Here is a 288,358-nt window from a genome sequence, read left to right on the forward strand (position 1 = left end):
TCCCAAGAACCCTCAGCTTCCTTCACAAACCACACTTCCCAGGATTCTTTGGAGAAAGCTATGACTGTTTAAAGTGGAATAAGACTACACACTATAAATGTATGGTGTGAGTGTGGCAAGGGTAGTGTAGTGTAGTGATATATTATATACAGAGCTTAATACAGTCTTTAATATTTTAAAATACTCATATCTAAGTAATAAAGTAAAGCTTGGTTACTGTCCAATATATAAATATCAGTTAGTGAGTTGTCAGAACAAATTGTATTAAATCTAATACACACAATATTCAGAGTCTCTTGGTACATACTTTAAAGGTGTATCATACTGAAACTGGTGGCAGCTTTATACCATAAGGCTAATCCTTGAAGGAAAGGTTTGCCTCACATACAACCCAGAAATAAATATAACCACAGTGGGTTGGGGGGCATCCAGAATCATGTAGAGGTAAGGGTGGGATACTGTGGAGTGCCCAGGCTGTAAGTGAAAACATTGCACATATTTTAGTTGGGTGGTATTGTTTGGCCTCTGTACATGTGTAGAGGATAAATTCTACAGTGTATAGGGACAGACATCTCCCTCATCTGCTGCAGGATGGCATGGATAGGTGGGAGGGGACATCACAGGTACCTAAAGTGTATCCTGCTTTGGTACTAGCCTATCTATACATAGAGATCACCTTTGGATGCTTTCTTACAGCTGTCCCTCTCACCTTAGTAGTAATGGGAGGAAAAGGCCTTCTTGGGCTACTGCTTGTGGAAAGCTCTCTTCACGGAAGTTTGCCTCATGTCTACTTTGATGTCTGTTCAGTGCCAGCTGAAGCCCTTTTTGCCCAGGCCTTTTAACTCTCATTCTTATGTGTGCTAATTACAATTTTATCTGCTGTCTTTAGCCTTCTTTGCTGGTTTATAATGCATTTTATTTCATAGTTTATTGTTTTACCTGAAAGCTGCCCTGAAAATATTTTTTTATTGACAGGCAGCATATAAATTTTACATATATAAACCAAGAAGAAGCACTTGCTTCATGCCCAAATCTTGCTTTTCCAACTTGAAAGAATGTTAATGTCTACATACTGGTTGTCAGGAGACATGCACACTAAACACAGAATTATGATAAACATTACCCCAACATTTGCAGAGCTTCAAGAATGGCTCATACTGTGAGCCTTTCCAGACCATTTAAGCCTTGCAAGAGTTGTATAATTCCAGCACTGCTTTGCTTAAGATATGTAACTAAGATGGCAAAAGAACATTGATGCTTTCTTTCTTTGATCCACTGCCACTGCTAGTTAACTGTAGTCTGTAAAACATCAGGCATACGAGCCCAAATTATTCATCTCTCCTACTTTTGCTTTAAAATCTGTTCCGCTAGAAAGTATGGCAAATAAAGGAAATGTGGATTAGAATGAAATATGAAGTGTGGACAGGTTTAAATCAGACAATAATTCCCACTAAAATGGAGATGGAAGTCAGAAAGAGAAAGAAGATTTTCAAAACTAGATGGAATTCCTTGTGCATTTTTAGCACACTGTTGAATCAGCCATGCAAAATTCACATCAGCAGAAGCCCCACAAATGAATAGTGCACAACTACTAGATAGCTTAACAGTTTCAGCCTAAACTGAGTTGACTAAAGACTAAATACACAAATAAAAGTAATAGTAACAGTCACAATAATAATATGGGGGAATTTGAAGGACCTGGATTTGATTCTAATGAATCGTGAAACAGAGGGTAACTAGCACAAACCAAGCACACATACACACACTGACCTGCTTGTGTGAGCAGTGTTACTCCCTCCTATGAACTGAAAACACAAGACAGAAAAGGAGTCCTATCTCGGCTGTACTGAAAGAACTCCACTTGCACTTGGCTGATTTTCTCTTCTCCTAAAGATACAGGATCAGTCTCAGGCCATGAACCTGGCAACCCTACACTGTACCATTCTTCAAAAACATATTCCACAATGTTTGTCATTGTTCTCAGGCCAAATTATTAATTACAGGCTGATTTATTAAACCAGCCTGTTCAAAAGTAAAACATTTCACACCATTTAAAAAGTTGTTTACCTATTAGCATGAATCAAAAGAATATACCATAAGAAACAAAACCAAAAGCTCCAATCCTACCGCTAGTTACCTGGGAGCAAGTCCCATTGAATTAAATAGGACTTACTTCTGAGGAGACATGGTTAGGATTGTGCTGTAAATTATAACATTCTCTACAGATTCTTCCAAATATGTTTTCCCCTACCTTTTTTCCTGGACTATTTATTAAGCTTACATATGTATGCATTCTTGAGACGTTAAGCTGATACAATGCTTCAAGGAGGTGAGAGAGAATAGCAAAGATTTATCACTCCCTAGTTAATTGCAATAGCTTTGAAGTTGTATTAATTCAAATGTAAACTTAAGAGTTGTAATAATGTAAACAAAGAAAACCCACCGTTTTTCTGTTGTTGCATTCAAACTACCCTCACCCTTGCAATTCAAGAATTCAGTAGCCCAGTTCCTTGCATGCAGCCTACTGCTCCTACTCCTGACTGTCAACAGAGTATCCTGCATGCAAAGGCATGGTAGTGACCCGATTTCTTTTTGTATCCCTAATCAACAGACATTTTAAAATAGTTTGGTTTTATTTGCTTTCTACTGTGCCCTACAGATCTTTTCCTTACCTAAAAATACTAGATTTTATTTAAACAAACCCATGGAATTCCAAAATAATCAGTACAATATCAGACTGATAACAATATTTGTGACATCCTTCTTCAGAAAAAGCAGGTAAAGTGTTCAGAAAACCATTAACAAGTCTTTTGTTTTCTTTAACATTTGTTTAGTGTGTTGGAATATGTGGTTCAACTCCAACTTGTGGGTTGAGGCTGCATGGGGTGAAAAAGGGTAGCTAGAGAGGAGACCACCTCATTGCTAGGATAATACCTATCCTTTGATCTCCTGCTGTCTCTCCCTTCCTGCTAGACTGATATGCAGAGGATGTTGACCACATCTCCTTCCTCCTTCCTTCTCTTTTCTCTTGAGAGGGAGAGCAGACATTTTCTCTTTGTCTCTCCCTCTCCTCCAAGCATGAGGGCAAACACTAGGCTTAGTGTTTGCATCTCCAACGTAGCTAGTTAGCTAGATGTAGAACTCTTTCCTATCAAGTATGCACTTCCAGAATAAAGGTTATTTCTTATTTTAAAAGTTTAAAGCCTCTGTCTGACTAATTTGCAGGGAAGGTGTAATCTTCAGCAAAGATTCAAAAACATAAAGGCTCACTCAGTCTCTCCATTCCCAATATTGCCACTCTGTGACATAGGGTGCCTCCATTACGAAATAATGCACATGGTATCTTACTAAATAGGATTTGTAAAATTAACCTGTCAGTTTCCTGAATTCACATTTATAAATATGCTCAGCTGCAAGGAATATAAAAGGTTCCATTTCCACAAACAGTTTTGTATGACAGGATATTTCTCTTGTTTGTTAACTAACCTTCTTTCCTTTGAGTTCCTGGAAAGGGCTGACTTGCCTTTTAGGAAGCAGACAGATTGTAGTAACATGACAATTTTTCAAAACATTAAAAGATACATAGCAACCTTTTCTAAAAATAAATGTGAGTTTGTACAACACTCATGAAGAATTATATGTGTGCAGTTTAAAAAAGACAGACATTTTGAAATGTAACTGCAAACGCCCAAGGGTTCACCCGCTTTGCTAGGAAAAGCTGCTTATGGCCTTCTAAGGGTCAGAGAAGGAGATTAGCTAATTAGATGGAATCCCAGGCCCTGAGTTAATTTACAAGTGAATTTACTAATAGGCAAAAAAAACCCTTGCAGTTTAAGAATGTACCTATAGCCAACAGATATTTCTATCAAAAGCAGGGAAATTGAGCAGCTATAGTGAATGCACCAGGGGAGCAGGAGACCTGACCTCCTCTCTGAGATATTGGACTGCCCTACAAATTGGTCAAAATGCAAACACAATTTGGGTTGGTCTTTCACAGTCCAATCCACTTCCTGTGTAGCTTGGAAGAATTTGGTAACATGTACCTCTGAGCATATGGTGAGTGATGGCAACACCTACCAACTCCAAAGTTGGAGAATTACATTTTTGTATGTTTGTTGGTGTTCTTCCTTTGCTTCTTTACTGTGGTACTGATGTTTCTACAGAGAATCTAATCTAGAAAATTTTATTTCTCTCATGACTCATCCTAGAAATCTGTGTCAATTTTTTTTAATTAATTTCAAATTCTTTTTACTGGTCAATGTCATATGATGGTGAAGACAGCCTTTTGTGTTTCAAACTGGAGGTTATGCTCTATTTCTATTTTGGGTGCATTAACAGTTGAATCTGAAACTGCAGTTTGATGTAAGATCAGACTGATTAAAATATATTGCTACCTGAGCAATGACTGTAGCTGTTGGAAAAAACACACTTAGCCTGCCCAGCATGCATATTTTCATCCTGCTATGCTTAAACCACTCCACTTATGGAAAGGTGGTCATGGTCAATTAAAAACATAGAGCACACCTAGAATTTTGCTAGAATATATTTCACCTCTCACTGGTTTTTCTTGTGCAAACTGTGACACTCCTGATGTCCAATGGAAACTATTCTGCAGAATAGTCAGTGCCATTATTCCACAATTGTTTCTGGACTTTTTTTTAGCGTTGCTGTACTTCACATATTCACAGAAACAGAAGCAAAAGAAAATGATTTCCTATAGGAAACTTCACTAAAATTGCAAAGTAAATCAGACATATTTAAAGTGACTATCTGAACTATATCAACTGTATATTAATGTTGTTGCTAAAACAAGATCAGCAGAGCACATCTCTTGTTTCTGTTATTTGGCCTGATTGCAGGTGTTGCAACCACTCCCCATATGCTCAGAGGCACATGTTACCAAATTCTTCCAAGCTACACAGGAAGTGGATTGGACTGTAAAAAACCAACCCAAATTGTGTTTGCATTTTGACAAATTTGTAGGGCAGTACAATATCTCAGAGAGGAGTTCAGGTCTCCTGCTCCCCTGGTGCACTCACTATAGCTGCCCAATTTCCCTGCTTTTTAAAGTTTGATAGAAATATCTGTTGGCTATAAGTACATTCTTAAACCGCAACGTTTTTTGCTTATTAGTGAATTTCTTTGCTTTTTAATCCAGGAGGTAAGATATGGGATCCTGTGCAAGTTTGCTGAGAATGGATTGATCATTTGAATGCTTATTGAGTTCAGTGGGACTTACTTCCCTGCAATCATGCTTAGGATAGGTGGAACTGACCACAGAGGATGTGGCGGGGAAGAAGGGCAGAGGGGGAGGGGGAGGGGGAGGAGGGCAGGCAGGAGGGGGAGAGGAGGGGGGGAGGAGGGCAGGTTTTAACGTTTGCATGTTTATTTATTTATTTTATTTTATTTATTGAATTTCTTAGTTGCCTGTCTGGCTGGCTATCCAGCCACTCTGGGTGACGTACAAAATAAGCATACAGATACAATAAACATTAAAAATCTGGACACAAGATAATAAAATCTAGCCCACCGCAAAAGCCTGCCTGAAGAGCCAGGTCTTCACGGCCCGGCAGAAACTCAGTATAGAGAGGGCATGGCGGAGATCATTTGGAAGGGAGTTCCACAGGGTGGGGGCCACAATTGAAAAAGCTTATTGAATTCAGTGGGATTTACTCCTGTGCAATCATGCTTAGGATAGGTAAAACTGACTGGGGGAAGGGACGGAGGGCTGGAGTGGGCAGGGGAGAAGGAAGGAGGAGGAAGGGAGGAGGAAGGGGTAGGTGAGGGGAAGAAGGGGAAAGGCAGGTCTGATTATTTGCATGCTTTTGGGTTAAATGGAATTTACTCCTATGCAATCATGCTTAGGACACGTAAAACTGACCTGGGGGAGGGGCAGGGAGGGGAAGAGGAGGACAGGAAGGGGGGAGGGAGAGAAAGTGGGGAGGAGATTGGGTGGGTGGGAACTGGGTAGAGGGGAAGCCCCTTTCCTTTCCAAAAGGAAAACATTGTGAACAGTATCATTTTTTTTCAGGGTTTCCCCCACCTTTTTTTCCTGCAGCAGGCACATGTTGGCTCACACCCAAATTTAAAGCAAAGCTGTCACTGGCCACATACACACCAGACCTTTATTTCACTTTAGACAGTCATGCCCCCTCTAGGATGCACACCTTAACGTGGTGAGGGGGTTTGAGAGTGTTGAAGAAGCTGAGAGCAATGCCATCAGGAGTCTAGACCAAGAGGCTAGACTCCTAGCAGGGGCACCCATGGCGTAATGGTCAAAGCTGAGACACCAGACTAAGCGGCATCCAAACTCAGAGGAAGGCAATGGTAAACCACCTCTGAAAACCTCTTACCACAGAAACCCTATGAACAGAGAATCAAAAATGCAACACGAGATAGTGCTGGAAGATGAGACCCCCTGAGCTACTGGGGAAGAACAAAGGACAAGTACGAGTAGCGCTGTGACTAATTACGCAGCTGGGTCAAAGCCAAAAGGAAGCCCAGAGGCTGATGTGCACAGATGTGAAAGGAGAGTCTGAAGTTGTACAATGCACACAATAGAAACATGGAATGTGAGAAGCGTGAACCAAGGAAAGTTAGAAATTATCAAGCAATAAACGTATCAACATTACAATACTTAGCATGAGTGGATTAAAATGGATGGGAATGGGACGTTTTCAATCAGGCAACTCCAAAATATTTTATTTATTTATTTATTTATTTAATTTGTATCCCTTCCTCTCAGCAGGAGCCCAGGGGGGCAAACAAAGCACTAAAACACTTCAAAACATCATAAAAACAGATCTTAAAATACATTAAAATAAAACAGCATTAGAAACATTTTTTAAAAAAGGAAAAAACTTTTTAAAAGGGTTAAAAACATTATTAAAAAACATATTAAACAATTCTGACACAGACGCAGGCTGGGATAGGTCTTAAATTAAAAGGCTTGTTGAAAGAGGAAATTTTAGGCAGGAAACGAGAAATAAGAAGAAATGGGGTTGCTTTAATAATGAGAAGTGATGTAGCAAAATCAATTAGGAGCTATCACGCAAGGTATAAGCGAGTGATATCAATGAGATTAAACAGGAAACCTATTGACATAACCATCATCCAAGTCTACACTCCAATGGCAAACACAGAAGAAGAGGAATTGGAGAGATTTTATGGAGGCGTACAGGAAGAAATTGATCACACACCAAAACACGATGTGCTGATAATCATGGGGGACTGGAATGCAAAAGTAGGGAACAGAGAAGAACTAGGAATTGTAGGAAAATGGGGCTTAGGAGATAGAAATGAAGCAGGAGAGAGACTTACTGAATTGTGTGAAGCCAATAATTTGTTTCTCACAAACACATTTTTTGAGCAACCAAAAAGACAACTGTTCACGTGGACATCACCAAACGGTCAATATAGGGATCAAATTGATTATATAATTGGAAACAGAAGATGAAGTTCCATACGTTCTGTGAAAGCAAGACCAGGAGCAGACTGTGGTACAGATCATGAACTGCTAATACTGAAAATCAGAGTAAAGCTAAAGAACAACAACAAAGCAATCATAATGCCAAAATACAATTTAAATAACATCTCAGAAGAATATAAAGAACGAATAAGGAACAGATTTGAGGCTTTAAACTTAGTTGACAGAGAACCAGAAGAACTATGGACTGAACTCAGAGACATTATCAGAGAGAATGCAAACAGACAATACCTCTAGTTAAAAAGAGAGAAAGACCTCAATGGATGACTGAAGAAACTCTTAAAATGGTTAAAGAGAAAAGGAAAGCAAAAGCAAAAGGAGACAGAAACACAGTTAAATGCAACAATACAGCGACTAGTACGTAGGGACAAAGAGAACTATTACAATATTGTACAGAAATAGAAAAGGACAACAACAAGGGTAGAACAAGAGCCCTATTCCAAAAGATTAGAGAAATTAAAGGGAAATTTAAAGCAAGAATAGCCATGCTCAATTCACTAGAAAACACAATAATGCTGGGAAAAACAGAAGGGAGTAGAAAAAGAGGAAGACCAAACAAAGAGTTGGATTGATTCCGTAAAGGAAGCCACAGATCTGAATTTACAAGATCTGAACAGGGTGGTTTATAACAGATACTATTGGAGGTTGCTGATTCATAGGGTCGCCATACGTCATAATCGATTTGAAGGCACATAACAACAACAAAGACAGTTATGGCTTCTCCCAAAGAATCCTGGGTAGTGTAGTTAGTGAAGGGTGCTGAGAATTGCTAGGGAATGCCCTCTTCCCCTCACAGAGCTTCAATCAGAGCGGTTGACTGTTAAACCACTCTGGCCACTGGAGTTCTGTCAGAGGAATATGAGTCTCCTCTCAGCACCCTTCACAAACTACACTTCCTAGGATTCTATGGGGGAAGCCATGACTGTCTCAAGTGAAATAAAGGCCTGGTGTGGGTGTGGCCCCTTGATTAGCCAAGCTAAGCAGCTGTGAGTCTGGCTTTTAGAACATTGACAGTTGGTTCTTACAGAGCATGGGGCTTATCATTGCCTGTAATGCTAAATTTCTTAAATTAATTAGAAAGCAGTCAGGCTTTTTTAAAACTTTCAAATAGCAGAATATGAAGGTCACAATATGGGGCAAGGTTGGTAATGGGATTACAGGTACTCTGTGAACATGGCTGTTTATTAAATAATTTAAACAAATTATGAGAACTCTGAGAGAAAAATGTCCAAAAGGGCTCTTTTTACACTTTGAACTGTCGATTCTCTCTGACTGGTTTGTGTATCACCATGAAAATTTAGAAGGTTGTTAAGCAAGCGATTCTGAGTTCAGGACTATAAGTTTTGTTTTGAAATTAGTTTATGGGTAACATCAGATTGGCATGGGGATTATTTTCGATTACACATTGCGGAATGCGAAAAATCTATGCTGGCTATAGTATATAGCTACTCTCATAGCCGTATAATAATACGCCAGCTAGTGACAGCTGTGAAAGAGGTGTGAAAAAATGCTACTGGAGGTCACTGATTCATATGGTCGCCATAAGTCGTAACCGACTTGAAGGCATATAACAACAACAACATAGTGGCATCTTTTAGACTTCACCATGATATTTCTTCATCACTGCCTATAGAGCATGGGTTGCTAATCTGTGGCCCTTCAGATGTTGCTGAAGTATATCTAATTTCTGCCCATTAGTCATGCAGGTTGAAGCTGATGAAGTTGGAGTCCAACATCATTTGGATGGCTACAGGTTAGTCACCCTTGCTATAGAGCTTGATATTGCTTTATGATGTCCAAAGAGTTTTTCCCAGCAGCTCAAAAGAATAAAAAGAGTATTTCCTTTCTTCATACTTCCCACACATTAATGTTTTATTTATTTTAGAGGAACAATGAACCCTTTTACCATGTTATGGTATCAATTGGTCATTCCTTAAGGGCCAGTCTTTATCTTCTTACTAGTATGAAATGCTGTAAAACCCTATCCTACATAGATTTACTTGCACTTAATTAAATTCCACTTTTTTCAGTGGGATCTGCGTCCAAGTAAATGTGGATACAACTGCAGCCACACCTAACCCAAAAACATGGCTTTGTTATATGTGATACGAAATATAGCCTCACATCATATCCAACTATATGTTGCATTTATTTATCTCCAATCATTCCAATTTACTTAGCAATTAAAGAGGAACTGCTATTGTGAATGTCCATAGAAATTAAAAGTACTCCTCAGTAGTTGTCACCCACAGTGCTAGAAATGTTTCATTAGTTCAAGCCTACTGATAAGGCAATATCTATGACACGCCAATCCAATGGCTCTCAATAGGTGGCACAGGGTGTCAGTGAAAACAATCATATTTCATGGATACCAATGCACTTGGTGAAAAAGTGACCAAAAATCTTGGGAAGGTTAATATTCTGTGATGCAAACAGAATCTCATTTCCTACCCAACATCTCCCCTCACTTGACATTTCATTACTGTTCCATTGTCAAGTGAATGGTACTGCTTCTGAAACAGTGGCAACAGTACACCTAAGAGCCCTGTTGAATCAGACCAAAGCATCCTGCTCTCACAGTGGCCAACCAAGTGCTTATGGGAAGCCCACAAGCAGGATCTGAAAGCAACAGTATTCTCCCAACTTGTATTCACCAGCAGCTGGTATTGAGGCAATATGCCTCTGCCAACTGAGGTGGTACACAGCCATTATTCCTAGTAGCCATTAACCGCCTTATCTCCTGTAAATTTGTGTAATCCTCTTTTAAACTCATTGAAGTTGGTGGACATCACTACATCTTATAATAGCGAATTCCATATATGTTGTGTGGAGAACTTTTGCTCTGAATTTCCTAACAGTCGGCTTCATTGGGTGACCCCAGGTCTAGTGTTTTGAGAGAGGAACAACCATGATAGTTTACTGGAAAAGCAGTCCTGGTACTTGAAATATGTACCACACAGCAGCTCAAGTCAAGGTTTGTCTGTTGTAGTAAAATGTCAAAATTTTCTTTGCTGTGTCAGCTTGAAGACTAGCTGGTTTATAAAATAATTCATTAAGTCGCAACATATAGCATGAACATCAGAAACGCTTCATAACCAGAAGAAAAGATGAGCAATGGAATAAGTTGTTTTTATTATCATTAGGAATTATCTGTCAAGTAAGGTTTCAGCCCAGTGCCATGATTCTGTGTAATGCAATACTTGGACACTCCTTACTATGAATGATAACACAAAATGAAATATATCTGATAGAAAGCATCAGCCAAAAATAGTAGACAGCTGACCGCTCAGCAGAGCCCATGAAGTGAGTCCAGCTTCCCAACTCTGCTGTACTCAAGTGGGGTGGCTGTTGGTAGAGGACAGTTGATAGGAAAGAGCCAAAGGAAGCTGGTCTTACTGAGCAGTTGGTGACAGATGGGCTTTGTACTACCATCATAAAGAAAATCTACCAACATAAAGTTATCAGACATTTTGTGTGTGGGGGGGGTAGTAACTATGCTCATCTGTGGTCTTAACAGCATCTTGAGTACAGCAACAATAAAAAGATACTCCAAACTGTACAGCAGAAAAGAGAGAACTGACACAGAAATTCAACAGATGAATCTTTTACTATCATTTTCCTCCATAACTGGCAAAGCTGTACTAATAAACCTTTCCAAGGTAAGATCAGAAACATGATCGCATTCGTACTGATTGTAAATAAAAGAAACCTCACCCTCATATTCTAGTCTCATATAATAGCATTCCAATGTAACTACCACACTTCATGAGCAGTCACCAAGTATTAATAATCTTAATATTGTGTTTTTACAGCCATGGTAGCTTACAGGCTCTATGCCTGGTTTAGTATGTTGTTCTGAGAAACATCCCTATTCTCCACGGGTATTTAATTACACATTAAAGTACCAGAAATGTGTTTACACCTGCACCTATACTCTAGGGGCAAGTCGTTTGCCCCAGGAGTGGTTTAAGGCAATTTAGGAGAAATACTACCTTTTCAAAACTGCTGTAGTTAAAACAATGGCTATCTACTGTTAACGTGATTTGAATGCTGTGGTTTCTTAAAACGAGCACCTATGGCCTTGTCGTGTGTCTGTCTTCATGTTTTTAAAACCACTATGTAAGGATTTGCTTCACGTGAAACAAAGAAAAGCTGAGCCTTTAAATAAACTGAGTGCAGGTAGAGTTTTCCTTCCTTCATCCTATACCGCAGTCAACCGCAGCCATCCTTCCGAAATTCGCGAGCGGCAAGCGCAGCCTCCTCCATTTTATAAATGCTCTTATCCCTCCGCTGCCGTCGTCTCTTTTCTCTCTATCCTCCCGGCCCCGCCGACGTCACACGCACGGTCCCTTTTTCGCTCCCTCGGCGTATGCAAATACGGCCCCTGGTTGGAGCGAGCGGTGAAGGAGGTGTTGCCCGGATGTTGGAAGTACCTCCTCTCTGCCGCCGATCGTTCGTTCGTGCTTCTCCCCCCCCTCCTCCTCCTCCTCCTCCTCCTGCCCCCTCCTCTTTCGCGAGGCTGCGGGTCAGCGCGAGCCACTGCAGTGGAACCGTCGGCAACCGTCGCGAGCTGTTCCGAGCCCCGCAGTAAATAACAGCCGAGCGTGGCTGCGCCGAGACAGCGCTTCGAAGGACCAAGCAAGCAAGGAGGGAAGCGGACGAGCAGCGGGGAGGCGCGCGCGCTGCGGAGGCGGCGGCGGCGGGAGGAGGAGGAGGAGAAGAAGAAGAAGAAGAAGAACGGGAGGCGGAGGCGGTGGATCCAGCTGCGGGCAGGCACTCGACACCCACCCGCCACCATGGTGAGGAACTGCTGTCCCCCCTGCCTTATCACCTGCAGGCCCCGACGGACCGCTTTAGACCCATTTTAGTGACAGCGGAAGGGTGCGAAGACGAGCTCTTTCTCTTCTCCCGCCCCGAGAGGAAGGAAATTAAGGTCCTTTTTGTTGGCTTTTAAAACGCCTGCAGAAATTGCAGGCGTAATTCTTGCCTGCCAGCCAGCCAGCCAGCCAGCCAGGCCTTCATAGAGCGCGGAGACTCTCCGCATAAGGCTCCCCCCTCCCAGCAGCCCCTTTCCCCACAGGCTTAGTGACGTCCTTTTCACAGGGGCTCGAGCGCTCCCCCCCCCCCGGTAATAGGACCGCGTGTATTTTCTCTAGCAGTGGCTTCCCAGCTTTTCCGGTGGTTGCCTTAACCCCGCGGTGACCTCTTCCCTGCAGTGCCCCACCCCTGGCAATGAATCGTCGTCTCAGTATTCCCTTTCCACGCCTTAGTTTGCTTCCTCCCCCACCTACATTCTTGAAAGTACCCCTCTTTCTATTCTGAACTCCTCCTCATCTCCATATGAAGAAAAATCCTGCAAATTCTCTTCCTCCCACGCAGCTGCACTTGCGTATTCACAATGCTTCCTACAGCACCCCCTGCAACCTTTTCTACCTTGTATAGTTCCCTGTCTCCTACTATGAGCTCTTTCTTCCCCCTCTCTCTTTCAACCTCCCCTCAGTTATTCTCACACAGAGATATACAATCTGGTATGTCGCATAACAAGATCACATCTCTGTGCCAACTAATCTGGAATAACTGCCACGCTTATGTGTGCCTGATGAAAACAGATGACATAACACTGCATTTTACCCATAAACATGCTTTGAAGCAGCTGGAAAAATTTGCTTTGTGTGTGTGTGCACATATGTCTTTTTAATCACTTTTCTTTTTTCACTTTTCTTTTTAATGACTTTTTAATCACTTGTCTTTTTAATGAGTGGTCCTAAAGAGGGTAGTTAACGGGTAATGAATTTCAGAGGGGTAGTCATATTAGTCTATTGCAATAAAAGTGAGCCTTGCAGCATCTTTAAACATTTATTATGGCATAAGCTTTCATGGACTAGAGTCCGGTTCATCAGATGGTTATTATGACTTTAGTCCTGTGAACATTTAGCTGGAGATAAGTCCCACTGAACACAGTGAGGCTTACTTCCTAATAATCATGCATCATAAGACTGCTCTGTAAATTTGTATTGTAATCTTAACTATGCATGTATAAAGCCTGATACTAAGCATGTTTACATGAAGTAAGTATCATTGTGTTTGATGGAACTTAAACCCAGATAAATATGTCTAGGATCTTGCATAGGATCCTGCCTTTCTCAGTAACTATCTTAACTATTTTACCCTGTAGGACTCAAGACTTCACAATATCCCTATAGCCATCAGTTTTCATTCCATTAGTCTGCCTATACTTACCCAAAGTGAAAACTGGAAGGCCATTCTAATTTCATCTAAAACCTTAGATCCTCTCCAGAAAAACTACTCAGCTGTCCTATTCAGTTCTCTTTTCAACATAACTTGGACAGTAATATTGTATTACTTTTCTTACCTTGTTTAAGCTACTCCTTCCCTTCAATAACCTAATGAGAATTGCCCTACACCAACACAAAACTTCCCTGCTCACTGACCTTTCTTTAATAGTCTCTAAACTATACAAAGAAACCTTCCCTTTCCTCTTTACTAATCTTGTGGTAGATGCTAATTATCAGCCATGGTCTCACCTTTAAATACATTATCCATCCTTTCCCAAAGGAATGTGTAGTCTACTTCTTTCCCCTCCCACTCCTTCACACTTGCTCTTTCCAAAAGCAGTCTCTTAAGTGAGATATACATTTGTTCATTGGTCTTATGCATCACCCTCCTCTGTACATAAAGGCAACATATGCTTGTTTGTAGTGTGCTGGTTTTGCAGGCTTGCAAGGTTCTGGTTTTTTTCCTGTGGTGCAGCAGCGCTTGATCTTCATATTTGAACTGAAATGCTTCAGTGCACAGAGACATTTGCATGAGACATGCCTAATGTTGTGTGTTTTAAATTAAGTAGCAGTAAACTCCAAATACAGGTTTTGGGAAATCCACGATTGATCATATTTCAGGGGATAACAAAGATGAAGTAGAAAGGAGCTGCCTACCTAAAAATCATGGCGATTAAAATTTGCTGTTTACTGCTATAACATTAATCCAATAATACTACTGTAGTATTTTATGTCAACGCTAGGGGTGTCTCCTGATTGCTGCTAGTGCCAAAAATCAACGCCCTTTTCTACAAACATTTGTTAACTTGCAATTATCTATTGCCTTTTCTTTTGTAACAGAACACGAGTTTCGGGAGACGGAGGGGAAAGGAAGTAGAAAAGGTGTATACGATAGGTTTTCTTGTCCTGGCCCCGTTTAAAGTCTTCCTCATTTGTATCTCATGTGTACTATATCTTTGAGGCTGAAATGGTAATATAATGCATATTAAAAATGTGTGTCACAGAAACTGGCTGTTTTAAGGCTAACTTTTGAAAAGTGATTTTAAATACAAAACATTATTTGAGCATAATTGAAAATAATTGTAAGCAACACTAACAAAGTACAGCAGTATGCACTGTTTTATTATTTAAAACAAAACTAAGGCTTCAATCCTGATTATGCATGCTTGAAAGTGATTGCAATCAGAGATTCCAACTAAGTGGTACTCATAGTAGACTCACTGAAATCAAGTTACTTCAGTAGGTCTACTCTGTGATTTCAGTGGGTCTGTTCTGAGTATGACTAACTCTGGATATCTGAATTAAATGTACTCAGATTTATTTATAAGTAAACCTGGTTAGGATAGGTTGCCTTTTAAAACCAAGCCTTGAAGTGAGCCTGCAGTGTAAGAATAGCATTTCATGTTCAAGTAAACTTAACAGTAGTTTACAATTATTTTAATAGTATTTTGGTTTGTAAAGTTCGCTTTTGTAAAATCTTTATTATCTCTTTGTTATAAGATTCTGACATACTAATGAAAACAACTATTCTGTTTTAGCTGTATTTCATTGATTTTGATTTTAATTCAATTGGTGATAAATCTGCGTAAGTGTTGAATCAATGAAGCCTTTAGTTTCCATGGGGTCCACCAGAATAATTCCACTTCTAAATCCTGATAGTTGCCTATCTATTCGATTCTTCAGACATGTAGGCCTTAATCCAGGGGTTAACCATGTCCAGGGGTTGTTCATGACTTTTCTATTGAAACAGCAGACCTTTTTGCCCATTCGCAAACTTCTTTCAGTTTATGAAATAAATTCAGTTTCTGAATTTCTTTAATAAATACTAACCACCCTTGGTGATGCAGAGTTGGCATTGTGGTTCCTTTGATTGTCAGAACTATTGCTATTATTCATGAGTGAATGGAGGCCTGGGAAAAAGGGATTCCATGGTATCATTGGACAAGTGCTGCACTAATACAAAAAGTATATTTTTGTAGGCTTGTTTTGTACACTTGCTAATTTTGGGCCTCTAGGCCTCATTTAGGGCCTTTCTAGCAAACAATTTTTATTTGTGTGGAGAAAACATGTGCATTTATTATGTAATCTCCTCTCAAAAGTTGTTTCTGTTGCTAGGATACATATGTTCCCATCATTCAAGCTGCAATATTTTTTTATGTGGCCAAACTTTCTTCTTTTACTGCATAACAGTCGTGGCTATTGCCTTGTGGGGCTGGAGTATTGTCTTCTGGATCTTTGTTGTGATGTTACTAGAAATGAGGGACAAAATCTTCCCTTATGCCAGTGATAGGTAGTTTGTTTGTTTTTTAGGGGAAAGCTGTTATCTGAATTAAGTTAGTTTTGAATGATTAGTGTAGAAAGATTTGACAGCTGTGTGTATGCATTGAAATCCATACTAGTTTATGGATTAGCTTTCATTTATACATTATTGTCTAAGAAAAGTTTGCATTTAGATATTAAGGTTCTTGTGATAATTTTCAAGGCCCTTCACTTTCGGTCCAGGATATTTTAAGTATTGCCTCATCCCTTATATCTTGACCTGATCATTGAGATCTTTGGGAAATCCCTGATGGTCCCCCATGGTTCAGATGCATGGCTTGTGACTGTGCATTCAGTGTTGTGTGCCCAAGCCTGTCGAACTGCCTCCCAATTTAAATTAGACAGGCATTCTCCTTGCTGAACTTCAGGCACATGACAAAGACTTTTATTTCAGTAGGCCTTTTAAGGTAGTGTTTGAGTTTATGATAATTGTTTTATTATTTTCTGTATGGTTTATTTTTATAAACCTGTTGGAAATACTAATGATTAAGCTGTATATAAATGTCTTAAATAAGGTTCATTTATGTTTAGTCAAGGTATGTCCCTTGTCTTTAATTCTGATATATTTGGCTATGGGTAAACTGTATGCAAAATCTAATTCCCTCTAATAGTGAATTTGGGCAACTGAGTGCCTATTAGTTTAGAAATGAAATGGGGCCACCTAAAATGAGAGTTGTTGTTGTTGTTATAATTAATTAATTAATTAAATTTATATCCCACCCTTCCTCCCAACAGAAGCCCAGGGCATCAGGAATGGTACATATTGAGGGAACACTCTAGGTACATCAAAGCTTACAAGTTTGTACATTAAGGGAAAAAACATTTTCAAAAAGACTAAAAATCAGTCTGACAAGCACCTGCGTGATCCAAGTCTGTCAACTGAATCTTTTGCTGAGAGCAGTTGAAACACGGAACTTTTAAGATATTTGGGGGGGGGGCACAAAGGAAAATAGAGGGCAGGAAGGGAGAAAGGAAGGTGATCTGCTCAAGTACCTGACAGCTTATAGTGAGTATACTGGAAAGGTAGGGGGACACAGATAATGTGCTCTGAGGTTAACTCCCCCCCACCCAACACACACTATACAAGGATGTTTCAGGAGGAAGGAAAAGATACTGCAAGGAGGAGATTGCAAACTACTATAATTTAGATTAACCACAGTTTAGCATTGCAACCTAACCTTAAACTGTAGTTAATTTTACCTACATTTAATCAAAACTAGCCACCTTCGTAAATTTTAGTTTGATGTTGGCTTGCTTTCCCTAACCATAGTCAAGCCTTAACTGCAGTTTGTCTGTCTTCGAACATCACAACAAGTTGTGGTTATTTAAAAAAATGGAAGCAAACACTTCTGAGCTGGTTGTGGCACTGGAGGAGAAAGGACGTGGTGTGGGAGCCTAAGGCTCATTGCAGCTTGTCCTCATTTACTCTGGAATACCAAACTAGTCCATGTGTGGAAAGAAGTATAAAATATTTGTAAAGTAATGCCTTGCACAAAGAATTTACAGGCCTCTGCAGTGTGTCACTTTCATCTTGTTTGGTTTTTCCAAATGTTGTTGCTTCATATTTTCTTTAATGGGTAAAAAAGCCGTATATTTCATAGCAGTGCCTGACTCATCACTTCGAATTTCAGTTGATCTTGTTAAAACCTCAAAGATGCATATGTTTTAGGATGTGAGGGAAGTAGGATGGATGCTTATAAGTTGAATAAAAAATATTCCTAAAATAAAATTTTGAGAGAATAGAGATTTTCAGTATTTTAATATTGTCTTTGGTGCAATAATGAAATTGGAGTATTTATCGGTTAAAAAATTTCTAGACTACTTTTCATCATATTGATACCGGCAAGGCCGGCCCCCTTGCCAGTGAATGCGCAGGGTTGAGGGTTATTGCCTTCTCTTTCCCTCCATATCTACATAGAGTCCTTGTATGTCGAATGTTAGTTCACCTAAGCTATCAGGTTATCAATAGCAGTCATCCGATGCAGGCGGAAAATAGAGGAGATACCACGCAAGAATTCTTGAGTCTTGGGAGGTACCAGACATTTTCTTTGGGAGTCAGACTTCAGATAGCAGAACAGTCTTTATAATATATGCTTTTTACTCATATTTTGCATGCTACAACTAATAAAATGCATTCTAGGTGGCCTTAGCCATCATTGCAGAAACAGAAAAACAGGAATACATATCAGCATGAAAGTAGGTGCTGGGTATCCATTTAACATCAAAGTATAAGACTTTGAAGGCTCATCTTATTTAAAATAAGTTACAATAGATGAAGGACTGAGTTAAACTCTTAAATCATATTACAGAGCCAAAGTTATAAATGGAAATGGACTGCCTTCAAGTTGATCTTGACTTATGGCGACCCTATGAATAGGGATTTCATGGTAAGCCGTATTCAGAAGGGGTTTACCATTGCCTCCCTCTGAGGCTAGTCCTCCCAAGCTGGCTAGGGCCTGCTCAGCTTGCCCCAGCTGCACAAGCCAGCCCCTTCCTTGTCCTCAACTGCCAGCTGGGGGGCAACTGACCTCTTTGGGACTATGCAGCCTGCTCACAGCTGAGCCACTCACTGTGGGGGTGATCTTTAGCTGGCCCTTTACACCCAGGAGACACGAGCGGGCAGGGCCGCTCCAGGCATGCCGGAGCGTTTGGGCACCAGCCTGCCCTGGGCCCCTTCGCTCCTGATCCGTGGCAGGAGCGCAGATCGCAGGACAGGAGCTTCTGAGTCGCCCGCTATCCCCCCGCTTCACCTATCTTTCTCTGCTGTTTTTTGCGGCTGCGTGCAGTGCGCGCACAGAGTTGCCATCAATCAAGATGGTGGCTGAGGTTTTCGTAAAGGGCTGAAGCCTCTGCCGCCATCTTGGTTGATGGAACGCGCGTGCATTGCTGCCATCAACCAAGATGGCGGCAGAGGCTTCAGCCCCTTACAGAAACCTCGGCTGCCATCTTGATTGATAGCAACCCTGTAAGCACTGCAAAAAACAGCAGAGAGAAGGGTAGGTGAAGTGGGGGGATGGTGGGCGGCTCAGAAGCTCCTCCTGCTGTGGATCGTGGGAGCGGAGGGCCCCCTCAGGGGCCTCTGTAGCTCCAGGGGCCCTCAGGCCAGTGCCCCACCTGGCCGCCCTTTAGAACCGGCCCTGCGACTCTGGACTCCCAGCCAGGCTGTCCTCCCCACTGTGCTATACCATGGAAATACATGTCATGATACATTACCCATCAGATGTCATGGATGGAATAGGTGGATGGTTCTGCTTTCTTCGCCACCCACTCCAAAAGAGCTAAGGGGTCATTAGTGCTATAAAACCTGGGCTTTTATATACTTGCTTATCTGAGGGAAGTCATATTCCTAGTGCTTTACCAATTGCTGCCTTTTCCTTGCCATCTCTTCATGTCTTCTGCTAGAGACGGCAAGTATGACCAGTATCATCAACTAGTTGGCTTAACATTACCACATAAGGAACTTCCTCTTAAACAGCAGGAGCGTTGGCTGACTGCCTAGACATCTTATCTTAAACTTTATGTCAACATTCTCATGCAAAACACTACTTTGTTCAGAAGGGAGGGCAAAGCCCATTTTCAAAAGAGAGCATGTTTCCTCTATGCCACTTATGTAGTATTAAGCTATATTTTATTATTTATTTATTTATTTATAGAATTTATTAGTCGCCCATCTGGCTGGCTGTCCAGCCACTCTGGGCGACATACAAGATAGGCATACAATACCTAGACATTAAAAATCTAAAAACAATGACTTCCGGGAAGGGTGACTTAGCCTGTGCCTGCTTTTGAGACGGGCTCCTGCCTCAAAAGAAGCTTATTCAGATATATCAGTCAGTTTTTTCTTTTTTTTTTGACTGATTAAACTTCTCCCGGGTAGGGAGAAACGAAGAGATTAACCTCAAAGCCTATTTTTGTTGGGACGACCAGATCTCATTAATTTATGGGACGAGGTCCAGCCGACGAAGGTGGGACGGATTTTCAACAGCAAGCTCTATCTGTTAAAGCGAACGTTCATCTTATCTTCTAAGAGAGAACGCACTAACAGGCAAGCACCCTTCTTTCTATATTTTTCTTTTACTTGACTTAAATTGTTGCTGTTTAAAAGAGATTTGCCAGATTGATCAGTTTTTGACATCTCACTGGGGAGCCATAACTTCTCTCTGCTACGCACTAATTAATAGCTTATCTCTGTTTTTGTTGCAAAAAGCTGTCCTGGATTTGCATTCTAAAGATATACACAGAAGAGGGATTTCTATTCCAGATTTTTATTTTGAAAAATATTATACTGTTTTGAGACTACTCTCTTTTTGGTCTATTTTATTTTGACGAATCTGTTTCTTGACGATTGCCATTAATTGTTTCGATCCTGGGAACTGCATTTTGTTTACTTAACTATTGGAGAGATAAGGCAGGCTGCTCTGTTTATACTGTGATGTCACCAAGTTTGGAGTATTAACCCAATTGTTGCTGAAATAAGAAGTGGTTTTCCTATATTTTTCTTTTAAAATGGCAATTAAGAAAGTGGCTGAAAATCTGGAAATAACTATGTTTCAGAAAATAATGGATGAGATTGAGATAACGAAAATTGAATTGAGTAAAATGAAGCAGGAGATTAAAGATATAAGGGTCCCTGTGAGAGAGGTGACCCTGGAAGGGGTCCCTGTGAGAGAGGAGACCCCGGAGATTGGAACAGGGGTCCCTGTGAGAGAGGAGACCCTGGAGACTGGAATAGGGGTCCCTGTGAGAGAGGAGATCCCGGAGATTGGAACCAATGTGGAACAGGAACAAGATTTGGAGTCTATGGACTTTAGAAATAAAATCTATTGTTTGGAACTCAATGTTATCTCTGAAGAAATTAATGAAGATTCTAGAGATAAAGTTATCAATGGCATGGATAATCTTCTGGACTGGAATGATGTGATGGAGCCCAATATAGAGAAAATCTATGGAATTAACTGCAGCCATGTGACAATGGAAAAACTTTTAAGAGATGACCCAGTGTATTTTGAAAAAAAGAACAGAGATATGATTTTACAGCAGTATTTCAGCAACCTATTCAGAATGGATGGCAAGAAAATATTTGGGATAGAGGTAATTCCCATCAGACTCTTACTATATGACTATGGCTTTGACAGCAAGATTATTATGGAATACTGATAATGGAAGATTGGATATTGAAATTACTGGACTTAACAAGACTACTGAAGATGGAAGATGGAAAATGGAACTAATAGAGATAATAGAACAATGGCTACTGAAATTATTGAACCTAACAGATTCTGATGTGATGGATTAATTGAAATGTTTATTTTGACTATGGTTATGACAATAAGATTATCATAATTAGTAATGAGATGGATTAATCGATATGCTTATCTGGAAAAAAAAATTGATAGATATATTTCTTAAAGAATTGAAACCTCTCTTTGACTTTTTGTGGAAAGAATAAAGTAATGTTTATGAGATTTGATGATTAAGTAAGATAACTACTGGAGGAAAGTGATTTTATAATATGACTTAAGAGACAGGATTGTTATATATTATAGACTTATAACTGATTTGATCTTTGACAAATGGGAAGTCAATATTTTACTCTTTATTTTTTATTTTTGTTTTTTTTTCTTTCTTTCTTTTTTTCTTTTTGTTTAACTATTTTTGATTTTGTTTTTTGTCTTTGAATGTTTTATGATTTTGTCTTGTATGTTTTATGAAAATCTGAATAAAAATTATTGGAAAAAAAAAAAAATCTAAAAACAATGAGGATAAAATCTAGCCCACCCCAAAAGCCTGCCTGAAGAGCCAGGTCTTCAAGGTCCGGCAGAAACTCAGTATAGAGGGGGCATGACGGAGATCATTTGGGAGGGAGTTCCACAGGGTGGGGGCCACAATTGAAAAAGCCCTCATTGTTTTTAGATTTTTAATGTCTAATGTATTTGTATGTCTATTTTGTACGTTGCCCAGAGTGGCTGGATAACCAGCCAGATGGGCGACTAATAAAATCAATCAATCAATTAAGCTATAAGTTAAACCATTATAAGCAAATATAAGCAAATGCAAACAATTTCAGCACACTTTATGCATATTTCAAGCCAATATCTGGGCTGGCCCATACGGTCGTCTCAGGGCAGGTTGCAGTCGATCACAACACATAAAACAATGCAAGGAAGTTTTTGGGCTGTGGGCGGTACATAAATCGAATTAAATAAATAAATAAATAAATAGTACCTCACTTAAAATACAGTATACAGGTCCCTTCTTCTGACAACATTCTGAAATATACATTACTACTATTCCTCCTGATGAAAGAGAAACTTCTGTATCTGATAAAGACATCCATTTGGTTTTTATGCCTGCCTGATCTCAGTGGGGAGACCATTACACACCTAGTGTGCTGCTGCCAAGAAGACCCTATTCTGAGCTCTGACCAACCAGATTTTAGCTGGTGATGGTACAGCCAGCAGGGCCTCCCCAGAAGTCTAAGCAGGTAACTTCTAAACCAGGAGTGGTTAACACCCTAACTGGGAGCTCAGTCAAAAGCCCCAAACAATTTTTTTTGCACTAAGCCCATTTTGGCAATGGCAAAAACAATAATAAAAAATAGACCTAACCCAACTTAGCTTCCTGATGGGGAAGCAAATTACCCCTTTGCTAGTTATCACCAGATTGATTATTTGTGTTGGAAGAGAACAATAACCCCACTCTTCAAATGCACAGATTAACTGTATATGTGCGCAAGAGTGTGGGGTGGACGCACCTACTTTGGCTGCCAACCATTGATGGCATGTGATATCTGGAAGGTTGATCAAGGATTGGATACGATGTTTGGCCCAAAAAAGGCTAGCCACCCCATTCTAAATCATTTTAAAAGTCCCAAGTGGCAGTTTAAACCAGAATTTGCATAGACTTCAGTTCTTCTGATTAAATCTCCATATTTGTCTCATACTTTTCTTGTGTTGTGACTTGAATGCTGTAAACTAAAGGCGGTCTGACCTCTGTTTTTTCCGTATGTTTTATTAAATCCTAGTACAGTAATACCTCAGTTAAAGAATCCTCCAGGAAGAAGCTCCTTTTTAAAAGGTGAAACTGAGTAGCTTTGCTTTGCTATGGAAAAACTTTCAAGCTTATGCCTTTGCTTTAAGGTGAAACTGACTAGCTTGGGGCTTTTGCTTTGATATCAAAAAAAGGATAATCCTGTGCCTTTGCTTTGCTAGGGTGAAATTGAGAAGCCTGTGTGTTTGCTTTGCATTGAAGATACCTTTTGTTTTCACCCAGGACTGGGGAGGGAAGGTTCCGATAAGATTTAGAGGAGGAGAAGGAAGGAAGGAAGGTGGAAGGAGGGGGAGTGTGTAGGTACCAGATAGGCACCCTTTAAAGCCCCTGTTGAAGCTGCCCCTACCAGCTATGAGCAGGTGTAGGAACCTATCCCTATTCTTTCTATGTTATTCCTACCTCTGGTGCCAAAGTTTCTATTAAAGAAATAATGTCCAGGAACGCATCTACTTTGTTAACTGAGGTATTACTGTATCTCAAGCGTAGTTCATCTGGCTTTTAGCATGGCTAGCTACATAATTTATTTCTGATTGTGTAAAAAGGTTGATGATGCAGTAAAAGAGAATAAATTGTTCATTTAAATGACTTTTGATATTTAAAAAGTTCATTATCATAGTGAATAAGTGTCACCTTGCTTATGAACTTTTCCTGTACCTCAGCTGAAGTTGCTGGAATCACTGAGTTTACAAAGAAATGGCAGAAATATAAGGATTTTTTAAAAACCAAATTGTATTTTCTCCCACAGTTAACTGAAGGGAGAAAGCATAAGTAAAACTCTGGCATGGTTTTTTTTAAAGGATATGTTTTCTTCTTTCCTTGTGATGCTTTCTTCAGGTGAGTGCCCCCAGAAGCAGAATAGGCGTTTGATGCCTTGGATGTCCTGTATACCTTTTGCAGAAAGATTGTTTCTGTGAAAGCATACTGTGTATGAAATAATTACTCTTCGGGGAGTAAGAATGCTGCAGTTAAACCTTTGTTTTAAAACACAGTAAAAGTTCAATTTGAAATATTTCAGTCTGTCAGAGAACACCTCACTTTATATTGTTTCCACACCAACTCTGGTAGATTAATTTGTGTAACATTGCAGGTGGAAGCAGGGCCTTTACATAAGTTGCTCCAAGGCTATGTTAGGACACATGGAGGCACAGAATTCTCCTTAATGGTTTATGGGAGGTGATGCAAGGCACATCCCTTCCATTTGACTTCCGTTTTGCAGGATAGGCTGTTGGTTCTTTTAACAAAATACTGTCTATTCTGTGTGTTTTAATAGTTATTGTAACTGTTTTGGTATGGAAAGCTGTCTCAGAAGTCTTTAAAGTTAATAAATTGAAAATCATTGTAAATAGTCCAAGTTCATTAAACAGTCACTATTTTTTTGGAAAAAAGATTGTACTAGTTACTGTTCATTAATTGGAGTGTGTCTTGGAAGATGTTAAGGGTAGTTAGCAGGCATGAATTCTCAGTCTGTATAGGGTTTGGTCTTTACATGAAAGCAGTGCTGATGTGAGAGTATTTGTTTAAAACACAGTTATCTCTTGGAGTGAATTCTTGAGAGAGGCTTAGCATGCTTTACCACTTTCCTATACTCCCTTGGCCAGAATTCTCCCCTGAACATTGTACTGTGAACATACATTTCTACACTATATATATTTGCACTAAATGTCATCAGAGTGTAGCTTGTGTGAAGAGAGGTGGTGGATGGGCAGCCTACGTGAGCTGTGGAGGGATAGCCAGTACAGGCAGTGACAGCTCTCCAGCTCCAGAATCCAGGTCCCGAGGCTGGCCGGAACTGCTACTGGCTGTCTTTTTCCTCCCTGGCCAGCATGGAGATCTGCAGCTACCGATTGGGATGAAAAGTTGGCTTGGGTGGGAAGAGGAGCAGCAGTGGGGAGGAAGAAGGTTACTAAAAGTGGCTGGCCTGGGGATCTGCTGCTGCCGCCAGTTAGGATGAAGAATAGGCCCAGGTAAAGTGATGACAGCAGCAGAGGCATGAGGAGGAAAGTGGAAGGTCTCAGCCTGAAACTCAGGAGCAAGGCATGCTCTCAATTGCCTATCAGCTGATGGGTGGTAGGAATGTACCTTGTTCAAGGAATGGAAAGTGATTTTCATTCAGTTGAAACCACTTCTGCCTCCCAGCATTTTTCTTGAAGCCACTCCACATGGCTTCTTGTGGGGAGACTTTCAAACCATAGGGATAGCAGAGCCTTTGCACTGTGGCTCCCAAGCTTGGGAACCCTGATTAAGGGATTTTGACAGGTGGCTGGAACAACCCACCTGTCCATCATGTGATGCCATAATGACATCATGTGACTGACAGGTGAGTTGCTCCACCCATGTGTCAAACATGGCCCACAGGGTGGGGGGTGGGGCCCTCCCCGCTCTCCCCTGGTCTAAGAAGTTAGCATGGTGGGAGTGGGAGAGAGCGAAGGTGAGTTGGCAAGTGGAGTGAGCTGGGGTGTAGCGTCCCCTGTTCATAATATACTGAGACTTTGTAATAGACCTTCTGAAGTAGATGGATCTCTTAAACCACTTTTAAGTTTTAAAATTGTTGGTATTGATTCTCTCCATAGTTGTCAATATCACAGATTAATATTTAAGAAATTGCTCCAGAGGAAATACTTGCAGGTGGGGTGAGTGGACAAAGACCAGAAATGTTCCTTTACTCTGAATTTAAAAACCTACAGAGAGGTAAGTGCATAGCTCTTGAATTAGTGTTTTTTTTAAAAAAAAAATTGCAACAATTCTGAAGGAGGCTAAGATAGGACAGAAAATTTGGATCAATTACCTTACATAGGTGTAAGCCAGGGATGAGGAACCTTTTTTCAACCCAAGTGCCACATTCCCTTCTGGACAATCTTCTGGGGGCCACATGTCATTGAGGGGCAGGGGCAAAAGTGGGCAGAGCAATGAGGATAAATGTCACTTGTGTATGGTAGGCTAACTACACACACTCGCACATCCCTTTCTCCTTCATCCAGGCAAACGAGTTCACAGACACATTCTGGCCAGGCAAGAACACTCAAGGAGAATATGAAGTAAGGCTGGTGGCCTGAGGAGAGTCCAAAGGGCCAGAATAATAATAACTATTAGTGGGGAAACATTGGGCTGTATGCAGTGAAATTGCCCCGTTTGCCAAAGGAGTTCCACCTGCGCAATGAAACTTCCCCTCCCCCTTTCCATGCCCCCTGATCTATTCTGGAGTTCCCTCAACACTCCAGGGCAGATTGGGGGACATGGGAAGAAGGAGGGGAAGTTCATTGCTCAGGCGGTGGTCCTTGTGCGAACAGGACAACTTCATTGGTTACAATCCTGTAGGATCAGGCTATTGGAAACTGCATATTTTATGAAGGAAAACAAAGTGCCTGGAAATTTATTTTTTAAATATCCAAACAAATGGAAGTTTATGCTTTCAGATTTCATTATCAGATATTTATTAACCAAGCCTAGTTTCCCAAATAATTGGATTATTCAGTGCTTAATATTTTGTACCATATTGAGTGAATTGTAAACAGAAACTCAGGGACTTAAAACTATTAGAATGTAATTACTGTTTGGATTTTTATACCAGCAGTCCAATGTCTTGTGGTGATGTGCAGAACACATTCCAGTACATCAGCATTGTAAAACAAATCATACAATATCATAATCAAACTGGTATGCCACTAAATTAGAAGCAAGAAAAAACTTCCCCATTAAAAGCAAGTCTAATTTTTTTAAAATATGTCTAGCTGACTTAAGTTGACTTACTGGGGGGAAAGTTCCATGACATGGGAACTACAACTGGGAAAGCCTCCTTGTGTGCCGTGGATGTTCTAATTTGGTGCACAAATGGTGCCTATAGAAAAACCTTCCCAGCTCATTTCAAAGCTATGGCAGGACGTTCAGAACTGAAGCCTGTAATTTGGATCAGATGTACATGCATAAATAGCTCCAGTAGGGGTCCATGTTCATTTTTTTGTTATGTCCACTGTTGGCAGTTCTGCAGATAAGTAATCAGTTACTGATTAGCTTTTGAAATTCCTCCTTTTCATGTTAGCCTGGAGGGTGGATTGAATTAAATCAAGGCAGCTGAAATCATAATTTAAATCAGCAAGAAAAAAGGCCAATTGAAATCATTGATTTTAATCAAGTTGCCTGCTGATTACTACTTCATATATTTTCTGAACAATGCTGCAAATTGAATACTAAGTCATGGTAATTTACAGCTAACTAGAGTATTATTTATATTGTTTCTTCCAACCCAGGCTTGTATGTCACATTTGCCACATTGTATGTTTTGTAGGCTTTCCTTTTAAAAAAATATATATATAGGGAATAGATAGAAAATAGTGTTGCATGAGTGAACTTCTGCTTGCACAACAGGATTTCACTTCTCCTGCGCACCTCAAAAATCTTCTGCAAAGGATTGGGGTCCCCCCCAGTCCTCCAGAGTAGATTTTGAATGCACGCATGGGGTTGCAGAAGGAGGAGAAGGCGAAATCCTGTTGTGCACGTAGAAATCTGTTAAGCTCGCTTGTGAATAGTGTTAGGTGCAACCCAGTGTCTTTAAAATATTCATTTTATAGGACGCTGTTTTGATTAGTAGCCTTGACAGTTTGAGAGATGGAAAGCATGGAAATAATAGGAACCTGAACCCTGGATGATTCTGTTTTCCAATATTTTTCCTTTCTACTTCACTCTGCCTTGACCTAGCCTCCAGAAACAACATAGCAAACAAGAAATAAAATGCCCATGACTGATGATTACTGGTCAGGCAGGTTATTTTCATCAGGTGAAAATGAAATCCTTATGTTCAGTAAGTTATAAATATTCATATCTGAAAAATAGTCTAATTGTTTCTGTTTTACATAGAAAAAATCCTTTACTTCAGTGTATCTGGTAGAGGCAGAGATTCAGTTTAAAGATGAACTGAAGGGCTAACATGCGTTTAGATGGATAGTGCAATGAGTTGAGTAGCCTGGGTGGTACTGAGAGGACGTTAGGGTGAAGCCAGAGCGAGAGAGAGAGAGAGCGAGCGAGAGAGCGAGCGAGCGAGCGAGAGCGCGAGAGAGAGAGAGAGAGAGAGAGAGCGAGCGCATATAAGCATTTCTTTTTGTAATTACCCATTTTCCCTGAAGCATTTATTTGTGTAAGTACCCATTTTCCCTGACATATATAATATGTAGTAGTTGATTCCGACGTATGGTGACCCTATGAATCAGCGACCACCAGTAACATTTGTTATAAACCACCCTGTTCAGATCTTGTAAGTTCAGGTCTGTGGCTTCCTTCATGGAATCAATCCATCTCTTGTTTGGTCTTCCTCTTTTTCTACTCCCTTCTGTTTTTCCCAGCATTATTGTCTTTTCTAGTGAATCATGACTTCTCATTATGTGTCCAAAGTATGATAACCTCAGTTTCATCGTTTTAGCTTCTAGTGATAGTTCTGGTTTAGTTTGTTCTAACACCCAATTATTTGTCTTTTTTGCAGTCCATGGTATCTCCAAAGCTCTTCTCTAACACCACATTTCAATTCAGTTTCATAGCTACCGTTCCGAGTCCTAGCCTCCTTCTGATTTCTTGACTATTGTCTCTATTTTGGTTAATGACTGCAAGGTATTGATAATCCTTGACAAGTTCAATGTCCTCATTGTTGACTTTAAAGTTAAATTGTTTAAATTTTAAATTATTGGTATTTCTCTGTCCAATTTTCACACCTCCTTCATCTTGGTCCAGCTTTCCGCGCAATATGTTCTACATATGAATTAAACAAATAGGGTGATAAAATACACCTCTGTCTCACCCCCTTTCCAATTGGGAACCAGTCGGATTCTCCATATTCTGTCCTTACAGTAGCCTCTTGTCCAGAGTATAAGTTGATATACTCAGAACAATCAGATGCTGTGGCACCCCCATTTCTTTTAAAGCATTCCATAGTTTTTTGTGATCTACACAATCAAAGACTTTCTTGTAATGTGATTTTCTTCTGAAATTCCTTGGTCCGTTCCATTATTGTATTTTGCTGCTATTTTGATTATTTTTGTTTGATTCCATTGTATTATTGTATTTATATATTCTCTGATTGTTTTATTATGTACACCGCCCAGAGAGCCCTTGGGCTTAGGGTGGTATATAAATAAAATAAAATAAATAAATAAATAAAATTATCCAACGTATGTTTGCGATACGATCTCTGTTGCCTCTCCCCTTTCTAAGTCCAGCTTGGACATCTGGCATTTCTCGCTCCATATATGGTAAGAGCCTTTGCTGTAGAATCTTGAGCATTACTTGTATAGGATATTATGGCAATAGTTTAGAGTTCTTCAGTGTATTGCTTCCATCTTCCTTTTATTTTATTTCAGCCAGTCAGTATGCTCCTCTGTTGAATATTCAACATCCCTCCTCCTGGTTTAAATTTCCCTTTAATTTCTCCAATCTTTTGGAATAGAGCCCTTGTTCTACCCTTGTTGTTGTCCTCTTCTATTTCTATACAATAACTGTTGTAGTACTCTTTGCCTCTACCTACTAGTCGCTGTATTATAGTATTTAGGGTTCTAACCATGTTTCTATCTCCATTTGCTTTTGCTTTCCTTCTCTTTAACCAGTTTAAGAGTTTTGTTAGTCATCCATTGAGGTCTTTCTCTCTTTTTAACTAGAGGTATTGTCTTTTTGCATTCTTTCCTGATAATGTCTCTGAGTTCAGTCCATAGTTCTTCTGGTTCTCTGTCAACTAAGTTTAAAGCCTAAAATCTGTTCCTTATTTGATCTTTTTATTCTTCTGGGATATTATTTAAATTGTATTTTGGCATTATGATTGCTTTGTTTTTCTTTAGCTTTCCTCGGGTTTTCGATATTACCAGGTCATGATCTGTCCCAGTCTATTCCTAGTCTTGTTTTTACAGTTAGTGTGGAACTTCTCCATCTTCTGCTACCAATTATATAACGAATTCGATTCCTATATTGACCGTTTGGTGATGTCCACATGTTCAGTCGTCTTTTTGGTTGCTCAAAAAATATATTTGTAAGAAACAAATTATTGGCTTCACAGAATTCAATAAGCCTTTCTCCCTTAATGTGATGAGGGGGTTTGAGAGTGTCGAAGAAGCTGAGAGCAATGCTGTCAGGAGTCTAGACCAAGAGGCTAGACTCCTAGCAGGGCCACCCAAGCCGGAATCGTCAAAGCTTGAGACAGCAGACTAAAATGTGTCCAGACTCAGAGGAAGGCAATGGTAAACCACCTCTGAATACCTCTTACCATGAAAACCCTATGAATAGACTACTTGGGAGACCAGGGTTCAAATTCCCACTTGGCCATGAAGCTCATTGGGTAACCTTGGGCCAGTCACTGCCTCTCAGCCCAACCTATCTCACAGGGTTCTTGTGAGGATAAAATGGGGGAGGGGAGAAACATGTACCCCTTCTTGAGCTCCTTGGAGGAAAGCCAAGATTTAAATTGAACAATAAAAATATTGCCCAGCCTATGCCCTGGAGATTGTTGTGTGTCTAGCCTAATTCTGGTTAAAGTAAGACAACTTGGCCTGGAATTTTGGTATTTTCTATGTTACCACCTTCAAAATCTTCCATGTTACCATTTTCAAAACTGTGTGCTTTGTGATATCCTAATGTGCTGCGTGCTGTATCTAATCATCATGAAAACCTGAGAAGTAGGATAGGCCAGAAGCGTTGAAGGAGCTAGATGTCTCTGGATCTAAATATCTACTTAAAAATAATGGGTGGGCTCGGTGATGGCAATGATACCTTCTTCTGAGCTCTAAGCTATGAATATTCAGAGATTTGTGATATTGTTTTGGAAAGATGTGGAGAGATCTCAGACTAGAAGTCTATTTTTTAATTAGACCACTGAGGTCCGCTAATTGGAGCCAGAAGCAAATCATGCCTTAGTAAAAGGCAAAAGATTTATACTATTGGAAGAGAAACCAGAGTATATTGGCTTAGGAGGAGGAGCCAGTTACCTATTGCACTCCATTAACATTACTGGGATGACCTGCGTGCACAAGAACACATCAGGAGTACTAATAGCCTAAATTTGGGGGGACCACTTTTTGTTGTTTGACAAGAGAGGCAAATGCTGATCTATAGCAAATAATCTGGTGACCTTCAAATAGATCCCAGTTCCCCTTCTACCCATCCCTAGTTTAGAAGATGAATTGAACAATGGCAGTATAACAACCTAAGCTGGCTTTTTATTAGTGTGATTGATTAAACGTTTGTGGGAAACGTTAAAGTATAAATGCCTTATTTGTTCTTAACCACTAAGCAAATGAAATCTTCAGGTATTTCTGCTCTACGAAAGTGGAATGAATCAACATGTATTCTTTTTAGATATCACTTATGCTTATGAAGTTAAGGATATTTTTGTTTTAGTTTAATGGCTTGATTTTGAGCATACTATTTAGAGAAGGGCCATAGCTCAGAGTATCTGCTTTGCATGCAGAGAGTCTCAGGTTCAGTCCCCAGTATCTCCAGTAGGACTGGGAATATCTCCTGCCTTAAACCCTTCAAAGCTGCTTACCAGTCAGTGTAGACAATATTGAGCTAGATCATCTTATTCAGTGTAAGGCAACTTTCTATGTTCCTATGAGGTTAGAGACTAGCATGCACATGCTTCTCCACCTGCTTTTTGTACCTTTTCATGTAATACCTGAAAAGAGAAGATACACTTCTCACTGCTATAATGTGCATGGACCTGTTGTGTTGAGGATCTAATCCTTCCTTGAGGGCACTTTTTAACAGCAAGTCTCATCATAAGCAAGGGACATTATAGTGAATAAATCTCACTTCAAGTATCTGGAGTTGCTCCTCTTTTTTGTTCCTTTTAAAAGTCAGCCGAAATTGGTATCTTTAATATAAATTAGCATATGCATATTTTATGCAGACTTGGGCCATGGGCTAGTTCCCAGACTACTTTGAAATTCTTAGCAATGCCCTTGTGTCAACTGATTTCAAACTATCTTCAATTTTCTATCTCTACCCTCTTGGAGGGAAACCTGTGGCTCTCTAGATGTTGTTGGACTACATCTCCCATGATTCCTGACCATCAGCCATTCTGGCTGGGGCTGAAGAGTGGGCAGCAATGTGTTTCCACCCCACATTCTCATACAGAAAGTAGCAGCAAAAACGAAAGTTCCTTTCTCTGGCATTGTGTGAACCAGGAAATTCCTTCTGAAGACAATTGGAGAAGTTACTCTAATATCTTCTTAACTCTTTGTCCTTGGTCTTGGAAGCTCACAGGTGACTGGGCCATTTTGGAGAAGCTTAACACTTTTCTGTTTTTATTTTGCATACTGATAGAGACTAAATCACCCACATTTGCTATTAGACTGCTAGTGGGGAATCTCTGGCCTGCAGGCTAAATTAGCATATCCCAAAACACACCCATTTACCCCATACCTGCTACTGTATGTGATGTCAGGTGTGGGACAGATACAGATGCAACTTCAAAGAAACTATTGGGATCCTTAAAGTCCATTTCCAGTTGTTCTGTGGCAGGCAAGGCTTCTGATTGGCGCTTAAAAGAAGCTTCACTTGTCAAGCAACAATTGGTAATGGGTCAACACCTGTTCTTTCTCACTGATGATCCCACCAAATGTAAACATTGGAGACCTGAGTTTATTAACGAATGTTACCTTGCATATTGTCTTTTGTAACTCTAAAATAAATAAAATATATTTATATAAGGGTGGGTGGGTGGGTGCCCACCTACCTGTCAAAATGGCTCACTTGGGGTTTTGTATAATCCCCTTTCTGACCTGTGAGGCACTTAGAGAAACTTCGTAACCCTGAGGTATAGGACAAGTTAAGCATTTTAAAGCATGAATAAGTAAACTACAATGTCTTCATGGTTCTACTCATTTTTTCCAAGGTTATAAAAGGAGGCAGCAGTAGTGAACTCTGATTTGACTCTATTAAGCCTAGGTTGAAAGAATTAGAAATTTGCTCCTAGTAAGCTGTAGTAGACCAGTGAAAGTATAACAATGGCTTTTAAGAACTTCCTAAATTTGACTTGTTAACTCAAATGATATGCTTCAAGTTTTTAATGTTTGTTTTCTGGAAATTCTTGCGGCGAAGTATGTTGTAAACTCTCTTAAATACCTGCTGCCCAATTAATCAAAGTCCCCTATATCAGAGCTTTAAATCTATTCAACTAATCAATCAACTAAATATTACAGCCTCACAAATAGGATTCTAAGATGTGTTTGCAGTACACAGATGCTACAGGTGTGTTTGGCATTTTGCACTGAAATACTTTGGGTGGTATCCAACATTCTCTGTTTGCTAGTGCAGAGGCTCTTGCTCTAGCAGACTGGTAAATGTTAATGTTGTACAACAGAGAAATTCAGTTTAACAGTTGCACTAGCAGAAACTCATTGTGCGACAGATTATAGAATCTGTTGTGCAACAAAGTTACCAGCAACCTATTTATGCATTCTATTGCACAACAGCATTCTGCTGGTGCAGAATATTTCACCAGTGGAACAGGTATCCCATTAACTGATCTTAACGCTGCTTTGGATACAACCCAGTCTGTTCCTTCTGGTCGGTTTGTTTTTTATTTTTATTAACTTTTTCTGTGGATTTCCAAACTATTGATTCTCCAGTTGAAAAATGATTGAAGGTAAAAATGTGAGGCTGCTATACAGCTACAGTTACTTAATATAAAGAGAGCACCATATGTCCTTGAAACTGTATTCACTGCAGAAGGGAAAACATGCAGTCTTAAGACTTCCAGTAAGAGTCGAATACAATAAAAATTTGTCTGTGTAAGGGTCATCTCCTCCGGGAAATGAGAATTCTAATTTTTTAAGTCTCAAACATGCTTTGTGCAGTGGACATGTGTGTAATTACTACTTAGGATACTGGAAAAGGCAGAGTGAATATGATATGTATATGGAGTGACCCTGCTCTGTAGTGCTTCCAGGCAAGCATGTCGCTGCTTGCAGCATGCTTAGAAACAGGTATGTATCTTCAAAAGTGCCAGATACTCCTGCTAAGAAGAGTGAGCTACATACTTGCCAGCAATTGTAACAGCCAGCTAAATCTGCGAATGGGATCAGATCAAGGTAGGCACAATTTGTAAAAGCGGATCTCTCTGTATTAATGTTGATAATCATTGTTTCAGTACAAGGATGAATTTTAAGTCGAGGCATATTTAGAAAACAATTTTATTATGCCTTTGTTTTATTGTGCATAACCTTACCCATAATAATGCTAAATGTGTACAGGGTGGTTATTGGTGAAGGAAAACTACTCTGTCCTTGTTTAGGGACACATACCTTTTATGGCTGAAGTTTTATTCTGAATGCAGGATTTGGAACTGAGCTCCCAAGCCTTCCAGTTCTTACAGGAATGACTAAGACTAATTATTTTAGAATAATCACATGAACTAGCCAAGGGCAGGTAATATAAATGTGTTTAACTAATGAAGAAATATTTTTGAAGGGCTAGTAAATTGTGAAATATTTACTAGCTTATGTGGACAGGTAGTTGGTTGTATATTCATTTTTAATTCTAAATGCCATTGAAAGATCTGATGAAGGATTCTTTAAGAAAGCTCATGCCACAGTAAATTATTAGCTAGACAACCTGATGGAAGGTTGGGCTTGTTAAACCACAGTAGTGAAGGAATGGAGAAGGAAGAACAGAGCTGTGTAAAAGGTTGGGGGGAAAGACACTTTCTGTATGAACACATGGCTCATATTTTATATAGAGGAAAAGAACTGTAACATCTCTATTATGTTACATCTGCAGCAGCAACGCCAGGCAGGTCCAACACCAGTACCAGGCAGGTCCAGCACCAGCAAGCAGCCGCACCATTCTTCTGTGAGTTTAATGAAATCAGAAGTAGTGTATTCCTTTTACCTTACTACATAGTATATCGTATCATGTTTGTCCTCTAAACAGTCCTGTGAAGTGGTAGATACCCTTATTCCCATTTTTCAAAAGTGTAACTAAGGCTAAAGGTTACATTTGTAGTCAGCCTGTGGCTGAGGTGGGACTTAATCTCCCAGATTAAAGTCCAGGTCTCTGTTCACTGGCTCTCAAACGGAAAATTAATACACAATCACAATGAAGTATAATTGGTGATTAAAATTGATGTTGAATATGGATTAAGAGTGACCATTTTTCATATGGAGCCAAATTTTGAAGTGAAGCACATGCCTTTGGTCACGTTTCTGCATTATCCTGAGGTAACCTCAGATATGACATAATTTCATTACCTTTTCATATTTTTGAATTATGAGATCTATTTTAGTCTTTTATTTATGTCTAATTATTTTAAACTGATCATTATGAATGATATAAAATTAGGAACTTTTAGCTCCTGGGAGTAGAAAGTAAAGTTTAGATGGGAGCAAAGTTCAGAAGTTTAGAAAACACCACTCTGGAAATGTAGTTAACTTTATTTTTGATGCATGAACATTGATCCAGGAGTTCTTAACTTCAATCACACTATTAATTCACCACTGAAGATCCTAACTAGGCATTAAACTTATCAGTGCTTCCAATATGAATTCAAAATATCACATTATCCTTTTACATTAAGACAAATGTATTTTGCACCTTATATCTGTATTCCTTTTGTAGAGCAATATTATACCAAATTTTATTTAAACATTTGGGGTTTACCCAATGCTAGCCCTATTCAGAGTAGACCCTTTAAAGGTCTGGTAATTTCAGTGGATCTACCCTGAGTAGAACTTAGTTGGATAAAGTCCTTAGAATTTAAACTTTTTTTCCTTGTCCTTAGGTATTTGATGTTATGGAGATCATTTGTTACTATCCTTTATCAAATTTATTTATTTATTACATTTCTGCCCTGCCCTTCCTTCTAAAGGAACCCAGGGCAGCAATTTTAGCTGTTTTTTCCCCAGTGTTTGGATTTGGTTAGCTTTGTATATATGATTATTCAAAGGGTCTATAAATGGCATGAAGCTAACTAAATATATATCGTATAGTAACAAGTTAGTAGCCTTCTGGGGACTGGCAGAAGAGGGATGCTTCATCTTGGAGCAGCCCACTACATTTTCTGTGCTAGGCACAGAGAAGGAATGGAGCGCTTCATGTCTCCTCCACTAATCTGCGCACTTGCTATGCATTTGCCTACAGTTACAGGCTAGTGTTTAAATATAAAGCTGTTCCAAATGCTTTTTAGCTACTTAGGTAAATTAACATCATTTATCAATCTTTTTTTTAAAATCGAGGAGTGTGGACCTCCAATTTGAGATAATTTATCTTTAGTCCTTTGTAACTTGCTCATTTTATTTACTTACCCTGCTCTTCCTGTAGAAAGTTCAGAGCAACTTTCATCCAGCATCCTAAAGGGTTAGTACTTTCAGATGAATCGATGTGTGCCTGTTTATAGAAAACAGAAGTGAAGATGAAGAGCAGAATGGTAGGTGTGTCCTGTTTACAGAGGTTGCTGAGTGGGCTTCAGGAATGTTTCTGGGCTTTGTTGGAACCACCAAATCCCATAGCTCAGCCAGGCATTTATTTCATCACATTTGCACCTTACCATTCCTCCAAGGAAACATGATAGCAAACGTGGTTACCCCATGTTATCCTCCAAGCTTACATAAGGTAAATTATCTGAAAAAGAAGAATGACTTGGTTCACATGTAACACCAAGTCATGGTTTGTTAAACAGTGTTTGATCATTTGAATCCTGTCAAGTAGCTTAACTAGGTTTGTTTACGGCCAGTAAACAATGATCTGAGCATGGTGTGTTGGCTTACAAACCTTGGTTTATTTTAACTATGGCTTGGCATTACCTGCAGCCCCTCCTCCCTTCCTTAACTATGGTTTGCTTGGCCACTCCGCCCCCCACTTATTAAGCTACAAAAGTGCAAGGCAAGAGGCAAAACAAAAAGAGGCTTTCACAAAACAAATTGTGGTTTGTTTGGCTGTCTGTGGGAAAACTTGTGGTCAACTTATGGTTTGTTAAACTGTGGCTTGGTGTATGTGAACTAGGCCAAGTCCACCTATAGTTTTCTGAGTGCGAACCATGAGGTCATCTTAATGCAAGTACAACATTCTATTCTTTATACCATCATTTGCTAATCAGGGCACTCTTCAAAATTGAAAAAGCTTGGGTAGGTTGAAGAACAGAGAGGAGAGAAGGCTTTTTCTTCCTTTTCATTGTTTTGTTGTATAGGGTGAAAAATGTTTCTCAGCACAGGGCTTATGATTTTATTTATTTATTTTGTTTGAAATATTTCTATCCCACCCTTCTACCCTATAATAGGGCACTCAGGGCAGCTTACAAAAATAAAATCAAACATGTACATAATAAAATTGTAAACAGTAAAATCACAAAAACAAAAAGTATGGATTAGCTTTTGCTCCCCGATCCAGAAACAGAAACCATCCTTTGAAACAAGTTTCCATTCTGGTTGAAAGGCAAATGCTGCTCATAATTTGATGTTTAGCTGTCGTGAAAAACTATGGTTAGCATTAAATAGGAAGCCATGGGGAAGGAGAAAGTATGTGAGCCCATGGATTGTTTTCCATTCCTTAAAACCATTGTACTGTGGTTCTGAGTGTTTATAAATTGGGATTTGAAAGGGAATGCCTCACTTCCGAAGCAGAGAAGAAGAATTTGCTAGATAGGGCTGGAGGAAATTCCTGATCAGGGATGATGACTCCTACCGGTCATGACAGGCAGGGTCTTCAACTCCTTTTGTCTCCTCTCCAACGGGAGGAGTCATCCTGCCCTCCAGACTAGCCCTGCCTGTGGTCTGTGAAGGTTGGGTCTTTTCACTCCAGTTCAAATCATTTTTATTTTCAATTATTTCTCCTCTCCTTGTCTGGTTTTCACTTACTTTTGACTTTCTATCTTTAGACTTTAGTTCCCTGCTTGATTGATTGTCCAGTTTCTTTTTTGTTCTGTCCCTCATGGATAGCCCAGACCTTTTTTCTGCTGTTGGTGTTTTTTCCTGCCTGCCTTTGCAACCACAGTTTTGGGTATGCTATGTGAGGGATCTCCTGCCCGGCTGGGCATTTGGCAGCACTTAGGTGCTCCTTAACTTCAGGTCTGGCAAGCTGCAACACTTCCCGGCTAGTGCGGCCACCACTTTTATTCGGCTAAGCCTGACAAGCTTCGTGGAACCGTGTTTTCCCAACACTCGTACCAAGCAGGATTGCAGTTTCTGGCTCCCCCCACCTGAAAGCCAGGGCTGCCTCATGGTGTCTAGCCCCTAATCTGGGCCATTTGCAGCAGTGAGGGGTTTGATCAGTGCTCACACAGAAGGCAACATGCCATTTCTGCAGCTTCTGCATTTTTCTCCATAGTGCAGGCCAGCCGCTACCGCCATTTCATGGCCTCTCCTGCTCTTCCGTGATTTCCTACCATGGCTCCTGTCATGTGGGAGACATGTCTGACATTGATGAGCTGCTAGCACAAGGCTCAGGGAGATTTGAGAAGTGCCTTCACCGGCCCCAAGCAGAGGCAGTGTGTGTGTGTGAGAGTACTCAGTTGTCTGGTGATGGTTTGGATGTTTTTCCCTCTCACTCCCAGTATCCCAAGTTTATGTCCTGGGGGGTGGGCTTATCTCTTTGGAGATCAATGATCCTGTGCACCATGCCCTCAAGTGCAAATGAAACAGGCACTCTAGCAGACATTCGCATAAGGGAAAATGGAGGTGGGGATCTCACTCATGCAACCGCAGAGAGGGGAGATCTGGCAGTTTGCGGTCCCGCCATAGCTCTGCCACATCCCCTCCCGCTTCTCCTTTTACCTCTAGGAGTGTTTCCCCTCCATCACACCCTTGCACATTGCATGGTGGTGGGGGTGATGCAGTGACCACAAGGGGAGAACAGGGTTCACAGCCCGCTCGCTGCAGTGCTCAGACACAGCACTTTTCTTCTCAGCAGGATGACACTTCATCTGCCCAGGCAGATGTCCATCCTACTCAGGAACAGACACTGCTCGAACAAGGACAATCTCTCCCAACTCAGATGCCTGTGCCTCAGGGGTTTTCTTCTGCCTTGGGTTCTATGCTCCCCGGTGTAGCGTCCACCTAAGCAGACCACTGTGGGACAGGGGACATTACCTGATTCTGAACTGGAAGCGAATCAGGCTCAACCCAGGGTTTTCTCTCCAGAGGTTTTTCAGCCATTTCTCATCAAGGCACATAGGGTGTTACTGTTGGCTGAGGCTGAGGGAGGGTGCGGTGCTCCCGCTCCCTCCAGATCAGTGGCGGCTAAAAAGGCACTTCTCTCCACTAATACTAAACTTGTTATAGTCCCTTTCCTTCAAGGTTTTGATGAAGCATAGGCTGCAGAATGGGCATCTCCTAGCAAATCGAAGCTGCCTACTAAATGGGCTAAGAAGCACTATGTTTTTGCTGAACAAATCATGGCATGTTGTCTTGCTGTAGACCTGCCCTTTTCGGCCCTTGCTAATTCTGCAGTAATTCCCACAGAAGGGGAGGGGGGCAAAAGACCTGTGCAATAAGAGGGTTGAGGGGGCCCTCCACAGGAGTTTTGAGGTGGATGCTTTGGCACTCAGTACTTCTGCTACCTCATTGCTTTCAAGGGAGGTTTTCATGTGGGCAGAAGACATGGGGGGCAAGGGAGGATGTGCCTAAGTTTGTAAAAGATGGATGAAAAAATGGTGTATGCCTCAGTTTTGTCAGTGGATGCCTCATTGGTTGTATTACAATTTGTGCCGCTTTCTGTGGCGGTTTCAACCGTGGCATGTCATAACATTTGGCTCAGGTAGTGGGCTGTGGATGCTGGGTCTCAGACTGTCTCGCAGCTCTCCCCTTTTCTGGCTCAAAGCTGTTCAGTGAACCTCTGGAAGCCCACCTCATGGAGATAAGAAGAAAGCCCTTCCTATGGCTAAGAAAGATGAATGGAAGGCTAGGCAGAACCAGCTTTTTCATTCAACTAGGCAGTTCCCCAGGTCCAGGGGTTTTTTGTCCTACAGGTCATGTTGGGACAGACTGGACCCAGGGGTGGCGGATGTGCTTCTTCAGATTGGGAGGCGCATCATTCACCTCAGGGAAGTTTCAGAAGGGTGCTCAGAAGGCTCCCACAGCCTGACTTGCATCCCCAGGTTCCTCACCCATGGTGGGAGCCAGGCTGCTAGCATTTGCCCACCGGTGGAAAGACATCACCTCGGACAAATGGGTGTTAGAGACAGTATCCAGGGGATACGCTTTGGAGTTTGCCCAAGTTCCGCCCAACTTCTTCCCATGCCCTGGTCCCAGAATCTGGAGAACCAACAAAGTTTTTTAGCTGCCATTCACCACATGCTGAGCATTCAGACGATCAAGCCAGTTGTTTCCTCAGAGAGGAAATCGGGGTCTACTAAATTTTTTTCATCGTGCTCAAAAAGAATGGCAATACCAGGGCCATTCTAGACCTACAATGGCTCAACAAGTGGATCTCCAAGAAACACTTCAAAATAGAGACCCTCAGGTCCATAATCATGGCACTAAAGAAGGGAGACTGTTGATCTCCATGGACCTCTCTGAGGCCTATCTGCATATTCCAATTCGACAGCACCATTGGCGGTTTCTCTGGTTGTCCTACGACAACTTGCACTACCAGTACTAGGTGTTGCCGTTTGGCCTCTCTTTGGTGCCAAGAGTCTTGGTGGTGGCCCTTGTTGCTTACCTATGGACAATGTAGATCTGTGCACATTTCTGCTTGGATGACACCCTGGTGAGGGCTCCATCAGAGGGACAGTCCCGGTTAGACATCAATCACACAGTGGTTTGTCTACAGTGGTTCGGCTTCGTGGTGAACCCAGAGAAGAGCGTTCTGTTTCCCTCTGTCGATTGTATGCCTCGGGGGTCCAGATGGATATGTGACTTTTTCGAATGAGTCTAATGGCGGAAAGAGTCTCAAAGGTCTCCCAACTGCTGCTTGAAGTTGCCTCAGCTTACCTGATGGATCTGATGGATCTGGTCTGCCTCCAAGGTCTCATGGTGTCAGCGTGCAATGTGGTTCTTTGGGCTCAATTTCACTCAAGGTCACTCCAACAACTTCTCCTGCCCTTCCAAGATGAAATCCTGCTTTGTCACAGGTGATTGTTGCCAGTTCCTCTACTATTAGAGCTCGTCTGGTGGCTGAACCCCCATTGGTTAACTGGGGGGGGTCAGTTTGGAGGATCCACCGCAGACTGTCATGATGTCGGATGCAAGTCTCTTCAGATGGGGGTCTCACCAGGGTCAGCACGTGGCACAGGGTGTTTGGTCAAAATGGGAATCGGAGCTCAGCCTAAATGTTATGGAGCTATGGGCCATCAGGCTTGGCATGAGGGCTTTTGCGTTGGAGATCAGAGGAGTGCATGTTCTAGTACGTACCGACAATACATCTGCAAAGGCGTATGTGAACAAACAAGGGGGCACATACTCAAGGGCTTTGATATCCAAAGCGGATCACCTGTTCAAGTGGGCAGAATAACACCTGAGCTCCTTGAAGGCCGAGCACCTGGTGGGCACAAACAATTTTGTGGCAGACTGGCTCAGTCAGATGGCAGTCAAGAAGGTGGAGTGGCAGTTGAACCCAGCAGCTTTTCATCAGTTGTCACAACTGAGGGGCAAACCAGCTGTGGACCTCTTCGCAACACAGGACAATGCAAAAGTGGGCGTATTCATCACCTGAGCCCCATATCCTCAGGCTCTGGGCACAAACGCTCTCGGGATGGATTGGCCACAAGGCTTCCTGTATGCTTTCCTCCTGCTTGGGCTGATACAGCACACACTTTGGCAAGTTCATGTTTTGAGAGCAGAACTTATTCTCGTGGCTACATATTGGCTGAGACAGCTTTGGTTCCTGGATCTGCTGAATCTGTCAGTCGGGGAACTGTGGCAGTTGCCAATTGAATTGGATCTTCTGATCCAGAGCCCAGTTTGCCACCCTCGACTGAAGCTCTTCCACTTAACAGCCTGGAGGCTGAGCAGCTGTAGTTAGTTGAGAGACATGGGTTTTGCAGGGAAGGTGCTAGAGACCTTGTTGGCATCCTGCAAGCAGTCCACAAATAAGGTCTACTCATCCACCTGGAGAGGGTTATTTTTGTCATGGTGCTCCTAAAATTCCATTGACCTATTTACCCAGGAGTGTTCAGGTTCTCCTGATGTTCCTTCAATCAGGCCTGGACAAGGGTTTAAGTGCAGCTACTCTCAGGCATCAAGCTGCTGTGCTCAGTAGCATATTTTCCAGTCTGGGGGGCGGTCCTTCACTGTCTTTCAATTCTTTGTTCAAGTGGTTTCTCAAGGGGGTTGCCCTTGTATCTCCATAGACAATTCACAGGTTCCCAACCTGGAATGTGAGCTGGGTTTTCTCAGCGTTGATAGGTCCACCCTTTGAACCTATGGCCACCTGTCCTCTGAACATTCTGACCTTTAAGACAGTGTTTTTGGTGTCCATTACATCAGCACACAGTTTCTGAGTTGGGGGCGCTTTCTTCTGATCCTCAACTCTGTGTGTTCCATCAGGACAAGGTGGTCCTGCAACCGGATCTGGTGTTTCTGCCTAAGGTTAATTTGGTTTTCCATAGGTCCCAGGAAGAGGTTCTTGGCGTCTTGTGCCCCGCACCCTCCTGTGCTCAAGAGCATAGGTGGGTACTGTTTAGACATTAGAAGAATACTTTGTTTTTATTTGGACCGTACATTAGGCGGTCTGAAGCCTTGTTTGTGTCCTTTTCTGGTATCTCGAAGAGGAAGAAGGTTTCCACTTTGTCTATTTTTCATTGATTAAGGGGTACTATAGCTCAAGTTCATGAAGCCTTGGGTAAGAATCCTCCACTGGGTATAGTGAATTCGATTAGAGGGGCAGCTGCTTCGGAAGCATGTAAGGGGGGGGTCCCGATCATGGACATTTGTAAGGTGGCCACTTCGGCCTCCCTGCATACCTTTTTGTTAGACAATATAAGATAGATTCATTTTCCTCAGCAGATGTGGCATTAGGTAGGAATGTGCTCCAGAAGGTGTTGTGTCATTAGATCAGGGCAAAGGAAGCCCACCCTGAGGATGTGTATACTGCTATGTTATATCCCTAATCAGGACTGTCCTCCAGCCCTATCTAGCAAAAATGGAAATTTTCCCTACCATCAATTTCTATTTGTAGATAAGGCTGGAGGACATTCCACCCACCTCTCCTTCCTCTGCTATGACCTTCTGGAGTGAGGGTTTGGGGGTTAGGGCTTCTGCTGGCGTCTTACGTCTTCACACAATGTTTAGATTTGTGTGTGTTCTGTAATGTTTGGTGTCTTTTCGCCTAGTGTGTCCTGTTTCTGTTTTCTTTCCCAGTTGTTTCCTTATACAGGGTTCCTGTTAATGGACATCTGGAGGGCATGTGTTGTCTTTGCTGTGTCAACTCGATCTGGAGGGCAGGATGACTCCTCCCCCTGGAGAGAAGACAAAATGAGTTGAAGACCCTGCCTGCCATGACCAGTAGGAGGAGTGATCCCTAATAAGGAATGTTCTCCAGACCTATCTATAAATAGAAATTCACTGTAAGGAAAATTTCCATTTTTCAGATGAGCTTCTTACAGTAAGAAGCTCTTGTAAGCAGTGAGAGCAGAGATTGAAAGGAATTTGAGTTGATCGTTAACTATCTGACCAAAACATGCATCTTAAGAATTGTAGCAAGTTCAGGAAATGGGCATTATTCATTTCTCTCTCTCCTCTTGGAGAAGCATGATTGCAGGATATCCTCCTGGCCAGTTCAGCACCATACCCAACTGGCCAGGCAGAGTTCCTCCAAAATATGTAGAAATTGAACAGTACAGTAAGGCCCCACTCATACAGCGGGCTACGTTCCGGACCCCCGCTGAAAAGTGAAAACCGGAACATTGAATAGAATGGTGCGCAATGCCCTAAAACCACTGTAAAAGCAGAACAAGCGGCGTATGAGTGGGGCTTTAGTCTAATTGCGTCTAATTGAGACCGCCGCATTAGCAAAGCGCCGTAAAGTGGAGCCCTACTGTGGAACCCTTTCCTGATGTGGATATGCAGTGATAGAAAAAGCAGTGCCTGCTGAAAACCTGCCTGTTATGTTGGCATAGCAGCTGTGCTTAGGAAAAAGAAAATTGGTAGCCTAAAATGTAGTCCCTAAAGCACTCCCAAGAAACACAGAAGATAAAAAAATCTGAAAGTAGTAGACAAAATCAGTCTTTTGTTCTAGTTATTTCATCACTGTTTTTAAAAGTATGATAATAAAGGTCTAAAATCAGGCCAGTGCATACAGCTTAACATATGAAACACATTGAAAAGGTTTTAAAGTACTGAGTTTGGTCTGTTATACTCTAAATAGAATTGGCTTGGTTTTGTGTTTCTGTGTTGCATTGTTATAGGTGCTGATAACTTTGTTATTTCCTTTTGGCATGTGAATAGAAATTTCAGTTGTATAGTCAATTGCCAAGTGTAAATCAAAGCAAATTATAGAAATAGTTCTAAGAATCTTGTGTGAATTAAAGCTACTAAAATGATCTTTTATTGATTGGAGACATCATCGTCATAATGCTTAAAATACATAAAACAAGAATAGAATTATTTTTTAAAAAAACTTCCATAGATTGAGCAAATCCACACAGGTAATAGCGTTCATGGATACAAATAACTTGCAGCATGGTTTTAGTGCACCTGCCTTTACTGTAGTAAAGCCCTGGGTCTGAACAGAAGCACTTGTTGCAGTGTGGGGAACCTTTGCCTTCTAGATGTTGCTGCACTACAACTCCCATCATCCCTGGCCATTGCCCATGCTAGCTGGGGCTGATGGAGTTGTAGTCCAACAACATCTGGAGGACCAAAGGTTCCCCACACCTGACTTTTAATAAAGAGATAATGGATTCTCTCCCTTTCTCTGTATTTGCCACAGACTTGCCCAGAGGATATGAGAAATAAATCCCCTCTTAATTATCATAAATGGCATTACAGGGGTGCTTGTAATGAAATCTGGATACAACTTCTGTCTTGCATCCTTCCTGTCTTCAGTGTTTTGGTCATAGTAGCCCTTCCTTCTCTCTGCCACATGATGGTTCTAGGTTTCTGTGTGGCAACAGTTGCAAGGAAAATAATGAGTTGCGTGCTGCATAGTCATCTGTCTAACGTTTAGAAGACACTGGGTTGGATTCAGACTTTTCTCCTGTTGGTAGGAAACATTCTGTGAGCAGAATTATGCTCATGAGACAGTCCAGCTGGTGGAGGGGTCACCCCCTGCAGTCCCCAGTTCCACTTCCCAAACTGTTTTAGAGAGTTAAAGGATCCTTTGGGACAATGTGGGAGGGATCCCTGGGAGTGGCAGGAGAAGGAAGAAATCAGTAAAAGTTGCTTCACCCCCTCCCCCAGCGGGATTCCTCCATTAGATCAAAAGCTTTCTGTGAATGGAAGGAGCCTTTTCATCTATGGAAGGCAAAGTCTGGATCAGTGTATTGTCTTTTCCATGAGGTCTTTAACTGAATTCTTTGGAGTGTCTAAAAGCAGCAAAGCCTGCTTCTTTCCATTTTAAGAAGCTGGAATTGCTAGATTGTATGTCTAGACTGAGGGTGGTGATTGTTTTTTCCTTATTAACCCATCAATCAATCTATTTGCAACTTTAGTTTGATGTTTACAGGATGTACAAACTAAAGTTAAAATTATTTTGAAGGTGAAATGAATGTAAACACAAAGTTTTCAAGTTCTCCGTTGCTGCAAAGATACTTGTTGAGCAAAACTTTCAAACTGTATCCTTCCTGTGTTTTGTTTTTGGCACTAGCATACCTTCCTTTCTCTTTGCCAAGTTTCTAGTCCAAGAAGAGATAAAGTGTAATTTTATTATAGCACTTCTTGAGGGTAGGGTGATGGTGGAAGGGAGAATGCTTCATCTTCGCTGAGAACATGTATATCAATACCGTACCCTACATGATATATCATTTTACTGTAATTTGTCCAGCAGTACTAGGAAACCAGGAGTCCAGTCCAGTACCTGATCAATTGCTTTTGCTTCCTTGGCTGTAATTTGAGTAGTTGGACCATGTCTTCCTAATTTCATTGAAACAGTGAAATAGTAAATAGCTGCTGTATCCATGTGTCATGTTTTCCACATATTTAACATTCCTCTCTGTTGGTTCATATACAGGGCTGGCTCCAAAGGGCAGCCAGGTGGGGCACTGACCAAGGGCCCCTGGGGCTACAGGGGCCTCTGAGGGGCCCCTCCGCTCCCCTTCCTATGCACGCTCCCCTTCCTATGCATCCCTGCCATGAGCAAAGATGATAGCAGAGGCTTCAGCCCCTTAGGGAAACCTTGGCTGCCATCTTGGTTAAGGGCTGAGCGTGCAACCGTACAACAGCTGAGAAAGGTAGGTTAAGTAAGGGAATGGTGGGGGCTCCAAAGCTCTCACTATGCGATCCGTGGCAGCAATCCTGTTGCGAATCGCAGAAAGGGAGCACTGGGGCTTGGGGCAGGCTTGTGCCCAAGGACCCCCTGGCATGTCTGGGGCCGGCCCTGTTCATATAGCTCCTTCATACCTAATAAAATGCTGAAGAGCACTGGGCCCAGGACCGAGCTCTGCTGTACCCTGCTGATTATCTTCCCCCATTTTGAAAAGAAACCACTGATGAGCACTCTTTGAGTATGATTCTGTATCCAACTGTGGATCCGCTTAATAGTTGTTCCATTTAGTCCACGTTAAGCTAGCTTGCCAATTAGAATATCATGAGGCACTTTGTCAAAAGCTTTGCTGAAGTCGAGATATATTATGCCCACAGCATTTCCACAATCTACCAAAGAGGTTATCCGATCAAAAAATGAAATAAGATTAGTCTGGCAGAATTTGTTCTTGATAAATCCATGTTAACTTCTAGTAATCGCTGCATAGTTTTCAAGGTGCTTACAGATTGACTGCTTTGTAATCTGCTCCAGAATTTTCCCTGGGTTGATGTCAGGCTGACTAGTCTGCAGTGCCCAGGTTCCTCCTTTTTGAAGATAGGGACAACATTAGTCCCCCTCCAGTCATTTGGCACTTCACCCATCCTCCACATTTTTGCAAATATAATAGATAGTGGTTTGAGAGTTCTTCAGCCAGTTTCTTCAATACTCTAGGATGCAGTTCATCAGGCCCTGAAGCTTTGAACTAATTCAAAGTGATTAGGTATTCTTTGTCCATTTGTCTATTAACCTCAAGCTGCAATCCTGCCCCTTCAACATTTGCCTGGAGGGTCATAGACCCTCTTTTGGGAGAAGACTAAGCCAAAGTAGGAATTGAACACTTCTGCCTTTTCTTTGTCATCTGTTATGATTTTGCCATCCTCATTGAGCAGCTGTACCACCATTTCTTTTCTCTGTTTTTTACTATGGATGCACCTGAAGAAAGCTTTCTTGTTGCTTTTAGCATCCCTCACCAACCTCGGCTCATTCTCAGTTTTAGCCTTCCTGACACCATCCCTGCAATTCCGTGCTACTTGTCTGTACTCTTTGAACCCAATGGAGCTGAGTGGACGTGTATTGGATTGCAGCCTTAGTCATCTCTTGGTTAGAATCAAGGCAAGAATAGCTGATCCTCTAGTTCCTTCTTCTACTTTCGGTACGACAAAGTTCTCTCCAACACAAGTCAGGAATTTCTTGGAGGAGCTGTGCTTGGTAGAGTTTGTCTTTCAACAGATATAGGGGTAATTGAAGTCCCCTATTATTACTACATCATGCCTCCTCGAAACACTGGCAGTTTGCTTTCCAAAAGTTTCATCCTCGTCTGCTACTCGATGGGGTGTTCAGTAGTAGACTCCAGCCACCATGTTCATTTTATTACTCTTCAATAAAATAAGAGTTCCTGCTGGGAGGAAGGGCGGGATATAAATCAAATAATAAATAAATAATGGGAACAGTATAATTGTGCCTTTCACTTTTAAGTAATCCTAATAAAATGGTGACCTAGGTTTTGAGTTTCACTTAACACTTCCTCAGAGCCAGTCTTTTAAAAAAGAGAGGGAAAGGGGGGGGAGATTGCTATTAAAGATGGTGGTGGAAGTTCTATAATATTAAGGTGGTGATTCACTTTGCAGACTAGTTAGGTTTGTGGGCTTCCCACACGCATATTGTTGGCCACTGTAAGAGCAGAATACTGGACTAGATGGGCCATAGGCCTGATCCAGCAGGCTCTTATGTTCAAGGCAATCACGTATCTCTTGGACTGCATTGGCCTAGTAATGTGTAGGCCTCAGCATGCATTGTTTTTGATAGTGGAGCAAAGTGGCTCAGAGGAATGTTAAGTTTTTGTGTTGAAAGTAAATATATTTTGATGCTTGAACATATTGTGTATATTTTAAAGACCTAAATGATTTAAACTTTGATGTCTCCATTCCTGAGATCTATTGCTATGTTAGATCTGTGCATTACAGCCAAGTCTTAAGTTGATTCCTCTCCGTGTCTATAAATAGTTAGTGAGTCATAGACAACTGCTCCCCAGGTTAAGTGTCTGTGTCAGCTGTAGACCTCTCTTTCTGTCCTGTGGTTTTCAGTGATCTTCATACCAACCTTTCAATATCAGGTTAGAAGAACTTCACTGCTTTGAAGTTGCCCTTTCCTTATTTATCTTGCATCAGAAGACGGACCAGAATCTCTATCGTTAAGGGGGGAAAACACCAACCACCTGATATTAGCTGTGCATTTTTCTGGGTTTGTAACCCAGACTGGTATTATATCAACTCTTTTGTTTTTCTGGGTTATAAAGACCTGGTTTCTACAAAATGACAGTTTATAAATAATGATGAAAAAAATTACTCAGCTAGAAAGCCAACAAGCAGTACTTCTAAAGTAATTGGCTCTGAAGAGGCTTGATAGTTCTGAAAGGCAAGAAACAAAAATTAAAAACTTTTGATGCATTATCAATTATTTTGAATTTAGGTACTGAAAGGCAAATCTGATTAAGCTGACGCTTGTAGGAATGTATTGCAAATATTCTAAAACTTCCACTGTCAGTCATGGTTGAAGAATTTTAAGAACCTTCATTGTATCTCAGTAGTAAAAGTGTGTGCAATCTGAAGAGAGATGGATTTGAATCCTGTCACAAGTAATTAAGTGGAGGACTGGGGGAGAGAGGAATAAAGAAAGAGGGGTTGAAGGATGTAAGCAAACCTTTTGAAGACTGATTAGTAATGGAAAGTTGTGTTCCTTCATGACTGCATAGGGGAACATAATGAATTGAACAAAAATGGTTGATTTCTAGACTTGTATGTACCTCACTTATAGTATGGGTTTCTCACATAACATGTAGTGTAATTCACTAATAGGCAAAAAAAACCCTTGCAGTTTAAGAATGTACCTACAGCCAACAGATATTTCTATCAAAAGCAGGGAAATTGAGCAGCTATAGTGAATGCACCAGGGGAGCAGGAGACCTGACCTCCTCTCTGAGATATTGGACTGCCCTACAAATTGGTCAAAATGCAAACACAATTTGGGTTGGTCTTTCACAGTCCAATCCACTTCCTGTGTAGCTTGGAAGAATTTGGTAACATGTACCTCTGAGCATATGGTGAGTGGTGGCAACACCTACCAACTCCAAAGATGGAGAATTACATTTTTGTATGTTTGTTGGTGTTCTTCTTTCTTGTGTTACTACTGTTTCTACAGAGAATCCAATCCAGAAAATTTTATTTCCTCATTATTCATCCTAGAAACCTGTGTCAAATTTATTTTTATTAATTCCAAAGCCTTTTTATTGGTCACTGTCATATGATGGTGAAGATGGTGTTTCAAACTGGAGGTTATGTTCTTTTTCTATTTTGGGTGCATTAACAATTGAATCTGAAACTTCAGTTTCATGTAAAATCAGACTGATTCCAATATGTTGCTACTTCAGCAATGACTCTAGCTGTTGGAAAAAACAAACTTGGCCTGCCCCAAGATGCATGTTTTCAGCCTGCTATGTTTAAACCACTTTGGTCGGTCCAGTTGTCCCGGAACTGATGGAACATGCTAAGGCCTCCTGTGATGAGTTTGCAAAGCACTTTACGGAGAAAATCGATCGTATTAAGAGTGCTATTCCGTGCGCTGTGGACACAGTGAGCGAGCCAGAGTCAGCCAGTGGTGCTCTGGTGGTGTGGGATTGGTTCCAGCTTCTTCCTTCTGATGAAGTGGACAAGGTGTTTTCAACCTTAAAGCCAACCACTTGCTTACTCGACCCTTGCCCATCGTGGCTCATTATGAGCTGCAAGGACAGACTGGACGAGGGGATCAAGATGGTGGTAAATACGTCCCTGGAAGAGGGAGTAATGCCATCAGCTCTCAAGGAGGCAGTAATAAAACCAATTCTAAAGAAGCCCTCCTTGGATCCCCAAGATCTGAACAACTTTTGCCCAGTCTCAAATCTGCCATTCCTGGGCAAGGCGGTTAAGTGGGTGGTGGCGAAACAGTTGCAAGTGCATTTGGAGGAAGCGGATTATCTGGATCCATTTCAATCAGGCTTCAGGCCTGGACATGGGACTGAAACGGCCTTGGTCGCCTTGCTGGATGATATGAGGAGGGTGTTGGATAGGGGCGAATGCACCTTCCTTGTCCTCCTTGATCTCTCAGCGGCTTTTGATACCATTGACCACCTGAAGAGGTTAGGCATAGGGGGCACTGTATTGCAGTGGTTCCGTTCCTTCCTCTCTGGTAGGTACCAGAGAGTGGCATTGGGGGATGAGGTTTCGGATCCTTGGCCTCTCACTTGTGGGGTGCCACAAGGCTCCATCCTCTCTCCGATGCTGTTCAACATCTATATAAAGCCAACGGGGGCTATCATCAGAAGATTTGGGCTGCAGTGTCACCAATATGCGGATGACATGCAGCTCTATCTCTCATTTAAATCTTCACCGAGGTTGGTTGTAGAAACCCTATCCCAGTCCCTGGAGTCGGTGAGTGGCTGGATGGGAAGGAATAAGCTGAAGCTGAACCCTGACAAAACTGAGGTACTATTTGTGGGAGACAAGGGAAGGTTGGGGGATGCTGACCTGGTGCTCAATGGGGTACAATCGCCCCTGAAAGACCAGGTCTGCAGCCTGGGGGTCATTCTTGACTCCCAGCTGTCCATGGAGGCTCAGGTCTTGGCTGTGAGCCGGGCGGCGCTGTATCAACTCCATCTGATACGGAGTCTGCGCCCCTACCTTCCCAACCATCTGCTCCCATCTGTGGTACACGCCCTGGTTTCCTCTCGTCTAGACTATTGTAATGCGCTCTACATGGGGTTACCCTTGAAAACGGTCTGGAAGCTGCAACTGGTACAGAATGCGGCGGCTCGCCTGATTAAAGGCAGCTGCTGGCGAGATTACATCACTCCAGTGCTGAAGGAGTTGCACTGGTTACCAGTTGTTTTCCGGGCCGTATTCAGACATACTTAAAGTGACTATCTGAACTATATCAACTGTCTTAATAATGTTTCTTCCTGCTAAAACAAGATCAGCACAGCACATGTCTGTCTTCTTTCTATTATTTGGGCTGATTTCAGGTGTTGCCATCACTCACCATGTGCTCAGAGGCACATGTTACCAAATTCTTCCAAGCTACACAGCAAGTGGATTGGACTGTGAAAGACCAACCCAAATTGTATTTGCTTTTTGACCAATTTGTAGGGCAGTCCAATATCTCGGAGAGGTGGTCAGGTCTCCAGCTGCCCTGGTGCATTCACTATAGCTGCCCAATTTCCCTGCTTTTTAAAGTTTGATAGAAATATCTGTGGGCTGTAGGTATGTTCTTAAACTGCAAGGTTTTTTGCGTATTAGTGAATTTCTCTACTTTTTAATCCAGGAGGTAAGAAACGGGATCCTGTGCAAGTTTGCTGAGAATGCATTGATCATTTGCATGCTTATTGAGTTCAGTGGGATTTACTCCCTTGCAATCATGCTTAGGATAGGTGGAACTGACCATGGGATGGGGAGGGGAGGGGAGGGGAGGAGGAGGAGGAGGATGGAGGGGAGGGAGGACAGAGGGGAAGAGGAGGAGGGGAGCAGGCAGAAGCGAGAGGGGAAGAGAAGGGCAAGTTTGATCATTTGCATGTTTATTGAGTTCAGTCGGATTTATTCCCATGCAGTCATGATTAGGGTAGGTAAAGGGGGGGAGGGAGAGCTGGAGTGGACAGGGAAGGAGAAAGAAGGAAGAGGGGAGGGGAGGAGGAAGGGAGAGGAGAGGGGGAGGAGGGGAAAGACAGGTCTGATGATTTGCATGCTTATTGAGTTAAATGGTATTTACTCCTATGCAGTCATGGTTAGGATAGGTAAAACTGACCATGGGGGTGGAGGAGGGGAGAGGAGAGGGAAGGAGAAAAGAAGGGGAGAGGGAAGCAGAAGGAGGGGGGAGGAGGAGATTGGAGGGGGAGGGGCAAAGAAAGGGGGAGGGGAGGCTTGATCATATGCATGCTTGAGTTCAGTGTTTCTCCCACCTTTTTATTCTACAGCACGCACATGAAGCCTCCCACCCAAATGTAAACAAAAGCTGTCCCTGGCCACATTCACATCAGACTGTTATTTCACTTCAGGCAGTCATGGCTTCTCCCAAAGAATCCTGGGAAGTGTAGTTAGTGAAGGGTGCTGAGAGTTACTAGGATATGCCCTGTTCCCCTTACAATCAGAGTGGCTAACTGTTAAACCACTCTGGCCACTGGAGCTCTGTGAGTAGAATAGGAGTCTCCTGTCAGCACCCTTCACAAACTACACTTCCCAGGATTCTCTGGGGAAGCCATGACTGCCTCTGGGGGAAGCCATGACTGATTTCATGTGAAGTCAAAGTCTGGTGTGGGTGTGGCCCCCTTATTAGGCAAGCCCAGCAGCTGTGGGTCTGGCTTTTAGAACACAGACAGTTGGCTCTTACTGAGCATGCCCGACATTATCATTGAGTTCAAGCCAAAATTTCTTAAATTAATTAAAAATCAGCCAGGCATTTTTTTAACTTTTAAACTGGAGAAGGTGAAGGTCAGAGTATGGGGCAAGGTCAGTATTGGGATTACAGGTACTCTGTGAACATGGCTGATTGTTAATGAATTTCAACAGATTATGAGAACTGTACAGAAAAAAGTTCAAAAGGGATCTGGTTTTTTCTCTTTTTAGACTTTGAACTCTCACTTCTCTCTGACTGTTTTGTGTTTCGGCATGAAAATTTAGAGGGTTGTTAAGCCAACGTTTTTGAGTTCAGGACTATAAGTTTTGTAAGGTTTTGTTGTCAATTGAGCTTATGGGAAGCATCAGAATGGCATGGGAGGTATTTTCAATTTAGCATTGCGGAACGTGAAAAATCCACAGTGACTATAGTATACAGCCACTGTTGTGGCTGTATAATGACTACTGTAGTGTAGTCTGATATAAGCATAAGGAGCAAACTCTAACCTACAGAAACATTCATCTTGTTTATACTTCTGATGAACTTTCTTATGACAAACAAAAGTGCCTTAATATATATTTTGTATATATTTAGTATATTTACTGTAAATACATGTTTTGTTTTTACGTTGCTTTATTAACAATGTCATGATACCCGGCTAAGCAAAGCTGTATTTGTGGAACTGACACAGAAATTACTCAGGCCAATTTAAGTTTATCCTTAAAGGGGCACAGTTAATTGTATCTGTTTTAAACAGCTGAATGATACTGTTAGGTCCAAACCCAACACGCAAGTCGCCCTGTCAACCCCAACTCGCTTATTACACCCGGGAAGAGTGCGGAGTTGAGTGCAAATGAACCCACTATCAGAGATCAAGTAACACGAGACAAAAACCTTTGCAAAGGGGACCCAATACTTACAAGCCGAAGCAGGCCAGCATGGGAACCTCGTTTATTGGTGTTCAATGGTTTATATAGGCTTACCCCGAAGTTTACAATATCGGGTTCACGTCATAAAATACAAAAGAAGCAATTGCTAACTGTCATAGCTTTGGGGCATATGTAAGGAGGTAAAGGGGTACAGGGGGAAGGACAAAGTAGAAACATCAAGACTATCTCTTAGACTCTATGTCTGCATATTTCGCATGTCCTTGAGATAAGCACTATGCAGGAACAGACAAAGGCAACTATTGAGGGGAGGCCCAGCTGCAACCGGGCGCCCCCTAAACTGGAGACAGACATGATATTACTCTGCTTACATATCAAAGGAGTATTACAAGTCAAGGATATGAGGGGCATTGGAATAGCATTTGACATTTCTATGCAAGGCGCGTTTGTAACAATAAGCAAGGCCATAAGCATAAATGTGATACAGAAATGCATAGTAGGGAAGTTTCCAGCTTAAACCGGCTTTTATTATGCGAGCCACTAGAATGTAGGTAAGGGTCAGGTCACCAGGAAATAAACCGACATTTTATATCAAAAGTCAAATAAAGGCCACTTTGGTTCTATTTCCCATAAAGCCCAAGCTGGTTTAGATAGGACAAGTGAACTATAGTTTTACAAGCACTGGGGATTTTAATTTAACCCCAACAATACCTAATTGAAATTTAAATATACCGTATATTCCGGCGTATAAGACGACTGGGCGTATAAGACGACCCCCAACTTTTCCAGTTAAAATATAGAGTTTGGGATATACTCACCGTAGTACCCCTGCTTATGACATGCAGGTACTTAGCAGGAAAACTGTCACTTATAAACATAAGGCTGTTTGTCATCAAACATAAAAGCCACCCCTTTGCCTCTTTTCGCCCTGTTCCACGTGCGGGCTTGTCGTAGCTGAAAAGCGTCAATGAGGCGCAATCCCCTCAACTTTTGTCCGGGCCCTTCCACGCGCCAGATCAGATCATCTCCGCCGCCAGGTCCTTTAACGAGCTCCCCGCCCCGCTTTCTCCTCTAAGCTATCCAGCCGGCTTTTGTTTTCCCCTCTTCTCCCATCCCCAATCCAACCTCTGCCCAAGCCACGCTCACGCAGCAAAAACCAACAGGGAAGGTCCAAGAGCACGTCTTTTCCCCCCCGAGAGAAAGCTCCGCTGCAGCTGTCCCGGACGAGGACAAATTGCCGCCATTCATCAAGCCCGGGAGGGCAAGCCCACGAGCATCATCCCCATGACAACTACAAGCAGAGGAAAGAAAGCGCCGCTGGCCGAGATCGAGAGAGCAGGCTGCACAGAAGAGCCCACATCCCCAAGGCTGGCGCTTCAAGTGGCGAGTTCAATTCTGATCGGCCGCTTTCCTGTTTACTACCGCGAAGACGGAGCGTTTTGTTCCTTGCCCGGATTTGCCGTGACCAAAAGTGACCCAAACTTTGCCCAAGTGTCTCCCCGCCACCTCCATCCCCTGTTGCAGCAGCACCTCATTCATGTCCCCGTCCCTGTCGGTTGTAACTGAAGGAGGCTCCTGAGTGCGCGCTTGCTCTTCCTCTCCCTCCACGCCGCGCATCATTTATGCGAGAGGAGCCGTAGAGGCCTTTTCATACAGCGGCTGGAATGCGAGACGTCAATAGTGACGCCATGGGAGCCTGACGCTACTGACCCCCGCCCCCTGCCCTCCCCGCTGGGTGTCTGTGTGTGTATACACACCAGCCCTAGCCTGCACGTTTGTTTGCGGAAAGGCACGCCAGCAATCGTCCGGCAATGCCCACTCTTGCGAAATAACTACAATACACTACTGGATCACAACCTGATTTAAAGGAAGCGTGTGTGCGCGCGTGTGTTGTGATGGTCTGAGAGGGAACGCGCCTTGTCAGACGGAGTGGAAGAAATCTGCCAGCTTAAGGAGGGCACAGCGCCCGTGCTGTCTCGGAGGGAGAGGGCCTTCTCCGCGCTCATCCCTCTCCTCCCGCCTCCTTGCCTCAGGCAGGCGGGTGCATGCTTGCGCTGGGCTCGTCCTTGTCAAAATAGGGAGGCGATAGACGCGGGAGCGTGCGCACTTGCCTTGCCTGAGTAAAAGCCGGCCGGGGGCGGGACGAATGCCCGCCGCCCAGCTGATCGGCGGAGAACGCAACAACGCAATGAAAAGGCTAATGCGTCCTTGTCAAAATAGGGAGGCGATAGATGCGGGAGCGTGCGCGCTTGCCTTGCCTGAGTAAAAGCCGCCCGGGGGCGGGACAAACGCCCGCCGCCCAGCTGATCGGCGGAGAACGCAACAACGCAATGAAAAGGCTAATGCAATAAAGGAAGGTAAACCAATCTATGAAATTTAGAATAATTCGAACGGCAGATAAATATATTCAAAAACCAATCCAACACAGAACAATCAATTTAATAAGAAAAACTGAGCGAGCCCTTCTCTACAAGCTTGCCGGACCTGGGGAGGACAGCGAACGACTCCCCCCCCCCCCCAGGAGACAGAGGTGCGCTCCCTACGGCACCCCGCCCTGCTGTCGGAGGCTGCGGCGACCGCAGATTTTCAGCACCCGCCCTATAAGACGACACCCGGCGTATAAGACGACCCCCGACTTTGGAGAAGATTTTCCTGGGTTAAAAAGTCGTCTTATACGCCGGAATATACGGTAATCTGCTCAGTTGGAGTGCTTTTTAACTACACTGTACTTAGCATTCACAGGACTGGTTCGTATAATAATTATTACAGTAATAGGTTGCCATAAGGAATGTCATGATAAACTACAGTTTAATGAATCCAAATACAGCCTTTCTGGTGAACAAGGGGGATGTGTGTGGTGATGTTGGAATAGTCCTGAAAATGCAAATACAGTGTATTTGAAAGACATGCCAACTGTGGTTTATCATGACAGGAATAGGCCTAGCCTTTTCCAGGCTCATATGCTTCTCCAGTTTCCATTAACCACAGTTTGGCATTACAATTAAGCTTTGGTTAAGGTTGAAACAAGCCAGATTTCTAAACCACGGCTTAAAGCTGTCTTGTCATAGTTAAAACTGACTACAAAGATTAACAATTTGTTGGGTTCAGACAACACACCGAGCCTTAGTTAAGCAGAAATGGATCTGAAAGTTTCCGAATTCCTTGTGGTTTCACCAACGGGGGAGGAAGGAGGACATGCTGACGGTAGGAGGTTAGACTCATTCTTATCACAATAAAACCATGTTTTCAATCTATCAAGAAACCTGTGTGCTTCACCTAAACATGGAGACAAACCTGGGTAACTGCCAGTTCTTGAGCCTTCAGAGGTGAAGAGTCTATCATGGTTTGCATCTTGTTCCCAGTTGGCCTTGGCACAACCTGATTACCTGTATAGCACCTAAAGAGCCTCATTTGAATATCTGTTACTTCCTCCCCCTTTCCATTTTGAGATTGTGTCTGGATTCAGATTCCATGCCTTCAACATCAGCTCAAAGATTTTTCGCTCACTCTCATTGCACTTCCTACTTGCACTGTTTACCATCTCACCCAGGGGTGGGGAATCTCAGGCCTGGGGACCAAATGCAGTCCTCCAGGCCTCTGTATCTGGCCCTTGTGTCTCTCACCTTCTCAAAGCCATGCGCACTGCTTCATAGCCTCCTCCAGCTTCCTGGCTGCAATGTGTCCTTGAACTGTAAGAATGCCTTTTGCTTGCCTGGATGGAGAGCTATATGCGTAGAAACGGCTGACTTTTGTGTTCTTGGACTGCAGCCTACTATGGAAAGATAAGTCACATCTGTTACTGCGCTTGCCACTGGCATGTGGCCCCTGGGAGGTTGCCCATGACAGAATGAAGCCCTCTGGCTGAAAAGGGTTCATTTGCCCTGATCTAGACTGATGGAGAGTTCTTGAGAACACAAAAGCTTGCATCATATTTTGTGATGTTTTCGTTGGCCTAATAATCGTATGCCCCAGTATGGATTTTGGAATAAAACCATATGTTTGATCACATCTACTGGCTTACACTGTAGCTAAGCAATGTACAAAGATTTGGTGGGCACACCTGCATTTGCTCGGTTTTGGCTGTTGCATTAATTGCGTTCACCTACAGAAAGCAGATCTGGCCATAATTACAGATGACAGCACATGCCTTACAGCACGCTACTCAGAAATTAGTCCTATTGAATTCAGGTAACTTTAGTTAGGATTGCAGCCTTAGTTACATTGAGATTGGATCACTGTGCTGTGTTCTATCAGGGGCTGCCTTTCCGCTAGTTCAGAATAGTGCAAAGACCTAAGTTGCTTAAGACCAGGATACCTAAAAGACGTCAGTCCAGTATTAACTAGCTGTGTATTTAAATCTGTTGGAGAGGGCTCTCTTCCATGTCCCAACATCAGAAGTATGGTTGATGGGGATTTGGATGAGAGGCTTCTTTCTCGTGTGCCTAGGATGTGGGACTCCACCCCTTTGTGTTTTTTTTGCTGACTAGACAAATTTATTATATAAGTTGATTTACATTTTCTGGAGAAAATGCAAGTTGTATGTATGTGTGTATACATATACCGTCTGTTGACCTGACTTGTGAAAATGTAGGAGCATATCCTTTTTGTTCAGCATTCCAAATGGCTTGAATACAGTTGCTAATTAGAAAGATTTTATGAATGTTACACATTTAATCTAGAAATTCTCCTGATAATATGAATAGTCTGTTGTTGTGATCTTATGAGGCTAGAAATTCATATTAGCTTATGTCCATTGGTTGCATGAACAGATGACACTTCACACAACTGGGTCCAAATAGGTCCTAGGCTATGGTCTGAAGGCACATGAGGCCAGCTCCCTGCTGAAGCTAAGCAGGGTCAGGTCTGGTCAGTGCCTGGATGGGAGACCGCCTGGGAACCATATGTAAGCTGCCTTGGGTTTTTATCATGAAAAGAAAGGCAGGGTATAAATGTAATAAATAAATATCTGAACTTTCCCTTCTCTGCAGCTTCAGAAAAGCTTCTGCAGAGGGGTGGCTGGACCTACTGAACAATGTCGACTGTGTCATATGGATTCTAGTGGAAAGGGGGAAATTGCCAGAAATGAGGCAGAGAAAGTTTGTACTAGTCATTTCTCCTTCCCACTAGAACTCCATGCAACCCATAGCCACAGTGTTCAGGAAGTGCCCTGACTCTTTGTAGAGGCTTTGGGCGGTCAGGAGAGGAAGGGAAGCCTTCCTTCCACTGTCAACCATTGAATACAGCTATTTGCATTTATCAAAAATGAGGGATACTTTTTTGCTTGAAATCTGTCTTGCAGTAGGACTCGTTTGTAATCTCACTATTTCTACATGTCTTTAATGTAGTTAATTCTCATTCCCATTAATGACCTATTCTAGGATGGTTGTACACTCAAAAGACTTCAGAAAACACTCAAGCAACATGACACTAATCTTGAAGAATTCCCCCCTTGATTTAGTAAAATTCCTAAGAAAGAACAATGTAAGTCAGCCTTGTAAATAAGTCCACAAAAGTTACTCACCTACAGAGTGTTTTTACTAGCCTGCTGGGGGAGCTGGCAGAAGAGGGAGAGAGAGGTCTGTCCTTCCTGTAGCTGCCTATGGTATTTTTAAAGAGCATTTTACAAAAATAGTTAATACATCTTGTGTTCATCATAATCCTTAACTATATTAGACACTTTTGTATAACTATTTTTACAAAAAAAATTCTTTCAGCCATTTATCATATTAATTGCTACATTTTACAATTTCAAAGTTTCCTCCTTATGTCCAAATTTAGCATATTCTTTACCACTGGAATCTGCCTGCTGCATTTGTGTGCTGGACACAGAGGAGGGACAGAGTATGCTGTCTCTCCTCCACCAACATGCTCACTTGCCTGTGTGCAATTCCTTTTTTCCTGTAGCTATTAGGCAAGTACTTAAATAGAAGGCTGGTATAACTTTTTGTAGTTGTGATATTTGTGCTATAGTATATTGCAATTACAAATTGTAGCATAGCTCAGAAAATATTTGCCTTTTGTAACTTGCCTATGTGTCTGTGCATTTCTTTTTCCCAGTTCTCGTGTGCTTGGCTATGTTGTTGTTTTATTATTATTATTTTATTTTAGTATTATTATTATTATTATTGGTAAAATTTTGAGTGTAGACCGTTTTGGATGGTGTAGATGTATAACATTGTAGTTCGATTTGAAACTCAGGCTTTTAGTTTGATTTGAGTTTTCTACAGATGTTACTGTGTGGTTAATTGGCTCAGGGTTTTCGTTCTTTCATTATCGTTATGTGTTGATTTATTTTTATTAGTGCACATATGAGTATGTACGCACATGAGAGAAATATAAATAAAAAGGAGGGTTCGGGAACACTGTGGAAGATGGCATAGAGGAGCTGCAGGGGCAAGGGGGTGATTGATTAAAATCCCCCCCTCCAGTGAGACCCCCTGGTAGACTGGAGGTCCTTTCGTGAATAGAAAGAGCTCTTCTATCTGCAAAAGGGCATGTCTGGATTCAAACTATTGACTTGGCTCTCACATGTATCATCCATATCTGCAGTCACAGTGTTGGAAGTCTTAAAGACAACTTAAGGGCACATGCTCATGGCAACTTTGTATACCCAGGTGCAGCACATAACTAGATTGTGGGAAGTGTATTTAGAAAAACAATGTTTTTCTTCTGAGATGTTGAGGATTATGCCTGATTTCAGATTTGATGAAGCAGCATATCCTGTTGCCCAATTTAGAGTTGTTTGTACACCTTTAAGAAGTTTTCAGAACAGGGCTATAGGATTTGGAGGACCAAATGATATTGCAATTGATCCTTACTGGTGATTAGAAAGATCTAAAACAGATCCAAGTGCATTCTAACAATGAATTAGGTTGTAAATTGTGTATGTGAAGACTCGTTAGCTAATGCAAAGCTGTATAATTACATTTCGAAGCAGGATTGGGCTCGGTCAGTTCTTTGAATAGGTATCTATTTGGAAAGAGAGAGAGGGGAGATGGTGACAGAGGAAGTAAGAAGCAAACATCTTACTTGCTGATAAATATTTTATTTACAGAATTATTTCATATAATTGAATTGGCAACATGTTTCAAGCATGCACTCTTTTTCAACAGCAGCACATGTAGTTAGTCCTACTCAGATTTTTTCCACCCACTAGCAACCCTGAGTAGCCAGGACCTCACAAGTAATCTAAATCTTTAGAACCTTAGAAAAAGATCACATGCTGAAAATACATCAGGCAATTGAATTAAATGGAATGATTCTGTAAATAAAATATTTTTCAGCTGCAAAGAGGTTTGCCTCTTTTCTTTTTTGTCACCATGTTATCAAGGAATTCTATGCAGTCCCTTGAAGAAAGAGTAGTATACAAATGGAACACATTATCTGTAACTGAACTATTGGATTTAACGGTAGTAATATCCAAGTAACGTAGACTGAGTACACACATTGAAATCAATGGACTTGTTACTTAAGTCCGTCAATTTTGATGAGTCTAAGTATGATTTAGCTGGATATTACTGATACTGTTTCAATGTGTTTTGTCTATAAATCTGTGTAAAATTTAGATATGTACTTCTCCTGAAAGTCAATAATGAGAGAGAGAGACACACCTCACCAGGGAGCGGATTACATAAACCAGGAGCTGCTACCAAGAAGCCCTTGTCATGGGTCAACACTAACCAGGCAACAGCCAGAGGTGACACTGCTGTCTGTGGAAATGAAAACAGAGGCACATGAAAGAGTGTTCTTAATGGTTCACCAAAAAATCTGCAAAGGTGCCCTTTCTAAACTGTTAATTTTTTCCTCTTTTCAGGGAAATGAGGCAAGCTACCCACTGGAAATGTGCTCACACTGTAAGTTCAAACATTCTATTAAATTATGTATTTAAAAGCTTTATATCAGATAATTGTAATATTGTCATCATTTATTTCATATTTGTAGAAAGTATGATTTAGTTTTTAATTCACGTATAAAACCTTGCTTTCTCACATACCTCTCCAGTAAATACTTGGGTTATATCCCTCAATGTCAATATGCAAGTGGAATGCACTTCCGCTTGCACCACGAGATTTGACCTTTCCTATGCAGTCCTCTATGCACCTCAAAACCTGCTCCAGAGGGTAGGAAATTGATCTTGGGGATGCAGGGAGAGGGCCTGCAAGACAATGAAAGGGGAGGAAAGGAAGGTGAAATCCCATTGTGCAAGTGGAATTACTCTTGCAAAACATTGGATTGTATTCTTAAGTATTTATGGTAGAGTGTAAGCCAGTGATTAAAAAGTACCCCTGATATTGTGCAAAACTTGCTTCAATTCCAGTATGTCATGCTATCTCCTGTAAAGTCAAGTCCTGAGACTGCATCTGCCCTCCTTGTAAAGAATGTGCATCGAAGTTTATTTGTTTGTTTGTTTATTTATTACATTTATATACCACCCCATAGCCGAAGCTCTCTGGGCGGTTTACAGCAATTAAAAACAATAAAAACAAATATACAAATTTTAAAACACAAAAAACAATTTAAAAACACATGCTAAAATGCCCGGGAGAGAGGAAAGTCTTGACCTGGTGCCGAAAAGATAACAGTGTTGGTGCCAGGTGCACCTCGTCATAAAGATCATTCCAAAATTTGGGGCCCACCATTGAGAAGGCCCCCTCCCTTTTTGCCACACTCCCAGCTTCCCTCCAAGTAGGCACCCGGAGGAGGGCCTTGGATGTTGAGCAAGTTGGTAGAAGGCACTCCGTGCCACTGAGGCTACCTGAGCCTCAGGTGACAGAGATGGTTGTAGGAGAACCCCCAAGCTACGAACCTACTCCTTCAGGGGAAGTGCAACCCTATCCAGGACAGGTTGAACATCCACCATCCGGTCAGAAGGACCACCCACTAGCATCAGTCTTGTCTGGATTGAGCCTCAGTTTATTAGCCCTCATCCAGTCCACTGTTGCAGCCAGGCACCGGTTCAGCACATTGACAGCCTCACCTGATGAAGATGAAAAGGAGAAATAGAGCTGCATGTCATCAGCATACTGATGACAATGCACTCCAAAGCTCCAGATGACTGCACCCAACGGTTTCATGTAGATGTTGAACAGCATGGGGGACAGAACTGACCCCTGTGGAACCCCATACTGGAGAGTCCAGGGTGCCGAGCAATGCTCCCCAAGCACCACCTTCTGGAGCCGACCTGCCAAGTAGGAGCGGAACCACCGCCATGCAGTCCCTCCCACTCCCAACTCAGCTAGTCTCCCCAGAAGGATACCATGGTCGATGGTATCAAAAACCACTGAGAGATCAAGGAGAATCAACAGAGTCACACTCCCCCTGTCTCTCTCCCAACAAAGGTCATCATACAGGGCGACCAAGGCTGTTTCCATGCCAAAGCCAGGCCTGAAACCTGACTGAAATGGATCCAGATAATCGGTCTCATCCAAGAGTGTCTGGAGCTGGCCTGCCACTATTCATTCAAGGACCTTGCCCAAGAATGGAACATTTGCTACCGGCCTATAGTTTTTAAGAGGGTCTCTTCAGGAGTGGTCTCACTACCGCCTCTTTCAGGCAGCCAGGGACGACCCTCTCTCACAGAGAGGCATTAATCACTTTCCTGGCCTGGCCGGCTGTTCCATCCCTGCTAGCTTTTATTAGCCAAGAAGGGCAAGGATCATGCACAGAAGTGGTTGCATGAACCTGTCCAAGCACCTTGTCAACGTCCTCAAGCTGTACCAACTGAAACTCATCCAAGAAATTGGGACAAGGCTGTGCTCTGGATAGCCCGCTTGATTCACCTGGTATAGCACTGGAGTCTTAAGTCCTGGCGGATGCTAAAGATTTTATCCTGGGAGTGCCTAGCAAATTCATTACAGCGGGCCTCAGATGGTTCTACCATGTCCTTGGGGCCAGAGTGTAATAACCCCTGGACAATTCTGAAGAGCTCTGCTGGGCGGCAGATTGATGATTTGATAGTGGCAGCAAAATATTGGTTTTTTGCTGCCCTCACTGCCCCTAAATATAGCTTACCATAGGCACTTACCAGTGTGTAATTGCATCCACCAGGAGTTTGTCTCCATCTAGTTGACTCTAGTAATAGGCTGGGCCGGACAATACTGTTCTTATTTTCTTCCTAAAGAGCAGGAATTAATTGCTTCTGGTTGTTGAGGATTAGGTGCTACCATGTAGACCCATTTCAGTCTGGGTTCAGGCCTGGTTGTGGACTGAATTGGCCTTGGTTACCCTGATGGATGTCTTTCATCGGCAGAGGGACAACTGCTTGATCCCTCTGTACCACTTTTGATACCATCAGCCATGGTATCCCCCTGAACTGACTGTTTTACTGTGGTTCCGGTCCTACCACAGGGTTGATTCCAGAGAGAGTAGCATTGGGGAATATTAAATAGCATTGGAGGCAAAATAGTGCCCTGAGGTATCCCAAACCCTGAGGGATGCCTCAGGGCACTGTTTTGTCTCTAGTGCTATTTAACATCTATATGAAGCAACTGGGAATGTTCTTCAATGGTTTTGGAATAAAGTGTCATCAGAATGCTGATGACATGCTGCTCTGTTTCTCCATAACATCTGAATTGGTAATGACCATGTAGGCTTGGCATCAGTGTCTGGGCAGAGTGGCGGGCTGGATGAGGGCCAAGATAGCTTGGCCACTGTGGTCTTGGCATTGGTAACCTCAAGACTGGATTACCATGTTGTGCTCTTAAGTGGTGCTTCCCTTGGGCTTAACTTGGAAGCTGCAGCTGGTGTAGAAGGCAGCAGCTAGGTTGTTGACTGAGGTATCCCGTTGCCACCATTCCTCTGCTAAGGGAGATGCACTGGCTGCCAATATGCAAGTGGACGCAGTTCAAGGTTTTGCTTTTAGTGTTTAAAGCCCTAAGTTATTTGGAACTAGTTTACCTAATGGACTACCTCCTTCCATATATCCCTGCCTGGCAACTGCACTCCTCACATGTATCACTAGAGGTGCGCTTAGTTTGTACTAGAAATCAGGCTTTTAGTGTTTCAACTCAGCCCTCTGGAATTAGTTACCAGCTGAAATTAGACAGGTGTCCCATTGTCAAAAAGTTTTTGTTTAAGAAAGCTTCCCTGAGGTTTGACCCAGTCATTTAGGAAATATTAATTGTATATCTGTAGGAATGCTTTTAGAGTTTAGAGTAATGGTTCTAATTGTTTTTAGGATTTGTATTTTTTGTATTTTGTTTTTATCTTGTATACCAATTTGATGGTCTCAAGCTGTGAAGTCGCTTATAAATTTGTTAAATATTGGCCTGCAGAATTATCATGTAGGCTCTGTTATCACTTTAATACTGATCCTTGAGACCAGAATGGAAAAAAGCAATTAAAATCCTTTCGCTTAGCGGGTTAAGGTTTCTGCAGATTCCCATATATGGGATTTGGGCAAAGAAGTATAGCGTTTTCCCTGAGCTCCAGTGGTCACTACATTTTAGAGAGAAAGAGAATGAAATACCAAGGGAAGTCAATTTCTATGTACTATTGTACTATTGCTTTGAAATGCCTGAAGCTTAATATATTCTGTACTTTAATTATGATTTTATAATACATTATGATGTAGCAGCTAGAGTGTTGGAATGTGTCAAAATCAAATGTCTGATAAACTGTAGCGCTCACAGAGTTGCCCTGGTTTTAACTAATAATTGCACTAGGTAGGTTTCAAGCATCTACTTTTTCTTGTATTCTTCTGGCCATGATTCAAGATACTGTTTGTGTTGAGATGAACAGTTTGTCTTCCTATATCCTGCTGTGAACTTTAAAATCAAGCAATTCTTTAATCCTTAATGAATTCTTAATTCTCAGTTCCTATATCATGGATCATTTCCTCCTCCTCCTCACGAATGGTGGTCTGCAAAAGATCACCAGTGAATTCATGGCTGTGCTTGGATTTGAACCAAGAATTAACAGCTTGATCTCATGTACTTAACCACAATGGTACTCTTGCACATGAATGCCAAACAGTTTGAATAACATAGTTGTACAAAGAGGAGTGGTGTTTGTTCCACAGCTCTGAATTACCTATAACTTGAGATTTCTCTGCAACTCATGCCTGAGTGCCTTCTGAAGACATGAGATCTTTTTATTACAGCAGAAATAACTGGCTACATTTAACAGCGCATTTAATTATTTGAGTGAACTAACCTATTGTTGCATTTAATCTTTTAAAACATATTATGTAGTTCTTAGTGAAAATTCAGGTTTTTATCATAGTTTTAATGTAAATTAGAACTAGTACTCATTCATACTCAGGCAGAGCAATCCTAACCCTGTCCATGGAACTATTGGAACAGCTATGCTACCACTTGAAAGACCTGCTGGCCACGGCAAAAGAATTCCTTGTTTACTCACAGATGTAATTGCAACTCTATTCAAGAGAGTTATAAAACTACAAATATTTATTTAACAAAATTTATATACTGCTTCTAAGTGGTTTCCATTAATTTAAAATTATAAAGTAAAAACCATTTAAAAACAAGTAATTAAAAATATTTAAAAGAAACAGTGAGCTAACAAGAGATGAAAACATGTCAGTATCTATGTGCCTGGATAGGCTTACCTAAACAAGAATGTACAGTGAAGGTACCTGCCTGATGTCATAGACAGGGAGTTCCAAATTGAAGGTGTTGCCACATTAAAAGATTGATTTCTTAGATGTGCAGAATGAGTATTATGTGGCACCTGCAACAGTGCCAGTTCTGCAATTTATATCAAGCACTTCCTGCAGCCTTGTTTGCAAAGTGATATATGTCAGGTTTTGGTTTCTCTTCCTATTAGATGTGTGTCTACCAGCAGTGCACAGCATGATGGAGCTGCACTGCTCACTGACCTCCATCCAACTGAGTCACCGCAACATACCAGGACAGGGGGGAGGGACATGGCAGTAGCAAGGTTAGTGCAGTGCAAATGTGCCAGTGGAGCCAATCCAGTGCTCCAGCTAGTGTTCTCGGTATGTTGCAGTGACTCAGCCGGATGGAGGTCAGGAAAGTGATGCACCCTACCACACGGTCTGCTGGTGGTGGCAAGTAAAGCTAAATTCTCTTTTTATTAACTGTGCCTTCCACTGTGACGGTACAACTTTCCAGGTGCTGATTCTTTGTAACAATTGTAGCTAATCAGATGTAGAAAACTTTTTGTGTTTTAACTTTGAGGAAATTTTTAGCCAGACTTAAATGTTTTTCAGTACTCATACAGGCACAAGGTCCTAGAATGAGACATCAGCATCAAGAAAGCAGATTTGATTCATTTCCTTCTCAGCTGGAAAAACAACAGCAGAGGTGAATTCAGTCCAAGCTAGTCCAAAATAATACCTGAGTGACACCTCTTTGATTTCTACCTGATCGCAAGGAATTGAAACTGATAACAGATTTAAATGAGTGAATTCCTTTTTGAATGGATTTTAGCTGACCCCTTTGTAAAGGTTCTTCACTGTGTTAAATCTTTGTGCCTTAACGGAGCGAGTCTGTGATAAAACATAATAGATGTCATTATAACTTGTCTATAGTTTAGCCTTGTATTGAAATGCTGATAATTTATTATACTGAACTTGTATGTAATGTATTGACTATATCTTATTTATTGTATTTTATCATATTTTACTGTAAGCCGCCTAGAGTGGCCATTGGCCAGATAGGCGGCCTATAAATTAAAGTTTATTATTATTATTATTATTATTATTATTATTATTATTATTATTATTATTATAGTTTAGCAGCCATGTGACCTTAGCTATGTACTACCAGTCCTTTGAATACTTGAGTCAACAGCATACAGTAGTTTATAGTAAGCTGTATACGGTTAAATGTGTCACGGCATGCTCTGTGAAAAAAGGCAAGCAATTTTAGTTGGAAATGTTCAGATCTAATCTTTGTGTATAAAATAAGGATATAGACCAAGGGTTCTTAACCTGGGGTCCATGGACCCCCAAGGGGTCTATGGGTAGATTTCAGGGGGTCCATGAACTTGGATGGGGAAAAAATCACATCTTTATTTTCACTAACCTCTAACTGAAATTTAGCATTTCCTTCAATTATGAATGTAGGCAACAAACCACAGTAGTATTAGCAGTACCTGTGACTTTGTCACCAATAGAAATCAGATATTTTCATATCACATTACAGTTGTTGCAGATATCTCAAAATATCATTTATGCTCATCACTACTTTGAAATTATGGTAGTTATTAGACCCGGCGCTAGATCGCACGTGATCACAGTCTTCCTGTCTACGGATGCTCGTGTGACGTAGCTGGCCAACTATGGGGCAACTCTGCGCCTAGTAGTTGTTAAGCCACCAAATGGTGAAGTCAAACAAAACTTTGACTGGAAAGAAAAACTTCATACACTTTGCACAGATGGAGCTCCTGCAATGCTTGGTAATAAATCTGGTTTTGCTACTTTAGTGAAAAAGGAAGCTTCCCACGTTGTTGTCACTCATTGCTTTTTACACAGACATGCACTGGCAACAAAGACTTCCAACAACCCTGAAAGAAGTTTTGTCAACAGCCGTAAAAGTCATCAACTTTATCAGAAGCAGGTCTCTGAATCATCACATTTTAAAAAGATTTTGTCAAGAAATGAGAGCAGAATATGAAGTGCTTCTCTACCACACAGAAGTTCACTGGCTTTCAAGAGGACAAATCTTGAAGCACTTGTTCGAACCAAGGGCAGAAGTTCCACTTTTTCTGAAAGAAAAAAAAAACACTTTTGGAACACTTTGAAAGAAAAGATTTTATCCATGGGTTGGTTTACCTTGCAGATATTTTTAACCACATGAATGAGGCTGAGAGGCAGTGACTGGCCCAAGGTCACCCAGTGAGCTTCATGGCTGTGTGGGGATTTGAACCCTGATGTCCCAGGTCATAGTCCAACACTCTAACCCAGACTTTTTCAACCAGTGTGCCTCCAGATGTTGTTGGACCACAACTCCCATCAGCCTCAGCCAGCATTGCCAATGGTCAGGAAAGATGGGAGTTGTGGTCCAACAACATCTGGAGGCACACTGGTTGAAAAAGGCTGCTCTAACCACTACACCACACTGGCTCATGAATGAGATAAATCTTTCAATTCAAGGTCCTGAAGTCACCATTATGGATGCTACTGAAAAATTACAAGCTTTCTTGGCTAAGCTGCTGATATCGAAGAAGAGAGTAGAGGCTAACATCCTTGCAAAGTTTCAAATGTTGGAGGAAGTGCTTTACCAAGGTGGAGTTGAGATGCAAAATTCTCTGTCAATTTCTTTGAAAAGAGAAATCTGTGAACACCTGAAAACACTTCAGAACTCTTTCAAAAGTTATTTCTATCTTGATGGCATTAAAGTTGAACCATGGATCCTCAATCCTTTTCTTTCTGATATAAACTGTATGGAAGATGTTGACCTAGACAAAGATGAACTCATTGATCTTAGGACAAAAAACTTACTACAATTGGAGTTTAACTCAAAAAGCCTTGGAGAATTCTAGTGTTCCTTGAGAGAGGCCTATGCTCACCTTGTAAAGCGAGCTATGGAAGCTTTAATTCCATTTGCAACAATATATCTTTGTGAATCGGATTTTCAACACTTGTAACCATCAAAACAAAAATTCAAAATTGATTGGATGTCCAACATGACATGCGTATTGCCTTGTCAAAGACCACCCCACAGTTTAATGTTCTTATTCAAGCTAAGCAACAACAGCCTTCACACTGATATGTCTTTAAAAAATAAAATTTAACTTTAACTTGCCTGTATTTTAAATGTATTGTCTTGTTGTTTAATGCATTAATAAAGAAGTACATATATTACTATATCACAAATATGTTTTTTTAGTATTTTGATAAATGTATTTCAATATAATTGGTTTCCTTTGTAATCCTATGTATTTTATTTTATGCATTTAAAAACATTCTGAGAAGGGGTCCATAGGCTTCACCAGACTACTAAAGGGGACCATGGCACAAAAAAGGTTAAGAACCCCTGATACAGACAAACCGGAACAGGTTCAGAGGAGGGCAACAGGGATGATTAGGAGATTGGAAACAAAGCCCTATAAGGAGAGACTGAAAGAACTTGGCTTGTTTAGCCTTGAGAAGAGTGAGGGAAGATACGGTAGCACTCTTCGTGTACTTGATAGGTTGTTACACACAAAAGGGCCAGGATCTCTTCTTTATCATCCCAGAGTGCAGGGCACAGAATAGTGGGCTCAAGTGACAGGAAGCCAGATTTTGCCTGAACATCAGGAAAAACCTCCTGTTAAAGCTGTATGACAATGGAACCAATTACCTAAGGAGGTGGTGGGTTCTTCAACTCTGGAGGCATTCAAGAGCCAGCTGGACAGCCAGCCACTTGTTAGGCATGCTTTAAATTGAACTGCTGCACTGAGCAGGGGGTTGGACTTGATGGCCTTATAGGCCCCTTCCAATTCTACTGTTGTAGGTAGAATTGCTATATACTTTAAAGCAATATGTAAATTATATATGTGAAAAAGAAATATCATTGTATTACAAGAAAGCATTTCACATAAAATAGTGTAATGAATTGTTTCTGAAAATATTTTTTCTCCCCCCCAGTTGATGCAGATGAGATTAAACGATTGGGAAAGAGGTTTAAAAAGCTTGATTTAGATAACTCTGGTTCTTTGAGTGTGGAAGAGTTCATGTCTTTGCCTGAGTTACAACAGAATCCACTGGTACAACGAGTAATAGATATATTTGATACTGATGGAAATGGAGAGGTGGACTTCAAAGGTAAGAAGCAGTTCTCTCTGGATGGATTAAATATCTTAAAACGTGAAAGCAGTGTGTTCTCACCTGGACTCTAATTGGAAAAATTATCCTGGAACTGGCTTTTGGGGAGTTTTTTTCAACTCTATCCTATGCACGCACTTTTAAGACCCATTGAGTTCAGTGGGACTTCCTAAATGTGTGTAGGATTGCGTTCTTGATATACAGTCATAATTGCAGTTATTATTTGAGCTAGTACATTCTCATTGTACAATTTAGAGTTTGGCTTCGTAAGTGGCTTATAAAATAGGAAGGAGCAGACAGTAAACCTGTTTATTACCCAATGATAACGCTTTTTATACTGAAATACACGCAAATAATAAGCGAGTTTTCAATTTGATGTAACTTCACTAGCTTTTTGTGCTATTTTGTGAAAGTTATATAGCTTCTCATTTGCTCGATGAAAGATGTCTAACGTTTCAAGTGTACAGAATTATTGTTGAAATATTATAAAGAAGAACTTACTATATATAAATAATGCTATTATGTAGGATCATTTCACTTAAGATCTAGCTTGTGGCCAAGCCTGCAGTCCTATCACTTACTTGGGAGTAGTCCCATTGAACTTGGAGGAGTTTACTTTTGAGTAGATATGTATAGGATTGTGAATGTTGACTAGTTATGTGAGGCTGTTAACTGCCAGGAACGCATTTAAAAACTAATTTTGGCTTCAACTTATTTAGGTTTGTTTGAGAATATTAAGGGCATGCTCCAGCAAAAGTTCAGCCATTTTTCTTCCCAGTAGTTTCAATGGGAAATATTTTAAGCATGTTCTTAATTCTCCCATTAAATCAGTTCTTAAATGTGCTTTACTTTGGCTGCATTGTATCCTGATTTGGGGAATGTATTACTAGAAAAAACCTTAGATCAAATATTTGTCTCTAGTAATCTCTGAGCACTACTTGTCACTACAAGGTTCAACATGCAAAATCCAGAATATGATTATTGGAATTCCTACACTAAATTTTCAATTGGTCATATACTTGACCTTTACCTTATGACCTTAACCTGACCTTATGAACTTCAAAAATATAAATAGATGGAAATGGACTGCCTTCAAGTCAATTCCGACTTATGGCGACCCTGTGAATAGGGTTTTCATGGTAAGCAGTATTCAGAGGGGGTTTATAATTGCCTTCCTCTGAGGCTGAGAGGCAGTGACTGGCCCATGATCACCCAGGGAGCTTCATGGCTATGTGGGGATTTGAACCCTGGTCGTAGTCCAGCACCTTAACCACCACACCACACTGGGTCTCCGCTATAGCTATTCCACAGTAATAGACAAAATTTCCCCAAATAATGCCTAAATCTCATGCATGTACACAAACATTGGTTTAGGTCTGTGAGTGGACAATATGTGTTTAATAACAACATAATATTTATCTATTTATTGAATTTATATCCCACCCTTCTTCCCAAAGAAGCCCAGTGCAGCAAACATAAACAAAACAATTTAACAAGAAAAAGAAAAATATACTAAAAACAGTTTAAAACATTCCAAAACACCATTGCAATTAAAAACATTCTAAAATGCAGTTTAAAATATTGTATAAAACAGCTTTAAAACATGCTTTCATCAGCAGTCTTCAGATTGTCGGGAACAGTCCTCTTCAGCCATCAAATGCCTTGGTAAACAGGAATGTTTTCAAATTCCTCCTGAAAGTTACTAGTGATGGTAACAAATGCAGCTTACTAGAGATTGGGGGGGGGGATTCCACAGATGCAGACCCACCATTGGAAAAAGCCCTGTCATGAGTCGTTGCCAACCAGGCAGTGCTCAGTAGCGGCACCACCACCAAGGTCTCGCCTGCGGATTGTAGAGTCTGAGATGGTTGATACTGAAGAAGGTGCTCTTTTAGATAGTAGGGTCCCAAGCGATTGAGGGCTTTATATGCAAGTACTAACATCTTGAATTGGGCCTGGTAGCTCACTAGTAGCCAGTGCAATGCTTTCAGGATCAGTGACACATAGTCACATCATCATTTTGTGCCCTTGTTTCCTTCCTCAAATCTTAACTGTAATTCTGTGTGCTGCATAGGTTAAAAGGGCAGGGTGTAGGGATAATCAGTTTTCTTTCGTATTTCTGGCTCAAGCTATTGTTCAGAGTATCTGGGTCTTGAATGTGGATATCTGGGTCCTGAACAGGATGATCCTTTCACCCATATGCACATCCAGACATTTTTTTCAAACAAGGCGAGAGAAACCATAATAACTTGGTGTGTTTATTTTAAGCATTTATATACCACTTTTCAGATATACCATTCCCAGTTTACAAAATTTTAAAAACTTAAAATTGATAAAAATTAATACAATAAAATTGAAGAAAATAAACTGAAAAGCATTTTAAAGAACCAGATATATCTGTCAGTCAACTTAAACATCTTAAAAAGCCTGGGTTAATTACCTGGCATAGTTGTGTCCCTCTTGCGTGTTCTTACATGACACCTTGGATACTGCAAGGACCTGCAGAATGGCCTTTGAAGGTCTTAATTCCCAGTCAGGTTAGTGTGGAAAGAGGCAGTCTGTTTTTCAGATATTCAGGTCCCAAGCCAATTCAAGGTTTTGAAAGTTAAAATCAGCACCTTAAACTGTAACTGGAAATGAACAAGGAGCCAGTGCAATTGTTTCAAAGCTGGCAAAGTACATTCTTCGTCCTCAGTCCCAGGTGGTAACTTAGCTGCCATATTCCATACTAACTGTAGTTTCTGGGTCCCTCGTTCCATAACAGTACATTGCTATGGTCCAAACAGGACGTTACCAAAGCATGAAATGTGCCTGGGCTATTGCTATCTAGGAGAGACTGCAGCTGACACATGAAGGTGAACTGGTGGAAGGTCCTTAGCACTACCAAGGCCACTTGGGGCTCCTAAGATAAGATTACATCTAATGGCACCTTCAAGCAGTGAACTTGATCCTTTAGATGGAGTGCAACGCTGTCCAGATCAGGCCACCTACCATCTTCCAAATGAGACAAACAGTATCTACATTATTGGGATGAGCTTCAGTTTATTGGTCCACCAAAAAGTTCAAGTGAAACTGGTAGCAACACAAGGCAAGGAGTTTTCCTTTTTCCTTTTTTAATTTGTATACCGCCTTTCTACATCACTGCGCTCAAGGTGGTTTACAACTGATAAGATGGTGTCCAACCCCTTATGGAGTTCAGGAAGTTTCTCCCCTTTGCAGCTCTAGAGGGAAAGGATGGCAGCTATGGTAGCTTAAAACAAGAGCTGTAAGACTAGCATTATATTTGAAGATAGGCCTGTCTGTCCTTATACTGTACAACTAGATCTCCCATTGAGTACAGTCCAGGTATGCTAATTATCTGAATTTGCTCTGTCTAGAGGTATTTTCTTCCATCTAAAAATCTGGCAGTGGCAAAAAGCATGTATAGTCATAAAAGCACTTTAGTTGTTACATTCTTGTTTTGCTGGACACTTACTCCTTGTATATTTTTAGGTCACCACTTTGTATTCAGCCTCAAGCTTTTAATATTGTTGACTTTTGCATTTAATATGTTTTTATATGCAGCTTTTAAATTAAAATAGCCACATTATTCCACATGAGGATGATGAGCTCAATGCTTAAAACTACATTGTAAACCAGTAAAAGTTAGGGGGCTGCTGCTAACATGCAGTTTTTGTATAAATGCTTTTAGTTTGGCTGATGCCAGTTAGTGACTGTGTAAGCATGTACTTGTCTCTCCTCCCTCCCCCTTTCTTAACATGAAACTGGTGGGAACTGGCATGCATATAGAAGTCAAAGGACCGGAAATAAAATCAACTTGGTTGGTTTAATACTTCCTTGCCATCTCTTTCAGTTCTTGTCGTAATAGCACATCTTTAACTGCAAGTGATAGACTGTGGGTGCCTTGTAGACAGGAGTGATCTTGAAACTGGTTGTTCAGATCCAGTTCTTCTGTGTGTGCAGTTGGTACCCAATCAGTCACACATTCCCAGTTTTTTTTCAGTCACTTGCTGCCCCCATATGTGGGCAAAGCTTGATGAAATGTATCCAGACTGTGCTTTCAGGTTTTCCCCTCAATCATTCCTCCCTTGCCCTTCACTACCCTTTTCTGTTCTGGGCATGCACACAGGTATTTCTGTGCACAAGAGCATAATTGGGAATATTATATTAGCATGTTTCACAGTGGGTTAAATGGGAATTGTGCTTTATGGGGGCAGGACCCATTTCCATTCGAGTTTTGTTTCTAAATTAATACTGAGTTCTTATGCAAGACTGATATTTACCTGACTAAGGCTTACACAAGAGTGATTAAGAGGTCTTGTACAAGACCCCTCTGTATTATTTTTTAAAGCATATGTATGAACTGCTCTTACAGTCTCTGAGGAGTAATCTTCCACATGTGCTGTGTGGAGATCATGAGAGAACAGCTGTTTGGAATCAAGTTATGCCTTCTGCAGGCAGCAGAATTAATAGAAATAGGTATGCTCCTATTGTTTGGTCCATTGGAAACAAAATGACTAGGATGTGATCGTGTAAGGACCCAGCAGAAGCAGGGGCATAATGATAAGAGGCCACCCACCAAAACACAGTCAAACATGTGGCGAAGCAAGAAATGCACTAAACTGCACATATGTAACATGTTTTTATTTACTGGGTTTTCCACAGAATGGGTAAATCTGGATTTAAAAAAACTACGTTGGCATTTTGATATGTGGAAAATGCAAATAATTTGTATGCATGAGAGCACCAGTTCCATAGTAAATTCCCATCTGGAAGCACCATACTTACTTCTTTTCAGTGAAAGCTGGGATATTCATGAGTCTTGTGAAGCTCATAGGACCTTGCCAAAGTGCCTCACAGGGCATTGTGGCACACAGAAGCATTGCCCAATCCAGACAGACCATATTAAGCATTGACCTGGTCCTGGAGAATGTTAGACTCACATTATTGAAGTCCACAGAGGGATACTTTTACTGACTACATTGCAGGTTATACAATATGTAAAATATAAATATTTTATAAATATTCTTCTTACCTATATTCTATAGAATTTATAGAAGGAGTCTCCCAGTTCAGTGTCAAAGGTGACAAGGAACAGAAGTTGAGGTGTAAGTATTTGATATTTTCTTAGCTTGCAAATAAAAAGTTTGCAGTTGGAAAAAAACAAAATCATTATTGAGAACTCTGTTCGGTGATAAAACAGCAACTACTCTGAAATAACTTGAATATCAATTGAAAATCCCTAATTATGTGAAGACTGGAAGACTGATGTACAAATTTTTCATACACTGCAAGATGAAGTATGCAAGCTTTGCAGCAATGCTTGCTGCCTTTGTGATTAAAACTAGCTTAATGAGTGTTTTGGATTTGTGGGCATTAAGGAAATCCTTCTCCAGCCCCCATTTGTTTGTTGTTTATAATGATGAAACACAGGATATTGAGTCTTTTGGCAAGAATAAAACATTTTTTGTTTTGCAATAAAGATGTATACACCACTAGAAAAATGGGGCTTAAAGCTGTCCTAGAGGAGAAGGTGCTGTGTTACTGGGCTGGTTCTAGTAGCTGAATGTTGACACGTCATGTGAAAACAATGTATTCCTACCTTGTGCATTATCGGATTGAATCCAGAGTTCCCATGAGCAGCACTCTGCTCATAGGACCATTTTGCAGGAGAAGGGAGGTAATTTTTGTTGATTTCTCCTTTCCTTTGCAAAGGTGTTCCATTGGATTGGGGGGACCCTCTGGAATAGTGTAGGAAGAGCTAAAAGGAGAATTGGCAAAAATGCCCTTCCTCCCTTGGGAGGCTGTTTAGCAAACTTTGAACAGGAAAACACCAAGCATTTTATAGCCAGGATATTACAATGACATTGTAGGCAAATTATGATAGTGTTTAGGATTGATTGAAATGGTACCCTAATAAAAGCTATTTTATCATATATTTGTGATGCCAGATAATATTAGGGCACTTGACAATGGTCATAGAAAGATGGGTAGCTGAAGCACACTAACAGATTTGCAGGTGAGACTGCTGGTAGAAAAGGGTATATAAGAGGGAGGAGAACTTATATTATAGCTGCGTGCAAGAGCAGGAAAACATGGAATGAACCAGAATTTATTACAAATAGTGAATATCTCCTCAGAAGTAATATTTGCTACTGAAGTTTTTTTACATATTTTTCTTGCAGTTGCTTTCCGTATCTATGACATGGACAAAGATGGCTATATCTCCAATGGGGAGCTCTTCCAGGTTCTGAAGATGATGGTTGGGAACAATCTCAAAGATACTCAGTTGCAGCAAATTGTAGACAAAACCATAATAAATGCAGATAAAGATGGTGATGGAAGAATATCCTTTGAGGAATTCTGTGCTGTAAGTGTGTTTTTAGTACAGTGTGCTTTTCACTTTGCCCTCACGGTCAGTTATTTCCTTGAAAGTATCCTGTCTAGCTTACTTTATTTCTTACTTTTCCTGTTCCTTCAACATTTTCTTTGACATTTGTCTAAGTTTTTTACAGGATATCATCTTGACTTTGCTTTAGTTCCTGTCCATTTTATGTCTCTCCTTACTGACTCCATTGTCCTCTGGCAGTTCCTTTCACTGCATATGGGCATCTTGGAGACTTAAATTAAACTTTTGCCACTAATGTGGCTTTATAAGCATTGCATTGTGACTGCATAGGATTACAAATGTTTTAGGTCTTCAAATTTGAAAAAAAAATCAGATTGGCTGGAAGAATCCATGGAAAAACTAAGTAATAATGTTATTTTCTATTAACCAGATTCTATAATAATTATGCCCACTCTGTTTAATTCAGGGATGGGCTGGATCCTGGGTTCCCCCAATCTCAGCAGGGCACTTTGACTGCTCACAGACTTTTTCATCACCTGATGCTCACTGTGAAATCCTTTGTAGCATGGTAAGCTGCACTACAAAAAAAAAATCCAAGCCAAGCAACACTTGAAGTTACTTCCTATCAACTGATAAGTGAAGACTCCAAACAGTCAGGAGTGCATTTTTAGAATCCTGATTATGCATTGGTAGCAATGTCTCTACTTGCCCACACTTGATGTTACATATGCCAGCAAGTAGGCTTAGTTTGGTGAAAATGGCCTTGTGGGCCAAACTGGGACCCATGCCAGGCCTAATTAGATCCATAAACCAGAGGCTCCCTACCCCTGGGTCAATGTCTTAAGTGTTTTTATACGATCCTTTACTAATTACTGAAGTTTGTATCCAGCAAAGTCATTGCTCCCATGGAACTTTTGCTCACGCAATGTGATTTCTCCTCCCCCACATCTGCTCCAGAGTGTATTGGAAGGGGTGCTGGGGGCAGGTGGGAAGAGAAGTTCCATTGGATGAGCAGACGTTTTTCCACAGATGCAATGACTTCATTGGATACACCCCTCAGTTTATGGAATTTGGCATCTTTTGAGGTAAGTGTATAATTCTGTGAAGAGCAACATCAGAATCGGTTATCAAGATTTAAATTACCAATTGATGTGATTTTCATATATTTTTACATCAACATTTCAGGTTGTAGGAGGCCTAGATATCCACAAAAAGATGGTGGTAGATGTGTGACTCTTTAGGACACCACCCAACACTTTTGCTTTCTTCTCCATCTCTGAAGATCTGCTCAAGACGTCCAGCAATGCTCTCTGTGTATTTAAATGGAAGTATTTTTCTCTGTGAAGCCACATTTTCCAACATGAGCCTCATGAAGCCAACTAAGTGTTATTGAACTTTTATTCTCTCAATAACTCAAGTGTAGCACTTTAAAGTCTGAAGGACAGCAAGATGGAAAGAGCATATCAGTGTGGTGGAGAAAGGGAAGGGGTTGGCTTTTTAATTTATTTTTCTCATCTTTTGTAACAGGAAAATATCTATCTATATATATATGTGTGTATTTATATATAGATATATATGTAGCTTTCTATACGTAGTAAAGTGGGCTTTAATTTAATATACTTGATTCAGAAACAAAACTAGACTACAAAGTGCCAAGCAGAACATTAACAGTTCGATATATGGATATTCATCTTTACTTTTATGTCACACAGTTTTTTATATATATAGTAGAAGAATGTAAAGTTTTAAATAGTTGTTAGGTCAACTCTTTCCTTTTTCCTGTGACTATTTCAGATGTTTATATATTGACTGGCTGAGAAAGCATTGCTTCCTGTTAATTTACCCTAATTACATTTTTGTAAGACAGGAAACTGGTTTGTTTATATACCTGTTGATATATTACCAGAGACTGCATCTTTGCTTGATAGTTTTCAGTACAATTCTACTTAATAGAATGAGAAAATGTAATTTAATGTTAATGCCAAGAACTAGTCGTTGTGTGCTAATAGGATTTACAAGATGCTTATGGCCATTTCATCATTTCACTTACTAAATGGATGCAGTTGCACATAATATGTCCTTAATACGCTTCAGCTGTGATCCACTAAGCATAGATAAAACAGTTGAAAACATTTGCATTTGTTTCTCAGCACTTAGCTTAATTAAGAATTTAGGATTTACAAGACAAGTGTATAGAATTCCCATTGCACAGTGAGACTATAAAACCTCTCTTACCATTAAGTTATGTCCCAACTATATAGTTTCCTTTATGCATTTAATGTAGTAGTACAAGTTGCATAAATAAACTGGTAATATTTTATATATGTGTATATAGGATTATTATGGATATTATGGGGGAGACATTAACAAACGCCATAGGGAAGGAGGAAAGCGTCACATTATCTAAATTTATACCTCTTGTTCTTCTCCAGCATTTGGAGAATTTTTTTCTAGATTTGTCCATATCATGACTTGTAATGGATAGTAACTTGATATGTGTGTGATATAAAAGTAGCGAGCCATGTTCTACAACTTTATATCATCCCTTTCCTTTTCTGCAATGGTACTATTGGCTGGAAGAAAAACATTCATTACATTTTTAGGATAGTACACCCTTTCCTGTATAGCAGTTTTTCTATTCAAAAGGTTTTATAATCAGCAATGGAAAGGGCAGGTTGTATGAACTTAAATCAGTTGCCTGCCTGCCATAGCTGTTCCTTCAACTGAGTGCTGCACATCATGGGCTCTGTCTGTGAGAGAGAAATCCAGGTGCTTGGTGTCCTTGCATGACATGAAGTTTTGCATGTAGATCGATTTGAAATGTTCCTCTTGTTTACATGATTTGCATAATTTAAAAAAGATAATGTTGCCAAACTTTGGTAAATGTTAAAACAGAGAATCTCCACTACATGTAACTTTCTTCCTCTGGATCAGTACGTGGCTTATAATCCCAGCCAGTGGTGGTATCTGTTCCAGTGTCAACTGCCATGTGCTCTGCTTCGAGGGGGAACTAGTCTTTTGTGAATTTTTTGTACATAAGTATTTGTTATAAACATTTTAGCAAATGCTTTCTATTTCTTAATTGCTTGTGCATATTCTGGCTGGCGTTATAGAAAATAGTGCTAACATTACTTTCTTATTGGGGATGAGCCTTATTAGTTTGTGTGTGGAAAATGTGTTAAGTTGAATGTTTAGATTTTTCTCTGCATGCTACATCATACATTGTTGGAACTATAGGAACCTTCATACTGTATGAATAAAAAATAAAATATTTGAACTTTACCAAAGTATGGTTTAAGCATCTGTAGAATAGGCAGGTATGCTCAAACCTAAAGCAGTCCCCTCTGATTTCAAGTTTGATTTTCACTTATATAAGCTGCTGGTTTATGCACAATTAAATAGAATACAACAGTATTTCACTATCTCGCCTGAAACTATTTAGCTACATCTGTTTATATTTTTGAGATAACTGATTTTGAAACTAGTTTTATTTATGTTTTGACCGTCTAGTAAAAAGGTGCAGACATATATAAAAGAATCAATCTGCTGATATGATAGTGGGATGAAAAAATTTAATCATAGTTTGAACTATAATTTGGATAATAATAATAATAATAATAAACTTTAATTTATAGGCCGCCTATCTGGCCAATGGCCACTCTAGGCGGCGTACAATAAAGCACGATAAAATACATGGTAAAATATGATACAATAAAAACAATATAACCAGTACAGCACAATGCAAAATTACAGTATTTAGTAGAGTTGTCAGTAATACAATTCTGAAGCTAGTTCACCTTAGAAGTCTCAAGTTCATAAAGGCCTGATGGAAAAGCCAAGTCTTCAGGCCTCGGCGAAATATATATAAGGAAGGGGCATGTCGAAGATCTATTGGGAGGGAGTTCCAAATCGTGGGGGCCGCCACAGAGAAGGCCCTCTCCCAAGTCCTCACCAACCCAATCACTTTAGTTGACGGGACTGAGAGGAGGCCCTTTGTGGCAGATCTTGTAGGGCGGCACAATTTATGACGTTGGAGGCGCTCCATCAGGTATACTGGGCCGAAACCATACAGGGATTTATAGGTTAATACCAACACCTTGAATTGAGCCCGGAAAATAACTGGAAGCCAGTGTAGATTGTACAGCACTGGGGTAATATGATCATAACGGCGGGTGTTCGTAAGTAGACGAGCCGCCGTATTTTGTACCAGCTGTAATTTCCGGACTGTTTTCAAGGGCAACCCCACGTAGAGCGCATTGCAGTAGTCTAAACGAGAGGTGACCAGAGCGTGTACTATGAATGGGAGCTGGTGGACAGGAAGGTAGGGTTGCAGTCTTCGTATGAGACGCAATTGACCCCAAGCTGCCCGGCACACCGATGAAACCTGAGCCTCCATGGACAGCTTGGAATCAAGGATCACCCCGAGGCTGCGGACCTGGTCCTTCAGGGGCAATTTTACCCCATTAAATACCAGGTCCATGTTTCCCAACCCCCCCTTGTCTCCCACGAGCAGTACCTCAGTTTTATCAGGATTCAGCTTTAGCCTGTTTCTTCCCATCCATCCACTCACGGATTCCAGACACTTGGACATGGTCTCCACAGCTGACTCTGGTGAGGACTTAAATGAGAGGTAGAGCTGAGTGCCAGTTTGATGTATGGTAGTAGAGTTCCTGTGCTGGGTTACCGAACACAAAATAGCCTAGAGCAGGAGACCAAGTCATCCACGCATGGAAAACCATCGTTTGCATGGTATGAGAATACCTCTATAGGAATGTGATCTGTATTCTCCCCATCCCTTGTTAATTTATATGAACACTTGGTTCCCCAGTACTTTATTTAAACTTTCCCATTCAATTCAAAACCTCTGGAGTTATGAGCAAAACACTGAACAGAGCTTTAGCTTAACTATTGCATAAATAATTAAGGTGATATAAAAATGAAAATTAGTGCATTGTGATTTAAAGCACAGTATCTTGGAAATTGAACAATTTGAGTCTATTTATACTACTCTTAGCAATTGCTCTAAACTCAGACTGGGGTAGGAGGAAAACTATTGTACAGGCATACTCCGCTTAACGTCGCTTCACTTAACGTCGCCTCGCTATAACATACATGCTCCATATGCCACCATACCCCACTTACCGTACACGCGCTTTGCAATTACAGACACTTAATGGCATGACGCCGCTGCCATCTAGTGGTGATTGTCGTGCAGTACATGCATAGATAATTGCTTCACTTTAAGTACATTTTCACTCTACATACACACTCCGGTCCCATTGCGTATGTTAAAGCGGGGTATGCCTGTATGTGTATATGGACTATATATGGATAAAAAAATTATGTCCCCCAAGGATCAGGTGACCTAATAGAATAAGAAGGTTATTTTTCTCAAAGGAAGTGATTTGTTGTACTATACACTTTTCCCCCAACACAGGATAAGCTCAGTGTTCTAATGTTTGGCTTCAAGACGCTAGTATGGTGCTTCCTCACTGTAGTTCAGTAGCTGTTCTGTTCCAACCAAGGCAGTTACCTCGCATCATTGTGGCAGCTCCTCTGGCCACAGCGATATACACACACTGTGGAAGTGTAGAATAAATAAATAGCACAACTCAGACTTCCAATCTGAGAACAAAGAAAGCCCTCACTCCAGTTTTGCTTAACATGCTTAAGAGTTCTGAAGAACTTAATTGTTTGCATTTTCTAAAGGCTGTTATGTGCCTTCAAGCTGACCACGACTTATGGCGACCCTATGAATCAGTGATCTCCAAGAGCATCTGTCATGAACCACCCTGTTCAGATCTTGTAAGTTCAGGTCTGTGGCTTCCTTCATGGAATCAGTCCATCTCTTGTTTGGCCTTCCTCTTTTTCTACTCCCTTCTGTTTTCCCCAGCATTATTGTATTTTCTAGTGAATCATGTCTTCTCATTATGTGTCCAAAGTATGATAACCTCGGTTTCATCATTTTAGCTTCTAGTGATAGTTCTGGTTTAGTTTGTTCTAACACCCAATTTATCTTTTTCAGTCCATGGTATCCACAAAGCCCTTCTCCAACACATTTCAAATGAGTTGGTTTTTTCTCTTATCCGCTTCTTTCACTGTCCCATCTTTCACATCCATGCAGAGATTGGGAATAAAATGGTCTGAATGATCCTGACTTCAGTGTTCAGTGATACATCTCTGCCTTTGAGGACCTTTTCGAGTGCTCTTTTAGCTACCTTCCCCAGTCCTAGCCTTCTTCTGATTTCTTGACTATAGTCTCCATTTTGGTTAATGACTGTGCCAAGGTATTGATAATCCTTGACAAGTTCAATGTCCTCATCAACTTTAAAGTTGCATTAATCTTCTGTTGTCATTACTTTAGTCTTTTTGTTCATATGTAATCCTTTTGTGCTTTCCTCTTTAACTTTCAACAGCATTCGTTTCAAATCATTACTGGTTTCTGCTAGTAGTATGATATCTGCATATCTATAATTGATATTTCTCCCTCCAATTTTCATACCTCCATCTTGGTCTCATCCTGCTTTCCACGTGGTATGTTCTGCATATAGTTTAAACAAATAGAGTGATAAAATACACCCGATGGGGAACCAATCACTTTCTCCAGTCTGTCCTTACAGTAGCCTCTTGTGCAGAATATAGGTTGTGCATCAGGATAACCAGATGCTGTGGCACCATTTCTTTTAAAGCATTCCATAGTTTTTCATGATCTACACAATCAAAGGCTTTGCTGTGAATTGATTGTGCAAAGGAAGGCTATAGGCCCCAGTTGTTGACCAATATGATGCAAAGGCTAGCATCCTTTTTTATCCTGTGCCCCAGAAGTAAATCTTTTTCTTCTGGCTTCCTTAACTATAGATGTTACAGAAGATACTCTGCTGCTACCTTCCTCTGAAAACCTATACAAGAAAAAGCATCAATAGGCTGGAGTTTGTTTTCTGATCAGCACAACTGTGGCATAAAACTGTTGCCTGCTAGAAAACTGACTCAAAAAGTGCTTCGCAGATAGCTTTACTATCTTGCACTGACAAATACGAGTCTATATAATAAGCAAAGCTTCTGAACTACCACTTATAGGAGAATGCCCTCTTGTTCCTTCCACACTTGATGTAAGCAGACTGCAGCAAACAGGAACTTAAGTTTATCTGATATCTTTTTACAAGTTCTATGTGTGTACTGTTAAAATTTTTGATGAGAGGACATATAAATTAACCATCTCATGCAGTGTTTAAAATACTTGCAGCCCAAAACAACCTGTGACTTGTTTCTCATTTGAAGGGCATCTCATTTGAGGTGAGTTTCCATGTCAGCAAACATTTAGGAAACATAGTATTCAATAGCAGATGTAGGGTAAGCGTTGGATCACTGCACAGAATTAGCAACTTTGCTGTGCAAGGTAAGAAAGGTATGCATTCAAGCTGAAACAGTGAAAATATAGCAAAACTTCTGATTGCCATCTTTATTATGTACATAAGTTCATTTGAGTATCATCAAAGATCAGACAGTATGTCTGGCTGAGAACACTCAGCTACAGCATCTCTTTCCTGCACCGATCACATGGGAATGGAGAACTACCAGGAGTCGCTGCTTCTGTATACAAGGCATTGTGTGGAATAACCTTATAGCTTCAAGTCATAATTGTTGATCTTAAAACCTTTCTGCTGCTCTACTGGCCACTGCTCTAATATTGCCATAAACCTTTGATGGAGGACTTCCTGTAGAAGAATACAAAATGTTAGTACTGCTCATGGTGAAATTCAAATATGTAATTGATAGGACTGTTTATCTTACTAGACAATAATCTTTAAGAGAAATATGCAGACAAAAGAAAAGCCATTAAAAAGTTAGGAATGGTAATAAAGTTCCTGCTGGGCGTCTCCTGGGAGGAAGGGCAGGATATAAATCAAATAATAAAGTTAGGTATAACCATCAATATCAACAGTTAAGAGGCGGCTCACAAGCGTTTAGAGATGCATCTCCCTGTAGTAAATAGCAAAAATTGCATCTAAGCCTATTTTTCCTCCTATTGTACAGGTACTATTATGCCTAACCTCTATTATAATTTCTAATTATCAAAGCCATAGGTGATGATTCCCGATAACAAGCCATCAGAAATATAGTAGTGTCAAGTCAGTAGAACTGAAGCCAGCTACAGCCATAAGACAAGGAAGACTTAATTCAGACTTTTTATTAGTGAGGCTTACCTAAAATGAGGTTGCAAATTGCTGTTCGTGCCATTTTAATATTCTGGAAAGACCCCAAAATATGTACTTTCCTATAATTAAAAGAGGTTTTATTTTACACATGAAACTTATATTTAAGAATATTTGACTAATATGTGAAAGGATTCCTTTTACTGACCCACAAGGACCCAACACTCTTGTTTAGAACTTCTTAATTTGTTAGATTAAGTACTTGGTTGAATTCTACTTTCACAAGAAGAGATTGCAGCCGTCAATAAAGATGCTTCACCTTTACAAATCCTAAGCATTAAAAGTAGCCGTGGCATTGTACCAACTTCATCTTCTTGATTTCAGATCCACTTTGCTGCATTGCACCATCTAACATAGTACACTGGGTAGTTCAAGAACACATATTAATTGGGGCTAATTCATTCTTCACTTATCTCCTGTGACTGCAACCTATTAGGTATAATTCCCACAAGACAACCTATACAGATACCGGAAATCACTGAGTCAATACAATATACCAAGGCGTCATCAATTGCCTTCTAAATGATGCAGGCATGCCTATTCACTGTCTAAAGCTGGAAGACATCTTACCATTGTTCTCCCAATATTTGTTGACCTAATAAAGCCACAATATTCTTTTTACAATACAGTGGTATGTACTGGATTCCATTGTTTTTGGCCTATCAGCCCATTTCTAATATTATAATTTGTACTTTTGGATATTACTTACAGAATTCATTCAAGTGCTCCTACATGGATCCATTTCAATCTACACAGCTCACAGATTTGAATTTGATCAAAAAATTCAACAATAGCTTTTTTGTTGCGTGTGTGTGGATGGGGGTCCCTCTACAATCACTTTTTAAAAGTCTATCCAGACATAATGCATTGAAAGCAGGTCTTTATTAAAAGCACACCAAATTACACTCAATATTCACACCACAGGGAAAAACACAGACTATATTATACTTACGAGTCTGCAAGAACTACTCGTGTTCTTGTTACATTTTCAATAGTGAATTTTGTTTTTCCACCTTTCCCAGCAATTCTTCCTATTGCTCTAGAAAGATGGTCTCCTTTTAATGGCTTGACTAAAGAGAAAAGTCAGTGTTACTTCATCATCATATTTCCAGCCTAATCCTAAATATGTTTATTTCGGGCCCATGAGAGAACCTGGTAATTGTACAACTCCTAATGCAGAGTAGGGGTGCACTTAGTTAATCTCTTTAATAAGAGGTTACCGAGAATCATTTTAAATGTTTATTCCAAAATGAATCATCAAGTTTAATGGGTCTTACAGGAACTTAAGAATACTGAGGACTGTAGATTTAAATGTTCATAGAGAAAACAGTAGTATTCATTGCTAGTCCTACTCAGAGTATTCCTGTTGAAGTTAATAGACATGACTAACAGGGTCATTAATTTCAGTTCGTCTATTCTGAATAGAACTTAGCTGGATACAACTCCATACGATCCTGCCATGCAGAAAAAGCTTGCACATCTTGGCTGAATTGTAATGAAAGCAGAAATTATCATAGCACCCCCCCTTTAGTTAACAAACCGTAATAACTTGTACAGCAGCAGAATGTAAATGCAGAAGTGCTTCAGTTTTTCTAGTTTGCTTTAAAGACGGTGTAAAAAGCTCAACAAATAAAGTTTGACAGTGTTGGAATCCATTACTAATACCTCCCTGTGGATTGTCTGCAAATCTAGTTTATGAAGTTAAATGACAAGGATGTTATTATCCTTTGGCAAAATTAAGACTGTATTTTGATTTTTATTTGATGTGCTTCAAAGCCCAGAAAGAGAATTATTAAAAATGTTTAATTGGAAGATCAGGCCACTAAATTTTGATAGGTCAGTCAACAAGTATTGGTTTACAGAAATACCCCGCATTAATGTATGCAATGGGTACAGAGCGAGTATGTAAACGAAAATGTACTTAAAGCACTACATTTTTTCACTTGTGCCGCCACTGTGCCACCTCTCCTTCACGCGGAGCCTCAAAGACCTGCGCTAAAGCCTTTGCTGTTGCGCGGTCACGCCTCCCAGCTGATTCGTGGTCATGCGATCGCATCTCTTTCCACCCCCCCACGCACCGAAAGAACAGGCCACAACCGAAGGTTAAGTGTCCGTTCTTGCAAAGCGAGCGTACGTAAATGGGACTGGTGCTACTGTAAGTATGTCTGTACTCGCGAGTGTCCGTAAAGTGAAGGTCCGTATAGCGGGGTATTCCTGTAATCTAAAAGGCAGATTTCAGACTGAAAGTTGTGGGCACACTGGTTTTGAGGTAATTTTGTTTATGGGTTTTGTAACAGGAAAGGAAAATCAATGTTAAAATAAAAGGCTGTTTTTAATAATGAGCAACAGCTTTTCTTAATTAAGTTTTTACACATCCCTCAACTGAAAAATGTACTTCTACTCAAGCTTTGATACTACAAGACCCTAAAAATGGAATACTCACCATCTGTTACTTCAAAGGATTCCAGAAAAAGGTCATCTAATCTGACGAGAGCAAGTGCATCCTAGAAGAGAGTCATGCAACTTAACTTTGCATTACAAACAAAAAATGCATATGAAAAGGATAGTAATCTTATAGACCAGGCATGGGAAGCTTCGTAGCCAGCTGGTCCCAGGAGAAAGTTGATCTGATCAGCAGTAACTTCAAGCCCCGCTTGGCCAGGCTTGACTTCTCCTTTGTAAAGCAGCTGCAGTGGGTCATCTGATGTCATAGTGATATTGATATAAGGTGATGAGTGGGTCACCTGCCTGCCTGTCAGTCTGTCAAAATGGATCATGAAGGTTGGAACCCAGGATATATATCGCAAGATCCTTTATCACAGCAGCATGTGAGACAGGACTTCCCCTTCCTGCAGCCCACACACCCAATCTGTTCCAGGGGTTCCTTAATCCTTAAGCAGCTTTGGGGGAGGGCACATTGATCTCACATTTTAATGAAGTAATCAAAAACAAATAAAACTCACCTCAACTTGAAATCCAAGTATAAAAGCTTTCACAAAATCAGCTGCTTTTGTCAAAGCAGTTATGTCTTTCGTTTCTTTACAAGTCTAGAAGAGAAAAAAAGTTGTAACTTTGGGTGGTCCAGCCTTGGAAGAGTCACCCAGAAGATTAAAGCCTGCAATCAGGCACATATCTATCACAAGCGGCTCTTCTATATCCTTGTTCTGCTTAGTTCTAAACATTAACTTTTGTGCTTCCATTAACACAAAGTGTTTATGCTGCTATCTGTTCCTACAGAAGCATATTCTGAATGGTCAAATTCAGGTCAAAATTTTATCTGTTCCTAAATCTGTTTTGTGTTCACTCTTACAAATACACTCCATGTGCCCATGCTGACCAGAAAAATGAATTAGTAAAGTAATTTTAGACAGTTTATGCAGTACTAAGACTCGGATCTAAATTGCAGTATCTTCATATTACTAAGAAATAAGTCGGTAGCAGTCAGGTCCTCCTCCTGAGATTAAATAGAACTACCAGAGCACTCTGGACAAGATTTATTTACCAGCCTCGATGACTACTCTGCCACAGTGGCAATGGCAATTCAAATAAAACAACAAATACATATTTGTATTAGTTTCAATTGTTTTTGCCTACCACCATGCAAGCTGTACTTGGGAATCTGGATGACTACTTGCCATCCAGGCCGAATGGATTGGGCTCGTGGGAGTTGTAGTTCAAAAAAGTAACTTTTCCAAGCTCTGGATTCACATGGTGGTGATGAAATGCCTTGTGCTACCATTTTACTACAGTAAATTTGTTATTACTAGTTAATATACATTTGCCATTTATGAAGGAGTCTGAGTCGGTACATTTCTACCGACTCTTGACTCCACCCAAAATTGCTCCTGACTCCGACTCCACAGCCCTGCTCACCACTCATGGATTATCTGGCGAAAACAAGCAACGATTGCTGGTTCTCACATAATGCTCAGCCAGTGCTCTAGTTCTTGTCCTTGTGTGACAAAAGGAAGGAGAGGGGGAGGCATGAATGAGCAATGTGCACCAGCACGCTCCCTATTCATGATGGCTTACTATTACATGTGACCTGGAACAACAGATCTTATAACTCACCTTTATCTCTACATTTCTTGTTTTTAAATTAAACCTAATTTGAAGCTGCAAGTGTTCTACAATAGGCGTAAAAATTTTCATCCAGTTCTCTTTCAAAGGTGTGTATCTGTTTGCCGGTACAGGAATTTTCCTCATATCTTTTCCACCCTATATAGAAATAAAATGCTGGTTTTAAATTTTATTATATTAACTATTTTTTTAAAAAAGGCATGTTTTAAAAGGCATCCTATGAATTCCTCCATAAATAAAGACAATTTCTTTGCATCAGAACCTGAACTGCTTGGCAAAGTATGATCTACCTTCAGTAACATTACAAAAATCATGGCAGGCATAAATACTAGTAAGCCCAATTTTCATATTTTTGCTAGAAAGTGTTACTTAAGTCAGAAAGATTTTTTGTTGTGTTTTTGCTCAGAATTTATATCTATGTACCTATGCTGGCCTAATTTAAAACATGAACGTTCAATTCTACCACACACATATATAGGAAAAGACATCCTACAAAAGTATATCCTGGAAGAAACAAAACTTCAGAAAAATCAGGCAGAGCAAGAAACTCAGCTGTGAAGCACAAATTTAAGAGTAAAGGTGGTAAATGCTTCCCCTGCTTCTAACTTGCAATCACCTTTCTGGAATACCTATACACTGCATGCTGAATTTTCAACCACTGGAAGGAAATTTTCAACCAAGATCGCTATTGCATGAGATTAATGCAGAAGAGAGAAGTTAGAATAATTGTATAAATCTACCCATGGATTTAAGCTGCGATCAAAAACCTGCACTGGGCATAGTGGAAGTGTTATCAGAATAGAGAACCAAACTACAGGTGATCGCAGATCCCCGACAAATACGCCGGTATGATACACGTGCCTGTAGGACTTCAAAACATAACGCGTGTAGTCCTCAAATGGCTGAGAAAAGATAAAAATGTGCTATGTAAGTTAGCAGCAGTAGGTACTGCCAGGGTCAGATTCTCTTTCGATACTTTCCCCATCTCACAGAGGTGTGCCAGAAGTAACCGGGATGACTCACCCCGAGAGCTTCCCCGCGAAGAGGTGGAAAATCAGGCCGCTTCCTGGGCAAAGGCCCCTCACCAGTCTCCATGGGACCCTCCCGTCGCTCGCCTGTTCGTCTCTTCCGCTTGCGGACGCTAGCGAAGCCCTCGCCGTCCCCACCTTCGCTGGCAGCCCGAGTTCCCATCGCCACAGGAGGCAACGGGAGCGCGCCCTCCCTCGTCCCCTCCATGCTTTACTCCTCCGCACGAGCCTTCCTACTTCACGCACACGCCGAAAGGAAGAGGCGGGGTCACCTAGCGGACGCCCTCATAAACTCATCGTTCCCGTGACGTCACTTCCAACAACAACGCTAGGCCTCTCTTCCCACTCTATGGTTATGCACCCTCTCTTTCCCTTATCTCCATAGACATAACAAAAGCTGTAGACTTAGTCCCTACGCCGATTCAATCGACGTGACTTGTAAAAGACGGGCTATACCGCGGTGGTTTATTTCAATATTATTTCAATATTATTTCACACAGAGCTTGGAAAACTTACTTTTTTAAAAACTACAACTCCCATCAGCCCCAGCCAGCATAGCTACTGGATTGGGCTGATGGGAGTTGTAGTTCAAAAAGTAACTTTTCCAAGCTCTGATTTCACGCAATGTTGGGGGAACCTGTGGCCCTTCCGCTGTTAATGTGCCACAATTCCCATCAGCCAGGGCTATTGATCACGCTCGCGATGGCTGATGGGTGTTGGAGTCCAACGATAGCTGGAGAGCTACTCCTGAGTGAAAGATTGGGACCGTCGAGCACTACTTTTCCTGATTCTGTTTAGCCAAGTTGGGACGGGGGCGCTGCGGGTGTAGAGGAGCTTCATCTCTATGGTTCGGCCCCTCGGATGTTTTGGTTGTAACAGCAGCAGCGCGTGCGCCCAGGAGGAGCCGTTGGGCTCGAGGCAGTGCCGTCGTCATGTCGGCGGCGAGAGGCTGCCTGGAGAAGCCGCAGATCATCGCGCACACGCAGCAGGGCTTGAGCCACACGGTCTTCGACTGCAAGTGGGTGCCCTGCAGCGCCCGCCTCGTCTGCCTGGGCAGCTTCCCGCGCGGCACCGGCGTCATCCAGCTGTATGAGCTGCAGGGCGGCAGCCTCAACCTTCTCCGCGAGGTGAGCGAGTCTCGGGCTGTGCCTTCCTCTCTTCGCTGCCCTCCGCTTGTCCCCAGGAGTTCGTGTGTTGGAGCGAGGGAGAGCGAGCGGAAAGGCACGCAGCTCTTTCAAAAGAATAAAGGGGCTGACAGCGCGCCTTTACTCGGGAGTAAGTCCCGTTGAGTTCAGCGAGACTTGTTCCCAGGCGAACTGCAGCCGTCCCGTCGGCTGGTGAAAAGGGATCAGAGGATGTAATTAGGCAGCCCGAGCTTCCACACTAAACTCTCCAGATTGCATCGCTTTGCGTATGGCGCTCCTATTTGCAGGACTCATAACTTGGAGCTGCTGCTGTATGGTTATGGCGAGGGGCTCCGCTGAAACTAGAGACAAAAGGGACAGAGGGATCCCTCCCTCAGACCCCACGCCGTGTTCCAGAGTCAGAATGCTTCCTGCTCAGTGTGTGAGGTTCCCGTTGTTTCCCTAGAATGTATGTCCCAAATCTATTCTTTAAAACTACAGAATTTAAGAACTATGCTGATTTCTGCTTGAGGAACAAAACTTAAGCCACCGTCCTGTTTCATAAAAATTATATTGACTTAACTTTTTAACTAGTGGGAAAGACAGCATATAATTTTCAACTCAGACTTTTAAAAACTGGGTGCAACGTTGGTTTCTCATTTCATCTTGTGTCTTTCAATAGTTTGTGGCTTTTCACTCATTTATATGGTATCTTTAATTTTAATTTTGTGCATTATCAGAAGGCTGTTGCTACTGCGGTACTCGTTGTGCCTTATTCTCTGAAATTGTACAAAATCTGACCAGTACAGTATTCATCACATGATGTTCAGTTTGCAGCTATAAGGTTTATATGGTGTTGTCTCTAGTTATAGGATAGGATTATCTGATTTTGAACTCGCAGTGCATTAGCCAGTTTTGAAACCATGGAAAATTGTGGACCTTTAATGTGCAAACGCTGCATGTTTGTGAGTAGTTATTCTGTGCCTTTCACACTTCAGCTATACAAAATTGTCTTGGTCATCTATCATGTGCCAAAAAGATACAATTTTTGTCATATCTTAAGTATAAGTGTGCAATAAATCTTCTTGAAAGTTGGAATGCCATCCTTCAGTTTTCCATTCTGTATGGGGGGATGTTATCTATTGGGTTGGGGAACAGTGGCTGACTATGTGTTATGTCAAGTAGCTTCTTCATAATCATAATCACTGTTGTATTTCTATAGTGCTTTTTGGCCAAGGCCCCCCAAAGCGGTGAACAGATTAATACAAGTTCTTCAGCTATCACAAAATACAGACACAGTTTGTGTACTCAAAGGCCAGCCCCTTTGGGACAGATTTCCATGGAAGATTTCAGTTTTAACATTTAGTGAGGAAGATTGCTTTTTAGTGAACTGAAGTCATGTAAGCATATCTCAGATCAGGATTAAATAACAGACACATGTAATGCATTCATGCCATGTAATGTTTGTTCTGCTCAGCATTTGGAAAGCTAACGTTCAAGAATCAAACACTGTTTAGAAACAAGCAATGATGAGAAGTGCCATGCGGATCACCATGGTGATAGCCGTTATCTTTCCTTGTACACACAGCACATGGCTTCCCACTGAGTGCCGGTTGCTGTGGTTGCAGAAGAATACAACACATTGGCCTTATCAAGCATTGAGGAGAATGGAGTGGAAGCCTTTCCTATCAGATAGATTGACTTCACATAACTGGCCAGCCGGTCATGAGATCTTCTTAATGAATAATTACTCCACTCCTTTCTACTGCTGTGAGAACAAAATTGTTTTGTTTTAGTATTGCTTTTTGGTGACTAGCAACTTATTTACAGTACTAGTATAAGCATAGGGTTTTATCCACTGAATTTGGCCTGTTAGTGCAAGGACTTTGGTCTGCAACAGGATTTCCTCTCTCTCTGCACCCCCCATCTGTTCTGTGATTTCCCCCAATCCACCAGAACAGATGGGGAGGGGGTGACGGGAGGAAGAGAAAGTCCAGTTGAGCAGCCTGAAGTCCTTGGACTAATGGGACAATTTCACTGGATTTTAAAATCATCTGATTTTAATTTTACAGTCCTCTCCCAAACCATATTATCAGATAAATAATGCTGGTTCTGATAGTTAACATATTAAAATTATGAAGAAGGGAAGGAGAAAATGGGAGGCAGTATTCAAGAAAGAATAGATAGGTGTATCACAATTTTTTGTCAGAAGTTTCTCGTTTACAACACAGCTTACACTTTTGGCTAATAGTGTTCTAGAAATAAAAAACTAATAGTGCATTGCAGCAATACTACCTGCTAACATACAAAAATTATTTCATTTATTTTCTGTTTATTTTCATATTGAGGACATTGTTAAATTTGGGATGTACCAAAACAAGTAGGAATGTCCACTGTAAACAGTGGAGGCTATCTGGAGGCCAATAGGACTTAGTGGAAACTGCATTCCCTTTTAGGATCCCTTGCATTTTTTCCAGCTTGCATTTCTTTTGGTGGAGCCCTGTCATGTCACGTGGCATTTACAGCTCCCATTATTTCCTATAGGCCTTTAAGGAGCTCCCATTCTTTGCAGTGGGCGTTTTTGTCATTCATTTTAGTACATCCCATGAAACTTACGTTACCAAACTTATTTTTTTCTGGTTGGGATAAATTTGAATATCAGTCATCTTTAATTAGGTGGCATCCTTCTTAGATGTGCAGATGTATGTGGCTGGTTAGCAAGACAGAAATAAATACAGTTATTTGGAAAGCAGCAGCATTGGAAAAGCATATTCTTGGTATCTCTTTTGTTCCAGTTGCTGCAACTGAGAAGATTTTTAGTTGCTATCTACTCTCAGTTTGCAAACAATACAAAGATTTATTTATTTATTTATTTATTACATTTATACCCCTCCTTTATTTTCATCATAGAAACCCAAGGAGGCTTACTGACTAGGCTAACAAATGATGGACATCTCTGAAGTAAAATGGAGAGAAGAAAGGAGAATGACAGTGTCATCTATGGATGTCCATCCAGGAATAAGCCCAACTGAGTTCAAGTGGGACTTACTCCCAGGCAAATGTATATAGCAAGTGTGGGGAACCTTTGGCTCTCCAGAGGTTCCTGAACTATAATTCCCATAATCCCTGGCTACTGGCCATGGTTGATAGGATTGATGGCAGTTGTAGTTCAGCAAACTCTGGAGGGCCAAAGGTTCCCCACCTCTGGTGTATAGGATTGCAGCCACAGTGACTTAAAATTGTCTTATTAAAGTCAAATCTCTGCCTTGTTCACTTGCAGATTAATGAAATTCCATAACCACAAATCAGACTAAAATGTGTGACGTTTCCTTGTTCCTATTAATATCATTGTTACATGGTAACTATTTTAATTTTGCTAAAACCTATCAGCAGCAAATCTTTAAAAAGTTTAAAGTCAAAAATTAAATTTCAAAAAGTCTGTTCCCCAGCACTTAACAGGACCAGTTGATTAGATTAGGCAAGACAATGGCTATAAATTTACTATGTCCTTCTCCTAAAATGTTTGGTTTTCTTCTTTTCCAGATTGAAAAATCAAAGCCTATTAAATGTGGAACCTTTGGTGCTTCTTCCATGCAGCAAAGATATCTAGCTACAGGAGATTTTGGTGGAAATCTAAACATATGGTAAGAGATTTGCTGATTGATGTCATTTAAAACTCTGTTTCATGCTTGGCCTTATTCTTTTCTCAGATAATTAAAAATTGTCAGTTCATTTAAGTCCAAAATAGTTTCCTAAGAACCATACTTGCGGTGCCTTCATGCATACATAGTTTCATTTTAAGATTAGAAGTAGGATTGCCTTCAATCGGATTTCGAATATGGAGCTACAGAATATGTGCCAGGTTAAAAATATTATTTAACCCGTTAGGACTGGCGCCCTACATCCTATTAGACAACTTCCAAGCTACCTGGAAGAGAATGTTACTAGATAAGATAACTAAATTAGGGTTCTCTATCCCAGTAATACTAGAAATGGGCTATAAAAAAGCTAAATCGAACATTTTGCTCCGCCTTAAAGATGTAGACTATCAGCAACATCTAATGCTTGTAACTAAGCAGAAGTACAATTCAAACCCTCATATGCCCATGCCATATCTAACGGACCTTACAATAGCTAAATATCGAAAAGCATTTACATTGGCTAGGTTTAACATCCTTCCGTCAGCTCTACTTGAAGGAAGATTTAAGAAAATCCCATATAATGACAGAAAGCGTCCATGTGGGGAAGGAACGGTAGAAACGGTGTCACATGTTCTTTTGCACTGTCCCTTTTATCGAGATCTCAGATCGCAAGTAATATCCCCTATCTTACAATCTATACCGGGCAGAAATGAAGTTTTTTATGTGGATTATCTTCTTGCTGATAAACAACCAGATGTTACTAAGAAAGTAGCAAAATATTGTGTGGCGGCCATTGTCTGTAGAAAACAAATGATAAACTAGATATATAATTAACTTGCAATTTTTTTAATCCTTTAGCTTTACTTGTTTTAAATCTTTTAAATGAATTTTACTGTATGAATTATGCCATATGTTTGAATTAGTCTGTTTTCCAGTCTAGTGTCTTTTACTTTTGTACGTTTTCCTCTTGTATTGGTCTTTGACCGTAATAAACAGTATTCATTCATTATTCATTTAAATCTTCTTAGTTTAGGATCATAAGGGTTTTAGGCAGTAGCAACCTAACGCAAAGGTTCAGTTTTATAGAAAGTTTAGTTAATTATGCCACCTCTACATGTTTTTCTGGTTGCTTACATTATAAGACATTAGCCATGATCCAATAACTGTACAACTAGTTTACACACCCCAGGAATTTGTGCATGTTTTTCCCCCTCAGACATCACTACCTCACACTCCACTGTAGCAGTATAAGAAGGTGCTTTGGAAACTGATGAGACATTTTTTAAAGAAATCTGATATGGAAACATAGGCTACTGTTTGTTGTTTAAAAAAAGAATTCACTGGGCAAAAGGCAAAGTAGCCTTTTCGATACTAACTGTTGTTTTTGCGTGTTCCCTTCATAGGTGGAAAACAACCAAAGATAATTATATATGGCTTTTTTGTCTTTTTTTCTACACGTTTACCTTTTTGGAGTATCTTGTCTCTTATTAATGATAGTTTTACCATAGGCCGGCAAATCCATGAATCAGTATACCTTGCTAACAACATGTTTTTAGTTTACTGCACCAGTTCTAATATGTTAAATAGATTATTATGCAGATTCTTCATCTGATTTAGTTTGCCCTGTTCTTGAATTATAGTAGAATTGACTAGCTGGAAATGGGCATAGTGTCAAGATAAAAGAAAGGAAAAGGAAAAGTAGATCTTACGGGGGGAAATGAAAACAAACCTGACAAAGAACAGCATTTGCAAATAATGCCTATATTTTTTTTAATATGGTAAGATTAGTATTGCACTCACAGTCCAAGAGACCCTATTGTGCAGTCTTCTGATTCTTCATGTCTCTTTCTGAAAGACCTAGAGTTGGTCTTAGAAGAACAAGTTCATTGTGTTCATTAATGGGAAAAGTTTAAAAACAAATGTAAGATATAGGCAGGGCTACAAAAATATTTTAGTTTTAGAGGAGCAAGCACCACATTTGGGATCAACAGTTCTGTGTAGAGCTGAACAGAAAATTTCAAACATTTCAGACATTCCTAGATGCCAGCAGCTAATATTCAGACAGTAGTTTTGTTTTTATGGGTTTTTTTAGGATTTTTCCCAATACTATACTAACCCATAGTTTGTAGTCATGAGAGCAGGGCCTTTGGAAGTCCAATTTATCATTTAAGAAGTTGAATTGTAATCTTGGATCTTTGTATTGTTACATTGTACTTTTGGAATTCCATCCATTTTTGGAGGAAAACAAAATAACATTTTTTTTAAAACTCTTTGCATCAATTTTTTCATTGTAACATATATTGGTGATAAAAAATCTGCTTAAGGCTTGAGTTAGTTCTGGTTTTGTTTACTGATCATGATCCCAAAAACATCTTTGTCAGTTTGGTTCTTGCATCAAAAATTTCATAAGTGGCATTGCATACGATTTTCTTGATCACTGCTATCTGTGAGTGAATTGAAAATAGTTTGTTTTAAGCATTGTGGTAGAACATGTTCCTAATTTGGTTTTTTGAGAACTATTAAGAAGCACAAAATAATTAAACCATAAGCTTTCATGGACTAGAGTCCATTTCATCAGGCACATCAGCATATAACATAATAATTGTATATGACTGTTTTTTGTTGCAACAGGCTAAATGATTTTCCCTTTGGAAATTGCCACAAAATAATTGTCCCTTTCTGCTATTTAGGAATTTGGAAGCTCCAGAAATTCCAGTATACTCCGTGAAGGGACATAAAGAAATCATAAATAGTATTGATGGTGTTGGTGGCTTAGGAATCGGGGAAGGAGCACCAGAAATTGTGACAGGAAGTCGCGATGGTGAGTTAGCCTTGTTGCAGTACCATTGGTTAGGAGGAAAAGGGAAGTGAGTTAGGATAAATCCAGCCAATAGCCCCTATGAAGGCCATTCTACCATCTTCTGATTGGGTAATTCATTATGAACCTATTTAGTCCTATGACCTAAACTTTAAAGGATGTTTCACAAATCCAGAGAAAAATTTGAATATAGTTTTCAAAAATTATTTGTTCATGCATGAATGCTTATCACATTTTGGAATTCTAACTTGAAATGGCTATTTTTTCCTCGAGAAATATTTGCATGCATTTTGCTAGAAAGTAGAAAACTGTAGGGAGATAATTCTAGCATTCAGCATGTTTGGTTTGTACACAACACCAGGCATAGGGTTCTCTCATACAAGTTATGCCCTGCCTGAATAATACATCGTATCTTACAGAGCAATCCTAACTATGTCTGCTCAGAAGTAAGTCCTGTTAAATTCTATGAGGCTTACTCCCAGGTAAGGGGTATTAGGCATGCTTTCCTGGGAGTAAGTCTCTTTGAACACAGTGGAACTTACAAGTAAATGTGCATGGAATTCTGCTACCTTAATTCAATAAATCGTTGAAAATAAATCATACTTTAGAACATTAAATGCTATGGAAATGTTTACAGGTCTTGCTAACTAAACTTCTGCCATTAAAAAGATGACTCCGCAATACTAAAATATTGATGTGTCTCTTTATAAACTAGGATGGCCAATTACCAACATTGAGGGTGAGAAAGTGAAGGGATTGAGCAAGATAGGCGATGGTCTGCTGAAAAACAGCAGGAGATCAAATTATTCTATATTTCCAAAACCTTCCATGGCCAAGGGTTGTACATGTGTGTTTTAGTTAGGCGACTGGTTATATACCCCAGCATCAAAGGATAGCATGCAGGCACTAACCTTGGCTCCACTGAAGAGGTGGGAATTGGCTCAGGTAACCCAAGACTCTGATTTTGGCACCAAGAGCAGCATCATGCATAGGCCCCTTTCAGCTCTACTATTATGTGGATCAGATCCTCCTGCCTGATGGTTCCAGAGCTGCTAGCTGGAGAATGTTGGGGGGCAGTGCTGTTGTCATATACTGGAAAACTGGGGGGAGAATGAGATGGGGGAGGGGTAAAGATTGATTTGTCAATGTGAGTGTGAGAGAACGTGGATATGTGTGAATTTTTGGAGGGAGGACACAATAATGAACATCTGCTTCCTCTCTTTGCCCCCACATCCCTGACAGTTTTCTCATGGATCTTCACTTGTTACTTTTATTTAATGCTAGGATTGTGGCCTGTTGCTTCTAGTGAGTCCAGTTGCAATATCCTTTGGATCACTTTGTAAGCATAGCAGCTTGTAAGACTGAGAAGTAGTAGATCTGTTCATAGCTGGTGATTGCAGCGGTGTTAAAGTAACACCTGTTGCTGATGTTTTGTCCTATGCCTATGTGCAGCAAAAAGATGGGCTTATGTTGCATTAGCAGGGGCTGACCAGGGAGATGAGTGGCAGCAGTGACAGGTCCTTAAAATCCTGCCAGATGTTGGAGATGCCCCAGAGGGCACTATACCTTAGTTTAGGCTTATAATGGATGCTGTGTGTTTTTTAAATACCAGCTGGAGCAAAATTGCATGGCTGTATCTCACTTAGCAAGCAGAAATGCCACTTTATCTACAGAAACACAAATCAGTATGGACATTGCTACAACTAAGAGGTCCCCTGAGGATCAATATGTACTGAATGTTTATGACTCTTTTACAGTATTTGCCCATGTTTTTGGCACATTAGCTACTGCATAAACTAGTAACTGATGATTTTTAAAAAGTTAGCTTCTTGTGTACAGTCCGTGCTTCAAAGAAGGAGTTGGCTTCTTGTGTACAATCCATGCCCTGTTGAAGTTAGTGGCACAACTTCTCTTGTTTTTAATAGATGTTTATTGCCACCAGATGTCAGAGCAAAGCGAGTTAACTATTTAGGCATTAGAAGAGTAAGTAAAATAATAATAAGAATAAAAGTATGTTGGGGTTTTATTAAAGCTTTCTGATTTATAAGCTTTATACTATAAAGAAGCTTTTTCTGGTATAATGTTTTCTGGAGTTATTGCTGGCAGCAATCTGTTTCAAAGGAATGTCAAAAAAAGGACCAGACTCCTTTTTTGGGGTGAAGTGGGTGTTATCTGATAAAAAGAAAAGAAGCATTTTTTAAAAATCTGGCAAGAGATTTTGAAGAATTGAAAGAGGACACTCTTTTCAGCTCTAATTAAAAAGACTACACCCACACATTAGTCCAGCCTCTCACTGCCACTTCGTAGATTTTTCCCCTTAGCTAGTATATACTTGGTAACAGCAATATTGGCCAGCCTTTTTCCATTCTAGGTTCCTCAGCTGCCATACGATATGGTTACAAGGATACTGCAATCAGATATACATATGCTGTATGTTCTATTTTGAGTCCCCTCATGGAACAGGGTTTTCGCATAAGTCATTAGAGGGCTCTTGCAAACTTATGTCTACATATATGAGTATGTAAAAAGAGGATAATATATATATGCATGTATAGTATTAGTAGCCCTGTCTTCTAAACAAAAACTACAACTATCAGGTAATGGAAGCTAGCATTTTAGCTGAGTGACATATTTCTTTGTGTATCGGTTATACTGTTCTTTGGATGAAGCTGAGACAGCATCCATCAAATTGTGAAAGCATGGGAACAAACTGTTCTCTCTCTTTTTTGGCAGTACACTTAATATAAATGTGAAGGAAGACATAAATGATGTTTTCTTAAGCAAGTTGGTGGGGCTGAAGTGAAAGGAATAAATGCTACTTGGTATTTTTTCAGTAAAATAATAACCTACATCAATTTTCTCAGGGACTGTGAAGGTATGGGACCCGAGACAAAAAGACATTCCAGTTGCCAGTATGGAACCAGCCCAAGGAGAGAGCAAGAGAGACTGCTGGACAGTTGCATTTGGTCAGTTCTCTGTTGAGCTTGTTGATTCTTAATGGTATACACAAATCTATCATGAAACTTTGCTCCCATCACTTTAGTACCATAACATTCAGTTTCCAGGTGTTCTGCTTAATGAACACAGGAAATAGAGGGGAATTATTAGGGTAATCAGAACACATGAAGTGGTTAAAAATTTGATCTGAAACGCAGTCTATAGATTCCTTGTTCTGGGAATCCAGCTTCCAGCTGTTTCCTTCTCTTCTATCTCAGCAAATGCAGTATTAACATTGTAAATAAAATAAATAATATAGAAAGATTGCAGTAGACACTAAAGTTTCTCAACTGTTGCCTTTTTCCTTGGTTCAGTGCCTTCATCTCTTCCTGAATCTGAGGAAGAGTCATAACTTGTCCTGGTATGTTATTTCCAAAATTGTTTTCTTCCACAAATGCACATCTTTTTATAACGAATAAGTGCGTAAATTTGGACTTCTTGTAAGAACGATTGGTGATATGTTTCTTTAAACAGTGGTTCTTTGTCCAAACCAGGCAATGCATATAATCAAGAGGAGCGTGTTGTATGTGCAGGCTATGATAATGGGGATATCAAGTTGTTTGACCTTAGGAACATGACATTGCGATGGGAGACCAACATTAAGAATGGGGTAATGTTTCACAAATATATATTTGAATGTTTTGTTTTGTTTCTTTGTAAGGTGAAAGCTACAGATACTTTCAGGCTGGAAATTATGCTCAGTCTGATTAAAATTATGCTGCATGTTTTGGTTTTGCCTTTGGTCTAAATTATCATCATGGATGGGTTTTGGTTTGACTTATGGATAATGATCACACTCCTTTTCTGTGAGAGTTCAGGGAGAGGGAGAGTTGTTCCATTCACGTTTTTGTCTTACAACATATATAATTATTTTCTGTATGGCAGAAGTCAATAATAGCTGCTATTTTTTAAATTAAATTTATATCCCACCCTTCCTCCCAGAAGAAGCCTAGGGTGGCAAACTAACAACAAAACAACTATAAAACATCTAACAATTCAAAATAAGTTTCCTGAATACTTTGTGCTTCAGGCTTTTGAAATTATATTGAAAGATACCTTTATCACAAGACATTGATCTATAAAATAATATAAATTTTTCCAGAGAGAATGAGTATGCTTCACTAAACTAAGGATATCGTTCTGCGCAGAGTTCAGGGTACCTAAGTTCATTGGCTTGGATTTCCCCATGTCTCTCTCAGGAAAAGTGAAACTAGTCCTGTATTTGCGAGGGGTTTTAGGCTTGTATTTTTTGAATGGCAGGCCACAATGCTACATGCTGAACCACTTTTGAAACCATAGGAGTTTTGAAGCCAGATTATAGTGTGGCAGAGGGTCTGCTGTTAAAAGGGGGAAAGTCAGAAATCCCACTAGGCATGCCTAAGCCTTTGAATTGCCCCTAAGGTCCATACAGGAATACCCTGCTATATGGACCACTTTACGGACACTTGCGAGTATGGACATACTTACAGTAGCACCATTCCCCTGTTTATGTACTTCGCTTCGCAAGAACGGACACTTAACCTTCGGTTGTGGCCTGTTCTTTCGGTGGGGGGTGGAAAGAGACGCAACCGTGCGACCGCAAATCAGCTGGGAGTTGCGATCAGCTGAGAGGTGCGGCAGCACAGCAGCAGAGGCTTTAGCGCAGGGCTTTGAGGCTCCGGTGAAGGAGAGGTGGCACAGTGGCAGCGCAAGTGAAAAAAGGCAGTGCTTCACTTTAAGTACATTTTCTGTTTACGTACTCGCTCTGGACCCATTGCGTACGTTAATGCGGGGTATTCCTGTAATTAGGTATACTTAACACTGCATAGGATTGGGCTGCATACCTTCAATCTTGAGTACCCTCTCATTGCTTCCAAATACACGCACTTAGGATTGCACTGTGATTGAGTGGACATCTTAATGCTTGCTTGCTTTATGTTCCTAGGTTTGCAGTGTTGAATTTGACAGGAAAGATATAAATATGAACAAATTGGTAGCTACATCACTTGAAGGAAAGTTTCATGTTTTTGACATGAGGACTCAGCATCCAACTAAAGGCTTTGCTTCAGTTTCAGAAAAGGTACAGTATAAAACTGTTCATTGTTATGGCAGCAAACGTTCTACTCTTGCCATCAGGAAAAGGCATAGTAAAAAATATTTGTAGAATAGATGCTCATAAGCGACTGTGACTGCGGCCCTAAACCTCTAGAAGACTTATCTTCTCCTTAGTACCCTATCACAGTCTTTAAGCTTGACCAAGAAAACTGTTGTGATGATGCTAGCATACTCCCAAGTTTAAATGGTGGCTTGATGCATATAAGTGTTTGGTATCTACTGCACAGTGGTATAGAGTTTCCTTTTTCTACGGGTTTGCAAAATCTAATCATTTTCTGGAAGCAGTACACATTCTTTCATGTCAATTCACCTTTGGTGGCCGAGAATGTAGGCTGGGCTTGGAGCTATTTTTGTGCTGGGAAGTGCTCAACTGATACAAGGACAAGGCCAGAGTTTGTGAGGCTCGGTGTATTTGCTCCCTCTCTGAGCTGGAGAGCTGGCAGCCCTTTCAGAATTTTCTGGGGGGTGGAATGAAACAACTTGTTTCAGCAGAGTGCACATCAAGCAGGAAAAGGAGGTTTGGGGAAGCATGCTGCACAGAGATAAGAAGACTTTCCTTGCCCAGCATAAGCCTGGCTTGAAACTTCATTTGCGTCCGCCTTACTCCTTGGAAGGTGTGGAATGAATGAGATAGAGGAATCCTTCCCAGGGTTGATATCTCTGTGAAGGAGGAAGTGAGCCATGTACTACACTGCCAAACTGTGTTTACACAGGACTTCATCATGTACCCTATGCGTGTGGGACCTTGTTTCTGTCCTTGGGTCAGTAGCCATGGTATCCAGCTATCCATTAACTCCACCCTGTCCTTGAGTTCTTTTGCATATGCAGAGGAATTGAAAGAAGGGAGGAATCAGTCTCTCAGAAGCAGTGTGATAGGTTCTTAACTACTTCCAGGTTCCTCCAAAGCCTGGCATGGTAAGAAACGGTTCCCTCCTTTGCACACAATCTAAGTTCTCTTCAAGTGTCAGAAAACTTCAAAGATCAGATGGGTCTATCTCTCCTACCCAATGTGATATGAGACACACACACCCATCTTCTCTGTGATAGAACTCGGGGAAGGTCTCTAACTCCATGTTGGGCTCCCACAAAAGTGATTGCAGAGGCAGTTGCCCTTTAATGATAGGAGAATGAGGCTACATAGGCATTCTCCTGTACACAGTGCTGTGTAAATGCAGAACAGAAGTGTGACAACTGTTCATATGACTCTGTCCCACTCATCTGATTGATTATACCTTGTCCCAGGCAACCAAGTGTGTGGCTAATGTGTTATATATATGTATACTATGCTTACATAATAGATAAAACAGCCCCTGTTTATTACATTAATGTATGTTTAATTTTTGCACAACTTTGCTCTTAGGCCCACAAGTCCACTATGTGGCAAGTTCGTCACCTTCCACAGAACAGAGATATCTTTGTAACTAGTGGAGGAGCTGGAAACCTTCATCTTTGGAAATAGTAAGTATTTACTATTCATCAAGGGGGGGGGAGTAGAAGCAGTCTTTTCTGAGTAGCCCCAATTCTGTACGTTAAGTTACAACAATGAGCTCATACAGTAGGTAGCTTTTCCTATCATAGGAGAGTTTGCTGTTAGACTGAATTATTAAAAGTGGGTTAACTTGCATCTACAACCTAACATTTATTTGGCACTGGATGTTTGTTGCAAGAAGCTTAAATAACTTTGCTATAGTTTTGTGTATAAACATGATATTGACTGCTATACATTTCTCTGCCACTCTGAAATGATATGGTGTATATTCCATAGGCAGATACTTTTTACTACCTTACTAGCATTCCTGACAGTGAAAGCTCTCTGGGCGGTGTACATCAAGTAAACACTTTACATTCAATTTAAAACCACCTGGTCATCAAATCAACAATTTAAACATACAGCAAAAACTAAGATTAACATAATTAAACCCATTAAATACAAGTCAAAAAGTAATTGGAAAAAGATGAACATATAACTATCTTTACAACATTAAATACAAAATACTAAAATATTAAAATACTAAAAATACTAAAATGCCTGGGTAAAGAGGAAGGTTTTCACCTGGCGCCGAAAAGATAGTAATGTAGGCGCCAGGCGAACCTCGTCAGGAAGGGTGTTCCATAGTAGGTCTATCAGACTTTGTTTCAGCAAACACCCTGCCTGATTGCTTAAACCTCTGTGCCTTCTCTGCCTAGCTCCTATAAACTGGCTGGCTCGTCATAGCTAGGGGAGTATTTGGGGGAAGGTTTTTGCTACTCCCATTCTGGCAATGAGCTAAATATGTATATGGGCCTCCTTATGCCAGCAGCTCCTGAGTGATTTTCTCCAGCACAGATGCCGTTTAAAAAGGCCTCATTTCCAAACAGAAGCTTATGCCCCTTCTGTGTTCTGGGCTTGGACAGACAGATGAAGATGTTTTGGCTCTTTCTGAATACTGCATATATTATATTACTGAATTTCATTATATATCCTATTTTCTAATGTCTGTCTTTATAATGACTGCTCTTAACTATTTTATGTAACCTGACTAGAGTTTTTTTTATTAAGCAATATATATATGTATAGCTTGCTAAATTAAAAAAAAATGTATGCTGAAATTTAACATTTTTACCCAAAGAGCTTTAAACTAGAAAGCTTCTGGACACAGCCTTCCTGTTCAGGTTCCTTTTTAGCTTTGGTTTGGCTAAGACTGCAATGTGCGCTTACCTGGGATTTCTAAGCAGACAAGCTTAGGACTGCACTGTGACTCACTATTCCTGAAATTCTGAAATCTTCATTCCCTTGGGGACATTAAGAACATAAGAACATCAGAAGAGCCTGCTGGATCAGGCCAGTGGCCCATCTAGTCCAGCATCCTGTTCTCACAGTGGCCAACCAGGTGCCTGGGGGAAGCCCGCAAGCAGGACCCGAGTGCAAGAACACTCTCCCCTCCTGAGGCTTCCGGCAACTGGTTTTCAGAAGCATGCTGCCTCTGACTAGGGTGGCACAGCACAGCCATCACGGCTAGTAGCCTTTGATAGCCCTGTCCTCCATGAATTTGTCTAATCTTCTTTTAAAGCCATCCAAGCTGGTGGCCATTACTGCATCTTGTGGGAGCAAATGCCATAGTTTAACTATGCGCTGAGTAAAGAAGTACTTCCTTTTGTCTGTCCTGAATCTTCCAACGTTCAGCTTCTTTGAATGTCCACAAGTTCTAGTATTATGAGAGAGGGAGAAGAACTTTTCTCTATCCACTTTCTCAATGCCATGCATAATTTTATACACTTCTATCATGTCTCCTCTGAGCCGCCTTTTCTCTAAACTAAAAAGCCCCAAATGCTGCAACTTTTCCTCGTAAGGGAGTCGCTCCATCCCCTTGATCATTCTGGTTGCCCTCTTCTGAACCTTTTCCAACTCTATAATATCCTTTTTGAGATGAGGCGACCAGAACTGTACACAGTATTCCAAATGCGGCCGCACCATAGATTTATACAACGGCATTATGATATCGGCTGTTTTATTTTCAATACCTTTCCTAATTATCGCTAGCATGGAATTTGCCTTTTTCACAGCTGCCGCACACTGGGTCGACATTTTCATCGTGCTGTCCACTACAACCCCGAGGTCTCTCTCCTGGTCGGTCACCGCCAGTTCAGACCCCATGAGCGTATATGTGAAATTAAGATTTTTTGCTCCAATATGCATAATTTTACACTTGTTTATATTGAATTGCATTTGCCATTTTTCTGCCCATTCACTCAGTTTGGAGAGGTCTTTTTGGAGCTCTTCGCAATCCCTTTTTGTTTTAACAACCCTGAACAATTTAGTGTCATCAGCAAACTTGGCCACTTCACTGCTCACTCCTAATTCTAGGTCATTAATGAACAAGTTGAAAAGTACAGGTCCCAATACCGATCCTTGAGGGACTCCACTTTCTACAGCCCTCCATTGGGAGAACTGTCCGTTGATTCCTACTCTCTGCTTTCTGCTTCTTAACCAATTCCTTATCCACAAGAGGACCTCTCCTCTTATTCCATGACTGCTAAGCTTCCTCAGAAGCCTTTGGTGAGGTACCTTGTCAAACGCTTTTTGAAAGTCTATGTACACTATGTCCACTGGATCACCTCTATCTGTATGCTTGTTGACACTCTCAAAGAATTCTAATAGGTTACTGAGACAGGACTTTCCCTTGCAGAAGCCATGCTGGCTCTGCTTCAGCAAGGCTTGTTCTTCTATGTGCTTAGTTAATCTAGCTTTAATAATACTTTCTACCAGTTTTCCAGGGACAGAAGTTAAGCTAACTGGCCTGTAATTTCCGGGATCCCCTCTGGATCCCTTTTTGAAGATTGGCGTTACATTTGCCACTTTCCAGTCCTCGGGCACGGAGGAGGACCCAAGGGACAAGTTACATATTTTAGGTAGCAGATCAGCAATTTCACCTTTGAGTTCTTTGAGAACTCTCGGGTGGATGCCATCCGGGCCCGGTGATTTGTCAGTTTTTATATTGTCCATTAAGCTTAGAACTTCCTCTCTCGTTACCACTATTTGTCTCAGTTCCTCAGAATCCCTTCCTGCAAATGTTAGTTCAGGTTCAGGGATCTGCCCTATATCTTCCACTGTGAAGACAGATGCAAAGAATTCATTTAGCTTCTCTGCAATCTCCTTATCGTTCTTTAGTACACCTTTGACTCCCTTATCATCCAAGGGTCCAATCGTCTCCCTAGATGGTCTCCTGCTTTGAATGTATTTATAGAATTTTTTGTTGTTGGTTTTTATGTTCTTAGCAATGTGCTCCTCAAATTCTTTTTTAGCATCCCTTATTGTCTTCTTGCATTTCTTTTGCCAGAGTTTGTGTTCTTTTTTATTTTCTTCATTCGGACAAGACTTCCATTTTTTGAAGGAAGACTTTTTGCCTCTAAGAGCTTCCTCGACTTTGCTCGTTAACCATGCTGGCATCTTCTTGGCCCTGGCGGTACCTTTTCTGATCTGCGGTATGCACTCCAGTTGAGCTTCTAATATAGTGTTTTTAAACAACTTCCAAGCATTTTCGAGTGATGTGACCCTCTGGACTTTGTTTTTCAGCTTTCTTTTTACCAATCCCCTCATTTTTGTGAAGTTTCCTCTTTTGAAGTCAAATGTGACCGTGTTGGATTTTCTTGGCAATTGGCCAGTTACATGTATGTTTAATTTAATAGCACTGTGGTCACTGCTCCCAATCGGTTCAACAACACTTACATCTCGCACCAGGTCCCGGTCCCCACTGAGGATTAAGTCCAGGGTTGCCGTCCCTCTGGTCGGTTCCATGACCAACTGGTCTAGGGAATAGTCATTTAGAATATCTAGAAACTTTGCTTCTTTGTCATGACTGGAACACATATGCAGCCAGTCTATGTCCGGGTAGTTGAAGTCACCCATTACTACCACATTTCCTAGTTTGGATGCTTCCTCAATTTCATATCTCATCTCAAGGTCTCCCTGAGCATTTTGATCAGGGGGATGATAGATCATTCCCAGTATTAAGTCCCTCCTGGGGCACGGTATCACCACCCACAACGATTCTGTGGAGGAGTCTGCCTCTTTTGGGGTTTCGAGCTTGCTAGATTCAATGCCTTCTTTCACGTATAGAGCGACTCCGCCACCAATACGTCCTTCCCTGTCCTTCCGATATAGTTTATATCCAGGGATAACCGTATCCCACTGGTTTTCTCCATTCCACCGGGTCTCCGTTATGCTCACTATATCAATGCTCTCCTCTAAGACCAAGCACTCCAGTTCTCCCATCTTGGTTCGCAGGCTCCTAGCATTACCGTACAGGCACTTGTAAGCAGTGTCTCTCTTCAAGTGTCTTTGGCACTTGTGGTTAGGCCTGTGGTAATTTTGCTCTTCTGAATTTATATCCTGTGCCCCTGCTCTCACAATGCCTACTTCTAGGCCTACCCCTTTTAAAATTTCATCATTTCTTTGGTTTTTATCCCAGGGGGGAGGTTTATTCCGAACCGGACCTTTCTCAGCTCCTGTCGGGTTTCCCCCCTCAGTCAGACATTCCCCCTCACACAACCCCCAGGTATGGTATGGATGCTGGGATTGGTTTTTAGTGTGAGAAAAATCAGCTTAAGAGATCGCCTATGAAATGCGCTGAGTGACCTTGGGCGAGTCACTCTCTCTTAGCATAACCCACCTCACATGATTGTCGTGAGGATAAAATAAGATGCACCTTGTAAGCCACCCTGAGCTATATAGAATATATAGAAGCAGATATAGAAAAATGCATGGTATATGTTTATAAAGTGGGCTTTTTACATTTTTTTTCCCAGTGAGTATCCTGCACAGCGGTCTAAGGAAGATTCAGAAGGAACTGAGATGGGAGTAGCAGGTTCAGTTAGCCTTTTTCAGAATGTGACACTGTCAACGCAGCCTATTTCAAGCCTTGACTGGAGCCCTGACAAAATTGGTCTCTGTGTCTGTGGTGCATTTGACCAGACCCTGAGAGTACTCATCATCACTAAACTGAACAAGATTTGACAATGGATTTCTAAGAAAAAAACAACGTAAGCATTTCTAAACAAGACCCTTTTCGAAACTTAATGGAATTTCTTTATGACCTCATGCCACTCAACAAAATGTAGAAAACCTTGTCTAGGATGCTTTTTTTACCTCTTAGAAGTAGATCATACATTTCTACAAAATGTGCCTTCAGTTTTAGCACATTAAAAACTTGTTTGTGCTTAACACACTTAAGTTTCAAGTGTCTTATTTTTGTGGCAATACCAGTTTGTTGACGCTTGTTTAATTGTTTTTAATCTGTATTTTGTGTGTTCTTTGCCCACAAGATCATACCGTATCCTGGAAAGCAACTTTTAGAACCAGCAAGTTTGTTGTTTGTTAGTTTGTTTGTCAGTATGGGCTTGGATTGCACTTACTTTGTGGATTTAAAATGAATAGCTATGTTTTAATGGAATAAAGGTTTAATTTTTTTAGTGATGTTTTTGGTTATTCACTGCTTATTTAAAATGTCATCAACATACATGAATAGAATAATATTGTAATTTGCATGTAGTTCTCCATACTTCTGCCAGACAGAGGTGTGCCTCTGTTTGGATGTCAGAGCAGCCTTTGCTCAACTTTGTAAACATTTCAGCTTTAAGATCAAATTTGCTTAACTTAATTTTGTGGTTGTGCTTAAAAATGGCTTAATATTAATCAAATTGAACACCCCCAATCTATATATGTAATTTATTTAGGGGCTTTGAACAGGCATCTGCACTTTGTTCAAGATCACTGTCATACAAATCTATAAACAATAAAAACATAAAACAATTTATGATTTAACAGATCAGCAGAAGATACACTAAAGTTGTAGAAATTTTTTAAAAGTACAAAAGCTTCACACCTGTTTGTTCTTTTACTGGAGAGATTCCAACTGAATTTCCATTTTGATTAAGTGAGAAACATCTATGTTATGTAAGTACAGTGCACTTTCTACATACCGTTTTCTACAAGATTGGAAAAATCCACACATAGCAGAACTGCATACGTTTACTGTAGGAAGCCGTGACTGGTGATGTATTCTTGGCAGATATAAATGTGACAAAATAAAAACATGTTTTTTGTCATGTATTAGAGCACATACATAGAAGTGCTATGTGTGAAAATAGTCTTCTGTGAAGTAGTTTGTAATCTTGAAATTTTTTGTTAAAAAATTAAAGTATGGAGAAGTACAACTTTTGGTAGAAATGTATTGCAAAGTTTCAGGATCCTAAGGGTGTTATGATTTCCAAAACTACTCAAGAGGCTGTAATATTACTGCTGAAAGACTTTGTGGCATCATACTCTAGTCCATCAGAATGTTTGTTCTATTTGAAAACTTTGGCAGTATATATGTAAGTTGAGTAGTTAATGGGCATAATAACTGGCCATTGGTGCACATTCACCAGGCCTCGTGGAGAATGTGCACATTCACCTTCCATGAAGAGAGAATTGTGCACATTTTCCAGTGAATCTACATAATCTCCAATGGGGTTTGGGAAATGTGCATATATTGCCTGCTTTTTGTGGTCACAATGGACAATCTCCAACAGGCCTTGGGGAATGTGCACATATACATTTTCCGGTTGGTATGCAGAGGCTCCAAGAAACCTGTCTTTTTTCTATCTCTTTTCAGAAGTGTGCAATCTGCATGCCCCCAGGCGGTTCTGGTCCACTGCCTAATCTTACATGTTCCACAGCACACCCACCCACTGATCAGCAGAGCTGCAGGAAGGGGGGGATGCCAGATAAAGATGAACAATTAACATTTTTCTGTAGTCCAGCCCATTGTCACCATTCTTGCCTGTTTCCCAGGCAGCTAAGCAGCAAAAGGGAAGTTGCCAGGAGAGGAAAGTTTTAAAACATCCTTCCACCTCCCATAATTGTGATAGAAATTGCCCTCACTCCACCCCCAGATACTAAGCTAAAGAAAAAGGCTTAATAGCAGTATGGGGGTCAATCATCATGGGAATCTCATGCGAGGGAAGATGCAATCAGCTGAGGAATTACTCAATATGACTGGAGAATGTACAAAAGTCAGGTGATACATGCATATTGCCAAAGGCCTATTGGAGATTATACAGCTACAAGAGTGTCTGTATACTATAATCAGCATGGATATTTCGCATTCCGCAATGTTAAATTCTGATGCTTCCCATAAGCTCATTTCAAAACAAAACCTTATAAAACTTACAGTTCTGAACTCAGAAACGCTTGATTAACAACCCTGTACATTTTCATGGTGATGCACAAAACAGTCAGAGAGAATCGAGAGTTCAAAATGTAAAAAGAGAGAAAAAACAGCCCTTTTGGACTTTTTTTCTGTCAGAGTTCTCATAATTTGTTGAAATTAATTAAAAATCACCCATGTTCACAGAGTACCTGTAATCCTATTACTGGCCTTGCCCCATACTCTGACCGCCTGCCTGATTTAATAAATTTAGCGTTGAACTCAATGATAAGCCTGGGCATGCTCAGTAAGAACCAACTGTCAGTATTCTAAAAGCCAGACTCACAGCTGCTGGGCTTGCCTAATCAGGCCCACCACCAGATCTTTATTTCACTTGAGACAGTCATGGATTCCAGCATAACCTCCAGTTGGAAACACAAAAGGCTGTCTTCACCATTATATGACACTGACCAATAAAAAGGCTTTGAAATTAATAAAAACAAATTTGACACAGATTTCTAGGATGAGTAATGAGAGAAGTATCATTTTCTAGGTTAGAGTCTGTAGAAACAGTAGTAACACAGAACAGGAGCAAAGTAAGAACACAAAAACATACAAAAATGTAATTCTCCATCTTTGGAGACGGCAGGTGTTGCCACCACTCACCATATGCTCAGAGGCACATGTTACCAAAATTCTTCCAAGCAACACAAGAAGTGGATTGGACTGTGAAAGACCAACCCAAATTGTGTTTGCAGTTTGACAAATATGTAGGGCAGTCCAATAGAGAGGAGGTCAGGTCTCCTGCTCCCCTGATGCATTCACTATAGCTGCCCAATCCCCTGTTTTTTAAGTTTGATAGAAATATCTGTCGGCTATAGCTACGTTCTTAAACCGCAAGGTTTTTTGCTTATTAGTGAATTATGTATATTGACCAGGAAATGTGCTTAATTCTCTCTTCATAGAAGGCCAGGTGAATGTACACAATGGCTAGTTATTATGCATATTAACCACTCAACATCCTCAATATATACATCTGTGGCAAGCATCTTGATTTCTGTGTTGTGTAGAAGGATCTTGTACAGCGATTTTGAACTTAGTTAAATCAGACTTACAAATAAATGTGTACAGAATTGTAGCTGCATTGTGCAAGCCTATGCATGTCTACTCAGAAATAAGTTCCACTGAACTCAAGGGGAAATACTTCCAGCTAAACGGGTATAGGACTGCAGCCTAAAGTTCCAGTGAGATAGCTCTTTTTGTCTGTAGCAAAAATGACAAGAGTCTTGAGCTTCCTTAAAGACTAACAGGTTTATTATGGCATAAGTTTGATGCAAGGTGTGTTATCCTGAGTTACATGTGGCTGCGGGTTGTAAACACTGAGATCAGAGGGAAGGTAACTGCAGAAAGTACAGAGCCAGTGAAAGTCTTCTCACACCATAAAGACCAACAAAGTTATCCTGGCATAAGCTTTTGTGGTCAGCAATCCTCTTCATCAGATGCATGAAGCTTATGCCAAAATAAATATATTGCAAAACTTTGTTTTTGCTGCAAAAGATAAACATGGCTACTCCTGGAAATGGTGATACTTGTGTAATTAACAGTGGTAATGAAGTAGTTCATGCAAGCTTAAACCATAATACATTTGTTAGTTTGCAAGTTGCAACATTTATATACATTTATATATGGGCCCATAGCCGAAGCTCTCTGGGCAGTTTACAGCAATTAAAAACATTAAGAACAAATATACAATTAAAAAAAAAAAACAATTTAAAAACACATGCTAAAATGCCTGGGAGAAGAGGAGAGTCTTGACCTGGCGCCGAAAAGATAACAGTGTTGGCGCCAGCACACCTTGTCAGAGAGATCATTCCATAATTTGGGAGCCACCACTGAGAAGTCCCTCTCCCATTTTGCCACACTCCCAGCTTCCCTCGCAGTAGGCACCCAGAGGAGGGCCTTGGATGTTGAGCATAGTATACAAGTGGGTTCATGTCAGAAGAGGCGTTCCATCAGGTATTGTGGTCCTAAGCCGTGTAAAGCTTTATAGGTTAAAACCAGCACCTTGAATCGAGCTTGGAAACATACAGGCAGCCAATGCAAGCGGGCTAGAATCGGTTTTATATGTTCAAACCGTCTGGCCCCTGTTACCAATCTAGCTGCTGCATTTTGCACAAGCTGCAGCTCCCGAACCGTCTTCAAAGGGAGCCCCACGTAGAGCGCTTTGCAGTAATCTAACTTGGAGGTTACCAGAGCATGGACAACTGAAGCCAGGTTATCCCTGTAGTTGGGCCACCAACTGAAGTTGGTAGAAGGCACTCTGTGCCACCGAGGCTACCTGAGCCTCAAGTGACGGAGATGGTTCTAGGAGAACCCCCAAGCTATGTACCTGCTCCTTCAGAGGGAGTGCAACCCCATCCAGGACAGGTTGGACATCCACCATTCGGTCAGAAGAACCACCTACTAGCAGCATCTCAGTCTTGTCTGGATTGAGCCTCAGTTTATTAGCCCTCATCCAGTCCATTGTCGCAGCCATCTCTAAAATATATTAAGGACTGCTAGTTTTAGAGGAATCCTAACCCCAGTTCGGGAGCAGCTCAGAGTGGAGGATCTACAACCTAAATTACAAGCCTGCCTCTCAAGCTAGCCAGGGTGAAAGGTGGAGGCAGGTTTTTCTATTTTTTGCTGCACTGTCTCCAGGCTTCCTCAACTAATGGGCCAAAGGACTGGGACCCTCAAGGCATTCATGGGGTTCTTCTGTTTTCGGCTTTCTGCTGCCAGTAGCTTCCTGCCTGGCTGGGCACAGTGGGGGCCTCTATAGTTGAAGAGGTCCCCTGCTGGCAGAGCTTGGAAAAGTTACTTTTTTTAAACTACAACTCCCATCAGCCCCAGCCAGCATGGCCACTGGAGTGGGCTGATGGGAGATGTAGTTCAAAAAAGTAACTTTGCCAAGCTCTGCCGGCTGGTGGAGGAGCACATCCACCATATCCTTATCCTCTTTCAACAAGGGTCAGGAGGTTAGGATTGCAGTGTTAAACTGCCTATGAATAGAACAAATCGAGTTTACCGAAAATTAGCACCAAGTAATATGTTGTCCCAACATTATGCAAGTTTGTTGCATGGAATTACTTACTGGCCTGGCCTGTAGGAGTTGTAATACATGTGGCAAACAAATGCCAACAGTGTTTCTCTGCATAAATATGTATCGCAAAATGTAAGTAAATAGGAGTCTTGGACCAGCTGCATAAACTATAAAGCAACCTATATTTTTTTTGTGGGGGGGGAGAGATCTTTATATAATCTAAGATATGGAAATTTCACTCCCTTTAGGAATACCAGTATCTATAGTGCATTGGTCATTGCAAAACACTTGCTGCTATTTGAATAAAAAAAGATACAACAGGGAATAAAACCAGTCTAATGTTAGTGTTGTTAAGCAATTTCAGTGTTAGGTTGTATTATCTCTATTGTGCACATCTGTTTTACAAAACCTTACTTTTTTGATGTGAAGCAGAACTTAAGGAGAATAGCTATGGTTTTAAGGGATTCTGAGGAACTAAGACAAATAGTGGTAACGAGAGAGGAAGTTCTAAGCTTAATGGACAATATAAAAACTGACAAATCACCGGGCCCGGATGGCATCCACCCGAGAGTTCTCAAAGAACTCAAAGGTGAAATTGCTGATCTGCTAACTAAAATATGTAACTTGTCCCTCGGGTCCTCCTCCGTGCCTGAGGACTGGAAAGTGGCAAATGTAACGCCAATCTTCAAAAAGGGATCCAGAGGGGATCCCGGAAATTACAGGCCAATTAGCTTAACTTCTGTCCCTGGAAAACTGGTAGAAAGTATTATTAAAGCTAGATTAACTAAGCACATAGAAGAACAAGCCTTGCTGAAGCAGAGCCAGCATGGCTTCTGCAAGGGAAAGTCCTGTCTCAGTAACCTATTAGAATTCTTTGAGAGTGTCAACAAGCATATAGATAGAGGTGATCCAGTGGACATAGTGTACTTAGACTTTCAAAAAGCGTTTGACAAGGTACCTCACCAAAGGCTTCTGAGGAAGCTTAGCAGTCATGGAATAAGAGGAGAGGTCCTCTTGTGGATAAGGAATTGGTTAAGAAGCAGAAAGCAGAGAGTAGGAATCAACGGACAGTTCTCCCAATGGAGGGCTGTAGAAAGTGGAGTCCCTCAAGGATCGGTATTGGGACCGGTACTTTTCAACTTGTTCATTAATGACCTAGAATTAGGAGTGAGCAGTGAAGTGGCCAAGTTTGCTGACGACACTAAATTGTTCAGGGTTGTTAAAACAAAAAGGGATTGCGAAGAGCTCCAAAAAGATCTCTCCAAACTGAGTGAATGGGCGGAAAAATGGCAAATGCAATTCAATATAAACAAGTGTAAAATTATGCATATTGGAGCAAAAAATCTTAATTTCACATATACGCTCATGGGGTCTGAACTGGCGGTGACCGACCAGGAGAGAGACCTCGGGGTTGTGGTGGACAGCACGATGAAAATGTCGACCCAGTGTGCGGCAGCTGTGAAAAAGGCAAATTCCATGCTAGCAATAATTAGGAAAGGTATTGAAAATAAAACAGCCGATATCATAATGCCGTTGTATAAATCTATGGTGCGGCTGCATTTGGAATACTGTGTACAGTTCTGGTCGCCTCATCTCAGAAAGGATATTATAGAGTTGGAAAAGGTTCAGAAGAGGGCAACCAGAATGATCAAGCGGATGGAGCGACTCCCTTACGAGGAAAGGTTGCAGCATTTGGGGCTTTTTAGTTTAGAGAAAAGGCGGCTCAGAGGAGACATGATAGAAGTGTATAAAATTATGCATGGCATTGAGAAAGTGGATAGAGAAAAGTTCTTCTCCCCCTCTCATAATACTAGAACTCGTGGACATTCAAAGAAGCTGAATGTTGGAAGATTCAGGACAGACAAAAGGAAGTACTTCTTTACTCAGCGCATAGTTAAACTATGGAATTTGCTCCCACAAGATGCAGTAATGGCCACCAGCTTGGATGGCTTTAAAAGAAGATTAGACAAATTCATGGAGGACAGGGCTATCAATGGCTACTAGCCATGATGGCTGTGCTCTGCCACCCTAGTCAGAGGCAGCATGCTTCTGAAAACCAGTTGCCGGAAGCCTCAGGAGGGGAGAGCGTTCTTGCACTCGGGTCCTGCTTGCGGGCTTCCCCCAGGCACCTGGTAGGCCACTGTGAGAACAGGATGCTGGACTAGATGGGCCACTGGCCTGATCCAGCAGGCTCTTCTTATGTTCTTATGTTCTTATGTTAATACAGCCTTTTTGCCTAACCTAACTTAGAGATCAGTAGCCTCGTGAATATATTTAATCTGAGATGATGTGCTTGCAGCTTAACAGTTTTATTTCAGAGTAAGTGCAGGATATTCAAAATGGACCACGCAGTAAAACCCTCATTTATGAAACAGCAGAAGATATTGCCACCCTGTCCTCTAGTGGGAAAGTGTGTACATTGCAGAAGGTGAAGCATATCTTTCTATGCAAGATAAGGATTGGAACAATAGTACTTGAGCAAGTGTGTCAGAGAGGTGGAAATGCTGTGCGAGACCAAAATTGATCCAAATGTATGATGACTTCTGGCGAGCTTGAAAAATCAAGGAGACATTACCATAGTGACTTATATGATTTAATTATAAGACTGAATTCTACAGCACACAGCAGATTCCTGTAGTCTTATGGAGTTGCATCTATCTATTTGGGTAAAAAGTAGGTACCTTCAAAGATTTTGGAATCCGATTGCTCCTCTCTACTTAGCATAAGTGGCTACACATTTACAAAGTTGCTGTTATGCTAAACAACAGGAGATGGGAATTTCAAATAAATGCACTACACTTAACTGCTTGGCCATGTAAATTTTAAGTCTGCAGAATAGTAAATCAGTGCATCATAAACTGGAATGCTCCACTTGGGAGATATGGGATACGTGAAGGTGGGGGTGGACAAAATGAATGCCAGCTTGACAGTACATTCTTACTGATCCACACTGGTGATTCCCCCCCCCCCAATTAAATGTCTACATTTTTTGAAAAGTTGGAAGAGCTGCTTTGTTATAAAGTGAGTTCCTTGAGTATGGTTTTGGGTAGGGCCCAAGATGTCCTATTCTTTGTGGAACTGCAGTGTTGGATTAGTACCTGCAATCCGCAGAGCCTCGCTTGGAAGTGCTTGAAATACGTATGATGAAGATTGTCTGGTCCAGGTTGTGTGTGCGTGGCATGTGAGGAAAAGCACTTATGGCTACGTAGTACTTCAGTATCAACATGCTTGCCAATAAAGCTCTTTTCAACTGCTATAAGTTATGGCCCTTCAATTTGTTGAGGAGCAAGTGTGGATTGCGTGGCTATTGGTGGGTGTAATTTATAGCAGAACAGCTACTAAATCACGCAGGTGGCATTTTCCATTCCAATAAAGTTGTCTAATTGAAAGACGTTCTTAAAGAAAATCTGACAGGTGGAACCCAATCTTAATAATGAATTTTGAATCATTGTGCCTGCAGTTCCTAAATCCAGATATTGTAGCTGTTAATCCTTGCAAGAGAGCACGCATTCCCCAAAAGCAGAATTCTCAAGTGCTCTCTAGGTTTAAGCAGAAATTGTTCCCAATCTATAGACTGTCAAATGAATTTGATGCTTTATGGTACTGAAATAAAATACATCACTTTAAAATGCTTGTTCCAAATTCTGGTTTGTATTAAACAAACAGAAAACTGGCAATATGGTTGGTTTTCCCCTTGACACTGATCTAGACAGTCTAATTTTTGCCATTAATAGAGCAGAAGTGCCAGTTCTTTTCTCAAATTTGGTTGGATTTATATCACATTACCAAATATTGTATCTGATATTAAATGGGGCTACAGTGATTAACTGATATTTTTAATTGACTAAATCAATTCAGCAGCAGATTTTGTTTTAATTATTAGTTTATTACAGATGATGAGCCCCAACTTAAAAAAGGTGCTTCTCCTGCACAAGGAGCGAACGACTCTTCTAAGATATTTACTACAATGTGTGTAATATCTAAAAACATGCTTCTTGCTTCAGAAATATTGTCCTTTGCCCTCATGTAAATGTATTTCATAGACTAATGTTGCAATCCTAACCCTTTCCATTCTGTAGGATTTACTTCTGCATAGACATGGTTAGGATTGTGCAAAAACTCATATGACCAAATATATTGGTTGTGATCACCTGACTACCTGGACCCGAATCAGATCTTCAAAGCAAGAGCTTTCAGCAGAAAAGCTTACAAGATGTTAGAGAGCTGGGTCAGTATGCAAGGGCTATTGCCTGTTTAATCAAACTTAAAGTTAAGAATATCTGATGGCTTCCAATAGGATTATTGACTGTGTGGTGAAATCTTTGAGAAATTGGAACTTCCTGGAAAACCACTGAACTAGGAAGTTCCTACTGATGAGAATTAATTAGAACTGTGTGGAATGCTGCTTCAAATCTGTCTGTGTTTTAATTTGAAGATGATTTGATCAATATGCAATGTGTGTGTTCCTTGTTCAAGTGTTTACAAATCAGTAGGATGGGGGAGAAATTCTATTCAGTTCGCATTTAAAGTCAAATTTATCAAATTTGTACTTTCTGCAACAATATGTGAAGTGAAACACAGGCATCTTATGAAATTCATACTTACCCGAATTTTGAGGTGCAGTAAAAAAATTCATAAATTGCTGCAGAAATGTGAAAAACTGAATTTAATATTAACATTAGAAAAATGAAAAACTGAGTAAACCGAAATTGACAGAACATTCCATCCCTACGTATCAGTCAAAAATATTTTCTAATAATTGTTCTCTGAGTTGATCATTTGTCTTCTGTGAGCTCACTTACATCATTTTAATATAAATACTATATGAAAGCTGACTTGAGAATTCTAAACCAGGATACAAACTGGTGTCAGAAACCTGGAAAACTATTCATTTTCCCACTATTAAATGGTTTTATTAGATCTCTCCAAGCATTATTATTCACAATACCTGGGCCTTGCCTTTTTTGCTTGTCTCTTTAGCTTTCAGTGATGGATAGGAGAAACTGCACATTTGGAGTCCGCATCTCAGTATCAAGTCCAAATTCTTAAGATTGGGTATGTTCTTTCCCAACAGAGAGATGCAGAAATTGAGGATGCTGTAATAGCTGAATTACTGCCTAAATGACAGCTACACAAGAAAAGGCTGAGCCTTTTTCAAGTTTAAGAATGTGGGATATTCTTTAGCTTGGGATTTATTTATTTTTTAAGTGGAAAACCTTGTAAAGGGAAAAATATGCCAGAGAAATTAGGGGCCTATGATCACGCTTAGTGGACAGAAGGGGAAGAACAGAGGGTAGGTCACACACAATTATGCCTGTGAGTGCCCTATAGAACCTGCCATCTTTTTAACATCATCAGGTAAAACCGTTCTTGGCACAGAGGTGGAATGATAGGGAAAACTTTACCAGTTTAATATTGTTCATGCAAATAGTTCCTTTAGGAACTTTGGTGGGGTAGGGGGGAAATCAGGACACAAATGATACAAACAAGCTGCTAGAACAGGTGGGGCGGTGGAGTCCACTCGAGGTTTTAGTCCATCACTGGCTCTCCTCCACACCCTCCTTTGGTGCTTTTCCTTGGGCGGAATTTGTCCTTGAGCTGTGATGCCTGGATGGGGGGGGGGTGCATGAATGTGCACGCACACCTCTGACTTTGCATGGCTGGAGGGTGGAATGTAGTCTATTGTACAAAGGTGTAAGTCACATCCGTTGCTCTACCCACATTTGCCTCTTGCCCTGCCCACCATGGGTAAGGAGCCTCTGGAAGGTTCCTCATGAGGAGAAATGACCCACGGGCTGAAAAACAGTCCCCCAGCCCTAGAACCTCCAGTTGATGAATACAAAACATTTAATTATGATTCGTATACATTTCTAGACTGTAGGTCAGTGAATTCTAAGGTTAATAATGTTTTACAGCAAAATGCTAACATGTCTTCTCGGAAGCATGTTTCCTATTGAATTCAATGGGGCTTCATTCCAGGCAAGCAGGGTTACCTGCAGTCTTAGTTCACTGATCTTCCAATTTCCTCCTGTCAGTTATTTCATATTCCATTATGACTTTGAGAAACAGCTTTGGAATACTGCACATTAGAATACATGATGAAAACTCAAGTCAATAGTCTAGACTTTACATTTGCCACACTTGGCTGCATTAGATTACAAAGGATCAGAGAAGCCCAACAGTGAAATATATTGCCAATGAAAAAAGTATAATCAGCACTGAATATACTGCACCTACAGTATTTGCACATCCATAGAGTCCTACCCATACAGTTTGCTGAGGCTGCAATTCTCTACATATTTATCTTGCATTAAGCCTTATTAAACTCAGTTGGCCTTACTTCTGAGTAGACCTGTACAGAATTGCACTGTAAAGGCTCTGCCAGTATTATAGTGCTTATAGTAACAAGGATTCAGTAACAAACAACAGGTTCCATATGTTAGCCATTTAAAAAGTGCTGTTTTTAATTTGAAATATTAAGTACCGGAGGTGGATGATGAGTTTAATATCATAATTGCCAGCAACTTGCTTTTCTATAGGGTTACTTTGTAAATGGGTTGGGAAGGTGACTGGACAAGGGCCCAGACTCTTTAACCCTCAGAGTTGCTTTTTACCAAATCCCATTGGCACACCATCACTCCTTTCCATCCCTTGTCTATTTCCTCTGTGTAAGTAACTGGGAATGGGGCAGATGAGGGGATAGAGGGTCGCATCTAACTCACTAGGCTCCAGTTGCTAATTGAATGAGACAACTCTAAAAAAGAAATTAAAATGAGACACTCATATTGGAGGAAGAAAGGAAAGGGATATACTAATCTCAAAGGGGAAATGGCAATAATAAAAAAGCCCTTATATAGCAGGGTTCCAAAGCACTTCACATACATTCTCATATACTTGACATACATTTGTGCTGTTTTGAGCTTCAAATCAAGTCACAGTTTGGGACCTAAAGCCAAAAGATCATCAGTCTTCAGATGTGCCTATATAGATGTGCCTATATAGATTTTCATTTATGTCCCAACCAGAAAAGGTGTGGTGGATGGCTTCCGAGGACAGGGCCTTTTCAGTAGTGGCACCTCAAATAAGGAAAGCTCTTCCCAGAGAAGCTCACCTGGCACCTACCTTGAAGTCCTTTTGGCACCAGATGTCTTTTTATTTTCCCAGGTCAGTGCATGGGAGGGCATCCCAGAGGCGATAGGAAGCATTGGATCTTCCTCTTCAATGTTAGATGACACTTCCCCGCTGCTGGAGAAATTTCTGCAGCCATTGCCCTACCCATGTCAGAGCTCTAACATTGTTACTAGGCCAGCTTTATTTCCTTCCTATTGTTCCCAATGGGAGTGCTAGTCTGCCCTTACTTCTGCCTTGCCTGCGAGAGCCCAGCATGGCTTTGAATAAGGTGGATCAACTGCTCCCTCCCCAGCCTTTAGGATAGCATCCTATACATTCTTTTTATCTTCATCAACTGATTTTATGCTGCTTTTGTTTAACTAGTTTGTTTTTAGTTTATTTTTATGCAAGCTGCCGTTGGAATTTTGTTGAAGTGCAAGCTATAAATGGCAAATTGTGTCTTTGTGTACAATCTTTTCATATTTCAGATGAGTGTCTTATGTAAATAAAGCCTAATCCTATGCATATTTACTTCACAGAAATTACCACTGAACTCAGTTTCACTTACTCCAACGAAAGCATGCATGGAATTCCGACCCTAATGAGTTCATGGCTGGGGTGAGAGTTTGAACTGGCACATTCCCAGCTCACACTCTTACAACAGAACCTGATACATGTTTACTTTGAAGTAAGTCTTCCCATGTCAGAGTTTACCCCAGGAAAATGTCTGTTGCAGGGGTGGAGAACCTTTGACTCTCCAGATGTTGCTGAACTATAATGCCCATCAGCCCCAGCAAGCATGGCCAATAACCAGCGATGATGAGAGTTGTAGTTCAAAGGTCCCACACACACCACTATTGTCCATGCACTGGTAACCTCCAGGCTGGATTACTATAAAACTGCTGAGGATCTTGGCAGACCAATTAATGCATTTTCAGCCTGTTTTAGCAAATGTAATGCACTGTGCTAGATGCTGTATGATTTTTAATTGTATTTGTACACACACACACACGTGAATTAAGGCCATAGTTTGGGAACCCCTGGGATAACTATTTTTCAATTGCTTCTGTTTTGTTTCATTTGTCTCTTGACTTATGAGATACGATAACACATTACAAAAGTCTTCATTCACCAGACCAGCTCTTTCACATAAAATGGATACGGTGCTCCAGCACATGGCTACATCCTGTCATTCAATCTAGCTGATGTCCAGGAGACTCCTTTTGGTATGCCCTAACTATCCTAATCTTAGTGTTGATCTCTTTTCTATCTGCCATTTTAAAAAAAGAAAAAGCTTTAATCAGAAAGCACAGCATGATCTCAGGAAAATAACCGTAAAGCTAAACCATGCTTGTTCTCTTGCTCTGTTTACTTTTGCATTTAAGTGCTGATGAGAAACACTCTTTTGTAAGAGGAGGCAGGGTTGTTAGTAGATAGCAAATCTTTCTAATATAATTAAAGCAAGGGGAAATACAGTCATTTGACTCGAAGGTTAATGCGATCATGCAGAGAGTTTTCTATGCTCAGGCTGATGTATGTCACAGTCAGGGTTAAGCAGCTGCCTCAGGCAGTGGCATCAGTCCCCTCAATGTTCCCTGAATCCTCTTAAGTCAGTCTGCACCTCCTAAGATAGCCCACTGCCCTTTAGGTACACTGGGGAATGCTGTCCCACTGCCAATGCTGAAGTAAGATTCAGCTGCCGCTCCAGTCATATTCTGCACATGGCTTTTTGTGTGGCGGTGGAGGGGGGCACCATCTTGTTCTTTGCCTCAGGCAGCAAAATGTCACAGTGACCGGCCCTGGTCACAGTGTTATACAGCTTTCTGTGTACAAAATACTGATATAGGATTGGGGGTAGAGTGGGAGTTTGGTTGGGATGTCATCTTTGGGTTTCTTTCCTCCCTGCCTGTGGTTGCCTATCTGTAAGGTGGGGTGCTGTAGAAAGAGAGGCTGCTAAAGTGGTCAAACCAGTCACTTTGTTAAGCTGAATGGCTCTGGCCACATCTGTTAAGTATCTCTTTCCAAGACGCACGGATGACCAGTTGCCACAGAAACTAATAGCTGGAGATGCTTCTAGAAGGGGTTTAGAGAGGGTAGGCCTCCCTTTAGCCTGACTCCCCCTGGCTGGAGGGGATGTCATCTGTGAGCGTCAGAGAACAATATAGACCTGGACCAGTCTCTGTGGAGTGGGACTTGGAAGACAGGAAGGTTTGACTTGCTCTCTCCACTGAGTCCAAAGCTATGGCTTTGGGGGCTCCCCTAGAACTCTAATAGGGGGACAAGATCTGTTGAAGTGTTAATGCTGTAACATGCTGCAACTTTTTGTTGGACTTCTCACCTGAGATATTCTCTTGTAAACAACTGGCTGGGATCTCATCAGTACTGCCTAGCTTGCCCCATCAGCGAACATTCAGGGCACATCGCAAACAACTTGGGACTTGGGCCACCCCCTACAAGTTTTCCTGCCTGGAGAGAGACTGCTGGTTAGTGACTGTAGACAACAGTACTGAGCTAGATGGTTCAGTGGTTTTACTCAGTATAAGGTAGCATCCTCTGATCCTATTTAGATCCTGAATCTACTGTCTACATGTACGGTGCCTAATACATTATTTTTAGAATATAAATAAAAAACCTTTACCACAATAACTGATTAGCCTGCCTTTGAAGAACAGCTTTTGCTAATGGAGCAAAAGCAGCCAAATGCAGCTCTGGGCCAGGCGAGACGCAGTGGCATCTTGTAGAGGACACTGTGAGGCGTCCTTCCCTGGCTCTCCCTGTCAGGTTCCTACCTGCTCGTGGTTACTGCCTGTCTCTAGGCACCACCAGGGACTCCACCAGTCCGGACCGCTCTCTCTTATGATTTCTCTCCCCGCTCTAGCTCAGATCTCAACAGATCCCCCTGCTAAGCAACCACCAGTAACGTCCCAATACTAGTATTCCCAGAGACTCTGAATACTGGTATTGTTACTCTCTTCACCGCTGCCACCATTTGTTACAGTTCCCCTTCAGCCTTGGTCATTACCTTACCCTCCCTTCTGGTCTGTGAAACCCCAGCCAAGGATCAGGCCTTTGGTAAACCAAATTAAGTATTTATTACAGATAACAAAGCTAACAAGATTAACAAGATTTCTTCTTAAGGCACATAAGCATATGGTTTTACTCAATACTAATCCGAACTCCACCTCCCTCCTGGCAAACAACTCTCTAAACCCCACCAAGCAATCCACTCTTTCTCTTCTCCCCCCAGATTCCACAATTCACCACCTCACATTCACCCAGATTTACCTGTCATCCTTTCATTTATACTGTCAGCCATTTTAAACATTCAGCCAATCATCAAGCATTCTATTGCCCATTCACTCCCCCTCCTCTTTCACTACTTACCATGTATACTCTAAACAACCAGCACTTACCATACATACACTAATATATAGGAACATCACATTTCCCCCCCCTTAAACAACGGCAGAGTATTATTCCTGTTCCAGGATTTATACGTCGCGTTACAAATAAAAGTCTCTATGGGGAAAATGTCTTTCTTTGTTCCTCTGTCTGGTCACGTCACTGCAGTCCCAGCCACTTGCCTGGAAAGTCCATCGGCCAGTACATTGTCCTTGCCTTTGATGAACTGGAAGTCCACTTGATAGTCCTGTAGGGCCCAGGACCACCTCTGCAGCATAGTGTTATGGTTTTTCATAGTCTGCAACCATAACAAGGCCCGATGATCCGTAGTCACTGTGAATCTTCGTCCCCACATGTATGGGCGCAACTTGTTCAGTCCCCACACGACCGCTAGGCACTCCTTCTGGACCGACGAATAGTTTTTCTCCCTCGGCGTCAGCTTGCGACTCAGGTACGCCACTGGATGTCTAGTGCCTTCTCTCTCCTGCAGCAAGACGACTCCCAGCGCGAGGTTCGACGCATCTGTAGCCACGATGAATGGTTTCTCATAGTCTGGTGCTATTAATATGGGTCCTTGGCACAAGGCTTGCTTCAGTAGATCAAAAGCCTTCTGACATTCATCCGTCCATACCACACGCTCAGAACACTTCTTCTTGGTCAATTCATGCAAGGGGGTTGCTATTTCCCCAAAATTTCTCACAAACTTCCTATAAAAACCAGCCACACCCAGAAATGCCCTTACTTGTTTTTTGGTTAAGGGGATCGGCCACGCTTGTATTGCCTCCACCTTGCTCCATAAGGGGGTGATTTTCCCACTCCCCACCTTATGTCCTAAATAGATTACTTCCTTTAGTCCAAACTGGCATTTCTTAGCTTTTATTGTGAGGCCTGCTTTTCTTAAGGCCTCCAATACTGTTTTCAGGTGTTGGACATGCTCAGGCACCGACTTGCTAAAAATGGCCACGTCATCGATATAGGCCACTGCAAAATCTGACATGCCTCGCAACACAGTATTGAAATGAACTTGGTGAGTTCCTTAGTCCCATGGGTAAGGTCACAAACTCATATAACCCATCTGGTGTACTGAAGGCAGTTTTGGCTCTGGATTGTTCGTCTAGTTCCATTTGCCAAAATCCTTTACAGAGATCTAGTGTAGAGATAATGGTTGCTGCCCCCAATAACTCTAACATTGCGTCTACCCTAGGCATAGGATACGCATCTGGGACAGTAATTTTATTGATTAGCCGATAATCAATGCAAAACCTTGTCGTTCCATCTTTTTTCGGAACCAGGACAATACTTGAGGCCCAGGGACTGATGGATTCCCTGATCGCTCCTAATTCCAGCATATCTTCCACCTCCTTTTTGATCCCATTCAAAACTTTCCCATTCACACGGTTCGGAACAGATCTGATTGGGGCATGATCTCCAGTATCAATGGAATGTATAACTATACTGGTTCGGCCAGGTTTGTTGCTAAAGAGATTCCTATAGGTTTTCAAAACTCTCAGAATCTCTTCTTTTACTTCCTCCTTCACCTCCTCTGACCATTCCACTTGATCTACCCCTCCTTTGTCTTTGCTTTCCTGTACCAAATCTGGAAGTTCAGGCCCACTTCCCTCACGGAATAAGGTAACTTGCAACACCTGTGCATCCCTGGTATGGTAAGGCTTCAACATATTTACATGAACCACTTTGCTTTTGTTTAATTGGTCTGTGGTGATTACATATGTCACTGTGTCAAGCCTTTCTCTGATGGTATATGGTCCTTCCCAGTTAGCCTGTAATTTGTCATGTTTCCTGGGTATGAACGCCATAACCATATCTCCCACATCATACACACGTTCTCTGGCTGTTCTGTCATACCAGTAACTTTGCTTCTCCTGTGCATGACTCAAATTCTCTTTCACTACTTCCATCATTTGTTTCACTGGTTCACATTCATCCTTTCTCTCAGCAGGCATCCACAGTCTATATAAAATCCCATTCTCACACACAACTTGATTCCTCAGTTTGTCAGTGAAAGGAATCTGTTGGGCCAGAGCCTGTTCCTTTATTTGATTCAAACTGGTATCGTTATGCAGCTCTTCCCTGAATTGATCTGCTTCTTCCCCAGAGACCACTTGATACAGTTTGTCTTCTTCAGCAGGCCTGCTAGTGGTTGCTATGGTGACCTGAGGCTGGTTAACAGATTCCACCCTGTTTATTTCAGCCCCCCTTAATATGGCTTCTTTTTCTCTGCCAATTTGCTGTCTGGTCACTACATATATTTTCCCCTGTGCCCCCATAACATCTCTTCCCAGTATTACTGGTTCTTGTTGCTGGGCATTAATACCAACTTTATATTGGCCCTTTCGGCCTCTCCATTCCATTTTCACTAGGGCCACAGGCAAACTCTCTGGTTGACCCCTCACTCCTTGGATATTCACCATTTCCTGAGGTAATATTTCTTCAGATTTTATTAAATCTGGCCTCAGTAACGTCTGAGCGGCACCAGTGTCAAGCAATGCCCAATAATTTGCCCCTTGTACTCTCACTTCCTCTCTCAGACTTGAATCAAGGTCTGTTACTTCTGTCCAGTTTATCTGGCAAAACTGAACCTTTTTCGCTGTTTCTAAAGCCTTGGGCTCTGTTTTCACTGCCCTTGTCTGAGCAGGATTACTACTGGGGTTGGCAACCTCACATTGAAAACATAGGTGCCCTGGTCTACCACATTTGTAGCATAATTTCTCCTCACTTTTAGGGTACACAGATCCACTCTGGGGTGTCCTGTGCCCTTCAGATTTTAATGGAGGACTCACTCGCTGTGGTACCACATCCCTTCTGCCAGCACTATATGGTCTGGGTTTAAACTCTCTTGATGTTTTCCCCACCCAGCCAGTTCTATTGGAGGCGAAGTGATCCGGCATCTCTGCGGCCTCCTGCACAGATGTAGGGGAACGGTCTTTGACCAGGAGCCTTATTTCTGGTGGTAACTGATGGTATAATTGATCCAGTATCATGAGGCTTTTCACCTCTTCCACTGACTGAGCTTTGGCACTACTCATCCACTTTCCAAATATATCCATCAACTTTGCTCCCAGTTCCACAAAAGACCTCCCTGTCTCTATCTGGCAGTTTCTGAAAAGCTTTCTAAAATAATCAGGCCCCAGCCTGAATCTTTTAAACACTGCTTCTTTGAATTCAGCATAGGTGACGGGCCTGTCTGAGGGGAAATGTTGGTATACCTCAGCCAATTCCCCTTTAATCAGGTTTGATAAATACTGCATGTATTTATCTTCAGGTAGCCCCCACAACTGAGCTGCTTTTTCAAAGGTGCTGAGGTAAATTTGAGGATCTTGACCAGGCTCATAGACAGCAAAGTCCTTTGGAGTAATTTTTATTTTTGCTCCATGTCTCTCTTTCCTTGTCTCCTCAGAGTGAAATTTCTCTCTATCAAATTTTAACTTTTCTACTTGTAATTCAGCATCCAATGCTCGTTGCTTCTCCCTCTCCTCAAACCCCAATCTCATTCTCTCAATTTCCAACTCCCTGTTTTTCCTTCTCTGCACCTTCCATCCTCAATCTCTCAGCTTCCAACTCCCGCTGTTTATCTTTTTCCTCAGCCTCCATCCTCAATCTCTCTCTCAAGTACTCTATATAAGCGGGATTGCTTAAATATCCTTCTAGGGTCTCTTCTCTGACAGGTTGTTTTTGCTGGGCAGTTGCAAATCCTGTAAGTGCTACCCTCAATTCATCTACCCCTTTACCCTCATGAGGTAAATTGAATGTTATGCACTTCTCCACCAGCTCCTCTCTTTTCATTTTTATGTATTCAGCCATGGTGTTTGAGTTCACTCACTCTTTGCCACACACTCTTTGCCAGTCACTCTCACAAGAAATCTTGTTTTGTTATTTCTGTTTGCCACACAACTATTAGGGATTGTCTAGTATTCGTATCTCACTGCTACAGCCAACACCTGTGACGTAGTCTCCTTTGTCACCACGTGTCTTTGGGACTCTCTTTGGTTCGTATCTGGATTCTCTGTTGTTCGTATCCCACCGCTACTGACACCACAACCCTCCATGCCATAACAACCTGTTTGAGTTCACTCACTCTTTGCCACACACTCTTTGCCAGTCACTCTCACAAGAAATCTTGTTTTGTTATTTCTGTTTGCCACACAACTATTAGTGATTCTCTAGTATTCGTATCTCACTGCTACAGCCAACACCTGTGACGTAGTCTCCTTTGTCACCACGTGTCTTTGGGACTCTCTTTGGTTCGTATCTGGATTCTCTGTTGTTCGTATCCCACCGCTACTGACACCACAACCCTCCATGCCATAACAACCTGTTTGAGTTCACTCACTCTTTGCCACACACTCTTTGCCAGTCACTCTCACAAGAAATCTTGTTTTGTTATTTCTGTTTGCCACACCACTGTTCTGGATTCTCTAGTATTCGTATCTGGATTCTCTGTTGTTCGTATCCCACCACTACTGCCACCACATGTGATGCATCCTTCCCTGGCTCTCCCTGTCAGGTTCCTACCTGCGCGTGGCTACTGCCTGTCACTAGGCACCACCAGGGACTCCACCAGTCCGGACCGCTCTCTCTTATGATTACTGTCAGCCATTTTAAACATTCAGCCAATCATCAAGCATTCTATTGCCCATTCACTCCCCCTCCTCTTTCACTACTTACCATGCATACTCTAAACAACCAGCACTTACCATATATACACTAATATATAGGAACATCACAGACACGCTCCTCTTTCCTGGGGTATATGATTTGTCCTGGCCCTGAGCAGATTTTGGGGTGGGCACCCCCAGTTACTTATTTTTTTATGATTTCATGACATTATGTATTTATATCAAAATCCTGATGATTTTGATTGCATAAATGTATTGTTATTCTTGATGGGGAGAGTCCCCCGATCCCAGTGATATATCATACAGGGTACCCGAACATATATTTTGGGTTCAGAGACATGTTAATTTGTCTTGAAGTTGGTGTAGCTGTCAACTTTTCTTCTTTAGTGTTTTGAACTTTCAAATAAATAAGTAACCGGGAACAGAAAAACAACAGGGAATCTTGTAGCCCCTTATCTAGTCGCATCTTTATTTGGGGAGTTTATCCGATTCAGAACTGAATGACCCTCGGAATGCAAGCCGATGGCGGGATGGGCGACCCTGTAAATCCCTGCGGTTCACTAGGCGCGCCACAAACAAACTCGGGCACAGACCGGGGCTCTCTCTCCTCTCTCCCTCCAGCAGCACATTGTCTTTTCAAGTCGCCTTCCACAGAAATCCACGCGGCGAGTCCATCGCTTTTTTTCTGTTTTTGTCCAGCCATTTGGAGACGCCGAGCAAAGCGACGCAGCACCCTCCCTCGAAGAAGGCGCTCCAGCAACGGCCATTCACCGCGTGCTGGAGGGAAGGACACCGACGTCGCGGTCACTCCGGTCTCTTGCTTTTCAGCACCGGGAGCCTCGCGAGACGGAGGGCCTGATCCGACAGCGCTTCTGTAATCCCGCCATTTAAACCGCCGCTTATCGAGCAGCCATCGCCGAGAGCAGCGGCGTTAGCATGAAGGGGTGTGCCTCGCGCCGAGCCCGCCCACCTGCCTCCGTCACTGCGGTCCTCAGCGGAGCCCGCCCTGAGCGCGCGCGCGATCGTCTTCACGCCGCAGGTAGGAAGCGCTGCGTTGGCAAGAGCGAGGCCGCTGGCGCAGGGCGGCGCCCGGCTTGCAAGCAGGCGGGGAAGGGCCTCTCTCGTGGCTGGCGCTGGCCTTTAGCGCGCTGCAGTCCCGGGGGGGGGGAGCGTCTGCTCGGCGGAGCCTGCAGCTCTGAAGGGGGTGGGCTGTCAGTAGCAGTTATTTTCCCAGCTTGGGTCATGCGGGCGCTGGCTGGGACGAGGGGGACGGCCGCGATCTGGCCACGGTGACACATGCCTTAGTTATATCCCGCTTAGATTACTGTAACGCGCTCTACGAGGCTGTCTCTGAAGACTCCTCAGAAACTTCAGTTGGTTCAATGTGCTGCAGCCAGAATGTTAACTGGGGTGGGTTACAGGGACCATACTACCCCCCTGTTAAAAAAGCTCCACTGGTTGCCAGTCTGTTTCCGGACACAATTCAAAGTGCTGGTGATGACCTATAAAGCCCTATACGGCTTAGGTCCAGGGTGTCTATCAGACCGTATCTCCCTGTATGAGCCTGCCCGGGCCCTGAGATGCTCAGGAGAGGCCCTTCTCTCAATACCCACATCTTCTCAAGTACGACTAGTGGGGAGGCGTGAAAGGGCCTTCTCGGTGGCTGCCCCTAGGCTCTGGAATTCCCTTCCTACGGAGGTAAGAATGACCCTCTCCTTGCAGTCCTTCCGCCAACAGCAAAGACCTTCCTTTTCCAACAAGCTTTTGGCATTGAAGGCTAAGGATAGGGCGTGAAGGGTGCTGCGTTGCTAATGTTTATTATATCATTTTTAAACTAGTCAACTCTTTTAGCTACATGTGTGTATGGTTTTAATATTGGAAATAGTTTAATCTTATTTTAATGTAGACTTTATGTTTTTAATTATATGTATTTTTCATCTGGAAGCCGCCACGAGTTCCAGTTTTGGGAAAATGGCGGGGGATAAATAAAGACAATAATAAGAATAGTAATTCTGTTACCGACAGTGACCACCAAAATACCACGGCCGGAAAGCCCACAAATAAGGCATGGAAGGCAACAGCTCTTCCCTGCCCCAGTCTTCAGAGGTACATTGCTTCTGAACCTGGAGGATCCATTCAGCTATTGTAGCTATGAAGCGCTTTCTTCTTTGAGTTGTATCTCATGGTGGATATGCATGTGCAGAAAGCATTTTTACTTGTGCAAGGTAGGGCACCTTTTTTTTGTAAAATAATAACAAAAGCCCTCATGCTGCTCCCCCCCAAGTTGTACCTAAGAGTTAGATGGATTGAAACAGTATAGGATTATGACAAAAGGCTGAAGTAGAGTGGTGGTGGGTTCAGTGAAAGTGGAGTGCTCCACCTTGTATGGATATAAACATTTTAGCACAAACCTGGCACTCGTTTTTATACATCCCTGTGCCTGAATGGTTTGGGCCAAGGTTATTTGAGGGACTCTGTGCATGTGTGTGTATGAACCTACCCATGCCTTGAGTATGGCATCAGAGGCCCTGCTTGTGAAGTTGCCTTTATAAGTTAGATTGGTAGGTGCTTGGGCCAGGGCCCTTATTGAAAAAGTGCCTACTTTGTGGAACTCACAAGGAATGGCCCCTTCAGTCTCTGTATCCAAAGTGGCTTTTAATTGATGTGTTTTTATTGGGTATGGCTGTTTCTATTGGTTGAATTGTACTTTGAAATATTGCTGTTTGTTTTGGTATTTTTTAAAAAGTATATTGTAATGTTTATGTTGCTTGCCACCTTTTGTTCTAAATATTTTAAATAAACAAATAAAGCATGCCCCTGAGCTGAGCCTGGCGTTGAAAGTGGATTCCAAGGGTGAGCCTTGCTTTTGAGTTCTGCATGCACAGAGAATGAGTGGATTGGGTCTTCTCAGGCTTATCAGCCAAGGGGTCCTCTCTCCAGACAGCCATAGGGGAAAGTGCATCTGATCCTGGATCAATCTTTTGGCAAGATAATATTTTCTGCACAATTAATCCTACTTCTTAATCATCTGTGCCAGTCCACACACTTTTTTTTTTGAAGTTATGAATCTGTTTTCTGAATGGTTACTACCAGTACTTCTAGTCACCATCAGCATTCTGCTGCTGCCCAAGCGCTGTCTGTGAGAGGTAGGATTTTGTTGCTCAATCCTCAAAAGTAATAAGAACTTTGGTAGTTTCTGAGACCCTCCAAAGCTCATTGTGGGGTTGATGGTGAGAGTGTACCCTTCTTCTAACTTGGCACTCTTGCTGCTTTTGAGTCCCCCTCCCCCCAAAAAAAGCTCAGTGTGATGTCAGATACAGTATCCACAAAGCTCCCCTTCCTTGAGTCCTCCATGCAGAACACATCTCAGAGAAAGGTTGTAGACTAGTGTGTCGGGGAGAAAGATTAGACCAAAACCCTTTTTTGAGACATTATGCCAGGGTGGGCAAAAGGGAGATCAGGATCTGCTGGTAGATTTCAGGTTGTTTGCAACAGAGCAGAAAGGGGTTGTGATGCCCAGTTGTTCTGACAATGACAACAACAAAAAGGCATCTTTCTCTCTCCCCCCCCCCCAAATTGGGCTGAGGAAACTAAGACAAGTTTGGTTAATGAGTAGTGGATTTTTTCCAGGAAAAGACTGAGCTGAGTTCAGTTCTGGTACTGAAAAGAGTTCCTTAGGCTCAGAATGTGCTCAGAGGCACCCTGCTCTTTAATTCTAACTGAATGTCTTTTGTACTTGGCTCTTGTTGGTAGATCTTTGGCTTCTAGTAAAAACAACCATCACAAACTAGACTCAACTAGCCTGAAGTCTTTTCATGGTAATCCTTATTCATACATCATGGCTGGATCTCCACATGTACAAAGAATGTGTGCGTAGTTGAAAGACTGATCTTATGCTGTAGTTGTGTTCATTGTGCAGATGGGGGCAAAACCCTGTGGTATGAGCAGGGTTCTACTTTCCTATGTGCAGAGAACATTCTTACATATACTGTAACACCTCCTCCAGTCTGAGTTGAGTAGTCCAGGAACAGTTTTACCATGTGATGTGCTGTTCCTGTAGGCTCTCTGTTAAAAGTACTTCGGAGTAAAAATACAAGGTTCACCCTTTAGAAATTATTCCTGCAACATCTGTCAGTTGCACCTCCATCTTGCCTGAATTAGTCCATAAACATTTGTATTAAATGGGGTGTGCTTATCCACAGAACAGCTGCTGTGCTGCCTCCGCAGGGAGACTCCTCCTGTTGTGCTAAAGAAGGTATTTATTAGGTTAGAGTTATGGAACTCTAGAGGTCTGTCTCTATGCTCCCTTAGCCTTACAGTAACTTCCTGTCAGGTGACATCACCCCTTTCTTTAAGTGCTTAATTAGTTTTTCCTGCCTCCGTTTATTTCAGTCATCAGTGAAGCCAGCAGCAGGCCTAGGAGCCCCAGAGGACAACACTCCTTTTCTACCTTTGTCGCTCCCTCAGACGTTACTTCTCCTCTGTTGAATCTACCTCTTCAACAGTTCTACTGTATAATTACCTGCCATCAACCTTCATCATCATCATCATCATCACCACCATCCTCAGGTTACCATCCCCAGAGACTGTACATTTTCTTTGAAGTTTCTGTATAACTTTTTTTTTCTGGTTTGATAAAATAGTTCTGATTAAAAGAGAGCAATTGAGGTGACTGTCTGGCAAAGTGGGTTTCAGAACCACGGGCTCAGAATAGTTCCCCATTATACATTCCTTGCCTAGTGGCTCTCCAGAATGCTCTACTCTCTTCTCCCACCCCCTCCTCCCTTTTTTGGCCTCTCTCTCATAAATGGGATTATTTGGAAGGAAAGCTTTGTTTTTATTATATAGAACAGTCATTCAGTTTTGGCACAGCTGCGTGGCAAAAAGGCAGGCCAGAAACTAATCAAGTTTCTGCTTGTTGTCGGAAATGCCTTTTTTTTTTTTGGTATAGTTGGAAGTAATTGTTTCGTAGACTAAGTGAAATAAACAAGGAGTCCTGGATTGCCTGTAGATATATGGAATCATCCATGCTACTTTATTTTCCTCTTGGCAACCTCTCTTCCATAGTTACAAACACAAAGTTTGTGTATTGATTTTGGCAACTAACTATTTTGTCAAAACCGACAAAGAACTTCTTTATTCAAAGTTAGAGCTTCAACACAACTGCTTAAAACTAGGCTTGTTGCCTGAAATCTTAATTGGTCATCTGAGCTTTAACTGATTGCTGAATTTTGTGATTAAGCACAAGCCATCACCTTAAAAGGGCATCTGGTCCTCTGTGGAGAGATGGCCTTCTGTTTCACAAAAGCTAGAAGCTGCACAGTTGACTTTGTAAGTATTAGTGGTAAATTTGGGGCCATCTTTTAAAGTGATCCTGACACTTTAAATTAGTTGGATCAATCAGTTGGCCAAACGTTGTGGCCCTAGTTAAAACTTTTTAACTTCTGCCCTAGTAGGCGGCTGCCAGTGTGGCAACACATTCTCTGTAGCCGTGGTTGTCAAAATGTGAGGTGATACTCTGGCCTCTGCTAGGTTAGCCTTTTGTGTGCTGTTGTTAGGTAAGAAAAAAATAGCACTGTTCCACTCCCTCCTACTCATCCAATCAGTGGGCATGCATAATTACTTGCTGAGTAGACAGTACTGAGAGTGAATGGGGCAGTCATTTATTTTACGAATGAGCTTTCTGGTTGACTTTAAAACACGTAAATGGATGAACCTGACTTGTGTCATTTTTTCTTTTGAAATAAGCCCTATTCAGATGATACCTTGCAGCTTGGTTGCTGCACCCCGTTGGCTAGTTCCCACATCACATCAGTATAACTTCAAGTTACATTTCCAAAGATACTTGCATGTCACTATTGACATCCCGGTGGAGAGCAGATAGTAGCATGGGAAAGAGTCATATGATTTGGGAAAGCTGTGCTAACCTTTAAAACAATGGTGGGGAACCTGTGGCCCTCCAGGTCTTGCTGGATTCCAACTCTCATCATCCCTGACCATTGGCCATGCTGGATGGAGCTGATGGGAGCTGGAAAGCCACAGGTTCCCCATCTCTGTTTTAAATGTTACCAGTGTGATCTGAGTGCTGCACATTTGTTGTTTATTTTATTACATTTATGGCTTGCCTTTCTTCTGTCATGGAATCCAAGGTGGTGTTGGATTTCATGACGCCCATGAGTGTTAATTATGTTACCAAGATAATGTTTAAACTTTGCCATACAAGTCTGCAAAACAAAAGGTGTTGATACCATTGCTGTCCTTGCAAAGGTCAAGAAACTTGCTGTGGTTGTCTTAGTCTGTCAATCCACAGGTTAATGGCAGTTATTTCCTTAATAGCTTGTGGACCTGTTCTATCATTTCATAAACCTAATGTTTCTTTATCTACCTGTACTATGGTAAAACCTGTTCTCGTTCTTGTGTGTAGAGCATTATGTCAGAGACTGATCTCACTGGAGAAGAATATCCAACAGAGATTCATGATTATCTTTCGGCCTTTGAAAAGTCTCTTGGTTCTGTAGATGAGATGTTGAAGACTATGATGTCTGTGTCTAGAAGTGAACTTCTCCAGAAGGTAAGAGGAAGATGAAGGCACAACAGCTTTTGTCTGTTACAACTGATCTGTGGTAAGGATGTGCCAGAATTCTGCCCCATTTGGATTTGTTACTGAATTTTCCATTAATTCGCTATAGTTGCAGATCAGATTTTTATGTACCGATTTTCTGTGACTATTTTTGAAAACTTTTTTTAAAAAAACCCACCTTTAAAATGTAGATATAAAGAACAATAATTTTATCAATATTAAGAACAATAATTTTATTGATATTTCCTTTCAAATTATCAATATTTTTGAGAGGGAAAAAATGGATCGGTACGCCTGTTAGGTTGGCAGAATGCTCTAGAAGCAGTGCTGGATCCCATCCCTAATCTGTGGTAGAAGTCCAGAACTCCAGGCCTCTTTAATACTGAGTGGCTTGTACTTGTAAGTTAATTCAGAGACCAGAAAACAAAGTACATTCCCTATTCACTTCTAGAAGTGAGGAAAGTAGATACTTCTAGAAGCTCTAGAACAGGCCCTAAAATGTAAAATCTAGTTGTTAAGCTGCTACAGCACCCATTCCAGCTGTGTAAAGAACAGATCTAAAGGAATGTATAAAGCATCTTTTCTTTCCCCTTTTCAACACCCACCAATAATAAGAGGCACTGCCTGAGGTCTTTGTTCTTGTATCTGTGTACCTTAACATTTAAAATCCAATTTGTAATTTCTATGGGGCAAAATAAATACTTGTACATCAGAGAACTTCACCCCCAAAGCTTTCCAAACATGAATAAATTATGAATGCAACAGTTTTGACAACTCAGCCCTTTGACAGCATCCATGTTCAATCTTGTAAGCTGTACACTCATGTAACCTGAGTTTCCTGGAAATCCTATAGGAATGAAATGATAGATTGGCTTTGACAGCCAAAAAATGTTTCTACCTTTTTGTATACAGGCACAATATTCCTGCATGCCTTGTGCATAAAAATACAGGTGGCAGGCATCCAGAGCCCATGTAGCCGTGGGCCTCCCTTTTTGCTGGTAAAGAGAGAGAACTCTGTGAATACACAGGGCTTTCATAGTTGGCTGTTAGGAAGGTCCATGGGGCTGCCTCATGGGATCACTGCTAGGATTGATAGGTAGGTGATACATAGAAGAATTGCTGCGTCATAATGGCTAAAATACCAATAAGGCAACCTTAGGGTGGGGCTGGGAGAGAGATTGCCCTTCCAAAGCCCAGCCAGCTTGCACCAGCCAGGATGGAAGTTGGGGGGAGTGGGGTTGCTTTTTCTTTTTACTGTCACAATTGGGTTTTTTAAAACTTCCCTTCCATTGACTGCCGTGGGGAGAGGATAAACTAGGCCAGCTCCAGTGCTGGTACAATTTTGCAGCTACTTTGGGGGCATATCGGGGAACAAGGAAGCTTAGGTTGCTGTGGATCCATACCCTCCTCTGACATATCCCTGGAATGCGCTCCTTTGCCCTCCATCAGGGTTGGCATTTCCACCCACAAAACAATGGTACTGGTGGACCTTTTAATCATTGCTTCAGTGCACTTCAGAAAGTGGACCTCTCTTTTTCACCCATGGCGCGGCCCTTCCTCTCGCTTTCCTGGAAGAATGCAAAAGCTCCCTTAACTACAAACTGGGGAGTCCTTGAATCAGGTTAGTTGGCTTTTGGTAAGCCGTTCTCTCTCAGTCTTGGCCCTCCCACTTGCCATTTAGGGATAATACTGCTGGTCTATCAGACAAAGTTATTGTAAAGATGCAAGTTAATATATGTGAGGTTTTTGAAATTTTCATAACTGCTATATAAAATTTATTATTTATTTATTTATTTATTTAATTACATTTCTAGACCGCCCTATAGCAGAAAGCTCTCAGGGCGGTGTACAACAAATAAAATCACAATTAAAATATGAGCAAGTGTGGAAAAATATATATATATATATATATATATAACAATTATAAAACATTAATAAAATTGCCATTGAGATTTATAAATTAAGATCATATTAAGTTTAGAATGTTAAATTAAAATATTTAAAAATTTACAAAATTTAAAAAGCCTGGGCGAAAAGGTAAGTTTTTACCTGGCGCCGAAAAGATAACAGAGAAGGCGCCAGGCGTATCTCGTCTGGGAGGGCATTCCATAGTTCGGGGGCCACCACCGAGAAGGCCCTAGATCTAGTTGTTGATCTCCGGGCCTCTTTATGGGTTGGGACCCAGAGAAGGGCCTTCGACGTCGAGCGTAGTGAACGGGTAGGTACATAGCTAAGTTGTGTTAGCTTTTAACCCTTTTTGCTGATGTATCTGAAGCATACCTTGAAGAATTTTCGTTTTACATTATTGACATTTTGTGGTCTTGGGTAGTTAATATTTTAACAAGACATTTTTATCGGCGTCTCAACATTGAGGCCCAGAGTGCAAAACACACCTCTATAAATATCATGTTCTATTTGCCTAACATTCTTTAGAATTTTGTTTATTTGAAATTATTGGATAAGATTTCATGGTAGATACAAGCAGGTACTGTGAAACAATTTGAAGCTTTTTAAAAATTTTGGACTCTTAAATTCTGTGAGACAATGTTGTAAAACTGGCTGGAAAAAAGTGGCATTGACTACTGTGATTGTAATCAGTTCTAGCTGGGAGCTGTCCTGGTATCTCAATTAAATATAATAAAATGCACATGATGATGTTTGTATCTTTCTGGTTTTAGCTGGATCCTCTTGAACAAGCAAAATTAGATTTGGTCTCTGCTTACACATTGAATTCAATGTTTTGGGGTGAGTGTGAAGTATGAAATTTATGGTAGTAATCTAAGTACTTCAGTATGTAACTGCATATTTAAATTTGCAGCTTTGCAACTAGGTATCCCATCCAATTTCTAAAGTTGATTTTATTACCATTATACTTTTATAAGTGACACTAAAAGAGGACTTAATAATTTAAGCCTTCACCGTTTTTATAATAGCTGATCAATTCCCTTTTCTTGTTCTTTGATTCCTCTTCCAACTCCTCTTTCTTTGTTGAGCCCTTGAAGCCCTTTCACCCTGCTGTTAGGCATTTTATATTGTGATTAATATCACTGAGTTCAATTTAGCAAAAGAGTTTTCTGTTCCTGCAATTGGCGTGTGTGTTTGCAATTTAGATATGGGCTAAGGATTTTATTGGTAAAGTGTCTCTTTAAAATACTAATAATTCATTTTACAGTATATCTTGCCACCCAAGGAATTAGTCCGAAGGAGCACCCAGTGAAACAGGAGCTGGTAAGAGTCTTGTTTAATACAACATTACTGAAACAAGTGCTTGCACAATATTAAATCTAAATTAAAATATATAATTGGGGTTGTCATGGATGAATAATCATAACTTTATTTTATTACTGCATTTATGTTGCACTTTTTCTCCAAGGAGGTGGTATACTTGGTTCCTAGGGATGGAGTTCCCCATCTGATTCGATTCTGTTTTTCAATTTGTTAAATGGGCTGCCAGCTCCTATTAGCTATCAATTGTGTTCCACTGGTTATTGCGATTCCCGGTTCTCCCTTTATTTGGATTATTTTTTTTCCAAAAAATTGCGTAATTTTCACATTTATTCCTTATGCTGCTGTATGTTTATATATGTATAAAGCAGCAGCAGATTACTAAAATTACAGAAATAAGTATGTAATTCTCACTGCAGATTTAAAAAAAAATTACGGTGTTGCTAACAGCCATGAACTCACGCAGAGTGGCGAGCCTGTTCGACGATGAGATGAATGTGCGGATTATCCCAGAATTCAATACCAAATCTGATTTTGCGAATATTCTACACCATCCCTCCCCATCCTCCAATTTTATCCTTACAACAACCCTATGAGGTAGATTAGGCTGAGAGACAGTGACTTGCTCAAGGTTATCCGGTGAGCTTCATGGCTGAGTGGTGGTTGTAACCCTGATCATCTAGGTCCTAGTACAACACTCTAACCACTACACCACTCTAGCTAACCATGGTATCATAAAATGTTTTTCAATCTTTTTTTCCTTATGGTAATCCTGTGTTTTCAGACAATATTAGAGTACAGTCCTTTCACATTGAACGCATCTGTATAAATTATAATGTTGTGCAACAGAAGGGTGATTATGATAAAAAGTCCAACTTACAGTTCTTTCTTGACAGCTCAGAATAAGAGTGAAGTTGGCAGAGCAGCTCAGGTCTCAGTCCCAGTTAGGGTCCCACTTCAGAAACGGCATAGCACTGCAAATCATCTATCTGGATTTATCAGCATGTATGATAGAGGACTTGGATTGGATCTATACTGCACTCTGCAAGGAAGGAAGGGTTACATTTTAAAAAAAATATAACTGAGCTACCGGGTCCTGTATATAAGGTCCTGTTATTAACATATAAAGCCCTGGACAACGTGGGACCAGGTTTCCTGAAAGACTGTCTGTCTCTGTATAGACCTATAAGATCACTTGGGTCATCTGGGGAAATTTTACTTGAGGCACCATACACTACATAATATCACAGGGAAGTGATTTTCTGCATTGCCCCTAGGCTGTGTGAAACATCTATTAATTGCTTGAAATGCGTTGTGAAAACATACCATTTTTTTGCACAGGCTTTCCCTGACCTGTAAAATTGAACCCTGTTATTCCTCTTTTCACAATGCTGTTTTTGATACTGTTTTACTGGTTTTTAAACGTTACTTTGTATACTGCTTAGGGATGTTTGACTATTTAGCGATTTAGACATGTTTTTAAATAAATAAAATAAAGAATGACCCTTTATTATTATTATTATTATTATTATTATTTTATTCAAGATAAAGTAAAAGTACAAAATGTTCCAATTTGATTACATAGAAGCATTACAAACTAAAGCAACAACAACAGCAAAAACAAAATATGGAATGAACAAAAGTAATAGGTAATTATTAAGGTTAACTTCTTACCCCTTCATATTTAAGCATAATAATATAATACGTTTCCTGTATTGAGGTAAATAAATGGAGCTATTTCATCTATTACTTTATCATTCCAGAATTGTATAAATAAAGCCCATTTCTCTACAAATTTATTTTGATGGTTATAATTCATCGCATTTCTATTATGTCATTTTTATCATTAATACTGTGTCCCTTTATTAATGACCCTTTATTAAACAGCAAACAGCCCCCTCTGTGAGTAAAAAACTAGCATTTCTCTCTGGGATGTGCTAGTTCAACTTGTCGAGAGTGTTTTATTTTCTTTATGTGGGGAACATAAACAGCCTCCCCTCTCTCAGTGCCCTGAAGTGCTACAGTCAATTTTACCACATTCAGAATTCTGCTACCTGTACAGGTCTGACTTCAGAGAGCCACTTTTCATTGCCTCTGCATTTAATCTAGGCTGATCCAAAAGAGTTATCACAGATTTGATCACGGTAATAACAGTGTGATGTGGACAGTAATAATTTCTAATAGTTAAAAAGATGAGTTACATGAGCATAGAATGGATAGTATAGGTGGCATGTGCCGTTTAACAGGTTGTGGCCTTGAGGTCAAGTGAGTGGGTGTTTGATAAATCAATAGTTTTCATTTATTTATGACATTTATATTTCACCTTTCCTCTAAGGAGTTCAAAGTGACATACAAACATGATTCTCCACCTCCCAGTTTTATCCTCACAAGGATAAAGGTAGGTTAGACTGAGAGACGGTGACTGGTCCAAGGTTACCCAGTGAGCTTTATGTCTGAACAGGATTGGAACCTTGATCTCCCAGGTCCTCATCCAATACTCTCACCACTGTACCACACAGGCTGTCCCGCACTGACTGGTTGAACTTAAACCCACATCTCCAAATCCATGGCCAAGGGCTGGCTTAATATGTTGCATCAGTCACATGGGAACTACAGGGAAACAATTCCACAGCACCTCAACATCAGTGCCATAGCACACAATTGCACTTATTACATAATGCTCCTGAATTGTGTTTATGTGAAGTCAGCACACAGCCTTGTCACTCACTGCAGGGAAAGTGGTAAATACACATGCTTACATGTTGGAGCTGATGCTTCATGGAAGTCTTCCCAGGAGTTCCTGCATGTCTGGTGTAGCATACAAATTGTGATTATGCTCTCACTTCCAACCAGTTTTCCCAGGGAGGCCTAGAGTGGATCATGAGGCAAAACCTAAAGACTACCTAGCCTGCACACTTCTCAGGTTGTGTTTTATCTGATGGTGACTTTGCCTTGAGTAGAAAGTACTTCCGCAAGTTAGGGCACTTCCTCTGTCAAGAACGTGTTAAGAATGCCTGGTTTGTTAATTCCCTGTGGCAGGGAATTGTGGGGAAAACATCTTGCCTGAATTAGGGCCTCTAGAAGGCCATGAGACTGTCAGTTCCCACAGCTGAACCCAGTTAATTAGCCAATCAGAGGGCTCCCTGATGATGGAATTTTCTGGAGCTTTCACATCTAACGGTTACACAGTTTCTCCAACCTTCCCAGGCCTGTGGCCTTGAGGTAAGAGTCTCAAGCTGATAAGCAGGTGTTCAAACAAACTGCCTAATTAATTGGGTTGAGCTGTGGGAACTGTTAGTCTCATGGCCTTCTAGAGGCCCTAATTAAGGCAAGATGTTTTCCCCACAATTCCCTGCCACAGAGCCCTCTTTATTAGCAAACTCCAGCAAATCAGGGTGTTCTTAACATGTTCTTGACACCCTCCACCTACTGCATTCCTGTTTTGTTCTGGAAGATCCCTCTACCCTCAGGAGCAATGTTTCAGGTGGGACGGGGAACTTAAGTAGCCAGGGGAGATTAGTGAAAATTGGCTGCCCTGACTTGCGTGAGCTGAAACTAAGGCAAAACCTGGTTGGGTACAACCAATGGTTCATATGAGATGTCTTCATCAACTGGGAAGAAATTCCAAGGGGTATTTTTGTTTGAAACAATGTTTTCTGTCTCTGAAAGCAGAAGTTTCAGTCTCAGTGAAATTTTTAAATGTTAAAATCAGACAATCTTTTCTGTTTCCTCTCCCTTCTGAGAGTTGAATTTTGTGTCAGCTACCTGTTCACTTGTGGAATGGAAAAAAATTTCAGGTCTAATTATTTATAACTTCCAGTACAGTGTGTTTTCCTATAAATACTTGGGCATGCGTTAATCTCCGACACTCCCTTTCCTTATTGTATGACTTTAAAAGTATTGTATGGTTGATTTAGTAGCAAAGACGGGAAAGGTTCCCCCTCCCCTTTTCCAATCTCTCCATTAATTCATTTTCTCAGCAGTAAAGAATCCAGTTCGGCAACAAAGCTAAAAGCTTTTTTGGCACTAGTTGTATGTCTACTGTCCAGTAATTCTGCATAAGTGACGTATTTACTGCCTATAATAAATCTTTTAGGTTTGTCTTTATATTCCATTTAAATGCATGAGTACAGCATATAAGGCTGGATATCTTGGAAATTCTGCTGACTTCAGTAATCAAATCAAATTAATTAGCTTGAATAGAAAACCTGCAGATCAAATCTGTGGTCTATCAGAATAATTATATATATATATATATATAATATTATGCTGTGCACACACATACAGTTTTGCTAATACAATAAACAGTATTGTAACCTTAAAAGCAGATGGTTGGCAAAACTAATTGCAAAAATAATGTTGCTAGTGCATAAGAAAATATGACATTACTCCCATTCATAATGTGTTGTTGGATTCACAGTGTATTATTTTGAAAAGAAGATTTGGATTTGTTCAAGATCTTATCTGAACCAAATTGCCATTCTGTTTTACTTCTTCCCAAAGCTATATCCATATGAAAAGTGTGTCATGCTAGCCTACAGTAAATATATATAGTGTTGACAATCTCAAGTGGTGTGAGAATTGTTTGTTCTGTTGATAGCTTGAACTCTCTAAGAGGAAAGGAGATTATTTTCCAATTCTTCTACTTTCTTGTCGTTCAGGTTATGAGCATTCATTATGAGTGTCATTGAATATAGCTCTGTTACCAGCTCTTTTTACCCACATTGACATACAGGCTTGCTGTCTATTCTGATCCATGGTTTTAGCAATCCAGAAGGGCATCGCACAGCATATTATGTTGGTCTTGAGAAAATAAGGACACTATCTAGTCAATTTTTTTTAATAGAATTAAAATTAGCTCCATATACTCAGAATTTTGGAAATCTTACTTAAAAGATTGGTGCCAGTCCAGGACATCTTGTTGCCTGAAGCAAAACCCAAATGGCAGCAACACTATCACTACCCATTAGGGCCAGCATTTGAAAAAGCGTTTCTGGATAATTAATTCCTTCATCTCTTCCCTCCCACACTCATCCTGTGATGCTATAATGAGGTGGACAGGTCCCACAATGGGTTCGTTTGCTCTCTCTCTCTCTCTCTCTCTCTCTCTCTCTCTCTCTCTCTCTCTCTCTCTCTCTCTTTCTCTCCCCCCCCATATCCCAAATTAGAATCCCTATTTTTTGAACCACTGCTGTCTGAAATGCCATTTTTTCTAAATGAAATAATTGCTGTCCTGTGTTTACTGAATGCTTTGGTACAAACACACCTTTCCAGGTCATTCAGATTACTTTGATGTGTGTTTTAGTAATAGTTGCACAAGTGAACCTGAAAGTACAGACACACTTGGAGGAAGCAGATTATTTAGATCCTTTCCAGTCGGGCTTCAGGACTGGACACGGAACTGAAACAGCCTTGGTCGCTCTGGTGGATGATATGAGGAGGGCATTGGATAGGGGAGAATATACCTTCCTCGTCCTCCTGGACCTCTCAGCGGCTTTCGATACCGTCGACCACGGTATCCTGTTGAGTCGCCTGGAGGGATTGGGAATAGGAGGCACTGTTTTACAGTGGTCCCGTTCCTATCTCTCCGGTAGATATCAACGGGTAGTGTTGGGGGATGAGGTTTCAGACCCTTGGCCCCTCAACTGTGGTGTGCCAAAGGGTTCTATCCTCTCTCCCATGCTATTTAACATTTATATGAAACCACTGGGAGCCATCAGGAGTTTTGGGCTGCAGTGTCACCAATATGCGGATGACACGCAGCTCTATCTCTCATTTAAATCTTCACCAGAGTTGGCTGTGGATACCTTGTCCAAGTGCCTGGAGTCTGTAAGTGTCGGAAGGCAGAGCTGGGGTCCCAATCCCGGGGAGCTGGATCCCGGAGAGTTGGGAGAAGAGTATTCGGATGGATGGCAGAGGGAAGGGGGAGGAACTTCTCCCCTTTGGAGCGAAGACGAAACAGAGGAACTGCCAGTGATAAGGTCGCTTAGCAACGGGGAGCCTGAGCCCTCCCTGGACATTCTCACGCCTCCCCCTCTTTCAGGCTCAGAGCAAGAGGGGAAAGAGGGAGGGCTGCTCACAGCCGAAAAGCGGGGAGGCAGTTTACCATCAGCCCCTCCCCTACCCCCATCCTGGAATCGGAAACTTCTGAAGAGGAGGGGGTGATGCTTCCCCCCTCACCGCGCACAGGCAGACAGCTGAAAAGACAGGAGAGAAGGGGGGGAAGGCGGGCAGCACCTGAGGGGCAGTTAAGGAGGAGCGAAAGATTGCGCGCCCGTTTGGCCCCTTCTTAAAGAACAGGCGGGAAGAAGTCCCTTGCTCTGTCAACTTTCTCCCAATGCCGCAGGACCTGTATCCCTGTATTGCTTCATGAGAAAACGCAGTCTTTGTTTGGACATTACCCTAATAAAACACGAATTAACTACAATCGTTGGTCTGGTTCCTGAGTCACATCCTGGGCCTGACAGCTTGACAGAGCCACCTAAATCACCCTCAACGCTCTCTTCACTTGACTGGGACTAGATGTCAAAGGGAGCAGCGGGGGGGACAAACCCCACTTCTGAGACGGAAGAAGTGGAACTCCTGAGGACTAAGGTAGCTGATTTGCAGACGGATGTTCAAGCCCTGCTAGCAGCAGTCAAGGCGCTGAAGACGGATAATCAAACCTTGAAGGCCACGATAGACCAGATGCGAACAGCCCCTCCAGCTGCTGTAGTAAAGGTTCCCATTGGATTGCCCCCAAAATACGCGGGATAAAGTGATCAGTTGGCAACTTTCGTGGCTCAATGTGAGTTATATCTGGATGTCAGGCACATGGAGTTTCCAGACGATGGGGCTAAAGTGGCCTTCGTGATTAGCCTCCTGGAGGGAGAAGCTGCAAAATGGGTGACTCCGTATCTCGTGAGAAAGGATACTGTCTTAGGAAGGTACAGAGGATTTATACAGGAGATGACCGAGATGTTTCAAGACCCGCAAAGGGCTGAAACAGTAGCGCGGCAACTAGGCGCTCTGAAGCAAGCTAAAGGGACTGTTTCTGAGTACACTAACGCTTTTAAAATTCTGTCCCAGGAAACTGGTTACAATGGCGCCGCCCTGATGTTTATGTACCGGAGTGGATTAAATGCTGAAATCCTGGATGAGTTGGCCAGGACCTCCCCCCCCCCCGCTGACCTACCAGGGCTCATCCGGCTATGCCTACAGATAGATCACCGGATGGAAGGAAGGCGCCTGGAAAGGAAGCAGGAGGTCCCGAGATACTCAGCCTCGGCATCCCGCAACAAGACCCTTCCCACTGCAGGGATGGCAGGTAATGCAACTGAGGGACAGGGAGGGGCTAGGCCAAGACTGTCGGAAGAAGAAAAGGAAAGACGACGCCGGGAACGTTTATGCTTTTATTGTTCAAAGCCGGGCCATGTGGCCAGAGACTGTGGACTGAAAGGGGGGAAAGCCGAGCCGTCGGGAAACTAGAACACCCAGTCCACGTGCAGGCCGGTGGACTGGGGGCAGCGTTGTATAAAGGCCCCCCAACGATTCAACCTCCCTCAAAGGGGGTGTTGGTCTTGCCTATTCGGATTACAACTTCCAGAGGAGTGGTGTTTAATTCCACTGCCTTAATTGACAGTGGAGCCTCCACAAATTTTATTGATGCAAAGTTAGTCAAGCGTCATGGAATTTCCCGGTGGAAACTGGACGCTCCCCTAGCTGTGGAGACTATCGATGGGAGACCCCTGAAGTCAGGAGGGGTGACACAAGCCACGGAGGAAGTGAAACTTCAAATCCCTGGGCACGAAGAGTTCATTTCGCTATACGTGTCAGATCTCTCGAACTTTGAGGTGATTCTGGGAATGCCCTGGCTAGCAAAGCATGAACCCAAAATAAGTTGGAAGGAGGCGGTGGTGTGGTTCACCTCACAGTATTGCCAGGAGAACTGTCAACCTGAAGGAATCAAGAACACCTTAGCGGGGGCAGTGCAAGAGATCGAGCAAGTGACCCTGCCGCCAAAGTATGAAGAATTCAAAGATGTGTTTGATGAAAAAGAGGCAGAGACTTTACCCCCCCACCGCCCTTACGACTGTGTGATTGACCTAGTGCCAGGAGCCAGCATCCCATCAGGGAGAATCTACTCTCTCACAGAGAATGAGAGGGAGGCCCTGAAGGAATTCCTGGATAAAAACCTGAGGCGAGGGTTCATACGCTCCTCACAATCCCCTGCTGGAGCGCCACTATTGTTTGTGAAAAAGAAGGGGGGGGAACTCAGACCCTGTAACGACTATCGCGCATTGAACCAGATCACCATCCCCAACAGCTACCCGCTGCCCCTGATCTCAGAGTTGCTGGACCGACTGCGCTCTGCAAAAATCTTCACGAAGTTGGATTTGAGAGGAGCGTACAATCTGATCAGAATGAAGGAGGGAGATGAATGGAAAACAGGATTCTTGACTGCTTACGGACAGTATGAATACCTGGTCATGCCGTTTAGGCTTTGTGGAAATCCAGGAATTTTTCAAAAATTCATGAACGACGTGTTTAGAGACTTGTTGGACACGTATGTAATCTGTTACTTAGATGATATCCTGGTGTTCTCAAAGAACCAGGAAGACCACGACCAGCATGTGAAGACAGTGTTGAAGAGACTGAGAGAAAATCACCTGTATGCTAAATTAGAGAAATGTGGATTTGACCTCAAGTCTCTAGACTTCCTTGGATATCGAATCTCAGCGGAAGGCATGGAGATGGACCCAGGGAAAGTAAGCTGCATATTGGACTGGGGCCAACCTGTCACCAAAAAGGATGTACAACGGTTTTTGGGGTTTGCCAATTATTACAGAAAGTTCATTCCAGGGTTTTCCAAATTAACAGCTCCTCTGACTGACTGTTTAAGGGGGAAGAAGAAGTTTCAATGGACAGAGAACGCCACCGAGGCCTTTGAGGAGCTGAAGAGAAGGTTTGCTACTGAGCCCATTCTGCGCTTTGCTGATCCGAACCGCCCTTTCGTAGTGGAAGCAGATGCTTCAGATTTTGCCATCGGGGGGGTCCTGCTACAATTAGACCAAGAAGGGAAGGAGCTGCACCCCTGTGCGTACTTCTCTCGGAAGTTAAAGCCTGCAGAGAAGAACTACACAGTTTGGGAGAAGGAGCTGCTGGCCATCAAGGACTCTTTTGAAAACTGGAGACAATACCTAGAGGGGACCTCTCATCGAATTGAAGTGCGCTCCGACCACAAGAATCTTGAAAGCCTCCAAACCGCCAGAAAGCTGAACCAGAGACAGATAAGATGGTCCCAGTTCTTCACTAGGTTTAACTTCCAGATTACTTACCATGCCCAAGCCAAAAACCAGAGAGCGGATGCCTTATCCAGACAGCCACAATACAAAGAAAGTGAATCCGAGGACCAGCCTCAGTACGTAATCCCGCCAGAGAAATTAACGTTGGGAGTATGCCAGCCTTCATGGGAAGAGGAACTCAAAAAGGCACAACAAGAAGATGCAGACATGCTAAAATATCAGCAGGAGACGGGACAAGGTCAAGACTCAGAAGTAACCTTTCACTGGAGAAATGGACTGTTATGGTTCAAAACCGCCAGATATGTGCCAGAAGGGGAATTAAGGCTCAGAATCCTACGCCAGTGTCATGATTCCATCACAGCGGGACACTTTGGGATTTACAAGACCATTCAGAACGTGGCCAAGGACTTCTGGTGGCCTAAAATGCGTCGGGATATTGAGAGTTATGTAAAGTCCTGCTCTGTCTGTCTGCGGACAAAAACACAAACAGGGACACCAGCAGGACTGTTACAACCGTTGCCTGTCCCACACGAACCCTGGAAGGACCTCTCCATGGATTTTATAACTGATCTACCCAAGTCCCAAGGAATGACAGCCATCTTAGTAGTGGTGGATCTACTTACCAAAATGGCACACTTTCTTCCTTGTGCAGGGGCCTTAGAGGCTAAAGAAACGGCCAAGTTATTCATAAAAGAAGTCTACTGGCTGCATGGATTGCCAAACAGCGTAGTCTCAGACCGAGGAACTCAGTTCACAGCCAAATTTTGGAGAGCAATGTGGAAACAGTTGCAGACGGAATTAAAACTCTCCTCCGCCCATCACCCCCAGACAGATGGGCAGACGGAACGCTTGAACGCCGTTTTGGAAAGATATTTACGAAGTTATGTGTCCTATCAACAGACTGACTGGGTATCATATTTGCATTTTGCAGAGTTCGCCTACAACAATTCTCTGCACTCCAGCACTCAACAAACCCCGTTCTTCGCTAATTATGGATTCCATCCTAAAGTCTTTCCAAGCAGCTCAGAAGGAATGCTGGTACCGGCAGCTGAGAACTTCCTTAAGGAATTGCAAGCGGCGCAACAGACACTGAAACAGCAGTTAAATGAAGCCAAAACGGAGTACAAGCGAGTTGGTGACCTGCACAGGAAGGAGGGCCCCCCCCTTCAACCGGGAGACCAGGTATGGCTGTCCACCCGCTTCCTCCAGATGCTGGGCAAATGTAGAAAATTACAAGACAAGAGGGTGTGTCCTTTCGAAATAGAAACTCAAATCAATCCCGTGGCGTACCGACTGAAGCTGCCTGACACGTTTAAAATACATCCTGTGTTCCATCGATCCCTCTTAACGAAAGCCGCCCCTCCCAGTGAGTTACGGCCGGAGGAACCTCCCGAAGCTCCACTCCTGGTAAATGAGCAGCTTGAGTTTGAAGTTGAGGAGATCTTAGATTCCAGGATCAGACGCCACAAGCTGCAGTACTTGATTCACTGGAAAGGCTATGGGGTGGCTGACAGATCATGGGAAGATGCAGCTGATGTGCATGCTCCAGAATTGGTAAAACTTTTCCATCAACGTTTTCCCCACCGTCCCAAGCCAGACAAGGGGAGGGGGGCACAGCCTGGGAGGGGGGATGGTGTCGGAAGGCAGAGCTGGGGTCCCAATCCCGGGGAGCTGGATCCCGGAGAGTTGGGAGAAGAGTATTCGGATGGATGGCAGAGGGAAGGGGGAGGAACTTCCCCCCTTTGGAGCGAAGACGAAACAGAGGAACTGCCAGTGATAAGGTCGCTTAGCAACGGGGAGCCTGAGCCCTCCCTGGACATTCTCACGCCTCCCCCTCTTTCAGGCTCAGAGCAAGAGGGGGAAGAGGGAGGGCTGCTCACAGCCGAAAAGCGGGGAGGCAGTTTACCATCAGCCCCTCCCCTATCCCCCATCCTGGAATCGGAAACTTCAGAAGAGGAGGGGGTGATGCTTCCCCCCTCACCGCGCACACGCAGACAGCTGAAAAGACAGGAGAGAAGGGGGGGAAGGCGGGCAGTACCTGAGGGGCAGTTAAGGAGGAGCGAAAGATTGCGCGCCCGTTTGGCCCCTTCTTAAAGAACAGGCGGGAAGAAGTCCCTTGCTCTGTCAACTTTCTCCCAATGCCGCAGGACCTGTATCCCTGTATTGCTTCATGAGAAAACACAGTCTTTGTTTGGACATTACCCTAATAAAACACGAATTAACTACAGCCGTTGGTCTGGTTCCTGAGTCACATCCTGGGCCTGACATGTAAGTGGATGTAAGTGGATGGATGGGAGAGAACAGGCTGAAGCTGAACCCCGATAAGACCGAGGTATTACTAGTGGGGGACAAGGGAAGGTTGGGTGATTTTGACCTGATACTTAATGGGGTGAGTTTGCCCCTGAAGGACCAGGTCCGCAGTCTCGGGGTCATCTTGGACTCCCAGCTATCTATGGAGGCTCAGGTTTCTGCAGTGAGCTGGGCAGCTTGGTACCAACTTCATCTAGTACAGAGGCTGCAACCCTATCTTCCCATACATCTGCTCCCACGAGTGATACATGCCCTGATCTCCTCTCGACTAGACTACTGTAATGCGCTCTACGTGGGGTTACCCTTGAAGACGGTCTGGAAACTCCAGCTGGTACAAAATGCGGCGGCACGCTTAATAAAGCAGACTCGCCGCTGCGATCATATCACCCCAGTCTTGATTGAATTACACTGGTTGCCAGTTGTGTACCGGGCCCAATTCAAGGTGTTGGTTTTAACCTTTAAAACCCTATACGGTTCCGGCCCATTTTATCTGAAGGAGCGCCTCCAGTATCACCAAATATGCCGCCAAACAAGATCAGCCTCACAGGACCTTCTCTCGGTCCCACCGAATAAGACAACTAGGTTGGTGCGGACCAGGGAGAGGGCTTTTTCGATCGTGGCCCCCACCCTCTGGAACTTACTTCCCTTTGACCTTCGGCATGCCCCCTCCCTGTTGACTTTTCGCCGAGCCTTGAAGACCTGGCTCTTCAGGCAGGCCTATGGGATCTCTGGGGTGGGTTAGGTTTTACACTGTATTAACGTAAGATGGTCTTCAGATGAGATGTTATGATATTAATAATGGGATGATTATGTATATGAGGAGATTGTATTTTATATTGTACGTCGCCCAGAGTGTCCGTTTAGTCGGACAGATGGGCGTCTGCTAAATAAAATTTTATTATTATTATTATAAGTATAACTTGCATTGTGACTAGAACTGCAAGTTTTAATAGGATGGATAATCTGCAAGTTAAAGGTATGTTGAGTTTTGGGGTTTGTTTTTTTATAAGTTATTTTGGGTCTCTTTTTAGTGTAATGAAAAAGGAAAGGAAAAGTATAGTTCCCTTTTTCCCTTAAAGAGTAATGGCTTTGTTAAAATTATTTTGTACTTTATTTAAATATATTTTTAAAAGGCTGGTATATTGAGCTTTTGGTAACAGGCAAATTTAAAACAATCTTCCTCAGTAAAATGATTTCTAAAAGTCTTTAGTTGGTTAATGGTCCTAACTTTAGCCTCTTATTAATGCAAATCATGTAATGTTCCAAGTAATGTGGCAATGTTTGGTTAGATTTAGTGCTGCTAAACACTGATGAAAAAGGTGACTGTGATTAATTGATCAGCTGATATTTTAATTTTTAAAAAATATTCCTTACTAAAAACTTCAGATGGTAAAAGGCTTTGGCAGATATTCCATGCTAGTCCTACTCAGAGTAGACCCATTGAAGTGAATAGACATGGCTAACTTAGGTTCATTAATTTCAGCTGGTCTACGCTGAGTAGGACTTAGTTGAATACAACCCATTATTTCCAGTGAAAGAGAGTGGAGAACGTCTCTTCTGTGATGGTTACACGCATGCATTACAGCAGACATTGGCTTGGGTCCTAAGATAAGTTTAACTTAAGGAAGTTCACAGAAGGAAAATTTCCCACCCCTCCTCCCCGTTGCAGTTCCCTGCGCCCCTGGAAAGGCTCTCCAGATGGTCAGGTATGATGGGGTGTGGGGGAGCTGATGAGGAAGGAGGAAGTTCCCAAAATCAGACAGATACTAGTGATAGCCCCAGTTGCAAGCTAAATCTAGATTCTCCTGAATTGGTATACATTCCTGATCAGCAAAAATTCTTCTGGACTATTCTTTCTAGAAGGATCATGGATCAAGCTCAGAGACTCCTACTTAGAAGACCCACTGCCACAGATTATCCTCCTTCTCCAAGGGTAGCTAATCTGTGGTCCTACAGATGTTGCTGAATGGCAACAGCCAGCAGGGCAAGGGCCAGGGATGATGGGAGTTGTAGTTCAGCAATATCTGGAGGAGTATAGACTATCCACCCCTGCTTTACTCCTTGTTAGGGTAGGAATAGGAATCGTCAAAGATCTTCGGGAGTCTCACAGTTGCTGTCCAAGTGCGTTCTAATAACTTAGTGCCAAATTGTTTAGGGCTTCGCAGGTCAGTAACAGAATCTGAAACATGGGCCTGTAGCCAGTGCAGTTCTTTTAGAAGTGTCATTTGCTTGTATGTCCCTCCACTCACAACCCACCCCTTACCCAGCTGGCTTAAGTCAGTCACAGTGGGGAAGAGTCGAGAGGGCATATGGTTAGTCAAACAACTTTGATTCCCTTGTCCACATCATCTGGCCTCAAAATCTGAAACTGATCCCACAAAGTGGGACTAGACAGTGTGTTGAACAACTCATCTGGGCCTGTTACAGCAATGGTGTCTAAGTTACCACGGTGGCGATCGATTTTATCCTCGTCCCTGCAAAACCTTCACAGCAGGCTTTCAAAAGTTGCAGCGCTCAGTTCACTGAGTTGGATGTTAATAAAGTCCGTATCACTTAGAATAGTTCTGGACAACTATTTGGGGATTCAGTGGAGGCAGGAAACTTGCTGCCCTCATTACTATATAATAAGCATGATTATGCACTCTAAAGACCTGTTTGTTCATTTGTGCAACAATGTCTGTGCCATTTTTCCTCCAGTCATCCGATCTCCTTCATTGTATGCAGCTCCCCAGAATACATAGGAGCAATAATTAAAATAGAAACCTGTTATGCTGCTGCTGCTGCTCTCCCCCGCCCCTTTGAATTTCCGTTAGAAGTGAGATGGGGAGTAGTTCCAGGTTCTCCCTTGCCTAGCCATTTCTCCATGGCACTGTTCATCTTCTAGGGTAGGGATGCTGAACCTGTGGCCCTCCAGATATTGCTGAGCTACAACTCCCATCATCCTTGACTGTCGACTATGTTGACTGGCACGCTTGGGAGTTGGAATCTAACAGCATCTTTGTGGGGGGGAATGGCTTTCCTTCCCTGATCTAAGATAGTAACACTAATAAAAGTGTTACAAACATGAATTTTTGCATTTCCCCTTTGAATTAGATTCTTGTCTTGAGGGTCTCCATTGTATTGATTATGTTTTGAGTTAATTTTCAGCTAAGTTGAATTCCAGAATGTTAGACAAATAATGGTGTGTGTATTTGCTGCTTTCTTTAACAATTCCTACACCTTTTTGAAAGGAAGTGTGATGTTTCCATATCTTTCAGGAGAGAATAAGAACATATATGAACAGAGTGAAAGAGATAACAGACAAGAAAAAAGCTGCCAAACTAGATAAAGGTGCTGCTTCAAGATTTCTACGAAATGCATTATACGAACCCAAACCTCAAAACAAGTCTGCAAAGAAAACTCCTGTTCCGGCCAAAAGAAAGAAAACGCACTAGGATTTTCCTGTTTTGTGATTATTGGTATAGGCAGAAGGAATATTTTAATGGCATTTTTCATGTTTTATATACAGTAAAAATACATTTTGGTGAAATATATTGATAACAAATAACTACTTGAGATTACTACACACACACACAATATCCTGTTGCTTATTTTGACTTCCACAAAGACAGACTATAACTAATCAGGATCCTCCAATCCACCCATGCATGTTTTTGGGGGCTTTTCTGAAGTAAAATATGCTAAGATACTACCTACGACTCTAAACTTGATTGCATACTGCTAATTTCTTCATCTTTTGATCTGGATGGTAGCCAGATGGTAGTACAGATCGTTTGAAGACTGCATTGCTAATCTTCAAATACATCTGCTTGTTGTGTGCTGTTTTTTAGGAGAATCCAATTTAACCATAGCACCACTTTATCAAATATCTCCTTGAAGAAATCAGCTGTTTATAAGGTTCTAGTTCTGCTGGGGCTCTACCTCAGGGGTAGGGAAGCTCTGCCCCCCCAGATGTTGCTGGACTACAACTCCCATCATCTTTGTCCAATAGCAGTGCTGACTGGGACTCATGGAAGTTGGAAGTCCAACAACATCTAGAGGGCCACAGGTTCTTCAACCCAGCTCTAGCTGAGCTGGCTGCTGTTGTAACCAATGTTGTTACCGGAGTTCCCCCTCCCTCCTAAATTCTGTTCGTGTATAAGCCAGGTAAACCACCCACAAGCAGATTGAACCAGGTTGCCTACAACAATTTCTTAGCAAAGGGCGATCATGTTGCTACCATTCCTATTTTCATTTCTAATGACATCCAGTGGATGATATATTGCAATGTAATGCATTGCAGTAGATCATCCGTTAGATGTCATAATCTATGTCATATCTAACATACACACACAGAGTTCTTTGAAGTAAAACAGTGTTGTAAATTTTTGGTAATTTTGCCAGAGTAAATACCAACGTCTGTCTTGAGAGAAATCTTTGAATTTATTTTAGGATGATAGGAAAGGGAAAAGAGAGACTTCTTAATGGGCAACCCTTGTAAATATCTCTCTTCATGTTAGTTAAGCTTCCCATAACTTATGCCTGGTTTTGGTATCTACACGTATGAGACAAGCATTGTACACTTCGTATTAGTAAAATCAACATTGTACATCAAAGTGACCCAGAGTCCAATTTACAGTATAAAGCAAATACATACATATATTCTTTCTGCTAACCATGCGAATGACTAGCAGTAGTACTGAAACCCTGGTCACGAGACTTAGAGTGTCTTCATGTGCTCTCCTCTCCTACAGCTGAACGTTCACCAGACCTAGTTTGAAGATTTTTAAGCAACCATAGAGCTAGAAGCTTGTTTTTTAAACAATAAACAAACAAAATAGTCTTAAGTGCCCTCAAACACTTTGCCCTTCAGTGGAGAAGTCTATTAGGTGAGCAAAAAAGTGCCAGTTTGGACAAACTTGCACCCTGTATGCTAGTGTAAATGACTCCATGAGGATCTAGCAGTGTGAGTTCAAGCATATCTTTGCTGCTGCAGCCTACCATCTTCACACTCAATTGACGTTGGGACTGTATCATTTTAGGCATGATTTTATTTGAATGTTGATTTAAAATTAAACATCTTAGATTTCCTCCCGTTCCACTTCATTGAGAGCAATCATTCTTACGGCTGTTCTCTAGATTTCCTTCATAATGTGGCTATATTTCATCTAATACAGATTGAGATGCTGTCACCAGTCACTGCCTGTTTCTGTAGCTGAACAGTTAAGCATTTATTTATTTAACCCTTGTCTGTATTTCCTAATTGGATATTGGGTCAAATAGAATATAGTTGTCATAAGTTTTTAAAATCATCATCGTTACTGCTAGTCTTTCTTAAAACTTCCTTAAAAATCATTTAAAACCCTTCTACCTTTCCTTCTGAGAGAGGGGGAAACCAATGTAGGGCCTTTTCAGAAAGTCACTGTCTGTGTACAAGTGGGCTCATATTTGGAGAGGTGCTCGGGGAAAGACACATGAGACTAGCCCTGCACACACTCACACGTGCGGTTTTCACACCCATGATGGTGACTGATAGGGCTAGCAACATGGCGACCGTGGCTTCTGCATGGGAGTGAAAATATCCTAGTATTAGCCGGCATCAGACCCCTTCTGTAGTGTGTCTTCCAGTGTAGAATAACAATGGCAATACCGCCCTTAATTCTAGATCCCATGAGGTAGTAACCCTAGACCAGCCTTTCCCAGCCTGGTGCCCTCCAGATGTTTTAGACTACAACTCCCATCAGCCTCAGAACACCTGTCCTGGCTAGGGTTGATGGGAGTTGCAGTCCAAAATATCTGGAGGGCACCAGGCTGGGGAGGGGTAACCTAGACAGCTTCAGACTGCAAGTGGGGTTTCACTTGCCTACATACTTCTCAATTCAAATGAATAAATGAGGGGGATGGACAAAGAACGGCAGAGAGAAGGGGTTCCACTCTGTCCTTCTCTCTGATCTGCTTGTTTACTATGCGAAGGCTTTTTGGTTTGGGTTTTTTTTGTGATAGCCCCCACTTGCAGTTGGAGGTGTTGGGATCTAGACTCAGGCTACCACTTCAGTGAGATCTAGACATTATTGTATCTTCATTTCTCAACACTGAACTATAGGACCGGTGAAGGAGCTGCCTTCTCTGGGTTCCTACCACGACAATGCATTTGGCAGTGATGCTTATGCCAGCCACCCAGTAAAAGTATTGAATCCAAATTCCACCATGTCAGTAGGGCAATGGAATCCACTCTGGATTTTAGTCTGAACTTTCAAGGAGCTGTCCAAAGCAAACCATTGGCTAATCTAGCTCAGTACTGTCTACACTGACTGGCAGGGGTTCTCCAGGGTTTCAGACAGGAACTTGTCCCAGACCTATCTGGAGTTTTAACACAGGGCCTTCTGCAGGCATAGCTGTTGCTCTACCACTTACCTACCTAAAAGTAGAGTGTTTGTTGCTGGAAAGGAGTTCTGACGACATAAGAAGCAGGTCTTGTTCTGTTTGCCTTTCATCAGTAGAACTGGGAATGAACAATAGCTTGTGTTTGACTTCTAAGCCAAGCACAGTATGAACATCTTAAAGGGGGGGGTTGTTTGCAGTGGTGAGTCCTGATGTAAATCAAGTGGTACATTTGATTATTGACTAAACAGATTTCATGTATGGGGTGGTGATGAAAAATAAAAGTGAGATAGTTCTTGCTTGATTCGTATGTTCCATCTCAGTCATTGAGATCTTCTGATGGGGCACTGTTAATGGTTCCTCATGCCCCTGAGGTTTGGTTGGCCTCCACCAGGGACCAAGCCTTTAGTATGGCAAGCCCTGCCCTGTGGAACTCCCTACCAATGGAGGTTCAACAGGAACCACCCCTTTTTTCTTTCAGGCATCTTCTGAAAATGGAACTTTTCAAACAGGCCTTTTAATATGAATTTTCTTTTCCAAACAATGCAGTACTTGTGGAGGCTTTTATTATGGTTTTTAACTCCATCATATTTTTTGTATATTGTAGTGCCATCTTGATATACTTCTATGAAGAGTTCGGCTTATACATATATTAATAAATAAACAAATATTACATTAAAATACAAATAATAAATGCCCTGATCCAAACACAGCTGCGCATGACATACGCAAATACCCAGAGTCAGTGGTGTGGGGTGTGCATTCCTATCTACCTTGCAACACAGATGGAAATGTTCATCCCTATCTGTTGGAAGTGGGGCAAGAGCAACTCCTGTTTTGTTCTTTTGTTTATGTTCCAGAAGGGAGATAGAGCTGGGTCCTCCAGATGGATAGACTTGATTACCTTTACCTATGATGCTCTGACTGACTTCCTTCCGTCACAGACTGATCTGTATTAGAGAGCTTATCTGCCCCTCCTCCTTCCTTCCTTTCCTTTCTTTTCTTCTTCAACTGTCCGAGAGAGAGGAGACAACTTTGTCTGTGTTCTCTCCTGAGTCATGAGGGCAACTCCCAAACCTGGGCACTGTGCCTCCAACTTAGAACTAGGTATGCCTTTCTATCTACTATGTATTTCTATAAAATAGCTTTTCTTATTTTACTAAGTCTTAAGTCTCAGTGATCTCAATGCAGAGTAAAAGCCTTCTGCATAGGTAAATACACACTCTGGCACACACGCATCTCAGACCATTGACGTTCTCTGCTAGTATCTGTACAAATTTACGCAACACTATCGACACTTCTTCCTCTGAGAGAGGCTTGGAGGGTGGTGACAAGAGAGAGGACATTTTTAGTTGTGGCTCCCCAACTGTGGAATATGCTCCCCGGTGAGGTCTGCTGGGCGCCTTCATTGACACCTTTTGGGTAAAGACTTTTTCCGCCAGGCATTTGATAGACTGAGATTATGTTCTTTGTTATTAGTATGCTGCCAAAGCTTCCTGTGGCTGTATGTGAGTGGCTGTATGTGTATTCTGTTTTATAATATGATATTGTTGGGTTTTTTAAAACATTTTTGCGAGTCACTTGGAGATCTGCAGGTAACAAGAAAATAATAAATCTAATAAATAATAGTGTGGATAGGAACCACATTGGATAACTCACATCTGGATATGCATCAACATGAAAATGTACATCTGGATGTGGGTCTGCATCCAATGTGTGTAAGGTGTCCTCAGTCCAGCACAGGAACCCTGAGCACAGAAGGGGCTTCCATGCACTTATGACCCTTGATGGATCAAAACCACTATCATAAGCTTCATGGTGAATTGGCCAACCTATCATTGCATTAATTTTATTACCACTATTACAAAAACTAAATTGTAGACAGAGGGAAAATGCATTGTTTACAAATGCAAGGCATTTGAAATTGCCATTGCATGTTATTTTCCCTTTTTATGATAAGCTAATTGCATGCATGCTAGAAGTCATAATGTTATTTGAAAACATCAGTGTACAGATCTGTTTGGTCTCAATTCCCTGTTTGTATGATAGGAGGAGTAAGGGCTCTGGCTGCTTCACATACTGGTTGTTGAATACCGAATTACTGAGCTTTTTAGAAGGGCCCCTTTTTTCTGGGATTCTAGAACTGAATCTTGCATTAAAGAGCAAGCTTAAGTAGCATACTTTCTAATCAGCTTGATTTTGACATACATAAAAGTCAGACTATAAATCTCAAGAGATTCATTATAAGTGACATATATTATGTATTACACATCTCATGGATTGATTTAACGGAGATTTTCCAAATTATTGCAGAGATCTCTTGAACAATAGTAACAGATATGTGCATCTATCAGAACTATATATTAACATTTGTAATTTCTTGGGATTGCAAGGAATGGGTTTTTTCAGATTATGGAAATGGAGAGAAGGTCAAATGCAGGTGCAATAAAGGGAAAAAGAAAAATGTTGGTAGCAGTGAGGGTGTATTATCCAGAAGTCAAGCATTTATTGAGCAGAACAGTGACCTGTGTCATTTTTAGCAGTTAAGTCATTGCTTACACATTCTCATGTTTCTTTATTAGACTCATGAGGACAAGAAACTTAAATTTAGATTATTATGAGCTTCCCTGTTCTATATTGGGTATACTAGTTACAGAAATGAGTTCCTTACATAATGTTCATGGATGCGGACTACTTAGTTTTATTTAATATTTAACCCAGAGAGGATAAAACCTTTCTGTGACCTTTTATAGAACTTGCCTTTTTCCTACATATGTTTAAGCTTGTGGCTTCTCACCACCTTTTGATCCCACCTGAATACATGCTTTTTGTTATTTGCTAATAAGTTTTGTTTCATTTAGAAAGAATTAGTCATTGTTCAAAATCACGTGGTTATCTTATTATGAGCTGAAAGATGCAAGCGCCTTGCTTGTGATCATTGCCAGGAAGATATAAACAGTTCTATTACTTTGTTGCCTTGGACTGATGAAATCTCCTCCTCAAGAGAGAGGGGATGAACATGTGGAGTATCCATGGAGAATAGTTTTCATCAAACATTTTAACATCCCAGCCTGTTGTTTGGCTCTGTCAGTGAACTCCCTGAGTTTGTATTTATGACCTACTTTCAGGGGTCCTTATACCATCTCTCTATACAAGGCCTGATTTATTATTAGTACTTTGTGTTAAAATTACTTCCTTTAATTTTACCGGAGAACAAACAAGCAATAATCTTGATGTGTGAAGTTGCTAAGTCAATTTAACAGCCCCACTAAAGGTATCACCCTGAATGTCATCCAGGACATTCAGTTGATTATAACGTGACTTTTCTCCTTGCGGATCAAGATAAACTGTGGGCAAAACCTGTGACTACATTTTAAAACTTGGTCAGCTCGCCAGGGTCAGGTAAAAGAGACAAGGGGGTCAGATCCAGGTCATGGAATGCCAGCTGAGCATCCTTCTAATAGGTCCTGTGGTGATGGTAGAGACCAAATAAACTTAGTTAAAATAAACAAGTCTTGTAAACAGATACATCCCATAGCCTAGGGGTGGCAAAAAGCTGACTATGGGCTGATTCTACCCACCATGCCCTCATCAGTGACCCATCAGCCCCTCTAACTCAATTGGATGGTACCATCACTGAGGGAGTGCCACAGTGATTTTCATTCTCATGATAGTGCTATCCTTATTGGATTTAGAACTCTGGTTACAGCAATGGCGGGGGCAGGGCTAGCGAGTGATTGGCAGGGCATGGCTGTGATAGGACTTACTTCAGGTGACATCCCAACATTTCTCCTCACATGATGGAAATCGTCTGAGGAATGACACCAGATACGGCTTCAGAAATATTAGCTTTGGCCACAGCTCATCAGTTTTCAGATATAGAAGTGGCTTGTTGAAACCTGCCAAAGTTTATTGTCCTTTGGTTTTCCCTATGTGTCTACAACGGAAAATTTGCTCAGCTGAGACTTGTTCATGCAGTTGGAGATACCCACGGATTTTAAAAGATTCTCAGATTAGACTTCACAAGCCTCCTTGTATGGCCATAAAAATAACTTGCCAAGAATGCATCTCCAAAAATTCAAGCTACCAGTTTTCACCACACCTTCTCTGAATGTATGAGGGCTAAATCACACAGTCGTCGTGCTCGCTGACAGGTGCAGTTTTCTAGTCAACATTTGTCAATCTGCTTTAAGACTGAGCCAGTTGTATGATGCTGCCATCTGCTTTCTGTCTGCCACATGTTGTCCTGCTCTGCCTCAGCTGGCTTTTACAATTAATCAGTGTTTTGATTAGCTGAAACTCAGTGGAACTTGTGAAGCCAATCTGGGCCTAAACCAATGCATGCTGGGTAGCGCTAGCTCACAGTCACAACATAGGCCCCATAGGCCCTTTTGGGTGTTGACACTGGTAGAGACAGCCCTCTTGGTACTCCACGTCTCTCAGAAGTGGCGTGGTGCTAGCCCAGGAGAGGGCATTATTTGTGGCAGCAGCTCCTAAGTTGTGGAATTCCCTCCCCACAGAGGTGCTTCTGACACCTTCATTACATAGTTTCTGTCACATGCTGAAGGCACACCTCTTTGCCCTGACCTATGATGCCTGCAAGATATCTCTTTTAGGACTCACCCTATTCTTTTGATTGTATTTGTTTTATTCTGATTTTAGTATTGTATTTTTAAATTGCTGTAATCTGTCCTGGAACCTCATAGTGAAGAGCAGATAAGAAATCTAGTAAGAATAAGAATAGTCGCACAAACTACTCAAGTTCTTTGGCAGTAAAGAATAAAGTCAACATAGGCCGACTGAAAACTCTCACTGATGCCATGGGCTTAAATGGTTGTGAAGCCAAGCCTAATGATCCACAGGCGGAATTCACAAGGGGTGTTCCCACGTTACATCCAGCAAGTATGCAGTCTGAACCTGTGCACACAAATAAGTTGAGCTGTATACTCATACAATAAGTCACATGTTATCTTCAACAAGTGTACAGCTTGTGTACACAGTAGTTGAGCTGTGCAAATGAGCAAGTGTACACTCTTTCACACAAACACGTTGTATCTGTGTTCAGGACAATGTGTGAACAATCCTACAGTAATACTCCAAGAAGGTGGGAGCATAGGTTGAGGGCTCGGAGAGACAGGAAACACCATGGGGAATTTTAAACAACACCCTCTCAGTTTCTCCCCTACTCTCCATTATTTTGGCTATGAGTTCTATAGGCAAGTTTGTTAACCTGTCATTGTGGAATAGTGGTTAGTATAGAGTGGTAGTTAGGAACTGATGCGGGGGGGGGGAGGAAGAGAGAATAGTACGCAGGATGGCCAAAGTTAGTCAAACAATATTTAAAGTTGTTAAATAAGGAAGCAGCCCTGGGGCTGGCAATGGACTATAGCACACCTGATTGCAGATGAGGTCTCTCACTCACAGTTGAATAGTCTTCTATACAATCAATTCACTGCAAATAGAAAACTGTATACCAGGGGGAAGGGTCTAGAAGGGTGTAGCCTACATTTCTCAATACAACATCCTAGTTTTCCAACAGTGACTGATGTGGCAGAGCCGAGCCAGGGAGCCACCCTTCTGACACTGGCATCCTTGCTAGGAATTATATCCATTGGCCGCTGACACTTCAAATGCATGCCATCAACCTAACATGTGGTATCAAATCAAGTTTGTTCTTTGCCCTTTCTCTGCTGCTTTTCCTGGTCTTATTTTTTTATCTAAAAACCCCCAATATTAATATCAATATTTTGAAAGGAAATATCTATAAATGAAAGGAAACATCAATGTTTTGAAATGAAATATGGATAAATGAAAGAAAATATTGATATTTTGAAAGGAAATACAAAGGAAAGGAAAACGCTTCTCCTCCTCCTCCTCCTGCATGACTGAGGCTGGTCAGTTGTCACATCACATCAGCAGAGACCAGCTGTTTTCCTTTTGGAAAGGAGGAAAGCAGCTCTCAGTGCCCCCCCTCCTCCTTGGCAAGCCTAGAGTCCTTCATGTGGGTGAGACTCTGTAGTGTAATCCAGTGCATGTTTCCTGAGAAGTAAAACTCATTGTGTTTAATAGGGCTCATTCCCTAGTAAATGTGTTTAGTATGCAGGCCAAAGGGCCTAAATTATCTTATTCTAGGCCAGAGATGAGGAACCTCTAGACCTCCAGATGTTGTTGGACTACAACTCCCAGTAGCCCCAGCCAGCATGGCCAATGGCAAGATATGACAGGAATGTAAGTCCAACAGAATCTGGAAGGTCACAGGTTCCCCACGCCTGTTTGAGGCAATCACGTTCTCAGGTGATCAAATGCCACCAGGCCTGAAGCCAAAATGGGGCCAATGAGAAACAAGAGGGAGGAACTGGTATGCTCGGGGAACTCAGTGGTTTGCAGAAGCATAACAATCTAAGAAAAAAACCTTAAGGGACTGTCCCCTCAGGGCTTGGTAGAAATCAGTCTCACAAGCAAGAACATGGCAACAACAAAATCTTTGTCTTTATTACCTACAGTTACTGAAAAGCTGGTAGTGGTTAACTGCACTCTACCCAACCATCGAGACCTGCCTGCCCTTCAAGGTCCCTTCCAACTTTGCAATTCTGTGTGGATTGTATTGGTTACAAATTGGGTAATTGTAAAGTGGAATAGTAGTTGTATAAACTCCATGTATCTATTCCAATGAACTGACAAATCTGAAATTTAGGTCCACCATTCTGCCACTGAAAGCCATCCAGTGAGAACTAACTACAGGACAAGGTAATATGTTAATATTGCCTAAATAACATGTCTATTAAGGTGGCCCTTAACAGCTTTAATCTCCTGGCATTTTGGAGCTTGAGTGAACATGGAAAGCCCTTAACAGAACATGTTAAACCAATTTTTTTTCTTAATTGAATGTGATTGTTCTGAGCAGGCTGAGCCTACAACCTTTATCAGGCGAAATTGACAGTTAGAAATGCAATGGAAAAAGAAAGGAGAAACACCCTCATAAGAAATCACACACCATTGAGAACAGCAGCAATTCACACACAAGTTACCTTATGCCTATGAAGTTAATTTATTAAGTAAAATAAGTTTAGAAAAAAGGGTTGCCAACTTTTCCTCCTAACCAGGTTCCTGTGGGGTTGCCAACTTTTACTGGCTGACATGGCTTCTTTGCCATGGCTCATTGGCCTACATTAGAAGGGGGTCATGTTGGTTCTCATGCCCAACAGTTACCCCAGTTACTTTCTGCACATTCTATGGTTTGTAAAGGTGCAGAAGCAGGCCTGGTTGGAGGTTTTCAGGTTAATTGGCAAGTCTAACCTTTAAAGGCTGCAACGGAAAAAGAAATTCAGCAGATAAAGCACACACATCGACACAGTTTTCCCCTAAATGTCCCTTTCCTTTTTCTCAAAGCTCTCCTATGCCTTCAACAGCTGCCTGTCAGAAATCCAGCTGCGGTGCACTTCAGAGATATTCCCCTTCCCCCATGCCTCTCAAACTATTTTTTACTTATTACATTTACAATTGGGGGGGGAGTGCCCCTTGCCCCCCAAACCTCCTTGGCTGTCACTCCACCCAGCTTTCCATTCAACTTTATGTCAACATTTGTTTATCCCAGTACTTCCTCTTCCACAACCTGGGTTGTTATTTCTACATAATTGCTTGATAAATTCAAACAGGCATGGGGAACATTTTTTTTAAGGTAGGTGATTTGTTTTGTGAACGAAACAAACCCCGCCCCTTAAAGAAACACATTTTGACATGAACATTTAATCACAACTCTAGTTTAACGTGTAGGTTTTGTTGAACCCAATTTGATCATGTTGTGAATGACCACTGGGTGGCAGCAAAGGAACATCCAAAGTTGTAACCAGTGGCTGCAGTTATGTATGTTTGTTAGGCGTTGAAAGATCCTGTTATGGTGCACGTATGTCGGCGGGGGTGGGGGCCATAATGGTTAAAACAGAAAATTCTTACATAATTAAAACAGGTGAGATCCCCAGGTTGTCATAGTTACAAATCCAACAGCACTTTTTCTTTAGACCATAGTTGCTTTAATAGAATATTGAAGTTTGCAAACTCATTTACTAAATATTTTTCATCAAATAGTTGTATATTTGAGTTTGCTGCCCACTCTATTTCTTTTATCTACAAGGACAAGTGGGGGATTTCAGGTGGTGTATGCTTGCTTGTTTGTTTCAACTTTTGCTTAAGGGTGATGGTTGCATCAAAAGTTTTTCTGATGGTACTGCTCAGTGTTGTGATTTGTTTCCATACTATGTATCGCTTAGATGTTAGTGCGTGATTTTAGTCTTGCCTTTCCGCCCCTTGTAAACCACTTAAGAGTTTCTTTTATGTTACGTAGAATGTAAGTGGAATAAATAAATAAAAACCCTGTAAATTTGCCAGAAGTGTATAATTAACCAAATAGCATAATCAAGGTACACCTTCTATTACAACATAAGGAACAAAGGACAGGTTCCTGCCTCAGTAATATAAAGTTTGAGGGTTGTCCGGCTCGAAGTAGACCCACTGAAGTTAATAAACACAAGTAACTTAGGTTCATTGTTTCTTTTCTTTTTTTCAATTAATTTTTATTCCAATTTTCAAAACCAAAACAATACAAAAAGAAAACAACACAAATCAATAACTAGTACAATACAAAAAGAAAAATATATATATATATATAAAAAAGAAAGAATATTGACTTCCGATTTGTCATAGTTCAGCTATAAATCTATAATATATAACAAACCTATCTCTTAATAGATTATAAAATCACCTTCCTCCAATGGTTATCTTAGTTGGTTTCAAATCTCATTAACATCATATCATTTTAATCTTCCACAAAAAGTCAAAGAGAAGTTTCCAATCCTTGAGATATATGTCAATCAATTTTTTTTTTCTAAATAAACATGCCAATTAATCCAACATCAAATCTACTAAGTCCAGTAATTTTAAATCGCTCTTCTGTCATTATCCATATTGGGTCCATCTTCCATCTTTACGCATCCAAAAATCTTGTTCATTTGTTTCAATGGGTCTACTCTAAGTAGGACTTAGTTGAATACAACCCTTAGTCTTGGTTTTGCTTAGCGCAGCACAGGAATAAAAAAGGCTGGAATGGAGCAAAGCAGCTGCAAGTGCCTCTCTAGGAGCCTGCGTGCTCGTGCAGTCCTGTAAGGCTTAAATCAGTGGGCTAGTTCGCATGGCACAATAAACCAAACTGTGGCTTATGCTGCCTTCCCCAACTTCCCTAGATGTTAAAGAACTATAGTTCCCATCATTCCTGACCATTGGCCATGCTGCCTGGGGCTGATGGGAGTTGTAGTCCAGCAGCACCTGGGGACCCAAAGATTGGAAAAGGCTGCATAAGCCACAGTTTGGCTTTTTGTGTCATGCAAACTAGCCCACCGACTCATAACAGAAACTAAGTTGTGCAGTGGCACATCAAGAATCCCTCGACCTGTGCTGGATATTTGGACTTGTAATGAAGAAGATACAAATCCTGCTTTCATACTGAATCCTATGATCCATCTCTTCAAAGATTTCGGTGGTCATAGATGGACTGAAACTGGAGTGCTCTTCTCTGCACAGTGCTTCAGAATCAGTGAAAATACTCTCAAGTAAGAAAACTCTTACTATTGCAATAACACTTTGAATTTCAACAGCCTGTGGTCCATGGATAGCCCATGAGGTGCCCTCCAAATATTGTTGGACTACAACTCCCATCAGCCCCAGCTAGAATGGCTGATAGTCAGGGACGATAGGAGTCATTGTCTAACAACATCTGGAGGGCACCATGTTGACTACCCCTGCTTTATGCTAATAGGAGCATTGTCATTGTAGCTGAAAAACAAAGTCCAGAGGGTCACATCACTCGAAAATGCTTGGAAGTTGTTTAAAAACACTATATTAGAAGCTCAACTGGAGTGCATACCGCAGATCAGAAAAGGTACCGCCAGGGCCAAGAAGATGCCAGCATGGTTAACGAGCAAAGTCAAGGAAGCTCTCAGAGGCAAAAAGTCTTCCTTCAAAAAATGGAAGTCTTGTCCAAATGAAGAAAATAAAAAAGAACACAAACTCTGGCAAAAGAAATGCAAGAAGACAATAAGGGATGCTAAAAAAGAATTTGAGGAGTACATTGCTAAGAACATAAAAACCAACAACAAAAAATTCTATAAATACATTCAAAGCAGGAGACCATCTAGGGAGACAATTGGACCCTTGGATGATAAGGGAGTCAAAGGTGTACTAAAGAACGATAAGGAGATTGCAGAGAAGCTAAATGAATTCTTTGCATCTGTCTTCACAGTGGAAGATATAGGGCAGATCCCTGAACCTGAACTAACATTTGCAGGAAGGGATTCTGAGGAACTGAGACAAATAGTGGTAATGAGAGAGGAAGTTCTAAGCTTAATGGACAATATAAAAACTGACAAATCACCGGGCCTAGATGGCATCCACCCGAGAGTTCTCAAAGAACTCAAATGTGAAATTGCTGATCTGCTAACTAAAATATGTAACTTGTCCCTCAGGTCCTCCTCCGTGCCTGAGGACTGGAAAGTGGCAAATGTAACGCCAATCTTCAGAAAGGGATCCAGAGGGGATCCCGGAAATTACAGGCCAATTAGCTTAACTTCTGTCCCTGGAAAACTGGTAGAAAGTATTATTAAAGCTAGATTAACTAAGCACATAGAAGAACAAGCCTTGCTGAAGCAGAGCCAGCATGGCTTCTGCAAAGGAAAGTCTCAGTAACCTATTAGAATTCTTTGAGAGTGTCAACAAGCATATAGATAGAGGTGATCCAGTGGACATAGTGTACTTAGACTTTCAAAAAGCGTTTGACAAGGTACCTCACCAAAGGCTTCTGAGGAAGCTTAGCAGTCATGGAATAAGAGGAGAGGTCCTCTTGTGGATAAGAAATTGGTTAAGAAGCAGAAAGCAGAGAGTAGGAATAAACAGACAGTTCTCCCAATGGAGGGCTGTAGAAAGTGGAGTCCCTCAAGGATCGGTATTGGGACCTGTACTTTTCAACTTGTTCATTAATGACCTAGAATTAGGAGTGAGCAGTGAAGTGGCCAAGTTTGCTGATGACACTAAATTGTTCAGGGTTGTTAAAACAAAAAGGGATTGCGAAGAGCTCCAAAAAGACCTCTCCAAACTGAGTGAATGGGCAGAAAAATGGCAAATGCAATTCAATATAAACAAGTGTAAAATTATGCATATTGGAGCAAAAAATCTGAAGTTCACATATACGCTCATGGGGTCTGAACTGGCGGTGACCGACCAGGAGAGAGACCTCGGGGTTGTAATGGACAGCACGATGAAAATGTTGACCCAGTGTGCGGCAGCTGTGAAAAAGGCAAATTCCATGCTAGCAATAATTAGGAAAGGTATTGAAAATAAAACAGCCGATATCATAATGCCGTTGTATAAATCTATGGTGCGGCCGCATTTGGAATACTGTGTACAGTTCTGGTCGCCTCATCTCAAAAAGGATATTATAGAGTTGGAAAAGGTTCAGAAGAGGGCAACCAGAATGATCAAGGGGATGGAGCGACTCCCTTATGAGGAAAGGTTGCAGCATTTGGGGCTTTTTAGTTTAGAGAAAAGGCGGGTCAGAGGAGACATGATAGAAGTGTATAAAATTATGCATGGCATTGAGAAAGTGGATAGAGAAAAGTTCTTCTCCCTCTCTCATAATACTAGAACTCGTGGACATTCAAAGAAGCTGAATGTTGGAAGATTCAGGACAGACAAAAGGAAGTACTTCTTTACTTAGCGCATAGTTAAATGATGGAATTTGCTCCCACAAGATGCAGTAATGGCCACCAGCTTGGACGGCTTTAAAAGAAGATTAGACAAATTCATGGAGGACAGGGCTATCATTGGCTACTAGCCATGATGGCTGTGCTCTGCCACCCTAGTCAGAGGCAGCATGCTTCTGAAAACCAGTTGCCGGAAGCCTCAGGAGGGGAGAGTGTTCTTGCACTCGGGTCCTGCTTGCGGGCTTCCCCCAGGCACCTGGTTGGCCACTGTGAGAACAGGATGCTGGACTAGATGGGCCACTGGTCTGATCCAGCAGGCTCTTCTTATGTTCTTATGTTCTGTCTGGGAATGTGGCTGAAAGCGATCTGTCAGAGGCACCTCTTATTTGTGTTATCCTGCAAGGGCTAAAAGACAGCTTTAAACTGATTGTCTGAATACAAGCAATTTCTGTTTCATGGGCTGCCCTAGTTAATGATGCCACAGCTCTCCATGTGTAAAGCTATGTGGCCCCATGGCCTTTATTTTGCAGAGGCACCATGCAAAAATAAAATTTAAAAACCCAGTGAGTATGAGTAAACTTTATCTCTACTGTTTATCTGCAGACTGAGCCTCTTTGAAGATCCCTGCCTCAATGTAACTCGTTCAGATGAAGTTACAAGATATTCATTCCAAGGAAAAAGGCTTTTCTGTTTATACTGGATACTTCGCAGCCTTTCCCAACCAGTGTGCCTCCAGATGTTGTTGGACCACAACTCCCATCTTCCTGACCATTGGCAATGCTGGCTGAGGCTGATGGGAGTTGTGGTCCAACAACATCTGGAGGCACACTGGTTGGGAAAGGCTGCTTCAGAGTATAGATACAAAACTGTAGCTCCCAAAGCTGGAGTAACAGAAAATACTACTAGTTTATAGCGATCCTGATGGAGATTTAATTTGTTCTTTTGGGAACCCAGACAAAAAAGAGAACTGGAGATAATCCAGAACATGTTAGTTCCTTTTTTGTTTTGTAATGCTTGAACAATTGGTTATAATTTCCCCTCCATTCCTTTTTATTCTGATCAAGAGTAGTGGTGTTTGGAACAGGAATAGGAATTAGAACAGAAGCCTGATCCAGGAAGATGAGGAGCTTCTTTTGCATCTGTAAGGCCTGGATTCAGCTCCATGCACTGTCATGGAATCCCTAATACGGTCTTGCGTATCAACGGCCTGCCTCTAAAATTAGCTTGGGAACTTTTTGAATCTTGCAGGCAAAAAGAAAAAGAAGAAGCATTAATGCAAAACACAGAATGTAAATATATTCATGTAAAATACATTAACACAGGTAGATATGTAAATCTCATGGTCATTCCAGCTATAAAAGTTCTGGATTTCTTCAAAAGGAAGTCAGATGAAGTTTATGATACATGCTGCTGTTTCCTCTAGCCAACCGACTTTGGAGACCATCCAAAATATTTGCAGAGACTCAAGGCTGGATAAGTGGTCGTGCGGCTTATATAGTATTAATATCGGTGTCCAACTTCATTTACACCAGCGTTCACCAGAGCTTAATTCTGTTTTCACTGCTGGGGCTCAGTCCTGGAATATATATCTGTATGCATGTATTTTATTTCTTACATTTATATCCCACCTTTCCTCCAAGGAGCTCAAGGTGGTGTATATGATTCTCCCCTTCCCAGTTTTTCCTCGCAACAGCCCTGTCAGATAGGTTAGACTAAGAGGCAGTGACTCACCCAGTGAGCTTGATAGCTGAGGGGGGATTTGAACCCTGGTCTCCCAGGTCCTAGTTCGACACTGTAACCACTACGTCACACTGTATACACTGTAATGTATAAAGGAATAGCAGATGTAAGAGTTCTGAATAGGTACAGAGTAGGTGAATGCATCAGCTCTGGGTGTACCCCAAATTATGAGGTAAATTGGGGAAAGTTTTCACATTTCTGAGCCAGACTGTTCATTAACAAAGAGTCTCAAGGTGGATCAGCAATTCCCTGAACTAAGCTTCTGAGTGCCATTAGCTGTCCAACAAAATAATAGCCTCCCCACCACCACCAGTGAAATGAAATCAAGCTGTTTGAGGAAATGTCCAGTGTTTGGAAGTAAAGGTGGGGAGATCATTGTTTTGATGGACAGATCTAGCTTTTAGTCACAGGGAATTATTTTCCAAGGGCACTTCAATCCCAGTGAGTTGGGAGAAGGATTAAAACTGTGGCTGTGTACATCCTTACCCGTTTGTAGCACAAAAATATAAGTTTTCTCAATACAGAATCATTCATGTTTGTCCCCATCAAAACGGTCCTGATTCTACTGTTGAAAGCCAAATCTAATTTTTACTCAAATTTACTGAAGAAGGCTTTCAGCACTGCTACTTCCAAACCCTCCCTGTCCTCAGTTGCACTATGCACAGCAGATGTGCTGACCAATATGTACAGGGGTTGTTTGCCATGGTAAATCCTTAAAAGACCCTTAAAAGGGTCCTTCTGGACCCAGAAAATCTTAATAACTATAGGCAGGTAGCAAATGTTCCATTCCTGGGCAAGGTTCTGGAACGACTGGTTGCAGGCCAGCTCCAGACACTCTTGGATGAGACCGAATTATCTGGATCCATTTCAGACGGGTTTCAGGCCTGGTTTTGGCATGGAAATAGCCCTGGTCGCCCTGTATGATGACCTTTGTCAGGAGAGAGACAGGGGGAGTGTGTTGATTCTCCTTGATCTCTCAGCGGCTTTCAATATCATCGACCATGGTATCCTTCTGGGGAGACTAGCTGAGTTGGGAGTGGGAGGTACTGCATTGTGATGGTTCCACTCCTACTTGGCAGGTCACCTCCAGAAGGTGGTGCTTGGGGAACATTGCTCGGCACCCTGGACTCTCCAGTATGGGGTTCCGCAGGGGTCAGTTCTGTCCCCCATGCTGTTCAACATCTACATGAAACCGTTGGGTGCAGTCATCCAGAGCTTTGGAGAGCGTTGCCATCAGTATGCTGATGGCACGCAGCTCTGTTTCTCCTTTTCACCTTCTTCAGGTGAGGCTGTCAATGTGCTGAACCAGTGCCTGGCTGCGACAATGGACTGGATGAGAGCTAATAAGCTGAGGCTCAATCCAGACAAGACTGAGATGCTGCTAGTGGGTGGTTCTTCTGACCAGATGGTGGATGTCCAACCTGTCCTGGATGGGGTTGCACTCCCCCTGAAGGAGCAGGTTCATAGCTTGGGGGTTCTCCTAGAACCATCTCTGTCACTTGAGGCTCAGGTAGCCTCGGTGGCACAGAGTGCCTTCTACCAACTTCAGTTCGTGGCCCAACTACATCCCTATCTGGACAGGGATAACCTGGCTTCAGTTGTCCATGCTCTGGTAACCTCCAAGTTAGATTACTGCAATGCACTCTGCGTGGGGCTGCCTTTGAAGACTGTTCGGAAACTGCAGCTTGTGCAAAATGCAGCGGCCAGATTGGTAACAGGGACCAGACAGTCCGAACATATAAAACTGATTCTGGCCCGCTTGCATTGGCTGCCTGTATGTTTCTGAGCTCAATTCAAGGTGCTGGTTTTAACCTATAAAGCCTTACACGGCTTGGGGCTACAATACCTGATGCAACGCCTCTCCCGATACGAACCAACCCGTACACTACGTTCAACATCGAAGGCCCTCCTCCGGGTGCCTACAACGAGGGAAGCTCGGAGGGTGACAACAGGGAGAGGGCCTTCTCAGTGGTGGCCCCCAAATTATGGAATGATTTTTGTGATGAGGTGCGCCTGGCATCAACACTGTTATCTTTTCAGTGCCAGGTCAAGACTTTCCTCTTCTCCCAGGCATTTTAGCATGTGTTTTAAATTGTTTTTATATTGTTTTAAATTTTAAAATTGTGTTTTAAATTGTTTTTAAAATATGTGTTTTAAATTGTATATTTGTTTTAATGTTTTTGATTGCTGTAAGCTGCCCAGAAAGCTTTGGCTATGGGGCGGTGTACAAGTGCAATAAATAAATAAATAATGAATGAATAAATAAAAGAGTGAAGGGGAGATGTGTTAGTAAACGTGAAGTGGGCAATAGCCAGACAGACTTGGCAAATTGTGGATAAGATCCTAAGTACATGTTCAATATATGTCACTTTACACTGTTCAGAGAGACCCTTGCACCCCATCTGCACTATACATTTAAAGCAGTATCAAGCCACAATCATGGGTTCCCCCAAAGAATCCTGGGAACTGTAGTTGGTTAACAGTACTAAGAGTTGCTAGGAGGCTCCTATTCTCCTCAGAGAGGAGTGGCAATTCTTAGAGTGGCTTAACATCCAACCCCTTTTCCCAGGGGACTCTGGAAACAGTAGCTCTGTGAGGGGAATAGAGGTCTCCTAACAATTCTCAGCACCCTTAAACTATAGTTCCCAGGATTCTTTGGGGAAAGCTACGACTATTTAAAGTGTTATGACACTGCTTTATATATGAAGTGCAGATGGGACTTTGGTCTCACAAAGCAAGCATGTCGACCATTCATTTTTGCTATTGTTCAGTCGTACAGCATAGGAGTGGCAGATGTGGAAGGGCAGTGCAGGGCCACCACCCTCCCAACAACAGAGTCACTGCCTCTTCTTGGGACAGTGTAAGGTGGGGCACTGGTGAGGGAGGGGCACTGGATGGACTGGGCACTATCCTGGTAAGCAGCAGTGACCGTCAGGATAAGAGGCAGCAACTCTGTTGTTCGGGGTTGGGGCTGCAGTTTGGCACTGCCCCTCTACTTTGACTGCTCCAGAGAGAAGGTCCCAGGTTCAGCCCGTCATTCCATGTTAACAAAGATCATCTTACCTCTTATATACCCAGCAGATCACTACGCTTTGCAGGTGAGGGCCTCCTGCAGATACCATCTTATCTGGAGGTCCATTCCTAGGAAATGGACCTAAAATGTAGTGGCACCTACCCTTTGGAATTCCCTCCCCTTGAATATTAGACGGGCAGCATCTCTGTTATATTTTCAGCACCTACTGAAGACCTTTCTCTTCCAACAAGCCTTTTAAGTAGAGACCTTATTGCAGTCTGTGTCTGTGTCGGAATTACCTTTTTTTGATGTTTTAAAAACATTTTTAAAAAAAAATGTTTTGTTTTAATATATTTTAAAGTGTTTTTATGATGTTTTAGAGTATTTTTAGTGTTTTTGTTTGCTGCCTTGGGCTCCTACTGGGAGGAAGGGCAGGATATAAATGTAATAGCTAGATAGATAGCTAGATAGCAAGAGACTCTGGAGAGCTGCTGCCCCAGTCAGAGGTTGGGAGCCTGTGGCCTCTGTTTTTTTTTAAAATCAGCTTCAAAGAGATTTCACAACTGATCAGCAGATCAACCTGTTCACCCTCCAGGTGTGGCTAGTGGAACGTTTTGCTGTAGGTGACCAGTGCATTTACAGCCTGCGTTGCATATCCTGGAGCTGCCAGCAGCACTGGACTAGAGGGATAATTTTAGTTTGCCGCATGTAACGCACCTTTCTCTGCTGCATAAAGTATAGATGCAGCATTTTGAAGTCCTGGAACATATTGGCGGGTTTTGTTTTCAACAATGCGGTGTGCAATTTCATTTCATTAGGCTCCCGGAAGCTAAACGTATTGTTCCTAGTCTGTTGAAGTCGGTGTTAAAATGGATTGGTCCCATTATGATGAACGGTAAGTGGAAGGCAGTGCACAGATTAGAAGATGAAGGCAATCACGAACGGGGAAGTGCCGTTTAAATTGTTTGGAGTGCTGCAAAGGGAGGCATACCAATGTTATGTGCAAGTTAGGAGGACTGGAACTATCAACTGAAAACACAGGAAATATTCCTTTAGGGCTTTGTATTTCAGCCAATAGGACATGCTAAAAAAAAAAAAAAATCCCTACGCAAAGCAACTTTGCTTTTATTTTTGCATATGTTTTATTGCACTTGGAAGAAAATAAACAACAATTACAGGTGAGGCCCTCATTCTCCTTGCTAGTGTTTTTCTGGGCAGGACAATCTGTTTGTAGGAAATAGTCAGATCTCAGCCATCCCAGGGCTAACTGTTCATCTCAAACGATATCCTGCCTCCTGACTGTGTCCAGCAGAGGAATGTGCAGGAACAGGGAAATTCAGTCACTCATTTCCACAGTAGGGGCTTACATGTCCTTGGGTGTGAAGCAGGAAATGGCTTTGTGGTTTGTCTCCAGTGTTGTCATGCAGTTTCCAGCCTGCATGTCCAAATTTCAAAAATTCCAGCTTTCCTTTCTTAAAAGCATCTAGTTTGTATTATTGCAGAGCATGTGAAAGGACTGGGACTAAAAGAAGCTGGTAGAAAGAAGCTTTCTTTATCTTCTTTTGCAAGCCACAGCAGTTTAAGATCAACAGATCAAGATTTGAGAAGGGCTGTCTGGAGCTTTTGCATTTGAGGGCTCTAATTTTAGTTTTCATTAAAAGGTTCCAAAACAGCTCAACCAATATGTACTAATGAGGTGTCATTTGAAAGCACAGTATGCAGGCAATACTGATCTCGTTTCATGTAGCAAAATTTGCTAAACTGCAAATGAGATTTCATATTGTAAACTTCTCCCTGTCCCCTTAGCCTTGAGCTCTTTAACTCTAGCTTGTTCATCCCTCCTCCATCCCTGAGACATCAAAACTCATGCCCCATCTACCTGCCACTGTGATACAGAGTGTTTCCAAGGAGGGGCTTAATATTATAAATGGCTCATTCAGATATTACGAAGAGGTCATTGGTAACAGGGTAGGGGATGAAAAGATCTGTCCATTTCTGTCCTCTGCTTCTAATTTTTCCAATCTTAAATTAACTTCTTCACGATTCTGCAGCAATTTGCAGATTCATCCGTGTTTTCATGTGCATTTCTCTTACTCAACATTTTTGTATGCAGTTTTGACCCACATTTTTGCAAGCAATTATCCTAATATAATACATTCTTGTATGTTATTTTCACTAATATATTAATTTTTATGCACATTTACCCCTAATGTATGCCTTTTTGTATTCATTGTTTGGAGTACTTCACTGAAAAAATTGGAAAAGTGTGTATTTTGAAGGATGGCTGTGTGAATTTGATATATTTGCCTATAAATGCGAACTGAACCAAATTGTTTCCCATCTCTACATAGGGTGTTTTTTTAAAAAAGTATCAGTTCCCCCCCAGAAAGCTTAAATCCTTACTAAATGGGGAAATCATATGGGGTTGCATTTTGATGCCAATGATGTTGTGTGGACGCTGCAGAAAATTTGCAACACAAAATGCAACAATCCCACACGAAACACCCACTTGCAAACACCCATTTAGGCAGGTTCATTCTCTTCTATAAAGTGGGAATGATAGCAATCTACTTCACAGCTTTTTTCCCCTTTGAAAGCTGAATTAAATGAGGAGTGCATATGGATAGCAGCCTTCAGGACAGGAGACCTGTCCATGCATTTCGGTGAAATGTACGTGGCGAAGCATCACAAAGTACTCAGGCCTCCCTCTTAGCCTCCCCACACGTGCCAGCCCAACTTCCAACCTTTTGTGTGTTGAGCACAAAGATTTGAGCAGAGACTCAACTTAGAAGCCCATTTCATGCCTTTGTGCTAAACTGCAGTAAAGCTTGTGCATGTTGGATGTTCGGGGTGGGGCTTGCATGTACATCCCCTCCCCACTTTAAGCCCACATGCGTTCCCCCCCCCAACCAAAGTACATGAACAGGACTAGGGTGAACTACAAATCTCAATACACAAGTGCATTAGCTACCGATTGAACAATCCCCTCTGAGTTTTGCCTCATCCCTTTTGAACTAGGGCTCCCCACAGCTTCTTATGGCAATGAGTTCCATGGGTTAATTAGCAATTATTATCATCCTGCATGATGTATTTTACACGTAGTCATTTTCCAGCCCCAACAAACAAGCTTGTTAGATTTCAATCTACTATGGAAAGACTGGCAATGATCGTTCAAATTATATAATTTTGATTAGAGGTTAATTAAATCTTGATGATGGATGAGTTCAGGAAATTTACAAATACAGCCCAATGACACAAGGTTAGTTTGCTGGTTGTAGCCACATATAATTTTCTAGCTGTCTTTAATGATTAGGCAGATAAGTCCTTAAAGCCGTAGTATCTGATCCTCATCAGATGTAAATCAACAACATAATTCCCTGAAAGCTAATGGCTTCGTGCTGATTTATGGCAACTGAGGATCTGGCCGTTATTGTACTTTGTCACAGATGTAATTATTTTTTATGGTTGTTTTAGCTTTAGTAGCAATAAAGAAAGGAGATGCTTATAATTTTGCGGTGGGGAGGGTTGGGGTTGGGTGGAGGGGAACTTTGTGTCTTTTCCTCAGAGAAAACAAAACATATTTTCCCTTGCTGTGTATAGCCCGTGTTTGATATTACGTGGCCAAGTATATTAAGCATTTTGATGAGAAAAATAAAATGGCTGATCTACGGCAACAAAAGGATGTGAAGCATGCAGATATCTTCAGTTTTAGTTTTTATGCCAGTAGAATGCATCGGAGCTTGGGAGGTTGGTTCAAAGTTCAATGGTAGTCTATGCCAACCTTCCCCAACCTGGTATTCTGCAGATGTTAGTAGACTCCAACTCCCACCAGCTCTAGCCAGCATGGCCAATAGCCAGGGATGATGGGATGGCAGTCTAGCAACATCTGCAGAGTACCAGGTTGGGGAAGGCTGGCCCATGCTTTGGCTTTGCATACATTAGGAAGCCTTGCAGAGCCACTGGCAATCAGCGACCATGCTGGTTAAAGATAGACTAGCCTTCCTCAACCTGGTGCTGTTCAGATGTTTCTGGGCCACAATTTTTGCAGAACTAACACTCTGGAATTTGCCACCCTGGGCTCCTTCTGGGAGGAAGGGTGGGATACTAATAAATAAATAATTAATAATAATAATTAATAATAATAGTAATAGTAATAATAATTGATATCAACCCTCACTGTTGGCCATGCTGGTTGGGGCTGATGGGATTTGGAGTCCAGTAACATCTGGAGGGCACCAGGTTGGGGAAGGCTGAGATACACCAATGGACTAACTCTGTATAAGGCAGGTTCATGTGTTCTAATCTTGTGAAGCATTATGTGCTTCCAATAAAGGGGTGATTTTAATGGGGGGAAATACAGTCTGTGGGGAAACAGTCAAGCACTCCATGCCCCCAACCCCATGACTGCTGCAATAATATTTAGCACCCACCCCCATGGGCTACATTAAAGCAGAAACATCTCATATATATCATGTCACATCTAGGTCCACCCTTAATTTCAGTGTATCAAGATCTCAGTGTGAGATGACCAGCAAGGCTTAAAAGTTTTGCTCATATTCAAGATGCAAAAATAGACACGTATTTGTTTTGAGTACTTTCTCCTCAAAACAACTAGAGATAAAGGCCCTCCTGAGGAATAATGGATTCTTAAAGCACAGGCATAGGGATGGGGAAGGGAGAGCAACGTCTCCTGCTGCGGTCTCTAAATGGTGTCCCTACATAAGACCTGAACCTAGCTGCAACTACCATTTTCAGGACTTGGATCCAAAGGACCACATTCAGGTTTGAGATGCTTTATGTGCTTTTTGTCAAGTAAATATTTATAGGCAAGCCTCCTTTTTGATGGCATATCATGCAAGACGTATTGCTTAAAAAAAGTAAAAGATAGGGCATCCTCTTTTGCTCATGTGCCTCTTTGTGAGGTTGGGGAGCACCCCATGTGGAGCTTTCCCAAATGAGGCTGTTAATGTTTCTGTACAATCAGAATATGATTGCAAATTTTGGGAAGGCTGTTGGAGGAGGGTGTATTTATTTAGCAACTAAATTTCTATCACTCCCTTCCTCCCAAAGGAGCCCGGGGTGGCAAGCAATACAATGATTAAAACATCTTAAAAGCAATTCCAGCACAGACGCAGACAGGAATAAGGTCTCTACTTAAAAGGCTTGTTGAAAGAGGAGGGTCTTCTGTAGGTACTGAAAAGATAACAGAGATGGTGCCTGCCTAATATTTGAGGGGAGGGAATTCCACAGGGTAGGTGCCACCATACTAAAAATCAGCTTCCTATGTTGTGCGGAATGGACCTCCTGAGAAGATGGTGTCTGCAGGAGGCCCTCACCTGCAGAGCGCAATGATTGGCTGGACATACAAGGGATGAGATGATCTTTCAGATATTTAGAAGTGAGTATATGTAATGTCATATTTATTAATTGAATATTTGATCATTTTAAATTACATTTTGCTTAAGATGAAATATGCACAAGCCTTGTGCTGACATGCTCCACCGTCACATCGCCCCTTCCCCCTCCTTTCTAAGCGTGCCATAAGCAAGTCAGGAAGTCTTCAATCAACCATAATTTCCTGTTACATTTCAATTGGGAAACTAGGTTTACCATGACTGGAACAAGTCAGGATCTTAACTGTGGTTCGAAACCGATTAAAGACTCTGGCTTGTTTTGATCCTGATAACCACAGTTTCTCAACTTGGAGATAACAGATTAATCAAAAACTTAATTGCAGCATGTCAAGAAGGGAGGAGGGCAGGGGCGACATAAGGATGCAGCATGTAGGCCCAAGGTTCATGGCTGTCTCAATGTATTAAGCTGAGACATATATTTCCAAACTGGGCCATATAATGCTCCATCTGAAAAGCTTGCACTTCATTGCTTTGATATTTAGGGAATTATTATTGGTGTTTGAACAATGCTATAGCTACTGTTATCTTTTGATCCAAGTAAGTTAGTCGTACTTAACAAATTAGCAAACTATTACTCCTGTACATAATGCAATGGGATGTGCTTTTCTATAAGCTTCCACTGGTCTTGCACAGCCCCTGTTCATTTCAATGAAGCTTGTGCTGTTGGACTGATTGAGCACATGCTAATACCAGTCCAAAGAAACATATTGATGGTATTCAATGGAGCGTTATTGTTCCATCAACTGAAGGATTTCTCCTTGTGCAACAGAACAATCTACCTCTCTCCTCCCCCATGCACCCCTAAATCTGTTCGGGGTGCATGGGGTGCATGTGGGGGGAGGACAGGGGCCATTGCACTAGTGCTATTTCTAGAGCTAGAACAAAAGTTAGCTGAATACCACCCCTTGTACTTTGACTTCGGTTTGAGAATCAGCGGAATATATTCCAAGACTCCTCAGTGGCAAAGAAGTGTAAATACAGTAGGGCCCCGCTTTACGGCGCTTTGCTTTATGGCGCTTTGCTAATGCGGCGGGCTCAATTAGATGCAATTAGACTAAAGCCCCACTCATACAGTGCTTGTTCTGCTTTTACTGCGGTTTTCGGGTGTTGTGCCCCATTCTATGCAATGAGTTCCGCTTTTCAGCGGTTTTCGCTTTACGGTGGGGGTCCGGAATGCAACTCACCGTATGAGTGGGGCCCTGCTGTATACAGGATGAAACACGGAAGACTGATTTGTTCCAGCCTACCATTTAAATATTTTATTTTATGTTGGTGTTTTGTTGTTTGCTGTCCAGGGCTGCTTTGGGAGGAAGGGTGGGATAGATATTAAATAAATAAACAAATACCTGATCTTTTATTCTTGTGATTGCATCAATGAATTATTTGTCTTGTCTGGCACTGTACATCTTTCCAAATATTTGGAATATTAACTTCTCAGATGTGTATTCATTTGTTTAGTGTACGTGTTCTAATGGAAATTGTAGATATTTTTTAATGATTGTTGATAGCAATTTTTTTTCTAACATGATATGGAAAAAGTTGAAGAACTCAGCAAAGAAATGTAGAAGGAGAGAATGCATCAGAATTTCACCTCCCCTCCACAGTCCCTCCAGCTTTGCCCTGTCAGCCTCCCCTAATGGCAATTCTGTTCACTCATTCAGTAAATGTCTGATGTCTCCTTCATAAATTCAAACCAACATGAAGCCTGTCATTTGATCATTAAGTACCCTGCACAATGTGTGATATATTTACCATTTCTGATTGATTTAATTAATAACATCAAACTCCTGTAAAAAGCCTTTTCCTTTTTTCTCAAAACAATTGATGCTACTTTTGCAATATCTGCTTTTGCCTTTAAAGAAGAGACACCATTACCTTTCATTATTTTCCTAGCCAGAGTATGTTTTGTATCTCTGTGTGAGTTCCCAGCATTTTCAAACTAGTTTACTTTAAATTCATAAATGACCAAATTGTCCTTAGCATATTTACTTAAAAGTAAGTTCTGCTGAATCCAATTGAACTTACTTCCCAGTAGATGTGATAGGACTGGATTGTCATTTTAAGGCTATTTGTGATGGCGTAGGCTCCAGTACTTGTGGAAAAGAGGCATGCTGTTCGCACACAACATCACTATTGGTTATTTTCCTTGCCTAACAGCCCAATCCCAAATATGTTTATTCAGAAGTAAGTCCCACATATTTGAGAATGATTTGCTTCCAAATAAAGGTGAAACCAGCGATCTAGTCAGGCATTCAGTCTGGCACAAACTGGATAGAAGGCAGGCATGCTGGCCTTGTCCCCAACACCTCCAAAGATGTGAGCCACATCTCTTCCCTTTGAAGGGATGGCCTAAGCTCATTTGGCTGAACACACTTAGAGGCCTCCCATTGATTTGGATCCTTGATAACACAGGGTTCCTGATCTTGGGGAGACTTGTAAGTGCACATTCAGCTGAATGCATTTAGAATCTCCCTTCAGACCTCTACACGAATGCCTGAAAGTAGGGAGCGTGATGGGGAGGGCTATGGGGCGGGGATTATAAAGAAATTTAACGCTTTCCTGTCAATTCATCATCCCCATGAAAATCAACCCCCAGCAATGCAAATAACACTAGGAAAAAAAAGGCAAAACAAAACATCTTCCATGAGCACAATTTCTCAGAAAGTCTGAGCATTATTCAACTGAACATGTGAGTGCACAATCATTGTAGGGGGCCTGCGGCTATATGTGCAACCCCCTCCCACATCCCCATGCCCCTTATTGCATAACTATGCTTGCTGGGGCTGATGGGAGTTGAAAGTGCTAGAAGCCTCTGAACCAAGATGGGAGAACTGGAGTGCTTGGTCTTAGAGGAGAGCATTGATATAGTGAGCATAATGGAGACCTGGTGGAATGGAGAAAACCAGTGGGATACGGTTATCCCTGGATATAAACTATATCGGAAGGACAGGTATTGGTGGCGGAGTCGCTCTATACATGAAAGAAGGCATTGAATCCAGCAAGCTCGAAACCCCAAAAGAGGCGGACTCCTCCACAGAATCGTTGTGTGTGGTGATACCATGCCCCAGGAGTGATTTAATACTGGGAACGATCTATCGTCCCCCTGATCAAAATGCTCAGGGAGACCTTGAGATGAGATATGAAATTGAGACAGCATCCAAACTAGGAAATGTGGTAGTAATGGGTGACTTCAACTACCCAGACATAGACTGGCCGTATATGTGTTCCAGTCACGACAAAGAAGCAAAATTTCTAGATATTCTAAATGACTATGCCCTAGACCAGTTGGTCATGGAACCGACCAGAGGGATGGCAACCCTGGACTTAATCCTCAGTGGGGACCGGGACCTGGTGCGAGATGTAAGTGTTGTTGAACCGATTGGGAGCAGTGACCATGGTGCTATTAAATTTACATACATGTAAATGGCCAATTGCCAAGAAAATCCAACACTGTCACATTTGACTTCAAAAGAGGAAACTTCACAAATGAGGGGATTGGTAAAAAGAAGCCTGAAAAACAAAAACATCACTCGAAAATGCTTGGAAGTTGTTTAAAAACACTATATTAGAAGCTCAACTGGAGTGCATACCGCAGATCAGAAAAGGTACCGCCAGGGCCAAGAAGATGCCAGCATGGTTAATGAGCAAAGTCAAAGAAACTCTTAGAGGCAAAAAGTCTTCCTTCAGAAAATGGAAGTCTTGTCCGAATGAAGAAAATAAAAAGGAACACAAACTCTGGCAAAAGAAATGCAAGAAGACAATAAGGGATGCTAAAAAAGAATTTGAGGAGCACATTGCTAAGAACATAAAAACCAACAACAAAAAATTATATAAATACATTCAAAGCAGGAGACCATCTAGGGAGGTGATTGGACCCTTGGATGATAAGGGAGTCAAAGGTGTACTAAAGAATGATAAGGAGATTGCAGAGAAGCTAAATGAATTTTTTGCATCTGTCTTCACAGTGGAAAATATAGGGCAGATCCCTGAACCTGAACTAACATTTGCAGGAAGGGATTCTGAGGAACTGAGACAAATAGTGGTAACGAGAGAGGAAGTTCTAGGCTTAATAGACAATATAAAAACTGACAAATCACCAGGCCCGGATGGCATCCACCCAGGAGTTCTCAAAGAACTCAAATGTGAAATTGCTGATCTGCTAACTAAAATATGTAACTTGTCCCTCAGGTCGTCCTCCGTGACTGAGGACTGGAAAGTGGCAAATGTAATGCCAATCTTCAAAAAGGGATCCAGGGGGGATCCTGGCAATTACAGGCCAATTAGCTTATCTTCTGTCCCTGGAAAACTGGTAGAAAGTATTATTAAAGCTAGATTAACTAAGCACATAGAACAAGCCTTGCTGAAGCGGAGCCAGCATGGCCTTCTTCAAGGGAAAGTCCTGTCTTAGTAACCTATTAGAATTCTTTGAGAGTGTCAACAAGCATATAGATAGGGGTGATCTAGTGGACATAGTGTATTTAGACTTTCAAAAAGCTTTTGACAAGGTACCTCACCAAAGACTTCTGAGGAAGCTTAGCAGTCATGGAATAAGAGGAGAGGTCATCTTGTGGATAAGGAATTGGTCAAGAAGCAGAAAGCAGAGAGTAGGAATAAATGGACAGTTCTCCCAATGGAGGGCTGTAGAAAGTGGAGTCCCTCAAGGATCGGTATTGGGACTGGTACTTTTCAACTTGTTCATTAATGACCTAGAATTAGGAGTGAGCAGTGAAGTGGCCAAGTTTGCTGATGATACTAAATTGTTCAGGGTTGTTAAAACAAAAAGGGATTGCGAAGAGCTCCAAAAAGACTTCTCCAAACTGAGTGAATGGGCAGAAAAATGGCAAATGCAATTCAATATAAACAAGTGTAAAATTATGCATATTGGAGCAAAAATCTTAATTCCACATATACGCTCATGGGGTCTGAACTGGCGGTGACCGACCGGGAGAGAGACCTCAGGGTTGTAGTGGACAGCACGATGAAAATGTCGACCCAGTGTGCAGCAGCTGTGAAAAAGGCAAATTCTATGCTAGGGTTAATTAGGAAAGGTGTTGAAAATAAAACAGCCGATATCATAATGCTGTTGTATAAATCTATGGTGCGGCACCATTTGGAATACTGTGTACAGTTCTGGTTGCCTCATCTCAAAAAGGATATTATAGAGTTGGAAAAGGTTCAGAAGAGGGCAACCGGAATGATCAAGGGGATGGAGCGACTCCCTTATGAGGAAAGGTTGCAGCATTTGGGGCTTTTTAGTTTAGAGAAAAGGCAGGTCAGAGGAGACATGATAGAAGTGTATAAAATTATGCATGGCATTGAGAAAGTGGATAGAGAAAAGTTCTTCTCCCTCTCTCATAATACTAGAACTCGTGGACATTCAAAGAAGCTGAATGTTGGAAGATTCAGGACAGACAAAAGGAAGTACTTCTTTACTCAGTGCATAGTTAAATGATGGAATTTGCTCCCACAAGATGCAGTAATGGCCACCAGCTTGGACGGCTTTAAAAGAAGATTAGACCAATTCATGGAGGACAGGGCTATCAAAGGCTACTAGCCATGATGGCTGTGCTCTGCCACCCTAGTCAGAGGCAGCATGCTTCTGAAAACCAGTTGCCGGAAGCCTCAGGAGGGGAGAGCGTTCTTGCACTCGGGTCCTGCTTGCGGGCTTCCCCCAGGCACCTGGTTGGCCACTGTGAGAACAGGATGCTGGACTAGATGGGCCACTGGCCTGATCCAGCAGGCTGTTCTTGTGTTCTTATGTTAAATTCAGCAACATCTGGAGGGCCACAGGTTCCCCATTCCTGATTTAAATGAAGTTTGAAAGCCATATGATTGACAACTTGTAAAAGTTTTTAAATATATTCCATGTCCTCCCTCCTTCCCTGAAAAAGTACTAGCAGGTATCAGATTCGTCCTAACTACGGAACAGACAGAGCAAGAATCAAATTCCCTTTGCATTCCTGGCATTTTAGCTTGTCACTGGTTGCAATTGCCAATAATACAGGGCTGTTGAGAAGAGAACCCTTCTCTCTGCTGTGAAAGATGTTCTATCCTCTGCTGGCATTTTCCTATTTGGGTAGTTCAAAAACACAGACCACCTTCAGCTTTGTAGCGTAATGTGCTACTCCCATGAAATGAGCAAGGGATTAAAATAAAAGTCCCTTGAAGGTTTTTGACATGAAAGGAGGAGATTGTCTGAAATGCACTGAGCCTCTATAACATTTAAATGTATTAATGGGCTTGGTGAGGAGGGAGAAAATTAAAAAGGAATGCAAGTGAATGGGGAAGCATCATGCTTCACCTGTGAAGCTAGAATGTAGCGATTTAATGAAGGGCTTTTAATCAATTACATCTAATTCACACTGAGCTTTTCATTAGTAAACGGAGAAGTACTTATTTCTTGAAAAATTTGAGACATTATGCTAACGTTTCAAGCGGTCTATTGAAATGGCTCTATTACACCTGATCTACATGAGAAAATGATCAGGCAATCATCATGATTAGCGGAGCATCGTTTGTCTTGGATTTTTAGGTATGACTTGATTCCTACAGCATGATACAAGACTACACTAAGTACTTAGATCAAAGGCCTACTACCATAACTAACATACTGGTCAGCAAATGTCACTTGTGCAGTCTTCTATGAAGAAGGCTCTTGGCTTGGAAAGGTGTAATTATTCTAGCGGTAAGGCCAGGTACGCCTGTTTTACGACTTACTTTGAGATGTAGGTGAGGAGGGGGGAATGAGCACAATCAAGGTTACCTCATGGCACAGAGGCAGCAAAGGGCCCTTGGGTGTTCTCAGAAGGTCATTGCTTTATGCACAGTAGGTGTTCCGTTGTCTGATTTGGCGGCAAAATGGTCAGAGGCTGCCTGCTACCGAGAACATTCTTATTTTTTTATTTTTATTTTTATTATCATTATTATTTGATTTATATCCCGTCCTTCCTCCCATCCACACTCTGATGATGTCTGCAAACGCTTTGGAACTCACCACAGATTATAATCGTAGTACCAGACAAGCCTATACATTTTGGAAGTCCTTATCACTTCACCACCCCAATTTGTACCACCCCAAAATAATAATGTTTGAATATACTCAATGATAAATCTCCAGGTTCCCTTCTTACCAGCTGGCTTTGGGGAGTGAGGTGGGTGGTGAGTGAGCACAAGGCCTTTTCACCTACGGCTTTGTGACACTCTCTGCAGCAGGGAGGGGGAACCTTTCTGGGCAACCTTCTTTGGGCTACGTGCCAGTGTGGACAGGCCAGAGGCAAATTTGAGCAGAACAATGAATGTGAAAGTTACCTTTGTGCAGTAGCCTAGTTTCCAGGCAAGGAAAAAACATGAACAGTGTTCAAGGACATATTCCAGCCAAACAAAGGACAATAGCAATCCTCAAGGAGGGTGCAAAAATAGGGCCAGTGAGAGATGTGCCCTGGGGAAAGGAGGTGTGTCTAGGGTGGAGATGTGGTCTAAGGAGAGTCCCAAGGGCCAGAGAGAGAGGCCTGGGGGTTGCATTTGACCCCTGGTCCTGAGGTCACTCATCCATGCTCTATGGGAAAGCTCGTCTGGTGCCAAGTCTGATGTCTTTTTGGTGCCAAATGGCTATCCTTGTTGGGGGTGGTGGTGTTCAGGCCTTATTAGACCAGTTAGACAGATTAGAGCAATGCAATCAGATGCATGTTTACTTGGAAGTAATCCTCTGGTTTTCCATGAGACCTATTTCTTAGTATTATTGAGATTGCGGCCTTACAGCATGCTCCTATGCATGTCTACTCAAAAGTAAATCCAGCTGAGTTCAGTGAGATTTACTCCCATGTAAGTGGGTATAGGATTGCAGCCTAAGCCTTCACTCACTACTCTGCTGCTAACATTTCTTGCTGTTCTGCTGTCTTGATTTTGTTTTCTATTGTAAGAAGCTCTGAAAGTCTTCAGACTGAAACCCAGGCTGTTAAGCAACTGTAATAAATAAAAACAGTGCTTTCAATGTCGTAAAATGTGTACTGCCCTGAATGCTGTTAGAGAGGGTGGATCTGTCAGTTTTGGATCTTTCAGTTTCACATTTTTCTAATTACAAGCGTAGGCCTCCACATTTCCACATTAATTAGTGTTCTTTAAAAAGATCCCCATGAAGATTCATCAATGTCCTTTGGCAAATGTACAGACTTTTGTATGCAACATTTCCTTCTATAGACATTTTTCCAAAGCATTTTCTTCTGATGTAGTGCATAGTTGTATGTCATTTGCACTAATGCTCTCTAGTGTATGCATTTGGATACACATTACTTGGCTGGAGAACTACCTTGCAAAATTTGGAAAATGGTAAATTTTGAAGGATGGTGGTGTTTTGGTTCACATATTGTTTCAGAAAGTGTGAATTAGGTGGGCTCTCCTCTAAGTGTAAACTGAATGACATTTCTCCTCCATTAAATTTCTAGTTGCAGGACGAAGAAGGAAGCCATCTGTCAAACACCAGCAAATCTTTTCTGTGTGCCATACCATGACGTAGAGCACTGGAAAATTGCTTTAACTGGCTAACAGGCATCATATTTGCCTTTATAAAGGGTTATTCAGTGTAAGCTCTTGCAAGCTGCATCTGGTCTATTGAGGCTTTACTTTCTGGAATCAGCACAAAGGTCGTAGGGAGCATGCAGACTGGGTTCCATGTGTAAAGCTTGGATGGGTAAGCCACAAGTTCAGTATTGCTTGCCTCTGTTGTTTGGTTTCCATAGGTTAGCGTGATATCAGAAAACACCTTTTATTCCTGCAAGCAGTACCCAAAGTGGGAGAAAAAAGGAAGTAAAATGGTTAGACCAGCCTTAATTATGCTTGCCCCATTCCATCCTACTTTGAGCAGTTTGTAAATATTTTCAGCATTTTGTGACTGACTAACTCAATATAATTAATCAGATTAAAGATGACACTTTTCCTAATCGTCCATTTTGAAAAGTTTATAGCAGGACAGGTGTATGGAATTGCACCCCTCAAATGTTGCTGGATTCCGGTTTCCTTTGGCCCCAGCCAGCAGGGCCAATGGTCAGGGATGATTGGAATTGTAGTGCAACAACATCTGGAAGGCCACAATTTCTCTGCCCCTGCACGAAGACATTGTTCAGTGCTGTTGTTTCTGACAATCTGGAAGTATATGTATGTGTGACGGATCAATTAATGGTACTTGGGGTAAAACCCTCTGGTGCCATCAAATGCTAAGATAAAGTTAGGAAACTATTGTTTAAACTTAGTACCATAGATGGGCAGACAGAGGGGATGGGCAACAGCAACAGAAGCTCTGGGCTTCAGTCCAAGATATTGTGAAGTTTGCAACACGACAGTTAGTAAAGTTGCTTGCTTGCAGCAAGCGCTTGGATGCCAGGACCCTCACTGCACCATGCTTGTGCATGGTGTCACATCCTGTCAGGAGAAAAAAGGCTTCATTGACAATAAAGGCCTTGACTTCATGATTTAGAAACAAGAAATGAAACCTTACTCTCTTTAATTTGACTTGCCAGAATGCTTCTCCTTCATTGGTTTGAGGGTGATATAACTGTGAGATTAAGGCAGATTATTATCCGGCCTTCCATTTAGGGATGGAGGAGAAATTTGATTCAGTTCCCATTTAGTGCTATCTGTCTATCAAATTCACATTTTCTGAAACAATATGAGAAGTGAAACTCAGCCGTCCTTTGAAATTCGCACTTGTCTGAATTTTGCCATGCAGTTCTCCAGCCAAACAATGTTTACAAAAATGCATATATGAATGAAAATGATATACAAAAATGCATTATGTTAGGAGAAATTGTTTGCAAAAATATGTATGTCAAAACTTCATACAAAATGAGATTATTAGGAGAAATTAGCAATAAATTGCTGAAGAAATTTCATGAGGATTACAAAAAAAAATTCACAATTGCTACAGAAATGTGGAGAACCAAATTTAAGAAGGGGAAAATGAGAATTGGAGTGAACTGAAATTGACATTGACGGGTCTTCCCACCTCTACTTCCTTTCATTTTTCCCACCTCAGACCTACACTGGAGCCTCATTTGCATGAGCAGCTTGCCAAACTTCTAATGACCTTTATTTATATTATAATCATTACTTTTTAAAATGTCTATCCCATGGTCTAATAAGATGTCTCCCCAATCATCTTAGAACTGGGGCTCATGCCAAACTTCCGGAGGCCCGTGGCACAGTGCCATCGGTGGTTCTCCCCCAACACTCTCCACACTCACATGGCTAAGACCATGCAGTATTTTTTCCTTTGGTTGCTGCTGCTGCCTCCTCAGCAACATCATCACTCCCTGCCAGCCTCACAGATGGCATTTTAGTGTTGTGTGGACAGGGCTGCTGCATTTGAACAGGAGTCAACCTTGGTTTCCACCTGCTATGGCCCCCATTATCTTAATTTACCCAAAATGCAATGCCCCAGCTAACAGATCTATGAAATCTGTGGATCAATAATATGTATAATTTCATAGTTATATATGCTGGGATTTACAGATTTTATAGATCTGTAGGCTGGGGTGGTCACCATAGATGGGAGCCAAGCTTCACTCCTATTCAACCAGTGTCCACTCACCACTAAAATGGCCATCTGGGGGCCCAGTGAGAGAAAGGGGACTGGTGGTGTTCAGTGGAGACTGGTGGCTCTAATGTCAGATATTTTCAGCACCTTGGACAGCACCTTAGAAGTTTGGACCAAACCGCGAAGTGGATTCACCGCCCCACATCAGTTGTGTGGCTGTGTGAGGGCACTGCGGGTCCCTTCTGAGCCCCTGAGGTCTTTGGACAATGTCTGACCTGCTGGCACTAGGCCTGCTTAGAATCAAAATACTCACAACAGAAACTAACTTTTGTTGCTGCTGAGATAAAAGTTTGTGTGAACACAGTCTTAAGTGTGAAAAATTATATTTGGTTACCTGAAATTTTATTTTGAAATATCAACGTTTTTAGTTTGAGGTTGCAATCTTATACATATGTACCAGGGATTAAGCCCCATTTACTGTAGTGGGATTACTTCTGAGTAAACATGCATAGGATTGCATTATGAATGACTCAGTTTCTAAATATGAAGTGTCAAAATATCAACTGTTCAGCAAACTAGAAATACCAATATTTTGAGTTTTCTAAGTGTGCTCTCAAGCTCACATTTTTAAATCATGAATTTCAAATCATAAAATTTGAATTCAGCATTCTCTCTTTAGGGCGATATCAGTTGTTGCAGCAGCAGGCATGATGGGACTTCCCCTCCCTCTCCTCCCCCCAGTGTAGACTCCTGCACCCTATATATGTTCTGGAGTGTTCCCCAACTATCTGCAGCAGACTTAAGGGGTATTCAAGGGGCTGCAGAGGGAGGAGAACACAGGAAAACTAGAACTCCCATCAGCCCCAGCCAGCATGGCCAATAGTCAGGGATGATGAGAGCTGTAGTCCAAAACATCCATAAGAACATAAGAAGAGCCTGCTGGATCAGGCCAGTGGCCCATCTAGTCCAGCATCCTGTTCTCACAGTGGCCAACCAGGTGCCTGGGGGAAGCCCGCAAGCAGGACCCGAGTGCAAGAACACTCTCCCCTCCTGAGGCTTCCGGCAACTGGTTTTCAGAAGCATGCTGCCTCTGACTAGGGTGGCAGAGCACAGCCATCACGGCTAGTAGCCATTGATAGCCCTGTCCTCCATGAATTTGTCTAATCTTCTTTTAAAGCCATCCAAGCTGGTGGCCATTACTGCATCTTGTGGGAGCAAATTCCATAGTTTAACTATGCGCTGAGTAAAGAAGTACTTCCTTTTGTCTGTCCTGAATCTTCCAACATTCAGCTTCTTTGAATGTCCACGAGTTCTAGTATTATGAGAGAGGGAGAAGAACTTTTCTCTATCCACTTTCTCAATGCCATGCATAATTTTATTCACTTCTATCATGTCTCCTCTGACCCGCCTTTTCTCTAAACTAAAAAGCCCCAAATGCTGCAACCTTTCCTCATAAGGGAGTCGCTCCATCCCCTTGATCATTCTGGTTGCCCTCTTCTGAACCTTTTCCAACTCTATAATATCCTTTTTGAGATGAGGCGACCAGAACTGTACACAGTATTCCAAATGTGGCTGTACCATAGATTTATACAACGGCATTATATCGGCTGTTTTATTTTCAATAGATTTCCTAATTATCCCTAGCATGGAATTTGCCTTTTTCACAGCTGCTGCACACTGGGTCGACATTTTCATCATGCTGTCCACCACAACCCCAAGGTCTCTCTCCTGGTCGGTCACCGCCAGTTCAGACCCCATGAGCGTGTGAAATTCAGGTTTTTTGCTCCAATATGCATAATTTTACACTTGTTTATATTGAATTGCATTTGCCATTTTTCTGCCCATTCACTCAGTTTGGAGAGGTCTTTTTGGAGCTCTTCACAATCCCTTTTTGTTTTAACAACCCTGAACAATTTAGTGTCGTCAGCAAACTTGGCCACTTCACTGTTCACTCCTAATTCTCCAGTGTGGAGAAGGCTGAGATAAGACAATTGTGTGCCGCTTCTTTCCTTGTATTGACTGGCATAGCACTGGTGGAACAGTTTTCTACTTAGGTCACATCCACATCATTTATTTTAAGCTCTCTTATTCCACATTCAGAGTCATGGCTGTCCCCCACCAACAAGAATTTTATTTATTTATTTACTTACTTACTTACTTATTTTAAGGCATTCATACACCACTTCATTATTAGAATTTCTAAGAATTGTGGGAACTGTAGTTTGTTAAGGTCGCTGAGAGCTGTTAGGAGACCCTTAGCAAACGAAGGTGATTCCTTGGGGAAGCCATGACTCTAAAGGTGGAATACGAGTGCTCTAAATGTATGGTGTGGATGTGGCCTTTGTCAGAAATGCTGAAGCAAACACTTCAAGTGACCCTTGTAAGCACCCTTTTACTTTTAAAGAAAATAGTATGAGAAAGACCTCTGAATATTATGGCCTTATTCAGCACTGAATAGTCCCTAACACCAATTCATTTGTAAAGGTTAATGGCAGGGACAGATCTTTTGTTTAAGCTGTGCATTAGAAAGAGGCACATTCTTTGGCCTTCAGCCTCATTTAAAAAAACCTTGGCGGCTAAAATTGACTTTCACACAATTGCAAAAATGTTTCCCTAAAAGGGAGGGTGGGAGAGTAAGATTTTATTTCAAAGGGATTTCAGAAGGATATTGGGTTTAAGGTTTTGTTTTAGCCTAAGCATCCACTCTGGCCAAAATATTTTTAATCAAAAGGGCCAACTGTTAACTTTGTTTAATGACTAAGAAAACAATGGCCAAAGGGAAAAGATTTAGCAACAACCACAAGTCACTCCAGTTGGCAGAATAATTGGTAGGTCATTATTTGCCTTGAAAACAATATAATTTGTATTCCTACATTTGCAAAATTACTTAATTAATAGCATATGCTTTCCAAGTCTGATTGTAAAGCAGCCCTTCAAAAAAGGACATTTAAACAGTGCTATGAGAAGACCATAGGCAGGATCAAATGTTATTAGTTATTATTATACCGGCTGGGCCAAGGAAGTGATAAATGCCTCCTTGAGTGAGGGAGTAGTCCCTAGTAGTCTCAAGGAGGCAGTAGTGAGACCTCTTTTAAAGAAACCTTCCTTAGACCCAGATAACTTGAACAATTATAGACCGGTGGCAAATATCCCCTTTTTGGGCAAGGTTCTGGAGCGGGTGGTTGCCAATCAGCTCCAGGTGCTCTTGGATGAGACCGATTATCTGGATCCGTTTCAATCCGGTTTTAGGCCTGGTTTTGGCACTGAAACAGCCTTGGTCGCCCTGTACGATGACCTCTGTCGGGAGAGGGACAGAGGGAGTGTGACTCTGTTGATTCTCCTTGATCTCTCAGCGGCGTTTGATACCATCGACCATGGTATCCTTCTGGGGAGACTCGTGGAGTTGGGAGTTGGAGGCACTGCTTGGCAGTGGTTCCGCTCCTACTTGGCGGATCGTCGCCAGAAGGTAGTACTTGGGGAACATTGCTCGACACCTTGGACTCTCCATTGTGGAGTCCCTCAGGGGTCGATTTTGTCCCCCATGCTTTTTAACATCTACATGCAGCCTCTGGGTGCCGTCATCAGGAGTTTTGGAGTGCGTTGCCACCAGTACGCTGATGACACGCAGCTCTATTTCTCCTTTTCATCTTCTACAGGTGAGTCTGTGGATGTGCTGAATCATTGCCTGACTGCGATAATGGACTGGATGAGAGCTAATAAACTGAGACTCAATCCAGACAAGACTGAGACACTGTTGGTGAGTACCTCCCCTGCCCAGATGGTGGATGTTCACCCTGTTCTAGATGGGGTCACACTCCCCTTGAAGGAACAGGTTCGTAGTCTGGGAGTTCTTTTCGATCCTTCCTTGTCTCTTGAGGCGCAAGTGGCCTCGGTGGCAAGGAATGCGTTCTACCACCTTCGGTTGGTAGCCCAGCTACGCCCCTATCTGGACAGGGATGACCTCGCCTCAGTTGTTCATGCTCTGGTAACTTCTAGGCTGGATTACTGTAATGCGCTCTACGTAGGGCTGCCCTTGAAGACAGTTCGGAAGCTTCAGCTAGTGCAAAACGCAGCAGCCAGACTGCTGACGAGGACCAGCCGGTCAGCACATATAACACCTGTTCTGGCCCGTTTGCACTGGCTACCTATTTGTTTCCGAGCCAGATTCAAGGTGCTGGTTTTGACCTATAAAGCCTTACATGGCGTGGGACCGCAATATCTTGTGGAACGCCTCTCCCGCTATGAACCTACCCGGTCACTTCGCTCAGCATCTAAGGCCCTCCTCCGGGTACCAACCCACCGAGAAGCCCGGAGGACAGTTACTCGATCTAGGGCCTTTTCTGTAGTGGCCCCCGAACTGTGGAACAGCCTCCCCGAAGAAGTACGCCTGGCGCCTACGCTTCTATCTTTTCGGCGCCAGGTTAAGACCTGGCTATGCTCCCAGGCATTTTAAGCGTTTATGTTATAATTTATTTTTTTTATTTTTTTTTCTTTTGTTGCTGCTTGTGTTTATTGTTTGTTGTCTGATTTTATTGTTGATATTTTGTATTTTAACCTTTTTGTACACCGCCCAGAGAGCCACTCGCTATGGGCGGTCTATAAATGAAACAAATAAAAATAAAATAAATAAATAAAATATTTCCACAAAGAAAAAAAGACCAATTGCATGGGAGTGACACCTCGACTGAGCAGATGCAACAGCGAATAACATTAGTAGTTGCGCAGAGAGAATTTTGGCAGGGAAAACTCATTCTTCTTACCATGCAACACGATGCCTTGAAAAGTTTCCCCCTTTTGCCTAAGTGGCACCATTGTTAATCGATCTCTCAATGCAGCTAGGTCTCCATATGTGCAAAGGTGCTATGGAGGGTTCCTTGCTTCTGAAGCCCCTCCATATCACCTGTTGAGTGATGTCTGACCAAGGTCCAAACTAGATTCAGTGTTAATAACAAGAATGCAATTAATGTGCTTTGTTTTGGGTTTTGTTGCATAAATAGTGGTGACAGGGAGGCCTGAAGAGCCTCAGGACCATGGAGGGTGGGAAGGGAAGTTTCACATGTTCTCTCTCTCCTGCTTCCCCAAAGCTGCTGTTTTGTAATGTGCAGGAAACCTCCATTGGCAGCAATGGGACCTTCCCTTGAAATCTAAATAGCAACTTAAGACAGGTGACATTTTTCAGGACCATGGCAAGGAGTCAAATAGTTAACCTTCCCCTCCCCCTTTAGGAGACCTCCTCTGCAGAGAACCCCGGTACAACTATAGATAGACCTGAAAAAAACTCACTCTAATCCTAAAGCAGCCCACATTACTTCTACATGCCTCAAGAGCATCTCACTCCCCCCTTCTCCCCAGTAGCTTCTTTGACCTCATCTCTAGCCCCAGCTTGACCTTCATTTCTCTCCCTTTGTCCCTAGACCTCAAGAGCAAAGGCAGCAGTGATAAAGTAATACATGCATGTGAGCTGCAGTCATGCAATTCATGCCATGTCCAATTTGGCCCTGATGAGGTGACATAAATTGCTGCTGGTGGAAGAGAATACTTACACGGTAGTCTTCATGCATTCATGGAAGCGAATTAGCTTCACGCATATGGATCCAGACCATGTCTTTGCATGTTCCCCCCTTTCACAATATTCTTCTAGAATCTTTAGTTAAAAACAAAACTCCAAAGAGCGACATATAACTGCAAATGGTAACTTCGATTTATAGCTAGTATAAACTATTATGACTTGAATTTCAGTGGACAGAGTACAATTCATACCACCTGACAGAGCTGGATACAGTAATAACTAATTCCCCAAATACAGGTCATATCCCTTCCCCTTTGGCTTAACTAACTTGAAGGAAGGAACACATATTTGTTTTGCACTTGCAGCCTTTAATTCAGCTTTGAATCCTTTGTTTTTGACTTGTGGAAATAAAGGCTTGTACACAATGCTACTTACTGTTGCCTTGTGTAGGTCAATCTACAGCAGTCTTAATTTTCCTGCATTTTGTGCAGGGTAAGAATAAAATGGAATCTTTTCTATATTCTGGGATGCTGAAGACAATGAACCCAGGTAAGAAGCCATGAAACAGTGAATGTTTGATCATTTTCAAAGGAATTTCATTCCTAGCTCTCAGCATTTGAAGCTGAAATTATCTCTCAATATATTGTTTCCCACAGCTGATCCTTTTGTTTTCATCTTCACCCCAATTTTATTTTCTGGCCCGCATTTGGAATACTGTGTACAGTTCTGGTCGCCTCATCTCAAAAAGGATATTATAGAGTTGGAAAAGGTTCAGAAGAGGGCAACCAGAATGATCAAGCGGATGGAGCGACTCCCTTACGAGGAAAGGTTGCAGCATTTGGGGCTTTTTAGTTTAGAGAAAAGGCGGATCAGAGGAGACATGATAGAAGTGTATAAAATTATGCATGGCATTGAGAAAGTGGATAGAGAAAAGTTCTTCTCCCTCTCTCACAATACTAGAACTCGTGGACATTCAAAGAAGCTGAATGTTGGAAGATTCAGGACAGACAAAAGGAAGTACTTCTTTACTCAGCGCATAGTTAAACTATGGAATTTTCTCCCACAAGATGCAGTAATGGCCACCAGCTTGGATGGCTTTAAAAGAAGATTAGACCAATTCATGGAGGACAGGGCTATCAAAGGCTACTAGCCGTGATGGCTGTGCTGTGCCACCCTAGTCAGAGGCAGCATGCTTCTGAAAACCAGTTGCCGGAAGCCTCAGGAGAGGAGAGTGTTCTTGCACTCGGGTCCTGCTTGTGGGCTTCCCCCAGGCACCTGGCTGGCCACTGTGAGAACAGGATGCTGGACTAGATGGGCCACTGGCCTGATCCAGCAGGCTCTTCTTATGTTCTTATGTTCTTAAAGCTAAAAAAAAAAGAAAGCAGATCAGAGGTGAAGACTTCAGGCTCATTTTGTGTTAGTTGTGCAGCCAGCCATGGGGAAGACTTGCTAAAGCATCCTGTAATGCATTGTGCCTTGGTTAATATGTGAGTGTGTTCACCCACTATATTACTTACAGTACTTGATTAACCATTGTTTCTCACTGATGAAGTAGCCTGCTTCCTTCATGATTCAGATCCTCTTCATAATTCTGTTTTTTCCTATAACTTGTTTCTAAGATTATAATTACTTCTTTCGGTGGAGTGTATAACCTAACACCTATATGAGTGCCAAGGATTTGGAACCAGATTAAGCAGAACCTTCTGAGCCATTATTTCCATCATTAGAGTACTGTTTATTCCTCTAGAGAACATTAACATTTGAAAATGTGTCAACTTGGGTATGAAATTTGTCATGAATGTGTACAATCTGCCAACTCATTAAAATGCAATATTCTGATTTTCTAATCTCCGATATTAACCTAACATTTGACACGTTCTCTCTCTCTGTGGTATCTATTATCTGGTATCGATACATTTGTGGAATGCTTTCCCTAGGGAATCATGCCTGGTGCCATAATTGCCAGTTTTTGGTGCCAGGCAAAGACATTATTTTATTTCCCCAGGCTTTGGGTGGCTAACGTTTTTGAGACTATACTTGTGTATGATTTTAGTCTCTGCTGTGGTCCTTATCTTTTAGTGGTGTGGGGAAGGAGTTGTTCTTTTAATTGTATTGTTGGGTGAAATTTTGTACGTTCTTTTTTAATTTGGCTTTTGAATGATTTTATCTGTTTGTCTTTTATCTTGTTATTAAGGTGAGATGTTTTTCTATAAAGTGACTAATCATCATCATCATCATCTGTCTACAAACACATCCAATATACAAAATAGTTTTGATTAATTTTAATGACAAATTACCTGTGTAGGCAGCTGGTGAATGATTTGAAAAGGTACTTTAGGAGGTCATCATCATCATCATCATCATCATCATTATTATTATTATTATTATTAATTTGTCTTTTACTACAAAAATTGTTCCAAAGTGACTTACAATTTTAAAAAGCATCCAATATAAAATTTAAAATACATCAAAGATAAAAGAATAAAGCTGTGTCTGGGCAGTACCACTTCAGATTGCAAGTGAAGCATTCACATGCTTTAATTGCTCCTCCATGCTGTTCCCTTCACACAGAAAACTTAGAGGTCGGGGAAAAGAGTTCAAGCTTAGTCTTTCCTCGATATGCTAGTTTTCTCTGTGTGGAATCCCAAACTGCCATCTAAGTGGTACAGTTCAGGCAAAGGTGAAAACTAGTCTTCAGTGAAAACTAGGACTCTGTTTCACAAATAGCAGAAACCTTCTATGATGAAGAAAGCCAAAGCTAATTTAAAAAAAGTCATGTATTGGTGCCTTTCTGCAAACAGGAATCCTTCCATTTGTGAAAGTCCTTGATGCAGCGAGACCTTCACTAATGAAAGGGGAGGGGTTTTTTGCCCCTTACAACTGTAGCTCCCCACATCACCTTGCGTACTATTCTGGAAGGTCTCCCAATCCTCTGGAGTGGATTGTCAGGGGCTGCAGGAGGAAGGAGGAATAACTGAAAATCTACTTCCCTCTTCTTCCAGAACTTGAGGTGCCTACTGGATAAAAAGCTCTTCCATGAAAAGAAGGGCATAACTGGATACAAGCTACTGGCTATTTGCTGGGCTAGCCAGTTCTAATAAATCTTCAGTTTGGAATGAAAAAATCTTTTAAGAGCAAACTACACTAGAAATGTCAAGCTTCTGTTCAGCATAGATATATCTGCTCTATGCTTTGATTAAGAACCCCCTTCATTGCATTTCTTAAACAGAAAACAGCAAGGTGCCATTTCGTGACTTTTTTATTTGGTGTAGATACCCAGGTACAAAATAAATGGGCAGCCCATCTAATGCAGAATGTGTATGTATAAACAGTTCCTGCAGCAGTGTGGAAGTGATTGGGCTCCCTTGGAATAATCTAAAAGTGAATCTGAGTATTCATACCAGTGTGTGCTTCTCAGCATACATGTTTTGCTCTTGGGCATTTGTTTCTTGCTTGGGTAACTGAAATGGCCATCCTTTGATCAGATAACGTTGTTGTCAGTCCATTGCATTTCCATGTCTTCATGTATTTTTTCATATTTTTCAGACCTGGTTAGTGGTAATTTTTAAATTTTGTAATAAAATTCAATTGCAATTCCAGTCCTGGCTAATGTGGACAGGCAAAGCACTACTGAGGCTTTTAAGGGCACTTTTATGTTTAATTAAAACTTTCCTGTGTGAAGGTTCAGCCTGTCATTGCTTTCTGTTGTACCGATGTTGTTCACATGTGATGAACTGGGCTACAATCCAATACATGTCTACTCAGAAGTAAGCTCCATTGGGTTCAGTGAGGTTTACTCTCAGGTAAGTGTGTATTGGATTGCAGCCTTAGTGATAAACAGCTGGTTGGCTACAGACTATAATAACTGCACTTAGAGGTCCCATTGAAATGAGTGTGAAAAGTTAGTCAAAACATAAGTCTCATTAATTTCAATGGGGACTAAGTTAAACTGACTTTGTCTGGATCCAGCCTTGAAGGTTCACTGCCAAACACAACGTCTGCATAGAACAGCCAGAGCTCACTACTCAGCATTTAAGAAGAAATGGTGTAAGGGCAGTTTCATGGTTTTTCAGGGAAACAGGGAGCATCCAAGACTGTTGAGGTTGCTTGTGCAACACCTAAAGGGCCCTTCAAGTGTTTCATTCATTAACCCCAGTCCTTGCAGTATAGGTAGGACATTTATTATGGTCATAGTCTAATAAAACTTGATACCCACAGGATAATTAACAGAATGAAAAAAGTAAGATTCACAGGGGAGCCAACAGAAAATTTACTTTTCCATCTGCTTCCTAATTTGTACTGAGAATAGAAAAAAAATAGTTATCTACTCTGTAACACAAGAAGAGTTATCACCTGAACCCTTAAACAGTAAGGTACCAGAATTTCAGTGGGTTTTCTGTATAGAGTTCTTAATAAAGGAAGACTCAGTCTCTATCTGGGCTCCTTATACCAATGAACATGTAAAAGAACATGACCCACAGATTTCTGTTTCTCTGATTCCACTGGGACAACGGTGTTTATTAAGCAGAATCATATTAAATTGGCCAGTTAACAAGGAGAAGGCAGAACATTACACATTTTATTAATATTGTGATAACAACACTGTGTTAACAGTGAACTGTGAATGGCATCACATGAAGTCATTGTGAAAACACTCTAGGTGGAAAGAAGATTTCCTACGAAGAAACAGCTGGGTGGGAAGGGGGTGGTTAGAAAAGGAACCTTTTCCATGTTTCCATGTTTGCTCCTTAGTGCAACAGTCCCAGCTTGAATCTGAAGGGTGAAGCCAAACTGTCAATGTGCCCTTCAATATAAGTAGATACTTGATATGTGGTATTCTCGGTCAGATCTGATGGAGAACACTACAGGATTGTTTTCACAGGAGCACAATGCTGGCCTTTGGCCTTTGAAGCTTTCTGTCTCCATCTCCTTTCTGCCTCAAGCAATAGCAAGAGTACACCTTAATAAGGAGTAACTGGCTGATTGGTGTGTGTGTGATGCTGAAGGTCCTCTCCTGCTCACTTTAGACCTGCCTTTCTAATCTGGTGACCTCCAGATGTAGTTGCACTATAACTCCCTGAGCATTGGCCACGCAGGCTGAAGATGATGGGAATTATAGTCCAAAATATCTGGAGAGCACTTGGCAGGGGGGATGTTGCTTTAGACAGTGACTGCAGGCAATTAGCTGTGGAGACATGACTCCTCCCTCCTCCCCTTCTTTTGTGATTGTACAGCCTGTGCTTCTCATACTGCTTCCAAGTAGTCTTCAGAGACAAACACACACAGATACATACGCCCCCTCACTTACTAGATGGATCCAGAAGCTTTGAAATATATTCTCCATTGTGACCATTTGGAAGTATCTGGGCTTCTGAGGCTATTTAGGCTTTTTACCAGCTGTTGTGCTTTGAAGAGTTAAACCCAATGTAAAGCATGGGACCCAAAGGGGTGAGCCCTTCAAAACACAGATGTTGTTTAAATTGCCAGACGTTTGTGTTTGGATTCTTCCTTCTTTTTTGTTCTTACTTCAAGGCAGGGGGGGCATGGAAGCTCCATTCAGACACTGTAAAATCCAGACGCTGTAAAACAGGACATGCTGAGCATTCCCACGGAAGAAGTAACATCTGGCCTGGTGTGACCAGACTGACAGCTTCCACTTCCCAATTCATGTGAAGGTGGCAGGTAATAGATGGACTCTCGCACATCACTGCCTGGAAGCAGCATCTCTCAACATGTGTCAGGAGCTGCCAGGGCTTGAACTGGAAACTTTTGGGTCTATGTGCAATGTCCTGCTGGCCCTGTGTGGGGAGCCACTGAACTTTACATTGCACTAACTAGCTAGATAGTTTAGTATCCTTGGACTATAGGCTGTTACTGGTCAGGAAGGGCTAGAAGAAGGCTTTCTGTTCCTATTAAGCCTTGCCTGAGCATCAAGGTGACTGTCCTTTAATTCCACTGTTGGAGGTAGTATGTCTCCAAATAACAGTTGTTGGGATTGCAAGCGGAGAGAGTACTATTGCACTCAGGTCTTGCTTCCACGCTTCCCATAGGTTTCTGGTTGGCCACTGTAAGAACAGGATGGACTAGATGGGCCTTTGGCCTGGTTCAACAGGACTCTTCTTATGTTCTCATCCTGACCTGCTTTTTGGTTGTGACTTCTGGCCTGCTTCTCAATCCTGCCTCATGGTTTGTCCTTTGATCCTCACTAATGGTTTCATCCAGTGGCTCCTAGTTCCCAATTCCTGGCGCATCTCAGTGGCTGAGCCCTGACAACATGGTTGTACTGGGATGGATGTTGCTTCTGCATCCACACAGACGTTTGGCCTGGGGAAATGTACAGCTTCTAAACTGAGCCAAAATCTCATTGGCTTGGAAATAATGATTGGCATAGGTAGGTCAGTCTTACAGTTCTGGCCAGTGTGTGAAACTGAGCCTAAAAAACCCAAACAAACGGGGTAGTACCTTTTGTTTTCCCACAAACAAAAAAATAATTTGAATGATTATTTAAATGCCTGTGATGAGCCTTACTTGGAAGGCAACCAATAACAAGAAATCAAATCACAGATTTGGAATAAGCATGATATAAAGACATTCTGACTATGGCCAGGATGACGGACGAGCACATAAAACTGATTATCTGCTTAGGAAGATGTTTATACATTTGGGATTTGCCCAGACTTCTGTAGTCCTGGGCAGGCAGCACCATGGTTATATCCTTGCTGGTTTTGTAAATTTCATTATGTAATTGACTTCATGGACAGCAAGTTCTATTTGGCTAAGTAATTGTGTGAGTAGAGCAACTTGCGCTCATGCAGCACAACATCCCCTCCCTCTGCCCCCCATGTGCCTTCCACACCTTCCCCCAAGTGTTGCGTGCATGGGGGAGAGGAGAGGGAGGGGAATTCCATTTCACAAGCAAAAGTTATTCCGCTTTCACAATGACCAAGTTGGAATCAGTCCAATGTAATGTTCTTCCTTGGTTGGGCTTATTTTTTACAGTATCTGCATCGAGTACATTGTACTACATCACCAAATCCAGCACTCCAGAGGTGTTGAGGCAACACTTTGACTAATACCACAAAGCCTGGTAAGCAGAGTAAATGAGAAAGACTTGGCAGAAGGAAAGACTGATGTTACTTTTTGTGCTGTGGCTTTGCTGAGGATCAGCTTTGCTGGCACAACACCAGGCCACAGGAGGAAGTCAAAACAGAAGCATCCCACCCGGGTGTCTGTAAAGGCCTTGCGACATTATTCGTTCACTGCAAGCAACTCAATTGAAGGGGGGATGGAAAAATGTCCTTGGACCAGGAGAATGGCATAGTGTAATACGATAGCAGACGCAGCAAAGGTTATCAGTGATATTATCAAATCTATTTGTTGGACAAAGGGTCTTACTGTATAGCTAATTAAAACTGATTTCTGGAGCTTTTTCCTCCTTTTGCCCAATCCTGTTTTGTGACTATTCAGAACCTGGCGGAAAGCACTGGAGCGGAAACTTGGCTCTCAATATTTTAAGACAAGTTCCTTCCAAAACCTCTTATCAAAAGCCTGTTTCCCAGGCTGCATGAAAGCCTGATGATGAAGCCATTTGCAGACAATTGCTGCCTGCCCATAAGGTCAGTTGCAAGGGAGAAAGCAAAAGGGACATTGTATTCCTGTTCCTTACATTTGCTGCAGTAGAGGCTTTTCAACTGTGTCCATTCAGCCCACATCTGGACCCCAGAACATCCCAGCCTGCTCATTTCTTGATGTTTACAGACTTTATTGTTGTGGGGACTTCAATATGCCTTAGGACCAAAGTAAACATTGCATACAAATGCACATAAGATCACACACATAAACACACCACCTTCCTCCAAGGAGCTCAGGGCAGTGTACATGGTTCTCTTCTATTTTATCCTCACAACAACCTTGTGAGGCAGTATTTGCTGAAAGAGCATACAAATGGCACAAGATCAATCAGCAAACCTTGTGGCTGAGCAGGGATTTAAACCTGGTCTCCCAGGGCCTAATCCAATACTTTAAAGCAGGATACCTGAAAGACCATCATACCCCTTATATACCCAGTCTATCACTGCGCTCTGCAGGCGAGGGTCTCCTGCAGATACCATCTTATCAGGAGGTCCGTTCCACATAACATAGGAAATGGACCTTTAGTGTAGAAGCACCTACCCTGTGGAATTCCCTCCCCTTGAATATTAGGCAGGTGCCGTCTCTGTTATCTTTTTGGTGCCTTTTGAAGACTTTCATCTTTTAACAAGCCTTTTAAGTTGAGACCTAACCCAGTCTGCATCTGTATTGGAATTGCTTTTTAATTTTTTTTAAAAAAAATAATGTTTTTTAACCCTTTTTAAAATATGTTTTTAAAGCTTTTAAAATATGTTTTTAAAGTTGTTTTGTTTTGGTGTATGTTGAGGTCTGTTTTTATGATGTTTTGATATGTTTTTAGCATGTTTGTTTGCCACCCTGGGCTCTTGCTGGGAGGAAGGGCAGGATATAAATCAAATAATAAAAAAATAAATAACCAACCTGGTGCTCACATGTGCCATGATGCCAGCAAAGACCTTTCTTGGTGCCTATAGATGTCAGGTTGGCAATCTTCATGAATTGAGGGGGTGAGTTGGGAGAATGGCAGCCCCCCCATGGAGGAGCTTTTCTTAATATGAATGGGGGCTTCCCCTTCAAATATGTTCTATCTGTGTGTGATTGATACACTTGGGCAGAGAGAGGGAGGGAGAGATGTATGTGTAATATATGTGTGTGTGTGTGAGAGAGAGAGAGAGATGGAGGGAGGGATGTATATTGTCTTTATGTGTGTGTGTGTGCGCTCGCACGCAAGAGAGAGCAAGGGCGGTGTAGCCACCTTGTATATCTTTCTTTATACAGAGGAATTATCCATGTTGTTATCAGATGACAACAGCATTGTTGCATGTGTGAAATCAATAGTGTGTGATTTCCACAATCAAGACAGCAGGACATAGCTGACTTCTCATTATAAGCATGAGGTGTGGGGTGGGGAGCAGCAATTACTATACTCTCTCAAATTTTGTGTTATGCCATGCCCCTACAGCAGCCATTTTGTGGTATGCCATGCCCCCATGACAGCCATTTTGTGACTGGCACCCATAGCCCTTCCTCAAAATTTGAAATGTGCTCAAAAAAAGTTGGTGACCTCTGCTCTAAGGCTTAGAGCTTCACGACATTGGTGCTTACTGAGGATTCCACTTATCCTTTTCAAATAGCAAATAGCAATACTTCTAGAAGGGCAACTGGGATTGGAGAAATCCAATCCAATCCATCTGGGATTAATCTTCCTCTGCCTGCTGTTTCCTTTTTTGGAAACTTGAATACAGCAGTCTAAAAACTTTCTCCTAAATTTGTTCTTGTGTTGCTTTCTTAATCCCCGATGCCTCTTATCTGAGGTCCACAACTGATTCTGTGCCATCTGTTTTATGCTGTAATTTAATCCTTTATTGTCGACTGTATTGTATTGCTATGTATTTTAAATCGTATTTTAAATTGTATTTTACTGGAATTTAATTGTGTACATCGCCTAGAGTGGCCTTGGCCAGATAGGCAACACAAAAATTAAATTATTATTATTATTATTATCTCAAACTCTAAAGCAGAGGGGGGATCTCTGGGTGCTTTCAGGTGACCTGTTCTTTGAGCATTCATCCGGACTGACATGCACAAAGTTTGTGGGGTGGTTCTATGACATCAGCTGTTTACTGAGCATTCATTCTGATTTGTTTGCTGGGAGGTTATACCATGTTGTGGCAAGCAATTGTTATTGCAGACTTTCCAGTGCATTTCCCCATCATTTTCCTTAGTGCAAACAGTCTGATTTTTTTGAAAGTGGGGTTTGTTGTCAAGAGCACCAAATCCACTTTTGCATTACCTGAATGTGATAGTGTGCACTTGAGTTCCACCAACAAAACAATAACAGTCTGGAATCATCTGCATATTGAAACAATTTCCGAGCAGGAGAAATGAAATCTGATCAGGTCTGTCCTGTATTCTTTAGAATTATTATTATTTATTAAATGAATATCCTACCCTTCTTCCCAGCAGGACCCCGGGGAAGCAAACCAAAACACTAAAACACTTTAAAACATTACAAAAACAAACTTTAAAATATATTAAAACAAAACATCTTTAAAACATATTAAAACAAAACATGGTTAAAAATATCTTTTTTAAAAAGCTTTAAAAACATCTTAAACAGCAATTCCAATACAGATGCAGACTGGGATAAGGTTTCAACTTAAAAGGCTTGTTGAAAGAGGAAGGTCTTCAGTAGGCACCAAAAAGATAACAGAGATGGTGCCTGTCTAATATTTAAGGGGAGGGTGTTGCGCTGTGTGTAGTTGTGTTGCTTAATTTCATTTAAAGCAGCAGCACAGCAGCAGAGAGTAACAGCAGATGTTGAAATGCGAGTGTGCCAGCGTGTGCGTGCGTTTGCCTAAGAAAGTAGGCTTTTACCCTGCATCAGCATCACTGAGACTGGAGACTTGGTAAAATAAGAAAAGCTACTTTATTTATAGAAATACATAGTAGATAGAAAAGGCATACCTAGTTCTAACTAACTAGCTAAGTTGGAGGCATAACGCCCAGGTGTAGGAGTCAGCCCCATGCTCGGAGAGAGAGCAGAGACAAAGGGCGTCTCCTCTCTCCTGGTCAACCGGAGAACAAAAGGAATGGAAAGGGCGGAAGGAGGAGGGGCAGGTAAGCTTCCCTAAAAGCATCACAGTCTAGCGACAGAAGGAAGTCAGTCAGAGCATCACAGGTAAAAGGTAAACAAGCCTGTCCATCTGGAGGACCCTAGCTCTGTCTTCCTTCTGGAGCTTAAACAAAAGAACAAAACAGGAGTTCCTCTTGCCCCACTTCCAACAGAGGGAATTTCACAGGGTAGGTGCCACCACACTAAAGGTCCGTTTCCTATGTTGTGCAGAACAGACCTCCTGATAAGATGGTATCTGCAGGAGACCCTCGCCTGCAGAGCACAGTGGTCAACTGGGTATATAAGCAGTAAGATGATCTTTCAGGTATCCTGGTCCCAAGCTGTATAGGGCTTTGTACACCAAAACCAGAACCTTGAACTTAGCCGGGTAGCAATTCTTTCAGCAATGGGGGGACATATTGGCTTTTGCTGATTCAGATGTTACAGAGAAATAGAGCTTGATATCATTAGCATACTGCTGACACCTTGCCCCAAATCTCCTGATGTCCACTCCCAAGGACTTCATATAAATGTTAAGCAGCATCGAGGACAAGATGATACCCTGCGGCACCCCACAGAGCAACTGCTGGGGGCTGAAAGACAATCACCCAATGCTATTCTCTGAAAACGACCCTGGAGGTAGGATTGGAACCACTGTAAAACAGTGCCTCCAGTACACATCTCACCAAGTTGGCTCAGAAGGATACCATGGCCAATAGTACCAAACACCACAGAGAGATCAAGTAAAAACAACAGGGTCACTCTCTCCCTGTCCTCCTGAGAAAGGTCATCCATCAGGGCGACCAAGGCCAATTCAGTCCCATCATCAGGCCTGAATCCAGATTGGTATGGGTCAAGGTAATCTGTTTCATCCAAGAGTACTTGCAATTGCTGTGCCACAACCCTCTCAATCACCTTCCCTAAAAAGGCGGTATTTGTGACCGGGCAGTAGTTGTCACAAACCAATGGGTCCAGGGTGGGCTTTTTCAGGGCAGCTGGACCACTCCCTCCCACAACGATGCATTACCACACCCTGGATTCACCCCCTCGGCAAGCTTTAATAAGACAAGAAGGGCAAGGGTCAAAAGGATATGTTGCTGGCGGCAGAACGCTGATCCTCTGCAGGTTTACCTATTATGATTATGATTAATCATCATCATCATCATCATATCCTGCATCAAGCTAATGTAGTCCGAGTGCATTCCCCTTCACTTTCCTTATTGGAAAAAAACCTGTCTTTTGGGGGAAACAGGTTTGCTGTGCAAGAGCTCCAGATCAGCTTTAATTAGGAAGCCTGAATTTCCCGGTATGTAATTGAATCCAAGCCAAAAATAGTGACAGTCTGGGAGTACCCTGAGTCCCACTGATTTCAGTGGGGCTGAGGTTTACACCCCAGTATATGTGCAAAAGATTGCTGTTTTAAAGGGAAAGGCACCTCGGTTAAATATTACATAATTTTGTGTGGCCTCAACATAATGCAAATATCAATTAATTTCACTTTGGAATGGGAAGTTAGCAGACCATAGGTGCCAAGTGCAAACTGTGTTTGATTTTGAAAGAAACTCCTATATAAAGAGAAGGTTGCTATTCTGAAACCTGCTATGACCTGGCTGGTGCTGGGACAGAATGTGCCCTTCTGTGGGAATGGAAGGACTTGGTGACCCTCAAGGAATCCAGAAAGGTTTAGATAGTACAATGACGATAACCATTTTATCCTTCCTTTTGCTGCCATGCAAGTGGTTGGGATTCTGCCAAGGAAGGCTATAACTGGATTTTGAGACCCTTATTTAGGATGCGTTCTTCATCTTGAGTTTATGAATTGATAGCCCATCCTTTCAATTCCTCTCTAAATTGCAAAAGAAAGAAATCCACCTCCTCTGCTAATTCCTTGTGTTTAGGTAATTGTTTATTGTAGTGGGGGTGGGAACAAGAACAAAGGGAAGAGGGAGACCTTCAAAAACCAGAATGATGAAGGACACGTCAACATTTTGATTGAGGACCCTGTGCTCCTCTATGCTCCTTTCTTCCTTGGTCTGGAAACAACATGTGATGCTGCTTAATACCTACTCTACAGTACTCTGGCACAACCAAACAAGTCAAAAGTGGAATTTCCTTTCATTTATCATTCTGGGTTGCAACGATTAAGGCTGACCAGTGTATGGATCCCTTCCCATGGCCTGGTGTTGTGAATTCACTGGAAACAAACTCCAGGAGTTTTCCGGCCAAGTATGTTTAAAAGCTGGAATCCCTTGAAAGAGCACAACAACAACAAATAAGGATAGGAGGGATAACCTTTCATGTGAAAGCCACATTCCAAGCTCATCATGACCCCTCCAGTCCTGAACTGAACTTGTCCTTCTTCCTGTGCTGTAGACTGCAGTGACCGTTTCAAATGCGTCTAGCCAATGGGGCACATTACACAACTCACAGATATTTCCAACTGTGCTGTTATTGCTGCTGCAGAGTACTCCAGCCACGGTGTGCCCAGCCATATCTGGCAACATTTGAAAATCTCCCCTTCCATCAAAAAGGATAGGTCTAGGCTATTTCCTCTGACTACGAACTCTCCAGTGTCAGCCACCAGGACAAATAATCTGATGCTTAAAGCCACATTCATATACTGAAATCAAAACTGTATAGTTTTTTTAGTCAACAGGGTTTTTTTTTTAAGATTTGGATTGCTTCCACACTCAGTTTTTCCTCTGAAACTGACATCTTTGTTCATTTGCTTTCTATGGAGAATCCAGATGCAATTGCTAGCACATTGCTGAATTTTGTTGTCGTTATTGTTGAATTCTGTTGTTATTTTCAGACCTGATTTGTGGCTATATTTTTGGTGTGGACAGCCAAAGCACTATTGAGGATTTTAAGGACAACTATGCCTTTAATTAAAAGCTTCCTCCTTTTAGGTTTGGCCTGTTATATTGCATCCTGTTGTGCATCAAAGGGGGATTACTGATGCACTGTCACTTAATTGCCCCTTTATTATCAGCTACTTTCTGTTTCCTGCAAGGTGGGGGGAGGCTAATTCTTTTTTCTTTTTCCTTTCTAGAAATTTTCAGCAGGAATCTGATGTGGGACCCCAAGCCTGTCTTTTAGGAGCACATTTTGATTCAGGGCCCTGCAGCTGCTTTTTCTTCAAAATAAAAGTGGTCTGTTTCACCATGCTTTTTTTAAAAAAAAATTAAATAATATGTAGTTTGAATCAAAGAGAGAATTCTCAGCACCCTCATCAAAGCATGACTCCCAGGATTCTTTTGGGAAAACTATGATGACAATTAAACACCAGGCACAACACTAGGTATATAGCCAGTTTAAATTAGTACTATTACTGCCCTCTTTGAAGGTATGCTATGCTGTGTTGCTTTATCACACCTACTAAGGAACAGTCAGTGTGTGGTTTTCTAACCACTATCATTTGTCTCAGCTGCCTGGTGAGTGCCACAAAGGCTTGTGCATTGAACTCAAATCAAAGCACAAGTACAAAGAACCTTACTATTTAAAAAGGGAGAGAGGAAACCTGGAGTGTGGGAATATGAAATCAAATGGCTCATGAAGTCATGTTTAGCAGAAGTGAATGACCCCAGCGGCAGGGCTAGAAAGAAAACAATCCCTCCCACATCTTTGGAAATTCTTGCATTACAAGAGAACATAATTTTGATCTTTAATTGTGCTTGGCTGGTGCCAGTCATTTGCTGACTTCCTGCGATTTTTTGATATAATTAACAAACTCAGAGAGTTGTGCAAAGTGAAACCATAATTGAGGTGTATCATGTATGTAGGGTGTGTGTGTGTGATGTGGAGCCAATCATTCTTAAGGAAGAAAATCACACACACACACAAACCTGCAGGGTTAGAAAACAGCAAATACCATAGTTGGCCTTTTGATGTTGCACTTCACTATGCAACACTGTATGGTATGATATAGAATTGAATGTATGGGGAAGCAGCATCTGGGTCCTGCTCTTACTGATTTATAGTGATTTATGTGCTCTGCCATTGGGGTGGACAGATCACCATGCATGCATCTACCCCTAAATCCATGCCATGCCATTTCTATATTAGCCCACACAAAAAATCACATTGAAATATGTATTTAAAATACAAAGTTTTAAAAATATATTCTCTTTCAAAATCCACATTTCTAAATGTATATTCTCTGAAAATACACATTTTAAAAAGTATTTCATTAAATGTTTTCAGCCAGGAACTGTCTGGAAGCATTTGGAGAAATGCAAGATCTGATAGATAGCTACATTCCAATTCACACATTAGTCTAGGAGGTGCAGATCATGTCAGTTCACTTTGGAATTTGCAATGGTCGAATTCCTCAAGCATCCCTATCTCTGTGACTTTCTCTGTGACCTCCGGGTAACTCCTTAAGCCAGGGTTTTTCTGATTGTTAGAATGAGGCTCTGTGAAGGCTCCTCCATGAATCAGGGGGAAGAGCATGCAGTCTGTAATGGCTGAATGGAATCTTGTCCCGTCCTCTGGGTACATGGTTCAGATTGCCAATGCACAATGCAATGCCATCTATGCTGCTGGCTGCCTGGGGCTGATGGGAACTGGAGCCCACCAACATCTGGAGGGTCACAGCAGGTTAGCCACCCCGATGTAAGGCAAAGACACTCTCTATCCAGGTGACAATATTTCTGATGCTCCTCCAGTGATGGGCTGCTTTTAGATTACAAGAAATCCACATTTCTAATGCCACTCTGCCCATGGCTCTATCCTACACAGCTGCTAAAGGATTAGAAGATGCTCTAAGATGTATCTTATCTGCAACAAGAGAAGGCTTGGAACGTTTTGTTCACACTTTTGCCTTGGACAATTAAGTTTATTAATGGTTGTCATTGTGTGTTCTCATTATCATCATCTTCATGATGTAGGCTGGGCCATTAGATTTTTATGCCTAGCCTGCTTAATTTTCATGATGCATCTGAACATGTATAATTATAAGCTTTTTAAAAGCTCATTTTTAGGTAGGGCTCTGGAAGAGTGGCAGGCGTAATGACAGAAGGTAATTGTTGTTTGGAAACAGTCATAGGTTTTGCATTTTGGAAGCTGATGGAGGTCACAGTGGTTGTTCATGAGCCAAGAGAAAGGGTATTGTGCCCTCAATATGTACTATCATATGCAGTATCTTTTCCTGGATTTGGTACAATGATCTTTGTCTTTAAGGACCAGTTCTGTACTAGTTTATATTCACACAGTGGGCAAAACACATGGCACATAACACATTTATGGAACTTAACAGCACAAGATGTGTTGGTGGCTAACAGTTTAGAGAGCTTTAACAAGGGGTTACACACATTCTTGGAGGATGGGTTTATAGATGGTCAGTAGGCAACACAGCTCTGATGGAACCTACATATTCAGAGGCAGTGCAATTGTGAGTACTAGATGCTGACAACAGAATACAAGGAACATATGCAGCTGCCTTATACTGAGTCAGATCATTATCCATCTAGCTCCATATAGTCAACAGCAGCTGGCCGTGGCTCCCCAGGATTTCAGATGGGGGGCATTCCCAGCCCTACCTGGAGATGCCAGGGACTGAACCTGGGACCATTCCTCGACAGGGATAGCTTAGCCACGGTGGTCCATATATTGGTATCTTCACAAATGGATTATTGCAGACTATTGCATTTTACACGGGTCTGTCTTTGGGCTACGTTTGGAAGCTGCAGCTGGTGCTGAATGCAATGGCAAGGTTGGTGAATGGAGGGGGCACTAACCACAACCATATAACACTAGTTCTAAAGGAACTGCACTGATGCTTGTGTTAACATATAAAGCCCTACACAGATCAGGGCCCAAATATTTGCAGGATTACCTACTCCCCTACTCACTGGCCAATCTTTGAAATCAAGGGGAGGTGTCCTCTTAACAATGCTGCACTTGTTGACAATGTGATATGTGGTGACGTGTGAGAGGGCCTTCTCTATAGTGGCACCCTGATTGGGGAATATCCTCTCCTGACAGATTCAGTTGATGGCAACCCAGATAGGTTTTAGGTGTCTCTTTTATAAAGCATGTGGTTAGTTGACTGGAGGAGATGTTTTGTCCCTCCCCACATAATAGATGGGGAGAGGATTCTGAAATTGCCCCTTCAACAGGTTGGTTTAAATGTCAGAGATTTTGTTGCTCTCTCAGAGCTGTAATGTAAATTTGATTTACTGTTGTGGTAGTTTGATTTCACCGATTGTTTTGATTTATGATGTATTTTTCTGTTATAATCCACTCTGGGAGTGATTTTAACTAAGAGTGGGTTATAAATTACCCATATAAATAATAATAAATCTTTGATTAGTGCTTCAAAGGATGATCCATGGGTTACTTGCAGGATGCCAGAGCCAACTGTACTGTGGGGGAGAGGGAGGCAGCCGCCTTAGGTGGCAGATGATGGGATGCAGTAGTGGAAGCTCCATCAGCTGTTCCTCCTGCCATTCCCCTCTAGTGGAGGGCAGAGCTATGCACATCCCATGGACTGCCCTGCACCCCAAACTAGCCTGCTGCCCTCAGGTGTGCTGAAGGGAGTTTCTTCTCTTAAAGTAATATTCAACTCTCAGTCCAGATGCATTCCGTGTGTGAAATTAGGCAGGGAGGCGGGGTCTTGTCTTTTGCCTTAGGCAGAAAAATGTCTTGGGCTGGCCCTGCAGGATGCCCAGTTAATTTGGCTGATCTGGTGCTTGGGACAGAAGGTCTAGCATTACCAGTGGTGTATTGGTCCCTGGTCACAGGGGGACTCCTTCCCATTAGTTTTTTGGGAGGCAGGTTGAAAGGGGGTCTCGGGGATCCCTTCCCTGAGCCTGGCTTGGCCCTTCAAGCAGCACAGGAAGTGTCTGGTGGAGGCTCCCGCTGCTGTTGGCCATGCCCCCTGAGGTGCAGGAGTTGCTGGCAGGCGGCAAGCCTCTATGATGGGAAAGGAGGGGTAGGAAGGAGAGAGGCTTTTGCTTGCCACCTAAGGAGAAGGAAGAGGTGCCGCTAAGTGCCTGTGACTTTTTCTCAAGGGTTTAAACACACAGAGGTGGCATATTTATTTATTTATTTAATTTATACCCCGCCTTAGGGCCATAAGGCCCTCAAGGTGGCTTACAAAGAAAATGAACATAACAATACATCAATAGAACATAATACCTCAATAAAATAATACAATTCTCACAATTAAACAACAACAGGTAGATGGGTCCAGAATCCTCCTGAAAATGGCAAGGGTTGATAAATCTTTCTGCTTATCTCTGGTTCTCTCTTTCAGATGTGTTAAGATGTCAGCTGTAGACCCCAAGCAGACCCCTGTATCCCTCACAGTTGTACAGTTTGGGGGGTGGGATTCTACGGTGACAGAAGCAGCTCTGGCTTTTCTCATCATTGTGCCTTTTCCAAGTGTGATGCTGTCCATCATGAAAAGGGAGAGATTGGTCATGAGTCTGCAGAAAGGGGAAGACCTTCCGATACCCACTCCTCCCCTTTCCTCTTGCCCAGACTTGGGGGAGGAGAGAGAAGAAAACTTCACATATGATGCAGCAAAGACATTGGAATAAATATCTTGAAGGTCCCTGATACAGTTCCATCTACGAAGCTAAACAGGTCTGAGGCTGCCAGCACTTTGGTCAAAGATCATCCAGGAACCCCCAAGTATGCCGCTATAAATGATCAGCTTGTCCCAGATCAGGTGGGTGGGTTGCTTGCTTCCCCCTGTCCTGGGTTCAGTTCAGATGACTAGTTTCCATAGGCCCTTGGTTTGAGATTGGATGGACCGGTAGAGCAGTAGAGAGACATGGGATCCTCCCCTTTGGTGGGGCACATCTAGAGAGGTCCACATATGTGGGGAAGCAAAGTGGCAGGGGCGGTCTTTGTGGGTGGAAAGGATAACCCTCCTTCCCGTCCTGTGCCCTTCCATTCTCAGGGAGAAGCTGCCTTTTGTATGTTTCTTCATCCTTGGAGCAATTGAGAGGGCTGCAGATTCCCAGAAGTTGAGCTGGAAAAAGGTTTGCAAGGGGAAGATAAAGCCAGAGGAGGATCCTGGAAGGGGGGGGAGGGAGAAATAAAAGAGGGGAAAGAGGAAGGATTGATATTGAAGGAGGGGCTTGTGGAGGTTTCCGATGATTCAGAGGCACTCACAACCCATTACAGAGCTTGGAAAAGTTACTTTTTTGAACTACAACTCCCATCAGCCCAATCCAGTGGCCATGCTGGCTGGGGCTGATGGGAGTTGTAGTTCGAAAAAGTAACTTTTCCAAGCTCTGCAACCCAATTCTATGTGAGGGTTTCAGACGCAATCCTAAGCACAATATTCCTGGGAGGAAGTCCCATTGAACTCAATGGTGTTTACTTCTGAGTAGGCATGTCTAGACTCACACCATTGTAAATATGTATATGGTGGGGGAAATTGAGAGGTTTTTTTCTTTCTCTTCCCCCCTCATAAGAGTGTGAGTGTGGGTTTTTTTTAAAGTATTATAGCCCACCTTTCCTCCAAGCAGCTCAAGGTTCTCCCCCTTCCCATTTTCTCCTCGCAGCATCCCTGTGCTAAAGAGATGGTGACTGGCCCAAAGCGCACTGTAGCGGAAAATAGGGGCTGTCCCTAGTAAACAGTTTTACAGTGCAATGCATATACTGTACACAGAGATCTGATATCTAGAGAGCTCCAGATATGTCCATAAGTGTGTTTGTCAGAAGATAGATATGATCCTTTTGGTAGATCTTGAGGTGATTTACAGATTAGCACCAAGAATTTATGGTTCCCAACTAACAGTAGCAACAACAAAACGCTCTCCCCCACATCCTAAAGTATACCGCTGAAATGAAAGAACCTTGGGATAAACAGGAGTTGGATTTTATGTGGAGCTCTCTTGGTTCAGCTCTGGGACTCAGAACCAGGGGTTTAGTTATCTGGGGTCTCAGGGGGTCTTAGACTCCTTACGTTTTTGGGAGCAGGGTCCTAGCAGAGTCCCTATGTCTCCAGCATCCTGTGAGGCAATCAGCATGAAAGGGGAGTGTATTAGCCACTGAGAAGAGTCTTCTAACATGCTTCCTTGTCCTTTCCTGGTGACTGGAGCCAATCAGTGAAAGACTCTTCTCAGTAGCTAACACTCTTCCCTTTCATGCTGATTGGCTCCTAGGGACGTTTGTTGTTGTGGGAGAAGGCATTAACAAGGATGTCATTCTTTACCCAGCAGCAAAAAAGAGGGGGAGGGGATGTGGCTGTGACTAACATGAAGGGACCCTGCACTTCTGAATTCGCCACGACACTACTGAGCATCACACACAACAGATGGGGAGATGGTTCTGAAATTGCCCCTTCAACAGATTGGTTTAAATGTTGGAGATGAGTGGCAGATTACACTGGCTTCATGCATCTCTGACAGACTTGTGGTTTAGGGCAGAGGCATTGTTTGCAATTTTGAATGCTAATGTTGTTAATTGGATTTGTATCCCGAATTGTTATTGTTCCCAAATTGTTATTAACTGGATTTATATCCTGAAGGAGCCCAGGGCGGCAAACACAAACAAAACAAGTTAACAAAAAGAAAAACATACTTTAAAACTGTTAAAACATTCAAAAAACAAAATTACAATTAAAAACACTCTAAAACACAATTTTTTAAAAAATCTAAAACACATATATTCATATCAAATATTGTGTCCTCAGTGATCTTCGGGTTGCCAGGAACAGTCTCCTCAGCCATCAAATGCCTGGGTAAACCCAATGCAGTGTAACAACTATAGACCAGTTGCCAACACTCCTTTCTTGGCAAAGGTGGTGGAGAAGGTGGTAGTAGAGCAACTACAGGTATTCCTGGATGAGGCTGATTGTCTAGATCCATCACAATCTGGATTCAGACCTGGTTTCAGAACAGACTCAGCCTTGGTCACCCTGATGGATGACCTTTAGTGTGAGAGAGACGGGGAGTTCGACCCTGTTACTTCTTCTCAATCTCTAAGCGGCATTTGATACCATCGACCATGGCATCCTCCTGGACCGGCTCAGTGGGATGGGTATCGGAGGCGCTGTATTACGGTAGTTCCGCTCTTACCTTCAGTGTCGCGTCCAGAGAGTAACACTAGGTGAGTGTTCCTTGGCCACCTGGCACTTGTGCTATAGGGTTCTGCAGGGTACTATTCTCTCCCCAGTGCTTTTCAACATCTATATGAAGCAGCTGGGAATGGTCATTAGGAGTTTTGGAGCAAGGTGCCAGCAATATGCCAATGACAGACAGCTCTATTTCTCCATAACATCTGAATCAGGAGAGGCTGTGAACACTCTGGATCGGTGCCTTAATGCTGTAGTGAACTGGATGAGGGCCAATAAACTGTGCTTTAATCCTGGGAAGATGGAGGCTCTTTGGGTAGGTGGTTCCCATGTCCAGGATATAGGCAGGTTACCTGTTCTGGATGGGGTTGCACTCCCTCTGAAGAACCAGGCCCGTAGCCCTGGGGTACTCATGGATTCATCTTTGTCACTACAGGCCCAAGTATCCTCTGTGGCTAGGAGTGCCTTTTACCAGCTTTGTCTGGTTCATTAGCTAAAGCTGTTCCTGGACAGGGATAGCCTGACCTTTGTAGTCCATGCATTGGTAACGTCGAGGCTGGATTACTGCAATGTGCTCTATGTGGGGCCGCCCTTGGCCCTGGTTCAGAGCTCCAGCTGGTGGAAAATGCGATGGCCAGAATGCTGATGGGAGCACATGACCAACAACATGCGACACTACGTTTATAACATCTGCACTGGTTGCCCATCTGCTACCAAGCCAGGTTCAAGGTCCTTGTATTAATTTACAAAACCCTAAACAACTTAGGTCCAGGGTATCTTAGGGACCGCCTGAACCCTTTTTTCTCAGCTCAATCACTGAGATTTTCTGCAGGAGCAGCTCCGGTTGGCCCCCGAGTTGGCGAGGCTCATTTAACATCGACACAAAATTGAGTCTTTTGTGTCATCAACCCATTTCTCTGGAATGCTTTGCCAACAGAGATTCAGCAGGCGCCTTCTGTTTTAACTTTTAAGCTCCTGATAAAAACTTTTCTGTTTCACCAGGCTTATGCAGGTAATGAAGAAGATGCTTATTTCACAACAACTGACCTTTGTTTTTATTGTATTTTTAATGTATTTTTTTAAAAAATTCTCTGGTGATGGTGGTTGTTTTAAACATGTCGTAAACTGCTTTGATGTTTTTAACAAAATAGCGGTATACAAATATTGTTATAAATAAACAAACAGGAATGTTTTCAAATTCCTCCTGAAAGTCCATAGTCATGACAAATAGTTGGGTTCAGTCTTATCTTAAATTCATCTGTACTATTATTGAATAAAAATGGGTCTTGCAACAAAATGACACAGTGTGGAGTGTTCTGTTTCCAGGGTTTTAGCCACTCCATTCCATTCCCCCTGTTTTCCCTGTAACAGTCAGCCAGCATTCTGTAACCAGTGAACTCAGTCCACATTAGACTGTTTTGGGGGTCCCACACTTTCCCCCCCAAGATGTTTACTACTTCTGGATAGCTCAGGGCCCCCCACATCTGCTGATACCTCCTTCATGTGTGCAAGGAGTGCCATTTTTGCTACATAAGCAATGGAACTTTCACCTGAAGATTGGAATAGATATATATATATGATATGGAATGTTAGGTTTCTTCCGCTTTGGGGAAATAGAACATTTTCAAAAAATAATATGCTGGAACTTATACCAAACTGTTTTTCTCCCGTTGAACAGAACTTTGTGTAAATGCCCTTTACTTTCAAAATGTTTTTAAGGAAATGTGTCTACTTTGGAAATGTCACTGAATTATTCCAATAGAGTACCTTCCAGATGTTGTTGGACTCCATCTTGCATCAGCCGCAGACAGCATGGCCAATGGTAAGGGATGGAGTCCAACAACATCTGGAGGGCACCAGGTTGGAGAAGTTCATTGTGATCTGCATCAGATCTTGTGTGCACAAGGAGTCTCCCTGAGAGACACAGAGGAGAAAATAAGGATTGCTATTTTTCAATGGCAGCTACACTGTCATATCTGCCATATTGCATAGCTCTGCCCCAAGACACTCAGTTGTACATTTTGCTTGGTTTATTACAGGCATGATATCTCAACTGAAAGCTGTTTCCAATATACTAGGCTGCAAATGGTACATAATCTTGACATCATTCTTGATGCCTGTTTTTCACTTTGCTGTTCTGTAGATCTGGATAGCTGACATGATTGAACTAGGCAGCCTTTCCCTAGCTATTATCAATTTACATATGTTTTTACACTTCAGCTTTGTAGAGGTATGTGTCAGCTTCAACTTTAAGACAGCCATAACTTCCTGGACTATGCTTTGAGTTCTGAATCTCTTTGCTTTCAGGGCACCTGCTTAACAGCTTCACTGTTGTTTTAGAGAACTTTTGCTCACTGTTCACATTGCTGAAAGTTACTGCTCACCTGTGAAAGTAATGGAGTCAAAAAATGAGGTAAAGCAGGTTAATCATCTGAATGTATGCCAGTTTGTTTCCCCAGGGAAAGCAGAAATCCCTTTGCACCTCTCTTGTGCCTTCAGCTTTCCTAAACAAATTGGGTATGGGGGGGAAGTGTTGGTTGTGTGCCCCCATTTGCAACGAGTGAGAAAGAACAAGGACTCAGGAAAACAGATTGTGTGCACTTTCAGGAGGGTCTATAAATCCTCTTATGACACAACTGCAAACAGAGCAGTACTCTACCAGTGAAAAAGAATCTGCCATGGATGAGAAATAAAGAGACCTCAGGGAACATATGGCATATGGAAAAAGAAGAAGAGAGCTCCTTTCACTAGTGCAGGAATAAAAGTCCATCCAGAACATGTCATATGGAGGCTAGTCAAGAAGTCACTGATAGACAACTGGACCTAACGTATTAGTCTTGCATCATATGTCTCCCCCACCCCACCTGTAAATGTACATTTCCAGATGCACATGTGTACCTCTTTCCTAGTTCCACCTGTGGGGACTCCTTGCCAATTTTTCCTGATGTGATATACATGCCCCGTGACAAGTGGGAGTACTTTATTTTTAAATACTTTGAAATTTTGAAGAATTGCTAAGAATATGAATTCATGTTGTTACCTTTCTTATTAGTGAATACTTTAAAGACAACACAGACGTGTTTTTATGCCAGACTCTTTCTATCAGCCAGTCAGTGTGACCTTGGGCATCAATCTCTCCTGTTACCTTTTCCATTCTTTCTCTAATGTTCAATATGCAAGAATTGAAGCCTGTGTTAGATATATTTGCATTATACTCTCACAAACCGAAAGCAAATCCCCAAATGATTGTGGGTCAGCAGTTGTCATCTCAAACACAAGATACAAATGTAGTGTTTCTCTTTATCAACAGGCTCCAAAGTTACTCAACCAATCTGCACCAAGATGTCAGAAGAAGCCCATGTTATTGCAAGCATGTAGTGTACAGCGTAAATGAACAAACACTGCGATTCAAATTCTTATGTTTCCCAAGTACCCTTAGAATATGGCTGCCTAGGCATATGTATTTATTTAGAATACTTACATTCCACTTTAGAACTGTCCCCGAGAGGCTCTCAAGGCGGCTTAAAATGAGTCTTACAATAAAAATCATACTCATGTCTGGTGTCAGAAACAGAAATAATATGGTATTTCTATGGTCCCAGGATTATTTAGGTGGCATTTCCTGCCCTCTGAGGTGCTCTGAGGCACAGGAGTGGAGCTAAGCAGCTGGAACTCGCCCAGCCAAGGATGGAGGCAGGTCTTCCCTTGTTGGCAGTTGCCAAGCAACAGGTCAGCACAGTGGTGGCTGGTGCCCATTGGGTCTGATAGGGCTGAAGGCCGGGAGCCCAACAGTAGGTGGAGCCAGAGCCAATGAGCAGTGGCAGAGACAACTCATTCCACTTTTGTCCCCATCCTCCTCCCTATTGAGTTCTAAAAGTGGCAACACTGAAGGAGGAAGGAGCTGACAGCCGGGGCCACCCCCTGACCTCGTTGTTAATATGAAGGCAGGCAGCTGAGGGCAGACGGAGGCTGGTGAGGCAGTGCCCCATTTGCCTTAACAGGCTAGCCTCCACTGGGCTGGCAACTCCTCTGTACTGCCAGTGACTGTCCCCTCCTGTGTGTGAAGGCTGCCTTACTGAAACATCTGTCAGTCAAAAATATTTTTGGAACATTTATTTGTTTCCAGAGTGTTTATACCCTCATTTTCAAGGGAAAAAGCCTTGACAAAGCTGTTTACAATATAAGTAAAGATGTATAAATATAATTAAAATAAAATAAAACTGGTAGTTTTTTCCTTTGGAATTCATTCATTCATTCATTCATTTATAAGATTTCATTTCTTTATTGAGATGATTTCTTATTCGCTGTTCACCATAAGGTCCTAGGGCAGGTTACAGCTGAATATATAATTATAAAAAACAAGATAAAACCATTACAATTATTTTATTTATTTATTTTATTAGATTTCTTACTCATCCTTTACCTTTAAGGTCCCAGGGTGGGTTACAACAATAAAACATTCAATTACAAAACAAAACATAGAATCACAGAATAGTAGAGTTGGAAGGGGCCTATAAGGCCATCGAGTCCATTCCCTGCTCAATGCAGGAATCCAGCTTGGAGCATAGCAGTTACAACCATACAACAAGAAAAGTATAAAAACAATTAAAACAGTTCCATATATAAAACAGTTAAAACAATTCCACCTGTAAAAATGATACAAATATTTTAAAAAATTCCACATGTAAAAGAGTTAAAAACAGTTTCAGTACAGATGCAGACTGGGATAAAGAATGATAAAGCAAGCAAAATTGTTCCAGATGGAACAGGACCAGTAGCTATTCTCCCCAGCAGAGGACTTTCCCTGTACAAAAGCACTTGAGTGTACATGTCCTTTCCCACCCATTAAAAAGGAGATGAGCAGGTAGAGAGAAGTTTCTCCTTGTATGCTGTGAGAATGATGGCTAGTGAGAGCGAAGCCCTACAGGGATGGGAGAAAAAGTTTCATTTAGTGCATGAGGTTGGGAAAAAAGGTGCATGAGGTTGGGAAATACTTCATCCTCCAACAATGCACTCACAGGTTGAATCATGTGGTGCGTTTGCTTGCCAGCATAGTGAATTCTCTGGAAGTCCCCCTCTGTAAACACTGATGGCCTTGTAGGTATTTCTTCCCCAAGCAGATGAAATCAAAGCCCAGGTGGGATAGGCTGATGGGTAATTATTACATCATGAGATGGGGGGAGGAGGGGGGACACAAGGAATTAATTTCTCGTGTATTTGACCCTGCTCCTATGGTTCTTTGTTTTGTGGATTTTTGCCTTCTATTCTCTCTTTGTAGCATGGAGAAGGGAAGATTCTGACTAAATTTATCAGAAGGAACAATATTTTCCAGGTGAGAAAAACAAAAACTGCAGCTGAATGCAGATTAAACATGGAAAACACCCACCCACCCTTATACATGATTTGTGCCACAGATATTTGAATTTCACCTCCAAGGTGCGCCTCCAACTGTTATCATCCAGTTTTCTAAACTTTGCAAATGATTGGCAGCCAAAATGGAAAAATTGTGCAAATAGAAGGAGGTGGATAAAGATAAAGAAGATGATGCCTCTCACAATATGTGATGAAGAAAACAAACCACGCTTCTCTCCCCACCCACCCCCAGCTTCCCTGCACCATTTTACTCCCCCATATTAATCTGCTTGGAGGATCAAAAGCCAGAAATAAGACAATTATTGCTCTTGCCAAAGCATCATTTTAAAAAAAACTTGGCAAACTGAATGACAGTCAAAGCAAAAAAGAAAGGAAGGGAAAAATGTATCTCAGCCTTTGGCATTGAGATGGGTTTTGTGCGTGTCTGCTTTCCTTAGCATTTTTTTTTTAAAAAATGACAATAAACCAATTCCTTTTAACACGTAATAGAAAGCTAGTGACTATAGTAATGTTTAAGCTCACCTAGAGCAATGGTTCTATTCTATTACTTCCCTGCGTGGCAAAGGTCAGCTAGAGAGACAGAGAGAGATTTTTGCTGCTTGGCTTGTTGCTGCTGCTGCTACTGTTTAAGCCCAGAGTTTCATTTTTAAAAGGCTCCAGGATTCCAAAACTATCGACAGAGGAAATAAAGGAGAAAAGACAATCCCAACAACCTGGGCACAAGGTTAGGAGTGGGAAATGAAAGAAGCAGCAAAAAGCAAAATGCTGCACAGAGTTATTTTCTATGGGAGTCATTTCACATTTGTCGACACTGTCTGGCTGGGTTCCAGGGCTTCAACAGAAAGGGAGTTTCTTTGATTGAATCCCATCCAGAGATATCATAACCTCAAAAGGCTAGTATTACCAAGAGGGTTTCAGAAGAAAGCACTCAAGCATGATGTTTGAAATTCAAGGAGTCACAATTGTCAGTTGACAATGATGTGAGACCTGTCAAAAGCCCATTTCCAAGGCAGAATCGTTTACAGCATCTGACCTGAACCCCTTCTCTGCCACCCCCCATTTGACACCTACCCACCCATGTAGAGGTAAAAGTGTTTCCACTGCTAAAGCTCCCCCCCAGCAGCAGGTCTAGATGGTGGGGATTGAGGTGAAGGGGAGGGAAAGTTCTTGATGTCCTCCTCTTTGTCTTCTCATGCAGGATTTAAACATCAAATGCTTGAAGTCTCGACTTAAGCAAAGTCCCAGGTCACTGCTAGACATTTTGGATTCGAAAAGACTCTTCTGATTCAGAGTTTAAAATGGCAAAGCGAATGGCAAGATGTTATGAAGTGGACCCAGAGATGGTCTTCTTGAAGTGGAAGACTTCCTTCACAAGGGCCTTTTCTGACTTGGCCTCTGACACAAGAGAAAGTGCAATGCCTTGACGACCTCCTACCTGAGAGATTGCCTTTCCCTAGAAGATGTGGAGCCAGCAGCGTTACTAGCCTGTAAAATTCCTAGGGCTAATGAGGGCCATTACCTCAAGCATGCTGAGATGGCATTGGGAACTATTTATTATTAAATTTATATTATGCCCTTTCTCCCAAAGGGAGCCTATAGTGGCAATATATGAAAGTTTTGTCCATTGTGTTATATTAGTGATGGCATATTAGCATATATTCACTAAAAGGCAAAAAAAACCTTGTGGTTTAAGAACCTACCTATAGCCAATGGATATTTATATCAAACTTTAAAAAGCAGGGAAATTGGGCAGCTATAGTGAATGCACCAGGGGAGCAGGAGACCTGACCTCCTCTCTGAGATATTGTACTGCCCTACAAATTGGTCAAAATGCAAACACCATTTGGGTTGGTCTTTCACAGTCCAATCCACTTCCTGTGTAGCTTGGAAGAATTGGGTAACGTGCCTCTGAGCATATGGTGAGTGGTGGCAACACCTGCAGTCAGCCCAAATAACAGAAACAAGACATGTGCTATGCTGATCTTGTTTAGCAGGGAGGAAGCAACTATATTAAAACAGTTGATATCATTCAGACATGGTGAGTGGTGACAACACCTGCCATCTCCAAAGATGGAGAATTACATTTATATATTTGTTGGTGTTCTTCATACTTTGCTTCTTTCCTGTGTTACTACTGTTTCTACAGAGAATCTAACCTAGAAAATTATATTTCTCTCATTATTCATCCTAGAAATCTGTGTCAAATTTATTTTCATTAATTTCAAAGGCTTTGTATTGGTCAATGCCATATGATAGTGAAGACAGCCTTTTGTGTTTCAAACTGGACGATATGCTCTATTTCTCTTTTGGGTGCATTAACAGTTGAATCTGAAACTGCAGTTTGATGTAAAATCAGACTGATTACAATATGTTGCTACTTAAGCAATTAATCTAGCTGTTGGGAAAAACAAACTTGGCCTGCCCAAGATGCATGTTTTCAGCCTGCTATGCTTAAATTACTCCACTTAAGGAAAGGTGGGCATGGTCAATTAAAAACATAGAGCACACCTAGAATTTTGCTAGAATATATTTCACCTCCCACTGTTTTATCTTGTGCAAACTGAGACACTCCTCATGTCTGAAAATGGAAATGGACTGCCTTCAAGACTATTCCAACTTATGGCGACCCTATGAATAGGATTTTCATGGTAAGCTGTATTCAGAGGTGGTTTATTGTTGCCTTCCTCTGAGGCTGAGAGGCAGTGACTGGCCCAAGGTCACCCAGTGAGCTTCATGGCTGTGTGGGGATTCGAACCCTGGTCTCCCTGGTCATAGTCCAACACTCTAACCACTACGCCACACTGACTCTCCTCCTGCTTTCTATTGGAGACTATTCTGCAGAATAGTCAATGCCATTATTCCACAATTGTTTTTGGAGTTTTTTTAGTGTAAATTTTGCAAAGTGTTGCTGTACTTCATATATTCACAGAAACAGAAGCAAAATAAAATAATTTACTATAAGAAACCACTAAAATTGCAAAGTAAATCAAACATATTTAAAGTGACTATCTGAACTGTATCAGCTGTCTTAATATTGTTATTTCCTCCCTGCTAAAACAAGATCAGCACAGCACATATCTTGTTTCTGTTATTTGGGCCAATTGCAGGGAATAGGAATCTCTTGTCACTACCCTTCACAAACTACACTTCTTTGGATTCTTTGGAGGAAGCCATGATTGTCTAAAGTGAAATAAATGTCTGGCGTGGGTCTGGCCACCTGATTAGACAAGTCAAACAGCTGTGAGTCTGGCTTTTAGAACACTGACAGTTCTTACTGAGCATGACTGACATTATAATAGACTTCAATGTTAAATTAATTAAAAACCAGCCATGCATTTTTTAAAACCTTTAAACTGCAGAAGATGAAGGTGAGAGTATGGGGCAAGGTTAGTAATAGGATTATAGGTACTCTGTGAACATGGCTGTTTTTTAATTAATTTCAACAAATTATGAGACCACTGACAGAAAAAAGTCCAACAGGGATTTGGATTTTTTTCTTCTGTTTCACACTTTAAACGCTTGATTCTCTCTGACTAATGTATCACCACAAAAACTTAGATGGTTGTTAAGCAAGTGTTTCAGAGTTCAGGACTATAAGTTTTATAAGATTTTGTGCATAAAATGTACTTATGGGAAAGTGTGCTTATGAGAAACAACAGAATGGAATGGGGGGTATTTTCAATTTACCATTGTGAAATGTGAAAAATCCATGCTAGCTATAGTATACAGCCACTCTCATGGCTGTATAACAAGTCATCCTGTGACACTGCAGTTATCAAGAGATAATCACACATGTGTAAACCTTGTCCATGTTTTCTTCCCTGAGAAATATAGCATTGGAAGTTATGTAAACCAATTGGAGGTTTTTGTAGAGTAAGCAGTAAATCTTGTCACATAAATAAATAAAATAAATAATGTACATAGGAATAATCTAACAGAGAAAATTACATTATTCTTAACAAAGCCACCATTCCTATGATTCTTTGGGGAAGCCAGGACAACTAAGCTTAATTTTTGGAAGTATTATGGTTGTAGTTGTACTGTTGCAATACAATCCTATACATGCCTACTCAGGAGAAAGACCTATTGAGTTTAAAGGCATTTAGTCCATAGGACTGCAGTCTTGGGCTCTGTTCACTCAAAAATGGTTTTTAGTACTTCTATAAATGTTTCTTAGGAGAGTGTATGCTACTTCTTGTACATTCTGTATGGGATTTATAGAACAGGAGGCTGAGGTAGACATGCCAGACCCAGACCATAAAAAGCCAGTGTGGTGTAGTGGTTAGATCATAGGTCTAGGACCAAGGAAATGGAAATGGATTGCCTTCAAGTCGATTCCGACTTATAGTGACCCTATGAATAGGGTTTTCATGTTAAGTGGTATTCAGAGGTGGTTTACTATTGCCTCCCTCTGAGGCTCAGAGGCACCCAGTGAGCTTCATGGCTGTGTGGGGAATCGAATCCTGATCTTGGACCAGTCACTTTTTCTCAGCCTAACTTTTCTTGAGAGAAGGGTTTTGAGAGGTGTCATCTCAACCTCCTGCACTAGACATTTAAAGCAGTATCATACCACTTTATCTATCTATTTATTATTAAATTTACATCTTGCCCTTCCTCCCAAAGGAGTGCCGGTAAGAGAGAATGAAGGACCACTCTGAGAATGAATTACACCAGCTATGGAAACCTCTCGGCTCTTCATGAACTCTTCCACTTACATTGGCAGAATAGTGCTAGCAGCTGTTTCCTTTCCATGCGTGGCTCTTTGGTTTCAACTCATGTTTTTTAATTCGTCTGTCTGTGAAATAAGAAATGCTTTCTCTGTACGTATTGGACCATTTTTCTTCAGTAAATCTGAGTGTCAGATCTTTTCCCACCTATGTTTAGCACCATTTCCCCTCTAATGCAAGTGTGATAGATGATACAATTTAGCTAAAAATTATTTAAACTTCAAAGGCACCACTGCTATTCAAATGGCTTTAATGCTCCAGTGAGATTACATTTCTATTTGACTGCTAATAAAAAATGGCAAATCTGTAAATATGGAAATAGTGGTTGAAGAGCACTAATTGAATCAGCTCAGGCCTGCATGACCCGTGACCATCCAAATGAAAGGCAACCCACCAACCATATATGGCATCTCACTTCCACTAGGGGCTTGATAAAACTACCTGTTTTGGCTGCCCACTTGAGAATGCAAAACCAGATATATTGTCAAATATCTATAAGGCCAAGATCCATGGCTTTTGTGCTGCATTCTATTTAGTGCATGAGACATGTCGTGCAGGCCTGAACTATCTGCATCTCTGTAAGAAACAACCAACCAATCAACCAACAAGATCTTACCACAGTGCTACTCCGCATGGTTACTATGCAGAAGATCTCAAGTTCAGCATTTTCATTTACAAGACAGCAAAGCTGGAAAAAGGATATCTACACGAGACCTTGGAGAGGCACTGCCAGCCAGATTAGGTATGACTGGGCTGGATGGATGAGTGGTCTAACACCACTTTGTATGTATGTTCCAATATCTTTTGGAATGCCTTGCCAAAAACAAACCTACCCAGACCCTTCGATCTCCATCCAAGGCTCTCTTCTAGGTGCTCCCCTTGAAGGAGAGAGCTTTTCGAGTTGTGGCTCCCTGTTTGTGGAATACTATCCCTAGTGAGATCTGCCTGGCACCATCACTAAAAACTTACCTCTTTCCTCAGGCATTTGAAGGACTACACTGATGTTTGTTGTTGGCTGTTATTGATGCTGCCAAAGGTTTTGCTGCTGTTTTATTTGGAGTTGTCTATGGATTTTTATGAAATGCTATTTTAAAAAATTATAATGTATTCTTTTTTATATTTCTGCTTTATGCTCTTAAAATGTTTTGTAATTTGCTTGGAGACCTGTTTTGTGTAGCAAGTGACTAATAAGTTCAAATAACAATAATAAGTAGTAGTAATATTCAATTTTTTAAAATCAATGTCTCTAAACAAAACTAAATAGCATCTTCTTCACTCTGAATAATCACATGCTTTATATGCACAAAATGGCTCTGACTGGAGGAGTAACTAAGGCAAGTGCTTCTCAATATTTGTTCCATCTTTTCAAAACTGCTTGAAAAAATTATCAGTAACTGTTCATGTCCATCTTTTTTTTATAAACAAAAGCTGGGATGGAGAATTTGTGGTTCTCCAGATGTTGTTTGGTTATAACTCCCATCAGCCCCAGCCAGCATGGCCTATAGTTAGGTATGATGGGAACTGCAGTCCAACAACATCTAAAGGGCAGCAGGTTAGTTATCCCTTAACTAAAGTAAGGAACAGATCATCCTAACTGTTCAAGACACTGGTCTAATTTGTATCTGACTCTGCGTGCCAGCCACGCAAAGCTTCTAATAATTCCACCTAGTCTTATTCAGTAGCAGTCGATGGGGTGGCCAAGGTGGGGCTTCTGAGTGGCAAGCACTGCTGTTGCTTTCTGAGAGGAGGAGGAGCGAGGCATAGGGAGCACAGCATGGTGTGGCTGCAGGAGTGTAGCGGCAGGAGCAGTGGAATGCCTCTGCTGCCCTGCCCACCCTGCCCGATCCTTCCTTCTCCTTATCCCTCCCCCTCGTTCTCTTGGTAAATGCCAGTGATGCTTGCTGCTTGGAAGCCAGGTGTGCCATGGCGTCCCCCCTTCACTACCTCACCAACTGCTACTGGTCTTCTGGCATCAGAACCAAGCCTTTCAGTAAACTGAATAAAGGTAAAATGGGTTCAATCATGTGGCCATCTGAATATTGCTGGACTTCAACTGCCATCATCCCTGGTTATTGGCATACTGGCTGGGACTAATGGGAGTTGTAGTCTGGCAACATCTGGAGGGCCACAGGTTTGCCACCTCTGATCTAAAGGATGCAAATGTTGGGAGAAGTATTCATGCAGAGTCATACAGGTAGGTACAGGAACACAGGAGTTTGCCTTATACTGAGTCAGCCCGCTGGTCCATCTGCCTCAGTATTGTCTACTTCGGCTGGCAGTAGCTCTTCACATTTCCAGACAGGAGTCTCCTTCTTAGCCCTACCTGGAGATGCTGAGGATTGAAACTGAGACCTCCTGCATTCCACTGAGCAACAACCACTGGCAGTTGGGGAAGCAGAAAAAACATTCTTTCCAATTCAGAGCTTGGAAAAGTTACTTTTTTGAACTACAACTCCCATCAGCCCCAGCCATTATGGCCACTGGATTGGGCTGATGGGAGTTGTAGTTCAAAAAAGTAACTTTTCCAAGCTCTGCTTTCCATCCAGTTTCTTCTTTTTTGTAATGCAGTATTGCACCAGAAGGTATCAAACAACCTTTCCATGCGTTTGAGATGCCTTCTGCTTGTATCAACACTCCTTTGGATGCTGGCAACCCCCACACAAATAAGACTCTTGCAAGTATTTTCAGGCTCATGGACCAGAGCGAGTGCACAGAATGGGCATGCAAGTAGTACTGTCACAAGTCTCTCTGTGATATTTATTTCCCCCTCCCCAATTTTTTCCAGGATAAAGATCAGACAATTTGGCAATCAGTAGTGAGATGCTTGAGCCCCAGAGTTGCAAAGGTTAAAGAAATGATCTGGAGGTCTGACATCTTCAGAAGAATACAGAAGATACAGCTTCACACTGTGTATAAACACAACAGGATAGGAAGGATCCCCTGCCTTGGCGTGTGTGGTTCATTCATTTCAGCAGGTACATGTGGCTAGTCAGGGGGCACATGGAGCTTGTATTGCAGCAAATTCTAGTGCTTCTTTGCTCATAATTCAAACTATTTGTGTACCTACTGATGATCTTAGCTGTTTGGCGGCATAAACTAATAAGTTGTTTATCAGCAGCAGGCATTTCTCCAGGACTCTCCGGATTTCAAATAGCTTTGTTTCTGGAATGAAATATGAACTCATCACTGAAAGAGGGCTCACCTAGGTGCTTTAATCTACCTTTAACCTAACTTTAGAAAACCCTGTTTGAAGGACAATAAAGGTAGGGGGACAGCCAACTGCATTTTCTCAGAGTCTTGTTGTGAAGTTCATAATTATTTGTGTTCTTGTATTTTCAAGAACCTAATTTGAACATGGCCTGGAACCTGTTTGAGGTGCAAGAGATCCACCTTTGATTATCAACATAAATAATAATAAAAAGGCACTTTTGACTGAATGCCAATCAAGATATTTATGTGTACTATGTTAGTAAACAATTGGGCAGAACATTGCCTTCACACTTTCTCTTATACTCTACAAGTATTAAGAGATGGGAACATAGCTCAGTAGTAGAACATTTGACTACAGATCAAGAAGTCCCTGATTCAAATCCAGGTACCCTCTCTATTCAATGGAAGCAAATGCAATGATGTATTTATTCAAAATATCTGACTTCTAAAGCATGTTAACTTTTGTTGGACTGGGACCTGGGAAACCAGGGATCAAATTCCTGCTCGACCATGAAGCTCACTGGGTGACCTTGGGCCAGTCACTGTCTCTCAGCCTAACCTACCTCACAGGGTTGTTGCGAGGATAAAGTCGGGAGGGGGAGAACCATGTTTGCACACCACTGAGCAAAGGCGAGATGTAAATGTAATAGTAAATAATAAAATAACCCCTGTGACTATCCTGTCTCATCTAAATTGTCCGTTTTAGAACTTGGAGCTTCTTTTATGGTGCCTCTAAACCTTTATGAGATAGTGTGCTAGCCTACTTTCTGTCCCGGCTTAAACCTCTCTCTCCTTTTCCCTGTTTCCCTGCTCCCCTGCCACATTGTCTCAGTTACCAACAATGAAGTTATTTGTCTTCAAAGAGCCATCGTGAGCTTGTGGATACGGTTTGCATACTAAGCATTTCGGTAATTGATCGTTTTGGCTTTTACTGTGCGTTGCAGAAAGTTGTCAACTGTTTCTTTGAAGTTAACTAATGATCGTGCGAGGAAGACATCTCAGTGAGAAGCTGGGGTCAGATTAGCATTGTTGAAATGTGAGTCCCACATGCAAGCTCTCGTATTACCTCACGCTGCATTATTTAGGTCAGCATAGAAGGAAAGGGCCTTCCACTGTATTATATGCTGAATGAGGAAGAGACAGAGAAGTTTATTGTTACCAGATTTCATCTCATATCTTTCATGCCTGGACGCTGCTTCTCCTCCTGTACAAATCAGGGCCAAGAGAGAGAAATTTGCAGTGGAAAATGTCAGGCGGTGTTGCCAAAAAATGGGAAATGCATCGCCAAAAAAAGGACAAAAAATTTTCGTGTAGTGATTCATATGTATAGATGCAAATCTAAAAACAATGACTATGATTTAAATAGAAACAAAATACGTATCACCCTAGTTGGGAAGATCACAACCACTCGTGGCTTGTGTGTCTGCTTTGTCTGCTAATTGCTGTTGGTCAGCTTCAAGGCCCCTGCCTACAAGCCCTTCTTTTGGCTCTTTGCCTGGACGGGATAGCCCTTCACATGGCAGATGCCTTCAAGTGGAGGAGTCCCTTCTGCAAAATGGGACAGCTGAGTACCGTATGAAGAAATGTTGGGCAGGTGGAGGGGTTTAGCCCTCCTGTGGGTTACCCCCATCTACCTGACCTAGCATCATGCATCAAAGGTGTCTGGAACCCAGCAGAAGAAAAGAGTGTTAGGAGAGTGATCTGTACTTGGAAAAGATTAAGCACATCAGTCTCCTGAATCCCTGTTCAAAATACCCTGTTTTTCTGAATTCAATTGCAGTTGCTGCACATGCTTGACAGGTAATGTGTCTTTTCCCCCTGAATCAGTTATGGGTCTGAGTGTCCTTTCAGTGAGTGTGGCGTGGGATTGCTCTCTTGTGAGCCTTTCTACTGCTTTCTTAGAAGACCAAAGGCCCCTTGTGAGCCAAGCAGTAAGTCAGTAGAAACAGGAAGCCAATGACAGACCCATTGCATTTCTTTTTTGTCTCAGCCACACTTCATGAAATTCTTAATTTGAGTCTTGCTTTCATGAAGGCCACATTCCCCAGCCCGCATTTTTTGCTGTACAGTGCAGATACAGAGCAGACAAAAGCATGCTATCAGATGGTCATTTTAAAAAGAAAATAACATTGCTCTTCCAAAGGGCTCCATGTTTCCATCTAGGGATGGGCAAATGTATCCATGGTTGCTCTCTCGTTTCTCCAGCCTTAAGTTCAGCTCTCCACATTTCCACATCAATTTGCAGTGCTTTTTAAAATATATATATAAAAGTTCTCACAAAAATTCATCAGCATTTTGGAATTTCTCCTAACATACACTTTTGGATGCAATTTTCCTTAATATATACATTTCTGCGAAGTGTTTTCCCCTAATATAACCCATTTTATATGTTATTTTTTGCTAATATAGGCATTTTAATGCACATACTCCAGTATATGCATCACATGGATGGAGAACTGCATTGCAAAATTTGGAGAAGTGTGAATTATGAAGGATGGCTGAATTTCAGACTGCACATGGTTTCAGAAAGTGCGAATTAGTAGGTTCACCTTTAAGTGGAATCAGGAATCTCTCTGTTAAGCCAGCATGGATGATATTCAATGTTGGCTCCAGGTTTTGGAGGGCTGTTGGGCAAGACATCCTCCATGGACTCCCTTCCCCTGAGCAAGTCTTCCATCTCATTGCCATTATCACCATCTCCTTCTCCTCTGCCTGCTTCTGAGGCAGAGAGCCAATCAGCAAGCAGACAGTGGCATCTACTCTTCCTCCTACTCCCCACCACTGTTTTATGGGCCAGAGCCCATAAAGAGTCAGGTGGAGAAGCTAGCAGGTTTCAGTGGGGAACAAGATGAATAGGTCTGGGGGGGGGCTCTTGTCAGTGGGCCACCTGCTAGGGTGTGGTCACTCAGCAGATCCTAACCATGCTGACCCTGGATATTCATCTTTGCAAACACTGTCACATTTACACTTAGGTGTACATTTTTTTTAAAAAAAAGTGAAGTGTCTCATGGAGGATGCTTGTACTTACTAAAAAAGACATTGTAGAGTATGTAGACATTGGAGAGTATGAAGACACTGTGGGTGACAATTAAAAGATAAGAAGATGGAAACAGAAGCATCATTTTGTTTGTTCCCTTCTAGTAGCCACTTTATCACTTGTCTTTGTTCTCCCCCAGCAACTTCCATTCCAATCGGTCGTGGTTTGTAATCTGCTTGTTGCCTGGCACCCAGCTGGGAGGGGGTAAGATTCTATGCCCCCCTGCAGACTTTGCTGAGATTCAAAGCAACAGGCAGGAAGCCCCATCTCTTGTTCTCAGTCTGTAGTGCTGAGCATTATATCAAACTCACCAGCAGGCTAGTTCCTTTTCTTGTTGCATTAGCCACTCAAGCATTTTGCACTGCTGAATATAATCTTATTTAACATTTTCTTAAACAATTTCTAAAGGTCTTAACCATGTGACAGATGGGCCGTTGAGGAGGCATTTAATGGCCGAGTACCAGTGTCGTACAGTTTAATAGTGTTTCTTGTTTGTTAAGGATTGTTTAAGTAGTTTTATCTTTTCTCAGTTTCCCCATCATGACTACAACCACTTTTGCACTCTGTAGATACATAGCTTATTCATTTGAGACATTATTTTATTATTAATTCACTGATCTCTCAGTCATATTTTGTTCATAGACCATAAAGATACTGTCAGCAGTACCAGACAAAAATAAAAGATCCTTTAAATGCTGCATTGGCCAGTTGAAATGATATATTAGGGCAGGGCTGAATAAGTTCAAACAAACTGGAAATGTATCATGATTCCTCAAGCTGCTGCAAATTTGCATATGAGATGTGCAGGTAATATTACATGTTATTTATGTATAGTGCTTCTTTCTAAATTTCAGAGTGTGTCAGTAAGCATTATGCCAGGGGAAGCATTACAACAATAATGTAAGGCAAGTCAGTTTTTAGTGTTCCCATTTTACAGATAAGAGGCTGAGGCTGAGAAAGAGTGGCTTACCTAAAGAAACTTGAGTTCCTGTCTGAGCTTTGAGGTTTGAACTGAGTACCTCAGGGATATATTAAAGTGTCCCAATCTGTTCCAACATTCATTCACACTTTCATCTGGCATTTTCCTTTCCACTGTAATTGGTTTATTTTGCACAAATCTGTCTTCTGTTTCATCATCCACTGATGCACATATATCTACCTTTCTATCTTCCATTAGACATACATATCTCACATTAGACATACATATCTCAGCCATTAACAGATATTTACAAATCAATTACCTTCCCTGTGTGTTCCCTTGCAAAGTTAATGAATTTCTAGAGTAGCCCTGCTAGTCTGCTGTAGCAAAAACAAGAAAGAGTTTGTGGCATCTGAAAGACAAAGTTAATGAACTCACAAATGGCTCATTAGAATGCCATCTACAGCTGCAATTCTTACCATGCCTACTCAGAAGTAAGTTTCATTTAATTCATGTGGGCTGATTCCCAAGGGGTTAGGGTTGTAACCTATTTTACTAGCTTAACCAGATAGGATTGCAGCCTATTTCACACTTAACCACATATGTCCTTTTTCATTGCAACATTTTATTGTATAAATGTGTACTTTATACAGAAAATGGTCAAGTGTGTGTGTGTCTGTGTGATGCCCCTGTAAATACAGGCATACCCCGCTTTAACGTACGCAATGGGACCAGAGAGTGTACTTTAAGTGAAAATATACTGAAAGTGAAGCAATTCTCTTCACTTGTACTGTACGCAATCACCACTAGATGGCAGCGGCATCATGCCAATGAAGTGTCCATTATTGCGAAGCACGCGTACCTTAAGCGGGGGTATGGTGGAGTATGGAGCATGTACTTTATAGCGAGGCTACTTTAAGTGAAGCTACTTTAAGCGGGGTATGCCTGTATAATACTGTAAATATGGCAAGTGGGAGTTTATTACAGTATATGTGGTAAGTAGACTCAGTGAGAGGGGGGAATACATGGGTTGGAATGTTGGAGAATGTTGTGTGATGATTGGCTGAGCGTCTGGGTGTCTGAAAGATTCTGATAAATGAGAGGATGGGTTGGAGTTCTGAGAGGGTTTTTTGGAGAGGGTTGTTGGGTGGATTGGATTTAGGCAGGTAGTGAGGCAGGTTATCTATGACTAAGAAATATAAAGAGTAACACATCTTATGAAACCACACACTTGTTGACTGAACCTTTAAGTAATCTTGTTATTCCCTTGTAAATAAATAAATAGTTCTTGGTTTACCAAAATGCCTGATCCTTGGCTGGGTTTCACAGACCAGAAGGATTGGCAGGACATATACCAAGGTTGGGAAACAGTATCAATGGTGGCAGTGGTGAAGAGATAGTGTAACATCATCAGGTATCCAGAGCAACCCAGGGCTGTAATCTTATAGGCACAAAGATACAGGGAGAGTTGTGGCCTGCAAGTGCAGCCAGACACAATGTAGCAATAGGCCAGGAGGAGACTAAGGCACAGTCTCAAGGCAATATTGTTTACAGAGAGTGTCAGGTGGTGCTGCCTAGCAGTGGGATCTTGAGAGATCTGTGCTAGGGCCTGTGAGAGAACCATTAAGAGACCAGGACCCTGAGGTGGGACTGTGACAGGGTGGTGACCACAGGAGGGGTCCTGACAGTCTTCTGAAACATAATCCTCAAGTTAATTATGTTTAAATGTTTTCAGTAAACATGGTTTTGTGTCTGACAGCTTTAAATCCCTTTTTATGCCAATGTATTCCTGCCGTGTGAAAAACAGCAATAATGAATTTTGTGTTCCATTGGTTTCTAAATTTAGTTGGGATTCAGCTGGGAGCAGGGCAAGGACACAAAAAAACCCAACTTGAAAATGGACTCAGAGGATGGATGGATGGTCAAAAAGAGCAGTCAGATCTTGATGGTTCTCTCCACTTCGGAGCACAGATAAAGTCTACGGGTAACAGAAGAGATCCCTACTTTCCATGTGAAAAGAACAATAAAGAACAATGCATTCCATTGGTTTTTAAAATAATAGTAGGATGTAGATTATGGCTGAAATCTTAATTCCACTTACCAGGGAGTAAGGAGGGGGGATAAATTCTATTTGGTCCTCACTTAAAACCAAATTTATCAAATTCACACTTTCTGAAACAATATGAGGACCAAAACCCAGCCATCCTTCAAAACTTAAACTTATCAGAATGTTGTGATGCAGTTCTCCAATCAAACAATGTTTACAAAAATGCATATATTAAGGGAAAGTGTGCATAAAAATCAGTATATTAGTGAACATACAAAAATGCATTACATTAAGTGAAATTGCTTGTAAAATGTGTATATTAGTCAAAACTGCATACAAAAATGTGTTTAGGAGAAATTCACACTAAAATGCAGAATAATTTTCATGATGATTTAAAAAAAAAATTCATGCACAATTTGCTATAGAAATGGGGAGACCATAATTTAAGTTTCAAAAAATGGGAAAAGGAGATAATTGAAATTGACAGTTTTACTATTCCTACCTGGGAGTAAGCCCCATTGAAATCCCCCATTAATGATGCATTTTAGAACTGTTGTAACCTACCCTGGGGCCCTTGGATGAAGGGCAGGAAATAAATGTTAATAATAATTATTATTATTCAGTGGGACTTACTTCTGAGTAGGCATGGTTAGGATTGCAGCCTTAGCGTATATAGTCAGTGTCTAGCAACAAACACTTCAGAAAAAAGAAAAACAATGGGGCACTTGTCAAGATAGCAACAATTATAGATTAATGAATATGTAAATAATGTACATTGCAAAGCAATTTGCGTATCTATTCATGTATAGTGTACACAAACAAAGGTAAAAAGCATTCACATTCTGTGATGTGAGCTGAATGGGTGGATGGAAAGAAATCTGCTTGATAGTCAATTTTCAAAGGATTCATTGGACATCCCTAACATCAGTACACCTGCTTTACAGCTAAAACAGAAACAGAGAGAATGGCCCAGCCAGAATTAAGCACTTTTAAGTTCCATCGATTTTAGAGGGAAAGATATAAACATACCCTTAACCCTCCTATTAAAAATCAATACAACTTAAAGTGCTTTCATTGGATGGTGGACATTGTATAATATATGAGTGACATTTCCATACATCTGGTCCACAATTCATGGACATGGCAGATTTATTTTTGAATGGCAATGCTCTGGCCACTGAATGATCATGCATTTTTAGGAAATAAATATTTGGAAATATGACATCTTTGCAAGATTGAAAAGGAGCTTTGTTACTGCCAACCACACAACCTAAAAATTATGAGCCAGTATCACATAATCCATGATATGGAGTGCATCTCCTTTATCATAACAATGTGTTTTAATAAACCAACACTTTGCTGTTACTGGGAGAAGCTTGCAGCACGGACCTCATCTCATTACACAGACATAAAATAATTATTGTTAAGGCTTATATATTCTATTCTATTCCTTGATGTTTAGACACATGCTTGCAATTAAAAATCTTTGTTTTTCTATACGTGTGGATACAAGAATAACTATTTCACACGAACAAAGAAATACACAAAAACTCAAAATGCTTACATCTTCTACATGGAAGAATGTGGAAGACCTTGCATAAAAATAATTCATCTAAAAATGTCCAAATACAAAAAACCAATCCTACCTGCTACTCCCTTAAATTATAATTTTATAAATAACGAAGTAACAATTCTTTTTATAGAATTTCCAGCTTCCAAGGGATACTTTTAAACTGAGAGCATTATATGTATTTTGAATAGTCAGCATTGTATGCAGCTAATTTTTAGAGTAAACCCACTGAAATGAATGGTCATACTAAGGTTCATTAATTTAATGAATCTACTCTGAGTAAATGTTAGTTGACTGCAACCCTCACAGTTTACATGTTCATTTCTGCAAAGGTATAATAAATCTGCTGGTTTCCCCTCTCATTTGCTCTTTTTAATTTGATGCACATACATGTATTTATTTTGGTGTATTTCCCTCCCTCGAACCCACAGGACCATCTATCATCAACGGTTGGTAGGAAGTATTCCAGAGAGGTAGGTGGTTGAAGAGAACTTGCTTTGTCTGGACTTACCCCACCTGTCCACCTGCAGGGCCATTCTATCACCTTCCTGTGAGAAGGATCCTGATTACATTTTATGCATTGAATATTTGTATCCCAAAATGCAGGATAGAAATAATTGTAATAAATAAATAAATTTAAGTTTTCAGGATCATTCTGCTCTCTCTGTCAATCCCCCTGCCCCCAGAATCACAGTTCTTTCCTTCAAATACCGTATACATCTTGTAAGAACTGCCTTTCTGAACATTTGATAGGCTGAATAAATGTGCCTGTTATTCTTCAGAAATTTAGAAATGCTCATTCCTTTTCCTAGTGAGAACTCTGCTGTGAGCCAGTTACTTCCTTTTGTCTTCAGGCTTGTGGCTGTCCTGAGAAAGTGTTTTAGGTTTTCATGGGTAGAATACCCTATGCTGTTATATTTGACTCCCTGTAAAATAAGCAAAAAGGAATGCTGAAGGCGTTTACTGTTGCAGTTACCTGCTCTTGTGCCTTCTGGCTAGAATACATTTTCATACATATCCTACAGAGATAGGATTCAAAAACCCAAAGAGTAACTCAGTCACTAATTCAGTAGGGCAATGTGCTTCAGTAGAAACCTTTGGTTGTATTCAAGTAAGTCCTACTCGGAACAGACCCACTGAAATTAATGAACCTAAGTTAGTGATTTTTATTAACTTCAGTGGGCCTACTCCGAGTAGGACTAGCATTGAATACCACTCCTTGTCTCAAGCCCAAACTGGAAGCTATCCTAAAGACAAAATGGCTGGTTTTTCTGTCGGTAACTCTTGAGTGAATAGATCAGATGTCTTGCTCAGAGAACTGAATTGTGACTATGGTTTTGATGGGAAAGTTATAGTTAGCTATAGTAAAAAAATAGAACAAGATATGCAAGCTTGTGGGAAGCTTAGCATCACTCTACCATGTTCCTGGTAAATTGTAAAAGAAAAACCCTCCCATTTCTGCACCATAGAACAGGTTGGGGTCTCTCTGCTGTGCTATAGTACAAATAACAGGATTAAACGGGATCTGATTAATTTCAGGACTTTAAATTCTCCTCCTCATTCCCCTCCCCTTGCCTGCTGAAAAGTGATTTGTGAAATAACAAAGTATTACAGTCAAGATCTTCTGATCGTTGCCCTTTAAAGTCTCTTTCTCACATGGCCGGGCTTCACAAAAAGCTATTTTACTAGAAGAAATTAGATTTCTGGTTAGTAGGAGCCCTAAATAGACATGAATTACAAGAACGTCCTTTGAAAACTCCATCCAGCACTTTGTTTCATTAAATCCCATGAAGCGACCTTAATTTAGTGGAACACTGGATGGGTTGTTCTTTTAACCTATTAACACTTCGGCCAGTCCCATAAAGCATATTCATGGATGATTCCATCAAGAAGGACAACAGTGGGATTAATATTATTTCAGGATACAGTAAATGCCACAATGATGAAGCTGTTTAAGATCTGGTGCTCACTGTGTCACACTGAATGCATTGACATTTACTCTGCTATCATTTCATTTCCAATGTTCCTTCCAAATCAGCCAGTGCTAATGCTTCTGTGTGTGAGTGTGTATGTCGGCATGGAATACAGCACCTCGAGGCTGTAAGAGAGGGAGGCATGCACAGCCTCTTTGAGACTCTCACATCTAGCCAGTAGGGAAAAATCGCAAAGCGGTTGCATTCCCCATATTTTAGACAGCCCACAAGCATCTACTGTAAGCAACAAGGAAGCTCTGTTCACATATTCAGCTGTGTGTGTGTGAAATGTATCTCATGATGAACAAACGTACACACAGCTGAGGACCCAGATAAGTGATTAGCTTAGACCAGGAATAGCCAACATGGTGTCCTTCAGATTTTGTTGGCCTACAGCTCCCATCATTCACACCCATTGGCCATGCTGGCTGGGGCTGATGAATGTTATAGTTCATCAGCATCTGGAGGGCGCAATGTTGCCTACCCCAGCTAAAATCCTATTGATTTCCAAAGGCTTTAGGTGTATCTTTCGGCTGCTTCATGCATCAATATACTTAACTTGATCACCATTATGATTGTTGTTGCTGCTGCTGCTGCTGCTGTTCATATACTGCTTTTTCTGTATAAAACATTCCAAAGTAGTTTCTGAAATGTTGGGGAGATGGTACAGTATTTAATAAAGGTTTATATAAGATAACATAATAGACTTCAGCAATCTAAACATCTTGAAAAACCTGGCTGAATAAATACAATCCTTCACTAGGCACTGGACAGATAACAGAGATGGTACCAGCTGAGCTTTCCTGGGGCTTAGGCTCATACACACCATACATTTAAAGCACATGTTAAGGGCACTGGGAATTTTAGCTCTGTGAGGGCTTTCTTTGGGGAAAATCATGTGCTTTAAACGTATGGTGTGAACATAGCCAGAGCAGTAGAGACAGGGCCCACAACAGAAAAGTCTCTGACTGGGTCACACCTTGCCTTGCCACAGATGGTGCAGGGACCCACAGAGGATCTTATGAATCAAGAAGGTATGTGTAGAAAGAGGCAATTCATGCACTGCCTGGTCCTAAGCCATTTAGGGCTTTGACGGTTAAAATCAGCACCTTGAACTGATTGCTGTTACACTTCATGTGAACCTATTGAAAGGCATTCCTTTTGAAATGATGTAAGGAGATAATGAAAGTTTCTGTGTCATTTGATCAAGACAGCCAATTCAATATATGAAATCCTCACTTGATGTTGTAGTCATCAAGTGATGAACTGTAGGTGTGAACCAATCCAAACTTTCTCTGGATTTTTGCCTGTAGCTTTGAGAAAAGCAAGCATTTCCAAGAGAAGCCGGTGGTGAGGTGCTAAAAATCTATTACAGACAATGAGAATGTTGCCATATATGTCAGTGGAGTCAAGATTTTCCTCCTAACAAGTTGCATATTGATTTAATTGAACTTTGGAAAGAAGTTCTGTTGTAACTTGCACACTGCAAGTGATTGACTTCTTAAGCTCCGATCTCTTAAAGCACTTTTGTTACTGGCATGGGTTTTCAGGGCCAGGCTTTTAGACTCTTCCTCCTTATTGAAGTGATATTTGCATTGTCATAGTACCAGTTTTTCTTTCATGCTATATCAACTCAATCATCACTGAGCTGAGGCAGCCTCTTTTAAAATAAATATCCCCAAACACTTCCAACAGTGTAAATTCCACCAGGCCACTTAATTCATTTTTGAAATGCTAGAACCTCTTAAGCAGATGTCAGGATTTGTCATATTTTTTTTCCTAAAAAGCGTGAGTCAAAAAATCCTGTTACAGAATGTCTTTTTGGAGATGAGTGTCTGCTTTTTAAAAAAGGGTTCCCAAGGTGATATTCCAGCCGTACGGAGGTGGTGAAAAATGGATCTGAGATATAAACAAAAGCCTTTGTTGCCCTTCCAAAACTTGAAACACAGCCAAAGACTCTTCAGGAAGCCTGTGAGTATAACTGCATAAGGAAATGAAACAAGCCCGCAGGAGCATAGGATTAGAAGGTGCCTTATATAGAGTCAGATGGTCCATCTAGCTGCTACATCAGAGATGGGGCACCTCAGGCCTGGGGCCCAAATGCAGCCCTCCAAGTCTCACTATCTGGCCCTGAGGACTGTCTACACCCCACAGCCCCTCCCAGTTACACCACCCCCTCCAGGTCATTCCCGTCACCTGCCCTGTTCCTTGAGGGCTTTTGCCAGGCTGGAGTGTTGTCCTTGAAAATGGTCTGCCTCTGATCAATGCATACCATACTTACTCTTTTTAACAATACCAAAGTATATAATAGTTGTTCTGCTGTCATGTTTTAACATTTTACAGCCTGTGAGCTTCATGGCTGTGTGAGGATTCGAACTCTGGTCTCCCGGGTCTCATAGTCCAACACTCTAACCACTACACCACACTGTTTCTCTCAGTTTTGCTAAAGTTCTTATTAAAGATAGGTGTAATCACCTGGGACTTAAAACAGTTTCCCGTGTGTGTGTTTTTTACTGTAGGGTTTTTCAAGGGGTCACAGAACATAGAATCTACCACCCTAGAGGCAATTTCCAGGTCGATCATGAGCGACTCTTCTGAGCATTTTCCTTGAGGGATCCAATAAATTCATTACTGAACAGGTAGCAATATTTCTGAATGTAGTAATATCTCTTAGACATTAAATGATTGTTAGCTCTTAAATAATCAGTTTTGCTCTTGATTTTATAATTATGTATTTATCCAGTTTTGTACTTTTTAATGGTTGGTTGACAACAACAAAATGTTGTTGAATTCTAATAATGCTGCTTTTTTTTTTCTTTTCTTTTTCAATTTATTTATATACCACATTTTCCACAAATACATCTATGCTCAAAGTGGTTCACATAAAAAATTTAGGAGTCTCAATACAGTGGTACATTGTTCCCTAAGAAGAGTCAATATTTCAGATACAAGTTCAACTTTGAAAATTCACTCAGATTCCAGATGAATGCAGATTTGTTGTGCTTGCATCCAGTGTCCTCTGGGAGACCATCACCTTCTTGAAGGAAAAAAAACCTGGTAGTGTATTCTGTTAGACTTTAAATCTCAGAATGCCATTCCACTTGTATAATTTCATGACCATCTAAAGCTGCATCTAAGGGGTCCACCAGGGTGAGTGTTGGAGGGCAAACTGGGGGATGGCAAAGGAAGAAGTTTGCACACGTTCAAAAAAACTTCTGCTGGCATCAGTCCTAGAGTGTGTGAGTTTCTTCACTTTGTGGTGCCAGTCTTGCTGCTGACGCATTAGAGGAAACCTTTTGAGCAGATGCCTATCTTTTTTCCTTCGATGGAGGATAGAGAGAGATGTGTGTGTGTGTAGAAACTAGCATATTGTACAAAGGTACAATTTGTTGCTCAGTTCACTTTTGCCTTTGGCCTCACCCACTTCTCGCCTGTGGCCCCTGGAAAATTCCCAGAAGGGAGACGCAGGTCATGAGGTGTTAAAAATCTATTACAATCCGTGAGAATGTTGCCATATATGTCAGTAGAGTCAAGTTTCCCCAATATGTTGCATATTGATTTAACTGAACTTTGGAAAGAAGTTGTGTTGTAACTTTCACATGGCTGGTCACTACTCTGAAATGGCAATAGCTCCCCATGATTTAAGGCACGAGACATTTCCAGTCCTTCCTGGAGATGCCAGGGATTGAATCTGGGACCTTCTGCATGCTCTGCCACTGAGCTATGGTCCAGTTTGCTAAGTTCATGACAATAGCAAGGTCTGCAGAAGAGGGATACTGAAAGATTCCCTCTGCCAGCAGGAGTTTTCTTATTGTCTACTAGTCATGGTAAATGTTGATCTTGAGATGAAGAATGATATCAAGAAAGCATCCCAAAGAGGAAATAGACTGGCTACAAATGTGTTCCAGTCATGAAAAATTGGTAAAATTTCTAGGTTCCCTAAATGACTGTGCCCTAGAACAGTCGGTTATGGAAGGTCAGCAACACTGGACTTAATCTTAAGTGGCATCCAGGGCCTGGTTGAGATGTAAATGTTGTTGAACCAATTAGGAATAGTGACCATAGGGCTATTAAATTAAACATACATATAAATGGCCAATTGCCAAGTAAATTCAACACATTTTTTCTTGAAAAGAGGAAACTTTCCAAAAATGAGGGGATAGGTGAAAAGGAAGTTGAAAGGCAAAGTCAAAAGGGTCAAATTTCTCTAAATTGCTTTGGAGTTGTTTTAAGAGCACAATATTAGAAGCTCAACTAACGTGTATAATGCAAATCAGGAAAGGTACCACTAAGAGGATGCCAGTGCTGTTAATAAGCAGTCAAAGACGGTATCAGCAACAAGAAGGCTTCCTTCAAAAAATGGAAGTCTTGTCCAAATGAGGAGAAAAAAAAGGAACACAAACCTGCCAAAAGAAATGCAAGCAGAGAATAAGGGGTGCTTGCATGGCAAAGGGACAAGATCTTAGACCTCCTACACAGTGGGGAACAGTGCCCATGTGTATAATGGGTGAGGGACGAAAACAAGACATTCATTGTAGCTATGTGAAAACGGTTGCATGAAATGCTGGTATATCAGCTGAAAAATCTACTGTTCCTTAACGCAACAGGTACTGCAGTAGGGTTGCCAGACCTGTTTTTCAGCCTGAGACTCTGGTTTTTTGGGGGCCCTCCTTCTCTCTGGGTGATTCACCTTAATCCCCGGACTTTCAGCTTTCATTTTTTTAAAAATTAAGTCTCTAGGTGGTCTGGTTCCAGAGATACACACCAAAATGTCAGCTGCCCCACCACTGACCCTATGAACAGCATTTTCATGGTAAGAGGTATTAAGAGGGGGTTTACCATTGCCTCTCTCTGAGGCTGAGAGGCAGAGACTGGCCCAACGTGCTTTTTCCTACTTTTCTGAACATCTCACAGATTGAATAAGTAAGCTTTCAGTCTTTTTCTCTCCTGTGTGTAGGAGTCAGACAGGTTTAAATTTTGAAGAGGGCAGTGTTTTGCAAACTTCCCAAATTGAAGCTTTAACCCTCTTTTCTCTTCTCTCAGGCATTTTAACAGCATTTGAATAACATGTGATTTTAACTTGCTTATCTGTTTTTATGGGGTTTAATGGTTTAAATTTATATACTTGTTTTTAATGATTTTAATTGTTGTAAACTGCCCAGAGAGCTTTGGCTATTGGGCAGTATATAAATGCAATAAATCATCATCATCATCATCATCATCATCATCTAGTATTTGATTTTCCAGAGTAAACATATCCAGAGTAAACCCCATTGAATTCAATAGGACTTCCTTTTGAGTAGACATAGTTAGGATTGTGCTGTAAATTGATGGGACTTTTGAGTGAACATAGGAAAGAATTGTGTTTGTGTTGTATATCTTTCTCTCCCCCTCCAATCCTATTTTTAAAGCAATTAGGCAGGGCTTACTTAGGTGTCACTGTTTTTATTACGTTGGAAACTAATATTGATTTTATTTTTTTAATGTTCTGCAATGATCAACTGGTTTTGACAATAAAGTATTATGTGAGGTGTATGTATTTTTACATCTCTAATGTGTGTGTGTATATGGGAATCTTTCCAACAATCCTGTGAGGTAGGGTTGCAGTCTGGAAACCAAGGCAGCTCACAATAAGAAATAAATCCCTTTAAAATCCTATAACCATAAAAACAAGTATAAACAGTTGCAAAACAGCTTAAAGTGGCATGATTCTGAATTTTGGGTTGTGTGAATGAAATTGCTTATCACTTGAGGTTGCAGTTCTGTCCCTGTTTGAGTAAGCCCCACTGAATACACTGGGACTTGCTTCTGAATGAATAAATGTAGGATTGCACTATAAATATATTTACAGATTGTGTAAATAATAAATATATTTGATAGTCATGCTTGTGGTGCATGCGTTGGAGGAAGGTGGCCACCCAAAAGGGGGTTTAGGGACGCTCGTGTCAACCAAATTGGGATATGCGTATGCATATGCATTTATCGGACCTAGATAACATGGCTGTAGCAGTTCTTTTAAGGTTTTATTCAAGAGCAGTACTGTTGATTAATATCTATCTCCCGCCTCTCCATAGAAAATCCTTAGTCAAAGCTCATTGGACTAAACTGGAAGAGTACATTTCTAAATTAATGAATGACTTTCCAGAAGCTTCTCTCATTCTAGCAGGTGACTTTAACGCTAGAACTGGGCCGAATGATGAAGCACTTTATTCCCACTTTCATGTACTCCTGCCAAGCTTTGAGGAGACTTATTCGCTCCCTAACAGGCAATCTAAAGATTATAGTTGTAATTTAGCTGGACTCTGTCTCCTTCAGATGGCCAACAGCTTAGATATGATTATATTGAATGGGAGAGTGGAGGGGGATAGGCCAGGTGAATTCACCTACATAAGCAAGTCTGGAGTGTCAACTATCGACTATTTTATAGCTTCCTCTAACACGATTGGTCTGGTAAATAGTTGCTGTGTCCTCAACCATGTTGAAAGTGATCATCTTTCCCTGTCCCTCCTCCTTGATATAGGCAATCAATTAGGCTCTGCTGCCTATGAACACATGATAAATACGGAGGTGGAACAACGGTTGTCACAAAGAGTGTTGCGTTTGAGCTGGAGTCCCAAAATAACTATTCTCTCAGCTTTTAAATTCAGAGGAGGCCCTTAATCGACGCACCGCTCTTTTGTCAGCAACTTGCCAGCTACAAATATTATCACAGTACCAGGGGATTATACGCATCTTGGATAATATGGGGAGTATAAGGAACATAGGTGGACCCCCAGATACCAGGCTAGTTTCTAAACCGTGGTATGATAAAGAATGTGTCGCTTTGATTTAAATCAAATTAGATGGATTAAGCGATATGTTTATTTGGAGAAAAATTGAAAGATATATCTCTCAAGGAATTGAAACCTCTCTTGGACTTTTTGTGGAAAGAATAAAGTAATGTTTATGAGATTTGATGATTAACTAAGATAACTACTGGAGGAAAGTGATTTTGTAATATAATTTTAGAGATAGGATTGTTATATATTGTAGACCTATAACTGATCTGCGACAAATCGGAAGTCAACATTTTATTTTATTGTTTAATTGTTTTTGTTTTGTTTTGTTTCTTGTCTTAGAAAATTTGAATAAAAATTAATGATAAAAAAAAAGAATGTGTCGCTTTGAAAAATTCCCTATTAGCGAGCTATAAAGGCTATAGAACTCTTGACCTCTTATCGTTGCCACCAGAATACCTGGTGCTGAAAAGAAGGTATAAAAACTTGATAGCAGAAAAAAAGAAAAGGGCACAGCGTGAGGTTTGGCAAAATCTAATTAAAGCTTCCAGGTTGAAGGACTCGGCCACATTTTGGAGATTGGTGGCCAAAGGTTGGCAACCTAATCTAAGGGTCTTGGATTCCCATATTCCGGTTGGCGTCTGGGAAACATACTTCCGTGGCATATATGCCAAGACACACCCCATTGTGGAAACGAGAAAAGAGGAATTTTATTCCTTACCGGATTGGCCTCCGGTTACCATTTCACAGATCCATTCCCTTATTAAATCTCTAAAAACAGGTAAAGCCCCGGGGAGCGACAATATTATGCCAGAGGTATTGAAGGAAAACAAAGACTGGTGGGCGCCAATTCTGGCAACCCTGTTTACTGCTATAGACCAGTCTGTGCAAATCCCGGTGGATTGGAAATTAGCAATCGTCATACCAATTTTTAGAAAAGGAAATAGAGCAGATCCAGCCAGCTATAGGCCCATTAGCCTACTTAGTGTTATCAGTAAGCTATATGCCAAACACTTACTCGAAAAACTAATCACCTGGCTGGACGAGGAGAACATCTTAGTTGACGAACAAGCGGGGTTCAGGGCAGGAAGATCGACTGTGGACCAAGGTCTTGTCCTCCAACATCTTGCTGAAAAATACACTGCAATGCCAAATTGTAGATGGAAGTTTTAGTTTGTACACTGTCCAGAGAGCTTCGGCTATGAGGCGGTATAGAAATTTAATAAAATAAATAAATAAATAAATAAATAAATAAATGGGAGCTTATTCGCTGCATTCATAGATTTTAAATTGGCATTTGACTCGATCTCTAGGGATAGACTTTGGTATAAACTGGAGAGTTTAAATATTGATAAAAGGCTGCTACTTTTAATTCGCAGTTTACATGAGAACACTAGCTTAAGGGTCAGAGTTGACCGTGTTGGGCACTTGTCAGCACATATCCCCACCCAAAATGGAGTCAAACAGGGCTGCATTCTTGCCCCTACTCTTTTTAACTTGTATATCAACTCGATAGCTAGTTATCTAATGTCAGTAAATTCTCATCCCCCTAAACTAGGAAACAGACCTCTATCTATATTATTATACGTGGATGATGCTGTTCTGTTGTCCCAAACTAGTGTCGGTCTTCAGCGTCTCCTGAAGGCGCTCGCTGCCTACTGTAACGAGGAGATGCTTAAAATAAACTATGACAAAATGAACGTGCTGATCTTTACTAAAAGACAAAGCACAAATGGCAAATAAACGACCATCAGATCCAGCAGGTTACAGTTCATAGATACTTGGGCATTATTTTCCATTCCTCTGGCTCCTGGAAACCACAAATTACCCACGCAACTGCAAATGCCCAGAGGATTGCAGAGGCGCTTCTATCCTTCTATTACGGTAAAGGGGGGCAATATGTCCCCTCAGTGATCCATGTTTTTAGCGCCAAGGTAATAGCGCAGATGCTTTATGGAGCGCAATTTTGTGTGCTGAGGAGTTTGGCCCTTTGGAAGTAATTCAATCTAAATTCCTGAGAGCCATTTTAGGCCTTCCCTCTTGTGTACCCAATGTGGCATTACGCCACGAGGTTGGTCTTCTGCTCATAGAATCCCGTGTTTGGACCTATAGAATTAACTATTGGCTCAAGATGATCTTTACACCTGCAGGACTGGCCCCCTTGACGCTAGAAGATTCATTTCAGTCTAGGTGGAAGCGAGGCGTATATAACAAACTTTATGCCCTAGGCTTTTTGCCCGAGGTCCTTATTGAGCTTGGGTTTACTAGGGCCAAAACAGCTATCTTGCAACGGATTAAGGATACAGAGCTACAAAACAACCTAAGTTTGGCTGCGGCATATTCCAATCTGAGTTTAAACTGAAGAGTATTCTTACCAATGTGTTATCTGACAAACTTAACCATTCCAAAATACAGAAAAGCGTTCACCCTGGCTAGATTCAATGTTCTGCCATCTGCCCTGCTTAAGGGCAGGTACAATAAAGTTCCCTATCAAGATCGAGTTTGCCCATGTGAAGAATGGGAGGTGGAGACAATTGGGCATGTAATTTTAAAATGTTCTTGTTACCGAGATCTCCGACATCTTTTTATTACTCCTGTTTTACAGGAGTTTCCCGCAAAGTCCGAAGCTGATTATCTTTACTTTCTGTTAGTGGATTATAGCCCAATGGTGACACTTAGGGTAGCTAAATCCTGTGCAGCGGCCATCACTTGCAGACAGAGGATCTTAGATATGGATCAATTATTCTAATTGGTGGCTACTTTTTATATATTACTACTATTACATACTATTGTATGCTTCATTTGGTGGTTTTATCGTAAAATGCATTTTGTGTACTTGGTGTTTACAGTATCCTGGCTGGTCTATGACCGAAATAAATTTTATTCATTCATTCATTCATTCATTCATTCATTTGATAGTCATGCTTATACAAATATTTCTTCATTTATCATATTTTTGGTTTTTGGTTACGAATCCTGACTGGTTGTGAGATGCTTAGCCTTACTCGTAGGAATCTTGTTGTGGTTGGTATGGCATTGCATTTAAGAAATCATCACTTTCTTTTGTTCTTCTTTTTCTATTTGCATTTCATTTACCTTTATCCTCACTCCCTTTCATCCATAGAAGCAGCAACAGTGGTTCCATGCGCTCCACTCAACCTTCTTAAACCAACTGATGATGCACCTTGTTGGTTGCATGACAGTTTGTCTCTTGCCCAATAATGGCAAAAAGAGAATTCACATACTGGGTAGTGTGGCTTCAATTGGTGTTGTTCCTAAGCTACTGCCTATGAAGGTAGACCAAATCATGTGTGCTTTCTCTCTGTCAATTATATTCACTGGAATTGGGTTGGCTGATGGGTGGGGCATAATTGCTGATGGGGGTGAAGCTGCCACCTCCATCCTTAAGTGGGGCAAAGTCACACATCGCGCCTATGACGCGAGCACGACTTGGCTGAAGGGAGGGGCGAAGCTGGTGGGCCTATTTAAGCCCACCCGCCCCTCCCACCTTCCTCTTTGGATTCGCGACGCCCACCCCACCCTCTTTTATGGTGTGCCTATGGGTCGCTTTGAGGCCGAGTAGGAATTTTTATCCTGCCCACCCTCATTGGCGGGCAGGTTTTTCGCCTGCTCCACACTATGGGAGTGGGAGGGAATCAGGTTAGGGGGCATTGTTATTAATAGGTAGATTTGGCTGATTTGGCACATTTGTATATTGAAGGCTAATGCCCTATGGGGCAGTTTCGTTATAGCACTGGTGCAGGAAGGTGCGGGAAGGGAAATAGTTAAGGACAGCTAGGTGGCCCCCTTAGGCACCTTTGAAGGTGATTGGCGGTTCCGGAGGCCTGTCTGGCAAGGCTTTGTGGCTCGAGGACAGGATATGGGCTGCCTCTGGGGCCCACTTATCTCATCTACCCAAGGGTTATTCAACCCTGGGTGGGGATGACATGGGAAGGCCCCCCTACTCACCTACAAGGTGTGGCCGGGGTAAGGGGTAAGCAGATGGGTTTGCCCTTGCCCCGGCAGGGGCTGGTCGCCCAACAGCTGTATGGCAAGCTACTTGCTTATAGATAGTCCCACACCTAGATTTTCCCTCTGCAGGTCACTTTAAAATTGGGGTTCTCTGCTGTAATTTAATAAAGTGGCCCTTGTTCAACCCAAGCTCATGTGTCAGTGTCTTATTTTGCCCCTCAACGGCAATTCTCCTAATGAACACATTTTTGAATGCAGTTTTGACCGATGTACACATTTTTACAAGCAATTTCTCCTAATATAATGCATTTCTGTGTGATATTTTTATTAATATGTTTATTTTTAACCACATCCCCCCCTAATATATGCATTTTAAAAACACTGGTTAGATTCGTATGCATTTTGAAGGATGTCTATATTTCAGTTCTCATATTGTTGTGGAAAGTGTGAATTTGATAGATTCGGCATTAAATGTGAACTGAATCAAATTTCTCCTCCATGCCTTGTCATTGGATGTCCCAACAGCAGTCAATGCTCTGCGTGTGTAACTTGAGAGAAATTGCGACTTCACCCCACAGCGTCTGCTTCCCACAGTGCAGCCCCAAGAATGTTAAGGGCAGGAAGGAGGGAAAAGGTGCAATGCTTCAGTTTCCTTGCTGATATGCTTCTAAATTGACACATAGCAAAAATCCTAATTCTGTTTGCATGCTCTCCCTCTCTGTCTCTTTTTAACCATGCACAAACATTTTAATCATTTTTGAAGTTTTGTTGGCTGTTTTGGTGTAATGGCTGCAGGTATTAGAACATTATTTTTAGCACAGCACTTGTTTTGTTTACTTGTTAATTGCATTATTGAAAGTGCTTCACAGCTCACTTGAAAATAAGTAGTATATAACAGAGACAGATACTGTATCCCGTAAACAAGAACCCATCTCATCCTGCATTGCTTTCTACCCCTTTAATTGTCTCCGTCCATCTGGTTTTAGGAGAGCAGCCGTGTTATCTTCTGGTGAGTGTCTTAGCAACGAAGGGCTGCTGTAAGCACCCCATGATAGCAAGGACACCCCCAAATATGACAAGGAAGCTCCTGAACAGCTGCCCATACCAAGATGTTTTCCTTACAAGAAGTCTTGTGGGTGATGGCAACACCACCAATGTGAACAAAAAACACTGTGCTAATGGTGGTGAGCTTTGGTCCGGGTGAAACTCTTCCAGGGTCCTCATAATGAAGTGAAGCCCCGTTTCTACAGAACTTTACCGTCTCTAGAGATGGACAAATTTGCCAGTTTCAGTTTCTCTCATTGCTCATTTTTCCAATTTTAAATACAGTTTTCCACATTTCCAAATCAGATTGCTATTTTTTTTTTTAAAAGGAAAGTTCTCATGAAAATCGGTCTGCATTGTACTGTGCATTTCTCCTAATATATGCAATTTTGATGAATATCACATTGTTGCAAGCCATTTTTATTTTCATTTCTATCTATTTGTATCCTTTCCCCCAATATACACATGTTTGTACATTTGGTTGGAGAAGTGCAATTTTCGAAGGAGAGCTGTGTTTTGGTTCTTGTATTGTTTCACTGAATGTGAATTAGATAGGTTCACATGAAAAGGAGAACTGAACCACGCTTCTTTCCCATTCCTACCTGAATGATCAGGTTTTGCTCCTGTAGGTCTGAAAATTCAGTTGCTAAGGAGCAGTGTGAGTCCTGTAAGTGTGCCAGACTTCCTTGTTAGCTAAGGCAGCCACATTTCTGGGGGGGGGTTAGGGGGGAGAGCCCCAGCCAATCCCTTCCCACTGGTGTAGAGGATTTGAGAGCTGGATCAGGGGAAGGGAAAGACAGAGTGACCTTCCCCCTCACTCCTCCTCCATCCAAAGAGTGTGTTAACTTACATGAATCTTACATAATCGAAGTTTAACTTGGACAGCTATAAAAGAGGATTAGACAAATTCATGGAGTATAAGGTTATCAGTGGCTACTACCCATGATGGTTGTGCTCGTCCATCATAGTCAGAGGCAGTATGCTTCTGAATACCAGTTGCTGGAAACTGTAGGAGGGAGAGTGCTCTTGCACTCAGGTCCTGCTTGCAGGATTCCTATGGGCATCTGGTTGGCCGCTGTAAAAACAGGATGCTGGACTAGATGGCCACTGGCCTGATCCAGCAGGCTCTTCTTATGTTCTCAGTTGGTTGACCTGTCTCACCCTTTTTTGAGAGATCCCCAGGAATACCAGACTCAAAAGCTTTACTTTGCCTATAGCTACAATTTTTTAACTGGTTGCTGGGTTGATTTTTCTGTCCACAAACACTGAAAAGGCCTTATGCAGATCTGCACATATTGGGAAAATCAGAAATTATGCCTGAGTTACAGCCTAGATGGCCAGCCAACTAGCTGGCTAACTGTAATGAACACTGAAATCTTTCTACTCCTCTAGGGCTGTTTTCATCCTTTGCCATCAAATACTCAAGAAAAAAAAATAGCCATTATGTTTGAGAATATAGTATGCTTTAAAAGAGTAAAGGGTGGCCATTTTTTCAGATCACTTTAACAAATAACAATAAGCACCCAATCCTGCTCTACTCATTATAATAACTGTGGAATAAACAAACTCTTACATCTTACTGCAGGCAAACAAAGTGCTTCTTTATTGCTGACTGGGTAGAGAGCACAATTGAAAGTGAAACTGAAAAGCAGAGCAAAGGAAAGTTCAAGGGCAGGCGGAGTCTAACTCTAGCCCATAATACAAAGTTCTAATACTTAACTCTTCAATTCTATGTTATATACAGGCTGTTTTTTCAGGATCACTTAAGTAATTATAGGGTGACTTTGATCATGAAAAATCCATCCTCAGTTAGGGAAAATCTTGACTGAAGAGACTTTGGGGGTTCTTCCAAACAAGGCTTTTGTTGGCTACTCACCCTGACTTATTTATTGAATTTTTCAGAAAGTCCTATTCTTAAATTGCTCCTGTTTTTAAAACAAGTTGTCATTCTTTAAATGGAGATTGTCAATGTTTGTCATGTCACAAACTAAAAAAAAATACATTTCTCCCCGAAATCCATGGGGGGGGGAAGCATAGCTCCCACTTGCCCCTCCCCGCAGCTACAGGCCTGGTGCCAGAGCTTTAACAACTGCAGGTCTTAGCAACTTGAACTAAAAAAGAAGAGCCTTGCAACAGATATGCATCCTTTGTGGTTTTAGGAATGCATAGAATCCCATAGATTACACAAGTTGCCCCTTTATAATGACAGGAAATCATACTTAATGCAGCTGTGTAACTACAATGTGAATGCGCATCAGGTTTGCTGGTCAGAAAGCCCCATTCCCTTTACTGTCTTAACTATCTGAGGGTTGGTCTCTCTGCTGGTCTGAGCTGAACATGTCTGAATGCCCAGTTTCCCAGCATCATTTGAGCCTGAGCAGAACGATGTGACATTTGCAAGCAAAGCTCCTGATATAAGAACCTCTTCATCTTGCTGATGGATTTTTTGTGTCCTCCATGTCATCATGACCGCAGCAGATCCCTTCTGTGTTTTTTTAAAATAAAAATATCTGCTGTGTTTGGAAAGCCCATTATGGCTGTTTCCTTTGCCTTCGCAGATGTCCATAGATATATACAGTGAGATGGAATGTTTTTCCTTGTCAGGCAGCCAGCCTGCCCAGCTGGGGCAGGATCAGATTACAAGTGGCATGAAAATGTTGTGCTCATATCAGCAGCAATCTGAAGAATTGCATTCAGGTTTTGTATCCCATTCTTTGCATGGTAGGAAAGCTGAGCTGAGTTGCATGGGATCATAAAGCATCTTGACTTTATCACAGCCTTTGTTTCCTATAAATAAGACGTTTGCCTTTTAAGCTTCTAGGGGGATCTAGCTGAAGAGAAAAAATGTCTGCTTGCCTTGATACTTCGGCTGGCCATGATAACCAGAAGGCTCATGTACAGTAGATAAGACAAGGAGATTCATATCCGCTGAGCAGGGAATACTTTTTAAGAATATATTGGCCTGAGACTGTTAATCATGTTCTCTTGGGGAGAGGTGAACGGAGAAAGAAATAAAGACCATGGCTCCACAGCCACAAAGATTGTGGGTTCATGCACTGTTTGTCCTTGGGAACACTCCAGAGCTGGAGACAAATGGAGGTGATATGGCAGGCGCATTCTGATATTGTCAAAAACCTGCAAAACCTGCTTAAGCAGAGGTAACAATGGAACAGAAATAAACCAAGGACATCCATGGCAGTGTTACTCTGCTTTTATCACTCTCTTAAAAACTCATGCATGTTTACTCAGAAGCAAGTCCCAATGTTATCTATTATCTTTGCGAAATCATGGAGGACTGGTGAAGTGTCGGATGACTGGAGGAGAGCTAATGTTGTCCCTATCTTCAAAAATGGCAAGAAGGAGGAACCGGGGAACTACAGACCAATCAGCCTAACATCAATCCCTGGAAAAATTCTGGAGCAGATTATAAAGGAGTAAATCTGTAAGCACCTTGAAAGCAATGCAGTGATTACTAGGAGCCAACATGGATTTATCAAGAACAAATCCTGCCAAACTAATCTCATCTCATTTTTTGATTGGGTAACCTCCCTTGTAGACTGTGGGAATGCTGTGGACATAATATATCTCAACTTCAGCAAAGCTTTTGACAAAGTGCCCCACGATATTCTAATTAGCAAGCTAGCTAAATGTGGGCTGGATGGAATAACTATTAGATGGATCCACAGTTGGCTCCAGAATCGTACTCAAAGAGTGCTTATCAATGGTTCCTTCTCAAACTGGGCGGAAGTAACGAGTGGGGTACCACAGGGCTCGGTCCTGGGCCCAGTGCTCTTTAACATTTTTATTAATGACTTGGATGAGGAGGTACAGAGCATGCTTATCAAATCTGCAGATGATACAAAATTGGGGGGGCATAGCTAATACCATGGAATACAGAAACAAAATTCAAAGGGACCTTGATAGGCTGGAGCATTGGGCTGAAAACAACAGAATGCAATTCAACAGGGATAAATGCAAAGTTCTACACTTAGGAAAAAGAAACCAAAGGCACAGTTATAAGATGGGGGATACTTGGCTCAGCAGTATGACATGTGAGAAAGATCTTGGAATTGTTGTTGATCTCAAATTGAATATGAGCCAACAGTGTGATGTGGCTGCAAAAAAGGCAAATGCTATATTAGGCTGCATTAACAGAAGTATAGTTTCCAAATTGCGTGAAGTATTAGTTCCCCTCTATTCAGCACTGGTTAGGCCTCATCTTGAATACTGCATCCAGTTCTGGTCTCCGCACTTCAAGAAGGATGCAGACAAACTGGAACAGGTCCAGAGGAGGGCAACAAGGATGATCAGGGGACTGGAAACAAAGCCCTATGAGGAGAAACTGAAAGAATTGGGCATGTTTAGCCTTGAGAAGAGAAGACTGGGGGAAGATATGATAGCACTCTTCAAGTACATGAAAAGTTGTCACATAGAGGGCCGGGATCTCTTCTTGATCGTCCCAGAGTGCAGGACACGGAATAATGGGCTCAAGTTGCAAGAAGCCAGATTTCGACTGGACAACAGGAAAAACTTCCTAACTGTTAGAGCCATACGACAATGGAACCAATTACCTAGAGAGGTAGTGGGCTCTCCGACACTGGAGGAATTCAAGAGGCAGCTCGACAGCCATCTGTCGGGAATGCTTTGATTTGGATTTCTGCATTGCGCAGGGGGTTGGACTCGATGGCCTTGTAGGCCCCTTCCAACTCTACTATTCTATGATTCTATGTATTCAATGGGGCTTACTTAAACAGGGAAGTGTGCACAGGACTGCAGCCTTAAGTGATGAGGAACTTCACTCACCCGACCCAAAAGTCAGAATCATGCCGCTTTAAGCTGTTTTGCAACTGTTTAATACTTGTTTTATGGCTGTTGGATTTTAAATGGATTTATTTCTTGTTGTGACTTGCCTTGGTTTCCAACTCTACCTCATAGGGTCTATTGACAAAACCAGTTGGTCATTGCAGAACATTTATTTTTTAAAAAATAAAATCAGAATTAGTTTCCTACAAAATAAAAGCAGTGATACCTGGATAAGTCCTGCCTAATTGCTTTAAAAATATGATTGGAGGGGGAGAGACAGATTTACAACACAAATACAGTCCTTTGCTATGTTCACACAAAAGTCCCATTGATTTACAGCACAATCCTAACCATGTCTACTCAAACGTAAGTCCTACTGAATTCAATGGGGTTACTCCCAGTATGAGGAATTAGCATTGCAGCTTTACTCCCAGAAAAGCAAGTACAGAATTAAAGCTTCATATTTGGAAGCTTTTCAAAACAGGCTATGAGTTAGACAAATAAGCTGCCCTCTTCAACAGCCCAGGAAAAAATTAAACAATTTGCATGTACACTTCTTTTAACTTTCTGTTCAAAAATTATTTGAAAGATAAAATGTATAAAATGCTATTTTTGCAAGTAATTTAAAATCCCCTGCATATACACTTTTATTATACTCAAAACTGAAATTGTTTACAGTAAACAATTGCCTACCAAGATCCTGCTGTGATTGTTTTGTTCTACATCCCCTAATGGGCACACACAGGGAAAGTTTTGTTACTGCTGAAAGCTATAAACCAGGCAAAGACAACAGTTTTCTGGCTTTGCAGTGGGTTCTAGGTATTGCCTAGAGGTCAATAAATCCCTTTGTCAATCACAACCCTGACTTCACTTATTGGCCAGAAACCTGAAAATGTGGGGTTAGAGCAGCCAGTTGCGAGCGCATTTAACAGAAGTTGCAGGGTGGCAGCTGACATTTTGGTATATATCTCTTGAACCAGACCACCTAGAAACTTAATTTTTTAAAAATGAAAGCTGAGAGTCGAGATTGGGGTGACTCACCTGGAGATCTGGAGAGGACCCCAAAAATCCAGAGTCTCTGGGCAAAGCCGGAGACCTGACAACCCTAAACTGTTGGTGCTATGTGTTTCCAGAGCGCTTGTATCATAGGCATCAAATTTTGGTTCCTTTAACCAGAATAATGTATCTTTGTACTATAAAGATCCTCATTTTTCTGGGTCCCCCATCCCTGCAAATTAGTATAGCTCCAAGGCGTCAACCAATCTTAACCTAGCCTGATTATTGCATGTTTTAACGATGAGTAAGTCTTACTTCTGTTCAACAGGGAAAAAGTAAAAGTAAAACCTGCTTCTACTTTCCAATATTCAGCAAAATCAATAAGACAAATATCAGGATCTTTAAATGTTATAGAATATTATATTATTTTATTAATAATAATTGTGTTACAATTTTGGTTCATTATTATACCCCTCTTTTACAAAATAACATTAAATATAGTGGGCTGTTTATATTTAAGATATGCTTGTTTCGCTTTGATACTGACCCCCTCACCATGAACTTTCTACTCCTTCCTTACAAGAAAGCCACAGCTGCAACACTGTACCCACTTACCTGGGTGTACATCCCATTAAACACAAAGAGATTTACTTCTGAGTAGTCATGTAGATAATTGTATGTTAACTATACAGTGAATTCTTAATGACTGGCTGAATTTCAGCAACATATGGTGTAGTAGCATTTGCAGAAAATACATAAGAACATTAGAAGAACATGAGAATGGCCCATCTAGTCCAGCATCCCATTCTCACAGTGGTCAATCAGATGCCCATGGGAAGCTCCCAGACAGAACCTGAGTACAAGAGCACTCTCTCCTCCTGCAGTTTCCAGCAAGTAGTATCCAAAAGCATACTGCCTCTGACAGTGGAGGTAGAACATTGCTATCATGGGTAGTAGCCATGGATAGCCTTATCCTCCAGGACAGGGGGAGTGCAACCCTGTTATTCTTACTTGATCTCTCCGCAGCTTTTGATACCATTGACCATGGTATCCTTTTGAGCCGACTTGGTGAGATGGGTATCGGAGGCACTTTTCATTTTCAAAGAATAGCATTGGGTGATTGTCTTTTGGCCCCTTGGTAGTTGTACTGTGGGGTGCCGCAGGGTACCATCTTGTCCCCCATGCTGTTTAACATCTAAATTAAGCCCTTGGTCATCAGGAGATTTGTGTGAGGTGTCAGCAGTATGCTGAGATGATGCCCAGCTTTATTTCTCTATAATATCTGAATCGGGAGAGGCTGTACAAGCCCTGGACTGGTGCCTGGACTTGGTGATGGGCTGGATGAGGGCCAATAAACTGACTCTGAATCCTAGCAAGATGGCAATGTTGTGGATTGATGGTTCCCGAGTTCAGATAATTGGTCAGTTGCCTGCTTTGAATGGGGTCATACTGCTTCTGAAATATCAGGTTTGTAGTCTAGGGTGTTCCTGGATCCATCTTTGTACTAGAGGCTCAGGTGACCGCAATGGCTAGGAGTGCCTTTTACCAGCTTTTTACAGCTGTGGCCATTTCTGGAGTGGGATAGCCTGACTACTGTTGTCCATGCACTGGTAACCTCCAGGCTGGATTACTGTAATGTGCTCTATGTGGGGCTGCCCTTGAGATTGGTCTGGAAGCTGAAGCTGTTGCAAAATGTGGTGGTGCGACTGCATACTGGGGCAGGGTATCGCCAACATCACCCCGCCGCTGAAAGAATTGCACTGGCTGCCCATTAGCTACCAGGCCAAGTTCAAGGTTCTAGTTTTGGTGTACAGAGCCCTATACTTGAGACCACAATACCTGAAAGACTGTCTTACCCCTCATATACCCAGACAATCATGGCGCTTTGTAGGTGAGGGCCTCCTGCAGATACCATCTTATGAGGATAAGAAGCAGGTCTTTAGTGTAGTGGCACCTACCCTTTGGAATTCCCTCTCTTAAATATCAGACAGGTGCTATCTCTATTATTTTTTTGGCACCTACTGATGACTTTCCTGTTCCAACAAGCCTTTTAAGTAGAGACCTTATCCCAGTCTGCGTCTGTGTTGGAATTACATTTTTAGATATTTTTAATGCTTTTTTTTAAAAAAAAATCTGTTTTATTTTAATATGTTTTTAAAGCTGTTGTGTTTTAATACTATATGTTGCAAAGCCTTTTGTTTTTAAGATGTTTTAGAGTGTTTTTGTTTGCCGCTCTAGAAGGAGAAGCTGAATATGAATTTAATAAATAAATAAACAACTCTTTTAAAGCTATCCAAGTTCATGGCCATTGCTGTCTCCTGTGAGAATGAATTCCATAGTTAACTATATGCTGTATGAAGAAGCACTCCCTTTGATCTGTCCTGAATCTTCAAACTTTCAGCTTCATTGGATGTCCACAAGTTCTAGCATTATGAGAGGGAGAAAATCTTTTCTGTATCCACTTTCTCCAAACCATGGAGAATTTTATACAATTCTATCATGTCACCTCTCATTTGCCTTTTCTCTAAACTTAAAAGGCCCAAATGCTGCAATCTTTCCCAAGGGAGTTGCTCCATCCCTTTGATCATTTTGGTTGCCCCTTTCTGAACTTTTTCCAACTCTACAGTATCTATATCTAACAAATATCATCCAGGTGGGTGGCCATCACCACATCTTGGGGCAGCAAATTCCATAGATGAATGATGCACCATGGTCTGGATGTTATTAAAGACATAGTTTTATTTTATTTCACTTTAGTTGCATCCTCATTGATGGGGTAAAGTTTACAGGTTGGGCCATCTGAAAGTACAAGGAGTCCAGTTCTGAATCTACTGCCACTCAATTTCACATCATTGGGTAACCCACAGAGCAACCCAAATGTTGGGGAGCTGGTGGAAGGGGGGTCCGGCAGAGGGGGAGCTGGCAGAAAGCCCTGCAGGATCCACCTCCTGCTCGGGATCCACTGGCCCGATTGAACACCTTCTCCATTGGGAACCATGTGCACTAGCTGGCAGGGAAACACTGGCTTCCACAAATTGGCCTCCTGGAGAGTAAACACTCCCCATAGAGACTCATTACAATGTTTTACTGCACCAGTCTTTTGGTCAGCAGGTTCCCTCATGGATTGGGACCCGAGGGAGGGCTCTGAATATGAGAAGGTTCTCGCATAAGTCCCCCCCACAGCTCCACCCCTGCCATGCCCCTGGAATGCCCCATTTTCAGGGCTTCCGATGGCTTCCGACTACTCTCCATCTGCTGGGCTGACCCCTGGCAGCACTGGTAGGCTGGCAGTGCCATGGTTGCTGCTGGTAGAGGCTGTTTTATGATGCATAGAAGCACCTCTGGGGGTAAGGGGCTGGAGCACAGCTAGAAATGGCATATTAGTTGTGACACAGAGGTGCTTCACAATACTTTTTATCAGCAGGGGAGGGAAACCTGTGGCCTTCCAGATGCTTTTGGACTACAACTCCCATCATCTCTGATCATTGGCCATGCTGGTTAGGCCTGATGGGAGTTGAAGTCCAGCATCATCTAGAGGGACACAGATTCCCCACCCTGTCCTAGAGCCCTCTATAAAATCCTTGTTGTAGTGCTGGGACTTTCCAGAGAGTCTTCTGGGTGACCTGACTTCTTTGAAAAGTTTGGCTTTTTGCAGAATTTGTGGCCTGCCTCTAACTAAAGCAAACCATAAATAATGAAAGCTTTTTAAAAAATCAAAATCAAATATTCTCTTTGCTTTACAAAACAATCACCTGTCAGAATCTTGTTTGCTGATGAGCAAGTCATAGAGCTTTAATACTCCAGAGAGTTTAAAAGTGGTCTATTTTATTGAGTAATTTAATGACAGTCCTAGCTGAACAAGCACAGCAATTATCTCAAAGAGACTCAAGGGGGTAATTTTTAAAGGAGGAAAATACAGAGGGGGAGAAAAACTGATTTCAACAGATCAGGAGTTGTCAGACTGCTAACGTTCGTTGTAGCAGCCAGGTGCATTACTTAATATTACATTAATCCTTTAAGGACAATAGAAGCAAGAATGGCATGCCATAGCCAAGGCTGCACAGTGTACCAGTTTCAGTGTATTCACCAAAACTTGATTTTGATGAATATTGCAAATATATATTGCATTTGGGTTGATTTTCTGTTTCTTCCATTGTTCTGGTATTAGAGGCACAACATCAAGGTGCCTGGTTCTGCTGAGGCAATTGAGATGTGCCCTGGTTAGTGAACAGTTGCACATTTGTGCTTTCATCTTGCACTTGATCTGCAATTAGCCATGATGGCTATGCTCTTCCTCTACGGTTAGATGCAGTATGCCTCCGAATGTCAGTTGCTAGGAATCACAAGTGGGGAGAGTGCAGGACCTGCTTCAGAGCTTTCCACAGGCATCTGGTCAGCCACTGTGAGAACAGAATGCTGAACTAGATGGGCCACTGGCCTGACCCAGCCTGGCTCTTCTCAATTAGGTGACGAGGCTATAGTCGGTTTTCACCATTGCTCAGAGCAACCCTCCTCTCCTCTATACACTTTTCAATGATGGGGAATGGACAACCCTACGAAAGAGCAGGAAGATGGAGGGGGGACAAGAGGGGGGAGTGTCTGATTTAGAGGATCTCCATCTCTACATGTTTATAGCATGGTAAGCAGCAGTGATTGAAACACTGAACCTCTTCAGGGTTAATGAAGGCAGGGCTAATACCATGATAACATAAAATCAACGTGAAATCAAAACAAAACAAAAATAAACATTTTAAAATTAAAATAAAAATCCCATATGTTTACAACAGGGGTGTTTTTTCAGACAAAGGGCCACATTCTCCCATGGGTAACCTTCCGGGGAGTGTATGCTCTGTCTGGGGACAGAGACAAAATGTGGGCACAGTAAGAGGGAAATGTGGGCACAGGTGTAACTGTTACTTTGCACAGTAGGCTACATTCCAGTCATGCAAAAGCCAGAGGTTTCTGGCAAGTAAGATGCATTGCTACAGTCCAAGGACACATTCTGACCTGGCAAAAGCACTCAAGGAGGGTACAGGCAGAGGTGAAGAGAGGCAGCCTGGACAATGGACTGTGGCTTGGGGAAATTCCCGAAGACCAGGCAGCCCTGCCCACATGTCCAAGTTGACCTGCAAGGGAGGAGGGATCTGGCTTGCTGGCTGGATCTAATTCCCCACTCATGGTTCAAAGAGATCCAGTGCCTGGAGAAGAAACAAAGCAACACCCCAAAGACATGGTGAAGAAAATAGCTTAACAGAATTGTGGCTTGGTTTTTAACCCCTAAACTAGCGTTGATTGCCTCTATGTTCCTTTCTCCTCTCCATCCCAGAAATCCACTCCACATACAACTCTGCAGATGAAACAGGATCTATGACTATGACTAAATCAGAGCAAAAGTTTTAAAGCAGCCTTGTCCAACCTTTGGGCCCCAGATGTTGCTGGACTGCAGTTCCCATAATTCCTGACCATTGGCCATGCTGGCTGGGGCTGATGGGAGTTGCAGTCCAGCAACATCTCGGAACCCAAAGGTTGGACAAGGCTGGTTTAAAGGAACAGAATTATTTCAGTGACAGAACGCCAACACTAGATAAGCAAATGCTTAGGGCTGACACACCTATCTGGCTTGCATTTCAATCTGAATATTTTTCATTAGAAACTATTCTAAACTCAGTGAAGGAATGACACAGATAGAGAAGCAACTTTTAAGCAAACCCAGTTGATTCTCAAAGATCAGGGTGTTATCTCCAAACTGGTAGGTCACCAGCAAGCTAGCAAATTATCCTGAAATATTCAAAGTTTGCGCTGTCATATGGCCTATCCCTTCTTGCATCCCCTTGTCCACAGCAGATGAAGGCTGCAGATGGTTTGTTGCTTTGGAGAATGCAGCCGGGCATGTTCAGTGGCCTGTCACCCTGCCTGACTAGTTGCAGTGATCAACAATTGATCATTCAAGTTGCCTGTTTTGTCTTTCGATCTTTCAAAGCATTTTATTCAGTAAACCTTTTTTTTTAAAAAATGCTCAGGATTGTGTGCATATGTGCTCATATCAATGTGTGGTAGAATAATATGCCAATCCCTACTTCCTCAGTTGCCACAGTGGTCTATGTGGATAAGTACAACCAGCAAACCATTTTTTTTTCTTTTAAAAAAACGCAATGGTACAAAACTACTGGGCAGTGTTAGCAGGAAAGAAGGAGGAGTTGTGGTGATCCTGGGGATAATCACAGAGTCACTCTGCAAAATGCTTCTGTTGCACAAAGGACTTGCTCTGCATTCTTCAAAAGGACACGAAAGTGTTTTTGCTGGTTATGTCAGATTTTTGGAGGCATGCTGTTTTAATGCTGTTTATATGCAAAACCCAATAAGGCAATCTTGGGTGGCCAGTGGTGGCTCTCATCAGAGTGGCAAGGATGGTTATTTGTTTTGAAAATGTAAAACTCATTTTAAATTTTAAATAACAAAGGCAGCCGTGGAACCACAATAGAAAGAAGGTTTGGACTAATAATTACATACTGTACAGAAAACGTATATGGACATGCTTAGAAAGAAAGAAAAACGGGTCCAGGCAAAATACTTAAACAGTGTAAAGTTGGTACATCCAACCTCATTAGGTGCTGGACAAATTATATTTAATGAAGGATCCTGGCTTACAACCTCTCCATTCATTGTTTTCTAAAAATCCTTTCAAATTCAGCCTGCTGAGATGCAATGCTCCATCAGCATTTTATGACCATCTGCTTTAAAATGAGCCAATCAGCTTTGACAAGCAGCTGCTCTTTTTATATGTCATTTGGTCTTGAAAAGTCTCTTTGTGTGACAGCCAAGGTCCACACAAACTCCTTGCCAGAGTACAGGGGAAGCATTGCAGGCAAACAGAACCCGGAATGCTCTTTCCCCAGCATGGAAAAATCTCTTCCATGATGACACAGTCCCTTCATCCCCTAGATTTACACATCATTAGAAACCTAAACCAGCTTCCAACTTTTCAGGAGCTCATTAGCTCATGTGGCAAAGAAAATGTGCCCCTACTTGGCAAGCTTAAAAAGTGATCTGTGCAACATTGTGCAACTGAGCTCCTCTTTTCCCACCATAGGAAAAAATTATGCTGGAATTTGTTTGGAACGGGGGAGTAAAGAGCAACATGATGACAAAATAAAATATTATGAATAAAGTAAATATCTTGTCACATAGACTTTAACCTCTGGAAACACAGAGACCTGCACAAAGTATGGACCAAAACTGAGAAAGAAGAGAAAACAGCATCATATAGTGTAATATTCTTAGAAAGGGAATTGAAGCTGCTTAGTATTTTGGAATCAACATTTCCCCCAGTTCAACTAATTTAATTGTTTAATTAGCAATCCCAGCAGGATGCCGTTGAAGTGGTTTTAATGAGAAAATAAAGGGCTCAATTAAAGATGGAGATCTGGCTCAATCAAGTCGACTGGTCTGCCTCACACTTAGGGTAGATCTAAATGATGAGAAGAATGGTATGGCATCAGCACTTGGAAGGGGGAACAGACTGAAGGGCCAAATTCTGTTGCCTTTAAAATCTCTCATTTTTAGTTGAAAAATACAGGACAGGACAGGTCTACAGATGTTGACTTCAGCAGAAAAAAAGAACTAAGATGAGCCCTGTTAGATCAGCTCAAACTCAAGCTCAGTATTCTGTGCCCAGATGCCTATATGAAGCCTACAAATAGGACATGAGTGCAACAGCTCTCCAGCTAGGGGTCCACAGCATTTTGGTTATTCAGAGGCATCCTGCCTCTACTGCTGGAGGAAAACATAGCCATTGTGACTAGTAACCATTGAAAGCCTTATCACCATGAATGTCTAATCCGCTTTTGTAAATGTAAAGAGTGGACCTCATACATATTTCTTTGCTGCCTCTATTGCATCTGCAGAGTGCTGTCCCAGGAAGCTGTTCCAAGTGGTCCGAAGCCTGGTCGGTCCAGTTGCTCAGGAACCCTTGGAACATTCTAAGGCTTCCTGTGACAAATTGGCAAAGCACTTTGCTGATAAAGTCGAGCACCTGAAGAACTCGATTCCGTACGCTGTGTATGCAGTGGGGGATCCAGAGTTGACCAATTGCAGTCCGGTTCTGTGGGATCGGTTCCAGCCTCTCCCTTCTGAGGATGTGGTCAAGGTGCTTTCAACGGTAAAGCCTACCACCTGTCTGATTGATCCTTGCCCATCATGGTTTCTTATGAAATGTAGAGAGAAATTAGGCGAAGGGATCAGGGCGGTGGTAAATGCATCCTTGAAGGAGAGTGTTTTGCCACCAGCCCTCAAGGAGGCAATTATAAAACCTATTTTGAAAAAGGCCTCCTTGGATCCCAAAGTCTTGAACAACTTTCGCCCCGTTTCAAATCTGCCATTTTTGGGGAAGATCATTGAGCGAGTGGTGGCTGGCCAGTTGGCAGCACACTTGGATGAAACGGATTATTTGGATCCATACCAATCGGGTTTCAGGACTGGACATAGTACTGAAACAGCCTTGGTCGCTCTGGTGGATGATATGAGGAGGGCATTAGACGGGGGAGAATCCACCTTTCTTGTCCTCCTGGATCTCTTGGCGGCTTTTGATACCGTCGACCACGGTATCTTGTTGGATCGCCTGGAAGGATTGGGAATAGGAGGCACTGTTTTGCAGTGGTTCCGTTCCTTTCTCTCTGACAGGCATCAACAGGTAGCATTGGGAGATGAGGTTTCAGACCCTTGGCCCCTCACATGCGGAGTGCCACAGGGTTCTATCCTCTCTCCCATGCTATTTAACATCTATGTAAAGCCACTGGGAGCTATCATCAGGAGTTTTGGGCTGCGATGTCATCAATATGCAGATGACACGCAGCTCTATCTCTCCTTTAAATCTTCACCAGAGTTGACTGTGGAGACCTTGTCCAAGTGCCTGGAATCCGTGAGTGGATGGATGGGAAGGAACAGACTGAAGCTCAATCCTGATAAGACCGAGGTGCTACTTGTGGGTGACAGGGGGAGGTTGGGTGCTGTTGACCTACAGTTTAATGGGGTGAGTTTACCCCTGAAAGATCAGGTCCGCAGCCTCGGGGTGGTTCTTGATTCCAAGCTGTCCATGGAGGCTCAGATTTCGGCAGCGAGCCAGGCAGCTTGGTACCAATTACATCTCATACGGAGGCTGCAACCCTACCTCCCTATTCATCAGCTCCCACTGGTGGTACACGCCCTGGTCACCTCTCGATTAGACTACTGCAATGCGCTCTACGTGGGGTTACCCTTGAAAACGGTCCGGAAACTACAACTGGTGCAGAATGCGGCGGCTTGGTTGCTTACAAACAGCCGCCGCCGTGATCACATCACGCCAGTATTATTTCACCTACATTGGCTGCCAGTTGTTTTCCGGGCCCAATTCAAGGTGTTGGTATTAACCTTTAAATCCCTATACGGTCTCGGCCCAGTTTATCTGAAGGAGCGCCTCCAGTACCACAAATTAAGCCGCCCAACCAGATGAGCCACACAGGGCCTTCTCTCAGTCCCACCAACGAAAACAGCTAGGTTGGTAGGGACTAGAGAGAGGGCATTTTCAGTGGCGGCCCCCACTCTCTGGAACTCCCTCCCGTTCGATCTTCGCCATGCCCCTTCCCTGGATACATTTCGCCGGGCATTAAAAACTTGGCTTTTTGGACAGGCCTTCAGGAATTCCGGGGAGGGCTAACTTTTTTGAGATATTTTATTATCTATTGATCGCCCTAACTGATTTCATGCTGCTGTGATTAATGATCGTTCTGATTTTATTGTATTTTATCTGTATTTGTATTGTAATTTACTGAATTTTAGTTTGTACGTCGCCTAGAGTGGCTTCGGCCAGATAGGCGACACAAAAATTAAATTTATTATTATTATTATACAGATGCTTTTTAATATCCAGGACCCTGTTTAGGCCAATGTTCCCCTATATATATACATGGGTTTTTAAAAATGTGTGCCCACATGCTTGATATCCACACTTCATGTGTTTGCAGAGGGAAGCTGTAAGTCTGATGTTTCCTGCTACAATCATAAGCCATCAGTCTGAATCAGAATCCATTTTAGCAGTATAGGTCTCTCAGTAGTATAGGCTGATTTCCTTTGGGTCTGATATGAACTCTGACTGAGGAGAGAAGATCTGTTGAAACAGACTTGAAATGTCCAGAACTAGAAATTTTTTGATGTTTTGAAGTAGTGATGCTGGTGGCTCCATGTTACTGGGCAATGGAATCTCCTCTGGATTTTAGTCCAGACTTTCAAGGAGTTGTCCAAGATGCTGAAACCTATTCCCAAAATAGGTTCAGTGCCTTGAAAGTTTGGACAAAAACCTGGAGTGGATTCCACTGACCCACTGACATGGAGCCACCACCCACCACTGTTCTGAAGACACATGCTCTCTACATCATTACATATGACCCAAATGACTATCCATGATTCATTTGTTCTCATTTCTCTTTCTGCCTTTCTCTTTTTTCACTCACTGACCGACTGAGTGATGAGGAAAAGGAAGGAGAAGATAGTATGCAGGCCCTGTGAAGGTCACTGACAACACAGCTGTAGATTCTTGACTCTTTCCATAAGACAATTTTGCTGGATGAGACCACAGATCCATCTAGTCCAGAAATCCCCCTTTCAATGCCTCTTGAAAGGTATGGGAAGGACAACCATCCTCACCATCAAAATATTTAAATACCTTCATGAAAATTCTGTCTGTGAGTAGTTATAGGCTGGGATGCTTTCTGGGCAAATTTCCAAGGACCACATGCCAGTGGTGGGCAGGACCAGAGGCAAAAGTGGATGGAGAAATGAATGTAAATTTTACCTTTATACAGTAGGTTAGTTTCTACACACGCTCATATACTTTCTATCCAGCTGTGCAGCAGGCCAGGCATATTCCAGTCAGGACATATTCCAGTCAGGCAAAAAGTGGAGATTATGGTGTCTTATGGGATATATGGTTTGTTTGTTTATTTATGTATTAAGTTTATATCCTGTCCTTCCTGTCAAAAAGAGCCCAGGGGGGCAAACAGGTGATAAAACACTAAAAACATGTATAAAACATTTTAAAAACAGAACACCTTAAAAAACAAGTCCAGCATAGATGCAGACTACTGAAAAGGATTGTTGAAAGAAGAAGCCCTTTTTACATATATATTTACACACACATATATACAACCTGAGTGTAGGATGGAGGTGTTCTCAGCATTAACACTCCAACAGATCTTGCTTCCTTATTAGATTTCTAGGGGACTCCCCAAAGCCATAGGCTGGAGTTCAACACAGAGAGCAAGCCAGCCCCTCTGTGTCTTTTCTGCTTCCAGCTTCACTGAGACTAACACTAACACAGACCAGAGCTTGGAAAAGTTACTTTTTTGAACTACAACTCTCATCAGCCCAATCCAGTGGCCATGCTGGCTGGGGCTGATGGGAGTTGTAGTTCAAAAAAGTAACTTTTCCAAGCTCTGACACAGACCATGTCTTGGCTCTAGGATGATGGGGCCTCAAACATATTAGGGGGACCTCTCTCTTGAAAGAATTCCTATGGCTACAGAAAGTTTTGCTGGACCAGAATATTTACACATATTAATAGGGCACTTGATAGACCCATTAATCTAAATAAACTGGCTCTACCATTACAGCAGGTTTATCTGCTAAAAATCGCATGCTTCATCTCTGCAGGCACAGAAATATAGGCTGGGAGGGGAGTCACAGATATCGTGCAGATCACCCCCACAGTCCCATAACCGTTCTATAGTACATCCAGAAAGGACTGGAGGGCCGCACTCACCCTCTGGGCCAGAGGTTCTCTGCCCCTCTTTAAGGGGTGACGTCCAGCCAAAATAGTGTGGGGGAATCAACCCCTCCCCCATGCCACAATTCCCATCTTAATCAGGCTTTCCATGGATCCTTTTCCTAAATAAAAGGATATGGGCAGTTCTAAGCATATTCATTAAAAATACATTTAATGTAATGTGTAGTTCCACAGTGCAAGGAGTCAGATTTGACCTACCTGAGAGAGCCACATTGTGCAGCTCTCTCAGGTGACAGTCTGCAGACCTCTGCTTCCAGTAGCGGCCTGATTGTTCTCCTGACTTCCCAACATTGTGCTTTGCTGCTAGTTACTGAGCGGGAGGGGCAAGGCAGCAGGGAGATCACATGGTGTGGGCACAGTGATGGGGCCAATCCAATACTCCCAACACTGTGCCCGCATTGTGCTGAGTTCCCTGCTGCCTTGCTCCTCCTCGTTGGTAACCGGCAGCGATGTGCAATGTTGGAAAGCCAGGAGAACAATGCAGCCCCTCCTGTGCAACCCTGCCACAGCCACTGCTGTCTGCTTCCTGTACATCTTCAAACCAGGTCTCCTACAATCCATTGGCTAAAACAGGGGATCACCTTTTCTGGGCTGTCCCAATAAAGAAATAATGACAAAGGCCAAAGTACCACATAGCTGGTTCATTCCTAGTTTCCTGTACAATCTAATACTGCTGAGTAGAAACTCCAGATTTGTCCATGCCATATGGTATTGATTCTCTTGCCATTGTGTTCATATATTGGATTGTAGGTATTGTATTCCACTTCCCATTACCTCTGAAAATTGCTAGGTCTAATTGACAATATGGCATCCACATTGAGATGTTTTGTTTTATGAAAACTGCCCACTCCTTGGAGATTATTTTGGGTTCTTTACTCCTTTGCATTGCCTTCACTGTTTGATCAATCTGATTCTCTTTGTTCTAAAACCATATGCATTTTCAAAACCAATACTTATACACCTTTCAAGGCCTTTGATTGTCATACAAAAGATGATAAATCTCCAGGGGAGCTAAACTATATCCTGAAGCGTACAGGCTAATGAGAAAAATAACTTCAAAATGCCAAGCTTTGGTGTTTTGATATTCTATCTTCTAGCCTTCAAGTTGCAGGGGGAGAAACCCCCCCCCCAATAATGAATGATCCACTTCAGTGAAACATTAATTACATAAATAACAAGCCTGGCATTTATATTCCCTGGTGAGGCTGTGGTTTAAAGGAGCAATTCTAGTGTTGCCATATGATTATTCACCACTGTTGTTGAACATGGAAAAAATATAATGCCCATTCCTTAAGGAAGGGGGAAATGGTGTAACTTTTAGGCTGATTTTCTGCAAAGCATTTTAAAAGAGAAAGTGCCCCAATTTCACTTCTCTGAGTTCACAGGAAATGACTGCTACAGTTTCCTATCATACTGGTCTGTATGCTTGTGGTTTCTGAAAAATCCCAACATCCTGTGCTTTATTACATACATGTATGCCTTTTGAATAGGCTTCATGTAGCCAGGATTTCAGCTGAGCTTCATCAGCCCCAGTCGGCATGGTCAGTGGTCAGGGATGCTGTGAGTTGTAGTCCAGGGACATATGGCAGACCACAGGTTCCCCATCCCACCACAAAAATTATTTCATCATTAAGCTTATTTTAGCCCACCTGCCCACATAGTCTTGTGACCACTCTTACCTTGCCACAGGCAGGCAAGCAATGAAGTGTCTGTATGAAAGCCCAGGAACACGTCTTCCATCATTGTAGCTCTGAACTCTTCTAAAGATGCACCATAAAATGCAGCGGAAGCAAGTGGGATGTATCTTGAGGAATGCTCCCTGCACCAGGAAAGACCAAGTCAGGTGCCCCTCAAATCTTGCTTCCATTCATTATTTTGCATCAGTCATGATGAGATGTGGGGTAACAGTAAAACAATAATTTGGGAAGGATTTATGCATGTGTCAACACACCAGTAAAGCAATGTCCCAAACCTAGCAAATGAAATGAGAAAGGTCAGCTTTTCTTTCATGAGCAAATTCTTCCATGAGAACTTAGGTCTGGAAAAGCCAAAATAGTTAGCTATTGCAAGTACTGGTCCTTCAAGTGACATGTTATGTAGACATGATTTGGGAATGAATAATCAATTCACTGGGATATATCTTAATTGAAGCCTCTTCAGGTATTTGAAAGAGGCATGCATAGGCCCCAAGATCTGCTTTGTTTTTATATCTGTACTTTGAAAGCAATTCCATCCTATTTCTGAGTAGCTCTATACTCTGTCCACTTCAGTCCACGATTTGGGTTAACTCTTACTGGGGAAAGTAAAAGGGATTCACTTTGCTCCATAATCCATATTAAGGCAATATTTTTATTAGGCCAACTAAAAATCCAAACTCCATAGTAGTTTCACATTTTCATGCAGGAGAGGGGAAGAGGGGGCTGTTTCTTGTTCTTTCTTATCTGAAAAGAATTAATAAGTGGCTGAGTGGTGTGCATTGTTGCTTGTACATTTTAAAAACATTAGCAGCTTCACACAGGCAGTGTAGCTTTCCTGGAGCCTGTTTGTGTTGGGAAGGGGCATCCTACAATGTGCCTTACAAGGTGAGGCTATCCTTAATGCTGCCTATGGGATGTTGAACAGCTATGGAGATTTTTTTTCCAAGCAGAGCACAGGACTTTTAAGATGTTAAATGAAGCATTAAAAAACCCTCTACTGCTCTACTTTGACAAAACACCACCACCACCACCACGTCTAAACTACTCAGTGCTCTGAAGGCAGCATTTAGACAGCCTTGCTTCTTGAAAAGCTCATGGATCTAGAGTAGAGAATCACAGCAACATAGAAAAACAGAGATATAGTGGAATGAAAAGTAGAAACTACAGAAAAACAGCGATATAGCAGGGGTTCCCAAACTGTGGTCTGTGGACCACCAGTGGTTCATGAGCTTCATTCCAGTGGCCCATGGCATGTCTGCATTAAATATTCATATTGATTTTAATTGTATTTTATTGCATCTTTTATCTCTTATATTTTATTGTTTTACAATTTGAATTCTGTGGAATGCAAATTATAATACAATAAAATACAATACATAAGAAATAAAAGTAGCAATAAAAACATAATTTAAAATCATACAGCATCTAGCAAAGTCCATTATAATTGCTATAACCAGCAGAAAAATCATTAAGTGGTCTGCCAAGCCCTTCAGCATCTTTCAAGTGGTCTGTGGGGAAAATATTTGGGAACCCCTGTGATAGAGCAACACAAGATTTTGTGGGGGGGCAATTTAACTTGAAGTACTTTGTTAAGAGTATGGTTTGACTTAGGGAGAGGTAAAACTACCTCAGATTACCCTAATGCAATGATTATTTGGCCCTAGCATAGAATGGTTGCACACCTCTATAATTTGACTTTTTTTTGTCCTAGTATGGCATGAGGAAACCCAAGCCACATGTTAACTTCGCAAATGGGTGGTCCCAACTTCCCATTTACTGAGATAACAGGGAATGCAGGAATGTGAAGAAGCACTTACTGGGGAAGAATGGTGGAAAGAACAGAGAGGTGCTTAACCCTTCCTGCACACACTGATTCTTCTTTATAAATGTTCCCTAAAGCAGTGCTCAGTTCTAGTTTCAGGCTATGGATGGGGAAAAATTATAAGCAGATAGTTTTCTGTTTATCTACTTGCTATCTATGTTATTGGACTACAGCTCTCATTATCCCTGACCATTGGCAATGCTTGGTTGGGCTTATAGCAGTTGGAGTCCAACGCCTTCTGGAGGGTACCAAGTTGTCTACCTCACTCCATAATATAGAATAGTAGTGTTACTGTAAAATAGTCCTATGTAGAATAGTCATATTTGTGGTGGCAAGGCTTCTCTTAGTTTCTTATATTCAATAAAATATCGGCCTAAAGCAAGTAGGGAAAAAAACCACAGAAGATAGATTTCTTGCTTTTCCTTATCTAATCTAAGCAAGTTAAGCAAGGATAGATTGAACTGGTTCTCCAAGTTGCATGCAGTTTTTGTGTATTTCAGTACAGGAGATGTAGTATGTTCAACTTTCACTATAGAATAAGTCCTTTTAAAAAACAACATGAAATTTCCTCCTTAGTTTGGTATTTGTGCACAAACTAGTAAGGGAGTTGGAGTTAAGTGTTCCCCCCCCCCCTTGAAATTGGATGCCAAAAGCTCTTTTGCAAAGTTCACACTGGCTTGAAAATCAACACTAAAAGAATTTGCTCTCTTTGTAATCTGTCAAAAATGAGAGTGTAAATGGAGGCCTTTTTGTTTCCAGCTTTTACAGCATATCACTTGTATCTGCACATTTTTAAAAACCAGAAATGTAAGCAAGTTTCTAATCAGATCAAATGGGCCAAAAAGAAAATGGCAGCTGAAGAATGCTACCTGGCATCTGTCAAAATCCCCAACATGTTTGCTCACTTACACATTTTCTGGATTGTAGGTCATAACAAAATGTGAGCTCATTTTACTCCTCTCCAGAAGTTAAAAACCTTAGGGATCCTACAACCTCTTTTTTTTAGTTCTTGTCATGATTTAATTATTTTATTTGTTTTTCCTTTGTAACCTTGCTAATTGAGATAACCAAATATGTGACCGTGAGCTCAAGTCATCTTCAATTAAAAGAGCCATTTATATTCCATGTGAAAATACATGGGCTTCAGAAGTGTTTGATTTCCATCAGAACTCCTCATCTGTTTGTCATTTAAAGTTCAGGCCACTTTCCATATTTCTATCAAATGCTTGCCTCACATGGAAGTCTGGCAAAAAGAGTCTGGAGAATAACTTTTTTGAAGTTATAAGCAATCCAGTACTTGCCTGAAATCAACGGGACTCAGCAATAATATACAAGCTAATAAATGAAACTGAGGAACATATACTATTCAGCTGGAGTTGAAACACATGCTACAGATGCTGCTGAAAATGGCCTCCTCATGGTGAGGTGTCCCCATCTTTGTAGGTAACATTTACAAGTACTCAGCATGTGACTGGGCCTCATCATACTTCCAGTCTCCATGCTCCCCTCCCAGTAGTCACCAGGGACATGGAATGGAGTCATTGACAAGTGACTCACAATATGAAGAGGAATGTGATGCAAACGTTACTACTGGAAGAAGGATCACCGCCACTAAGATGTCATATTTTGGCTCCATCTGCTCTACCTCTTACTGTGGTTTTAGCCAATGAATGGGTAGAATGTCTGCTTTCTTAAGACTTGTGATCTTTTCCAGTTACCCTATGAACTTATTTATCTGGACAACTATTCTGAGTGAGATAACTTATTTCATGCCTTTTCTGATAACTCTGATTGGACAATCAAGAGATGAATAAAAGCAGAGACTAAAATGAAAAGGGGGAAATCTTAATAATTAGAAATTCTAGACTTGATTGGCTCCATTTAGCAACTGTGCAAACTATTAGGCATATGGACTTGGGTGAAGATGTTCCCAGAATCAGGAAAGGCCAAGTCAGACGTCCTTCAAATTTTTCTTCCAGTAATTATTTTGAGTTAGTCACAATGAGACTGATGGCAACAACAAATTGGGAAGGGTTTATACATGTGTCTACACTACACACAGGCAAAGGAGCACCCCAAACCTAGGAAACTTTACTAATAAAGTAGGGTCCTGGATCTTGTGTTCTACGTATGTTCGAGCAAAAGAAGTAAAAGCCCCCTGCAGTCCTTCCCCACTCAGCAGAGACAGTTTGGAGACTGAATGGGGCTGATGGGTACAGGGATATGGGGAGGGCTTAGATACACCCCCTTGCCCCTATCCCCTGTTTGAACATGTGTGAATATGCTTCAGGTTGCAATGCTACTTAAGTGAGTCATATTGAACTCAGTGGGACTTTTGGGAAAACATGCATAGGACCATGCAGGAACAAACCAAAGTGCCCACAAGCACTTGGCTTGTGAAACGTGTGCAGTTGTGTTAGACTCGCATTTATTTTTCTATTTCTACATTTTGCAGAATTTGTTCAAATTATAGTTAACCACACGTGTCCTGGTACTGGTAGTGATTGTGTTCATTCCTGAAAATATTGTTTAAATGATTTGGCATAGGAATAAGCTATTGCTGGCACCTTGCTCTCTTGTATCCTTGCCTTTGCCTAAAGCAGTATGGCTATGACTAGTGCTATACAGGACAAATGCACATTTTGGTGCAGAAAGTTGGACAGAGGCACATTTTGGTGCAGCTCTTTCAAGTTGGATTGGATTTGTCCGATGACCTGAACGGAAATAGAAGTGTATTCATAGGAGGGGGCCTTTAAAAATAGTTCCAGATCATATACTGGATGCTGTGTAGAAAGTTAGCATTGCTGAAGCTCAAGTACTGAAACTGGCCACTGAAACAGCAAACCCTGCAACCATGTCACCACCACTGCACTCTGTGGATAGGAAACTCATTTCAGTCCAGGAACGGGAGAGGTCACAGAGGTGGAAACTACGGCGGCCTGAAAGTGTATCTTAAGTATCGTAATGGCTCAACTGCAGCATCCATACTTTGGCTCAGAACGTTGTGGATTCACATTTCATTCAAGCAACCAGGACACTCTTTTTAGCACAGAGGGCAGAGTAAAAATAAATGTTGAGAACTGCCACTGTGTCCAATCAAGCATTCTGTACCTTTTCCAGCCAGAATTCTTTCCTTTCCAGCAGTGCCTCCCACAGATTGGTGGCACCTGTGTTTGCAGCTTCCCCCATTGCACTCAGTAGCAAGGAGGAGATGCTTAATTGGAACGCTGCTTTGCAATACTTAGGCGCTGACAGCAAAGCAACCTTCACCACAGGCTTCTTGTTTCAAGATAAACTGAGTGGAGGAAAGATCACAACTTAAAATATAAAATATAGCTACATATAGAAAGAGTTGCAGTGTTTACAAACTTAATGCCCTTCCACATGGAGATATGCTAATTTACTGTGGATATTATCTTTACAGCAATCTACTGTGGGGCTACAGTTGCCATTATGAGGCCACAATTTCATCCTTCTGGCCAGTTGCCAGAACAGGAGGATTTAAAGTCATGCAGTGCCATTCTCTGCTTTTTTTTTAAATTTATTAGTCGCCCATCTGGCTGGTTTACCAGCCACTCTGGGCGATGTACAACATAAAAACATATAATTCACATTAAAACCTTAAAATTCCAACAATAACACTAAAACCTAACCTGCCCCAAAAGCCTGCCTGAAGAGCCAGGTTTTCAAGGTCCGGCAGAATCTCATCATAGCAGGGGCATGACGGAGATCATTTGGGAGGGAATTCCACAAAGTGGGTGCCACGATTGAAAAAGCCCTCTCCCTAGTCCTCACCAGTCTAGCTGTTTTAACTGGTGGGATGGAGAAGGTCTTTTGAGGCTGATCTTGTTGGGTGGCAATGTTGATTATGCTGGAGCCGCTCTTCCACATAGACTGGGCCGAAACCATGCAGGGTTTTAAAGGTCAAAACCAACACCTTGAATTGGGCCTGGAAAGCAACTGGTAACCAGTTCAACTCCTTCAGCACTGGAGTGATGTGATCTTGCCAGCGGCTACCCTTAATCAGGCGAGCCACCGCATTCTGTACCAGTTGCAGCTTCCGGACCATTTTCAAGGGTAACCCCACGTACAGCGCATTACAGTAGTCTAGGCGAGAGGAGACCAGGGCATGTACCACCAATGGGAGCAGACGGTTTGGAAGGTAGGGGCGCAGCCTCCGTATCAGATGGAGTTGATATAGCGCCGCCCAGCTCACAGCCGAGACCTGAGCCTCCATGGACAGCTGGGAGTCAAGAATGACCCCCAGGCTGCGGACTTGGTCTTTCAGGGGCAATTGTACCCCATTAAGCACCAAGTTAACATCCCCCAACCTTCTCTTGTCTCCCACGAACAGTACCTCGGTTTTGTCAGGGTTCATCTTCAGCTTATTCCTTCCCATCCAGCCACTCACCGACTCCAGGCACTTGGACAGGGTTTCCACAGCCAACCCCAGTGAAGACTTAAACAAGAAATAGAGCTGCATGTCATCCGCATACTGATGGCATTGCAGCCCACATCTCCTGATGATAGCTCCCAGCAGCTTTACATAGATGTTAAATAGCATCGGGGAGAGGATGGAACCCTGGAGCACCCCACAAGTGAGAGGCCATGGGTCTGAAACCTCATCACCCAGTGCCACCCTCTGGTACCTATCAGAGAGGAAGGAGCGGAACCACTGCAGTACAGTGCCCCCAATGCCCAGCCTCTCCAGGCGGTCCAGGAGGATGCCGTGGTCAAAGGTATCAAAAGCTGCTGAGAGTTCCAGGAGGACGAGGAAGGTGCATTCGCCCCTATCCAATACCCTCCTCATATCATCCACCAAGACGACCAAGGCCATTTCAGTCCCATGTTGCATCCTTCTCAGACGTAATTCTGCACATGCCCAAAGGCACTGAATCTTTATATTGATTTTGTTTTAAAAGCTGCTTTGCAACAGAGGAGAAAGAAACTCAACACATGCTCAGAGTCACTGCAGCCTTGCTCCATTTTTAAAACTGCTACCAGTGGAGAGTGTCATGTTGCCATTTAGGTCCTTTAAGAATCTCCACATATTTTGGAGTGCAGGAAAGTACAGTGGCCCTGAGTTTAGGAAGCAAGCATTTTTAACAACATTTGAATATGTATGGAGAGAAAACAGCATGTCTCAAAGACAGTATTCTGCTGTCAATGGAAATGTTTCACATTCTTGAGTCTCTGGATCAAGCCAAATATGGTGATAATAGATTTTCTTTTTGTAGTCAGTAATCAATGTCCTGGAACAGATATTTAATCATTAATAGAGCTATGCCAGAAAAAGTGGCTTGGGACTGTGGCCTTCTTCTTATGTTTTTATGGGATGCATTTGCATATTGCATGTAAATCAATCAATCAATCAACTTTATCAAACTTATCTAAGATTTTGGGATACATGGAATACATGTTAACCCCTTGCACATAAATTACATTTATAGAGTTGCTTCTTGTTAACTGCTTTTACTCTGACTGGTTTTTAAAAAAATAAACAAATGTTGTTGAAACAATTCTGAAATACAAAAGTACAACAAATAATTTAAAAAAACCCAAATCTGTAAGAAAGCCGCATAAAACAATGCCATGACAAAATCTAGCAGACAAAAGTTCAATATCATTGTTCATTTCAAAGCCTGGGCAAATAAAATAATTTTAAAGCTGTCATGTAAAACTCAGCAGGTTGGCTGCCACCAGGTGAAACCCTCAGGAGACCTCCCTGAGCCATTCAGAGTGTGCTCTGCATGCAAAGGTGAACTTTGAATTTAACAAAACAGCCATGTAATATCCAGGTGTATCAGAACAAAATACAGTACATATCCTTTACATATTAGAAATACAATTGGAGATATCATCTGATATTAGTTACCTTTTCCCATTGTACAACTCCAGGATGGGGTTCTCAGGTCATCTCTCATCCAGGCATTGACCAGACCTGCTTAGCTTTGGCAAGGGTGAGAGATGTAAGGGTCTAGTAATTTTGATTCTCTCAGTTTCTAATTTTTTCAGTCTTAAATTCAGTTCTCCACATTTCTGCAGAAATTTGTGTTGTTGCTTTTAAAAAAAATCCTCATGAATCTTCAGCAAATCCTAGGGCAAATTGCTCCTAATAAATACATTTTGTATGCAGTTTTGACTAATGTACACATTTTCACAAGCAATTTCTCCTGATCCAATGCATTTTTGTAAGTTAGCTAAACTCACATGTTCTATGCACACTTCCCTCTAATATATGCATTTTTAAAACATGGTTTGGTTGAAGAACAGCAGTACCACATTTGGACAGGGGCATCACTACCGGAGTGCGGGGGGTGCGGATCGCACCCGGGTGACACCATGAGGGGGGTGACACCCAGAGCCGCACCCCCCCCGCACTCCCACTAGTGACTCCGCTGCCCTCCAGCACCTGGTCTGGTGTGTGCCGAAAGCAGGCGCCCGCTTGCTGGCGGTGAAGCCTGGACGGGCCTTCCACCATCAGCCTGGAGCGTGTGGTGAGCGCGCGTGTGCAACCAGCCACCCCTGTCCATGCCCCTGGGAGGGCGTGCGCCGGAGGTCCGCACCCTCCTGCACCCCGCTAGTGATGCCGCTGCATTTGGATAAGTGTGAATTTCGAAGGATGGCTGTTTTTCACGTCTCATATTGTTTTGGAATGTACCGATTTGATAGAATCGGCTTTAAATGCAGACTGAATTGAATTTCTCCCCATCCTTATGGATGCGGAACCTTGTTTACTGTGGACAGCTGCATTTCCTTGGGATCATCTGCTACAGGCTGCATTGCTGGCAGAATTAGTCTAAAACTGGCAGTGGGTGGGCCCAGTGGGTGGAACCCAACCCTTCCCTTTTTCTAATGCACACGTCTCTCTCCCTCTTCCTCCCTACCCAGGGAACAGCCAGAGGTGGGACAGATTGCCCTTGGCAGGCATCTGAACTGATCACTTGCAGAGGGCTTCCATCTCACAATTTGTTTTGGCTCTCCCACTTTCCCCCCAGATGAAATTAGGCCAAAGGGGGCAGGTTGCCCACCCCTGATACAGATTATTCAATGAAGCAAAGGGAAGTCTTGAGATCTTGTGGCATCCCTCTGGTGGAAGTGAGCCTTCTGCTGACTATTGTCCCCTCCCCCACCCCCAGGCTGTTTTTGCTTAAGGAAGGGGTGGTGATGGTTGGGTTACGGGGGGAGGGGAGCAGACATGGCAGTGGGGCACAAACCCCAGTTTGAGTCAACCCAGCTCAAAAGCAGTTGGACTTAAGTTGGAAATGGTGCCAGACTTTTTGAATTAGGGGAATTTGCAGCTTGAGCTCTGTCTCCACTTTGGACGTTTCTGTCCAAATCTGAGATTGTAAACGGCTCAGGGCAAGGACATGCCTTTTTGCTCATATATATCACTGCCATCACTACTACTTCTAGTAGTACTACTGCTACTAAATATCACTGGATTTCTTACCCACCTGTCACCATAAGGTCCCAGGGCAATATAAAAATACAATATTAAACTCAGATGAAACAATTGATTATTGCCATAATCATTATGACAAGGTGCACCTGGCACCAACACTGTTATCTTTTCAGCGCCAGGTCAAGACTTTCCTCTTCTCCCAGGCATTTTAGCATTTGTTTTTAAATTGCTTTTTAAAAATGTGTTTTTAAATTTGTATATTTGCTTTTAATGTTTTTAATTGTTGTAAATTGCCCAGAGAGCTTTGGATATGGGGCAGTATACAAATGCAACAAATAAATAAATAAATAGATAGATAAATAATCATCACAACTTTGGCCCGCTCAGACTTTCAGCCTAATTATGCAATAGAGTTGTTGCTAGAATAAAATGGGAGACTCCCTTTGTATGCCACCCAGTGCTAACTGGAGAAAAGATGGGATAACAATATGATCAATCATTCACTAATAGGCAAAAAAGCCTTGCTGTTTAAGAATGTACCTATAGCTAACAGATATTTCTATCAATCTTTAAAAAGCAGGGAAATTTGGCAGCTATGGTGAATGCACCAGGGGAGCAGGAGATCTGACCTCCTCTGAGATATTGTACTGCCCTACAAAATTTTGTCAAAATGCAAACACAATTTTGGGTTGATCTTTCACAGCACAATCCACTTCCTGTGTAACTTCGAAGAATTTGGTAACGTGCCTCTGAGCATATGGTGAGTGGTGGCAACACCTGCAATCACTACGACATCTCCAAAGATGGAGAATTCCTTTTTTACTATGTTTGTTGGCTTTGTTACTTTGCTGGTTTTGTAAGATTTTGTTTTGAAATGTCCTTATGGGAAGCAGCAGAATGGCATGGAGGATATTTTCCATTTAATGTAAGGGAATGTGAAAAATCCATGCTGGCTATAGTATACAGCCACTCTTGTGTCTGTATAATAAATAATAATTTGTCTGATTACTGTTGAGACAGAATGCTGGGCTAGACATGTCGTTTTGGTTTCATACACAGTGAACAAACTCCTATGGTTTTAGGTGGAGGGCGATGTTACAAATGACAGTCTTGTTCTTCACATCACGTTGCAGTGTCTGGGCATGCTACCACATGGTGTGACATTGTTATGCCATGAATTTTCCCTGTAAGGGGCAGTCAATGAAACAGAGTGGGGACAGGATTCTCTCAGGGTGATGGCATTATACTACACATTGAGCATCCCTGCAGAAGTCACAGGTAAAGAGATAAAGAGATAAAGCAGCTCTTTTTTTTGGTAGCAGTCCATGTTATTTGTAATTTCTACTGCTGCCCTTCACATGTGCCTAGAACCAACTTTGGCTCCAGGTGTGGCAAGGTGCTCACCCTAGACCTCCTTTCCTGAATGGGCCTCCCTCCTCCTCACCAATGTCACTGCTGGCCATTCATTTGCTCTCTTTCCTTTGGGCTCACAACCACTGAGAGGGAGATCACAAGGCATGTGAAGGACCCTTCCCTATCTCCCACTTTTGTCACTGTCTGAATGATTGGAGAAGATATATGACAAAGAGGAGGAGGAGGGGGATCAGGTCCATGAGGTCCCAGGAGTTGGCAATGGGCCCCCTGCAGGTATTCAATTACATGAGCACTTAGACATTGGCCTTGCCTAGAACAGAATTCAGACATGGACTGGAGGAAACCAGCAGGTCTGAAACAGTGTTTCTGATCCCTCAAATTAGAGTTTGGATGAGGTGTACACCTCTCAAATCTTGATCATGCCTTTTCTTGCCTTGACATTTCTTACAACTTTATATCAGGGGCGGGGAATCATCCAGATGGCAGTTGGGTTCCAACTACCGTCAGCCCCAGATGGCATGGACAATGGGCAGGGATGATGGGAGCTGTAGTCCACCAACACTTGGAGTGTCAGACAGGTTACCTACCCCTGCTATACTGGATTATTTGCCTGTATCCTCATGAATATTATAGACACTGCTTCATGGCAGACAGAGTTTATAGACTGTCCAAATATGGCTTGGCTTTAATATATCAGCAAGCTAACCCAATGTGAACAAGGACAAATATTGAAGGAGACAAATGACAAACAAGTGGAAGAACAGAAAACCTCACTGAATACTCTGCAAGCATTTACTATTCCAGGAATCCTCTCTGATAAACAGAACTATATCGGTAGATGCAGAGTTGTAATTAATTACCTCTGACATTGATAAATTTCTTGCATGGTCTTCTGTTAATCTGCTAGTGCGTCTGTATCTAGACCTTCCAGTCCTCCCATCCAACATTAACAATCTATTTGTAGACTTGGCTGTATAATTAAACATTTAATCTGCAAAGAGAGTGGTTCTTAGGAAAATGTGAACTCTGTTCCTGAACCCACACTTTCTCAGACATTACATAAGAAAATTTGTTCGTATTTGCTTGCTGCTTCTGGCTCTTCAGATAATCTTGTATATTACATTTCAAGCATATGTAGATAATTTAATTTAATTTTTCCCCTTAAATGTCCACATAGAAGAAAGCTAAACCTATATGAGTGTAATTAGAATTATTTATAATGCTATAAAAATTTAACTGAATCAGAATTACTGGAAAATGTGATTTTCAAAAAACAATAAAGCCTATATTTTGCAGTAATTGAATTGTTAAGCCATCAATTACATTTCTGCTTTTGCCTCATTCTATTATCTTTGTTATACTTGGTAATGTCGGATACTTTAGCTTTTGTAAAGCTAAGGTTGATTATCCTCTTTAGAGTAAACATTTATTTCATCTTATTTAGAGTACAGATTTATTTCAAACCATATCTGAAGTAAGGGTCTAGGTATCTTTCTGGACTTGAGGGTCAGTGTGAGGTAGGATTTAACATGTTACCCTTGGCCTAGAGAGAGGTTTGGGCTGAAATCCCCACTCAGCCATGGTTCAGCTACCTCACAGGGTGTTTCTGAGAGGATTAAAGGGAATGAACCTGAACTCCTTGGGGGATAGCTACTTGACCAATGATATTTGCTTTGTGCAAAGCGTGTGGGGAAGTTAGATGATGTCAGCTATTTGCTCAGCTGATTTGTTTGCATCAAGGAATTATTATCCCACACTTTCTGGCACATTTTCACATCACTTTTCTTAATTACAAAAAGTCTGATTTTAGGAAAGTGTCTTTTGTGTGCAAGAGTGCCAAATCCACTAATTGCTCAGTTGGAGGTTGCTGGTACAGTATGTGGTTGAACTCTACCTGAAAATGACAATAGTCTGGAAGCTCCCAAAGTACTAATCCGTAATCATAATGGGAATATACCTTCCTTGCAACAGTGTCATTTGAATTAGGTAGGATGTGAACAATAATTTTTAAAAAGTCTAAATACAGTGCTTCCTGACAGCTGGGATCAATGCTTTTTATTTGAACTTCCACATAACATCATTGGCATCAAAACACCACCTGGAATTCCCCTCCCAATGTAATACAGATTTACCCTTTCAGGGGAAAAATCTCATAATTTTTTTAAAGAAACCCTGACGATGCTAATAACCCATTTACAATGTTAAGACCCTGTCTGTTAGCCCTTTAGTTAGACTGAGATGCAGTGATTTCTCCAGAGTTGCCCAGTGTCTTCCATGGCTGACATTGGATTTTCTACACACAACCCAGCACATGACATTGTTTGCAAATTTTGACTTAGTTATTGCATATTCCATATTTCTATCCAACATGAGTACCCAATATTTATCTGTTTGTTTGTTTATTTTTTGACTTATATCCTGCCCTTCCTCCCAGCAGGAGCTCAGGGCAGTTATACAAACATGTGCAAGAGGGGTATTACATGCACCCAAATCCACACAATTATTATGAGTCCTGAAAGAGCTCTGATGAGTCCAACTTCTCTTTGTGCAATTGTAAACCCTGCTTTTTCAGGATCTGGTAGAGTTTCTTCTAACCTTAAGGAAGAGAAGGAGGATGGAATCTAGGTGTTAGGCTGTATGTAAGAAGGCAGTACATAGTTAATTCCCTGTAACTGAATTCAGCATACTTCTTGTAGCCTTTTTGAAACATAAATAAGAAAGTGCAACTCTGCACTTCAAGGGAAAGACCATTCCACAGCTTTGGGGCCTACACCATAAAGGACCTGTTTCTGTCAGATACAATTTTAGCTTCCCACACTGATTGTATACAGAATAGGACCTGATTCAGAGAGCACGGCTGATATGAATTTTAAGGCATGGAGAGGAAGTCTCTACAATATGTGTCTCCCAGGCCAGAAAAACTTTTAAAGGTCAAAACAAGCACCTTTAATTGGATTGGGAAGTACACTGGCAGCCAGTGCAGATGACATAGTACAGACTGATTATGTTCACACATCTTAAGATTCACAAGGAAATGAGCAGCTGCACTGGCTGCAGATGACTTTTTTGGGATCTTCTGACAAGCTCTGAGAGATTGGCATTTGTGGACTTCTTGCAAGAAGGAGTTCCACAAACAGTACCACCACGAAGAAGACCCTGCTCACTGTATTTAGTAAACAAAACAAGTGATTCCCAAACTTTTATTCCCATGGATCACTTGAAAATTGCTGATGGTCTTGGCGAACCACTTAGTGATTGTTCTGCCTGTTGTAGCGATTGTAAGGTGCTAGAGGCTGGATGCTTTTTCATTGTATTTCATTGCTTCTTTTATTGTGTTTTATTGCATTATCATTTGCATTCCATAGGATTCAGATACAATACAATACAATAACTACAATGAAAGAAATAAAAGAATATAAATATTTAATGCGGACATACCATGGACTACCTGAATGAAGCTTGTGGACCAGTGGTGGTCCATGGACCACAGCTTGGGAATCCCTGGCCTAAATCTGCTGAAGAGGAGGCATAGAGCCAGTGCCCACTGGATGATCTAAATGATGAAGGGGAGCAGGAACTCCTACAAGTGACCATGATAGGCACTCTGACTCTTGAAACTGAATTTTTCACAGTATAAATAAAGTGTGACAAAATGAGGGTTGCAATTATGTGCCACAAAAATTCAGAGGAAACAGAGAGGATATTCTGCTTTGTAAGATTTGTGTATAAACCCAAACTGAAACCTGTGTTACACCTTATTGGCTTCACTTTGCTTGGATTTAAAGGAACAAATAACCCTGGAATTATCTTCTTTTTATGCCTAATCATAGCCTTCATCTTGGAAATCTACATGGTTTGAACAGTCAAAAATGCCTTCAGAATTAACTATACTATAATAGCTCTATAATGGTTATATTGTGAGAACGTCAGACCACTTCAGGCCTGGACTTGGCCTCTCAGTGGCTTCTGATACCATTGACCATGGTATCCTCCTGAACTGACTTAGTGAGGTGGCCTCTTGGCAGTTGTGTTGCTGGGTGCCACGGGATACCAGCTTGTCCTCAATGCTGTTTAACATCTATATGAAGCCGTTGGGAGTGGTCATCAGGAGATTTTGGACACGGTCATCAGTATGCTGATGATCCCCAGCTCTATTTCCCTGTAATATCAGAATCAGGACAGGCTGTGCAAACACTGGACTGGTGCCTGGACTTGGTGGTGGGCTGGATAACGAACAACAAACTGATCCTGAATCCTGGCAAGATGGAGGGTGGATGGTACCCAAGTCTGGATTATTGATCAATTGCCTGACCTCAATGGCTAGGAGTGCCTTTGACCAGCTTCAGCTGGTAAGACAGCCATGGCCATTTCTAGACCAGGATAGCCTGATCACTGCTGTCCATTACCGCAGTGCACTCTATGTGGGGCTACTCTTGATGTTGGTCTGGAAGCTGCAGAGAGTACAAAATGGCTCGTAGGATGCTAGAGACATAGGGACCCTGCTCCCAAAAATGTAAGGGGTCTAAAACCCTAGATAACTATATCCCTGGGTGTACCAAATCACCACTGTTGCCATTTATGCTTCAGGTAAGCAAAGCAGCAAGGTAGGGAGATGGCTCAGTCCTCGGCTACCTCTCCGTTCTTGCGCGCCCACCAGCACCTCTTTGAGTAACATGTTCTGCTGCTTTAGAGCACTTACACTTCTTTCTGAGCTGCCTCAAACATCACCCAGATTCTGTGGAGCACAGTTAACAAGACCCACACCAGGCTCTGCATTGCCTTCTACTCCCCATCCTCACAGCATAGTCAGACATGCTGTCACTCCTGCTAGAGTAGTCCCCAGAAATCCAGCTCAGATTCCCACACCATTAGGGGAGCTACCTGATGCAAGATGTGAGCCACAGGGGCCCATGCCTCTACAGGGGCCCACCCAGGGATGTGGCTCTGGCCCACCTCACTGCCTGCCTTCTTTCTCAGTGGCATTGGCACCCCAAATCCTGTCAGCTATGCCAATATTGCATACAGTGCTGGTGCCAGGCTATTTTGCACCATAGGCAAGGCTAACTACTTGCACCCCTCCAAAAAAAATGGCTAACATCAATTTTCAAAAACAGATGTCTTGTAGAGAAAATGAAAAGCACAAAACCTGAAACTGCTAAATTTATTTTAAATTGCAAGAATAAGTAATACAACAATCTTTGATTATTTTTCTCAAATACAAAAGAAAATGTTTTAGCACACAAATCATTTTGAAAAATCTTGTGAATTGTGATGTTAAAATTTAAGTCTCTTAAAAGTTTCAGTTTCAGGCACATCAAAGTCTCACTTTGCATGCCTTTTCCTTTGCAAATTTTGTCACCAATTCCTTCAGGTCAAGTGCTGATGCTAGGGCATGTTCAATTGATATAGTTGCCAAGCCAACCAGTCTCTCTTGCAACATTGTTGAGCGTATGTAAGTGTTTATAAGTTTGAGCTTTGAGAAACTGCGTTCACCACTTGCCACTGACACTGGAAGTGTGAGAAGGATCCTTAGAGCAACAGAAACATTAGGCACATTATCCAGGAGTTTTTGTTGTAGTATGAAGAGAAGTACTCCTTGTGGCGGCATAGACTTTGGAAGTCTTTGAGCTATTGCTATAAGTTCACAGCACAGATCTCCAGCATCAATATCTTTGTTTCCGTTGTGCATCAATGATTTTTCCAAATTCTTGCACATCTTCAGCAGATTTTTTGTTGATACTGGATATATCATACAGGAAGCCAAATAGGGAATTACACTGTTGTAGCTGTTGGAATCTCTCTTCAACAGATTGTATGGCCATGTCTAAGACAGCATAGTAGAAACCTCCTCTGAATTTCTGCTTTGGATCTTGCGGTGCCTCTTCTTGGGCCTCATACTCAAACTGCCGTTTCTTTCTCCTTTTTCTAACCTGTTCTGTCTCAAAGTTTGGTAGTATTTCTAGCTCCTTTGCAATCTCAGTAGCATCCCTCAAAACTTGTTGAAAACCCTCATCACACCTGCAGCCCACAAGGTAATTCTTGGTCACTTGCAATTGGCTTGTAGCTGAATTTAAATCAGCTTCCTTATTTTGTAATAGCTTGCTTGTAAGATTGACTTCAAATGTTGTACCATGTAACAAGGGATACCACAAACTTGAACTTACAAATAGCATCAGCAAGAGCTTTAGCTTCAACTTGGAAAGTATTTCCAGATAAACCTTTTAGGCTTGTGTCATCAAAGATCTCTATTAAAGCATTATATATACTACCAAGATGATATCTCAGTGTTTCAAAGCATCGATCCGACTCTCCCATGTTGTTTCGCTCAATGGCTTAACAGTTATGCCTAAGTCTGATACATGGCTAGTTAGAATTTGCCAACATTGAGTCGATGCAGAGAAATAATTATAGATCTGTTGAACCAACTAGTTGCTTCCAGACAACTCTTAGTGGCATCATTGACTACCAAGTTTAAAGAGTGTGCATTGCAGGGCACAAAAAAGGCACATGGGTTTATGTCCAGGACTCTTTTGTACGCCATTTTCTTTGCCTTTCATGTTACTCCCATTATCATAACCTTGACCACGCAGATTCTCAATTGGTAATCCTATTTGTTCAAGCTGTCCAAGAAGAGTTTCTGTCATAAAGGCACCTGTAGTCTCCTTTAGTGGAACAAATCCCAAGAAATGTTCTCTTATGATAACCTCAGGCTCAGACATCTCATTATCTGATGGCTTGATTACATCAACATAACATACAATTGTTGTCATTTGTTCAATATGACTAACATCAGGTGTGCAGTCCAGAATAATTGAGTAGTATTTGGCTGAGTTTGCATGTGCTAATTTTTTTCTGATTTATAGCACCTGCTAGAAACTGTATAAGCTCATTTTCCTAGGTAGTAAACCATTGTTTCTTGATCTTTAACTCTGCGCAAATGTTCATTCATGATAGGATGAAAAAGGGCTAGATATTCTACAAACTTCAAAAAAATTCCATTGCTAGCACTGTACAACTTTTCAGTTGTACCACGGAATGCCAAGTTTTGCATGCCAAGAACTCTGACCAAAGCAATCAAGAGTTCCAAGATTTGTCGCTAATATTATTGTTCTTGCCTAATTTTCTGTTGGTTAATATCATCAATTGTTTTTCCTTTAGATAAGCGCAATTCAAGTTCTCTCCAGGTCTGATACTTTTCTAAACGGTCAGTATTCCTCTCATGTGAAGAGAGAATTGCTCCAATGTTCTTCCAGTCTTTTGAACCTGTTTCTTGTAGGGTTGATGCACCATTTTAAAAAAACTAACCTGTATAAAACCGTGCCCCTCAAAAGTCAATACTGTGCCCCTCTGAGGTCTGCCCCCTAGGCGGCTGCCTAGTTGGCTTAGTGATAGCACCGGCCCTGATTGTATACTCAAGAGGCAATTGTTCTTTTAAAAGGGTTCAGAGGAAATTGACACATACTAATTGGGTGAAGACTAAATATATTTATTTTAGCTAGATACAAACAGAAAAAGGAATGCTTACAATGTTCCTCCAGTAACCGGG

The 288,358-nt window shown here is 41.8% G+C and overlaps 4 protein-coding genes and 1 long non-coding RNA gene across 10 annotated transcripts; 3 read left to right on the plus strand and 2 right to left on the minus strand.

The window, feature by feature from the left end:
• The first annotated feature begins 11,839 nt into the window (after window positions 1–11,839).
• Window positions 11,840–80,308, plus strand: PPP3R1 (protein phosphatase 3 regulatory subunit B, alpha). 3 transcript variants are annotated; one of them, XM_061622221.1, is made up of 7 exons: window positions 11,840–12,285; window positions 34,900–34,971; window positions 61,627–61,666; window positions 70,369–70,545; window positions 75,594–75,653; window positions 76,731–76,915; window positions 78,080–80,308. In XM_061622221.1, the coding sequence occupies exons 1-7, from the start codon at window positions 12,283–12,285 to the stop codon at window positions 78,125–78,127; spliced, it is 585 nt and encodes a 194-aa protein (XP_061478205.1). In that variant the 5' UTR covers window positions 11,840–12,282; the 3' UTR covers window positions 78,128–80,308. The 3 variants fall into 3 exon arrangements, with proteins under 3 accessions (XP_061478205.1, XP_061478206.1, XP_061478204.1); XM_061622222.1 differs by lacking the exon at window positions 34,900–34,971 and having other exon boundaries at window positions 11,856–12,285; XM_061622220.1 differs by lacking the exons at window positions 11,840–12,285; window positions 34,900–34,971 and adding an exon at window positions 61,390–61,509.
• A 4,030-nt stretch (window positions 80,309–84,338) lies between these two features.
• PNO1 (partner of NOB1 homolog) lies at window positions 84,339–90,493 on the minus strand. The gene is made up of 7 exons (XM_061622219.1): window positions 90,211–90,493; window positions 89,179–89,325; window positions 88,071–88,154; window positions 87,551–87,611; window positions 86,060–86,177; window positions 85,099–85,169; window positions 84,339–84,609 (listed from the first exon to the last, which is right to left on the minus strand). The coding sequence occupies exons 1-7, from the start codon at window positions 90,421–90,423 to the stop codon at window positions 84,542–84,544; spliced, it is 762 nt and encodes a 253-aa protein (XP_061478203.1). The 5' UTR covers window positions 90,424–90,493; the 3' UTR covers window positions 84,339–84,541.
• Window positions 90,494–90,866: 373 nt separating this feature from the next.
• On the plus strand, window positions 90,867–109,841 carry DNAAF10 (dynein axonemal assembly factor 10). Its single transcript, XM_061622218.1, has 8 exons — window positions 90,867–91,342; window positions 94,883–94,983; window positions 97,671–97,801; window positions 100,663–100,764; window positions 101,290–101,405; window positions 102,720–102,854; window positions 104,250–104,347; window positions 109,175–109,841. Exons 1-8 carry the CDS (start codon window positions 91,148–91,150, stop codon window positions 109,380–109,382), a joined length of 1,086 nt encoding a protein of 361 aa, XP_061478202.1. The 5' UTR covers window positions 90,867–91,147; the 3' UTR covers window positions 109,383–109,841.
• LOC133382792 (uncharacterized) lies at window positions 96,807–129,759 on the minus strand. Its single transcript, XR_009762083.1, has 3 exons — window positions 129,683–129,759; window positions 98,710–98,898; window positions 96,807–97,424 (listed from the first exon to the last, which is right to left on the minus strand). It is a non-coding gene; the product is annotated as an uncharacterized LOC133382792 (long non-coding RNA).
• A 914-nt stretch (window positions 129,760–130,673) lies between these two features.
• On the plus strand, window positions 130,674–156,254 carry C1D (C1D nuclear receptor corepressor). Of its 4 annotated transcripts, XM_061622225.1 has the most exons (8): window positions 130,839–131,484; window positions 133,989–134,041; window positions 134,179–134,355; window positions 136,211–136,357; window positions 139,045–139,111; window positions 139,539–139,594; window positions 141,927–141,989; window positions 154,443–156,254. In XM_061622225.1, exons 4-8 carry the CDS (start codon window positions 136,217–136,219, stop codon window positions 154,617–154,619), a joined length of 504 nt encoding a protein of 167 aa, XP_061478209.1. In that variant the 5' UTR covers window positions 130,839–131,484; window positions 133,989–134,041; window positions 134,179–134,355; window positions 136,211–136,216; the 3' UTR covers window positions 154,620–156,254. The 4 variants fall into 4 exon arrangements, with proteins under 4 accessions (XP_061478207.1, XP_061478210.1, XP_061478209.1 ...); XM_061622223.1 differs by lacking the exons at window positions 130,839–131,484; window positions 133,989–134,041 and adding an exon at window positions 130,674–130,825; XM_061622224.1 differs by lacking the exon at window positions 133,989–134,041.
• Window positions 156,255–288,358: the final 132,104 nt, after the last annotated feature.

Source organism: Rhineura floridana, chromosome 4 (genome assembly GCF_030035675.1).
Source record: "Rhineura floridana isolate rRhiFlo1 chromosome 4, rRhiFlo1.hap2, whole genome shotgun sequence".
Classification (NCBI taxonomy): domain Eukaryota; kingdom Metazoa; phylum Chordata; class Lepidosauria; order Squamata; family Rhineuridae; genus Rhineura; species Rhineura floridana.

What these genes read in the sequence shown, in the direction of transcription:
- PPP3R1 (XM_061622220.1), top strand. Translation starts at nt 61,405, where the DNA reads ATGAGAGAGAGAGACACACCTCACCAGGGAGCGGATTACATAAACCAG. An exon ending in ACTGGAAATGTGCTCACACT is followed by an intron (nt 61,667 to 70,368) that starts GTAAGTTCAAAC and finishes TCTCCCCCCCAG; the next exon opens with TTGATGCAGATGAGATTAAA. An exon ending in CCTTTGAGGAATTCTGTGCT is followed by an intron (nt 76,916 to 78,079) that starts GTAAGTGTGTTT and finishes TCAACATTTCAG; the next exon opens with GTTGTAGGAGGCCTAGATAT.
- PNO1 (XM_061622219.1), bottom strand. Translation starts at nt 90,423, where the DNA reads ATGGAGGGGACGAGGGAGGGCGCGCTCCCGTTGCCTCCTGTGGCGATG. An exon ending in CAAGAAATGTAGAGATAAAG is followed by an intron (nt 88,155 to 89,178) that starts GTGAGTTATAAG and finishes TTTCTCTTCTAG; the next exon opens with ACTTGTAAAGAAACGAAAGA. An exon ending in ATCCTTTGAAGTAACAGATG is followed by an intron (nt 86,178 to 87,550) that starts GTGAGTATTCCA and finishes TTTTCTCTTTAG; the next exon opens with TCAAGCCATTAAAAGGAGAC.
- DNAAF10 (XM_061622218.1), top strand. Translation starts at nt 91,148, where the DNA reads ATGTCGGCGGCGAGAGGCTGCCTGGAGAAGCCGCAGATCATCGCGCAC. An exon ending in CTGCTGGACAGTTGCATTTG is followed by an intron (nt 100,765 to 101,289) that starts GTCAGTTCTCTG and finishes TGTCCAAACCAG; the next exon opens with GCAATGCATATAATCAAGAG. An exon ending in AGACCAACATTAAGAATGGG is followed by an intron (nt 101,406 to 102,719) that starts GTAATGTTTCAC and finishes TTATGTTCCTAG; the next exon opens with GTTTGCAGTGTTGAATTTGA.
- C1D (XM_061622223.1), top strand. Translation starts at nt 136,217, where the DNA reads ATGTCAGAGACTGATCTCACTGGAGAAGAATATCCAACAGAGATTCAT. An exon ending in GAAGTGAACTTCTCCAGAAG is followed by an intron (nt 136,358 to 139,044) that starts GTAAGAGGAAGA and finishes TTCTGGTTTTAG; the next exon opens with CTGGATCCTCTTGAACAAGC. An exon ending in ACCCAGTGAAACAGGAGCTG is followed by an intron (nt 139,595 to 141,926) that starts GTAAGAGTCTTG and finishes CTTTCCTCTAAG; the next exon opens with GAGTTCAAAGTGACATACAA.